This window comes from Gouania willdenowi, chromosome 15 (genome assembly GCF_900634775.1).
Source record: "Gouania willdenowi chromosome 15, fGouWil2.1, whole genome shotgun sequence".
Lineage (NCBI taxonomy): Eukaryota > Metazoa > Chordata > Actinopteri > Blenniiformes > Gobiesocidae > Gouania > Gouania willdenowi.
Window position 1 is genome coordinate 22,321,515 of NC_041058.1, and position 288,358 is coordinate 22,609,872.

General features: G+C 38.4%; 6 protein-coding genes across 17 annotated transcripts; 4 read left to right on the forward strand and 2 right to left on the reverse strand.

Annotated features, from left to right (window-relative positions):
• Window positions 1-689: 689 nt before the first annotated feature.
• LOC114476453 (signal-induced proliferation-associated 1-like protein 2) lies at window positions 690-114,786 on the reverse strand. Of its 7 annotated transcripts, none has more exons than XM_028467977.1 (22): window positions 114,445-114,786; window positions 71,623-73,382; window positions 67,451-67,584; window positions 66,118-66,306; window positions 60,522-60,696; window positions 60,274-60,377; window positions 58,875-59,032; window positions 57,763-58,339; window positions 49,645-49,919; window positions 40,021-40,275; window positions 33,880-34,026; window positions 31,634-31,737; window positions 29,672-29,760; window positions 28,265-28,638; window positions 24,935-25,207; window positions 22,412-22,465; window positions 20,389-20,527; window positions 13,915-14,134; window positions 11,944-12,075; window positions 7,199-7,316; window positions 4,872-4,950; window positions 690-2,523 (listed from the first exon to the last, which is right to left on the reverse strand). In XM_028467977.1, exons 2-22 carry the CDS (start codon window positions 73,130-73,132, stop codon window positions 2,377-2,379), a joined length of 5,253 nt encoding a protein of 1,750 aa, XP_028323778.1. In that variant the 5' UTR covers window positions 73,133-73,382; window positions 114,445-114,786; the 3' UTR covers window positions 690-2,376. The 7 variants fall into 7 exon arrangements, with proteins under 7 accessions (XP_028323778.1, XP_028323775.1, XP_028323777.1 ...); XM_028467972.1 differs by lacking the exon at window positions 22,412-22,465 and adding an exon at window positions 111,667-111,751 and having other exon boundaries at window positions 2,377-2,523; XM_028467974.1 differs by lacking the exon at window positions 22,412-22,465 and having other exon boundaries at window positions 4,872-4,947.
• A 3,135-nt stretch (window positions 114,787-117,921) lies between these two features.
• map10 (microtubule associated protein 10) lies at window positions 117,922-120,870 on the forward strand. The gene has a single exon (XM_028469592.1). It carries the CDS (start codon window positions 118,008-118,010, stop codon window positions 120,252-120,254), a length of 2,247 nt encoding a protein of 748 aa, XP_028325393.1. The 5' UTR covers window positions 117,922-118,007; the 3' UTR covers window positions 120,255-120,870.
• Window positions 120,871-123,374: 2,504 nt separating this feature from the next.
• Window positions 123,375-128,027, forward strand: ntpcr (nucleoside-triphosphatase, cancer-related). Its single transcript, XM_028469593.1, has 5 exons — window positions 123,375-123,457; window positions 124,447-124,609; window positions 124,685-124,790; window positions 126,593-126,790; window positions 127,288-128,027. The coding sequence occupies exons 1-5, from the start codon at window positions 123,403-123,405 to the stop codon at window positions 127,363-127,365; spliced, it is 600 nt and encodes a 199-aa protein (XP_028325394.1). The 5' UTR covers window positions 123,375-123,402; the 3' UTR covers window positions 127,366-128,027.
• Window positions 128,028-145,348: 17,321 nt separating this feature from the next.
• On the reverse strand, window positions 145,349-183,086 carry mymx (myomixer). 6 transcript variants are annotated; one of them, XM_028468682.1, is made up of 33 exons: window positions 181,272-183,072; window positions 180,545-180,634; window positions 178,692-178,820; window positions 174,790-174,936; window positions 172,900-173,091; window positions 171,437-171,520; window positions 171,128-171,246; window positions 170,933-171,047; window positions 170,790-170,861; window positions 170,537-170,652; window positions 167,956-168,073; window positions 164,357-164,502; window positions 164,161-164,257; window positions 162,582-162,731; window positions 162,234-162,383; window positions 161,187-161,443; window positions 159,805-159,940; window positions 159,409-159,615; window positions 158,820-158,972; window positions 157,782-157,999; window positions 157,333-157,516; window positions 157,083-157,238; window positions 155,662-156,012; window positions 151,226-153,118; window positions 150,125-150,235; window positions 149,978-150,046; window positions 149,826-149,912; window positions 149,648-149,739; window positions 148,325-148,410; window positions 148,189-148,243; window positions 147,945-148,105; window positions 145,821-145,958; window positions 145,349-145,715 (listed from the first exon to the last, which is right to left on the reverse strand). In XM_028468682.1, exons 1-33 carry the CDS (start codon window positions 181,752-181,754, stop codon window positions 145,453-145,455), a joined length of 6,825 nt encoding a protein of 2,274 aa, XP_028324483.1. In that variant the 5' UTR covers window positions 181,755-183,072; the 3' UTR covers window positions 145,349-145,452. The 6 variants fall into 6 exon arrangements, with proteins under 6 accessions (XP_028324483.1, XP_028324482.1, XP_028324484.1 ...); XM_028468681.1 differs by having other exon boundaries at window positions 164,161-164,254; window positions 171,437-171,523; window positions 181,272-183,071; XM_028468683.1 differs by having other exon boundaries at window positions 162,582-162,689; window positions 171,437-171,523; window positions 181,272-183,070.
• Window positions 183,087-203,039: 19,953 nt separating this feature from the next.
• Window positions 203,040-237,769, forward strand: klhdc3 (kelch domain containing 3). The gene is made up of 11 exons (XM_028469410.1): window positions 203,040-203,147; window positions 206,502-206,744; window positions 209,071-209,247; window positions 209,410-209,525; window positions 209,610-209,681; window positions 212,592-212,805; window positions 213,265-213,351; window positions 214,063-214,171; window positions 229,167-229,240; window positions 230,696-230,774; window positions 235,583-237,769. The coding sequence occupies exons 2-11, from the start codon at window positions 206,591-206,593 to the stop codon at window positions 235,647-235,649; spliced, it is 1,149 nt and encodes a 382-aa protein (XP_028325211.1). The 5' UTR covers window positions 203,040-203,147; window positions 206,502-206,590; the 3' UTR covers window positions 235,650-237,769.
• Window positions 237,770-247,494: 9,725 nt separating this feature from the next.
• Window positions 247,495-255,672, forward strand: npas4l (neuronal PAS domain protein 4 like). The gene is made up of 9 exons (XM_028469207.1): window positions 247,495-247,815; window positions 249,599-249,762; window positions 249,872-250,017; window positions 250,106-250,205; window positions 251,645-251,888; window positions 251,967-252,076; window positions 252,963-253,098; window positions 253,180-254,336; window positions 255,575-255,672. The coding sequence occupies exons 1-9, from the start codon at window positions 247,682-247,684 to the stop codon at window positions 255,601-255,603; spliced, it is 2,220 nt and encodes a 739-aa protein (XP_028325008.1). The 5' UTR covers window positions 247,495-247,681; the 3' UTR covers window positions 255,604-255,672.
• The last annotated feature ends 32,686 nt before the right edge of the window (window positions 255,673-288,358 follow it).

Sequence of the window (288,358 nt, forward strand, 5' to 3'; positions counted from 1 at the left end):
GAGCATGAAACGAGTTTCGGCGAGTTTTATGAATCAAATGAGCACATGCTGATATTCTACTTGGTCACTTTCTCCTTTAAAATGTTTTCAGAACTTTAAAAAGTGGCGAATCAACAAATATTTAGCCTCAGTGTGCTTCAGGTTTTTGTCTTCGTCGGTTCGAAATGCATCTTGGGAAATCTCGGAAGTGTACTTCAGTGGGAACAATCATCCAAACTATACAAATAGTATACAGTAGACAGTATATACTCTGATTGTGTAGTGTATAGTATGTTAGTATGCAATTTCAAACACACTCCAAATGTCTTGCAACACGTTCAAACTTGTGGGGGCGGGGCTTTGGATGGAGTCCTGACGGGAGGGGGTGGAGCCTCGAAGAGATTTTGCTAGCTCGAATATTGCTTAATGATCAACTCACTGATCATTAAAGATTTTTTTTTTTTTTTATCAGAAGATTAAAACATCAGGAGGCTTTAGCTATCAGGCAAATACATTTGGCTACTTCCATATGCTCCACTTTTTATGATACTTTTCTTTTGTTGTTTTTTCATTCAAAACCTTAGTACAAACATTATTTCTTAGGTTAAAGTTACTCAGAACAGAGAACTTTTGCACTAATAATTTCCTTTACCTCCTTACTGTTTAGACTGACCAAAAAACAATGTAGTAAACAGACGAATAATGGCATATTTTTACAACTACATTTATTTAAAAAACAAACAGAAGAAAGGACCAGAGTCCCAGCAGGAACGGGACAGCTCACAGAGACGTTTTAAAAGCATACAAACAAGCAAACTGTTTCTCTAGCAGCATCCAAATGTTGGACTCTCCCAAATCCTCATTTATAACTTTAAATATAATGTGTTTCTGCCTCGGCGAGCTACACACTTTACAACATCCACAGAGATTTATCTCTCCTTTAGTGCAGAAGAAAACAAATACTCTTAATAAAATAAACAACTTTAGGTTAAATAAGCTTAAATAATAGTGTTAAATACAAGACACTTCTGTGGCAGATATTTACATAAATAAACACATTTGGCATTGTAAGTGTGGTTCACCGGCGCTTTGCTCTAATGCTCTAGAAACCACTGCATAAAAACACATTTGCTGTGATAAACTACAGATACACACTCGTCACGCACACATTCACACGTGATTTTACATCAGTGAGCCAAAGACAAGGCATGTTTATAAAAGGGATCTAAAAGCAGAGAGATAGAGCATGAGCGAGAGAGAGAATCCATTTACAAACAAGAGTTTGAGGCACAGTCTTCTCCTGTTATGTATAAATACATGTCAAAAAAAAACACCAGCCCTCCACAGGAACTTGTCAAGCTTGTGCTAATTTCTTCTTCTTCTTCTTTTCTTTTTTTTTTTTTTTAACTACCTCTTTGTTATTGCTAGGACATTGTGACTGTGAATGAACTACAGACAAACGTGTGTAAGGTGAAGCACCTTTAGACATCAAAAATACTGCCATGTGACTCTACAACACAACACTGAGAAAAACAAAAGGAATAACCTTTTCTCAAAGCAATGACACAAACATCAATCCTCAGAACCTTTGTGTCTTTGGAACCAAGAGATCTAAAGAAGAAAAACATTAAAAAAAATAAACAAAACGTAATAAAAAATCAAAAAAAAAAAAAAAAAAAAAAATCAAAAGGAGTTTCAGTTGAGCTACATTCATTTTTTTTCTCCCCCCACCTCACATTTCAAAGAGCACCACATGTGGATCCCTTTGGGTGCAAGCAGACTGCAAGTACCACTTCATTATGTCCAGAACATTCCTTCGCTCTCTGCATCCATCCCTCCAGACTCTCCCTCTAGTTTCCTGCGTCTGCCACCGCCAGCACATAAACAGCTGAGTGACAGTGTGTAGCGTGATACAGTACAGCTGAGCATACAGTACAGTAGACTGACGCGGCATATGTAGGTAGATTATATGTTTGACTACAGTAAATGAGCTTTACATTCCACTACTGTAAGACGATCCCAGGGAAACAGGAGGGTCGGAGATTTGGGGGGGGCGTTTGCCTTTCTTAATTTCTCTCCAGCGCCGGAGATGAGGAGGTTTCCCCACGAGCCTCCTTTGCCAAACATGGGGAAACTGTTAGCATTAGAAACAGCCCTTCACAGCAGACGGAGGAGGATCCCAAAACTCAAAGATCTTGATCAGGATGTCAAGTCTCTCACACAGGGCAGGGCAGTCATGTAAGCACTAAGCTGTTCACAGAGTCCTAAACACTCCCAGGGTTCAATAATAGGTCGTCTTGTAGCATTTCTTTGCCTGTGAATCAGCTGGGAGTCATAAGAGTTGAATGGGTGCCCAGGCCATCACACAGTCTCACAGTCTCCCTCTAATGTGTGTATTCAGGGCTTCTTGTCAATGGTGTGAAAGAACCACTGGGTGAACTTCCTGAGCTGAGCCGCTGCGGTTTGGCTCTCCTCCTGCAGACGCATGTTGTCCTGTCTCAGATGCTGCACCTCCTCCTGGAGCATTGCCTTGTCCTCTTTCTCCTGTGAACATACAGTGTGCACACAATCAACACTCGTAAACCACGTTTACATGAGAACCTTAATTCCCCTTTAATTCACAAGTTAAATCTTCTTATAACTCACCTTGTAAACACTTAATTCCGAATGAAAATGATAATTCTGAGTTAAACTTAGAAAAAAACTGCCTTGATTATGGGTGTTACTCCTGACACAGTAAGACACGCCCACTCACAGTGCACAGTAACATCTGTGATCAAATACTACAATCATACACACACAATCCCCACCAATGCGCACACAACACGACACACACTATCACTGACGTTCCAGCTTCTGTTCATGGCTCAGCAGAGGCTGGAACGCACACACGCAACAAGAAAGTCCGTGCACACAGAGAGACAGACGGGAATACACACATGATGTGTCTGTAAATACACAGATAAACCCTCTGATTAGAGGAGAACCTGCTCTTTACAGAAGTCAAAAACTTCACCGCTGAACAGAGCAGTTCTTCATTAGAGCTGTCAATCAATGCTCACTGAGGGCTGTGATTGGGGGAAACCTTCATCAATCCGTTCAGCTTTTATAGGAAGGGCGGGGCCAACAGTGAAAGTTGATGATGCAGGGGAATTTTAAAGAATCCGTTTCAGCCAATCGCAAAATCCACTTGTAATAACCTTTAGAGGCCATTAACTCTGACATTTTACAACTAAATATACAAAATTAAAATAGTTTTACTAAAATGTGAAAAGTAGGACTAGGATTAATAAACAGCACTATTTAATACCCAACTATGTATTCAGCAGAAAAAAGTGGGTTTGGGGTTTAGTTACTCTTTAAGTCTGAATTAGGTGGATGGTTTATTCCGATTTTAATTCTGAATCAAATACTTGTTCCTGTATATAGTTTTCTGGAGTTTTAGGCTACGTTCACACTGCAGGCAAATGCGACCCAAATCCAATCTTTTTGCCCATATGCGACCTGTATCTGATCTGTAAAACAATTCCAATTTTTCAACTCCAATCCAGGTCACTTTAATATGTGGTCCTAAATCTGATACTCATGTGATTTTTTGCAATGCGACTGCAGACTGGATGGCTGAGGCCTTTTCTATCTGACTCTTATGTCAACCCCATCCAAACAGTCGGTTGTACAGAAGTAGCAGCCATCACTGCAAACGGCTAGAGCGATAAACCTGGCTCTCTTCTGTTTCAGTCTCCTTAAAGTTAAGAAGTGCAGACTTCTGTTGGAAGAAAACTGTCTTGGCGCGACACACAGTCCTACACAGGACGCCTCCATAATTACTTCCGTAAACACTGTATGTCTCCGTGGGGTCACGTGTCACCATACTGTAGATCTCTTTTGCACATGTGCATCACTTCAGGCTCTCATTCCATTCATACTCCAAACTGATTGAAGATGCATTTAATATGTAATATGAACGATTACACACAAAAAAAAAAAAATATAGCAACAACATTATCACAGTACGAATTCACATGATCAGAATACAGTAGGAACAAATCACTGGTAAATAAAGCCAATCAGAACCCTTCCCAACCTAAAGCATAACTAAATAAAGTGACCTTGGCTCAGTGGTAGAGTGGGTGTATCCAAGTCATTTGTCGTTGTGTCCTTGGGCAAGGCACTTTACCCACATTGCCCCGTGTGAATAGGTATGAATTGTGCATGAATGTTGGTGGTGGTCAGAGGGGCTGTAGGCACAAAATGGCAGCCACGCTTCTGTTAGTATGCCCCAGGGCAGCTGTGGCTACATTGTAGCTTACCGCCACTGGTATGACTGATGCGAGTGACGGGTGTTAATGAATAATGGTTTCTGTACGCGCTTTGAGTCTCTAGCGCTAGCCATTATTATTAAAGCTGAATAAACCTGTTTTTCATGTAAAATCTGAATCCGGAATTATGATTTCCATCTAAACACAAAGCAGAACACTTTAATTCTGAATAATTTAATTCCGAATTAAAAAACATCATGTAACTGTGGCCACTGAGACTTGCAGCCAAAACTGAAACAGTGAGAAAAAGGGAGTCGACAAAAGCCTGGAACATCTGTCTTTGTGTCAAACGGGAGGCATGAACGTGGCAAAGCAGCTTCCTCTTGTTCCGATAGAAGTGCATTTCCTCTTCTTCATATAAAGCACATTAGAGGAGGAGGGTAAATGCTTGGCTGGGACACAATAAGGAAAGGAAGCAGGATATTGAATTAAGTGGATGAGTTTGTATTACAAAGGCCTCGAGGAAGCCATTATTCAATGTGTGTTCTTTGCAGCTGTGTGACAGAACCAGAAGGCATGAAGGTGGCAGGAGGTGCGACAACAAATACAGTTGGGACTCTGACATGAACATACCTTTCTGAGGTCGAGCTGCAGCTGCCTAAGGATCACCTCTAACTGGTTGACTTTGCCAGTCAGCGTGGACGGGCAGCTGCTGTTGGGTTACACAAAACAAGGAGTTGCTAAGACACAAAAAAAACACAACACATGCTTCTGCCAAGCAGGAGTAAAGAGTTAATGCTTCTTTACGTTCTAACTTGGCACATGAGCAACTTACAATAAAAGTGACATTAACAATGTCTGGCTGTTTTATTAGGTTAACTACGCTGCAGCACTTCAGTATTTTGGTAAAGAACTGAAAATTGGGTTAAAAGAGTGGTATGTCAGTTATACTTAACATGTACATCCTTAAAGGTACCGGTAGTAAGATTTTAGGGGCCAAGAAGGCACAACCCTCTGCTATACGATTGTTTTCTTTGTGTCACTGTACGCCTCACAGTTTAGGAACCAATGGATTAAAGCATAAGGTATTGATTCACCTTTGCAAGAGAAAATATATCAAAGGATTATCTATAATAAGACATGTTTTGAAATATGCAGCAAAGATTGATATAATAGCCAATGTGAAACGAAAATCACTGTTGGGTTTTTGCTGCGCTTATAAATGCAAAAAAAGGCTTTTTAAAATATTTTCAGACTTCCTGTAATATTATGATAAAATTGCACAAATTACTCTTCCAGCCCTGTATGTGGAGCTGCACTGTATTATTTCAAAATAATGTTGGAGCTTTTATACTAACCCTGCGTACTGATGCCTCAGTTGGGGATCTTTGCTACAATGGTCACACAAAAGACCAATCAGATATTTCAGCTGCGTGGTGCATTGTGGGATTGGGTTGAAGGTCACAACAACCAAAATACAGCTTTAAATAACGCCGACACCAGAGAAATACAGAGTATTGAGGATTTCAAGCACTGTAAAGTTTAGCAGTTAAAATAATTTCATAAAGAACGAGGGTTGACAAGGGAAAGTATAAACTTGCAGCACTTTATATATATATATATATGACCAAAGTAGTTACTTTGTTGTTATTTTTTTTTTCTTCAAATGTCTAATCTCACTGCGATACCCACTCCCAAAGAGGTTGAAAATATTGAAACCTTGGACAAAATTTCACCATCTTTAGCTAAGTATCTGTCAAATACCAATATCCACCAAACTTTACCGTCGTAGAAATGCGACCAAAGTAATTCTCCTCAATTTGGACTAATCTATAAAATCTATCTGTAGAAGGACTGCTGACCAGGAAAGGGTTGAAGACACAGCACACAGACTGGTCACAGGTTCTCTGGCTCGTTATTGCCCAGTATTTATATACAGTTGTGTTAGCTTAGCTCGGTTCAGCATTCTGCAGATCCGCAGAAGCATACCCTGAAGCACCTTCCCCTTTATCCGCCTGCTGACAGACGACACACATCAAACTATTAAACAATTAATTATCTTCTTCGTCCAATTGGGATGTTTTTTAGGATCTGATCTTTCAGTGGAGAATGGGAACATATTCAATATGAACAGTGAATCATTAAGTACATTAATTACTGCCGTGAACATATAATTTCTTGTACCATTTGTGCAGTATTTAATGTGCACCGGATAAAATGATTTAAGGCATTTTAAGGAATAAAAAACGTCAGCCACGATATAAACACAGTGCTGTTGGTTGCAGTGACCTTTCAATGTCTAAATCTTGCGCATGCAAAGCTGAAATGTCAATTTGGTCAATAAAGACTGAGGTGTCCAGGAAGGCAGATATAGATGTGTACCGAGTTATCATAAGGTATGCAAGGTGGGAACTTTAATCTGCCCTTGTGTGTCAACAGGAAAGGCTACAAAGACATTGTCTTTTCAGTAGACATTGATTACCAACATGGTATTGTTCATTTTGAAGTTCATATTTTTTTTTCATATAATTTACTAATCCCAACATAAACCTTAGCTCTGTTCCAGTTAATTTAGAATAAAAACAAGTAACCTCACACTACATACAACATACAGTGCGTGTAATATACAGTATTTAAAAGCATGTTTTAAGCTTGGAATGTATATAAATTATTTGCAGTTGATTATATTCATTACATCTTTGTTGAAGTTTCTGAAGACACTCACCGTTCTCTAACCTCTTGAAACACATACTGTACATAGTGATCTCACTGGGAGCCAAATACAGACTCCCCCATGTTGATCGTTTTAGAATTTAACAGGCTTATTGGTTGTTGTAGCCGCTTAACTACGACTGGACAATGGAGGGAACAGGTTTAGCTACTGGTCAATATTATTTGAGCCTAACCTGGTTCTACAGCTAATATTTACTCTTTGTGTGGGTTGGCTTGGGAAAGCTTACTCTGCTTCTAATGCTGCTCCTTCTGCTTCCGCAACCCTTCTGGTCAGCTCTCTGGAGATCTGCAGAGCCTCTGCCCTCTGCATGTCTGTCATGGTGCAGAAAGAGGCTACACGCTGGTCTGGAAACAGGAACAAGCCACAAAACATCATAATTGGCCTTGTATCCAAACAGGAAATGTATTGGTATTTATATCTTCTTCACAGAAGAGCAATTTAACAAATTGGCGTGCGAGTTCCCTTAACAAGATGCACACTTCACCAGTATTTTATATGAATGAATGGCTTCGGTTCAAATGCTCGCACGTTGCCACTAATAGCAGTGGGAGATGTAAAACCAGGCTAAAAGGTACGAGGTCATAAACGGGGCATTTTACAGATAATGTTAGTCCCTTGGGTGTTACTTCAACACCCTCACCCATCTCAGCTTCCTGTGAGAGCTGCTAGGGTCGTATCCCAGGGAGCTCGTTTCTAGGTCCATATCAGGCCCTAAACCAGAGACTGGCAACCATGATCACAGTCGAGCCACAAAAATGTGATTGTCTGATCTGATGAACCAACAGAATACAGAGGTAAGTGGTGTACAAATGGCTGTTGAATTTAATTCATTTTTCGTCAATGTTGGTCCAAATCTTGCTAAATCTATACCACTGCATAATGAAAATAAAAGCTGGATAGGTGAAAGTAGAGTTATGCAATCCCTATTTCTTGGTGAAGTTAGTGAGAGTGAAATTATTTCTACTGTCTCTAAATTGAAATGTAAATATTCATGCGATAGTGATGGCTTAGATATGTATATTGTCAAAGAAACTATACATTGTATTATTAGACCATTAAAATACATAATCAATTTGTCTTTTAATACAGGTTTCTTTCCAGATAAAATGAAGGTGGCTAAGATTGTTCCACTTTTTAAATCGGGTGATAGGCATAGTCTCACAAATTATAGGCCTATATCTTTGCTTTCTCAATTTTCCAAAATTCTGGAGAAACTCTTTGTTGAAAAATTTGATTATTTTCTTGAAAAACATTCCTTGATACATGATAATCGGTTTGGGTTTCGAAACACCCGCTCAACAGCTATGGCTTTGATGAAAATCCCAGAGGACATTACTACAGAACTGGAAAATAAAAATCACACAGTTGGAGTTTTTATTGACTTTAAAAAGGCCTTTGACACTCTCGATCATGGTATATTGATATCTAAATTACAGACATATGGCATTAGAGGTGTAGTTTTAAACTGGATTAGTAGTTACTTAAAAAATAGACAACAATATGTAGAGTATATAGGTCATGAATATAAGTTAGAAACAATACAGTGTGGAGTCCCTCAAGGCTCTGTGCTGGGGCCGAAACCTTTTACTTTATATATTAATGACCTCTGTGAGGAATCAAAGATTTTACGATTTGTTCTTTTTGCGGACGATACTAATTTTTTTGTATCGGGGAAGAACTTAGGAACATTAATGGAAACTGTTGAACAAGAAATGGTCCAACTTCAGAAATGGTTTAATAAAAATAAATTGCCGTTAAACTTAAGCAAAACAAAATGTGTGTTGTTCACAAATCAAAAATATCCTGATAGTGTTAATTTAACTTTAAATGGAATAACTATTGAGAGAGTGTCAGAATGTAGGTTTTTAGGAGTTCTCATTGATGAAAAATTTAAGTGGAAGTCGCACATAGCTTACGTAAGAAAGAAAATTTGTAAAAACATTGCCGTTTTGAGTAAAGTAAAGTTTATGTTGAATTACAAGACAATGAGAATTCTATATTGCTCCTTTATTTTGCCATATTTAATGTATTGTTTGGAGATATGGGGTAGTTCTTATATTACTAATTTAACGCCCTTATTTCTTTTGCAAAAAAGGGCTATAAGAATAATTAATGGAGTTGCTCCAAGAGAGCATACCACAGGACTGTTTCTGAGGTCAGGACTACTCAAACTTTATTAGTTGTTCATAAAGCAAAACACTGTCTGTTACCGCATGGACTTCAAACCCTTTTTACTGTAAACAGTGAGACAAGCAGAAGAAATAATGACTTAAAACAACCTTTTGCAGGAAATACCCTCAAAAAAATGTGTCTCTCAGTATCTGGTGTGATACAATGGAACTCTCTAGAAAATGATCTAAAATGTTGTTCAAATATTCTTCAATTCAAATATAAGTATAAACAGCACATACTTAACTTGTATAAAGATGAATGTGAAAATTGTTAAATTTACAACAACTGTTGTTTTAGCAAAATCATTTATAATAATTGAGAAATAAAATGAAAAAATAATAAAAAAAGTGAAAATTGTTAAAATCGAAAGTTGATTACATCTGTTCTGGGCTATTGTTATCTTTTGGCATCGTTGAGGCCATCTAATTTGTAACGTTTTTGTTAAGAATGGGGGAGGAGTTTATAAGATTTTTTCTTCATCCTACTCCTGTTCTTCTTTTCATGGAATGTATTATTGTTGTGTTTGCTGGATTGTTGTACCAATTTATGTTGCATTACCATGAAAAAAGAATAAATAAAATGAAAAAAAAATAAATAAAAATGATCCGAGGGCCACATGATCAACATTCACAACAGCATTTAGAATAATGACCAATCTGAGCGTTAATACAGCAATGAAGAAAATATGGTTTTTGTGTATTTTTCTGTATTTTTTGTTGATTATATTTTTAGAATGATTTTGTGTATTTATGTTGTCATTATTATGTTGTCGTTATATTTTACTGTCAATTTGTGTGTTTTTACATCATTTTCTGTGTTCTTCAAGGCAATTTATTTGTTTTGTTGTTGTCATTTTAACACCTTTGTTGTTTTTGTCCATTATTGTTAAGTTTTTAGTTATTTTGTGTATTTATGTTGTCGTTTTGTATACATTTCTGTAATTTAGTGTATTTTTGTTGTTATTCTATCTGCTTTTGTCATGGTTTAGTTTATTTTTGGAGCCAATTGTGTATTTTGGATTTCATTTTTTGTATTTTCTTATCATTTTTGTATGTTTTTGTTGTTTTCTGGGTTTTTGTTGTCATTTTGTATCTTTTTTTTGTGCATTTTTTTTTGAGAGACGCACAAAATTAGGTAAAGGGCCGCAGGTCTGCCCTGAACCTTCATTGAAGCCCTGTGGGAAACCAAAACTTGGCATGTTCCGCTCGGGGCCTGTTTAGTTTTAGAGCGGAATGCTCTTTTCTTTAGAAACCACCCTTCACAAGCTGCTGGTTTGAGACAAAGATAGTGGGTTATACATATTCATAGCAAAGATTAGGAAAACGCTTCAAATAATTTAGACCCTAAATGAAGGCTAATCCACTCAAGGATTAAAACTGAGTTCTTTTAGGCAAGGCAGAAATTATTAATTTACACATGAATAAACATTTCTAATATTGGATAGCTGTATGGGAAAGATTAAAGCTTTTGAGGATATCAGAAATGATTGCAAAATGGTATTTTGTCATGTCGGTGTGGCCTGTGTCCTGATTTAGTATACAGAGGGAAAAAAGTGCAGGAAAAACAAAAAAACACAACAATGCAATCAGTTAGAACCAAAGCTCAGTCATCCTGCAATTCCTTTGGAGCTAAATTGTCGTTTCATCTATCCTCATCCCTTTTTAAAGCTACAGAGAGCACTGTGCCATGTGTGTCTAAGTTCTAAATGAATCCAAACCATCCCTTTGCATTAGATAAATGAGTGGTCTCTCAGGATCTACATGACTAAGGTTATGAATGCTATAAATGCTTTACATTTCAGCCAACCCCCCCTTCCCGTCAGCTCTACACAGAACTGATTGAGCACACAAGGCACAATGGCAGCCTGAAGCTGCATTCTGCTCAGCAACAAGCCCCCTGGTTTGCACAGCTCTTTTCTGGGCCAGCCCGGCTGCCGTGACAAATGCCTTGCTGCTGCCACTCAGATTCGGCATCATCTCCACTGATTCCACTTCACATAAACGATGGGCTGTGGGCGATGCAGCAGGAGGAGGAGGATGCATCAACAGAGAAACTCCATGGAGAAAACATTCATTATGTCAAACAAACGGTCACATGCTATGTTGCCTGCTTTCTGGTCCGAGGTCACGTACAGTTCAAGTAGGAAAAAGTACTGCGTTATGTGTTTTTCGTGATAGATGGGAAATGCATTGGCATGGAAGTGGTTGGAGATGGAGTGAAATTAAAGAAATTAATAGATTGTGTAATTGACCATGACGTCACAGATAAATCAATGTTAATTAGTGGGATTATAGACTTTAGTTTGCTGAAATTCTCAAAAATGCCATTATTCATTTTGCTGGAGTTGATTCTATAATCCAAGAAGTTTGGGTTGGAATAAAAAAAAGAAACAAAAATTTCCAGTGGCCTTTTGGGGAAAAAACCCAAAAGAGCAGATTAGGATATGTTAAACTCACATCTCAATACATTAAAACAGGAAAAAACTGAAGTTCTTCTTTGCTTGTTTATTAGTCGTGGTTAGTGTAAGTGGCCAGTGTAGCCAGACTAGCGTTTCTATTCTCAGAGAATAGAGCAGAGGGATTTACCAAAAGGCATATCCTTGCAGCACTTTAGGACACACCTCACAGGAAACACACTTATCACAGCCAAACTTAAGCATGCAATCTATCGGCTACTTGTGAGTTTTAGTGCGACATCAGCACGCACACGCTAAGCGGCCAGGAGGAGGAAGTATAAGGAGGAGGAGGGGGTGGATGTTGCACGAGGTGTCAGCAGCTTCAGCCAGGCTGGTTAGGTTACCTTCAAAGGCTCGTGCTGCATCAACAAGGTGTGACCAGTCCAGGCCTGAGGCGGTCTCTGGGAGGGGCAGGAGGCCCGGGTCGCTGAACTTGGACCTGTCCGCCAAGGAGCCGTCAGAGAACCAAAACTCATCTGCAGAGACAGGCACGCACTCTGATCAGCGTCTGGGCCTGTTTTGGTTTTTTGTCGCTCATCTGATTGAGTCAGACAAGAAGAACTGGGGGGAGGGGGGAGTGGAGAAGACAGACAGGGGCTAAACCTATCTACTACAGACTCCTACTCCAACCTAGCCCAGCTCCTCATATGGAGCATACATTGTTGTACAATTCACAGCAGTTGAACTTGAAGTGCTTTCACCAATGGTTGCCATGTACGACTTGTCCCCTCCAGAATTAAATTGTTCTCGTTTTCTGTTGCGTTTAGGTGAAATTATCCAGTTGGAAAACACTTAACGTGATTGTCTGTCCATTCTAGTTTTGTTAGCAGCAGTAAAGGCTATAACCATGCCCACTTTGTGTTTAAAGTATTCAACAAAAGAAGATAACTACACTGAAATCTTTGACAGTTTACAAATAAATCAAAAATAATCATGATGCACCGAAATTCCGGCCACCGAACATTTTTGGTCAAAAATGGCCCAAAAGTAAATTCTAGTTTCCGGTCGAAACAATTTTTTCACCAAAAAAGCAGACCGAAACAGGATTAATTTTAGTGAGGTTAGTACACATTTATACCCATAATTACAAGGTGCCTTATAATTTCATAACCATTTATTTCGTATTCGGTCTTTGAGTTTTCATTTTCAGTTTCGGCCAAGAATTTTTATTTTGGTGCATCGGATCCCTACAAAATAAGCAAAAGTTTTGATTATTATTATTATTTTTTTTTAACAAAACACTTCCAAAAACTTCTGTCCACACAGGCTTATTTCAAAATATCTTTGTTACCTGTTTAGTGTAAAATTTGTAAAATTTCACATTGGGGCCTAAAGAGCTACTTTTACAATGAACCTCATTCTTTCCACAATCGTTACAAAATATTTGTCTTCGAGGCAACGAATGATTTATTAACGTGAATGTCTTCTTCTTTCAATCAATGTTCTTTTTTTTTTTTCCTCTCTCTAATACACAGAGTGCACTAAGGAAGCTCCTATTCAGCCGCGAGGCAGTAAAAAGACAGGCTCTTTGTGTCGAGGTTGACATTCTCCTTTCAATTTACCAAGCATCCTAGAGCTTGAGTAATCCACAGATCGTGAAATTGGGTTGTTTCAGTGAGACAGAGAAAGTATTTGTGTCCTCAACTATGCTTCAAAACAATCAGGAATCCATCAGGTTGACAGCCGGAGAAGGATGAAGAGAAAAGCCATCTTTGCAAAAATCCATTTTCCTTCTGATGACAGGCGGCAGGAGACAGGTGAGAAGCATTATAGAAATGAGACAGAAGGGACAGTGAGAGGATGGCGAGCAAAGACTGATGGGGCGAATGAGTCGACAGACAATGTGACAATTTAAATGAGGGGAAAAAAGAAACCAAGTAATGTCAGAAAACAGTAAGACCTTTAGCTGTAAGCTCGACACACGTCTCATTGCTAGCACGCATTCAAAGAGTAAAAGGAAAAGAGTAAAGAGGCAGTGACAGGTGTCTGCCTAATGCAGACGGAGAAGGAGTACACAGACGTACCCATTTCCAATTAACGACCTACCGAGTCCTGTTTGTCAGAGCATACATCAGTGGTGCTAATGAAATTATAGGACATGAGTGGCTCCTTCAAACAAGGATCTATATCCTGGTACTTGAGAAGAGGATATATAATCCAACAATAACATGCAGAGACGGCATACATTAGCATTTCTATCTCTGAAGGACTTCAAAGAGACAATAGAGATTTTTTTTCTTTGTTTTCTTTAAAGACGGCTTCCCTGCAGGTTTGCTTTCCACCTGATTTGGTCTGATTGAAGATCATTGGCTTACTTCGGAGGTTGGACGCTCCCTGGTTGTGAACCATGCGAGGAGGCAGCGTGCTGTGGTAGGGTGGAGTGCTGCTGAACAGGATGTCATTGGGCATGGCTTGGTCCAGCATGGAGCTGTGCGAGCTGGCGTATGAAGAACATTTACGATTGCTACACACGCTCTCGTCTGACAGCGTTCGGTACAGGGAGCGCCTCGGAGACAAGCTTCCAACCACTGACACCTGGGAAAAGAAGGGATTTGTCAAAGGGTAGTTAAACATCAAAGATATCACATGCACATGTTGTTTTTTCCTTAGTAGGTTTATATAAGAGTGGTGGAACACCCAGAAGTAGTGGCATCAATCAATTGTGGCCTAGATTGATTTGGCATGGCCTTATAGAGTCAGGCACAGTTGTAAAAACAGGGGACGGGGTGAGAGGAGGTGGGAGACTGGGGAGGATAGCGGTGTCAGTTAATGGTCATTGATTAAATGTGAGAAGCTCCAGAAAGTAAAAGGGGAGCTGGCAACGATGCCATAAAACCAGTTAGCAAAAAAAAAAAACCCCAAGCAGAGCTGCTCATGTGAGACACGTGCACAACTCCTCCCTAATCTTCTTTCAGCGATAGCAGTAAATAGTGCTTGCAAATATAATATAATAATATAACACAGTGACTGATGACAGACAAAGATGAATGTGCCTTTAAAGCAAAAGTGTCAAACTAATTTTAGCTCATGGGCCAAACAAGGAGCAGTTTGATCTCAAGAAGGCCACAGATTGTACGGAAGGAAACGAGTAATTTCAACCTAGTTTACACTTCTACAAATACATAAAATAATAAATATGTAACAAAACAGACAATATCCAAGCAAAAAGTCAAAGATATCAGTATCACTTCACTTTAAATTTCCTAGATTTTTGACCAATATATATTTAATTAAGGGAAATATTATGTAATATTTTAAGAAAAATGAAAAGATATTGTGAGAATTTAGATTTTGAGCGTTATAAGCACCAGGAAAACTGTGAGCACCTGCAAATACTGTATTGCTGAGTTTCATTTACTGTACAATGATTCATAATTTCTCTGTCATTTTTACTTCCTCCTGTGGGCCGAATTGGATGTTCCAAAGGGCCGGATTTGGCCCCCAGGCCTTGAGTTTGACATGTGCCCTAAAGCATAATTCCTTCGAGTCCACAGCCGATCCATCAATCAATTATAGTATAAGAAAAAAATCTAAAAAGAAGACAAACTTTTAAAGTAATAAAAAAGTAAGGAAATTAAAGAGGGAGGGCTACACACCAATCTGGCTCTTGCCAGGTTAGCTGAAGCAACAAGTTAACCAAAAAAAAAAAATCATCATCAAAATACATCTACACCAGACTTTGCAGTCTTTACAGGAGCCTGAAGAGAAGCTCATCTATGTGTAGAAAATAATTACTGAATAAACAACTGAAGTGGCACTCATTTTCTATCTGTTACCAGGATTGTGACAGCTGTGCTACACACAAAACCATAATGAGTTCCATCATCTATCAATGCTCGTTTAGCTAGCATAAATACAGCGGGAGTGACATAAAAAAGTAGCCACTAATGATTTGCAGGGCAGTGTGTTCCAGATGGGTGAATGTCTGCCCTCGCCTTCCCAGCTGTAACCAACACTCGGCTGGCATTCCAGGAAGCCAACACCCAGCGTTCCTTATTTCAAGGTCTTATCCCCCACAAATCCCACGGTGAGAACTGAACAAACATGTAGTCTGTCTTTAAATCAAGGATACATACTGAAATTCAAAGCAGACAACATACGGCTTGTGAAAAAACATCACTTTGACTCAACGAGGTTGTTTCTTACAGGAAGTTGCCCTCACCAACTTTACAAGATTAGAACCCACAAGGATCCTGCTCATCAAAAAAGAAGGATTTTATGCTTCGTCTTGAAAAGCAAATAAAACAGGCACCAATAAATAGAGTTAGAGTTTTTTCATATGAGATTACGTTTAGTTCTAAAAAAAACATCTTTTGACTCTAACTACTGTGTTCTCAAACCCACCCTTACACTTGTGCACATTACACAGAAAATAAGGCTTTAATAAACCCTGTGAGATTAGGAGCTACTTCAGAGTGTCTGAATCCATCTCAGCTGCAACAGTGACAGTCTGAATCAGGCCTGATTTGTCTGAATTATTTTCGGTGACTCTTCTATCGGCTGAGGCTGCAGTGATTTATCCATAATCGATTTTTCCTCATCTCCTTTGCTTTTTCCCCCCTACTCGCCTGCATCAAACAAAGACAACAAGCAGGACAGGAAACCTTTGACGTGCCACTTGAGAGGACGTGTTGGACAACGCATTTGTTATTCATTTGCTTTTTTTTTCTGTTCTTTTTCGTTCCCATTGGGAGTTCAAACAAGGAATGTTGTAGGAGTATAAACAGTGGATTGCCTTTCCCTTACGTCAGCCACACAATAGTGGCCTGTCTGTGGAAGGGCGTCCCAGCAGATACAGGCCAGGAAAATCTCTCTACACCTGCTTAACACAAAGGACGCCATCGGGTGTTAACCGGAAGTGACACAAGCGTTACCCTTTACTGAAAACCCTGTTCAATCGCTTATAAGATTTACGAGGCTGATTGCATTATAAAGCAACAGTGCTCTCAGCTCTGTCACTGTTATCAGATCTCTGTCTGTGCCAGCTGATGATAGAAAGCATGCAGTCGCTCTGAAACATCTGGGTTTTTAGAAGCTCCTGGTCCCTCACCTGCTCTGCTCTGCTTTTCCATTCACCGCTTGATAAATCAGGCATGCCAATGAGATTACAGCACATATTAAGCAGAGCTGTTAGTGTTTACCTGTGAGCTGATTACTGCACTTTCCTCCCATTGTCAGAAACAAAATCAATCAAGCAATCTTAAAGTGCGTCAACACAAGAGAGTCACACCTGCAATCATTAATAGGACAGGGTTGATACAAGTGGACTGATCCTGATTATAAAGATGAGCCTATACAATTACATAATTTAAGGATATTAAATGATTGCTCCTTTGTTTGTGTTTTACATACTTTGTTTAGTCAGTTTGATTACTCAGAAGCCTGTGATGAGAATAAAATATGACACATTAACACACTGCACAAGGCTTATGTTTGACTATAGATGGATAAATGTGTGTATGATGCATACAATATAAAGAAGGGAGCAAAATCAAAAGCATGTGCATTGATTGGGGACTATGGCTGTGTTCAAAATCGCTAACATACTATACACTACACACTCAATGAGTATATACTGCCCACTATATTGTATTAGTATAATTAGTATGGTGACCGTTCCCACTGATGTATACTAAGTTTCCCAAGATGCATTTCGAACCTACAACGACAAAAACCTGAATTACACTGAGGCTAAAAATCTCCATTGATTTGCCACCTTTGAATGTTCTGAAAACATTTTAAAGGAGAAAGTGACCAAGTAGAATATCAACCATCGCCATTGTGATACTGACAAAACTTACGGTTAACTTCAAAACTACAGCCCTATTCAGAAAAGTGTTAAAACTAATGGAAGAAAGAAGAGATGCTTTTGTTTAGAAAATGTGATGTTTGACTTTTAGCTTGAAGCCAGTCCGAGGACGATTTTATAATGCGCTCGCAATGCATTATGGAGCGGTTGAGCAGTGTGCCCACTGTAAATGGTAAATAGACTTGATTTATATAGCACTTTAGAACCCATTCCCATTCACACACAAACGAACGGGTTCAGTGTCTTGCCCAAAGACACTGTGATAAACAGACAGGTATAGACTGGGATTGAACCCCTGAGCCATGGTGCCTCTACTCACAAACTACATAGTATGAGTAGTACATTAGTATGCGATCTCGAACACAGCCTTTCAGTAATGAGTTTTTATAAGAGGGAGGAAAATCCAAGCTCGAAGGTTGTTTGCACATTGTTTGGATCCTTTAATCAGTAAACTAGAATTCAAAAGGGCTAAGAGATGTACATACTTTAGTGATGATTGTGGTGATTAAATTACAGGAGCATTAGTTATGGCCGGTGGCGGAAATGTTGAGTAATGTACTAAGGTAGTCTTTTTTTTCCACCTGTAAAAACACAGTTATGGCAGACACAGATTGTATCAATGTGTGATGAAAAGAGTACCCTTAATAATGCTGCTACCTTTTTTCTGAATTCAATATTACTTAACAGTCAAACAAACTAATCAGTGCACTGAGCCGCTTCAGCGGAGGGACGGGCCCAGCTTGTGCCAGCGGACATGCCAGACTTCTCTGGGGAGGTAAAGTGCATTTGTATTAGCATAGAGCGGCTCCCAAAAATAACCCATTTGTGCGTCTCCTAGGTCCCTTCCTGGTTGATAATGGATGGGGGATGGTGCCAGGGACTGAAAATGCAATTAATAGTCTGCAGGACTTTGGGACATCAAACATAGATAGCACTCTCTGTAACTTCCTTCCTTTAATCCACAACATCCCGTCTGAGCAAACGGGTCCCTTTATAAATTAGATTAACACCCAGTGCCAGTCAGTGGGGGGAGAAAAACCAGGTGACAGGAACCATATCAGCTGTGGCGTCGACCAGTTGTGCTTGGACTTTCTCCAAAAGGTTTTCTGAATTAGTATAATGACTTGTGATTCTATTTGCTTGCATTACATTAGATCAACTACAGCATGTGTCAAACTCAAAGCCCAGGGGCCATAACCCGGCCCTTCAGAGCATCTGATTCGGCCCGCAGGAGAAAGTGAAAATGACAGAGAATACATGCATCACTGTGTAAATTACCAAATAACTCAGATGTAAATTGTTGCAAGAACTCAAAATGTTTCCAAAATCCTGCACTTTTTCTCAAATTATTCCACAAAATCTCCCCTAAATTAAATTAAAAAAAGGTAAAAAAAATAAGTACATCAAAGGACATTTAAAGGAGCATAGGGCAGGAGTTGAGAAAAAATAAACATTAATTTAAATATTTTTTTTAATGCTAATGGGTGATGAAGCGTTCTAAACCAAAGAGAATAAGACCACACACATTTCTACCTATTCCCTTGAAAAGATTGTGTGATACATTTTGTACTGCTGTTCTGGGCGTGAATTTCCAGCGCAGTTCTGCGGACGTGACATAAAATGACGCTGGTGCTCATTCTAGACCGCTTGGGAATAAACCGGAAATAAAGAAGAATGAGAAAAAGATGGCTTGGAGACTGAAAGAAGACGGTGGGCTAAAGTACTGTTTGGTTCCACAGATGCATGCAGAGGCATGTGCACAGGTCTTACAGTAAACAGTCACATGAACGGCGAGTAAATAAAAAACCGTGTCACAGTTGGCGTGCGGATTGGGCCGCATTTTCTTAAATTTTTTTTCTTAAATTACATATGTACGTTTGTTTTAGTGGTAAGCACCAATTTTATTAACAAACAACTATTAATGTCAACATCAGATCAGCGCACGGGTAACAAGCGAAAGTGAAACACAAACCAAGGCGCAGTGCACGCAAGAGACCCATCAGATCTGTTTACATAATCCATGTATCAAAGACAAGAATAATCCATGTCATTGTGCAGAAAAAGGAATGCTTCAACAGTGTATTCCTTTATAATTGTCCTCTGCTTTAGTCTCCTTGCCAAGTTGCCCCGTGGATCACTGCTCTCACTGTTATACATTGAGTGCACTCTGCAACAGCTACAGTAGCTGCAGCAGAAAAGGAAGAACGCTGCGTGCAAACGACACTATGTGACTGAACCCGACCACCAGTTCTAAATATCTGTCTGAACCCGACCTGTCCGGTGTCGTCGGGTCCCATCAGGGTTTGGTCGAGTATCCATCCTCTAGTATCAGCTGTAAACAGTTGATGCGCGTCCCCGCGGCAGCTTGGCTGATTGCTGCAGTTACCCTCACCACTGTGGTGTCACTATGGAGTCTGATTTCTAGATCCTGCCCTATGCTCCTTTAAGGATCTACCAGTCATTACTTAGCTATTGTTGATGTCTTCCCTACTTTACCTCTAATTTATAACTGAAGTGCAAACTTGGGCATATTAATGATGAAATTGTTCGCATTTCCGCCTGAAACCTGCGGCTCACTTGTGATGGAACAGGTCCGTATTTGGCCCTTGAACTAAAATGAGTTTGACACCCCTGAACTACAGTGTTCCCTGTTAGTTTGCACCTTTGTCACATTAAACCACAAGCTATATTACCTGACTGTAGTAGATGTTTTCTTTTCAACTAATCAGATTAAAATTTGTTAATTTGTTGTCCTAACTTCTAATCAATCTAAACATAAAACTATATGCCCGAATTGCACAAAAGTCTTCTTACACGGATTTGAAAAAACTGTAAGAAACTATACCTGAATTAACATAAAATACAATTTAAAGATGAAGCATGTAATTATAAACTGTAAAATATAAAATAAAACAAAAAACACCAAAAAAACAGTACTGTCTTCTTCATTTATCTAATAAATCAATCACTGTTACTTTACCTTTCGAATCCTTTCGTCCCCTGGCAGGCTGTCGGCCATCATCAGTTTCATATATTCTCCTTTGGAAAGTCTCTGCAGTGATTTTCTATCCTGTTCAGCAGCTTGGAGTTGGCAAGCAGCCTCTTCAGCGTAAAGCTGCCTGTAGATCATATAGAGGAGAAAATATCAGACTAAATTAACTTGTCGGACTTTATAAACGCAACCACAAAGGGAATCCCGCAGGCCATCCAGGCTTTGGATTCAGAGATATTCCAGAACGTATTGGTAATAAATCACAAACGTTACAGGTGGAGGATTAATCTCAGCATGCCAACGTCAGGTGCCTCCACGCTCCATGCTAGTCGGGGTATGTGGGGTAACATGAACTGAGAAAAGAGCGAGTGAGGGTATTTGATTCCAGTCGCACCCTGTCCCACATTGCTGTGCCAACAGTAAGATTAACAGGGCTGCTAAGGACACAGCCAAGCAGTGAGAAAGGTAGGAAGGGAAAGAAAGCAAAGAGGGTTGGTGGAGAATTACATTTGGATAAAACTGGACAGCATGGGCTCTGAAGGAGTGATCAGACAACAAGGGAGGAAAACTGTTGGACAGGGTCGGAGTAGGATGCACAAGAGGGGACATCTTTTGTTAGCAGGGGGTGGGGTCGTCTCGGCGCATTGAAATGATTCCAAGTGTTACAGTGATGAAAGCACAGTGCGCCTCGGATGTGACCGACCTGACTGGTGGAGTCATGTGGCTGTGAGATCTCTGCTTCAAGTGAGCAGCCCCAGCGTGACACGCTGACTGCTGTTGGCAGGTTGTTAGATGGCCGCGGGGAGATTTGCTAGATGATTAGATGATGGGACAGCCAAGCCTCTGACGGTTACCAAGAGACCCTAGCATTAAGAATTATACTGTTTTAAGCTTTTGTCACTATGGCAACCGCATCCTAAATACATTAAGTTAATATAGAAAATAAAAATCTTCTATTGACAGATGCTTATGTGAGAGTTGAAGGGATTTTTTTGGCTTAAAAGCAATCACTGTTTTGCTTATGGAAAAAAATCAATAACTACATGAGCTCTGTTGATTGGCTTCATGTGGCTCAATGGTAAAGCTGTCGTCACTTAACTAGTAGATTGCAACAACACTAAAGCCACAACCTATGCTGGTAAAAGTCACTGTGCTGCATCTAATAATATCTCAGTGAGGAGTGTTTTCTACTGTACATTACATTAATGACCAAAACAGAAATACAGAAAAAAAACAAAAACCAGATAAGTAGCATTTTTTAGTTTTAAAATCAAAACATTAACGGTGAAATCTTGTTCTGTTTGTGCGCTATTTGAAATATTACAGGGAAATTATGGCAAGAACAAAAAAAAATGACACTTATTTGTTTTTGTGTATTTCCATTTGGGTTTCAAGTCAGTAAAACTAAATAACCACACCGTTTATTTGGATTTAAAACAGAATATCCAAAGAACGATACACAAATTTATAGCAATAATTAGCATCTGTTTCCTGTAAGACAAAGATAAGCACTTGTAACCTTAGCCTCAATGCAGAGAATATAAATCTTCTTTGGTAATGTTTAATGTTTACTAGTAAGCCATAACATTATAGACACCTCACTGATACAGTGTGGGCCCAGGCTGCCAATGATGCTGCTGCTAGTTTAGAATTTTTGCTTACTTTAACCACTGTTGACATAAAGCGATGGTTGAAGATACTATCAGGGGATACATGACCTAACATATTTAGCTATTTAAGTGAAATTTAAGGTATTTAAGCTATATGTATTTGTAATATATTACACTTGCACTGCCTTCAATGTTATAGAATATTCATTTCAGTACAAATGTCACATCTGCTGATGCACATGTTTGCCTTCCACTGTCAGCATTTAGCACATATCAACACATCTTAGGAAAGAGGAACAGGGTGGAAGTCAGGGACAAAGGAGGGATGGGGTATTGAGTTTGTGCGAGGGGTAGCAAACCAGGTCAGATCAGGGCCACAGGGGTTGACTTCAACTTTGTACCTTGAACGCTCAGACAGGACATTGAGAAGAAAGGCTAACAAGCTCTCAGCCCCGCTGGAACACGATGCATGAGCCAGAAAGAAACAATGCAGAGTTAGGAGCATCGCAGCACGTCCTGCAATCCATTCATTGTTAGAGCAGATGAGAAAAGTTTTTTAGAAAAAAAAGGGAAGCAAAATTTCATTATGTTAGAACAATATCTGTGAGCATTATTAGGCCATCTATCATGAGGGGCTGTTATGTAAGACAAAATAAAACAGCACAAATCTACAAACAAACAATGGCGAGAGTAACTGAATTACAAAGCTTTTTCATAAGCCGGCGGAAAATGACTTCAGTGCATGCGATCAATCATAGAGCGGTGAGCAGCAAATTTCACATTTTAAATCAAATGAGTTGAGCAATAGAGAAGGGCCATCTTCTGGGGCAAACCTCATATTCTGTTCTCTTAAACGGACCCAATGCTCAGGTAGACTTTCAGACCAGAACACACAACAGCTCTTTGTCCTCCATGGAGAACTATTTAATCATGATCAGACTCACTCTGTCAATCAATCATTGATGCTCATATAAAGTCAGAGGAGAATACACATACAATTCACTTTCATATTCCTGGAGGCTAATGTGCGTCTCTCGTGCTTGGGTTGCAAGTGTGAAGCTGCATGTGAATGAATAGCTGAATCGCAGCAGAGATGCTGATCAGTTAAGAGTCTAAAGCCGGCAAGTCCACAGAGACCCCGCGTCACAACAACAATCAATAACCACAAGTGACATGTGCCAAGTGAAATATGTCCGCAGCTTCATTGAGCTTATTTATTTTGTGGCTGTCTGCTTCAATCAAAAGCAGTTTATGCACACGGTGGGAAAGGCTGATTGGTAGAAGCGCGGTATGAGAGGAAGTAGCTGCACAGCGATAGAAAGAATGATTCTGACCCCTCATTTCCACTGCATCCATAACTGCTCCAAAACCACAAAGCAGCCGATAGGTTTCCAATCAAGTCAATGTGTAAATTTCCACCGCATCCAAATCTGCTCCAGCACAGCACCGTAACTGCTGCATCATGCTGTAGCTATCTGCAACACATACAAAGCCCTTCTATTTTTGCCGGACGCCAGAGCTGTGCTGCCACAATTGAACAAAAAAAAAGCCAGTGCGGGACATGAAGTTGTGCATAGACAGTAGGGATGTAACGATTCATCAACTCCCGATACGATTCGATTCACGATACTGGGTTCACGATACAATTCTCTCACGATTTATTTTACAAAATGACTGAAAAATATTCCTTTATTTTTTTTGGGAAAAAAACTAGAAAATACTGTACTATTTTCCTTTTATTTTTAATTGTCAAAAGAATCCCTTGATAAACTATTCAAAACAATGCAATTTAACTAAAAATAAATCTTGAATGAAATAAATAAAGGAATAATACAAATGAAGAAGCCTAATAATTTAAATTCTGGTTCTATAGTAAACAATGCAAAACTGCATAATAGTTCTTTTTCTTTTTAAAAGTGCAACTGAAAATGTATTTTGTGCCTTAACAATTGGACTTAAAAAAAAAAAAAAAAAAAAAGAAGTAATTTCACTGATTTACGTGAGATATTTGTTTGGACCAGCAGAGGGCGCTGGTAACCCAGTGGTCGGTTGGCATGCAGAAATTCTTGCAGTGAAGAAAAGATGCTATGCTAGCAGACAGAGCTAATAAAAAAACGTGACTTTTACAGATATTCACGTAATACTACAGATATTCTTTCGGTGCTAAAGTGGTAAGGAATCATTTATTAAAATGTTTAAAGATTAGAAGGAGGCCAGAAAGAAAGTAGTAGCAGATTCCGTCTGCCTCGTACACTGCTGGACAAGAAAGGTACTGCGATTCAATTTTCAAAGTATCGATGTCAATTGTGATACCTATGAATTGATTTTTAACTGCCTTACAATTAATCGTTACATCCATAATAGACAGAATAAAATATACGCATTATTTCCAAAATAAAATACTCCGTGTTCAAGGCGGATCGTAATCCCATCCATTGACCGAGGTTACCCCGGAAGAGGAAAACATAGACCTTCCGGGGCCTCCAGCGTGCTCAATTTGGACTCTATCTGAAAACCTTGCAAATATTAGGACTCAGCCCGAAAATTGTGCGTTTCAGCTAATTCGGACTCTACCCGAATATAAATATTGCATTTATCCATGGTTGAATCACATATATATATATATATATATATATATATATCACGCGATTACATGTGAATTAGCGGGATCTTCTGTGTCCTTGCTCCAACAGATACGCAGCAAACCTGGAGACGGTGGGGATTGCACGACAGCAGATTGCGCTGCAGTTATGCAGCGGAGCAGATACGCATACAGTGGAAAGCCAGGGTAATGCGTGTCACCAGGCTTTTGCTGGGGAGGGCAAGCTGAACCCTGTGCCCTGAAAACAAAGCTGCTAACTTTGCCACGTTGCAGTGCTGCATGTCTCATCACTGTCTCGTTGTCTTTCTCACAACCAACTCACCCACACTCTGAAATGTTGGGAGGTCCCTCAGTGTTGTGGGCCTCGTCATCACCATTATCACCACCATCAGTCGTCTTCGTGCCCGATGACAGTTTACAACTGGACTGTGTGCGTGTCTGTCCACAGGCCTCTGAGCCGGGCTCGGTCCCAGGCCCGGGCTCTGACCCCGACATGGAGCTGCTGGTCTGGGGGATGGTGTACACCTTGGAGGAGTCAGCTGATATACAGTATCTAGCACCTCGAGCCAAAGGACTGCCAGAATGGTGTGAGCCACTGATTAAACAGCAAAGAAAACAAAAACAAAATGTAACTCAAAAGTGACCACAAAATGAATTGATAGCAGGATAACACAATGAGAAGGTAAATTATAAAAAACACATGGGTAAAAATAATGTTCTTAAAGGGATCCTCCACTGTTTGTCTGTGAAATGTGTTTATTGCTCTATATTCATTTTATCAACTTTACCGTTTTAAAACCTGTATTCCGCCATCTTGAAATAACGTGATTGATGACATCACACACCTCCATTTACCTGTAAACATCCCATTGCTTTCTATTGGAGTGGAGCATTCAGCCTGCTTTTTAGGTCATTTTAAAGCTTTTTTGGTCAAAATGACAATTTGTGCACATTGTACACATTGTTTACAGGCAAATGGGTGTGTGACGTCTTAAATCCTGTGATTTCAAAATGGCGGAATACAGGTTCTAAAACAGTAAAGTGGTCTTATTTTCAAAAGTTAATAAAACAAACATGGTGCAAATATGGTTTTGTTAGGCATAGCTCTAAGGACATTTTACAGATTTTAAGCCACATTTGTAAAAACAGTGGAGGATCCCTTTAAATCAGTTTTCAAAGTAAAAAAAGGGTTTTTGAATGGTTAGAGCTGCTGATGACATCACCACTATCTCCCGAGGCTGAAAGTGGAAAATGACTCAGTTCCAGTCTATCAAGTATGTTTTCCAGCTGAACTTTGACATTTTAAGATTCAGTCAAAATATCAGCTGACAAATCATATTAAGGGGTCAGAGAACATCTACCCAATAATCCTCTCTTTCAGTGCTATGCTGGGAAAATACCATCAGGTAATACAAATGTATAAAATGGAAAGAAAAACAGAGTATGAAGTTTTTTTTTTTATGAAAAGTTATGGGTTTCTGCCTGTTAGCAAATTGTTGAATTGTGTCTTCTTTTTAAGTGAGATCAGTTACCATCTTGGAAATCTTGATAATAGTCGAGTACTGTCCACCTTTAGTATAGAATTGTGTGTACATGTAGCTTTTTAGCCAATACCCAAAATAGTCTCTCACAGTATATAAGCTATCTCCCCCAGTAACTTAAACTGATTTACAACAGGAATAGTGAAGTAGGACCAGGCCACGGGGTAAAAGCGCAACTGTTTCCAATTTTGTTATCTGAAAGAACTAACTCTTGAAGTTATGATCAAAAGCTCAGAGGAATGTGTTATATGCACTATAAACAAAAAAGGAGTTTTTGAAATTTTAAAACAGTAAAGACTGTGTGCTCTAACAGAGCGAATTACAGTATGCATTCATCTGAATGGGGTTGCGTGCTAAATTTTTCATTATAACGCCATGTTTTTGGATATTCTAATCTTGTTGAGCTTACAGTAATGAGTTGGTTTAAATGAATATCAGATTCAGACAAACTGCCAAGGGCCATAACGCCTGGTTTCTGTCCTGTTCCCTGCCTGGGATATTTAGGTTGGCTCTGGATGGGGGCATTTCTCTCTCTCCCTTATTCTTTTTTTTTTGGTTTGTTTTTGTTTTACATATTCATGACCATCTGGGCCACACCCCGCGAAATGTGCTCCTTCTGAAAATGACACTCCGGTGTCAGGGAGCATTACAGAAAAGATGGAAAGCATCAGAGCGGTCACAGTGGCAGCAGTGGCTCCTTTCTCCAATGTAAATGATATTGTGGAAAAACAATGCAATGGCCCAACAGTTCAACGATCTGAAAGGATTGCTAGACCGTAATCACATGAGACGTAAACAAATAGTGCACCGCTCTTTTTCACACACACAGGCTGTGCGTGGCTGCGCGCCCAATCCTATTTGACACCCTTTTTCAAGCCCAGATGGGTCCCAGCGTGGTTGGCAAGACGGTGAGATGAAAGCTCCCGTGTTGCTCCACCAGTTCACTTCTGCACCACTGAACGAGTTGGCTACAGGTCAACAGGGAGGGAGAGCGGTGGGGTAAAAAGGTCAGTTAGCAGCAAGCTATCCTTCTGTCACGTGTGCGTTTGTTTACGTGTGTATGGAAAAGTGAAAGAGGTGAATGACTGTGCAAATGTACATCCTTGTATTTTAATATACAGAAGTGGATTTAGCTCTGAGCTGTGAAGAGGGTGTGGATTTTAATCAAAAATAACAGAGCGAGAGGAGACATGTGAAGGTTTATTTTTGTCATATTGCCAGTAGCCAAAAGTAAAAATTAAAAAAACAACTGCTCCAACAAACATACTCCTTGTTTGAAAAGGACTTGAAACGTTATTCTACATTCTAAAAATCAATGTTAAATGTTTTCATGTACCTCCGTAACAGTGTGCATTAAGGGTGTAAGAAAAAATTGATTCAGGGATGTATCGCAATATTTCACCGCGCAATTATTGTATCGATCTAAAAAATAGCCAAATTGATTTTTTAAATCGTGCTTGTCCCCACTAAAAAAAACATTTAATTGCCCTAACATATGCATAGCACATAAACGCCCAGTCACTAGGTGTCAGTGAACCACATCTGGTCTTGTTAAACTACCTCACTCTTCAATGCATTTTAACTTGGAAGTTGATTGCATTTTATTTTCATGAAACATATGCGCTTTCATAGATATATATGGTGACTTTTATTTTTTAAGAGTCGAAATCAGAATGTGTTGTTGTTTGATAAACATACCACTTGCTTTTATATTGGTTCTTGAATTGTAGTTCGTTACCATTTACTTGTTCTTGCAAGTTTAAAAAAATATGAAATAAATTGAATTTCATACCATTTTGTACTAGTAAAGGTAAAATTTGTAATTATTGATATCGCAATTATATCGTATTGTTTAGTATCGGGATATATCGTATCATGACATGCAAATTGTGAAACACATTGTATTGTCAGATTCATGGCAATGCACAACCCTAGTGTGCATACCTCACTGATAGGAAAAACTGCCCTAAAACACTTGTTCTTTTCAGGAGGTTGTGGGGTTAATTCCAGGGAGTAACCAAAGAGTTATACACTACAGCATCAGGATCACAGCTTCAAACCATCCTGAAAAAACAAGCTTAACAAACATAGGAGTGAAATCTTTACTGTACCTTGAATGGGATGAAATTTCACTTAGATCTCCGATGCTTCCCTCCGTCACATGACCAGGTATGATGGCTGATGCATATCCCTGGGGTAAATACAGCTTCCCATGATCCTCCTCTGTGGCCCCATCCTCGTGGTGCTCTGACACCCAAGGGTGCCCCTGCTCCCCCACCCTGCCCTGCAGCAGCGCTCTGGCCCCTGGGGCCATGCAGGGATTAGTGTCTATGCCGCTGTCTGTAGATGCTCCTTTGATGTAAGTCAGGCCCAGCATCTCCGGGTCCATCAAGTCTCCAGAGCCAAAGTGCTTATCGTCGCTGTTGCTGGAGGCGTTGCTTGAGAGGGTGTTGCTACTAGAGTGGCTCGAGTTTTTATCACCCGTCTGGCACAGAGGGGGGAACACAGCACAGGGGGGGGAGGATAAAGAACAAATACACAGTCAATCAAAGAGGGTAAAACTACAGCTGAAAATAATTCTTACAGATGTTTTAACAACATGCTTGGTGTACCAGTCAGAAAGGCTTTACACATCAGGCTACATCACATGTCCATGTGGCCCTTACTGAAGCAACAGCTTGTTTTTTTTGTGTTTTTTTTAAGTGGACATTACTCTGTCGCTAGCTGACAGCACTGATGAAAGACTATGAAAAGATTCTGCTGAATGTGACATTTTCTGGCACTTCGAGGAGAAATCCACATAATCTGCCTTGTAAATCAGTTCAAAGGAATGTGTGAGATGTTCATCATCCGCTTCCCTCAGGTCACATCCAAGCTGCCTGAGATGTTCATTATCAAGCTGAAAATATCCTCAAGGTCAGGTCAACCTGGATCCTGTGCAACACAGCAGCTCTAGAAATCCATCTATTGGCCAGTAAAAAAACAGCCTCTGGTAATGCTCAATAATCTTAAATCTCGATTTGACAAACTCCTTGTCAGACTGTGGTTAACGCTGCTAAATTATGGATACAAGTTCAATCCTTTCACATAAAAAACAAACTTTTTGCATCAAGGACATCCCATTGGGGCAATAAGTTTCTTTTTATCTGTTGGCTTGACTTAAAGCTATAAGCACACAAAAGTAAGTTAAGAGTGTTTACTCAGCCTGCAGTGTTAAAAGAGTTTGAGGCTATAAAAAAGATAAATGAATGAGAAGAAGGGTAATGGGTAATAGAAGGAAGGGGTAAACGAAAGGCTACTGCACTTAATTTATTCAACCTTTAAGCAAAATGTGTCCTCAGCATGCCAATGAAGGACAAGTGATAACTGCAAAGAACATTTTACAAAAGTACATGAACATTTAAATTGGCTCAGTGGCGGAAATCCCATAACAAGTGTGACAGGGCAGAGCCGAACACTCTGGACTCCAGCCTAGACATTCATCAAATGCAATATCAACTAGGAGAGAGGAGATTTACCCTCGACAGTTTGTTCGGTGAATCTTTTGCACCTTCTCTTTGCTTCAAAGGGTTAAGGATCTTGGTGGATGGTATGTGCCATTTGGCCTCTGTAGGACAAGAAACACATGCATGGTGTAAAGAAGAAGCAAGTATAAACAGAGAGAGATTTCCAAAGGTACAGTGATTTATCAATAGCCTTCACACTGTTATGTTATCCAATACACCTTAGCACTTATATCTGGATCATTTTGTGCTCCAATACAGTGGTTGTCAATCTTTTCAGCCTGCGACCCCCAAAATAAAGGTGCCAAATGTACCTGGATGTGGTTGAATACTGACATGAACATTGAAGAACAGTCATGTGGAAACAAGACCATCTATAAAGGGGAATAAAGGGGAGAGCTATTTGGGGCCCATCCATAAGGTCTGCAAAATTATGGTCCATTGTTCTATGAATCTGTGATAACCACATATATCTATTTATCTGAATAATATCCACTGTTATACAGGGAATTTAGTATTATTTGTGCCATAGTATAGTCATCCTAAAGACGTAAATCCTTGTTTTAATCAGAAATAAAATGGGTTAAAAGTGACAAAAAATGGTTGAAAAGGTGGTGAAATGAGATTTTAAAAACCACAGACATTAGTTAAAAGTTGCAAATTAGAGTGGCCATAATCAGAGAGAAAAAAGTGGTAAAAAGGGTTCAAAGTGTCAATATTGGCTTAAAAGTGGCAGAAAAAAGGGCATGACAAAATGTGAATGTGGTTAAAATGATTGAATATGGTGAAAAGAGGTTATGAGTGACAATAATGGGTCAACATACTGCATGTGGCATTAGTTGGGAAAAGTGGTGGAAAGGGGCTTTTAGTGCAGAAAATGTCCAGTGTGATTAATGTAGCAAAAATGCATTAAAAGAAGAAAAAATACGGCAAGAAAACGGTTGAGAACTCCTGCTCTAATAGACTGCCAAGTTAGGAATATGGTATCTAGTATCTCTGACTTTGTTTACTCAGATACTGACAGATGCACGACTGGACTAAAATCTGGAAAAACTTGCAGGCCAGATCATCATATTACACACAAACAAGCCATGCATCACTTTTAAATAGTGACAGGGAGCGTAACTCTACAGGGAGAAAACAATGCCAAAAAAAAAAAACCTGTTTTCTGATGAAAGCAATGGCATGTCATCAACAACAACAATGTTTGGATCAATGCATGTTGAAACTTTCATTGATTTTTGCCAACGCAAGTGTAGGGGCCTCCCTGAATGGTCTGTAGCTACAAAACTCCAAGCATTGAACTGTTACTTTAGCATACTTTTACTAGTATTAGCAGTGATTTATTTTTGAGCAATTTCCTTTAAAGGGCAAAAACAACCCAGGTGGATTTCTGGTTAACTGGCCCAGACAGGGAAAAGAAAATAATAATAATCATACTAGACTTACAGTTAAATAATGATAATCAAAAATATTGCCTCCTGTGTGAAAGGCAATTGTCTACAATTACCTGAAAAAAAAAAAAAACACTTTAATTTCAACATACTAATAACTGCCTTAAACTTTGAACACTAAAATGATTTACTGGATTTAGTCCATGATTTCTTTAAAGGAAAAAATCTTGAAAAGAAAGAAAACAACCAAAAACCCTGAATATAAAATTGAGAATAAAAAGAAAAAAATCAGTTAGATGAGAATTTGGCTTGAAATGTTCAACTTGCCTGTTGCATTGTACGTTTATTTATTTTTCAAATTTGATTCATTGATTAAAAACATAACAATAAAACATAAGTAAGTAATAATATACAATTTATATAATATAGATAATTCAATATAAGTACAGTAAGTAATACTATTTCTGTAATTAAATACAACAAAGTTCCTTAAGTCGCGTTTATTTACAACTTAAACGTTTACAAGTGAGGATGTTACAATTTTATTCCTATTTTCAAATGACTTTATTAGCAGCAAACTTACCAGCAGACCTGGTCCGCTCCAGAGTGGGTTCTCTCTCCCTGTGCATCTCTCCGTCCCCACCCTGAATGTCCCCCACCCGTTCGTGCAGGTTGGGGGAGGGACACCTGTAGCAAAGAACCAAGTGTCAAAACGACCCACAATGTACTTTCCAATAATTGACTGAGCTGTGTGCTGTGGTCCAGTCAGAAAAAAAAAACTCTGACAGATTCACCGCCGATGCACAGCAATTAGCTTAAGATCATTCAAGGTCAAATCATTTGAGCCTGTAATAGAATAAAGACATTTTTCATTCAACTTGGCATGCCAGACACTTTCTTTGGTCCTGACAAAGAGAAAGAGCAATCATTTTCCAATGCGGGTCCTAATTAGAGCCTCAAAAAGCTGTTAAAGGTTAGAGCAGATGAACAGAAGCTGCAGCGCTTCAAATCTCTACCAAAGAATAAAAAGATGATGAGAAGTCTGTGTTGTGCTCTGAAGCAGCTCTGACAGAGACATGATGGTCCTTCTGAGTTCACTGCTCTTTTGAGGCCTCGGATGGAGAAAAAAAACAAAAAAAAACGCAGCAGCAGAGAGAAGCAAAGCCTGTTGTCACACACTGACCGCTGCCACACAGAGTGGTGGTTTTCTGATGGAGTCAACTCAAGTGCACGCACGCAGTAATGTCTACTCAGCAGGGCTTTCAGAAAAGTGTGGACTATTACTCAGAGTACAGCATGAGAGGAGCACACAAAGATAAACCCGTGATAGATAAACTGTGGCAACAATTAACACGTTGAGAATCCAAGGCTTTTGCACTGGAATAATGCAACAATAATCATACACAATTTATCAAAATAAAACTGCACACATGGAACAAATTAACCTTCCTTTATGCTCTAAATTTATTATTAGAATTTAACATTTTTTTTAATGTTTTTAGAAAGTTGTACATTAGCTGGCTTTCCATGATAGATTTTCGCAAAATAAAAGCGATATTTCTAAATGTCGACAAAGTATAATTGCGCTTTCAACGCGTTTCCATTGAAGGTTGTTTTAGGCTGGTGCCTCAAAACTCCTGTGAAATCTCATCCCGCGAGACTTCGCTACAGAAAGATGGACGCTCCAAACCTCCTTATAACACTACATCTTCCTTTGTTGTTTCACATCTATTTTTTAAGAATAATGCTAAGAAATGTCTCGGTCTCCTCTTCTGTTTACACATACCACGCCATGTTTTCTCGGAGAGAAGTGGTCATGTGACCAGGTACGTCACGTTGTGACGTGTATTTGCGGACACAGTGCTTCCATAGCTTTTGCGTCACATTTCAATATCGAAAAATCTGAAATTCCTCCCCATGACAGCTTACAAACTTTTTTTCAATATTTGAGTGTTTTTTTTTTTCGAAATTCAGGGTTTTCCATTACCAGTTTTATTGTGCTATTTGTGGGGAACAGTACTGGGCAGGGTTGGGGTCAATTGTAATTGTAATTGCGTGTTTGGCAATTAACCCTATAACAATGATGATGTAATTATAATTGTAGTCATAATTGAAAAAATATGTTGCTGTTAAAATCATAATTTAATTGTAATTAAGTTCAGATAATTGACTTTCTAATTGTAATCGGCATTTACAATGTCATTAAATGCAGATAGGGGAACCATGTTATAGTTCTATTGCAAACACATATGTAGTTTCATATCAAGTTTACCTGTTGGTTCTTTACCACTTTAAAATGGAGGAGTATACCGACACAAAAAAAGCTCAGACCCTTGCACCATGAATATTAACACCAATATTTTCATGGATAAAGAAGGCTAACAAGGTAAACCTAGAAATGAAAAACAAGTTGGAGCAAAGATAATATTTTTCAGTGTATTTTACGGCTGATTTAGGTCAAAACTGATCTGTTAACATAAGAGATGCTAACAGAAAGCTAACACAAGAGGAAGGTTACATTTTATGGGTTTTATTAAAGGATCAGTAATTGTGATTAATTGCAATTGAACTTTAATAATTGCGAATCTAATTGTAACTACATTTCGGGGGAAAAATAATAATTGTAATTGTAATTGTAGAAAATGCTGGTTAACGTAATCGTGATGGAGTTGTCATTGAACATGGATAATTGAAGACGTAATTGACCCCAACCCTGGTACTGGGACATATTTTAGCTTCATTTTGTATGGTACAAACATATTATCCAAGCGCCAGTGCTGATAGGGTATCATTAATGCCTGATTGCTAAAATGTGCTGTGCTCATGTACCCGTCATATCCAGGCTGCTGAGACCAGATGCTGCTACCACAGGGCCCTGGATCACTGGACGATGACTGGTTACTTGGCGAGCTGCGGTAGTGTTGATCGCCTTTGTTACACGAGGTGACCTGAGGATTCTCCATATCCTGCATCATCCTGCAGAAAAATATGGACAAAGCAGGCATTTATATTTATCATCTGTATATCTAAATGTCTGCTTCTAATACAAACCATGCATCTGCTGCTCAAATAAAAACAACAGCCAAACAATAAAATAAACTAAGAATAAAAACTGATGTAATTATTAAGCACAACAGTGAATGACATGACAAACTACAGGACACTAAAACAAGAGCAGAGTCTCATAATGGGTTAAAAAGCCAAGTTGAATAAAAATGGGTTTTAAGAGCAGTTTTAAAAAAGTGATGAGACATTTCTAACATGTAATGGTAGCAGAGAAAGCTCTGTCCCCTCTGAGCTTCTGTTTGGACTTCGGTACCTCTAGGAGACATCGATCAGCTGACCTGAGGTACCGAGCATGAACGTCAGGCTCTGATTCATAAAATATAAATGCATTGTATTTAACTCATTGACTGCCAAAGATGTCTAAAGACGTTAATTGTGTTTTTGAGCTGGGGTTGCTAGGAGACAGTGTGATGAAGCTCTCTTGTGAATATCAAGCTTGTACCATGATGTAGTGACCAACTGGTGCCATGTAGGTGGCAGTAGCGCACCTTGGGCAGCGGTCAGAGGAAGAAGAAAATGGCGCTACGAAGTTCCCACCAGCTCACAGCAGCGCACACTTGACCAGAGCATGTGTGGAACGAAGAGGACTATTGAGAGTGTCGCGATGGTGAGGGAAAACGATCAAAGAACTGGGCAAGCAGTGAGAATCGGCATGTCCGGTAGAAGGAGGAAGTTGCGTGTGGGGAGAATGATGGGGGAGAGACTTAACGGAAGGCCAAAATGCGGTAAGCAATCCATTCAATTCTGACCCAGATAGCAAAATAATAATAATGTTGCTATCAAAAGTCCGGTCGCAGTGTTGTTTTTGTAGTTTTATAGAAGGAAACCAATGTTGAGGTGTACCTAAAGCAAAAAAAAAAATTATAACTGCGGATTACAGAAGAACAAAACAAGCTAAAAACAAAATGATTTTTTCTGATGAAACTAGAGAGTCTAATCTTTCAGAATCAGATTTCAGATTGTCATAGTACACAATATTCTGTGGGTCTTAAAAAAATCATCTAAAATGCCTGGCAATATGGGGTTGGCTGCTCTGAATGAGTTAATTACTCATTTTAATAAATGGAGTATGAAAAACATCATTTTAAAGATTTCCCATAAACCAGAACCCTTCTTTTACGGCATGAGAGCGAGACAGGAAGTGTCTCGCTCACTGAAGACCGACAGAAAAAAAGGGATTAGTTATGGTAATAAAGCCAATAATCCACATAGTGGAAGCCTGCGTGTGTAAATGTTTGGTGTGCGTGTGTGTGTGTTCAGGCAGAAGGGGCTCACTGCAGCTTCTTAACACAATTACTTAAGATAAAATATTTACTGAAAGGTTTCTTGTTTATGTTTGTGTATCTTGGAAAAAACACTGTAAATGATATTAACTGGATGTAACGGTTCTTCCTTGAGGCTTTCACTTGAACCAGTGTGCCAGAAAATGTAAGATGACTGGATAAAAACCAAAGAAAGTGGGAAAAAGTGGCTGCTTTCTTTTGATTGAAGCATTCTGGAATGTCAAGTCTCACACTGGTGTTTTGTAATTTGTAGCGACTTGATTTCTCTCCAAAATATGATCTTCCTGATTCAATTATAACAAGACATCAAGCAGGAGTTATTACATAGGAATTGGATAATGACTCTTAATTTAAGCTTAACGTAGAAAAAAAAACAAGAATAAAGGGGGAAAATAAAGAAAAAAAGTGTAGGCAAATGTTAGCAATATCATTTCATCTGTAATCCTGCACTCTTCAAGTGACTAAAATGTGAGTAAACTCAATCTCAGCAAAAAATCAAAAAATATGGCCTCATCAAATGCCATATTTCCCTTGTCGTGTTAGCGGTTTGCACTTCAATTTAAAACAGCAGCAGCTGCTTTCTGCACACCCCCCACCCCCCACCAACTCTGCTATAATATAAAATGAATTCTATTCATCTCACTTCACCAGCATCTGCACTGGGAGAGATTAGAGGTTAGTCTCATATGGCCCCATCATATTTTGTGCCTCTGAATGTGCACGACTCTCGCTTGTTGGTCTGTGTGGATGAGATGAGCTTTTCAGTAAGCCCCGCCCACAAAAATACCCCACGAAACGAGGTATTTCAACCACCTGTTAGGATCAAGGTGATTTTTTTTTGGATTGAAAGTAACTGTTTAGATTTTCATTTATATTTCCACACTGAAACACTAACTCCTCAAAAGTGGTGATCAAGCATTTTATCAGTTACTAAAATAATTCATGCAATTTTTTTTTTCTTCACATTTACTACTTTGCCAATTAAATGTGTGACAAAAGGCACATGTTTTCAGATATTTCTATCTTTACCTCTGATTCTCCTATCCCTTCTTCTGCAGTCCCACTCAAATGTATGAGCTCCTCTGGGGTGCAACATGTGGTCTACGGTTTTGTGGCAGCGTGAATTTTGTCAATTAAAAATAATGACAAAATATATTTATTGATGTCCGTTTTATTTAATGACGAGACAATGACGACCTATAAATAAATCTTTGATGATAAAGATACAACAAACTGTACGGTATATTTGTTTTACCTAAAGAGATGAGACAGGACTAACATTTTAGATATTCTTGTCCGGTCATTGGTTGAATGACAGGATGTTGTACAGATTATAAAAAAACAATCAAAGCCAGAGCTGAAAGAACACTGTGTACACTGTGAAGTCCGACAATGGAACATAATGGGTGGATAAAACAAAGCCAGTGTGCCGACATTGGACCACTTTGTTTGAGTCTGTTGCCATAGCAACGCATCATGGTTGTGCCTGCTAGCAGATCTACCTTATGTGAAGAAAATGTGCTCTGAAGTCCATTTTTCAAACAAAACACATTCAATTCAATTAGAATGAATTTACCAGGCCACCACCTTTTAATGTAAATCTGATTATGCCTGATACGAAAGTGTTAAACTCCAATAAATGTGGAAAAGGTTATGTCCTAAAAAGAGAAAAAAGTCAGAAAAAGGCACCAGCTGGGATTGTTTATGCTGTACTTTAATTTACAGGTATTATTACATGTAAGTTCTTGTTTTTAAAAATTAATATTGTTAAATTAGTTTAATTAAAGAATCCTTTATCTGTGGGCCTTACAATATTAAGTGTTAAGTGAATGAAAATACTTTTAGACATTAAAATTTGACTACAAGTTGACTAAAAAAAACATTTACTTTTTGTCAACTTCAACTGGACTAAAACTATTTAGGACAGAAATGACTAAAATGTGACTACAACTAATATGCAATTTTGTATTAAGACTGGTTCAATAAACAGGAAGAGATTCAAATTGTGATGTAGCTGGATATGATTTACAGTCCACATTAACAGGACTGAATCATAACATAACCTAACCGCTAGAGCGGACATGGGCTCGTCTGTGAACGGTCTCATTTACAGACCTTGGAGTTGCTGTTAGCTTAACAATAAACGGGAAGACATTTGTCACCTTTATAATAAGTATTGACTAGGCCACTAGGTGTGAGGCCCAAGGCCAAGGCAGGCTAACCTGATAATAATGTATCATGTTTTTCTGCAGTCAGTGCCTTCTCCTCTCCCTTCTCTCTCTGCTCTGTTTCAGGTGTCGTGAAGCTGATGATGGCAGTTCCTGATCTGTGATTCAGGACTCAACTAGTCTGGGACACTCTGATGTTCTATCTCTCTATCCTGTTCTGTTGGTCCTTCTGTTCACTAACCCCAACCAGTCGAGGTAGATGGCTGCCACCTCTGAACCTGGTTCTGCTGGAGATTTCTTCCTGTTAAAAGGGGGTTGTTTCTCCCCACTGTCGCTAAATGCTTGTTCATGTGGATCTTGTTGGGTTTTTTCTTTCTTATTATGAATTTTATGTTTTGATAAGCACATTGAGATGACTTTGTTGTAAATTGCGCTATACAAATAAAGTTGAATTGAAATGAAAATGGAGACTAAATCTAAAATGAATTAACACTTATTTGCCCTCTCTCTAACCAAAATGGTCCAGAGCAGGTAGTCTGAGTAGAGATCCAAAGAAAGAAAGAAAGAAAGAAAGAAAAGGAGCTATAGACCATAAAGTGTTCTCACTGTCAGGGACTCCGCTTATAGGTGGAAAAAGCAGTCATTATCCCTACACAGAAGGAGGGGAGGGGGTCGATGTGACACACTGAAAGGTTATTATGACTATAGAGGTTTCATTAGGGTGAGCAAATCTCTGCCTCACGTTGTTGAATGGAGATGTCCTTATGAGACCCAGCCTGGGACAGCGTGGCCTCATCATGTCAAAGGAGATGAAAGCAAAGCCGTGAATTCATTTGACTAAAATGCTTCATTTAAATGTATGCAAATAACTAGAAGTAGAAACAGATTTTCAAAGTGTTGCTGCCACTGTTTGATGAAACACAGATGAAAGCTCAAAGATTTGAACCCAAAGAAAATATTTTGATCCCAAGTTTTTTATTTTGCCTGAAAACCTTTGAATTGAAAAGTTTTCAGACACATGATGATTATACAGTGACACTATTACGATTACAGTTTGACATTTTATCATGCATATTGGTTCATGCGTGTTTTTTTGGTGTTGCCTATATACAGATAGCCTTGTAAAAATAGTTGAAGAGGTAAATGCTTCCTACTGAAAACATGTCAGTACTGTGGGCTGATAATGTTCGCCTGTGGTCAAAAGGGGGAGAATGAGATTAACACATGGTAAAATAAATTATGAACCTACAACCCTGGAGTTACATTTCTTTGAACATTTAGGCTCTGGCTTTGTGCTATGCTAGCATTTTGTCATTGCACCTTATAAACCAACATGTTTATTCTATATTACATCAACTAATTGCGATCAATGAGCTGAAGGTTTTCAAGTATGAATATACAAAGTCACTTTGTTGTTCAGCCTCAAAAGCAACATCACAGCACTGGAGAGTGACTGAAACAGAGAAAGTAAGCACTAAATTTAAACCTTAATTTGCTCGACTATGCAGATAGTTGCCTTCCAAATGCATATAGAGCTACAGCCTAAAGCACACTTTCATTGGCCACGTTTAGATGGGAGCTTTAATTCCTCTTTAGAGTGGAATAAAAGTCAATTCCTCTTTAACCTGACCTTGTAAACACTTAATTCCTAATTTAATTCCAAATTAAACTTAATTCCGAAATAGGTGGCTGGTTTATTCCATTTTTAATTCCAAATTAAAAAATTCTTCTTTCTTGTAAACAGTTAAAAACACTTAAATACGCTTTAAGTTAATTCCAGTTGTTCTGTGCATGTATGACTTGCGGCAATGACGCGCAGGGTGACAACATAATCCAACATGGCGGCCCCGGAATAGAGCCGACACCATTTAATATGAGCCTTAAAAGACATAGATATGAAAAAAGGGCTTGGACGGAGGCATAAGCATGCTGCTGCACAGGCTGTAATATCACAAAGTTTATCATTGCTACTATCTTTACCAGGAAGCAACTATTTATTACTGGTTATTGTTTTCCGGAGTTTAACTGGGCTTGTTTTACTGGTAATTAGTTCCCATCTCTTCCGCTCCATGGACCATAGTGTGTTATTGTCGAGCTGTTGCTTCAAAACTACAATCAAAATAAAGGTGAAAGCAGCAAAACAGTTCTTCTGTGTTACAGCCGACAATAAAAGGTTTGTTGTGTGTTTTTCCCGATAGACGTGATCGACGTGATCCATCATGTTCGTCCCCCGTCCAATCAGAGCCTTCCCAACCCCCAGACCTAAAGCGGAATTAACTAAAGCCGAATAAACATGTAAACATAAAGCAGAACACTTTAAATCCAAATGATTTCATTTGGAATAACTAATTCCGAATTAAAAAACATCATGTAACTGTGGCCATTGTTGGGTCTCTTATCTGTTGTGTTGCGGGTGAGCTGTGGGTGGACAGTGAGGACGGTTCAGTATATACCTGCACCCATCGGGCAGCTTCCTGTCGAACGAGGTGCTTCTAGGGATCACAGCCTGGTGCTGCTGGAGGATCTGCTGACACTGCAGACGTTCGGGGCCCTGGGTGGGCGAGCCTCGAGACAGGGGCGTCCCAGCAGTTGCGGGCACCCGGTGCCAAGTGGTGTTTCTCCTGAAGGGCGTCTTGTACTCACAGGGGGTGCCCTCGCTGTCCACCTTGTACTCAACCATTGGGATTCGATAAAGCTCCGAGCATCCCCTGAGAAGAAGAGGAGGGTAAACAAAGACTCTTTAGAAGACTACGTTTTTTGGAGCTTTGATTAGTTATTTTAAAACACGCATGAAAAATGAGAAAGATCCTTAGTGTGTAAATATTTCTAAACTACTAAAAACACTACGGCCTAGGTTCCAAAAGTGAGGTATGCAAATTCTCATAGGAGGTATGTGAAAAAAATTAAAAACATCCTGATAATATTGGAAACTAGAATATAAATAGACCAGCAGTCAGGAGCCTTCATGCATTAGCACAAATGAGACATTGGCCTCTGCAAGATGACCGTCTTACTGGGACAGAAAAACAATCTAATTAAAAAAAAGTGAAAATATGGCGAGAGCTACATTGCTTTGGGCTAGCCAAAATGTGCTTGATGCCCTCTGCCAGCACACACTTGTGTGAAAGTGGATTTTCAGCTTTGACAAACATGAAAATAAACTATAAAAGAAGACTTTGCCTTGAGAACGATTTAAGACTCAGACTCCCTCAAATTCAGCCAAACATTACAGAGTTCTGTGCATCTTCTCAACCCCAACATTCTTATTAAAATTGTAGCAAGTTGTATTTCACAGTTTCAGGGCGATTAATATTAACAAAAACAAATGTTTGGTAATGTAGATTTCTTTTTCCAAAATAAAAGAGATTGTTTCTCACTGAGAATGCCAGTAGGCTAATTAATTAAATAAATCAAGTTACAAGATGTTTTCTTGAGCCAAAAGATTATTTTTTTTTAAATTATTATTATTATTATTATTATTATTATTATATATTATTACTCAACAGGATTGGTAAAATCCAGAGACATATTTCACTGTAGGGCTACATTGTATATGATATTACATTATTATGTTTTTCAAGTGTGCAGGAATAGGGGGTACAAGGCTTCAGGTTCAAGGTCTGAAGGGGTACCGGACTGTGAAAAGTTTGGGAACCACTGCCCTATGGTAAATAAATGTGATCATTAGATAAATTTAACCTACTGTAAATAGAAGAATCAGTGCTAACAGTTGTTACCAGGTGATTTGTGCAATCTAGGCATGCTTTTTGTGTAGATGGCAATTGCCCAGTCAATTGTGAAGGCAGTGCTCATCATAGAAGATACAGTTCATCATGAGGTCAGAGAGACTGTATTACTCCTTTGTCTACACTAAACATCCCCTGCGCATTTATTTCAGAGATTGTGCTTTAATTGATGATTTTGATTGAGTAAGAATAGCAATATAGGCAAAAATGTATTACCAGTAGTTGGAAAACAGTACTCATTTTTGTTTAAAATGAAACACTTTTAATAGAATGACATATTGGTTTTGGGCCATTCAATTTGCAGTAGTTCAACTTGGGCATTGAGAACCAAACCGTGACCTCACAAAGGAGCCCTTTGTCTATTTTAAAAACAAGGAAGCTCAATGAATACAAATTACTTTGTACGCTCATCTTGTTTTAATGGTGATTAGTACACAATCTGTTGTGGTTGGCATTAGTCAGAGTGCATTCATCAGGAAACCATGGCTAAACAATGACTTTGATCAATCACTTTTGGACAATGAAAAACATTTTACATATTTGGTGTTAACAACGCATGATAAGAAACTTCTACTCTAAGTATACATAGAAAATAAATAAAACATGCTGTATCACAGTTACTAAATCAAAAACTCACTAAATAGGTCAAAGATATTCGTACCGACGTCTAAATCCCATTTTTGTAAATTCACTCACTGACAATAGTAAAAACACAAAGACACATCAAAGGTACTCTGAGGCAGTTCAGTTTCAATCCATTTGGAAATCTCTACTTGTCACTCAACCAGCTCTAGGTCTGTCCTAAGTCACGTGACACAGGGGGATTTTTGGCTCTTTTCCATTACTGCCAACACTGCTGAGGATCCAAGGATAGACAAGGTCTGTGATGCCATTTCATGCAACATTAATCTCTGGAGCTGGGTGCAGCCTGGGTAGCCACGTATAGAAAGATGGGAGGTTTTACTGGTTAGTGGGTCAGGGTTAAAGACTCTGGGAGCTTGGCTGGTTCTCCAAAAGCATTTCAAGCATGACTCTAATGATTAGAATGTCCTCGCTCTTCAAGGTCCAGTTTCCTGCACCAACAGAAGAGCAAAATGTGTAGATTTGGCAGAAGCTGTGCTGGTTGATGTTAATGCTGTGGTTGAAGGGGCGAGTGAGACCTCTCAGAGAAACCCTTTCATCAAACTGGGCCACAGCTGACTGGGTTGTTTACAGCCTGCCTCCCACCAGAGCTGTGGGTGTTACAAGATTTAAAAAAAAAAATCATCCTCCGCTTCCTCCTTTTCTACAACCATTGCTCTCACATCTGGTCAATGTCACCATTAAGCTGACCTCATTCATGAGGAAGGGCTTCATCCTCCACATCTCACAGTTTACATAATTTAAACAAAACATATGTCCCCATATGTATGCAAGAGTAATTACTGCTATATGGGACAGGGAGAGCATGAAGAGCTTTATAGTATGCATTGATCATAGCTGTTAAAAGACTAATGATAAAAAATGTTTCCCGATTATGGTTAACTAGAGACTGGCAGGAAAATAAGCTGTGAATTACAAGAAAAAACAGGATTCACCAACTGATAATGCTCACATCACCTGAATTGACCACTTGATACATTTTGTGACATACTGTACATTTCAGAACTTCTGGTTCACAGCAATAAGGTCCAGGTAATGAGAAGCAAAGAATAAGAAGAATTTCCTTTCTGGTTAATGCTCTATAATTACCTCCGCCAACGAAGTAATACTTTTTCTGGCATTTTTTTTTTTTTTTTTCTGTAAGCAAGATTAAGTCAAGTTGGTGCTCGGTTTGCTCGCTCAGAGTGCTCTTGTCGCACAATGCAACTTCTCAGTGGCAAAAACACTGAGTGTTTGTGAGAATTCATGAAACTACACACAACAACTAGTATAAGACAATAAATAAATCAACATAACAAAAGCATGTAAGGAACATTAGACGTAACATATTGCAAAAGCAGAGCTGGAATGACTAAACTTTGGATGTGCTTATACACAGCAGGTCTTCACTTGTGCTTCCCATTAAAGTGTCATCTTTCAAAACAAACTAAGCAGACAAATAAAAAAAACATTTGCTTAAATGGAGAATGCCTGTGATCTTCCGAAGATCAACAATGCATTGATGTTTTTTGGTTGGGGGTTTGCTGTGCAAACATGTGAATTAGCTGAATGAATAAGCTGCAAAATACACGATAAACTTGTATGCATTCAAACTCAATAGCTTTCCATGTAATACACACTTCCAATCTAATCCTTTATGTACCGGATTTTGATGTAGCGATACAGCATTGTCATCTTAAAAAGTCAGCAAGGTAGATTAATCTCAATTCTCAACAATATATTTTATGCTTTTTCCACTTACTTTTGACCTGATTTAATGACTTCCCTGCAGGATGGATTTAAAGACCAAAGGTGGTCTATGTTTCCAAAGCCAGCAAGAAATGTGAATAAGGCCCATGGAGAACAACTTAAATAAATCACCAAAAAATACAAATAATAAGAAAATAAACAAAATATCTTCCCGTCTTCCATTAGATTTTAACGCTTTTGTAAATAGGGCTCTTGTTTTGAAGTTAACCGGAAGTTTAGTCAGCAGCACAATGGCGAGTCTCCGAAAATCTCCAAAATGTCGGCATGAAATGCATTTCCACGAGTTTTGTCGATCAAATGACCACATGTTAATATTCTACTTGGTCACTTTCTCGCTTAAACGTCCAGTATTATACTATTTTTCACCCATCTCCATTTGTTCAAAGAACCCCAACAACATAGTATTTGAGGTTTATTTTCCCAAACTCACCTGTTTTCCAGAGTTTTAGCCCTCTGAAAAGTCAATGTCGTGACACTTCTAAAAACAGGATGTTTTGGGGCCCACTCATGCATGGCGTATCTGCAGATGCAGACTTCATACCACAGCTGATCACTATAGTGATTGTCTTTTGCTATCCACACACACTTGTTATTGTTTTCAGCCAAAAAAATTGCACATTACAGTAAGACACATGGCTATTTAAGCGGCTATTGTGATTGTGACTCAGACAAACGCTGCTCAACGGTGTGTGTTTATCACATCAGCAACGGAGTCAGTCAGCTGTTTCAAAGACTCACCGGAGCTGCTATGTCACTCTCTTGTAATCCACACCACTACTGATTACAAGAATGGCCTATTCAAGACGATAGTTCATTGTTTTGTCTGACCGCTGCGTCGCATTGGGTCACAAATACGTCAGATCTTGTCAAAGGCAATACGAGGCTTTATAACTGTTACTAAAAGTGGAACGACTCCCTGGGCGTTACACCATGGCTGCCGGGAGGGGTTAAATGCAGAGAACACATTTCATGTATGTAGCTTTACATATATGACAATAAAGTAGAATGTATATTCTATATTAAACCAGAGTGTTAGTTTTACCTGTGAGGTAGTTTGAGAGGGAGGAGCTGACATTCTTATAGGGAAGGAGGAGCCAGGATTATCAGAAGGAGGAGTTTCCGCAATGTGTAGTCAGTTTGGAGCTGACTTTTTACAAAATTTGGAATAGCAAGGGCGGGAGGAAACAGAACTGCCTTCTGAATGAGGCTAAAAGAATGTCTATCACGATAGCAAAACCATTATAAAGTGATTTTTTCAAAACACTGCCCTTTTAGAATGCTTTCAGAACTTTCAAAGGTGGCAAATCAACTGAGATATTTAGTATCATAGTGCTTCCGCTTTTTGTAGTTGTAGGTTCGAAATGCATCTTGGGAAACCTGGAAGTATACTTCAGTGGGAACAGTCACCATCCTAATCATACTTATAGTATATAGCAGACAGTATATCCTCATTCAGTGTGTAGTGTGTAGTGCGTTAGTAATCGATTTCGAACACAGCCGATTTAAGTCAGCGAACGATGTGCGTCAGTGTCGGTTGGTCCCCAGTTGTGGCCTGTCCTTGGTCTGCGTTTAAGCTTATGTTGGTTTTTTTGTATTGGAGCGCAGCATGTTTTTTAATGCTTGTTATGCATAGAGGAGTGTGCTGTCTGCCTCCACCAGTGATGCACAGCAGACTGCTGCAAGATCCTCCAGCCTGTACGGGATAACAGCCCCACGTGAGTGCGCCAGGACCATCGGCCAGGTCTCCATCTGTTTGTCCTTGACTTTAGTTACCTCCCTTATTTATTAAATAACTGGATAACCTCATCTCTGTGCCTGCCTGAGTCCTGCATCTAAGTCCTCATTCTGTCTGCTGTGACTGGTCATGACAACAACTCAAGGCATTTAGCACAATGTTACGTCCTGTGTTACCTTATCAGGATTTCCAACAATAGTGACTTGACTGTTTGATAACAAAAGCTAATTCAACAGTGAAATGCATTTTCCCACTACTTTCATCGTGCAGCCAAAGGTCTTCCAGTCACTTTATGCTCAGGAAGCCAACAGACTGCTTAATCCTTTGGACTGCTTGTCGATTGTTTTTTTTTTTTTAACGGGGCTGTTAATCCTCTCATTACCTTAATCAACTGTGTGTATTTTAGTATTTGGGGGTTTGTTAATGGAAGCCTGTCACACATTATTACAGTCTAAAGAGGCTAAACCTCACTAACAACTTGTCAATAATGAGGTCTGAGCACTCATACTCAACAGGAACTTGTGCAACTTTCCAACATATTAAACTTTCTGAGAATGGAAAGTTTAATGTATGTGGAATATTCTTGTTTATAAAAGGAAAACTATATTATCTGGATGTGTATTATTCAGAGGGAAAAAGCAGGAAACAAGTGTTCGGCCAATGGTTAAAACTGGGCTACAAGTTAGAGGCAAAGGAAACATTGTTAGACATACCCAGCCAGCCAGAAGGAGACAGGGAAGCGAGATCCTGGTGAGAAGTAACACAGTCTGTTTCCTCATGATTCCACCGAGAAATGCTGAAGGGTTCTCCAAGCTAAGATTTAGGGACTATAAATTATGCCACAGCGGCTGACAAAAGCTTCAAGAAAAAGAAAGCAAACATCTGCCAATTCAGTCGACTAAACTCTAGGCTGCGTTGTGTTGACTGAAAGAAAAATAAATGTGACAAAACAACCGCAATCATTTAGTGTGACATTACTAAACTCGAATCAAAAGTCACTCATTTTGGGGCATAAAAGATAAACAATGAACTTCCTCTCCCACCAGTTTCCAAAGATTTCCAATAGATAAGTGTGGCAAAAAGAACTTAGAGCTCAGTGAGAGAGCTGCCACTTGAATGACAGGCTGTGCGAGTGAGTGGCATGCTAATCCATTCCCACAGTCACAATCCATGTCACAGCAAAGAGTCACAAAGGTTGTGAACTCCAACAACCTTTTTGCGGAACATTGTCAAAGGCTACATGAGAGCAGGTGATGTGAAAGAAAATCAAGTGGAAGGAAAGAGAAAATCAGAAATGTTCTCAATGAGGTTTTTGCATTCCTATTGTTCTAATGAACTATGTGAAAAAATGAAGGACATTTGTTGGGCTGTGTCATTGGATTCCTTACTTGAATCAATTAAAATGCTTTTGTACCAGATTGTGACTCATAATTCATGATCATTTATTTATTATCTATATCATATCAACACTATCATATTTATTTGCAGTTTTACTGCATAACAATAACTAAATACACGCTCCACCCCTTCTGAATGAGGGAACATATTTATCTGTCTCTTTTTCCTTTTATCCAAACTGTCTTTCAGTTTATAAAGGTTATAAAGAATATAGTGGAACAAATCATTAAAGTCAGTCAACACAACAGCTTACCTAATCACAAAAAAGTTGTTAACTCATCATCCTGCGATTTGATGTCATCTATCCAATCGTGTGGGAGGACATCATAATTTTTTTTTTTTACCATGAAATGCTTAGTTACTGAAATTCACTAGGAAAAGCCTGCAGCCGCATTGAGATGCATTGATTTAAATATTGATTTTCCCGCACTTGTGGATATTTGTAATGCGAGTTGTTCCAGTTTGGTTTTACAGGGTGGTTGCATCAGTGTGAGTTTTCCCAGAATCACTTTTGGATTAATGAAACTTCAAACAAAAAGAAGGCTCCTGGTTATTTGAATGTCACTGGAAGTATTGGTACTGATAGGTATGGCTCTGGCGTGTATATCAAAACTTCTTTATAATTCAGGCTGCCTACAATATTGAAATAGTCTAAAAAGTTCACAAAAGACTACCGTTGTTTGTTTATCCTGTACTAAAATCCATTTTATTCAACATTTAGTGGTCCTTTTCTATAATTGTAGAAGTCTGATGACCACATGTTAAAGTATAAAACATATTCTATACATCAAATTCCTATTTCAAGGAGCTCATCTTTTTCATCTTATTCCCATCAGCTTGATCTAGGGCTAACATGTTGAACTTATTTAAAGGTTTTCAGGGAGATGATGGAAAGGCCGCTGGTATGGCTCAGAGTTAGAACCACATCCTGTGCCCAATGTAAATAAATACAGTACCAGAACAGACTAATATTAGAGCCATGACTCTGACAGGGGTAAAGTGGTTTGGTGCACCAACAGTCTGTATGTAGTGGGAGTTTTTAGAAGAAGAGAAAAAAGAGAAAATTGTCTTCAATCCTCACCAAATGAGTAGAAATTAATACACTACAAAAGCATAAACGACATAATGCTGATTTATAAGAAGCAGAGGATAAGCTTACTTCCTAAGCTTAAAGCCTTCTTATAGCGCTATTCTGTCTGGAGCTTGTGCGACTGTTGTCCTTTGTTGTTGGACTCAATCTCATCTCTTAGGCTACAGGGGACTGACTGGGGGCTTTTGAGCCCCTGCTGGATTCCTTTCCTTTGACATAATAGTGGAGAAACTGGAGCACTTATTGTTGACTGCATCACTTGTGCTGTGGCAAAAAGAGTTAAGGATCCTTGAGATTCTTCACCTGACCCCTCACCTCCTGATTCGTTTGGACCTTGGGAAAAAAACTTCACAGCACCCAAGAAGGAGACTTTAGTCTTTCATGCAAGCATTGATAGTCAAATTGGGCTTGGAAGAGATTGTAATTTTACCACTAAGAATCAATGTAACTGGACAGCATGATCTTCTACCGTAATACCTTGTAATCTAATAACATATAGGTCAAGCTCAGTCTATCATGCATGGTACGACAGTACTCATTATGGAAATGGAATGCAAAAGCATTCACTGGAAAATGGCATTTCTATGCAATGAGACGCATCATGTTTTTTTAAGATCCCCTTTTATAGAAGTACCTTAACAGACTCGATGATGTCTGTCAAACCAAGCCAGAGGCAGACAGATGCTGGAATAAGCTTTCGAAAACAATGTGCTCTATACAATAACCAAAGCTGCAGGAAATTGGACCCATTATTGAAGAGCCACTTTTGGTAGATTTTGTAAATTTTTTGTTTCCCTAAACTGAAATTACTATGATTGTATCATTATGTATTAACGCCAACTGGGTTAAGAGGATTAGACAAGGGTGATGCTGTAAAGGCTTGTTGGTGTGTCTGGTTAGTCAGTGTCAAACATGATACTCCAATGTTGCCAAACCTGGAAGTATATTACACGTAAGAATTATAACTATTATCACACATCAATAAAAAGTCTTCTACTGTTTATGCAGATTTCCTATGAAGTCGCTTCCCCATGAGGGATTTATGAACATATTTATAGCTGAACACTTGAGTAGACATCCTCTCTACAAAAATGTGGTTATTACTGCTTGCTAAGTGTGCTTTGAAAATAGTTTTACCCACAGACGTTTGAAACATTGATGTTTTGCCTGCATGGCGAGGTTGTTCTCCAGTATGTTCTTTGTTTGTGTCGAAGGGAAAACTGAGATAGCTGGATGCATGAACATGTCAGCCTGAAGTAGAGTTATGTCAAATGTGTGTGTCATTCTCAAGAAAGAGAATGAGGCAGGACTTTAGTTTTGCATGGGCCTACTGTATATATACAGAAATTACAAAAACAATACAACAGATATTTTTCTCAAAAAGGACTTTCCATATAAAATAAATAAAATAAATAAATCATAAATAAAAGTAAACAAGGCTAGAATTATATTGAGATAATGATTGTACATTTATCATCAATTAAATAACAAGTGGTACAACCCAACAGCACTATAGAAGCATTCTTTCTAATGATAACAATCTCTAACATGAGAGAAAAAAGTGAGGCTAATTTTTCCCAGCTGTAAAGGAAAAAGGAGGGAAGAGCTGTTTCTTGGTTATAACCTTTAGAGTGGCATCTGCTTCTGCTTTACAAACCATCACTCAAAATGATAACATATTCACTGTTCAAAAATCAGAAAAAAAGGCCATCCTCACCTTCGGGGAGTCCCGTCCTCATAAGGCTGGATTATTACTACTTTGACAGTGACGGAGGTGCGCAGTAGGTCAATCATCTGCTCATGAGTGAGAGTGGCTACAGCCACCTTGCATATCTCCACCAGCCGGCTCCCCTGTCTCAGTCCTGCCTTCCAGGCAAAGCCAAAGGGCTCCACATCAGCCACGATGCCCTCAAAGTTCACGTGGAAACCAAGCTGGCCGAGGCCGTTCCGACGCAATATAATCTCTACTGTCTCACAGCCTCTAGTGGTGATCTGGAAACACAATCAGAAATATGTATCAGGTATGTACTTCATTCACTGATCAAAAGACATAAACCTGAATAACTGGAGAAAAATTATTACATAAAACATGTTTTATCATTTCTCAGGTCCTTGTTCAGATGTATATTGTAGATAGATAGATAGATAGATAGATAGATAGACAGCTTTTATTGTCATTGTACAAGACAAGTCATAACAGTGGACACCAGTAAACCATCTGAAGACAGGAAAACTCTAATGTAGTCTTGGCATTTTGCATCACTATTTCAAAGTGCTTTCAAAACTGATGTACACAAAAGGAGCTGCACACAAGCGATACTCTTTGTAAGGGGTTAATTCATAAAAGTATTTTGCATATATTACCAGTAGCTATTAGGTAATTTTTTTGTTGTCTTTTTTTTTTTTTTTTTTACCAGTCTGAGAATTCAGGAAGTCACTTGACACTTCATCTATGACCTCTTCTTGGATGGCTTCTCGTTGAACTGTTAAGTTCTTCGATCCAACTTAAAGCTGGTCCTTGTCCAATCCAGTCCTTGCATGTAAATGAAGCGGTACACTTTGTCAGTGGTGCTCTGGTTTAATCTTTCGCTTAAATGCAATGCAGGTTCACACAAAGTTCAAGTAATCGTGTTGCTTCAGAAGCGATATTTTATGAACCCACACAACTTATGAAGACATTGAGTGCACTTAGTTGACATCAAGATTATGTTTGTGGACAACATGGGAGTGTAGATGCCTCTGTTTCTTTAAAACTCATACCTCATCCAAGGAGCTATTAATCACACATCACATTAGTCGTGGTTCAGTTGTGGGTGACTGCCTCCATTTGCTTCAAAGTGGCAGCTGGCTTCAAAGACACATTAACACAGACTATGGACTGTCAACACTCCACCAGACTCTCACACTAATAAAAAATAACAACAAAAAAACCCAACAACACCACCACCCTACTTCAATTCGTGCAAGAAAACTCATGATTGATAATCATTATTCCTGTGGACACAAATATTTCTAACCTCACACTGAGTAACTCTTAAAATAAATATTCTTCATGCAAAATTCTTAGAGTGAACTTATATTTCCTACTGAATACATTATTTTGTAGGATGTGGAAAATCCAATAACTGGCTCAAATAGCTGATAATTAACTGGCCCAAGCAGACCAACAATATCAGCTTCAAATCTGTCGACAAGCTGTGTTGCTGGCGCAAGTCCTCTGTGAGAGGTGTGATAGTCAGACACAGCTTTGGTGCTAAAGGCGCCGTCTGTGGAAGCATGTTCCATAGCCATGACAAACCCTGGACCTCCTTCTGGTCTTTGAGAGGCAGCTAATGAGTACATGTCTATTGTTGTATTTTATTTTTACAGAACCTGTCTATTCAGGGGCTTTATATGGTTAAATCTGTTCTCATAAATGCCAAACCATCAAATATATAATGAATAAGAATACAAAAAATGTCCCATTGCAACATACTACAATGCAGAAAATCCTAACTTTTGACAAAAAAAGCATACATTTTAACAATTTATCATGCAAGCTTATATAATAAGAATTAAAATGTATACATGTTCAATACTACAGTCAAAGCAGAGACTCCAGTTAACCCAACTTGCATGTTATCTCACTGTGGTAAGAAACATTACCCCAAGAAAACATTTGCAGATAAAGGATTTTTACATTTGAGCCTCCTATTGTCTAATTTGTTAGAAATAACTTTGGTTTCATTACAAAATAGCAGATAATATAACAGTGAAATAAAAGTACAATAGAGAAGAGAAAGAAATCCAATGAACTTTCTGTTGAACTCTCTAAAAAACAGCACCCTAAAATGTTTTGAAAGTTTACTGTACTGTGTTTGTTTCCTGTTCTGTCTATTGTGTTTGTAATGTCTGCTGCTTTTATTAGCTGCCCCGCAGAAACACAGTAGTGAAACACAATACAAAATGGAGAAGACTGTCCTCACTTTGTTCAAAACTAAAAGCACACATGGCACCCAAGCAAATAGGGCCACCCTCATAAAAGCCGATATACGGCCACCCTCAGCAACACCCTGGAGAGAAGGACATTGGTCATCACAAAGCTTTTAGCTGTCCTTTCACAGAGGGCTCCTCTGTCTGTGTTACAGAGGCCAATCTGCTCACTTTGGATTGCATTACATCGAAGGCTTGACAGCCTGTAAATCCTCAAAATGAAACATGACTCAAGCAAACCTCTTAGACATTTCCCTGAACACAGACACCTTTGGGATACATATGAACAATAATCTTATGTCTAAAAAAACTGCTGCTACTCTGCAGTCTGCATTTTCAATATTCATTCTGAGCTTCTGCTGTGACGAATTCCTTACAAGTCCTGTGAATAACTGGACGGTCAAAGCTAAAGAGAGATTTGCATATAGAATGAGCAAAGGATGTCCTTTGGCTAATCATAAATGTTAATATATCCTGCTCTGTCCTTTCTTAGGATGAGTGGAAAAGACACTGAATGACAGTTGTGTCCTTTACACATTAATTATGGTAAATATATCCACATGTTCTTGCGGTTTTTGATGTTCTTAGAAGAGAATAAATCTCTTCACCACATGAGCACCAGACCAGTCCAAAGAGGAATTTAAAAACTAGGTGACGGGAATACTTTGGGTGTTATTTTACTATAATCAGGAAAGGCTCCACAAGTTACTTTTTTAATGGAGTGACTTGGACAAGAGAGCTTTGTGGTTTCTGTAACAAGTGATAAAAGTTAAATTGTTTAGAAAGATAGATTAAAGCATAACACTAGGAACAAAACAAATGTCAATTGTCCAACCTCAATGGGTCGGTAAAGGACATTCCCACCCCCCCTTGGAGACTTCCAGGACACCTGTAGATCACCTGAAGCAGACGTGCAAAGCACCTACAAAAATGGGGATGAGGGAAGTTGTGCTTTTCTCTTAAAAGGACTGAATTAGTTTGATGCCAAACGTTCTATTCTTAGTCCGTCTGACCCAAAAAAAAGTCTATGATCCCACCCCTTGTTTAAAAAAGTGGGTTGGTGTCCTGTTTAAATGTACTCCTCCTTCAAATGTAGTCAAAGAATTACCTAAGTTCATGATTGAGAAATTATCTAAACTTTCTGGCATTAGGTCAGGCATCAGGAAGCAACACCAGAACCTGAACGGAGTGATCCTTTGCAAATCATCTCTGGAACAATGGCCCTCATTTACCAACATTGCGTGAAAACGGGTGCAAATCTGAGTGCACATTGTGTCGTACGACAGGACCAAAGTGTGAAAACTGGAATTAAAGGAGCTCATTTAAACGCTCTGGAAGAGAATAACGGAGGAAGTGAACAGTGTTTCCATGTTGGAACGGACTCGAGCTGCGATCTTGAATTAAATTCTCAATAACTGACTTCATCAATGCCTAATGATGGTTTAAATTAAATGTTACTCATCCACAGCCTAAACGTGTTAATGGTTAATCCCTGCTTTTTGATCGAGACACTTCTTTACGTTGATCAAAAAAAGTATGAGTCAGGCTTGAGAGCGCGAGCCCTCTCTCTCCCCCCCAGCGCAGTGATCAAACCGATCATATCAGGGCAGAGACCCTGTAGAGACAACATAGAAATATGTTGTTTATCGGCCTCAGTTGCCTACACATTGGAAGCAATACATAAAACATTAAAATAAATGAACGAATCCTTTAAAAAGCCTCAGTAGTGGCTGAGCTGACACTTGTTCAGCTTTGGATCCTCATGCAGTGCTGGTAATGAGACATCACTCAATTCACCAATGCAATGTTGTGCTAAACAGGTTAAAATAACGTCACACACTTCCTCTGTACATATACAACAGCATTTCCCTGCTGATCCCAGTCGAAGCACTGCTGGGTGATGCGCTCCAGCCCGGTAGCAGCTAGGTTTATCAAGTATTCCGTTGAAGGAAAGCCAAAAAAGTGGCATCAGTAATAACGTGGCCTTCAGAAATTCATTATATTTTGTTTTAAAATTTTTTTTGATCTGTTCTGAAAGTGTGTCTGCCTATGCTGAAATGACAGCTGATGCTTGTTTAATACTTAGATTTCAGTCTCAGTCACATTAGGCTGTGCTGCAGCACAGATCCACACACTCAGGTTTGTGTACACAAGGTCAGACCAGACGTGAGCTCGGATCGTACCGTATGATCATGTCAGAATTGATTAATGCTGGAGATTGCGTGAATTTGGTCGAACGCACGTCTTACGCTCAGATCTGAAGTACAAACAGTTATTAAATGAGGGCTAATGTGAGTTAAAGAAGCTGTAGTTGCGTTAATGAACAAACCTAGTAAAGCTACAGTGGCCACAGTTACATTATGTTTTTTTTTTATTTGGAATTAGTTATTCCAAATTAAATCATTCAGAATTAAAGTGTTCTGCTTCGTGTTTACATGGAAATAGAAATTCCTGAATTGAGGTTTACATAGATAACCGGTTTATTCGGCTTTCTTTAATTCCGCTTTAGGTCTGGGGGTTGGAAATGCTCTGATTGGACAGTGGGCGAACGTGATGTATCACGTCTATCCAGAAAAACACGCAACAAACCTTTTATTGTCGGCTGTAACACAGAACACCACACGAGAACGGTTTTCACCTTTATTTTGATTGTAGTTTTGAATCAGCAGCTGGACAATAACACGGTTTCAGTTTGGACCCCGGAAGAGAAGGGAGATAGGAACTAATCACCGGTAAATAAATCCCAGTAAAACTCTGAAAAACAATCACCAGGAATAAATATTTGCTCCCTGGTAAAGATAGTAGCGCTAACAACTGGTAAAATGATAAACTTGGTGATATTACAGATTGTACATGCAGTACGGGGACACATTTACTCCGAATTACTCCCTGCCATGCCTTGAAGCATGTGCGTGAAACAGACCTATTACAGATTTATAGTATCATTTAAGTGACAAACTACTGCTTCATTTTTTAATGACATTTACCCCAAAGGCATGAACTAGACTGATCTCATTGCTCTTGTCTTTATCCGTTACTGGATTTGAATTGGCAAAAACCATTACTGGCACAAACAATTTATATGACAGCTTTAAGTCTGTAGTCCATTATACCAGAGCCTGCTACAATATGACTGACCTGTGACCTTCTTATAGCCCTAGACAAATAATTTCTCTCAACTCCTGTCCCTTTAGATATCAGTTGACCATGGTTTGGTGATGCAGAGACAGTAAAGTGTCATTAGGATTTAAGGAAAATGACTTACTTGGTTGATGATATACTCATCAGACACAATCTTTGTTTATTATAATAATGACACCAAGGTTAATCATGGAGTTCCACAGGGCTTTGTTTCAGGAACTATACTTTTTACTTTCCCAATCTGATATTGGAAATTGGGTCAATACAACCAGTCCATTCCAGACTCTGCTCCAGTGCTTCTATCCAACAGCAGGCAAAACTAAATACTAAAATAACTGAAGTGAGCTTGAATTGTTATTTCAAATTTTTAAAGTATAATTTGTTTTAATTATTTTCATTGGATTTCAGGGTCTTCCAATATATTTTTATTTTTTAACTTAATTGTAGAATATTCTTGTGTTTATGGTTGAAATATATGTAACTCATTGGTTAATATTAACTTTGTCCATTTCTCTCACACCTACTGTTGCTGACTATTGTTCTCTATTTGAGTCATTTTTGTAATGTTCCACGCTATCAAAATAAGTCTTAAAAGTATATGTGATTCATGCTGATATTGGATTGGATTGATTTTGGTATAGGCCAATACTCAAGCCTGCAATATCGTATCGTACAATATGCTTTCAGTGGGCATCATTATTAAGAAGCATTACTGTTGCGTAGATCATACAGATACGCATTTATCAATCAAACCTACTAAAACTCCAAGCCTGTCTTGAGGACATCAAAGATTGATTGAGAATTTCTCCATCTTAACCAAGACAAAACAAGTTTTTTTTTCTTTGACCTTAATACAGCAAAAATAATATAAGGGAGCAAAAAAAAAGCACCTATGTGTTTTAGATACTTGTACTTTTTTATCCCTTTACTTAAATCTTGAGCACTGCCTCTTTCCACCTACGTAACCTCTCTAAAATAAGGAATAGTTTGGCTCAGAGTTATATTTTAAATCAATTTCATATGTTTGTTAGATCAATAATAGAATACTGTAATACTTTGTTGTCTGGATGTACCAGTAACTCATTAAAAAGTATCTGACTGATCCAAAATGCTGTAGCAACATGTTGATGGGTAAATCTGTGGATTTCCTCCTCATTTATTTGAATGTGCATTTTGGATGCCTTAAGCATGTGTCTCTGAATTGCCGTCTGTTTTTTCCTCTCTTGCTCTCACTCCTCTTTACTGTAAGTGTCCTGGCTTTACTGCTGACGATTCCTGATTTGTGGTTTGCAGTCCAAACAGCTGAGTATACTCTGACTTATGTCCTGCTTTATCCTGCACTGTTTTCCATTCCAGTGACCCAAGCCAATGGATGTGAAAGATTCTAGTTTATCTGGAGGTTGCTTCCTGTTGAAAGAGAGTTGTTTTCCCTCTCCATTGTTGCTTATGCCTGCTCATGTGAAAATGAAGGGTTATATCCATTAAAAAAACCTTTCACTTTGTTATGAGATGACTGTTGTATTTGAAGTTAGATTATACAAGACACAACAAGTATTTTATTCCGAGGAAGAGTTTTTTTGTTTTTTTTTTTTTCGAAACCAATGTCAGTATCCCTTACAGAGCCAATCTTTCCTCATTTTTCTGCCACACCTACCTTAGGATCAGATTTCTTCCCTTTCACAAAAAGCTGATTGCTGGCACAGTCAGCTTTGTTTGTTAATTCAGTTGTGGTTGTATGATCACTTTTTTCCTCAGTCAAATGCAATTATTTTCAAATTATGCATCAAGTTGTTTACCGTCTGTGTGTTTACCACTTAATTCAGTTGGTAGTAGGCCTGGGAAATATATCGAGAGATACTGTATATTGCAATTTCTGTTTTGACGATATAGAAAATGTGTCTATATCGATATTTTATTAAAATACTGGTTTCAGGAGTCATTGCTTTCTCCCCTTCATAGAACAGCATTAAAAGCTCAGTTGAATGGAGTTCTGAGTGCGTCCTAACCCAGACCGTCCCCAAAACAAGCCACACTATAGAACTCACTCACACGTGCTGTCGTTAGAGGACAAAAAGACAAAGGATGCACATATTGTGCAGCTGTTTGTTAATAAATGTGCCTGTGTGGCATTTGGCATTAACAAATTTAACCCAGAAAAGTCTTTCTAATAAGACTTTGAGTTAAAAATATTGAGATTTATATCGTATATCGCCATTTTGAGAAAAAATATAGAGAATAATTTTGGTCCATATCACCCAGCCCTAGTCTGTGGTACGTATGGACCTAGATCCACTAGTATGTATTACCATGGCAAAGCTGGTGAAGGATTCAGCTATCACTTTTTGTTTTGCGTAATAGTGCAGGCAGACTTTGTCAGATCAACTTAACAGTTTGACGCTAAAACTGTTTGCGTAGTTGTTTTTTACTGTAATGGGTTTATTTCTCATAAAAAAATAAACCCAAACGACATGCCATACATTAGCCTCATTTAACCTTACACATTTATAATGAAGCAAGCAACAATAAAGGTTATATGACTGGTTGCTTTCCTTTGTTCTACAAAATCTCTGTATGTGGTATTTTCAAAGCTGATTCTCGAAAACATATTTTAGACAAGACCCAAATCATCTTATCTCGTCAGATCTTCTCATCTCTGGCCTAATCTGACAGCAGATCTCTACGATGACAACATTTACGACATCTCAGAGTCTAAAGGTCTTACCTCTAGTCTCTGCACCATTTCCCGGATGTCCTCTCCGCAGTTATCATGAGCAGACAGCATGATACACTCTCCACGCTCATAGAAAATCCTAATGCTCATAATCCCTGATGTCCATCCAATCACATCGCGGCATGAGCAGTTGAAAACAACATTTTTTGACTCTTCCGCGATAAGTACGATGAACTCATTGGATATTCCAAGTAAGCAGTCCACATCCATTGATTGACCAAAGTCTCGGGCACTAACGCTCCAGGTGATGGCTCCCACGCTGAAGAGGTGAGCATCCTTTCTGGGCTTGACTTTCTCCTTCTTCTTTGCTCCAAGGGTGATGAAGCTGAATTTGACAGCGGAGTCGATGGTAGTGGTGCTAACAAAGTTCTCAGCTAGATCCTTCAGGTATTCCTGCCGAGTACGCGTTGCCATGGCTCTGAACTTCTCAGACTTGTGCGCCGCATTTTCTCCGTTAATGACCTTGGCAAGCAAAAAGTCCCTGAAAACTGCTGACTTGGGAAATGTCACAGACTTAGGAATGGGGGGGCCGAAGGGAGGCACATCTTTTGATCGAGACACAGCCACGCTGCAAGAAATGGAAATCGATAAATCAGATGAGCACTTGACACAACAGGAAAAAGGATGTGAAAACTATAAAACTGTAAGTATAATAAGCAGTCCTTTAAGAAGCGTGGAAATTATATAGCTGTAAGGAAAATGGTTTCTTAAGAGATTAATGAAGCTCAATTCACCAAAGACTGCCATTAGCAAAAGGCATCTTCACTTCAGTAACATTCAAAGCATAATTTCAAGGTGTCTCTGAAGATAATTACTGTATCATGGATGAACAGATCCAGGCCGCCTTGCGACTCCAACACATTACATCAAAAAATCCTGACAGAAACCACAGTAAAGCACTCAGCAAGCTATTATTATTCCTCTTTCAAACTTGGAGCTCTTAAATAATCACTCTGAGCCATTTGGTATAAAGACTTTTACAAACGTAAAAGAGCAGCAGTGTTTTTTGCATACTTTTCTAGCAAAGCCCTATATTCAGAGGTCAATCCAAAACGGCAAATGAATTAATTTAGAATTATAGAGAGGGTATTTGTTGAGCATACCTGTAGCAGACATTATCAGTGCAGGGGTTGTGGACTTTGACGATGACAAAGACATGTTGAAAGTGAGAGCGGATGTTTTTTGGAGTGAAAGGGAGGGCCCCTGGCTCCTGGAACACTATGGTGACGATATCATTGCCAATGTGTCTTTTTCTTAATAACTATAAAGAGAAAGAAACACAATTAGACTTTGCAAAAGAAAACAATATTTAAATTGGGATAAAAAACACAACTTAAATTGATATTGAAGGTCGGAATCATGACTCGCAATTGGCCAAGAATAGATTCCCATCAGTACCAGATAGGATAAACTGCACTAGAAGGCGCTCATATTTGTTCCAGATCAAATCAGACAATCAGGAAATTAAGGATATTGATGAACACAAAGATTAACATTTCTGGTATAAATTGCCATGCAGGACAATCACAGCAATCACTATTACTAGTATATAGAGATAACCAAGCCTACAGTGCAAGTTGAGGACAACAGATTGAAAATGGAATAATGATGGAACAAATATTTTCTCCAAGTTGCACAAGTTCATACATGTGTAATAATTGTCAATTTCTTTGCTACAATAAAAGTCCAATTGTAAAAAATACTTGACTTATTAGTGAATCTGTCCTGAATGAACACACCACTTAATGAAAGGGACATCCAATATATCACGTGTGTTTCTTGTCCCAGGGTTTCAATTCATTTAAGCACTGAAACAAAACGGTGAGAGTTGCACAAGCTGGAAGATGAAGTCAACCTTTGACTTACGATACACATTCAGTAAGTGTCAACTCAGAGGTTTAAATCCCTTTGATCCAAGTAATTTTAGGAGGATTTAGAGGTCCTTCTATTGTCATCAGTTAAGACAACTTCAGTCAAATTTGCTATAAGGAACCAATTTTCTCTGACACCTATAACCATAATTCAGCCATACTTTATGCGCTAGCTCTATCTAAATTTGTCATTCCCTACATCCAACTGTCACAGTCCCCACTGGGCTCTTGCCACAGCTTTCATTAAGGGCAAAAAAAACATCCACAGAGGTAGTTTAGTGCAGAGACTAATATGGTAAACCTCTGTAATCTCAGCTTTATCGGCCCATTGCTCACCAGGCCACTTAATTCCACTTGTTAGTGCAGACAGGCACAAAGGCTCATCTAACACCACGCCAGGTCCAGCCCCCGGGGATGCATTGATTAAAATCCTTCTACGATGTACCGTTACCATGGCAATACCCATGCTTTACGCTGATAGGTCATTACTGGGGTAAAATGAGCCTCTGGGGAAGATTGGCAGAAGTCGCTTGTGGAAATATCCTAGAACGAAAGTGCTGGGGGACTTATTACATCTATTAGACACCAGCTTACCACACAGAGAGGAGTGTGCTGGACACTGTTTACTGACCTGTTGTCGATTGTTGGGCGTGTAAGGAAGCAAGGTGGACACATGGAACATCAGCTCATAGTCCTTATAAGTCGTGTAAAGAGAGTGAGTCCCAGTGGAATCAGCTGCAAGAGAGGATACAGCAGTTAAACTCTAGGACTTTATTTAAAAACAAAAATTCAAGAATGAAAACACACTGGATAACATTAAAAAGCAATATGAAACACAGCAGGGCTTTAGTTTTATGTGTGCAATGAGTTTGGTCTTACTCTTGTTGTCCAGTTGAGCTCTGTACTTGGTGAAGTTTTTTAGCCGCACCCTCTGGCCGAGGAGATCCAAAAACTCCTCCAGAGCTGGCCCGGCGCTCTCATTGTTGTACATCTCCTCCTCCGTGCTCTGACCTGCCTTGCAGTAAAGGACCCCCACCTTGTGCTGGAAACTTAGCTGGAATGAGAAACATAATCAAACACTCATCGGTAAGTAAGTATCTTTTCCGGTCACTGATGGGTGTCATGCTCACCACGGTCATGCATGCACACATACGTACATTATGTACTCAGTGCACACAAGTGCCCACTTTGCATCATGTCACAGCTAATGTGAAGGCCTTCATAACCCTTCTGTGGAGCTGAAATCCTCTTTCGTAAAGTCAGGCTGTGAACCCTCAAAAACAGAGCAGCGTATAAATCAAGCCCAGCTATTAGCTGCTACTTAAGAGCAGCTGTGGAACGAAAGAATGAACTACCAAACTACAGAAGAATAGCTTTAATTCATAGCAGAGTACTACACAAACTGCCTGCAGTTGCAAAAAGATATACTCCTTTAGCAAATCTGGTGTTTAGCAAGTCTTTGTTGTGGCAGTAAAAAAACAGCACATGAAGCTCAGTGACAAGAAGAGCCCATTCACAACACTATCAATTCAGTCACTATTCAACAAAGGTCCCTCACTGCAGGCCTGCTGAGTGTTTCCGTTATAAAAGGGAACATTTACAGAGACAGAAAAGACAGCCAAATCTCAGCATGTCCAAAACTGACAGGTTTCACATAAAATTGTCTCCTGAAAAGACAGAAATCCTCCACAGTGATGCTTCTTTTATGGCGAGAGTGAGAACCATCTTGACAAACATGAATCTTTTATGGCTTCCTGATGCCAGCCAGTGGAAATAGTCAGAAATATCTTTTCTTTTTTTTGGACCCTGAGGAAAGAATAGCCCTGTGTTTTCAGCACCTGTTTCCCATATCCAAGCTGTACATTTATCCTGACACAGGGTCAATGTGTCAGAGCACCGGGACCAAACAGGTATTGCACAACCAACATTTCATCTACCAAAACCAACTGAGAGTTTCTTTTCTTTCGTTCGGTCACAGGTTATCAGTTTCCGGGGAGCTCCTGATGCCTGTTGTCATGGTGACTTGCTCCATCACCCAATGTGCTGATACCAGAGCTCCTGCAGTAACAAAAGGCCATTATACCATCAATCCCAGTAAAAATGGCACCAAGAGTAAGTCCTTTTTTTTTTCTTTTTTTTATGCTTTGGTAAATGGACTCACTTAACCTTTGGCACTGTATCTCAGGCTGTCCAATGAAGAACATCATGAGAAATTGCCCTTTTATGCGAGTTTGTCACAGCAAGAAAAGTGCAAACGCATCATTTGCTGCTAACCCACTGTATACAGATTAGCACCAGAGGTGATTGTGCTGTCAGCTCCTGTCAATGGCAACAACTTTAACAACAACTAGCAGCAATCATCTATCTATCCTGTCTCTACCTCTGCCAAGGAGGTTATATTTACACTGGCATTTATTTATCTATTTGTTTGTTTGTCTGTTAGCAGGATTATGTCAAAAGTGCTGAACAAATTTTGAATCAAAGATAAAAATTGGCCAAGGATGGATCTATCATATATTGGATTGAATCTGGACTAATATACTGATGCTGGATCAGTTTAAAATGTAAATGACCGATCATTATAGAATTAAACTCAGTTATGTCAGGTAGATTTCTCAATTACTGTATCATTATTAATGAGTATAGTAATTTCCTACAACAGTTTAAAGGAAGAATGATCATAGTACCCTGACAGGATCACTGTTCAAGATAGCTGTGAATATCTGGCAGAGGATATTTGGCGCTCAGTGCTCTTGTTTTTATTTCTTCAGAGATCAAATCACATGATTTGTATATTTAGAACATAAAATTAAAAAAATCCTCAACCATATACTGAAACATCCATAACATTAAGACCGTGGCATTTTGAGTTTTAAAAGCCCACAAAAATGTTTTAAACGACTGCACTGTAATAGCTAAATAACCGAGTCTGTGCAGCAGTTGTTAAATGTTCCTGGTCCAAGGTGCTTGGTTCGTATTAGAACTGGTCTAAAGGAGAAAAAAAAAGGTCAACTGGAAACAAGGGCATGTCACAAGTGATCAATTTATTTGAGAGAAAAGGACACATTCTGTGCCTTATATCCTCATTATAGCTGCTTTTAGTGTCATAACACACTATGTTTGCAGGATGTTATGTATAAACCAGATTAGAGGAAGTGGCTGCTGACACTGTCTCTGTGTGCAAGACAGAGACAGGCCTAATAACATAGTGAAAGTGGGGGTTTAAGCATGACTCAGATTTAGTTTTAAACTTAAGGATCATCACACCTAATCCTAAAATATAATAAAGTTGTACCAACTCACGTAGTGATTTCTTATTCCTGTGTTATTATGCATTAATAAATGAGTTATTCTTATTGGCAACTATGAGGACAAATGTGTGAACAGGACCCCAGTCATATGCACAAGGGTTGACACACAGGGAAAATCAGAGTTTCACACCGATTATCTCCTGTTGTCAATTTAGAGAATTAATTGTTTTTGGATAGCGATAGAGAACCGAAGAACCCCCCCCCCCCCCCCCCCCCCCCAGGAAATCAGGTGACTCAGGCGGAATGTTGAATTGGAAGCCAGCTAATAGCGCTCTTTTGTTTCATCTAATGAATATCTTTAATAAGATTTAGAAAATTATATTAGCCAAAGTCATTTTTCAAAACAATATGCATGGACAGAGAAACATACCCTAACAACAGGAACATTGTTTTATTTTAATTTGTTAACAGCAGCAATGGTTAAAAAAAGAGGATGCTGAAAATGTGATTATTTGTTACTGTAATGTAGGAAAAGGGGTGGGACAAATACGTTTATACCTCCACCCAATCCCTTTCGAACACAAAAAGTATGTGTATGCAGTAATATATATAATTATTGTTTTGTTTTTCTTTTTTTTCTGGAGGGAAGCCCTCTGCATCAAACCTTTCATTTATTGTAATACTGTTTCTTGTATTAATGCATTTGTTCAAAATAAAACAGTATATCAAAAACAGAGTTTATTTTAAAGTATACAAAGTCTGTATTGAGATTAATTTTTTTATATGCATTTTCGCTCACTTCCTCTGAAAACTTAGAGGCCTTTTTCCAGGTTGTGTGCATTTTTTTGATATGCTGTGCAATTGCTATTGTTTAAAAAGTGAGTCAAATCTTTCTTCTACTCCAGTGTGTAGGCCTAGTGGTACCACAACCTGGTGCTGGACTGCAGTTTAATGGTTGAGAGCACGTAATCCAAAAAAGCCGAGCATTACCTGCTTTCTCTGTTATTTACACGCTGTAACTACAGCAGAGATTACAACCTGGCTCTCAGAGTCTATTTGCAAAGACACTCCATCTTTGCTCCACCATCTCTAAAGGCTTTTCCACCAGAAAAAGCTATTTAACACAGACACACTCAAGCACAAAAAAGCAGTTTTTCAGCCATCCTTGTGTGACAGAAGAAAAAAAAAAAGATGCATTCAAGCACACCAGGCATATAATGACGGCAAAGATAAGGCTGAAGTCTATCCCGTCTAAAAAGCAGAACAAGGGGAGCTCAACATTAAATATTAGCATGGCAAACAAATAAGGTCAATTATTAAATTAAATGACTTCTACTTGGTGTTTAATGTTTAAACACAAAGTAGTACACCAAAAGAAAGTGGGTTAGGGTCCATTTAATTTGGGCCCTTTCGTGTTTGGTTTTTTTTCTACAAATGTCTCAATTTCAAAGCCATACCAAGTCTGTATGACATAGGGTCTCTCACATCAAAAGGGATGAATTAAATAGTTTTGAGGCTAATGAATAACCCATTCTTCACATTTTAGACATTCTCAGAGCATTTTTGTGTTACAGAATACAAAAGAGCATATCAAAGTTAATTTTTATACTTTAACGAATAAGATCTGATTTCGATTTCAAGATGGTTCCATGAATATAGATAAGACTATAATGTAGCTCAATAGTTGTGTTAACCCCTGCTAAAAATATAATAAAAAATGTATGTATATATATATATATATATATATATATATATATATATATATATATATATATATATTTATTTATATTAGGGGTGGGCGATATGGGAAAAATATCATATCACAATTTTCTTTGTGAAATCACGATCACAATTTTATCACGATTTTTTTCACTCAAATCATGTAGACTATTAGTATTATAAGTTATTGACCAATAAAACAAATCAAATAACTTACTTAAAATCATCTCCCTAAAATGGAAAAAAAGGAATAAAAGATCATTTAGGACAAGGTAATTATCTTTTCTTTTTTTTTTTTTTTTTTTTAATTGTATGTAAGCAATTTATCCAACTGGTTCCTCGTACAATTAACATCAAACAAAAGGGCTGACAAGTTATTTTAGTCAGTCTTTTTTACTTTGTTTAACTAAAGTGGTGAAGCATTAGCATCACTTGCTACATAAGAAAGCAGCATATCAGTCTAGTGATTTCTATTTGTTATTGAGGTAACACACTCATATTAATAAAATCCTACTTTAAGCAGAGTTTGAACGCCTCATTTCACACAGTTTAGATAATCATATCCTTTACAAGATAAAACATTACAGCTTTGGTTACATTAGGCCTGGGTGATATGGACAAGTATTCATGTCTCTATATTTTTCCTCAAAATGGCAATAGGTGATATAAACTCCATTTACTTGTTTATTTTTTTCAATAGTTTTACAAGAAAAACAATAATGGGTCAAAGCCAGTGGCGAAAAATGCCACAAAGACCCTTTTATTAATCACGAGCAGCACAAAAACAACATTTTGTGTCACTTTTTCCTTCATTAAGGCTGAAATGTGATAAAATTATGTAGTGTTGCTTTTTTCAGCTCTGACTTGTAAATCACATTCAGGACACTGTCTCTTTAAGAGTGTGGAAACAGCCCTGTGAGCTACAGCAGCAGCAGCAGATCTCTGCTACAGCGCAGCGACAGAGAGTTAGTTATAGAAGAGAAACACATGCAGTGTTTTCTCAAACATATTTCAGTGCTTCAACACTCAGAACTGTGTATGGACCACAGACCTATGATGCAAACATGGCACCGCAAGGGTTAAAATGTGAACTACAGACAGTTCTACGATCTCCGTGATTTGAGAGATCATTGTCATGTTTTAATCCTTAACGATCAAATATCGTCATATTGCACACCCTTTATATATATATATATATTTATTTATTTTTTTTTGGATTAATTGAGCCGCACTACTATGCAGTCTATTATTACAAACACGAGAACAAATCCTTCACTTTATCCCACTTGAGAGCACTTAATAAAACTCATCCATGTTCAGGGAGATGTAAACGTCCCAACTCTTGTTGATGACGTAAAGCTCTAAGTCAACATGTCAGAAGAAATGTTAAATCCTGATAACACTGAAGCACTACCACAGCTTGTTCTTTTTCTTGCTGAAAAAGCCTCATCAGCAGATAAGAGATCTAACAGATCCATTACAGGAAAAGATGTTAATGTACTCACCCCTTGTTCGTCGAGCTTCAGGAGCTGTTCTGGAACCTTTGGAGAGTTGAGAGCGACCCTCAAACATGAAATATTGAGCTCAGGAATGACATATTCCAGCACTTCTTTGAGCGGAAGGCCACGGGCTGTTCCATGTCTCGCTGTGGACGGAATGGCGTCTTCCAGGATGGCTCCACGGAGAGTGGTCAGCTGACGGGACAGACAGATGGCATTTTGTCATGTGTCATAGACCTTCCTAATTACAATGTGTTTGGATTAGGTTTGGGTGCATTATTGTTATAAATGACTTACTATTTGGAAGAATTGCTCCATTAGGATTCTACCAAACAGCATCAGGACCTCACAGTCTAAATAATTAAAATGGTCTCACTAGCTAACGGGCTAAGCTAACTGATAAGTGCTTTTTTTTTACTACCTGGATCCATTACTGAACCAATAAAACAAACAGCCTCTGAACACCCACTCTACAGCCGTTTGTTGTTGTTTGGAACATTAGGAACACATTTGCACCCATAAATCCTATTTCCATCAGCACCGCCTGTGAGCATGTGCATCCGCAATCAATGGCACACAGAGGGATGCTGTTGCTACACTGATTTAGAAGAAAAAGAGGTTAAGCGAATAACAGAAAAGAAAAGGAAAGCATAAAGACTAAATGACAAGAGTACATGCAAACAGATGCTTTATTGGCTAGGGAGTTGGAACAGTGTCTGCGTGCTACTTGGAGGACTTCCGTGACCCAGATACATTGTTTTATCATGTGAGTGGTGCTTTAAACCATGAACTTTATGAGATATCGGTGACATCTTCTCGCCTGACGCATCTGTTTCACTTGAATTATTCAGTAAATGAGACCAAGTAGCATCATAAAGGCGGTCTCTACTACCACAAGGGACACAGTGAGTGTGCACTGAAGTTTCTGGATTAGTCGTGTTGTCAGTGTGCGCGTGTGAGAGAGAGTATGTATATGAGCAAGTGATGAGGATCTACCAACTCTCACTGACTGCTTTGCTATCTGCATGACTGGACAACTGGCACCAAATCACTGGACACATTAAGGTGCTCGGTACCCATTTAGGTAACGGAGAGCTTTGTGAGTCGCACCTTCAGGAGTACTGAAGCATTCCTGAACACTGGTACTTGCATGACTGAACCCTAAACTTGGTGACCTTAAGGTGTCTTGCTGAGTGTAATGTTTGAGAAAAAGGAAAAGAAAAAGAAAACCTGTGCTGAAGGAAGTAAACAATTGTTCAGTAAAATGAAAGATTTTTTAAGGCTTGTCTTCATTGTGCATGAATAATAGAAGGAAAAGCACTCGGGCATTTCTCATTACCTGGCTGGTTCTAAAGGTGACACGATAGTTGTACTGCATTCCCTCTTTCTCCTTTCCATCGTCCAGCTTCTCCCTGCGGACACTGACTGCCACAGGTCCCAGATTCTCATCAAACCCAAAATAGTTTTGGTGCTCTGGAAGAAGATCATGGAAGACAAAAATTACAAATGTAATAATTCGGAAAAACAACATATCACCCAGTTTACTTATTTTAAATGCAATATGTTGCCATATTAATTCATTAGAGCTTAAAAGTATTTTAATCTTGTTATATCCAAGTCATTTGTGCCAAACTGTGATGAGTATTTGTGATAACAGCAGGGGACCAGTGAAAATTTCAAACTGATTTATTTTGGATTAGACCCTGGAAGAAATGGATTTACGAGATAATGAAACAAAAAAAAAAATACATGTAACATTTTAAGCTGACCCAGATACTTGGCACAGGTGGATGAAAACCAAAAATATCTTTAATTTATTCTTTTGTGACCAGTTGGATTTACATTGGGTTGAATCCAACTGGGTTTAACTTGGGATAAATCCAACTGTGACAACCCTAACCCTAGCATGGGATGAATGAGATCCTCACATTCACATGAAAACCAAAACGTTTGTATTTAAACCTCAAATTTTTGCTGCAATCTGATTATAAGAGTAGAGAAACTCACTTAGGCTAACAAAAAAATATATCTGCTCACTGAGTCATTCTGTAATATCTTATAACCAATTAATTATAACCAATTTTGGTTAAAAACCAAAAAAAAAAAACTAAAGAAAAACCTTAACAGGAGCTAAAAGCACCAATGTGCACAAATACATTTCTGCTTAAGTCGATCAAGCTCAAGTAAAGCACGCTGAAAAATGCAGGCAGACTCCCACTCGCTGCCTACTGTATATTTGGTCAACTATGCATGGGTCGAGGCACAAGGTCAAACGGTGCTACAAGAGCAATCACACAAAATACACAGTAAAGAAGACACATGTATGTCAACACATTCCTTTAACGTGTCAACGGCACTCATCACTTGGTGCTGACAGTCTGTCAAAAACGTTCACCTTTTCTTCTTCATGCAGTAGTGCATAAACTTTGTATAAGGTTGCATCTCTCGCCTACATGGGCAAACCTCAACGCTTTCCTAGATCTATAAGTGACCCCTGACCCGTGTGACATGGTGGTCCTCTGGGTGATGTTTCCATTAAGACAGCCTGGGGAAAAACACTCCTGCAGTTAAGGGCTTTAGGCAAACTATGGGATCAATGTTTATAGCAGGTTGATAAAAGCATGCTGTGCAGTGATGACATCTGGTCACTCTTATGACAGTGAGTGACTGAGGTGAGATCTTAGGTGATGACAGACGTGTCATATCCACTAAACCTGCCTAATGGAAAATAACAAGGAACGCAATCGACATAGTGTGAAAAAGACAATATGTATAAAAGTTATAACACCACAAACTGACAGCAGAGCCAGGCTTGGCCGTTGTAACGGGTCACGCATTACAATCAAAATAAAGTGAATCTAAAGCAGTTTAAGTAGTACAAAATATTGCTGAAATTTAGGCTTTAGTCACATAAAACAAAAATTACATTCTGAAAGAAGACTTCTAAATATTTTACATCTACAGAGCAATTTATTATGAACTGTCATTCAGGAAGCGACAAAAAATAGCCAAAATGCTGGCAAGAATATTCAATGCATGGAAGGTTCCTACCAAAATACTGCAGCTATTGATTATTTTAAAATGGAATAATCAGTCAAGTATGTTTTTTTTTTTTCAATTGGATAAAATTTAGTTGTTGTTTTGTTTTAAATAAAACTCATTTTCCTTTAATAATCTGGCACGATCTGAAACATAACTGACGAAGGTTACAAAACAAAGCGATGTACCAAAAAAAATATGGGTAGAGAAAAGCAAGTGTCTTCATTTTAGCATTATTATAAATCATAAAGCATTTTTATCAGTGTTCATTTTGACAACAATTTTTGATTTAGTTTTAGTCATAGAATTTGACCAAATTTTAGTCAAAATTAAATCATCAGGACTATTTCAATTATAGTTTAGTTTTAGTCAACCAAATTAAATTAAGATTTAGTCTACTAAATCTGTTACAGAATTTATTCATCCGAGCTTGGTGGGTTAGTGGTTAGCACGTCCACCTCACAGCAAGAAGGTCCTGGGTTCAAGCTCTGAAGTGGAAACTTGGGACCTTTCTGTGTGGAGTTTGCATGTTCTCCCTGTACTGCTTGGGTTTTCTCACTGAAAGAAGGAGCAAATGGGTCAGAAAATGGATGAATGGATAATCTGAACTGGGCTGGTATTAAGGCTTGTCCCACCTTCCACAAAACAAGTAGCTTAACTTTTGATTATGAACCTTGCAAAAGAGAAACAGTTCTGATTGGATTTTGTACCGTCTGAAAATTACAGTTTAGTTTTTATTAGTTGATGGAAACGTCAAAATATTTTGTTATACATTTAATAGGGATGTCCCGATGCAATTCTTTTACTTCCGATACTATGCCGATATTGCAGCCATCGATATCCAATACAATAACAGCACGAATCATACATACTTTTATTACTTATTTTGTAGTGTGGAATGTTAAAAAAAAGGCTTGATCAAGTGATGTTACTCAAACAGAGAACAATAGTTCACTTCAGTTTTTTTTACTGTCAGTATATGGTGGGAACAACTGAGGGCGGGGACAAAAACAACAAAAACTTATCGGCGCGCTTATATCTGAGATTTTAGATGCAGTCCGATAAAATCCGATATTCGTTTTCTGGCTGATATCGAACCGATATCTGATATCAATATCGGATCGGGACACCCCTAATATTTAATATATTTTATTTTGTTATAATCGCCAAAAACTATGACAATTAACATTTATTTTTTTTAAGACAAAATAAGGTTCCGGATGCCGACACTGAAAACGGCAGTCTTTCCAAATTTCGCAACCTGAAATAAAAAAATAGAGTCATTCCAATGCTTTAAACTTTAGGCTTGTCCCTTGGCATGTGTTGGCAATCAAAAAGGATTAAAAAGCGCTGAAAAAAACAAAACCTGAAACTTTAATTTTGAGGGACAATTTATTGAGCTGGAACCACAGAAAATGTCACATCTACTGTACATAACTGGCTTTAGATGCTTTGCTTTCAGCTGGCTCTTTTTAAAGCAAACCAAGGTAACCTGAAACTGTTCTGCTTTGACAACAATTTATCATTAGATTACAATGAATAAAAGACGCACTAGAATGACGAAACACATTTCCAGGGACATCGAATTTCCCAATCTACTGTTACTCATTTTAAAAGTACAAAACAAAGCCTTTTTTAGTAGTCAGTGACAATGTATCACTCCCTCAGCTGTTGGATCTGCTCAGTTCTTTTGATAAAATGATTTGGTTCAAAAAGAATAAATAAAGAACCAAGTTAAGGACAGTGTGACATCTTCTTGCCCACTCCCTGTTCAATTCAAGACCCTTTTTCATTTCCACAACTTGGTACTAACATGGCATGACTTGACCTGTCATAGAATGACTCTGGTTTCTCCAAGGAGTACATTAATGGGGATTATATTTTTGGGGAGGTTCAAGCTTCGCAATATGAAGGGTGAAGCAGCTGCTTTCCGGAAGGGGTAAACTAAATAATGGGTAACTCTATCTACTGAGCAGTACAAACACAGACATGCAGACAGTGAGAAAAACAGACACGCATAATGCGGTGATAGCTTGGGGTCAGTGTGATGTTTCCACTGTCAGTCACTGAGGTGTTTTAATGAGTGGAGCTGGGACCTTGGCGTAGTTTTGCTGACCCTAAAACTCCATTGGAGAAGTTTTTACACCCCTTACGATGCCCGCAGGGAACAGCTGCCACACAACCTCTCACTCACCTCTCCACTCACATGACTATTCATTTTTAAACTGCAGGGTTTGAGATATTGTCATATAGGAGGACATGAAGAGCCATCTGCCAAGGAACTGAAACTCACACCCAAGATCCAAACACAAACCTGTTTTTGTTATTTGTTATTTTTTTTCACTATAAAAATAACTGGGCTGTTAAGATATACTAGCTGTCACGATAATGTTCACATACTGTTTAATCCCCCTTTTCAGAATGTGTAGTGCCATGCAAGTGAAGAATTTGTTTAACTTTTGTATTTCTTACCTCTCCCGTAGAAGTACTTGTGGTAGTAGTAAGCACCCAGGTCAATGTGTTCGATAATGTAGCGCTTGACCTTCTCCCTGTGAATTGGCTGGTTTTCCCGAGGAACCTCCAGTACAGAGACTCCAGCATTGGTGCAGTGGGAGCTTAGAGATGATTCAAAAGAGCAACTCTCTGACAGACTGCTGTAGTTGGCACTGTTTGCTCTGGAGAGGGAGATTTTTTTCTCACCCTCACCGCCAATCTCATTGCGAAAGTGCGGACAGCTTAGCACTAAACTGTTACTCTTTCCGTCTCCTTCATCTGCATCCAGGTTTTCCTTGGGGTTCAAATCCTCTCTACTGCCCAATGGGGACTCAAACATAGGATGGTTTATGTTGCTACACCCAGCTGCTCCTCCTTCTGCCCCAGGTCCAGGTCCAGGAAAGCCTCCACCAGGGGTTATTGCACCAGCCCCACCAGCAGCTGAGGCTGCTGAAGCTCCAGTGGTGGTGTTCTTTCTCTGGCTCAGGTTAGCTCTGTTTGCTACTGCCTCACTGATGTTAAAAAGGACGCTCTGGACATCATAGTGAGCAAAGCACTTCTGGAAGCTCAGCGGTCGTCGATCATCCTCAAGTGACAACCGCAAAGCATCACTCTCACTTTTAATTGTTCTTAATTTCTTGAACAGGGATGTTTCAGAAGACTCCGATTTAAGACGTCTCATGAAAGACTTTTCCCGTTCCTGGCTGTAGAGAAAAGAATTATCGATATAATCATAACCTGGAATGTGAACGATTTCACCCCTGGCAATTTGCGCTGCTGTCTGCAAGCTCGGAGACAGTGAAGCATCACAGCGCAATAACTCTGAGAAACCCATTGGCGGTATGCTACGGTGCTCTAAGGTGTCCACTCGGTATCCTCTGAGCATTGTGAAAAAGCCATCTCCACCCAGGCCCTGACGGTCAATGGAGGAAGTGCTACCGTACTCACGGTGCAGTGAGGCTCCTGTGTTTGGGTTTACTGCATTCTGGTCCATAACGTCCTCAGAATCAATGTCACTTATGGTTACATCGCTGTTGCTCCGCTGACGGATAGGGTGAAGACCCTTCAATGGTGAGTGGCTGAGAAAGTCATTCAGACTGTATTTGTCTTCATAGTCCACCTCCAAACAGACCTCCTCGCCATGTTCTAGTATTTCCACAGTATGTTCCTGCTGCCCATTTTGAAATACTGGGATCACGCTCTGATAGTTTGGTGAAGGCCGACCATCCCATCCATCTTTCCTTGGTGGCCATTCTGTTACCCTGGCCCTGACACCCATTTTAGGCATAGCTGGAGTACCATTTGTTTTGTTTGCACTATCAGATTTTGCCAGCATGCCAGAGGCTGGTGGTCCCATGCTACCATTCAAGGCTTTAAGTTTCCTACTGAATAGCTCATCTGACTGCATGGCTTTGGAGTATTCTTCTGGGCCTCCCACAATTCCCACAAAGTTTGATTTGTTGTCCGCAACAGGGCTCAAAATACTCATATCCAGCCAGCAGACTCTTTGAAGAGCAGATATGTGGGATGCTTTGACATTACATTATGTGAACAGAGGCACCTATTTCCTGAGTCAATGAAGCAGCCATCATTTTTCACAAGGCAGGTTGCATGACTGTCGGCCCTCAGCATTTGGATGTCAAGGGCAATGGTCTGAAGAATGTTACGGCACAGCGGTGAAGAGTCCGTTTTCACAGCATGCTGCCAAAGCAGAGCAACAGCTGGAGAAGTTGCTGGATCTAAAACACAAAAAGCAAAGACAAAATATTTTTAGAAATGTGTTTGAACAATCTAACACATACATTTGAATTATTGATTAGGACAAACAGTTACAAGTTCTTAAAACACCTTGAAAACATACAATTCGCAATGGATATAAATTACAGTTAAATCATACAGGTATCAAAACCTAGTTGTTCTATATTACTAATCTCTTAGTGTAATTAGAATATAGGCTTGTGCCTGTAAATCATAAAACATAAATATTCAAAAGTGTTTGGGGGAAACCCATGTCATTTCAGATTAAAAAAAACATATATGGGTCTATATTTGAATTGATAACTTTAGACAAATGAAGAAACCAAAGAACAGGTGTCCAGTAAAATATCTACTGATATGCAAACCAATGGCCCGAAGCTTATCTCAACTGAATCAATAGAGCAGGTGTAGCTTTGCATATTAAATGCCTCTTCTTCACACACTGTATCACATGTAAACTTGTCACAGTAATACTCCTTGACTTTATTCAAGAATCCATAAATGTTACAGTTTTTTCAAATCTTTATGAAAGTTAACCGTAATTTGAAAATGTGATTTATGATTTTCTTATTTATGGTATCTTTCTATATCCATTTGTTTTATGCTCAGTCAACTCAGGTTTCTTAATGTAACATAGCACACAAAGTAGTCATGTATTCATGCTCACTTTAATGATTTTGTTTTTATAATTGTAACTTAAGCCTTGTGTACTGAATGCCAAAGCCGAATGGGCAGAGAACATTCGACACACACCTAATTTAATCTCGATTTGCATCCACAATGCACTTTCAGAATTGCTTCAAAATGTCAGGAAAAACCCTGTCCATTACAAAGCTGCTCGTTAGTGATGCACTTATTTTCATCAACAAAAAAGCAGTAGAGTGGACACTTAAAGGTAAAGCAAGTACCGGTAAGTGACTTCCTCACTCGCTTCTCCACAATGCATCACAGAGCCATGTGCATTTTCATGTTAATGTTTCATGTTAAAACTTGTTATTCCAGTTTTTTTTTTATGTTTGATGATGTTTTTAGCACAGGCTATGAAATGTTCAGTCCTAAGCAGAAAACATGCACGGCATGTCACTATTCAGTTGAGTGGCCACCATGGTCAGTCAGGCTACGGTCTATGATCCTAAACACAAAAAGTTTGGTCATCAATATTGAAAAGGTTAAATATTTATGATTGTCGACCCCGACCCGTTTCAGAGCGGATTATCGGGACAATTTCATTCTTAACACACTTCAGACTTTACGACTTTACTTCAGTCTTTATGTTCCAAATTTAGGGTTAGCACCATGAGGTTGCAGGCAAATAGGCAAAATAATGATGTCAGCAAACTCTTCCATTCCTTTTTCCAGAAAACATGTTCCTTTTTTTTAATTTCAGAGCAACGTTCCTGACCACCATCTATACATAAACGTATAATAAAGCCTTATATTAATGGTAAATGCCCTTAAAAGATTTTCATTTGTTCAGATACAACGAGAAACTCTTGTCTTGGTTGAATACACACACGCTCACTAACAATTAATACTAAAGAGATCAAAAGGAAACTATAAAAATAAATATGCAAGATGTTTTGTTTGGAGTTAGTGACCAAGTTGCTACACTGGCTTTAAATTCCCCCACAGAGACCGCATGCAATATGACAACATTCACCAGTGGAGACTTGAAATCTTGACCAAAATATTTTTACTGCAAGCATCAGCGAGGTTCACAAGATCTGTTTATGTTCATTTTTAAGGTAATACCAGTGATTGAAGGTTGAATCTCAGTCTTCGCTCTGCTTTTATACATTTGACCATTAATATTTTTTGTCAGTTTTGGCAAAGGATCATTAAACTAGTTTACAGAGAAAGAAGAAGAAAACACTGAAAGAGTGACAGGGCAATTTCCAAACGATCAATATTGAGATACTCGTGGCCAGTACCAGAAAAGTCCACGCACTTGTCTGCCTTTGTATATTCTACATTTTTTAGTTTCCAAAATTTCCCAAGCGGGTTTCTGAAATAGAAGCCAACAATGACAGCTGACCATCACCAAAATGCCAACTGTTGACTGAACAGACTTTTCACACTCACAATTTGAGGTAGTGACAGTCAAATGTGCCACCTGAACAAACAGCTTTATCTGTGGTGACACTCCAACAGAAGCTCTTACAGATGACCGAGTACAGGAAGAACAAAGAGGCTGTCTTGGTGCCATTTGAATGCATGACAGCCAAAGAGCATGAATGTCTTCTCATTGTTGCCTGAAGAAGAAAAGAAGATGAAAAATGGCTGTATTCCTCTCAAAGCAAACAAAGAAACAAACCACGACAATTGAGAGCTTCTTTGCCTCATTTTAAAGAGTTGAGAAATTGTGCCATTGGTTCAAAATCAAAAAGAGGAAGAATTCTCAGCAAAAAGCAACATTACTCCCTTATAAGGAAAAATACTGGAACATGAGACTTGTGTTTGTGTTCCAATGTTTGAGTCTCTGTGTTTGTGTTGTGACATGGGGTCAAGAAAGGGTGAGCTGGCCTTTACTTTATGTCAAGGACGAGGCAAGATAACTCAATGAACTCGGTGGTCTGTGTTTTCCTATCCTTTCTTCCACTTTCCCACTACAGTGATTAATGAATGCAGTTGTAGCCTGTCACATTCCACATTGAACCCCCGAGGTCTTGCAACCAATGGCGAAGGCCGTGGGCTACTTGGTCAGCAGAATCTCTTCTTTTGAATGACCTCAAGGAGTTTTTGCTTCTTTCTTGTCTGTCTTTACTGAGAAGGCAGCAGATGGAAAGTGGGCGGACTGCTTATCTAACAGCCTTTTGCTAACAGGAGTAATACATCGCCATTATAGCCGTTTAAGATACAAGGTTTCGTGAAACACGGGCGGGGGGTGGGGTGTGAATGAGGCAAGATGGGAAAAAAGAAAAGCCTAATTACAGTATGAACTCATTTTCTGTCTATGCTGTTGGATAGTCGGTTTCTCATCTCACAGGAGTGGCCCAGTGATCTAAAATAATCCACTGACAGTTTGTAGCCTGATTATAGGCCAGGCAAGCATTAACGTCTGTCACAAAGGTGAGAAAGTTCTGCTCGCCGCTCTGACTAATACTCATCTTTCAGTGAATGCAATTACTCCAGTGATGTTTAAATTACCAAAACTGAGTTATTGTCTTTTTGTGGGTTTTAGAGACGGATCATTAATCCAGATGTCCAGATTGCACACCCATGGCTCACAGAAACATTACGCACTTCAGCCACTGCAGAGAATATAGAAAAAGTCCCATTTTTACAAATACATTCAATAAGGGTGTCTCAATCTGATTATGATATTGGATATTCATCCGATTTATCAGCAAAAATAAAAAAAACAACACAAAAAACGAGTTTAGATGATATCGGCCTGCATTTCAAATCTCCGATATAAGCACCCCTACATTGTTTGTTCTTATTGCATTTATTGAGATTATTTTTTAAGGTTTTATTTAATTTTATTAAATTGTAGAATATTCTTATGTTCAAGGTTGAAATGTATGGAACTCATTGGTTAATAATAAATGGGTCGGGTTTCCTCATGCCTACCTACTATGGTTCTCTGTTTGAGTAATATGATCAAATATTTTCTGACTTTCCACACTAAAACATGAGTAATAAAAGTATGTATGATTTGTGTATGATATCAGATTGATATTGGCAAATACTGCCAATATTGGTATCATATCAGTAGTGAAAAAGTTGTATCTGGACATCCCTAGTATTGAATAAAAATCTAAAGAGATTTAACAAAGATGAAAATAAATTTTTAGAACAAAATTACAAATAATCTCTGCAGATCTGTTTTTAATTCAGTAAAGTAGACATATATGGAAAGTTCAAAATTAACACCATCTCACTAGCGTTACAAAATAATAACAAAACCCTTTGTTAATGAAAAAAAAATGCCTGCAACAAGAAGCTGACGGTTTCTGAATTCATAATTTGCCACATATTGATACTCAATGACGTGGGCTTGTTAGGTTTTATTTTTTTCATCATCTTGTACTTAACTACATTGGTAAAATTTCAAGTTTATTAAAGTAAGGGTCAAAACCACAGAAAAAGATAATAAAATCAGATATTCAAGAGGATGTCAAGATAATTTTATTCATAGTCCACGAAGGCATGATTACCTTTCTGGACTAGTGCACATTAACTCTCTTCGCTGACAGATACAAATTTGTATAACTAATGCATTTCTATTTTATATTCAAGAAACTTTACACAACTTCTAAGCTAAATCTTTGTGGGTTAAACCCATTCAGACGTCTTGATCTCTCCAGGCTTTCAGAGGGTGCATCCAGATTATAAACATCATTAATGTCAACCAAGATGGAACCAATTGCAGTTTGAAATAATTCATTTAAAAAAATGAATCTTGTAGATGTAATGAACACAATAAATCATGTGGACTCCTACAGCGAAATTGAGTTTTAATTTGTTGCATATACCCTCCCCCAAAATTGGTCTTGAAAAATACTCCTGTTTCTTGTCCCTCCTTAACAATGAAACAGGTGGTCTCGCTTTGGTCACATTGCCATGAGGGAACAATTTAGGCACACCTTTACCCATTTTTTGATCCAATGCAACTTTTCTTTACGCCAATGCTACAAAGGCTCACAAATTACAACATAAAAAGCAACGCTAAATCCAGATGTGTAGTCAAATTAAACATCACAAAAATGTACCTTCAAATGTTTGTATATCATGGAAGTCTTCATTGTGTTCAGCTCATAGCATCTTCGGTTGAAATTAAATATGTTTACTTAGCCCTAACCAATTTGCTCGGCCACTCTGAGGCCCTGAGGGGAACACAGGTCTGTGATTATGTTCAATTATGTTTATTATAGCAGTTTGTAATTGAGCCACATTAATGCTCTTCTGTTCTCCTTTATCAGGAAGAAGGAGTAGCCCTTGTCCCAGGGACACCTCAATCCCCTGAGCCGAGGCCAAGCCCTGATTCTGTCATCCTTTGCTCCTGCAGTCAAATTATAGTGCAATGTAGGTTAGAAGCCAAGATGATTGCACCAATTTGCAAGCTCATGGACTTCGTCAAATAGTCAAGCAGGCAGCTTTCAATAGTCTTTAACAGTGCACTCATCACATCATTGGTTTTAGCTCCTTTTATTTACTACCAACTTTCACTGCCAGGCAATTTATTTCACACAGTTGAAATTGAAATCGGTCAAATTCCATTTTAAAAAAAAAAATAAAAAAAATAAAAAATCCATTTCAACATTCAAACTTGACCACAACACATTACAAAGCACACAGTTTTAGCATTTCACACTCCAAGAAGTTGATTTCAGCTCCGATTTTAAATTCTTTCTGAGAGCATCTGCATCAGCTATGCTGTGTATACACAGTTTCTTAGGATAAGGATAGGTATTAAATCCAACAACCACACAGAAACATTGTAGTACTATAACATGGTGTTTCTGCTTTACTGGAGCAGTGCTTTTACTAAACTGGGTTACTGAAAAGAAGAATGTGAGGTCAAGGAGAAAACGTGGTGAAGCAAGAAGCAGAACAGGGGTTTTGCCAAAACTTTGCTTGAACAATTTAGTGCAAATAAACCACAGGGCCAACTTAATTGGGCAATATTATTTTTGAGAGTTCATCGTTGGGGCCTGGGAAACCTGGCATACCATCTTCCCAACTGTCTCCAGAAGCAGTGAGGACCATTGTAAAGAAGTGTTAAAAAATGGGAGTGTGTGTGTGCGTTGGTGTGTATAGCGGCGCTCCCGCTGGCTGTGGTTTTCAAAGTATAAACCACTGAAAACCCAATGTGCCATTGAGCTTCCTTCTCTTCCATCTGTTGCTTCCACAATTCAACCTCACAACAGGGAAGATTCTCCCACCAGCTGACACTCAAATTAGCACTGAGGCTAAAGGCCTGCTATTATTGGTCGAACTCACCTTGTCCTTTACACAGCAATAAGTCTCTATATCTGAACCTGTAAGAATCCAATATTTTTTGCTCCGCCCATTTCTATTGTGTTGGACCATCAACCAAACAACCTGAAGTGGCAATATTGCTAGCAGCAGTTGGGCTGAGGTTTTAATGACCAGTGTGAATGAGGGGGCTGCTGCCTGTGTGGGTGGTAAGGAAGGCGGATAAATGAGTTCCAGCCAGCTGCCTTCTGGAGTCAAGTATAAGGAAACTAAAAGCAAACTATACCAACCTGGTTATCATTTAAAAAATCCACATGAATGAGAATGTAACACTAAAATATAATAAATATTTATTTAGGTTAAGTGGGGTTGCGTGTATAAACTCTCTATTTCAGTATAATACTTAACCACGAGCAATTTAACATCACCCTCCATTAGAGAGGACACAGGGATCTGTCTATTACGAAGTCAACATTTAATATCATCCACCATTGCCTGATACGTCCCACCGCATGCCTACATTTCTTGCCCCCGACTATCTCTCTGGCATTTTGAACTTGAGTGCACGCAATTTCACATCAAATTTGGCATGTCCTCAAAGGCTTTGTACGCAACTGGAGGAAAGTCTTTAGATGTAGCAGGGTAGAATTTGTGTCAGTCAGATGTGAAGAAAGAACTTCTACTGTTAAAATTTAAAACAGTAGCAGCCTCTACTTTTATCTGTGCCTTTTAGCCTCTACTTTTACCTCCAGAGATGTTTTCAAAAAAATTACATTTAAAGGTCCAGTATTATGCTATTTTTCAGCCATCGCCATTTGTTCTAAGAATCCCAACAACATAGTATTTGAGGTTTATTTTTCCAAACTCGCCTGTTTTCCAGAGTTTTAGGCCTCTGAAAAGTGACTTTCTGAGCAGTTCTAAAAATGGGCTGTTTTGGGGCCTCCATGCATATTCATGAGTAGGCGTGTCTGTAGATGCAGACTTCATGCCTTGCTCTTGCGAGGGAAATCCGTGATCACCAAAGCAATTTTCTTGTTGCTATCCACACACTGAAAATCATTTGTTTGGTCCAACCGCTGCGTCGCACTGTCACAAACACGTCAGTTCAAGTCAAAGGAGATATGAGGAACGGCTCAGCACATTGAAAAATTGCTTGCGTGGGCGTGGTTTGTAGGGGGCGTCACTTGTACTGTACCCGTGGCTGCAGTTGGATATACTTGCAATTGGTACTTACACCAGCAACATGCACTTCCTGGAGGAGGCGGTTCAGACTTTAGTGATGTCACTAAAGTTTTTCCGCTCATTTTTAGAAGAGGGCAGAGCAGCAGCTCAGAGAGCAGGATTAGTGAGGATTGCTCAGAGATGCAGGAAGGAAGCCCAATAATACTTTGGGGGTGTTTTTGACAAGGAATTAACATTGTAATAAAATTAAAAGCTAAAACAAAAAAGTTGATTTAGCATGATATAGGACCTTTAAAGTGTAAGTACACCCAACCTTTTTTCTGCTGAATACATATATGATTAGGTATGAAGTAATGTAGTTTATTGATTCTAGGCCCACTCTTCATATTTTAGTCAAAATTTTTAAATTTAGTGTTTTTAGTTGTAAAATATCAGAGTGAATGCCCTCTATGGGTTTAACGCAGGCTATTACAATTAAATTTTGCTATTGGCAGAGTGACGTCGTTTTGGATCAGTTCCATGCAAAATTGTGCAGCACTGTGGAGGCGGGGCTACTGTGACTAGGTGTGTCTTAACTACTCTAGGAGCAATGCCCATAGTCAAGGCATTTTTTTTACAATCTTTTCTGCTGCTTGATTGACTGACTGCTGCCTGACAGTCAGTTGTCTTACCAGTGGTATGACAATAAAGCTTCTATTTTTCTAAAACAAATACAAGTGCAGGCTCTACCAACACTAAAATATTTAGCTTTGGGTTACAGGAGGGGAAAGGAGGATTTAAAACCAGTTCTCATGAGTCCTGAACAACAACAAAAACAGACAAGGAAGATCCTGTGTTTGTTTTGAAACTAAACACAAAGGCGTGATGAAGGGATTAGTCCTAATCACTGGAGGAGGAGCCGTGATGATCAGTATTGAAGTCTCTGCAAGTTACTATGGTGAGTTGTCAAAACAAATGACCCTCCAAACCAAACTGTGACAGGAAAGATCAAACATCAACAAAAACAAACAGTTGACACTATTACCTAGTTACAGTGGTTGTGATTAAGGTTTTCCAAACAGGTTCTCACCTGTGCTCAGTGCAGAGATTGTAATTGGTTGTAAACCTGTTCAACAACCCACAAGAGCAAAAAAAAAGCTTTATTTTTTAATGTATCAGTCACCCGTCAATTGGAAATAATCTCCTTTTAGCTGGACCTGCACTAAGGTCCCCATGACAGTAAGCAACAGACCAGTTCACAGCTACAATGTATGAATAGATGCAAAATACATGATTACGTATGCCCGCGTGCGCTTGCATTACTATGTTTTAATATTAATAATAATAATAATGCATTGGATTTCTATAGCACCTTTCAAAGACACTCAAATAAATTTTACATTGCATCATATTTAAGTCTATACATATAGGTTGTAAGCTACTACTGTACACTCACACACACAACATATTAAGACTCGGCAATGTAGATGAAGTGTCTTGCCTACGGACACAATGACAGTCACCATTAGTGTGTTACAAGTGTAAAATAGTAATCATGTGTTTGCACAAAAGGCTTCAAAAGAAGCAAGAAATGATGAGAGGCTTCTTGTTTACATCTCAACACACATGAATACGAGTCGACCCTGCAGTAGAGAGTTATCAGCAGAAGAGATAAAAAAAAAGAAGGTCAGAGAGCACAGGGTAAGTCTTACCATCCATCATCCCCCCTACCTCACTCAACCTGATGCTCATTGCACATTTCTTCACATTGAAAAGCCAGTGAGTCCACCATGTGGTCAAGGTTTTAGGACCACAAAACCAGTTTCATTCCTGGATGGAGAAGACTAGACAGGAATCCCAGCAAAAAGGAAACAACTACATACCAGAATATTATGCCCCCTCCTGCGCTGCAGCTTCAAAACATTAGACAGCTATCCCCCTATAAAATGCAGACAACAGCTGGAAAACAAGAGGTCACAGGGATCTTTTTTAAGCTGCACTGTCTGATGATATATTTGCACCCATCGGGGGGTTACTGACTGGAAAAGTCAGCTTGCCACACCTCATTTGTCAACAGTTATGCTTCCACGCATCATTAAAAAAAGGATAATTGCTTTGTTGCAGACTCTACAGTTTGGACTGGTGAGTATTTCTAACTATAGCCTTATTATCACAGAAGCAGCTGATGCAAATGTGAGCCCACTGTCCTACACCTGCACACCCAAGTCTGCACTGTTTGGAATGTGCACAGTCCAGCATAGGGGCCTATCTATTATCTGGATTAATTGCCTTTGGTTGAGGAAACAGTAGGTATTCATATGAAAAAAAACAGGGAAAATGAATTCTCAAAACTTCCTTGCATAGGTTTAATCTCCAGAATATTTACCATTTGACCCATTACAGACGAACAAATAGGTTTCATCCAGCAAGAGGATGACCGTGCTTCCAAAACCGACCAAGTACATTTCTGCAAAGTCAGATAGTAAATCGTGTCAGGTGTATTTTTAGTGCTCAGCAGGAATAACTGTTAAACATTGTTCCAAAGTGCTTCAGCTCATTAAACTATGAAAACAATGTGAGGTGCACTGAAAGATCAAAACAATGCTTTCAAGTTAAGCTCAACTTAAACTTAACTAAATATCAACACTGGGTAATGCATTAAGCAACAGCAATTGATAAAAATCACAGCTGCAGCACAGGAATGACATCAGTTATGTGCCAAGATTAACATAATAACCAAGAGCAATCCATCAGAGGAAGGCTTATCCGCTGTCACAGCACTAATGGTGGTGTCAAATAATCACATTGACATGGCGTGCAGCTAAAATATGTGTCAAATCTGTGGAAATGCCAGAGTCTTTGTTCTTTTTTATTTGTATTTAAATACAGCTATGCTGTAGCAGATATGGCTAGGTTAAGTACTGGAGAGAAGCAGAACTCCTTATGCTTACACTGAAATGGGAGACTTCTACCCTTCTGCATTGCCAGCTGGCTTTCTGCCCGGTGCCTGCCAGGCAGCACACTGCTATTGTCCTTTAGTTGTTTTAGGGTGATCTGAGAATTAAGACAGGACAATAGATTTTCCTTGTTCATTCGTGTGGGAACAAAGAACAAAGATTTTCTGAACTTCGCTAAAAAAATTCAAAAGTAGTCTTGTCATCTTAAGGCTGGGATACACCGTGCGATTTTTTCAATCGTTGTACTCAGCTCCAGCTCATTCTGTGCGACTTAAGTGCAGAGCCCAAATGTGCGCAGCTCATGATGCATGTTCTCACACTATACGGACCGACACGATCTGACTGCTCACACTGTACGTTCATACACGACATGTCGTGTTTCCGGAAATGCAACGTATAAATTAGAAGAACAAGAAGAACTCTGAAGTGTCGCCATTAAAACAGAAGAAGAAGAAGAACACGGAAGTGGAGAAACACTCGCAAATCTCAGCAAAAAGAGCTTCAAAAAAGAAAAGACGGCGATGTGATGGACGAGGAGCTGGCTGGGTAATTTTACAGTGGTTCTACGGTGTTCGTACATGCGCAATGTGAGAGTTTAAGGTAAGCTGGTCCGTGGCACTGCTTCAACCGTGAGATACCCTCACGAGGAGCTCACGAGGAGCGACCAAGATTTCAAACATGTTTGCTTGACCTTACGATTGCTGATAGGGAGGTGGTCGTGAGGTGTTAATCGCTTCTCGTGACCCCATGTATACTACACGATGCACGACACACGATTTAGCAGAGACTCGTCCCGATCCCAAAAATAGACGCACAAATCAAAAATCGGCTCAAAATGGCCCAAAAATTGCAGTGTATGCTGCCTTTACAAGTTTCCTGAAAACGGTCCAACAGGGCAAATTTAATGAAGTATTATTCCAAACATGACTAAACATGGCTTTGTGACGCAATTAGCAGAGTGCCAGTTAGCATTATGTAATAAAAAAAAAAAACATACATCTAGATTTAAACATAACTTCCAGTGTTTAACAGGGTCTCACAAAAACTCCAGAATGTTCATGTGTGATCTTGGCAGCCCCTTGAACACTGTCTCTTTCTCCAAAAGAAGCCATCTGTGTGCCTCCGAACTGGACCGAGCCCTACTGGCCCTCCCTACTAACTGGGAGATCAAAAGGAGACATACAGAGTTAATGTGGACTCCAGAATTCACCATCACCTATTTCAATCTGCACACGTCCACCCCCTTCCTTTGTAACTTCCGAGCTACTTCCCTACTAATGATAGCCTGTCACTAGAGTGCACTCTCACAGGGGAAAGAGGAGAGAAAGGGTGAGAGGAACGCTTGCAAATAGCACAAGAACATTTTTTGTGAGGAGTTCAGACGATAGCTCTTGAAACATCTCTGCATTTACTGAAATGCTTAGTTCCAGTTTTTGTTTTTTTTTTTACTACACGTCAGCACAACTGTACAAATAAAAAAAAAAAAGTGCGTGTGTCACTGAGCATCAATCCATTTCAAGATGTGCTGCACAACACATACTACACAGAGTTAGCTGATCTGACACATAACAGGTTTAGTCAATTAGCCAAAGATTGTAAAAAATACTACTTTGAACAGTAGTATAAATATCCTACTTTATCACGTCACTCATGCACTCTATTATCATTCCTGCGAAACACAACACAAAGCCATAATAGGGCATTTTCCTTTGTTTTTTTATTAGAGTTTATTCTGCAGATTTCAAATAAAACCAAGATTTATGTGAATTACTCTGTTTTTAGAGTTTTCCCCGAGCTCATTACACATGTTACCAAGAATAAACATCTTTAGTTGCCATACTCGCCTGATTAAGAGAGTCCTTTCACATCAAAGCCATAAATCCTTAAAGCAGAGCACCAGTCCTGTAGTAATGTGCCCACTGTGGAGATTCCAGCCAAGTGTACTAAATCCATCAGCCACTTGTTGAGCACAAGCCACCAGAAAACTCAAAGGAAAAGTCATCTATACTTTACCATCCACCTGCTACTCCATCCAAAAAACATATGAGATAATGGTAAAGAAAGAAAATACAAGACCAAAAAAAAGTCCTGCAAGCAAGGAGTCATTTTGGTCAAATGCATACAGCTGTCCCTTAATACTCACTGGACTCCTCTTGTGACAAAGCCACAAACAACTGAATGAGACTAAATCATTAGCATATGTAAAGAGAAAGTAGGTGGCTCTGTTGAATGGGTGGCAATGCTGAGTGGTGGTGGTGGTGGTGGTAGTGGTGAAGCGAGGGGGAGGGGTGGACCATGACATTCAAAGCTGACAGGAAGGCAAAGGAAAATGGAGGGAGAAATCCATTGTTCCCAGGGAAAGATTCCCAGGTCAGGCTTGTGACATTCCATGTTCTTAGCATTGGCTGACATTTGGAGCAGTGGCTGATGGAGGAGGAATCCACTTATCTATTCCCTGTCATATGAACTACAACCTGGTACAAAGGTCTGTCAAACAGACACTGCCGCCAACCATGCCCACCTTAAACACACTGAGATAAGCGGAGAAAGACACAGCCACTGAAGGAAATAGCCTTTCTTTCAGAACTAATACTTGCATGTCAGCATGCAAAATACTGCATGTTTTACTCCACATACAGGCAGTAGGAAAGAGGAACAAAGGGCAGAAGAGAGGCTTGTGTTGCAGATGTGTTGTGCTCCGAGACCAAGGATGAAGGTCTCCACAGGGCACTTCTCTGAGCAGTGAGCTTTAAGGGTCCGGATACACAAAGAGAGAGAACCAACAAAGACTGACGGATCTACTGCTCTACATCTTTTAATACGATCTACACTTGATTACACAACAGCAGGCTGACCACTGTGCATTTGGCACCTGCTAGGGATGAGATAAGTCAGCCTCTTAATGAAAAGTTGCAAACATTAAATAAAAAAAAAAATCTTACCCTTAGCTAAAAAAAACAAGATACAGGGCATAGAGTGGAATTGACAGATATTTATTGAATGCATTATTAAGGTCGACATCATCTTTTTTAAACAACCAAGCAGTCTCCAGGCAAAGTACCCATAACGGACGCTAAAGTGATGGCCCATTTTTACACAGCACTTGTTAAGTGCAGAAAAAGTAATGTGCATTATGTCAGGCCAGTAATTTCAAAGCGGAAGTCCATTTTCTCTGGAAACATAAAGGCTAAATAAAGCAAAGCTCATGGTAATAGTGTCGTTTTGATTACACATCAGTTCTTGTAGGATGCTGCATAATTGAGTTTCCTGAACTTTAATTGGGGGAAAAACCCAAAACAGTGTCATTCTTCTAACCACTTCCTTATGGCTGTTTTGCCCTGTGTGTTTCTGGTTGGAGGTAGGAACGGGTTAATAGCAGGAAATTACAGACTTTAATCAAGCTGAATGAATGGTGTCGAGTACAGGTCTTTGTGGCTCAGTGTGCTTTGATCCAGCCTCTGCAGGCAGGTTCTCGGCTTTGATTCACACCAAGGGGAAGGAAAAGGGTTTTATTTGAAGATTGGGGAGCCCCAGGAGGTGACACTTAAGAGTTCTTGTCACTGCATCCCCGCAAACAGACAAACTATTCACCGGCCTACACATGTGCAGCAGGGGCCTGTGGAGAACACACACCGCTAGTTTACACGTGGACGCTGAAACACCATGGGTAATTTACATACCAGAGGCAGTCATTACAAAAATGGACACACATGAAGAACCACTTCAAGTTAAAAGCACTCTTTTTCTCTCAAAAAAATCTTTCTACTAGATGAATAGCATTTCCTGAAAAAAATGCAAATGAGGATACATAAGTTGGAAGGATAAACAGGAGTGCAGTATCTAGGGAGCAGTTTTAGGCACTGTTTAGGCGACAACGTTTTACTTCTGTTCCGGTTTTTGTATCCAAAAAGTTCCACATTCATATGGCAATGTTTTCAAAATGATTTCTGCTTACATGAAAATGCTGGAAGGATAAAAAACAATGTAGTATACATGCCAAGCCAATACATGGCGGTATGAATTTGCAATGAACCAAAAGTAAGACACAAGTAAGAGTGTTTGTGTGCATCACTCTTTGGATTTAAACTGAACTTCTCCAACAAAGTGTTGATTTGTTGTGCTGCATTGACGGATTACCGCATGGGCAAAATGGGCATGTGCCCAAGGCCCAAGAGCCAATGGGGGCCCTTGACATTCAGAATTTTTATTTATTTTAATTTTTTTTATTTAAAAAAAGAATCCATATTTGTATTAGGATTTTTGTGGTTTTCAAAATGCAGTATAATAACAATCACATGAATGTTAAATAATTTATAATATTAGATAATTTATGCGTGATTACTCAATGACGTACCTGAAGAAATGCCCTCCCCACTCCTCGCTCTCCTGTGAGTGTGGAAGGGGGGATTGACCAATCAGAAGGGAGAATCGGAGACGAAATGCTGAGTGTCACTTTAGCACACCAAGCCGGTGTTATAGGACTGAAACAAAGTCATCGTTCTGGACTGTAAAGGCAGCATGGTGAAGTTTGCCTCCACAGATTGGTTGAAAAAGGTTCTTAGTCATTTCTGAGTCACAGCGATTGCTTCTCTTTGATTACATTTTGGTAAACGCTATGTGGAGATTATACTGTAGATTGAGATCTGACAGCTGATGCAGTGGCCAATCTGAAAAATGTGATGAGGCAATAAAACAATGAACACGTATAAGATCTGTCTCATAAAAATGTAGACTTGAGATCAGTGCAGATTCACACAAGAAAAGTTGTTCCTCAGTGCGCGCACACAAATTGTTTTACACATTACATTTCTACACACACGGATTGAAACACACGCACACGGATCAAGGTACAGACACACAGATTGTATAAGCGCACACAAAAATAGTTTTGTTACAAAAATGGCCTTGGCAGGTTTGTGCCCAGCGCCCGTGGTCATGGTGATCCATCTATGAGTGCTGCACTCCTACTGAGAGCCATTTGCCCAAGTCCGGGGTCGTGCTTAATTTCTTTCTTTTTAGCATGGACTCTGGTTGGACGCTGCACAGTGAAGGTGATGTGTTTCAATAAGCGCGAGATGACGCACAAATGTTTGCTGAGGAGATGAATGGAGGCTGTCCTCTGGTAGATAAATAAATGATGTTATAAAATGCAGAAATTACTAGTTTTTGACTCGTGTTGCTATGTGTGTTGCATATGTAGAGAGCAGTTCTCTGAGCTGTGTATGTTACAGCATTAAACTGCTACGTAGCTACATTATGTAAACAGGGCCACAGCAGTTAGGGTTAGAGGACTTGCTCAATGTCCCACAGTGATGGCCCTGGTTTGGTTCTAACCAGTAACCCTCCGATTACAATCCTACTTCCTTAACCATTACACAACCCCCGCCCACTGCTCAACATCCCACTGTGATGGCCCAGAGTGGAATCGAATGAGGCTGATAAGAAGAACCTCATTATCTTCCACTTCTTAAACAAACTACATCATCATACAATTATTATGTCAATGAATCCCATAAACTTACAAAATACTTCATATCATAACAATTTCAGCCTCAAATAAAGTTTGTTGAGTGCAAAGAAAAACATTTTTTTTCTATTTTTCATGCTTAATGTTCAGCATGGCAACAGCAATGTTGCCATGCTGAACATTAAGCATGGCAACCCACCCTCCCCCCAACATAAGGTATCACCCCCCCACCCCTAGCTTGGGATCCACTGCTTTTAGCTGTAGGGAAGGCTCAACAAATACTCAATTAATCTGATAAGATTCCTCATGTCCAATTGCGCGTTTGAGGGGTTTGTTTCATTCTACTTGAATCTTATTTGTCAATTAAAAAAATGCTCAGACTGTCATTATTCAGTGCACCTGTTCTCTCAGGATGATCATCAATTATCTAGGCTGAGTCCCTGCTGCAGCATCACAGATGCTAAGCATGGACAGGAACTTTGTGAAATACCAAAAAAAAAACCGGCAAGATGTGAAATGAAAAATTACAGGATGAGCTAATGAGATTAGAAACAAATACCATAGCTGAGAACTTCTAATTTATGCACACAAAGCAAAAAAAACACACCCGAGGGTTATTTAAGAGCATGGTTGCAAAAAAGAGAAAGAACGAGCCAAAGTTTACACAAATATTTCCAAAAAGAGGTATCTGACACACCACGTGGAGCAAAAAGCACCTGCATCTGCCTTGATCAAACTTTTTTTTGTGAGAGTGAAGATGGCAAGGAATGTGATGCATGTGTTCTCTATTATTTTTAGTCCTGCTGATAACAGCATGCTGAGGGAGGACAAGTTTCTCCTTTAGTTATGCAGAGAGGGACAGAAGCTGTAAAGGAAATGGCCTGTTTGCTCTCGCAGACAGGAAAGCAGGAATAGCAGCAGGCAGGCAACAGGCAAACACAGCATCTCTGAATGTCACTTCTGAGCCACCAACACGCCCTCCTCCTCTCCCTCCCACCACCTTCTCTCCTCCTTGCACTTTATTATCAAATTGTAGTCTGAATTTACAAGAAAACAGGAAGCTGCAGAGCCTATGCATCCATCCAGACTACTTCATCTTTAACACAGTCACCAGGAAGGGAGTAGCAGGGGCACTTGGTGATACAGAGGGTTGGGGTAAGCAGTGGCTTTGCATCCTTCTACAATGTTGCTAGGCAACTTTTTCCGCATATGACATATTTGAGTGGTAACACACTTCCCTTCAGAACAAAAATGGAAACTAAAAAGGGAGGGTGGCTCGTGGTCCAATGAATAACTTTTACATTAGTGGTGATCCAGTAAATTCATGGAAGGACACATTGTTGCTTCCGGCATTATTAGCGGATGAATACAAACAACACAGGGAACTTGTACACAGAGATAAATGGATCATCTGATGTGCAGGACAACATACATAAATACAAGTGCCTGAAGGTTTCTTAATGTCCTTAGGGTCAACAATGCAAGAAAGAGCCAATTATAGGTTTTATGTTAGTTCTCTGACAGAGACCAAAGTCTCTCTATAATACTGATTAGTAAGTAAGCAATAACTGTATAGTTGGCCCAAGAGATACATCACCGCATCCTTACCTTTCTAGTCAGGGATTTTTCTGTCTGAAAGAGGTTATTTGAAGGTGTCCCGATACGATATTGAATATTGGTCCAATATCAGCAGAGACACAAGCATCTGATTATATTGACCTGAATATAGATTCTCCAATATACGTATATTGCATTTATTGAGGTAAATGTTTAGGTTATTCTGGTGCATTCTTACCTGTTGCTAGGGCTGGACAAAAAATTGATTTAATTGATTTATGCAAATTTGAGTTAAAAAAAAAAAAGGTTTTTTTTTTGTTTTTTAAAGGTTTTTCTTTTTTTTCCCCCACCAGAGCTTTTTCTGACTTTTTCGCATTCCCTCCTTGTGGGCTGCCCTAGCCTCTTTGTTTACATTTGTTTACCCTTTGAGTAGGCTATATGTGTGACATAGGCATGTTTAATTTTTATTTCACACTATGCTGAGATGCTCAGGGAAGAGTTTATTATTTTTCTAATTGTAATGTTACATGTTTTAAAATATGTAGTTACCGGTATGTGATTTCTTAAAGCTGGGGTGCTCAATTAGTTTTCTTTAATTAAAAAAAAATTCTTATTAGCATCATATTGTATATCGTAAAAGTAATCATTTCTGAAAAAAAATGTACGTCTGCGTGCTGTCTATGCCTAAAATCTAAGGCAAAATCGCCCAGCCCTACCGGTTGCTGACTGTTATGATAAGATAAGATAGAACATTGAGACATTTCTTAATTTACAAAGAACAAATCAATTAAAATCTATGACAATGAGTCTTTTAATATGGGTTTGCTATTGGCTTGAGCCTGGGTATTTGGGAATATCTTCTTTTTGATTCCTACTCTATATTCTATACAATCAAAAACATTATCTTAATTCAAACCACATTCTTGTTGTTGAAATGAAACAGAAGAGCAATCAACCTTTTCCTCAACAATACAATCTTGTCCCTGACCCTGACAGTTTATTATGCAAGCCATGTTTGGATTTTGGACTTTAGCACATGGTCTTTCATTACCTGTGATGATTTGTAAACTACCTACTACTATAAGCAGAACACCAGCATTCCTACTACTGCAGTTTACAAACTATAATATTGGAAAACAATGAGGTGTGCAATGCAGGCAAGGTGCTTTCTTTATAAGGCTCAAGATTTTGTTTAGTTTTTAACAACCCGAGTAGCTAAAATTTGGCAGGTGAGAATGTGCTGGATACCAGATCAGGGGTGATGGTGATAAGAAAGCAGGAAACAAAAGCTATCGGTGGTGGTGTCATGGTTAAGGAATCCCTTAACCCCTAACTGCTAATGTTGTACGTCGCTTTGGATAAAAGTGTCTGTTAAATTAAATTGTAATCTTGTAATTGTAATATATGGGTCAACTTTTAATGATCAACACTACACCTACAAATGGCCATAGAATAATATTACAGAAAGTATATCAATATAACATGATGACTAATCCAAATAAAATTAATTATGAGAACATCTGAAACCAATGAACCACTGGAGCTACTTACACCTGTAATGACTATACCACTTAGAGGGAAGTGGCATGATTAAAGGAAAAATTAACCACAGGCAAATACTGACTGGATAGGTATGGCTCTGATAGAATTCCTGAAAATTTCCCAGGATTTGGATTGTTCACCCATTAATAAGGAACGTAAACTGGGGATTAGAACATCACGATAAAGGTTAGTTTGATCATACCAACGATGTGTTAAAAGGATAGCTGTCAAGGCGTTAATATTATTACGTTAACGCATTTGTCTTTTTATTACGATAATAATTTTGACAAATTAATCGCGATTCTCTTTTCTTTTAAAGGTGCCTGTGGTTCATCAGAGGTTAGTTTGTACCGCTGAAGACTTGGTGCCACCTTAAATGATGATGCATTACGGCAAGTTGAGGCCTAACATGTCTGGGAAGTGTAGTTGCTGTTATTCCCCCACGCTCTCTCCCATGTTGGCAGGAGAAGCCGACCCAATAATGCAGCCGGCGTGCTTTTTACATCTCTCAAGTCAACCATAATGAAGGATGAAGTTCCCAATCTACACTACCTGGATATATACAACTACTTCATTGCCTTTCCGTCGTCCTACTCGGGGTAATCTTTGAAAACCAACAAAAGTCTGTGGGGTACAAATAGATTAAGTGGATTAGTAGTGAACCTTGAGCTTTGGTGTCTACCTGCTAAAGATAGCGTCATCATCGCTGACAGGGCCACAGAAGGTGGGAGCAAGATAAATACAATAGTTTAGCGAGGACAATAGTTTTGAGACTGTTTACATGCAAGTCTCAACTATGGTCTCAGTCATTAGCAGCGTTGGAGGTGGGATTTTTACTGCTGCTTGAAACTTGAGATCTAGTAAGCACACTTGTCACAGATAGTTCAAAAAATATGATGCCGCAGAGATACTTCTATCTTTTGAACAAGTTCCCCACATTGCACACAGTATGGTCTGTCACTGTGTTTCTACATAACAGCATGTTTGATAATGCCTCAGCTAACACAATGATCGTGCTTGATCATGACTTTGTAGTTTGACTCACACCTAGAGGATATCTAGTTTAGCACTGACCTAGCAGTGGCTACAAATGATTTGGTTTCATTCAAGTTAAGAATTCCAAGGAGTACAAAGTAATAGATATCTGGCTTCTTTAAAGAAAATATTAAAAGAAGCACTTTGAACAAATACCTAACCATTCTTGAATACATTCCATATACTGTATTTTGCGGCATATAGGATGCTATTTTTTTCCTTTAAAGTTGAGGGTGCGGTGGTGCGTTCTGTGTGTGGATTTTTCAGTCAGTCGCACACGTGTTCAGTGAAAACGGCTGTCGGGAGGCAGAATTGCGTACTGACAGTCACACCTATAGCAGAATGAATGAACTGTAACAGCCACTGAACATCATGGTGAACTAAACATTCAGAAACCAACTTCGGATAATGTAGGAAACGTGAAAGCACTCAGGTTTAATAACTCACGTGGGAGCAAGTGACAGCAGAAGTCATACATCTGTTGAATATTTGTTTTTATTTATATATCTATATATAAATAAAGATCGCTGATTGTTTAAAAAACAAAACAAAAATACCATTAATAAATTGAAGTTTGGGGAGCAGTGCGTATGCATTTACAGTGGGAAGAGCAAACAAACAGTACAATAAGGTTTCAAATGTAAGATATCTCAGTTAGTCTATAATAGTAATTAATTATAAACGGCATAAAGTTGTCAAATCACTAAGTTAGTTTTATGAGGAGCGATCGCGCACTGGACTCTCAGCCGACACACACACCCGCACACACACACCCGCACACGCGCGCACACACGCGCGCACACACGCACGCACGCACGCACGCACACACGCACACACGCACACACGCACACACACAAAGAGAGAAAGCACTGAAACACTTCGGATAAAGTAAAAATCAGCTGGTTAATGATAGAAAGAAACAAACAGCATAAAGATGCCAAATAACCATGTTACGTTTCTTCAGATTGACGCGATCATATCTGTATTCTGAGTCCGATTAACGTGATCTCTGCTGAGGCGATGGTGCACGGGAATGGAGGGAGGTGTGTATCATTCTGGTTTCAGTAAAAAGTGACCATAAAAAGCTGTAAATAGACTGATATGCAGACTCGGGGCAGTTAGGAGGAGATTTCATGTGGAGATGAAAACTTGTCCGATGAAACGGATCAAAATATACAGAAAACTCCCTTAACAGCCCGCCTACCGACCCGCTCTGATTGGCCAAGACTTTTGAAGGGCACCCTCATCAGCCAATAAGGTACGGCCTATGTGACGGTTCGGCATTTCCGTGTATTTTTGTTGAAAAATTCCTAAATTAATGGAATGCTATTAACTAGCCTAGCGGTGCGTTTAATAGCCCAAAAAACACGATACTTATTTGTTCAATTCATATTGCCACAACACAATACACAGTTTCAGCAAAAAAAGAAACTGTAATCGCGATTAACTCAGAAAAACATGCGATGGCAGCACTGATATATATAGATAGTTAAGACCAGTGTTGGGAACATTACTTTAAAAAAGTAATTAGTTATAGTTACTCACTACTTGTTCCAAAAAGTAACTGAGTTAGTAACTGAATTACTCTATAATAAAAAGTAACTCATTACAAAGGAAAGTAACTATTTGCGTTACTGTTAAAAAAAAAGGTTGCTATGTGTCAAAGAATTCAAATTTTTTTAGATGCGTGTGTCGTGAGGTGCTTCATTAAATTCAAGTTGCTTACAATGATGTTGACAAAGTCTTCTCTCCTTGATATAATGAACACTTCACATGCACGTTCTTGCCTTTGACCACAATTAATTTAAAGTAGTGTTTGTATCACCACCTTAAAAATGCCAACTTTTCATCAGACTGTTCCACGCTCGCCATCTCCGCTGCTTCATCAAATCTGTAGTGTGTGTGTGTGTGTGTGTGTGGCGCGTGTGCTGGCACATAAGTAAAAATACTGGCTCTGATTGGCTACCATGAAACATGATGCCGCCTTAGCCAATCATAATCGCTCACCTTGTTTCTAACCCACCTCCTCACTACAGCTGAGTAAGAAACCAGGGATGCTTTTGCATCACAGTTTATTCAATCAATACATCTAACACCGCATTTACCATTCAGTAACGATAACGGCGTTGTAACGGCGTAAAAAGTAATTAGCTAGATTACCCTGTTACTGAAAAACAAACGCCGTTACCTAACGCCGTTATTTTAAACGCCGTTATTCCGAACACTGGTTAAGACATATATTTTAGGGATCCATCGAAACAAAAATTCTTAGCATCGTCATCACAATGTACGTGTGCATGCACAGTCACACCACGGGTCCTACAATGTATTTGCACAGATCATCCAAAACATAAAGTCCAATATCTTGCAGCTCTCTCTCTCTAAATATATATATATATAATACAAGATGCACTCTGGTAGCATTTGAAGAAGTGTAAAGTGCAGGTTAAGTGGTAGAGGTAGGGGATGGGAACTTGGGTGAAGTACTTATCTTCAACACAGTTTAGGAAGAAAAAACACATAGGAGCAGTGTTTGGTTCTCACGGATGAAGCAAAGAGGGAAAGAGTGAGGGACAGGAGCCAGAGAGAAAGGAGGAGGGACTGCAGAAATGCTGCTTTAAGCTGTTTTCTCTGTAAAAAGACCTTGCTCTGTGTGTGTCCTTCATTGTATGGTTTTCCCTCTGGCAAAGGCCACAAAAGCTTCCATTTATCTACCCTGAGCATCTAGCCTTATTAAGAAAAGGTCCAGAAAGGCAGGCAGCCATCACATGTGCCAGGGTGACACAGCTTTTCCCTTGTTAACACTTTAGTCTTGCACCCAGCGTACACCACACACAATCTCCACCAGAGTGAGGGATTACTCCTTCGACAAACGGCTAAAAAGGGAGGAGTACATCTGTTCTATATATTTGCATTTCTTTGGTTGAGATCACAATGTACCACTTGACTCGATGGAAAGCGAACATTCTTAGTCAGGCATGAAAAACCCACCCCATCAATGAGGCCCTTTTCTACCCTTTGGTTTCTTTAACTGGGGTAACAGTACAGCACAAGGTGCAGCACGCACAAAACACAATCTGTCAATTCCAGGCAGAGTGGGTCAGTTTCTTCACCATGTGCTCTAATCAGTTTCTATTTACTCAGTGTTCTTGGGAGTAGAAAGGAGACCAAGTGCAAATTTAGGACATTGCAATGTGTGCCATTCAGCGATCTGAAGCTCTAATTGCAGCGCAAGAGGAATTTTCTGTCTCTAACATCGAGGCTCAACAGCTGCAGCTGGCATGGCATTTGTGGGAGTGTTTAGAGGAGGTGTGGCAGCTAAAAGGGTGTCAAAGACAAACCTCACAGCGAGAACCACCCACACACCTTTGCAATAACATGCGTGGTACACAAACCAATATAATTACTGCAGCACATCTACATCTCCACTTAAAATATTTTTTTCCACAAAATGATTAAAAGTAATTAAAGACAAATAGATTGAAAACTTTCTATATCAACATGGAAAGGCCAGACAGAATTGTTCTTCTACCTATGATTATGTGTTATGCTGCGTTCACACTGGATGCGTCACGAAATGTGGATGCGCAGCTCCTCGCTTCAGCAGGCAGTGAAACTCACAGAGTTGAATGTGTCGCTGGTGGGCGGTGCTTCGCTTCAAATGCGCATATGAAGCAAATGGGGACATTTTTTGATCTTGCGACACATGCAAAACGTTTTGGGCGGCAGATTCCAACTGGCGCTACAGAAGACGCATTCGGTGTGAACGCAGCATAAATCATGAAGATGGTGAGTGCAAGAGGAGAAAGAACAGCAATCCTTTGTGTGGACTGAGAAAGGTAAACTTTCTACTTTGTGAACTACTGTATATGATCCTTCTTCATTATTGTTGGTTGTGTAAGATTTAAGGACAGTGTTGATGCATGGGGAGTATAGTACGTCAACAAAATAATATATGTCGTATATTTATTTAGTTTAGATACACAGTTTTTCAGAACAATTTTGGCATTCACATTTATCAACACTGGTGGAATAGCATGCGAACTAAAGCTTTTTACCCTTGTATTGCTAATAGAGGATTCAGGTAAGTACATGGGGTGGTGACGCTAGCATTTTCCACTTTCCAAATCTTTGGATACTTTTTGGGGGCATCTAAAATGCTGCATCATCAAACTGCACACAGAATCATTTGGAGGGATTTATTTCCTCTACCATTCATCATCACACCCTTGATCTAACTTTAGGAGGTAGTTGCCAAAATTAAAATGAAAAAAGACCCCCTATTAATGTTCAGTACTTAGATGCACTGTACCATGAAACTGTAGTGTTAATAGACGAAAGATACACAGAGTTATTTTTTTAGCTTTCAAATACTGCTCTATTTGTTGTTCTCATTTCTCAGCACACAGCCTTTTCACCATCCCCTTCCTGAATGCTACATGGCGAGTCGTGTCCAAGGAGATGAGAGAAGATGAATTCATCCCTACCCAATCGGAGCCGAGTGCACTGATCCGACCTGACATGATGGCCCCTGGTGAATGAGCGACCTTTGACATTTATAACTGATCAAGGCCAACGATCTGATGAGGGGCTTTTGTTTGAAATAAGGGTGTGTTGGGGGAACAAAGATCCCAACAGTCATGAAGAGCACATGATATTTAAGACCCTGCACTGCCAACAATATTTAGTCAATTCAGAATGATTTTGAAAGAACTCCAAGTTAGATTGTTATCAACTTTGACCATTGCTCAAAGAAAGATAAGGCACAATATATAATTATGTGCAGCGTCTGTCGCGCAACATAACCGTTTCTGTCCTTTTCAAAATGAACTGCTTCTTTTATACCATCATTGCATTTGTCTTTTATTTAAATAGTAATAGTTCCATGCGTTGACATAGTACATGCTGGGCTGTTGTGAGGTGGATCATATGGATCTTTTGCACCACCAACATACAGCAAGGAAAAGGTTCTGTAATCCACTGAGCAACAAATGAATGCACTGGAGTGAATGGGAAATGTGGAGTATGATGACAAAAAAGTTGCTTTTCTACTTTTCCTGACTACATTTTTTTTTTTTCATAGTTTTCTTCTACATTTTTGTAAGTGACAATTACTGCACTATGAATGAAAACTATATCAAAACATACTGATCATTTTGTTCACTAATAAAAACCAAACCACATGGGTCACATGGGAACGAAATCTAATCAGATCTCAAGTGATCTCACACATTGATCACATCAAATTTGTCTGTTTATTTACAAACATTAATACCATCTTATATCCGGTTGATAAATGATAACAGAGTCTCATTATCTATTATTATCCTGTATCTTAGTTGAATATATCTGTAACAGCGTTGATCGACTACAATTATAATATCATTAAGTTGAATAAAATTAAACTATAACTGAAATAGTCCTGATGACTACATTTTACATTTTAGTCCAAATTTGCTGTCAAAATTTACACTGGTCAACAACAAATAAAGTAAAGGTTGTTTCAGGTACAAAGTACAGAAAATTATACAATGACAAATAACTAACCAAGTGATCAATTATTTATTTCATCGCCAACTGAGAGAATAAATCCTGTATTATTCATTCACAAGTAGTGTATTTAACTGGTAATTTTGAACTCTGACCTTTGGCGATTGTGTGTTTTCAAACCAAACACAGATAATATGAAGATGGAGGAGTACGTTGTAATTATACAGCTGCTCCTGCGGTCAGATAGGCTGCACCTGGCTGTGTGTATCCAACTGTTTGTCCCATGCAGCTCAGCGCTCAGCTGCATGTGGCCCTACAGGCCTGTTTACATTTCAAAGTGCCTCCGAAGGCTTGCAGTAAACAGGGCCTGGGGAAGGTAAGCAGTGCGGGAACAAACAATATACTGTAGCTGCCGGGCAAATGTGAGTTTCTCCAAATAGACAAAGATCTTTCATCGGGATCCTTACATAGTGTCTCTATGTGTCCCTCTCTGACTGATAGAGTTACGTAATAGCCTTTTTCTTTGTTTCTTTTTTTTTTAAAGGCAGAAATCCACATTAAAGCTTGAGTGCAGCACTGCACCACTTGCACTGCAGCCCACAGCATCCCACCCCCCTGTGGTTAACCTCCCAAAGCCCACAGCAGTTTTCAATACACTTTGCCAAAAGGGTGGAAGAAGGGAGGTGGGGGGTGGGGAGCAGTTGACCTCTCCTACACTGACAGACAGGGTGACTATGGTGTGGAAACAAGAAAAAAGTTATAAAATCAGGTCACTGTCACTACAGATCATTATCTTCTGTCAACAACCTTTGAAAATCATATAAAAATAAAGGTAGTCAAATACCATTCCACTGAGGAGAGTGGGATAGAATTTACTATTCAAGCTCAGCATTAGCTGTGCTTGGCTGAGTTGGTACTCCTTAAACACATTATCCACTGCTGAAAACCTCGAGTGCAACGAAAGGCCAGGCTGACGGCAAAGCCACACAGCTCAGCTCATTTTGCCTTCAGCCTTTCCTTTTACTTTGTGTAAAAGGGTCGCCCCTCCTGCACGCTAGTGAAGGCAGGATCTCAGGCTGGTCTGAAATAGTTATGAACTACCGTTTATTTGCAAATTAAAAGAATCGGCTCAGGGCAATAGTGTCCACGTTTACATGAGAGTTTTAATTCAGAAACAAGTTCTGATTAACTACGGCCAGGCCCACGGAACGTCTCGGCGCCGAATAGCATGTACCACGTGCCTGAGAGTTCAGTTAAATGACTCGGTTTCTCCAAGTAAAACAAATCAATGTGTACGACGTAAAATCGTAATCTACATTGAATTGCCTTTGAAACGATACATCACACGTCTTTGTATGTTCCGATAAATTTAGAAATGACCGGAAAAGGTATCCGAGAGGCTCTTGACATCAGCTCATAGAATATCCATGTGAAATTACAGCCCAAATCAACAAGCATTAACGGAGGGGTAGTCATTTGAAATTGGGGCCCCCATGGCACATTTGGAGTAATGGGCCCCATTCATATATTGGTATGTGTCAACGTTTCTGTACCACCAACTGTCGCAATATTTGACTCACAAATAAATGAGAAAATGACTTTCATGGAAATTGCCGACAAAAAGCGGGTGGGCCCATGGGCCCCTAATCGAACTGTGTGAGACATAATCGTAATTTTTGTTGAATTACCTTTGAAACGATATATCACACAACTATGTTCCCATAAATTTGGAAATTACCGTAAATGGGGGTGGGCCCCCATCATCATATTCATTCATAGAGTATTCAAACCGAACTGCATTCCGATCTAATGAGAACTTACAGAGGAGTAGTCATTTGAAACATGAGGCCCCCGGGGTCCCCCCTGGCATTGGTATGTGCCAATAATTCGGTACCACCAACCGTCGTGATATTTAACTCGAAAATTAATGAGAAATTGACTTTCGTTTTTTTTTCTTTTTTCTTTTTCCTCTGGGCTCCAAATGTTGATGCGTACGCATCCATAGATTATATCTACCATATTTCAGCCCGATCCGTTCACGAGAAGAACAAAGTGAGTGGCGTTTTGAGTCTAAAAAGTTAAATTATTTTTAAACTAACCTTGTAAACACTTAATTCCAAATGAAAATGTAATTCCGAATTAAAGTTAAATCCAAATCAAGTGGCTGGTTTAGTCCAAATGAAATAAGTCCTCAATCTTGTAAATGCTTAATTTTACTTTAAGTTAATTCTGGTCGTTCTGTGCATGCTTGGCCAGTTGCGATGATGCGCTGGTGACGACATAATCCAAGATGGTCGGCCAGACTCAAACTGAGATTATTTATTCAATAAGAGCCCTTGAAGACATGGATATAATGAAAAAAGTGGATGGACGGAAGCATAAACATGCGGACATTCACATGGACATCAGCAAACGGAACAGACTTCATCGAACGACTAAAACCTGGAAACATTTTGGAGACATACCGGAGATGGAGTAAATGCAGCCCTGTACTGCATGCACAGGCTGTAATATCACCAAGTTCATCATTGTACTAGCTGTTAGAGCTACTATCTTTACCAGGGAGCAAATATTTATCCCTGATTATTTTTCCCCCGAGTTTTACTGGGCTTTATTTACTGATGATTAGTTCCCATCTCCCTTCTCTTGCCTAGCGGACCAAAGTGAAGCCGTATGTCATTGTTGAGCTGCTGCTTCAAAACTACAATCAAAATGAAAGACAACAATTATTATTATGTGGTCTTTTGTGTTGTAGCCAAAAAGAAAAGGTTTGTTGTGTGTTTTGTCCCGGTAGACGCGAATACGTCATGTTCACCCTTTGTCCAATCAGAACCCTTCCCAACCCCCAGACCTAAAGCGGAATTGAATAAAGCCAAATAAACCTCTTTCCCATGTAAACCTCACTATGGAATAGCTATTTTCATGTAAACACGAAGCAGAACACTTTAATTTTGAATAATTTAAGTCAGAATTATTAAATATAATAATAAAAAAACATCATGTAACCGTAGCCAATGTGAGCAGGCAGTTTGTGCTTCATTAAGTGAATTCTGTTTGAATTTGTGCATAACTTAAAAAAAGTACATATTGAACTGTAGTTAAAAAGACTAAATGTTTAAATGTCAGGGATATCTGGGTTAGTAATTCTTTTTACAGTATGCCAACTCTAAAACATAAAAAAAAAAAAAAAAAAAACGAAAGAAAAAAGTGACTGGCTCCTGCTCAAAAACGAATGAATGAATACCTTTGTTTTAACACACTGGGTTTAGAGTCACAGTGAAAACAGAGGTGCAGTTGGCCAAACTGTTCTCATCTGGGGATTCCCACGAGCAGTCAACCCATTATCATCTGATTTATGGAACAACTGAAACAGAAACAAGAATAACAGCCTCCTCCTGATATGTCTAATCAGTGCTCGGATAAAAACTGAAAGACTCCGAAATAGAGCATGCATTCTGTCTCATGTCAGCAAGCTGCAGCAAATATGGTGGAAATAAACAAAAACTGGACACATTCTCAACCATGTTGGATAGAAGAAAAAAAAAAGCTGCTCAAGGGGAAGTTAAGTCGTTAAAAGTTGCATATCAAAAAATCCCGGACGATCCAGTCTGTGAACAAAACCGCACGACTTAGTATTACAAAACAATCTTGTTTGTACAACAAATTAAATTTAACTCTGGAGACACACCACAACACACAGTGGAGAGAGATAGATGGAATGGGATCCCCACCGCCCTAAAATTAGACTAGGGGGATATTGGATGGTATATATCTCCTTAGACTAACCACTAAAATTATTCAATTGCTGGCCAAAGAACAAGTTAATATATAATTTCATTTATTTTATTACGTAGGTATTTTCCTGTATAGAAATTAGAGCGCAAACAACATGGGATTTTTCGGGCCAATGCAAATAGCAAGGCCGATACCGATATTGATTCCAAAAACAGCTTCTTTCCCTCTGCCACCATCCACATGAACACACCTCCAGTCACCCACTGAACCCCCCCCCCCACCCGATGACATTATCCACCTCCATGATGACATTATCTGCTGCAGTGTATATATATATTTATCCTATTATCCTTTATTCTCTATCTATCCTATATTTATCATTATTATTATTATTGATGTATTGATGTTTCTTTGTTCTTTGTTTTGTGCACTAACTACCAAGACAAATTCCTTGTACTGTCCTAAAAACTGTACTTGGCCATTGAAACATTTCTGATTCTGATCCGACAACAGCATGAATTTTTTTTTTTCTTTGATAAAAAAATAAAATAATTACTTATTTTGTAGTGTGGAATGTTAGAAAAGGCTTGATCAAGTGATGTTACTCAAACAGACAACAACAGTCAGCAACAGTAGGTATGAGAAAAACTGACCCATTTACAGTATTATTAACCAATTGGTTACATACATTTTAACCTTCAACATAATATCTACAGTACTCTACAATTGAATAAAATACATTTTAAAAAATGAATTTGAAAATAAATGAATAAATGAATAAATAAATAAATCGAAAAATCCGGAAATTTGAATCCAATATCCGATATTCAGTTTCAGGCTAATATCGGACCGATATCTGATATCGAATCACCCCTATTAATAATACTGTCAACATAAAGACTGTAAAGCACTGATAAATAAGAAATGGCAAACTGTATTTCCTGAGGACGATGTAAAATAATAATCAAAAATAATGTTGCTCAAATCTCAAACAGTAAACATGGATGAATCAAAACAATGCAAAAATATAACTGAACAATGAACGAGTAACTTCTTCCAGTGTTGTCATTTTGTAATCATTACTGCAGATTCCTCATGGTAAAAATATCAATACATCAGTTACACATTATACCTGATGCCTATTGATTTGTGATAGCAAAAATTTGCCCGATTAATCGGTAGGGCTTCAATAGAATAATGAGATGTTTCTGTTGAAGACTGTAATTCATCCATCAGCGCAACAGCAGTGGTTTTACAGCTGCAGTAACTCATGCTAAACTTTGATAGAACAGAAAACAACAGTGCTAAAGCACTGCAGTGTGCTGGGGAGGTTAAGTGAAGGGTACTGGCCTCAGAAGCAATGTCTCAGCTATTCATACACAAACACACACACACACTGTAGTGTGTACTCTCTCAAACACACTTCTGTCACGGCTCTGCTCCATTTGAGTTGTTAATTACAATCAATTTCTATCAGAAACAAGTGGGTGTCTTCAAAACAAGTCATCCGTTTGGCCCTCTGGTCTCCTCAGGTTAAACTCACTGACATGGGTGCAGATGTTTACATTGGGGGGGGGGGGGAGAGAGATTGTGTGTGTGTGTGTGTGTGTGTGTGTGTGTGTGTGTGTGTGTGTGTGTGTGTGTGTGTGTGTGTGTGTGTGTGTGTGTGTGCGTGTGTGTGTGTGTGTGTGTGTGTGTTATAGTCTATGTTTCAAAGGTACACAGTCAGTTAACTGTGCCTTCGAGGCACAATGACTAATATACCACAACAAAAATAATCATGAATCTCCTAGATGGAGGAGCAGAACTCCACCAATAAACTGAAATTAATTCAGACATTGCTTCAATACATGAAACAACTGGCAAATCTTATTTATATTATCGCTTCTAGTGATTGAACCGTTACAAATTCAATATTTATAGCCTACAACACGACTGCACATTGACCCAGAACGTAAATCTGGGGTAAATTCTAAAAATGTATTGTTATATGCTTTCCTCGCTGCGGCAAGGGTTATGCGATATGAAGACCAAAGACATCCACTGTGCACTAAAAGACTTAAAGCTCATAGATTGTAAATATTATCCTCTGCAATTGCAGGTGGCTGTTTGAAACAATAAATTGGATTGCTAGAGTTTAGTAGTTTTTGTGCTACTTTGATTTCAAACTAGCGACCTCGGATAAAGCAGATGAACAGGTAGTACTTAAGAAAATTGGTTTTATTAGGAAAGCCCAAGTTGCTACATCTGCTATTTTACTTGATAGAAGCAACAATGGCCCTGTTTACATGGGGGCTTCAATTCCTCTTTAAAGCAGAATAAGAGTTAATTCCTCTTTAAACTGATCATGTAAACACTTAATTGTTAATGCTAATTTAATTCCAAATTAAACTTAAATCCGAATTAAGTGGCTGGTTTATTCCGATTTTAATTCCAAATTAGATCATTTCTCTTTCTTGTAAAAACTTTAAGTTGATTCGGGTCGTTCTGCGTTTGCACGACTTGGAGCGATGGCGCGCTGGTGACGACATTATCCAAGATGGCGGCGGCCCGGACTACAGCCGTGATTATTTAATAAGAGCCTTAAAAGACATGGATATAATTAAAAGAGTGGATGGACGAAAGCAGAAACATGCAGACTTTCACACGGATTTATTAAACACACACGGACCTCGGTAAACGGTACAGGCTTCACCGGACGGCTAGCACTAGGACCCAGAGGTGAAGTAAATGTGTCCCCGTACTGCATTTATAGGCTGTAATATCACCAGTTTATCATTTTACCTGTTGTTAGAGCTACTATCTTTACCAGGGAGCAAATATTTATTCCAGGTTTTTGTTTTCCGTCATTTCACTGGGCTTTATTTACCAGTGATTAGTTACTATCTCCCTTCTGCTCCGCGGTCCAAACTACAATCAAAATAAAAGTGAAAACAGTTCTCATGTGTGCTCTTCTATGTTGGAGCTGACAATAAAAGTTGTGTGTTTTTCCTGATAGACGTGATACGTCACATCCAATCAGAGCCTTCCCAAACCCCAGACCTAAAGTGGAACTGAATAAAGCCGAATAAACTGGTTTTCCATGTAAACCTCAATTCGGGAATTACTATTACCATGTAAACACAAAGCAGAAGACTTTAATTCCAAAACTCGTTCCGAAAAAACATCATGTAACCATGGCCAATGTCTTCTTCTAATCTGGGATTCATTCATAATATTTTACAGAAATGTGTAACAACATAAAACCTACGATATTCTCCTTTTTCCATAACCAGAACAAGTTTAGTGAGGCCATTAAATCTTGTGCAGTCAACCTACTCTGCCCATTGATTCAGACAGGTCTTTTCTTTTTCTCTACAGTAGGATAGAGGCATGCACAGCAGCATTAAACCAAATCCTTCCTCATCTCCCATTGGAGGTTGGCCTCCCTCACAATAAGTCAGAAGCCCCGATTGTCTGGGCCTGCTGAGAGGAACACAGACCGAGTTAACCCATGGGTCAACACTAGTCCTTGGTCTCAGTGACCATTGGGTTAATAACTGCCCAGTGCTTATTCCCTCTATTGTGAACCAGTGACAAACAAGCAGACTAAACATAGAGGGAAGGTCAGCAACTTTCGGTCACCTTTTTCCCCAACATTCCTGATATGGACACTAATGAGTCCCGGAGGGAACCACGATGCAGACATAATTCATCTTGGTGAGACATATTTTCCTATATGCTGGACTAGTCCTAATCCATAATGCATGAACGTGATGTTTTAGGGGCTTATTGTTGAAGTATTGGCTTGGTGAAATTAAGAGTCATCTCTGCTGGTCACAGGTCTGACAAGTGGCATTTGCAATAGAGTCTGCTGGGAAGAGTTTTTAAGAAGGAGAATAGAAAATGCCAAAATAAAACTAATGAATGGAGACTCATAAATCAAGCCAAGAGAAAAAAACATAATTGGAGAACATTCAACGGTCACCAGTCAGTTCATTTTGTACACTTTTAGGGCAAAGCCAAATGTTGCCTTAAGTGTTTATCTCTACTCAATTAAAGTAGTAGGTTTTGTTTGGTGTAAAAAAAAAACAATTTATGCAAGAATCTAAGACATTATGTATCAACTGTTCACTTAGCTGAACAGTTTCTAGTATTGTATTGGCATGTGGGATTATTTCATACACACTTAAGGCTACTTCCAGTACATTCGCACCATGAGCAACAGCCCCCCCTACAAGAAGAATATTGGTTTAGACCAAAGTTTAAATCATCTCAAAAAAGGATTAATGTACTTAATGTACAAATGGCCTTTACTGTGACATAACCGCAATTCAATAAAACAGCTTTGGCAAATACAGCTGACAAATGTGCAACAACGGCGTGATGCCATCTTGTCATCGTGGATCATAATCTCAGCATTCTTACCCACATCAAGACCAATTCTTAAGGCAAAAGGTGTCAAAACATATCAGGTCATGTTTGCTAATGTGAGGACCAGTGAATGTAAGTAAGATGACTATCTTTCTATTATCAGTCTATTAGTTAGAAGCTGATTCAGAACAGTTGCCATCTTGTTTACCCTCCTTAAGACAGTATTGTTGACTTGTTTAGATTTGGGACCCATTGTAACACCTGAATTACGTACAAGTTACAACAAGAATCAAGACAGTATATAAACTCTTTGAAAAAAAAAAGATTAAAATGTGCCACAATCTCAAACTATTTCACAAAATATGCAAAAAAATCAGGTTTATATTCTATTTTACACTTACTGTACTTTCACCTAACCTGTACGTACAGTAGGGATGAGTATTGGAAAGGATGTTACAATATGATACGTATCACGATACTTGGGTCGCGATACGATATTACCACAATATATCACAATATTCTACCCAGTTAAAATCAAAATTCAACGTAGAGATGCAAAAATCAAGCTGCTGTATATGTTCATCAGAAGATATTGATCATTCAGAGGACAAATTCTGCCAGAACTATTTGCTTCAAAACATCCTATTTATTATTAGTGTTTTTGCACATTTTCACTGAAAAAAAGAAAATAGTGTTACACACTGCCATCTTAAAATAAAGTGTATCAAGTAACCATTGGAAACATTGTAACCACCACTGAAATATTGCACAAATACACAAAAATATTGATAAAATGTATTTTAAAAAATTAATTAAATTGAAAACAATTCTATTTAAAATCAGAGCTCAAAAAAATCGCGATATATCATGAAATCTATTTTCTTCACACCCCTAATGTACATAATGAAAAATATTGTGCTCGAATTAAAATTTCCAAATTTGATCACCTACTGCTAAAAATGTGAAAATAAAGCACTATGCTACACAATGTACTTGCTATTGTTGCCCATTCAGAGCCCGTGAAAATGGGTCTATTCATCAAATTTCACTCACCAGGGGTTTTAATAATCTAAAACACTGAAAACAACAGTAAGACGTATATTAAAGGTTGAATACCAGTGTTATATTGACAATAAATATATCACAACATCTGAAATTGAAGAGGTCACAATATGCAGTAGCGTTGGGGCTCGTCTCATATCAAACCTGGAAAAACAGCTCAAATACAAAGTGCAACCAAAAATAGTGTTGTTGGACAATCCATGTCATCTGATGTCTAATCTGTTCCATTAACAGTGGTGCTTTGCATGTGCATGCACTGAAGCCAAAGGCAGTCATTAGAGGGCGTAAAGCTCTCAACACCGTCCTGACATCCAATCACCTCCTCCTTCTCCAATGGCCCTCCAGACACTAAGATGTGTGTCACCAGAGGTTGACAGTGTACACGTCACAATGACATGATAAACATTTAATATCTGTCATTGGACCATCTGATCTATCCTGCACAAGCTACAGACAGTTGATGTGAACTGGGACAAGCCTGGTACAACAGTGAGCCATTAGAGTTGGAAAGACAGAAAAGGAGTAAATCATTGAGGAATTGGATGTACATTAAAATTCACTGCTGTAAATCTAGTTTTAGAAAATGTACTGATACAACTAGGGCCGTCCTGATCTGATATTCAGAACAGAAATCAGTCCGATATTTATTTATTTATTTTTAAATCAGATTATATCAGCCTGTAATTAAAATCCCCAACAGAAGTGCTTGTCTAGAATGGACAAGCAGTCCATTCCAGACTCCGCACCAACACTTCTATCCAGCACCTGACAGAACTAAATACTGACAGTTTAAAATACCTGCAATAACTTGAATTGTTATTGAGCATTTTAAAAGTATAATTTGTTTTTAGGATTTTTACTGTTATTTTTCAGGGTCTTTTAATTTCGAATCAATTGTTGAAAATGCATATGTGTGAGTTTAGCCAGTGGACAGACATTTTGTGAATTATAGGGTATTAAACCTTTTTTTCTCTTTATTGAAAATCAATCATCAATATAACACAGAAATAACTTCTATGCATGTTTTGGGACAATATGTCAGATTTAAACGCTATTTTTCCATGAAAAACAGGAGGCGGAATGTCTAGCAAGTGTAAAGAAAAAAAATAAATAAATCACACGGCTGTGCAGGATTTAATGCAAAATTAAATGAAAATAGCTATATGGCACCGACTAAACCCCCACTTACATGATTTATGATCATATGGCTGATTTCCATGTTATTTTTTTCCCCATAAAATAAGGAAATACTAGCGATCTTAGCAAAACAGTGTCAAATTTCTCACAATGTGATCTTCAGTGATTCCAGCATAACCCAACCAGCTTCCAAGCGTTGACTCTATTAACCATATTTAGCATATTTGGTAGCATTTCAGGAAGTTTATTAGCCAGTAAAGTCATCTAAACAGGTAAAGACAATGACACTGAAACAAAACAGAAATGGGTAAATGGATGGGAAAGTGACTATACTCCAAAACGTAATGCAGAAAAATTGAGTCCCTATAAATGGTATTAGATTTTCAGTAAAATACCTGAGTTTTCAACAACTCAAACATACAGGACATGTCATACTATGCCTTGGAACGCTTGCCAGTTGGAGTTATATATGTTTAGTATTGAGTATATTGCGTAGCAGGAAACATTCCTAGTAAAGTGCTTTTAAAGAGCCCATTGGACATCTGACACTGTCTATCTATATAATCTATGGTATCACACCAGGGATTAAGTTTATCAGGAAAGTCCAATCAACAACGATACTGTATATCCCATAGAAACAAATAAACCAGCAAACTAGCAGTTTCCATGTGTTGATGAAACGCAGCTTGTTGCTGAATGTCTAATTCATGACTGTCACACTGTAAAGAGCAGATGTGTAAGGACTGGAGATCTAGCATTGTTGAGGGTGATCTAGTGTTTCACCGTCAGTGAATGCACAAAAGCATTTAGATAAGACAGACCCACTGGCTGCCATGTTTCAGCATTTCTCTGGAAATCACCTTTTAGTCTTTCATTCCTAAACAGGAACAAAACTAGCTAAGAATTGGCAGAGTGCACCACCTATATTTACCACAGAAAGAACCCTAATGAAAGGGAAAACGTTCTTAACCATAAACGCACTAATGACTTCATCTATGCTTTCCCTGGCAGTGACGACGAGCGGGGTTAAATACCTTCAAAAAGTCCAGACTGCTACCAAAACAAAGGCTGGACATAAAAGACAGGGGGGAAAGCCAGCTTTCACAACAGGAACGCGGCATGTGATTCCCTGTCTGCTGGTTGGTCAGTTCAGAAGCAACAGGATTTAGTTTGGGGAAGCCTATTGTGACTTTTTGCAAGCCAGACCGGCAGCCAGTCAGCTAGTCAGCTGGCACACATCAGATGAGGTTTCCTGATCCCCGTCACATGCGTGGGATGTGGGATCTGCTGGAAAAGGAGGTGTTGCCTGGTTCTGGCAATGCTTCTGTATTACAATAGGAAAAAATGAATCACTACCTTGGAACTTAAGACCCATAGCAGCTTTTTCTCTTCTAATGTTCTTGAATTCATGACAAGTCAGCACACTAGTAGCACAGCACTGTTGGGACAAAGGAACGCGGAGCAATCACATGTCCAGCCAGTGTCAGGTGGTTTGATTCTGAAATCTGTTTAACAATAATGTTTTTATAATATCTGTCAAGGGATTAATGTGCCACAAATCAAATAACCGTAACTCGAGTTGAGCGTCTTGAAGCCAACTAGGTCTTGTGAGAAGACAGAAGTGAATAGCTCGGAAATAACAACAGAACATGGCCTGTGGGTATGACACAGGAAGCCATTTCTCTGTCAGGTGCTTCATTGTTCAGCTGAGCGCACATTGTACATTTCACTTTGTTTTGAAAGACATACCTATCGGGCTCAATTACTCATTGTCTGAGAAGTTTAGAGTTGCTGATACTGTATAGAGAAGGGCAAACCCAACTCATAGCAAAATGCAACAGGTCTCCATTCTTAGGAGAAACTGAAAGAGATTCTGGCAATGTCATAGTTGATGAGAGAGACTCTCTCTAATGACTGTGCCCCTGGACACAGACCGCCTTATTTTCACTGAGCTTTTAAAGTGTCTATAATCTACCTGCCAACTAGGGACGTTGCTAATCGTGTACGGTATTTTGCTTTTATTAGTTTACTACACAGATGTGCTCACTGTGAGACAGATGAGCAGCTGAACATCGAGGTATCTCATCAGTGATGAATCGATACACATTTGGATGATAAACAGGCAGGAGCAACATCAGAATTCAACAAACAACTATGCACACTATAAAAAAGGAAAAAATAATAAACAATCCTATAATAAGTCATCCAAATTACAGTTAAGCCCTCAATAATAACATTTTCCGGTGTCATGTACCGAGTGAGAATCGTACTGAGATTGTATATGTGCATGCGTGCACATGTGTACTACCGGAAAATGAATTTTTGCTGAAAAATAATAATTCATTTTTGTTTATTTTTGTTTTCAAAGTGTTTTATTTTTTCATTGGATGGTTAGGATTATAATCTCAGTACGGAGGTAAACTCAGTACGTGACAACCAGGTGATCAGAAAGAGATTGAGAAAGACATAGAAGTGGGGATTATTTGGGGGCGATCATGGCTCAGTGGGTCGTCCAATGACTGAAGGGTTGGGGGTTCAAACCCCGCTCTAGCCAAGTCATTGTTGTTGTGTCCTTGGGCAAAGCACATTGCCTAGTATGAATGTGGTGTGTGAGTGAGTGTGGATGTGGGTCGCACTATGGCAGCCTCACTTCTGTCAGTCTGCCGCAGGGCAGCTGTGGCTACAACAGTAGCTTACCACCACTGCGTGTGGAGTGAAAGAATAATGCACATCAAAGTAAAGCGCTTTGAGTGTCTGTGATAAAGCGCTGTATAAAATAAAATCCAATGCATTATTATTATTTTGTTATATTATCCACCTACTAAATACAAAGCAGTTCTGACTAACCTTATATGCAGTCATGTAATGATTAGCAGAGCTATATAGCTCACAGTAGATCCATTCCTTACTGTAAACAGAACTTCACTTTGCCCTGAATAGGAACACAGAACCAGACACTGAGTATCAAACAAAGCTAAAAATCAATAATCAAAGTCATTTATATCAAGTGAGACGATGGACTTTGGAGCAGAAGAATGACAAAGTCAGCCTTATACCGTAATTAAACTACTAATAATGACAATAACAATATTATTTGCAGCACTTGTATATATTTATACTTTATTTATCCCTTATCCTTTATGTTTATCATTATTGTTGTTTCTGGTTTGTTTTCTGTTCTTCGCACCAACTGCCAAGTTAAATTCCTTGTGCTGTTTTTAAACTGTACTTGGGAAATAAAAACCTTTCTGATTTGATTCTGATGATGGCTAATAAGAGTAGCAGACGTGTTGGCTTCTTGTTTTTTTTTCTTTTTAAGCAAAAAGCAATGACATTTTCCCAAAAGTTTTCTCTGAAGCTTTTGTTTCCTTTTGAGCAGACACCTTGGAAATGTACTTTAAACTTTGGTATTTTATGGAACCTAAAAAGGGCAGACTTTTCCTTACAGCAAAAATGCTTTATGTTTAATGTCTGGCGTCTTTTCTTTGTCCCATTTACGTTTTCTCTCAGTGATACGATTTATTCCAAGTGCTCCTGCTTCATAAAGTGCGAAAAACTTCCAAAGACTAAAAAAAAAACATGTATATATCACATTAATTGGAGTTCCTTGATTCCCAATAGAAGCGAATAAATATGTAAAAGAGATGCAACAGACTGGTGTCTCATTGAGGGTTTTACTCTGCTTACAAAGCAGGCTAAGAAGCTTAATAAATTAAACCTATTTTGTTAAACAGCAAGCTTCACTCATTCTAAAAACATGAGAGTCTATCTAAAAAAATTACAATCTATTCTCTCTCCAAAAATATAAATAATCTGTCTGGAGGCAAAGATTATGGCATGAATATTTTATTCAAAAAAAAAATCTGATTTTGCATCTTCATTTAAATGGCTGTGCACAGTTTTGGCTGCTTCTCCGAAACAGAAAACTAGGCTAGACTATTTCTATTTGGTGGGATTTGAAATTCAGCGGGTGTTGAACTTTATGCAGGGAGAGAGGACAGCAAAGAGTGTGGTACAGAAAGCCAAACAACTTAGAACTGACTCTCCCACAGGAACACACACGCACACGCGTACGCACACATTACACGCACACGCACCTACCCTACCAAGTAATATATGCTACAGCAGAGATAGCCAACTTTGATTATAAAAATGTGATTGTCTGATCCGACTGGGCCACATTATCAACATTTATGTCAGCATTTAGATTATGACCAATCAAAGTATTAACACAGGACAGAATCAAGTGTTTTGTATTATTACTGTCATTTTGTGTATTTTTCTTTTAACGTATGTTTATTTTATTAATTTTGCATATTTCTGTTGTCATTTTATGTGATCTTGGGAGTCATTTTGTGTGTCACGAGTCATTTTGTGTGTTTGTCTGTTATTTCTGTGCATTTTGCTGTTGTTTTGTGTTATAAGTGATTTCATGTATTTTTGTCATCATTGTGTTGTCATTTTATGTAATTTTTTAGTCATTTTGTGTGTTTATATTATGTGCATTTTGCTGTTGTTTTGTATGTTATAAGTCATTTCATATATTTTTGTCATCATTTTATGTGATTTTTGGAGTCATGTTGTGTGTGTTTATCTGTTATTCCTGTGCATATTGCTGTTGTTTTGTATGTTATAAGTCATTTCATATATTTTTGTCATCATTTTATGTGATTTTTGGAGTCATGTTGTGTGTGTTTATCTGTTATTCCTGTGCATATTGCTGTTGTTTTGTATGTTGTAAGTCATTTCAGATATTATTGTCCTCTGTATGTGTATTTCTGTTGTCCTAGTGTGTATTTAGCAGTCATTTTTAGAGTCATTTTGTGTATATTTTGAATCCTTTTTGGGGAGCTGCCCATGTCTGTGCTACAGTATAAGCAGACTGGATGTTATTTATTGAGAAAGCAAACAACTGGAATGTTAGAGGAAGCTGTTCTTTGTCTGCACACGTTAAACATGGTCCTGCTAACCAACATATACAAGGTAAACAACACATGGCCCAGCAGCAGAAAGACTGGTGACAAAAATAAAAACGAGTCCAGCTGTGAGATGCACAAAAGGGACTAATGAATGAATGAATAAGGTGTTTCTATGGGCTTTACCTCCAATAGCCCTGCCAGCTTTCACACCAGACAATGATGGCTTTAACGCCCCCCATCGACTGCATTGAAGCACATCCACTGAGATACATCATTGGAGATTAAAAGTCTGTGCCAACCCAGACCCACTGACACTCACTCATCCACATGTCTGACAATCAACACCCAATGTGAAACACTGCTACGATAACAAACATAGCACCCGATTTATCAATACAACAACATGCAAGTAGCATTGATTTTTATGTGTAACTGTGAAGCCAAACAGAAACCAAGTTGAGCCACTTTAGTGTAGAATAACTGACTAAAGCTACAGACTTCCAGGTGAATGACACTGACCTCAGTGGGTGAAACAACTTTCTGCTCTGAGTGAGTCCACGGTTATTTCTCACCTTCCTGCCGGGCTGTGAGTTTAATGCTCGGGCTGCCACTTTTGGACTACAGACCTACTTTCTACTTTTAGCTACACTACACACACAGAAACACACACTACATACAAATACATATGAACAGACCGTTGGCTTACCTCACAGACTAAGCGCAGTCCTGTCCGGGCTGTCAGCAGCAGCAGTAGCTATCCTGGCTATCCTTTCCAGACAGAAGCACACGGCTCATGAAGCTGTGGGAAACGGACTCACACCTCCCTCTCTCTCAGTCCAACCCTCCAGACTGAAGCGGCAGACCGCAGCGGTTCCTCCAGCACCTCTGACACCGAGGCTCCGCCCACATGCCGCCTCTCATCACTCTATCAACACTACTACATTATCACAGAGGGATGACTAATCACTATCACACCCAAAACTGAACAATAATGCTGTCTATAAGGTGGTTGTGTACACTTCAACCAGTGATGTCTCTTTCTCACTCGCCACAGATTGAAGTGTCAATAGTAAACCTGTCAAGCCCTACAGTGCCACCTACTGGTCAACTGGAGAAAAGGTTGATCTCCTAAATATCCACAAGCTGCATTGTTATTGCTCATCATTATTGATGTATAAATGGTGTTTTATTATTCAAACATTAAAGAACAACTTGTTATTCATATTTTCCCTGATATTCCACGTTGGTCACGTGCTCAAGGGCTTTTTGTGTTATTTATGAGAGTGTAAGAAAAAATTGATTCAGCGATATATTGTGATATTTCACTGATCGTGTTGATTCAAAATATGTCAAAATTATTATTATTATTATTATTATTTTATTTTTTCTATCATGTTTTTCAACATATGCATAGCATGTAAACACCCAGTCACTAGGTGTCAGTTATCTACATCAGACCTTGTTAAACAACTTGATTGCACTTTATTTTTATAAAACATACTGTGCACTTTTATAGATGTATGTGGTTACTTAAAATAATAATAATAATAATAATAATAATAATAATAATAATAATAATAATTTAAGAACTTAACAGAATCATAATCTGTTGTAGATGCAAAAACTTCAACTTTTTTTGAAAAATGTAATTTGACAGTTTAATAAATGTACCACTTGAATTACAGTTACCATTTACTTGTTCTCACAATTTAAAATAAATGTAATAAATTGTACTTTATACCATTTCGTACTTGTAAAGGTGAAACGTGTAATTATTAATATTACAATATATCGCAATATTAGGGGTGTGTATTGCCTGGCATCTGGCAATACGATTTGTATCCCGATAAATAGGTCACGATACGATACAATGCATCCCAATATTAAAGTATATAGGATTTGTTTTTTTTTGTATATATGTATGACTTAAGAAACAACTAATCTGTAAATGTGTACACCTTCATGAGAACATTATGTATGAAATATATATTATTGGCATATTTTACACTCAAAACATTGGCTTTAACATGCCATGTGCCAACAACTTAAAATAAAAAAATAACATACAATCTGTCTGTGGCTTTTAAACCAACTTTTACTTTAGTGCAACTTAACTGAGGTAAATGCCTAGAACAACAAATATTAGGCAGAAAATTTGTACTTTATTTTTAGATTTTATTGAAAAAACACAAGCTGATCAACATGCCCAGGTTTCAGTGCACTTCTTAGTGCAGTTACAATGTCTCCTGTAGTGGAAAAGACTTTCCTGGTTAACTAAAAGTTATAAAATAAATAAATAAATAAATAATAATAATAATAATAATAATAATAATAATAATAATAAATTGATATGGATGGATTTAGAATCAATCCGAGAATCGAACGACATAATATCGCGATATATCGCCGAATCGATTTTTTTTTTTTCAACACCCCTACGCAATGTATATCTTATTGTTTAATATTGGGAGATATTGTATCGTGGCATGCAAATCGTGAATCGTATCATATCGTCAAAGCACACCGCTATTTATTTGTATTTGAACTTTCTTCTTATGTTTCATGTTTGACTGTCTGCTGTATCCCTGCCTTTAAAATGATTTTACCTCTTGGATTAAATAAAGAAACCTAACCAAACCAAACTGTCATTGATAAAGGATAGAGTGGAAAATTATTAGTTATGTTTCAATTTGATCTTATTCAGATTAACACTCACATATACTAGGGTATTCATTTACCCTTAAATTGAAGGTCATATGTGGGAGACAACAATAGCATTGTGTATATCTACACATGCACAACCACCTTCTTTTCAGAATAAAAAAACAAAACAAAACGCAACGTTATTTTACACAAATTAACATGAGATGGGACTCTGTATTGTTGGGACAACCTCAAAATCACTCACTGATCTTAAAGTCATACTTTTTGAAAGGTTCCAGCATTCCATCCTATCATGTCTGTCCCATACTCTAACTTACTTGCCAGTAATAATACAAATTAGAGTAAACATTTTAAAATGATTGGCTGGGCTTTCCACCCTCAGTTTGTCATTTGGAGCCAGTCCCTGATCATAGCTCAGTCTAGAGCACCAAAATCTGTTCTATATTTTTCTCTCCTGGCCTCTGAGCTCGCATAATTATAAATAACTCTTTTATGTGACAGTTCTGGCCTGTTCCATAAGGAGTTATGGTCTGTAAAGCACGCATGACAAAAAGATGGCATATGTGCTACAGTTTTGCCCCAAGGGTTGACCTTGTAAAAGTACCAAAGCTAGAATTAAAATCAATTTTGGTCAGTTTTAACAAAATGCTTTTAGAATAGAATATACTATACATTTATTGATCCCTAAAGGGGAAATTCAGTTGTTGCAGCAAAACAATTAAAAGAGCAGAAACAAAAAATAACTAACCTTTTTTTTTCTTCTAAATTATGGATAATTATTTTTTTCTGTTTTGTTTTGTTTTTTTTAACTAGGGGATTGCATGATTTAAAGACAAATGTCAATTTGGAATATACAGTATATGGTTTATGTTTCTTCAATTAAATACATTTTACTTGTTAAAATTGACATTCTTGGTTGTATTTTTCTATTCTAACCAAAAAGAGATCCTTTCTCATTGTAGTGACGCCTGAAATGATGTAAATTTGTCAAATATTATGAACTAAAATAAACAAAAATAGGACAAAACATATTTAGAGATGTTACAACTTTTTCTTCTAAATTATGGGCAATAAATTCAGTTTTCAAACTTGGAGATTGCATGATTTAAAGATGTATGTATGTCAATTTGGAATATAATAATAATAATTATGATTATTAATAATAATAATAATAATAATAATAATAATAATAATAATAATAAATAATAATAATTTTATTTAAAAGTGACCCAAGGACACTTAATAAAAACAGAATAATAAAAACAGTGCAATACATTATAAAAGAGAATAATTAAAAAAAAAGAAAAGAAAAAATAACAATGAGGTTTATGTTTGTTCAATTAATTACATTTTACTTATTAAAATTGGTATTTATGGCTGTATTTGTCTATTTTGACACAAATGAGATGCTGTCTGATTGTTGTAACCCTTTTATCTATGGTTGTGACGCCTGAAACCGAAAAAACTACATTTCCCATAAACCCCATGAATCAAAAACGTAATACACCTGCGACTGATAGTTTCCATGGAGTCATATGAAACTAAATCCCCGTATTTACGGATTAGTTTGAAACCTGTTCGTTTATCCACCTTATAGCTTTTAAAATGTTTAAACAACCAAACAAAGACAGCATAGAGAGCTTTTTCTCACTCGAGCTCTTGGTGGAATGTATCCAACTGGAGAAAAACTACCAAGTGTCGGACAAGCTGGCTGTTGGAGTCCGACTCCTGGATTTCCCCACGTTGCTCATTCAGCCTCAGCAGCAGAAGAAGAACTGCAGCTCAAAGCTAACGCAACAGCAGAACGGGACGCACTTATTCAACACAGGCAAGTGCTGCGTTTTCAAAATAAACCTCAATTCTCTGCACATCCACCTGTCCAACACCCCCATCTACGCCATGCTGCTGGATGTCAAAGAGGACACCCCCAGACTGCTGGGCTCCTGTCTGATTCCACTGGGCAGAGCCACACACAGGATTATACAGGATGTGGCTCAGAGAGGACACTCTTGTCCTTCCTGTCACAGAGAGCAGAGCCTGGTAGCTGTATGCAGCCTCACGGAGGAGAAAATTGGATCAATATCCCTGAGTTATAAGCTGTCTTACCTGGGAGAGAGTTTACTAGCACACATCACAGAGAGGACAAGTGTGTCTGAAGGACAGGAAGTACAAGAGTGTGTCAAGGAGGACAACAAATCCACATCCTTATTGCCTCCTGACAGCGGGGACACAGTCGGGTTAATGTTGGACAAGCAGAATATAGAGATCAAAAAGGACAAGCAGGATGGGGGGGATGAGGGTGGGGTGGCGCTGGTGATGGATGGAAAATCAACAAACCAAGGTGGGAACATTTTTGAGGACGATCCGACCATATTCTGTCCTCCACAGCTGTATTACACTAACACAGGAGAGGAGACGCACAGAATGAAGGAAGAAAGAGATTTCAATTTATTGGATTGGGATGAGTTTTCTGATCAGGAGGTGAATGATGACAATGATGTTGTTGAAAATGTAAGATTTCCATTAAGGGACCAAGCAGAAAATAAAGGCGTGGCTCCAAATGTTCCAAAAGGACAAACCTTACAACAAATGCCCATACTGAGGGCTCTTTTTGCTGAGCTGTCGCGGCTAAATGGACCAAATATAGACCAGCCTCTAGCATTACATCCCATTAGCAGGCCTTCTTCCACAAAGCCTCCAGATGGACATCAAAACAAAAAAGTGCATCTTCTCTCCCCCAGAAACTGCTCTACACCTGTTGTCAGCTCTCGTATAAACACCACACCTAAACTAGTGGAGGTTTTAATTAAAAATAAAGAAACCAGCAGCAAACCTTCACGACAGAAGCTTGTGTATGGAACGACGAAAACATTTAATCTCAGAATGAAGAAAAATCTTCCAATGAAATCGAATCCTCGACCATGTGTTGATTTGGTGAGAAACAAAAACCGTGTGTTAGCCACCACCACCAAAACAAAAAACAAGTCAATCTGTAATACCTTGAAGTCAGGTCCACGGAAAAAATCCAGTTTAAATCTGAGTCAGAGGCGACATGAAGACGTTGAAAGTGTGATGCGAACACTCACTGTAGACTCAGCACAACAAGGAACAATCACAGTGAAGGAGGAGGGAATTGCACTGGAGATTTCTCCCACAGAGAGAGGCTTGGAATGCATTCACATCCCCAGTATGGATCGTAACAGTGTTCCCCAAAGAGAGGGCAGGGAAGATAGGGAGCAGCCTCCCAGTGACACCCATCAATGGCAGCAGACCTTCAGCAGAGAGGAAAGTCCATCTGGGGCAAGCTGCAGACAAAGCAGCTTAAAGTTAGGTCTTTCAGACTCCAGCAGGGACAGGAATAATGAGGAAGACTATGATGATGACTTTAACAGTCTTGCACCCAGTGATGCCTTCTCCCCCGAGCCCTCCAGAGCCAAGACGCCAACGACCCCCCTACGCCGCGACCTCCTGGCCTCTGATTCAGAATCAGATGGTGCTCAGAGCAGAGTGACCCTCCTCCCTCAGCCAATAAAGGCCTCCACATCTCCTCTGAGGGGCACGTACGTCATCCGACCTCGGACTCCCTCATCCTCCTCTGATGATGGTGATGGTGAAAATGAGCGTTTACAAACTCCGCTCTTCAAAAAGGAGCTGACGGAAAGTAGCTCCGATGCTGAAATTTTCCCAGCATGCAGCGGGCAAGTTCGAACACCGTCACCACAGTCATTATCATCCATTCAGCCTCAGGAGGAAGAGGAGTCAGAGGATGAACTTGGATCTCTGGATTTTAGAAAGCAGTATCAGCACATCTCACAGCTGGTGTCATCTAAACTCCCAGGATACACAATGTGAAGAAGACAACGTGTAACAACATCTGGGTCATTCTGTCATTTCAAAAAAAAAAAAATTCAGTACATCCTACGCACTTTGGTCTAAAAACATTCTGAATTTTGCCAATTGTTTTGTGATTATTCAATAAGCACACTGTATATTTTTAGTTTGATTGGATGAATACTTTGAGGTTTGGCCAATTTAGTGAGGGTTGTATGTGTGTATTTTTGCAAGTTATTTTCTTCCATTTTCAACTTCTAATATCTCAGGAACTGCACAACATAGGAAACTGAAATTTGGTAAAATAATACAATTCCACCCACTCTCTCAGAGTATATAAAACGATGTGCTATACATCTAATGTGGTGGATGTGCCAGCCCCTCAATATTGGAAAAAAGTTCTTTAGGGTTTCGGGCATGTTTGGGCCTCCAGTAAACAACTTATCATATGCCTCAGCTCCCTGTAATTTGATCAGCTTTGAGCTATGTAGGTAGACTGTTCAAATCACTAATGCTTAGTCAGGCATATGCATTGGTTCTTGGTACTGACAGTGTCTTGAAGTCTGAATTTTATTTACTATTTTTGTGGGAATCCAAGAAAAACATTATTTTCCTCATGCCACTTCTTTATTTTTATTTTGGACCTCAACTTTTTGTTGAAATGGTTAAAATTACATCATCTATGAATAGAGCTCAAACTATTTTTTAGGGTAAAACCAAACAGCTGTAAAAGTTTGTTACACAATATGTTTTAATAAAGAGTTTTATTTTCGTCCTGAAAGAACTCCTTGAATTTCCTTGTGTATGAATTGGTGTGTGTATATATATATATATATATTTCCTTCCTAAAACATCCAAACAATGTTCATGTAGATCATTTGTCTTTTCAGGGTTTTTTGCTCATCTTGACAAGGACACGCTTGTAAAAGCAATTTTAATCTCAACGTGGTCTCCTGGTGAAATAAAGGCATTCATGGGTGATTCCTCAGTGTTTGCATAAAGGAAAACTAAAGGCATTTGCCGGTGCACTAAAGCTGGTTTATTAGTTTTTGTCATAAGCAGAATAACTGCACATAACTGATTTTAGAGACTTATATATACTTGTACTTCACTGTAATATGAGCAGGTGTTTGTCTTAGATTTTGAGCGAGCTGATCCTTCGTCCAAAATGTAATTCAATATCTGGTAAATGCACTTGCATGTTTTTCTCAAGAGGGTTGGACAAGTATGAATATTTGCATAATTTATGAACCATTTTAAAAAATATTTCTCTTTGCTGTAGCCAATTTGTATTTGTATCGATTAATTTTCCATTATTATCCCCCGCCACAAAGTGGAAGGGGGATATAGGTTTGAGCTCCGTTCGTCCGTCCGTCCGAGTTAAAGGAGACAGCTTGATACGATAACCAAATTCAGTGTGTGGCTTCAGGGTATGAATACCTTGATGGAGTTCGAAAATAAGAAGCGTGCAATTATTTTTTCCGGAGTTATTGCCTTTGTTCTGTTTTGCTTTATTAAGTTTGAGGTATTTTCAAATGGGACAATTTTTCTTAGAAACCGTTTATGATAGTAATTTTATTTTCTGATGTGATAATATTTTCTTATGTATACATCTTAGTTCTTAGATTTAGGACATTTAGGAAAAGGTTGTGAGTTATGACAACTAGTCTGGCGGGGATGTTGATGACTATGCCTTCTTGTTTATACTAGCGCTGTAAAGCTTTGCTATCTAGAAGTGTCCTCTGTAACAAAATCTATTCATTGATCTCTATGATATGCACCGGTAGTGGTAATGGAGCAGTTTGTGGCTTTGGGATTTCATAAAGCTGCTGCATTGCACAAGCCTTGCAAAAATGAAAGCACACAGCCGCTCTAATTGGCAGCCACCATTATGTTTAGTTTTATACAGTACAGTGTTTGTCTTTATCTCTCTTCTGTCCAATCTGATTTCTCATAATTATGATGATGCTAATTTGTTTTAATAAAGTTGTCTCATTCGTGTTAAATGAATCAGTGAGAATTAAAAAGTAGAATGCATTAAAAAGGTAAATCCATTCATTTTCAGACCCACTTGTTCCTGTTATTCAGGGTCACGGGGGTCTGCCGGTGCCAATCTCTGGCTCTCATTGGGCACTGGGCGGGGGTACACCCTGGACAGGGCGCCAGTCCATCGCAGGGCAAAAAAAGGTAAATCATTTCTATCAATAAGATACTCTAACTGAATCACAATGAGTCATGATTTGAGAGAAATCCCAGTTTACTATGACGGGGACAGACTAAAAAAGGTGTTGCTTGTACCTCTGTATGCATCATATTAATGGAAAATATTATAATTGGTAAGTTATGAGGCAGCTTTTTTTAAATAAAGAGATATCACAGACTGGATCACTTATGGTAAAAGTGTAGACAACTTCACTAGTAAAAACCCCACTTAGCACTTATTTATATTTTTTCTGTACTGTTATCTTGGTCAATGTCTATTATTTATTTTATTTAAATTTTTTTTCCTTAATTTTCATTTCTGTATTTGTTTTTAGCCTTCTTACTTGCTCTTCATGTCTTTGGCTGCTGTAATCTTAGTTTCCCCACGGTGGGATGAAATAAAGTAATCTAATCTAATAGACCATCAATATTGTATTTGTTGGAATAAATGCATACATGGGTAAATGTGTTTGATTAGTAGTTGATCTAAATACTTAGTTGTTGAATTAATCAGTTTATACTTCTTTCCACTCCTTTTCAAACGTATATAGAAAGTATTTGAAAGCGTGTTTGTATGATCCCATTCATTGTTTGTCCATACTACTTTTATTTATTTATTTATTTATTTTTTTACATTTGCTTTCTTCTCTTTTTAATTTTTTAATTTTTATTTTTACATGTTCGAAATAAACTAAACTAAACTAAACACCAACAATGCAGCTGATACGAAAAAGTCACAAAACAACATAATTAAACATTAGATAAAAGGAAAAGCTAAATTAATTATAAATGTATTTATTTTTTTATTTAATTTTGATATTAAGGTTGTAGTCTGTTACACTTATGTAGATGTAATTTCGGGCACATAAAAAACTAAAAACTAAAAAATTTTTTTTACATGATTTAAAAGTTGCAGCACGCACTCCCCACTGCGCATGCGTCAGATCTCTGTTTACGGAAGTGTTAAATGGAGCGAGAGAGAGAAGCGATGTTCAAACACGTGTTCCTCACCGGACCTCCAGGTATCTGCGGACCGTGAACCTGCCCAGGGCTGCTTCACGGTCTGAGGGTTAAATCCAATACTGTCAGTCGGTTGTGTAGTTTTAGAGAGAAAGTGCTGTGCGTAATACTAACACGAGCTGCTATTGTTACGTCCTTAACATCCAATAATAAGTTATTTAGACGTAGTTTGAAATTATTTCTGAGTTCAGGCTAAGCTCTACTTATACAACTTGTTTGAATACAGCGATAAAGGGTTAATTCAGTGTTTTTCAACCTTGGGTCGGGACCCCATAATATATATATATATATATTTTTTTTAATTCAACATCACCGTCTTGAAAACAACTGTTTTCTATAGTTTCACTTTATAAAATATAAATCTAATTAATGACAATAAAATGCAGTTTAAAAATATATCTGAGATGGTACAACTTGTCACTAATCAATCCTGGCTACTATGTATTTGGTCAATGACGTATAACTATTTCACCGCATGATATTTCATAAAATGGGCATCATCGGGCAAGGTTTGTATGAATATTATGATGGAAATAAAAATAGAAATATGTTTAAATCTTATACAGGATTATAATATAACTAAAATGAAGCATAAAATTAATTTGAATCGATTTAGAGTAATTAAAAAAAAAAAATAAAAACAGCCGTTATGGCCAGACAGTTGCACCACATGATATTTTGACACTTTGAATAACAGGATAAATTACAGAAGTAATTTAGTAAGTAACATTGTGATTGATATACACTAAATTACTACATATTTTGTATGTTTTTTCGCATTTAAACCTTTTTAAGTAAAAGAAATGCAGTTGGACAGAATAACAAACATGATCAAGAAGTAATTCTCAAAAAAAAAAAAATGTCTTTGGTGTCGTCAGAAATTCTTCATATCAAAATGAGGTCATGATCCAAAAAAAGGTTGGGAACCACTGAGTGTGTCTGTGGGAGCCATAATCACTGTGGTTGTTTATGGTTTTACATTTGTTTACAGGTGTTGGTAAAACCACCCTGGTGCAGAAAGCCTGTGAGTCTTTGTTGTCATCAGGAGTGGGAGTAGAAGGCTTTTACACAGAGGAGGTGAGGCAGGGCGGCCGCAGAGTGGGCTTTGATGTGGTCACGGTGGCTGGGGAGAGGGCCCACCTGTCCAGAATCAGGTAACCTGTGTGTGTGTGTGGATCTCTTTTATCACCCTTTGAGGTCTGGTCTGCTCACTTCAACATTACCCGCAGAGACTCCATCACCAGTGCCTCCCACAGCAGACAGGAGCCCACTGTAGGACAGTATGTGGTGGACCTGCCTTCATTTGAGACCCTGGCCCTCCCCCTCTTCAGAAACGTAAGATGGAAAACCTTTTCACACAGCCTCGTCCATAGATCACAAACGGCGAAACGCTCTCCTCTTGCAAATCAACAGATCGTTTGATTCTCAAAGTGATGGAATAATTGCTAGCTTGCAAACATATAAATTCCACAGTGAAGTTTTTAGTGCGTGTGGTGCCGTCTGGCTGTCACTGACCATGATTAATCCAGCGTGTAACGTGAAGCCGGAGCGCCTACACATGCACAGCAGAGGAAGGTGTCTGAGCCTCGGCGGCACACGCTGCACTTTCATCTCACTTTAACTATCCCTGTAATCACCACAGGCCACTTATTATTCGTCTTCTAATAACACTGGTAATAATGCATTTGGTTACATTTACAAACCTGACTCTTCAGAATGACTTAAGCCATCTTGAATACTCATTTAATACTCGCCAAATGTCAAATTAATTGTTGGTTCTGGTTTCCTAAATGCAAGGGTTGCCTCTGTTTTCTGTATGACAGAGTCAAACCTCACATGGACCGAGAACTGTTTGGGTTTTTGTAGCTATTGAATACTAAGGCTGTAAGAAATAATCGATTTGGCGATATATTCCAATATTTCACCACGCAATTATTGTATTTACCCAAAAAATGTCCAAATCTATTTTTTTAAAATCATGTTTATTTCTGGAAAAAAAAAACATTTCTTTGCGCTAACATATGCATAGCATGTAAATGCCTGGTTACTAGGTGTCATTGAACCACATCAGACCTTGTTAAAGCTGATATCCGGAGTTTCTGAGAGACGTCTTCATGTCCCACCCTAAACAGCTCCCACTGCCTCTGCCAATCTACCATAAGCCACGCCCCTATTGTTAACATAACAAGGTCGCATTGATATAGGTCTATGGTTCAGGTAAGAGCCAAAATCATATTTACCTGTTTGCTGTTGTGATGCGCGGCCTTGTTTCTGTGCACAGTTCCACATTCACTTTGATTGACAGACTCAAAAACAAGAAGTCAAAGCCTATTGGCTGGGCGCACTCGTCGATCGTTCAATTTGTATAGGGGTCTATAGGACGAAGGATGGATTTACATACATTAATGAATATGAATGACCACCGGCAGTAGACCATAGTAAAAGACTAGTTAGGTATTTTTTTGCATTTCAAAAGAATACATGAACAGATTTCTCAGAAACTCTAGATAACAGCTGTAAACTACCAACTCCTCAATGCATTTAAACTTGGTAGTTGATTGCACTTTATTATTTTTTAAAACATACTAGGCCCTTTATAGATGTGTGGTTACTTTTTTAAAAAAAAAATTAAGAACTTAACAGAATCAGAATCTGTTGTAGAAGCAAAATTTGGACTTTTTTGAAAAATGTGAGTTTGATAAACATACCTCTTGTTTTTGATATTGGTACTTGAATTACAGTTAGTTATCATTTACTTGTTCTCACAAGTTTAAAAAAAATGAAATAAATTGTATTTTACATCATTTTGTACTTGTAAAAGTTAATTTTGTAATTATTGATATCGTAATATATCGCAATGTATATCGTATTATTAAGTATTGGGGTACAGTATATCGTATCGTGACATGCAAATCATATTGTATTCATACTCATTGTAATTTACATCCCTATTGAATACATTAAGATGTTTCCAGTGATAAAAGACAATCATATGGCCAAAATAGAAATGTCGATGTATCTTGAATCTCGATATATTGCCCATGCCTAAAAATAACCAACTTTTAGACTGCGTTGGGCGCATGTGCAAGTACTTTCTTTTTATTTATTGGCACATCTTTTTTTTTTTTTTTTTACAGATGAGCGACAGCAGGAAGGTTTTTGTCATTGACGAGATAGGAAAAATGGAGCTTTTTAGCCAGTCGTTCATCAGGGCTGTAAGGCAGACGTTGGACAGCTCCTCCTGCATAATTCTGGGCACTATCCCCGTCCCTAAAGGAAAACCTCTGACTCTGGTGGAGGAAGTGAGGAGCAGAAGGGACGTCCAGGTCTTCACAGTGAGTATAAAACACTCACGCTGGCTAGGAGAGATATTTAGGTCAGTTTTGGAGCTGTTAAGTCGCAGAACAACAGGAGGACAGTGTTTACAGTGTGTGTACTTGGTCTTAGCGAGCAGAGGGGCCTGCATTATCCCACTCCTCTGGCAGGATTAACTCTAAATCATGCGTGACTGATTCAACAACAAAGGGAGGTCTCAAATGTCAAGTCAATTTATCACGGAAGACTCAGTTATGGATATTGTCATGCAAAGCAAAGCACTCTCTGTTGCTGCAGTATTTCAAACTTTATAAAAGTGTTTCAAGGCTGTTTTTAGGAACGATATGATTAACATTTTCACTTTTAAATCTCCATCTCACAGCTTAGGTGAGGCAACATGGTTGGATAAAAGGCTTAGATCTGACAGGATATGATGCATGTCGTACTATTATCTCTGTATGATTGTGCTTAATGCTCAACATGTGCTTTTCTTTTTTTTTACTGCTTTTCTTTTCAGGTATCAAAGGAGAACAGAAATGCTATTCTACAGGAAATCCTCACAGCCCTACAAAAATGTTTAAATCAAACTGGATAACATGAGTGAAGTCACATCCTCTGGAAGTTGAGCGTTTCTTCGTTTTTTGCTGACAACACGTTCAATTTGTGTCATTGCACGAGCCCGAAGTGGATCTACACGTTATCCATACCGGTGCTAATGGTCGTCCTGAGCCACTGAAGGAGTTAGTGTGTCACATGCATGCATTTATGTACACAATTCTTTTTCTCATACCGCCTCAAAATGGATCGCGTCCTGAATAATTGATGGTGGGGATGGAACACAGCAAGGGAATTGTTCGGGTAGTGCGTAAATAACCTCCCACTTTCTGAGCCAGAGGTTGCACGGTCCTCATACAGCTCCTTCTGTCGGAATGTTCCTCACATCGACACCCACAGGCGCTCCTCGTGGCTTCCTGCTTGTTATTAATTGGTACACAACGACAATTGTTGCTTTTGTTTTGCGCGAAGAGGCAAACTGGGCCTGTTGATTCTACTCTCGCCTCTTTGCTCTGCGTTTTTCCCTCGTGCTCGTCTTGTCAACGAGAGGCTGTGCTTATTGAAAATCAATCAATATTTAACGGCGCTGCAATCCCGTCATGCTTTATTCATCTCATAGCAGGAAGCTAAAGAGGGGAAAAAAAAAAAAACTAATTGTTTTTAATAAATTTGTTTTCCCCCAATTTGTCTTTCTCATAATGAGCCTCCATCATGCAGAAACAAATAAATATGCTTCTCTTTTTTTTTTATTTCTTTTTTTTTTTTTACATTCCATCCTGGGAGATAATGGAGTTTGTGTCCTGTGTGCTGTCAGATTACAGTGAAGGATAAATCAAGTTGGTGGGTAAAGGATTTTTTTCAGATGTCAGCATGCTTTTATAGAGGATTTAGTTTGATGGTACAGCTCAAAGGAGGATTCCGGAAGGTTTTAACACCAGAGAGGAAGACTTAAAGAAAGAAAGCCGAGCTCTGCATGGCTGCCAATAAATTACTGTTGAATTAAATCACGTAAATAAATTAAAAAAAAAGCTTTCCAGAAAAAGTGCTCGTACAATAAATGATGACGAATGAAGGGTGACAAACCATATTTTTGGTTAATTTTCAATATTTACAACTTGTGAAATTGTGAATTTATGCAGCAAGAGATAATTTACATGTCATGAATAACTTAAAATGCATTGATATAAGCTTTGATTTTATCTACCTAATAAATAAGGTGACGAGCCAATCTGTTTCCATTTAATGGAGATTGATTCATTTATTTTCCCAGTTTTCTATTTTCTTTTTTCTTTCACAAGCAACAACAAAAGGACTAAACAAGCAGGGAAATATAGATAGTTTTTTATCCTAAAATGCATGCTGCAAATAGTGAGACATTATGCTTGTTAGCAAAAACGAAAAATAAGAGGCAAAAATGCTTGATGATAGAACAGATGAGATACAGGACTGAAAATCAACCTGGACAAAAAGGATGTTACATGGGAAAAACCGTATATATAACAAGTTCTGATAAACTACGGCTGGGCTCGCGGAACATTTCCGTGCCGAATAGCACGTTCCCGAAAATTCAGTGAAATTACTCTGTTCCACCGAGTAAAATGAAATTGTGACATAAAATGGTAATCTACGTTGAATTACATTTGAAACGATATATCACATGACTATGTTTTGATAAATTCAGAAATTACTGGAAAAGGGGGTGGGCCCCGTCCCCCCTTTCAAAAAGGTCTCCGAGAGGCTCCTGACATCCGCTCATAGAATATTCATGTTAAATTACAGCTTGATTGTAGATTGAAGCATTAACGAAAGAGTAGTCATTTGAAAAATGGGGCCCCCTGGCGCCCCGTGGCACATACAGAGTAATGGGCCCCATTCATATATTGGTATGTGTCAATGATTCCGTACCACCAACTGTCGCAATATTTGACTCACAAATTAATGAGAAAACAACTTTAATGGAAATTGGCTAAAAAAGGACGGTGAGCCCCCTTATCTAATTGTGTGAGACATAATTGTAAACTTTGAAACAATATATCACATGACTATGTTCCCATACATTTGGAAATTACCAGAAATGGGGGGTGGGCCCCCGGGCCCCATTTAAAAAAAAAAAAAAATACCGATCTAAGGAGAACTAACTGAGGAGTGGTCATTTGAAGAATGGGGCCCCCGGGTCCCCCTGGTGCCCTAGTGACATGTACGGGGTAATTGGTATGTGCCAATGATTTGTTACCACCAACCATTGTAATATTTGACTCAAAAATAAATGAGAAATCGACTTTCTTCTTTTGGAGATTTGAGTGGAATGTGAGTAATGGTAGTTAACTTCTACCATTGCGTAATTGAGAGTGTCTTAACCAGTTGTATTATTGTGTGGTTTGATAATCTCACTCTGAACGAAAACAATACTTTGAACAAAGGGATTGGCTCAGCCATCAGGACCATTGGCTGTACTTTGTCACTCCCGGAGGTCACACATAAAGCTAGACTCTTAAATCAAGCTTTACAAGGCAGTGGTTATCCGTACGGTTTTCGTATCAATATACCGACATTCTATTCGTACGCAGCGCCTCTCATTGGCCAGTTTAGGTCACATGACTAAGACTAAACCTAACTGTAAACCTAACCCAAACCCTAAAAATTGTTGCGATATAGGGTTATAACCTAAACCTAAACTAAGATGCTACGTACGTGTACGTCGGTAAACGTAGCACTAGCACCAGGGGTTTTCCGCACGCCAACCGTACAAATAGACACTTTCTTTTTGAAATGCTTCCTTCAGGAAAAAGATATCGCTCTATGAATTGTTCTACTGCTCGCCATTCAAACAGTTTGTTGCCACAAGCTGTGATGACTCTAAACAAGGCGCTTTAATTTTGTAAAAACTTTTTTTTATATTTTTCACTCTAGTATTTTATGTGACATTTGTTTTGTTTGTGTAATGTCTTTTTAAATGTTGACAGTGCACTTTGAGCTCCTTGCACATTTTTTCCCAATGTGGTTTTTATACTGCAAATGTAAGCCTAACCAGTGGTTTGTAGATATTTTCAAGTAGAACTTTTTTTTGCAATGGTTAATGATGTTAGCATGAATGGTATGTAGGGATTGGGGATGGTGAATGATGAGATAATTCCAAGTATTGCAGTAATGGGGCAGAGAGGGATGCTGAGGATTTCAGACAACCTGCTCATGACCCCGTACCAAGAGTTTTGGATGTATGGGCAGATTCGGAGTGCATGAAAATTTAAATAGTCATCAATTATAGCTGGACAATGGGGACATGTGTTAGTTTTATTGAAAGCAGTGTGCTAAAGATGGCTAAAGATGCAATTCAAAAAAATCTGCACAACTGCGTAGTTAGCTCCCAATTTAACTTACACCAAAAAAACGTGATGTTTCGGGCTGGACGGCCTTCATCAGACAAGTTTAGTTTTATTGAAGCCCATTCTGAAAAGTTTGTGAGTGATGATTTAATGGAGATGTACTGTAGATAAATGATGAAAGATAAGGTAAATTTAAATGGAGAAATGAGTTCTATGTAGGCCGATTTATCATCACTTACATTTCACCTGATCTACTGATCATTCAGCCAAAAAACAAACAATGTGAACCATGAGACAACTTCATGTGAAACACATTTGTCAAAGTTAAAGGTTTCATTTATTCATGAGTTAATTGATAGCGTAATTTGATCGAGGGGGATTGCATGAGTTGTTTGATAGTCTCCTTTTAAGATTTTCATACAGTTTCGGGTTATTTTATAAAAAGGAAAATCATGTGAAGGCTCATAAGTGATGAAACCTGGCTGCTAATAGAGCTGCCAGCTGTGACGCACAGCTGGATCTACTTTCTCCACCACCAGCCACTGAGTCAGATTTGAAGTCAACACCAAAATTGTTATATTTATAATATTTAGATGGATTATGTAACCAATACTTTGTCAGCACCGCAGAGTGTGAGGAGTGTGCGTGTGTGTCTGCGTGTGTGTCTGCGTGTGTGTGTGTGTGTGTGTGTGCACTGTTATGACATAATAAACCAACCATATTGTCACATTATGGGCAAATTATTTCCCATTGAAGGAATACTGCATCAGATGCCAGGGCCTCGACTCATAAACTAAACCTAGATCTGAGTCTGAGAATCAGTGACAAAGCACAAAAATAGAAACTTCAAATACTTGATAACAAGGACTTTGAAGCATACTTAATATTAATTAATTTCTGCTAAAAGTTCCTTATAGAATTGAAATGACCACAGGAGTAATAGATAAATATGATGACTGCAAACAGCATGAACATTAAAATCCTCTTTGTGGATGCGAAACGCTGTAATCCTTGTTATTAGAACGTTTCAATCAACATAGCTCTATTACTGAACTCTTTATGGACATTTTTTAATTTGAACTTGCAACATTTATTCATTTGTTCTGCTTCACAGGTGTCAAACTCAACATCGCTGCCGAGACATTACGTGTTCATTTCATTTATTTATTTATTTGAATTAGGACATTACATATTAATGTGTCAGCAAGCAGCGTCAACATAAATATGCCAGAGTTAGCACAATAGCTACATTTCAACCATTGTCCTAAGGCAGGTAAATGTGATATAACATACATTTCAACATAACATTTAGTTCAGTCAGGACCGCTTTAGTCAAAATAAATGATTTATTTACAATAAATGTGCATTTGGATTTATATAGCGCCTTTGAGCACTTTACACGGATATGCATGCAATTGTATTTTTGGCAGTATGGGTCTGTTGACCTCCTTGCCCTTTCCGCGAGCTTACATGGAAAAGCGGAGGTAGGGAGAGCACTCGTCCCTGACCTTCCCTGAGCATTAGCTAAAGGCTAAAACAAGGAGAGCAGTTAGCAGAAACCCCCTGGAGGAGTTGGGGCGGAGGTGGGTTGCGAGATGCTTGCTGAGGAGGTAAGAGGCAGCAATCGCGTTTTAAGTAGTGCTTCCCGTATCTACAGGTCAGTTTGGGGCACAAAAATCTAAAATGGCTCGTTATAGGTCATATAAATGCATGCATAATATCATGTTAATAATCCCTCTGTATTATCATATTTGATGCTTGATGGGTTCGAACGTGTCAATGCACCACCAAGACAAAGAGATAAAACACCATTGTTAGAACAAGACAACGTAGACTGGCGTTTCAAAATGACCAATCTCGACATACTCCGCCTCACCCACTCTAGACCGAGCCGTAACTTCTGTCTTGTCCAACACCTTAAGTACATTGCTCATATACAGTAACTAGACTCCCTAACTCAGCCCTGCAAAAACAAATTCTGTTCCACTCTAATAATAAACCATATACCCATGACTTATGGAAAAACTACGGTAAACTTACGGGCCTTTCTTCATATCAACTAGAACGTGAAATGCAAGACAAGTTGTTTTTTTTGTTTTTTTTAATTAATCTTTTTTCATTTGGGAATACAATGGTATACAAAAAATTATACATAATACACATATTTCCCATCATTTTTTTCTTTTACAATGAACATAAAACTCAAGGCCCTGAAACAAAAGCCATACAACAAGAACAGTGTCTCTGACAGGAAATATAATAGTAATGTATAGATATTAATACAATAGTACAAAAAAAACAAAACAAAACAAAAAAATAAAATCAAAATACAAATTTGACATAAATTAACCCAAGTGAAGTCTCATGTCCAAGTGGTTAACTGTGATGAATGGTTGATTGGGTTACAAGAATGCAGAAAACCGTGGCATTTGTAATGGTAACCTTCACGAATAATGCTAATAAAACAATAATAATAATAATAATTAAGAAAAAGAAAAAAAACACCCGGTGCTAAACTATGTGTGAGTGTAATGAGAATGATTATGGGGTGGACACCAGTGTAAATGGTGTGTAATACAGTGTGAGCAGTGTGATGGGTATACAAATAAAAATAGAGTAGATTAGACCTTTATCGACCACAGAGAGGAAATAAATATCAACAAAAATAATAGTGCAAAAAATATGAAACTGTAGGTCAGACAGAAATGAAAAAAACTGAATCAAAATTAAAAACAAAAAAAAAATTCAAATAGGAAAAAAAGAAGTGCAAATGACAATTGATGGAATTGGGACAATAAATAATACAAATAATTGTAGTGTTTTAGCTTTGAAAGTGTCTATTGGTACGATTGCCGTACGGACAACCCCCGGTGCTATTGGTACGGTTACCAAAGTACAAGTACGTAGCGTCTTAGGGTTAGTGTTAGAGATAGGGATAGGTTATAACCCAATATCGTAACACTTTTTAGGGTTAGAGTTAAAGTTAGGTTTACGGTTAGGTTTAGTCTTAGTCACGTGACCTAAACTGGCCAAATAGGGGCGCTGCGTACGGATAAAAAGTCGGTATATTGATACTACAACCGTACGGATAGCCACTGTATTTAGCTTTTGTGATTGTTTTGGACTCTTTAGATTAGTTTGTTTTTTGCCTTCTTTTGTTTACTGTCAAGTGTTTCTACTCCAGTTGCTTTTTGTGTCTTTGTCATCAATTGTTTTTTATTTATTTAATAAGTAAATGTTTGGGATTACAGCCCTGGGAGAAAGGACCCCCGGTTGTTCCAGTCCTCTACAGCCTCTCCTGTGGGATTCTGAAATCTACTCAGACATGGGTCCAACCAGGACCAATCCATGGGTCTCATCCCAGGTGGTCGTACTCAGTGCACCTCAAAAGCAAAGCAGCCATTGGCTGTTGTAACCCAAACCACCTCAACTGATCCAAGTTAATGCTTCCCCTTAATGCAAATTTAATAAAGCTACTGAGGACTGTATCCTTAAGATATGCCCCCATAATGAAGTCCATATATACAGTAGTAGCTATAGAATGTTTAAGGAGTGATGGGGAGAGACTTGGGTTTTTATATGACACTTAATATTAAAATTAAAAGGAACTTACAATATTTTTTTGCTTTGCTTGACATTGGCAAACGGGATTATTCTCCATATTGAAAGTTTTCCTCTGTGGTATTTTGCATTTTGAGTTAATCTTCACCCGACATGGGGCCATTGTGCTACTTTGCACTACTTAGCCTACATCAACAACTTCTCCAGCATTAACCAATTATACAAACTGTGACAACTGAATCCGACTCTCGAGGTTTTGGATGTACCGACGAGTTCCCATAGCACAGCTTGTATGATAAATATGGAAGGAATTAATATCCATATCGCTGTGATCCATATGCACCATATCTGCAGGACAGATGTCTATGCGGCTCTTATCCCACTCCACATGGAGGCCACTGAAAATGCAAGGAACTTACCAACAATCCAGGACAAAAGTGGGTTTGCTGTGCGGAGGGAGGGGTGATGGGTGCTGGGGTGAGGACATTTCTCTTCAGTTATTACTGTAGTTCTCTGTGGCTCTGGCACAGACACAGATTGACAGCTGTGAAGAGCGAACGCCAAAAGTGTATTGTCTGAGGAGCCCCTCGACCAAATACTGCTGAAAAAAAAGTTTGGACATAAAGTTCAAAGCATGCTTCGGTTTTTTTCAGTCCGTCAGGGTTCAAACTCAGCTCTTATTTCCCAGGATGAAAGTGTGATTTATTGTGAAATGTGGAGCTAAAGTGTGGTAATCTTTAAAATGCTACGTTTCTCAGTGCCAAAGCCTGCAGAAGGGTAATCACAAACAATATTACGAAATGATTTTATCATTTTTCAATTGTGTAATCAGGCATTACAATCTCTCCATCTCTTCAGGCAGCAATAATAACCAAACTACATGATTATTACACTGAATCAAGCAAATACCGTTAAAATGTGATTTTTGGATGACAATCTGTCAGAGGGGACGTTGTTATTAAGTTATGCTCCCACTGCCTAAATTGGTTTATATCTGCTGTTGTGTTCAGTCAGCCATAGATGAGCCTGTATTCCTGACCCTAAACTAAAGGAACAAATCTATTATCTCTGTGCTCCGCTATTTCACCCTGCTGCCCACAACTGATAGTATCCGGACTATTCCTCCCATAACATCATTTTCGCAGGCTCCCAGAGGCTTTTAGATGTACAGTGTTGGGTTTCAAAGTCTGTGGCATCCTCCACCCTCATCACATCCCTGCAAGCTCACTATTTGGGAAAAACTCAGTAGCATAATGTCAGAACAAATCCTTCTATGTACGTGTTTTATATTTTTTTCAAAGCTTATTTGAAAGATTGTTGTTGCAAAAACACCCTCTTGTTCTAGAAGTATAAGCTACATGCAGAGAAAAGCCTACATCAAGACCTAAAACCAAGACGGTTTTTTAGCATGCATTCGTAACCTCATATCTATTTTTACTCCAACTAAACCATGATTTATATAATAATGAAATGCATGTGAAGTATCTAACTTTAGCCTCAGAACAGCCAAGTGATACACAGATAATTCCCACCAGAAACCAGAAGTGTGAAGAGTACTGAAATATCCAAGTGCTGCTACTTGATTGAAATTGTACTCAACTACAAGTACAAGTAAGTCATACATAAAATATTCAAGTAAAAGTAAAAAGTAGCTCAATTAAATAATACTCACGGTGAAAATTACTACTTACTTTCACCCCCCACATTTATTTTTGGTAATAAATCTCAAGGAAGAGACAAATTCTTGCACAATTGGAACTTTTTTATTTTCCACAAAGGCATCTGTAAAAAAATAATAGGTTTGTCAAAATGTACAATTCCTTTTTAAATTAAATAATACCAATAAATTCAATTAAAAAAAAATATCAGGCCCTAGGAATAGCTCAATTTATGAACTCTAAAATTGAGCTTTTTCGCAATGTTCGTTTATCATTTTAAAACAAAAAAAAATTATTTAAAAAACTACTTAATTACAGTAATGTGAGTACTTGTAATCCGTTACTTTCACCTGATACTGAATCAGGAATTTTAATTAAAAGTCTGTGTAAATAACTTCCACAATGGCTGAAATTCAACTATCCATATATGGATAAAAAAGCAATAAAATAATAATTCCATACATTTAAGTGGTTTGTGTGGAAAGACCACTATAAAAAAAACAAACTATAGTTCGGTCTCACCTGTTTGTACAGTGATTTATTCACCTACAGCACTATTATCACATAACAGTTTGCTTCCTCTTTGCCATAATTTGTTTTTTTTATTCACAGGGAGTTCGAAGTTAGATGTAGTGACAATTGTTCTCACATGTTTTCCTGAGGTCATGCAGTGATTTCCAGCACTACATGATGTCTGTTTTTAACTCTATGCAGCCTGGGGGGTCTGTAGAAGTTGTTCATCCACCAACAACTTCCCATCTTGTCCTTTCACTTCATCAGTCAATAGTTGACTCAACGCTCCGAGATGGAAACGTCAAACAAACGACATGCGCTGTTGGGAAAAGATTCATTTCATCCTCTGATCTGTCTGCACAACTTAGACTGCAGTCCTTCAGGCCCATGCTGTACTGTCCCCATGAGCAGTGGGAGGAGCTTCAGTCAACATGACACACAGTAGATGTTTGAAAAACCAACCCACGCAATAACAGAGAGAACACACAGACTCCACACAGAAAGGTCCCATAATGGCTTTTATCTCAGCCATCAAAGGAGAGAAGCTTCGTCAGGCAAAGCAGTAACCAATATTCCAGTGTTTCTCAAATGGGGGTAAGTGTACCCCTAGGGGTACAAGATGGCACTACAGGTGGTACTTGAGAGCGACAGTGACAAATTAACAAATGAAAGCATTACAAATATGGGGTTTTGTAATGTTTGTTTCATTCCACTTCTTTACAAAATGAGATTCTTTAAAACGTGTGTTACTCATTCATTCCATCATTTCATTTTATATTTATTTTTCCATAATATTCTGAGCAAAATGTAGTCAGACAAAGGGGGTACTTTGAGCCAAAAAAGTTCAAGAACCACTGCACTATTCAATTCAACTTTATTTATATAGCACCTAATACAACAAGTCATTAAATGGTACTCATCACAAAGTATAAAGTTTACATGTCTACACCCCACGCTGCCTCTTTGTCATCACTGTTATGAGATTCAAATTTAAACGTTGCCCAGATATACCAGGCCTTATACTGAAGGGCCTGTACTACAAAGCTGGATAAGTATACCTCGCATATTTCTCCGTTGGCAGGTTTCACCAAACCAAGCATTCTCTGTCAGCATGATCCTGTACTACTAAGCAAGTTATCAACACGTTCACTTCAGTCAGGTGAATTCAGACTGGCGACATGCACGCTCACATGAAACCAATCACCAATCACAATCACGGAGAAACTGTGTTGAGCAACTTACGTCACCATTGAGGAATAATTTCTTAAAAATATGAAGTTTTGAAATCCCTAATCCAGACCAAAAACAACACTGTTGCTGCAGAAAAAGCAGGAAGAAAAGAATGCGTGCAGGAATCTGCTGACACCGTTAATGCGTAAAATTGTGAGATTATGCTAATGAATCCATTAGAGAATAAACAGACAGCGCTCTGATCAGTTTGACTTTATTGCAGCACAGACGTGTTCTATTCAGGTATTCCTCCTCAATTTATCACACACACGGAATGAGAGCGCATTGTTTCACTGTAGTATGTTTCTGCTGAGGCTGGCAGTATGAATGAATTCATGAATGAGTTCATCCTTCCGTGATACAGAGTGTCATCACCTGACTGTAGATCAGTCCATTACACGTACTGTAAATCTATACATTTCATCGGTAAATGAAAGGATTGCATTTACCCATTAATATTTTTTTTTTTTATTTCCTTAGCACAGCTGTCAGATCTGCACCAACCAGGATTTTGTAACAATGGGCAGCTCATTTTCCAAGAGAACTGATTGGTCAGGAGGCGGGACTTTTGCACTCGCTCAGATCCTAGCCGGAACAAAACCCTCTTCCGACCAGGTTAGGTGTTTAGCCTAAGTTACCATGGTGACTAAGCCTGGTAAGAAGTTAGCCAGTGTCGTAGTACAGTACACACTGAATAAAACCCGGAAGTGAGTGCGATAAGAGGAAATCCAGCTTTCTTAGTACAGGCTCAAAAGAATTGGAAATTTAAATTAAGGTTCAAACGTTTAGCATAATGTATTAAACTGGACATCTATCATGATTAGGCTGATTTCAACTGAATTAACGTGGACTTAGAGCTGAATGAGGTCTGAATTTCTCTTCTGATGTGGTGAATGACAGCTACTCTTGTGATATTGGAAATCAACACTGTTTTATTTGGAATATATCATGTTTTTTTCAGACATTTTTCCTCCTAATTAAAGAAAAATAAAAAATAATATATATATATATATATATATATATATATGCACTGTGGCAAGCTACTAGCAATGCAACTTCACATTTTTTTCATCAACTTCCATAAATGCAAGAAAATGGTGCAAAAATGAAGAAGTAATAATTGGTTCTAACATGTTTTTCCCTGTGGTTTGTTTTTTCTGAATGCAGCTCAATCCGAAAAAAAGGGAGAATGGCCTTGTGGGTCACATCTGTGTGAAGATGATGGATAGCCTTCAATTATTTTTCATTGCTAACAAAACATACTCACACTTGTGGCTAAATATTGATGGCTGTTCCATTGTGTTGGATACTAGAACCTATCACTGTATCTTCTGACACAGTTGGAGGTCAGCGGATGATGGAACAATGTGGTTTATGTCGAGCATGTTTCCATTGCCTGGCTGTGTCACCCTGTACATTGATGAGAAATAGATGTTAGCAACATGCAAAAAGGAGCATTAGTCAGTTACTGGGAAAGGCCAAAGCCCGCTGACACATACACTCAGGATGTCAAGGCAGCAGTGGGAGCTGTCAGCGGATGATGTGAAGGTCAGAAGTCACAGACAGGCCACAAAGGTCAGGCCGATGTGATCAATCGATCAGATGATTCCACATCCCCTGGGGCCACAGAGGATGTGGCTATCATGTCCAACAAACACACACAAAAATGCCTTTATTATAGGAGGGAAATTCCCTCGTTTACTGCATAAGGCATATTAGGAAAACCACTGCCACATGTCCACAAAACCAATTTGTGTATTGCATACGTCGCCAAGCATCAATTATCCTATATTATTTACATCCCTGCAATGGCACATTAATATGAGGATTTTTGTGCAAAAGCCAAACAAATACAGTTGTTTGTTTTTACAGAAGTGCAACAGGTTGAGTCATGCTGTTCCTCCCTCCTGGTAATGACTTACAGATTGTAGACAGACCATGATTAATATATCCGCTAGATGCTTTTGACAAATTTGCGCCACAAATGCAAAGCTGTCATAGCTTTTCCCATTACGTATGCTACTGTAGCTGCTAGTGAAATTTGTTTGTGCACATCAACAGCAAGAGCCAAGCAAAGTCTGAAGTTTCAGCAGTAGCACATGAACTTTTCTGTCACAGTGTACAAAGTATGCAGACAAAAACCAAACCATGTTTTCATTTTCAGCCGATTTGTGCATATAACACCATGACATAAGGGGTCTTTAGCCCTAAATGTTTACTGCTGTCAATGCTTACACACGAAATAGCATGTGAGCTATTAACACCATACTGCTATTTCACGCTCTCAAATTGAGAGAAACTTTTGTCATGTAACAGCTTTAAAACCAACAGCTTGACTGATGAGTCCTTTTTTTGTGAATGCTTCTCCAATTACTAATCACTTTATCATGTTTTGTTATTTCAGTTATTAGAGATGACATGTTGAAAACATAAAACAAAGGAATATGTAAAAATAGATTAAGGTTCCACTTGGGACTGAGCAAAAAATAAGAAAAAGACATGATGAAAATTGAGGAAATTTGTGAATTGTGAAAATAAAAGAGTTTGGTTGATTTTAGGTGTATATCAAACTCACAAACTGTTGGAATAATTTATTTTATTTTGAAAGAAATAAAAAGGAACATAGAAAACCCCAAACGGTGTTATTAGATTGCTAGTTGATAAGAACGCTCAACCCACAATGAACCAGGCTAAACACCCACTACAGATATATTACCACTGTAAACAATATTGCCGCAGAGTATTTTTTATGGACTGTTTAATGTTTATATGCTTCACTATAAAAATCAAAAAGTCTAAATATTCTTTTACAAAGCCATGCGTCATCAAAGTGTTGTATAAATGCAGTTCTATCGATTTGGGGACCATGGCTCAGGTTGTGGGTTCAATCAAAAATAAATATACTCTCTGTATAACCTTTTCAACTCAAGTTAATACAAAATACAAAACATAAATGACATATTTTTTCCTATTTAAAGTGCAAAAAGTGCCACTCTACAAATAGAACGCAAAAGCAGAGAGTGACAAATCATGTCCCCCATTCAAAATATTGCTTTACCATATCGTAACATCAACGAAATATCTTATTACATTTTAATATTGCGATATGTTGCACAATGTATCGTCCTCTCCCTATAAAAAGATATCCCATCCGTTCATTTACAAGGCTAACACATATATGCACATTCAATCAGGTCTTATAGGGCCACTGTCCTGAATTTTGTGTCTCATTGTGTTTGCACACCAAAGAATCTTGGCGTGGTTACTGTGAAACGCTCTAATTTAATTCAACTTTATTTAGTGCAAATTACAATCAAAGTCATCTCAAAGCGCTATCAAAATATAAAATTCTTAATAAGAATGAAAAACCCCAACAAAATCCACATGAACAAGTATTAGCGACAATGTCACGGCGTGGACCCAAATGCAGGGAGAGATGGAAGCAGCAGGCAGGCGTATCGCTCTTGGAATCAGTCCATGTTTATTCCAAACGCAAAACAAAATCCAAGGAAAACCCGGGAGCAGGGAACAAACACAGCAGGACACAAGGAGGGTCAATAGTACACAATGAACCAGCAAACATCCAGTGTGCAAGCACTCAGCTAAATAGTGGAGGAGGCCTGATTGGGAATGGGCCACACCTGGGTGGAAACATGAGGGACCTAATCAGTCACAAACCAAGCACACAGACATCACTGGGGGGGTTGAACCACAAGCAGGAAACCCTGGAACACGGAGACAAGAGTTAACACTAGAAAACAGAATAAACAAAGACTCAGAATAACACGAGGGCTAAATACAAACTAAACAGAACCTGACACAGTGGGAAGAAACAACTCCCTTTTAACAGGAAGAAATCTCCAGCAGAACCAGGTTCAGAGGTGACAGCCATCTACTTCGACTGGTTAGGGTTAGTGAACAGAAGGACCAACAGAACAGGATAGAGAGATAGAACATCAGAGAGTCCCAGACTAGTTCTACCATTTTTCTACCATATCTTTTCCTTCCCTTCACCTCTCTATTAATGTGCTTGGACACAGAGCTCTGTGAACAGCCAGACTCTTTAGCGATGATCTTTTGTGTCTTGACCTCCTTGTGCAAGGTGTCAATGTCGTCTTTTGGACAACTGTCAGGTCAGCAGTTTTCACCATGATTGTGTAGCCAATGAACTAGACTGAGACCATTTAAAGGCCTTTACAGGTGCACCAGGTGTCTTCAATATTGAAACTTTCCACAATATTCAAATTTTCTGAGATACTCAATTTGGGGTTTTCATTAGTTGTCAGTTATAATCATCAACATTAAAAGAAATAAACACTTGAAATATATCAGTCTGTATGAAATGAATGTATACATTATACAAATTTCCCTTTTTGAATGGAATTTTTTTTTTTTTTTTTTTTTTATTCAGTTTATTTCCGACATGGTTACATTCACTTTTTTTTTTTTTACATTTTTTTTTTTTTTTTGGGTCCCGTCCCCTGTTTTACCATCGCAAATTTACATGGGTTTACATGTCTCTCTGGTCAAACATTCTTGAGTTGTTCTGAACAGTCCTTTTTTGTGTATTCTCATCTGTAGTCAGTGTTGTCTTGTTTTTATTCCTCCTCCTCTCCATCATTGTTCGTGTTGGCCTTGTTCCCTGCCAGACGTTGTTAGCATTCCTCCAGTTCAAGAATAGTTCCTCTTTCGAAGGTGTTTGGAAGGTTTTTTCCCTTTTCATCCATAATGTCACCACTCGGGAATGTCTCTTTTGGACACACAAGTTTGCAGCTTGTTTAGTCTCTACATCAAGGTTAATCCAGCTGTTGTATTTTCCACTGTTAGATTTAACTTGTATAAACACATTATTATATCTTAGTTCATAAGGAAGGTAGTAATTTCATTGTACAGGAAAACGTGTTTCTAACTGTACATATGACAATAAACACTTTGAATTTAAATTTAATGTAATCCTTAATCACCCCACCACCTAGCAATTGAAATGAATAAATGACAGACCTTTTTTACTCTTGGTTTCCACATTTATTTCAGTCTCCATAAAATAATCACAGTCTGAGTTTTGTTTCCAGTGTTTATATAGATCTGGGTCCATATCCATGATTACCATCAGTAATGTTGTTGTTTAGGTGGATCCTTCGTATTTTCCCAAGTCTTCCATCGTTTTGATGAGGATTGGTTTTCCGTTCTCTTCTCCCAGTGGTGTGATATAAATCCTGCAGTTTCTTGTCCACGTCTTCACAATTTTTCCTCCTTTTTTTATTTGGCGTGCCTTCCATGCAATGCTTGCATTTTGTTTCGTCAGGTTTTCATTGATGTACACCTTCGTTTCCTTCAGCTTTCTTCCTTGCTTCAGTAGTTCTCCTTTGAATTTCATATTCGTGAAGGTTATTTTTACAGCTCTGTTATCATTTTTCTTTGGCAGGAGATGGCAGGAGTTGATGTTGTCAGGGTTCAGGACAATGTCCTTCGACTCCAGGTAGTCAATGACCTGTTGTTCAATCGATTTTGTTTCTTCGTCACTCGTGTAACTCCTGGGTTTTATCTTTAGGCCTGTGATGATGACATCTTTCTCTCTTTCCTTTTGTTCCAGCTGTTCAAACCTGGCGTTCAACAATTTTATCTCTTCAGCATTTCTTTCATTCTTTTCTTTCAGTACCTTTGCTTCGCTTTGTAGGTTTTCCAGTGAGTTTTCCAGCGTCTTTTCCAACGACTTTATCTCGGCAGATAGGTTTCGTAGACCCTCGCGTATCATCTCCTTGACCTCTTCCAAACCCCAATTGGGTTCCGAAGGGCCTCCCTGTGGTTTTTTCACCATTTTCCTTCAGTCTTGGGCCCAATTTTTCAGGCTGTTCAGCTGTAGCCAGCTGTAGCCAAGGTCGTGTTATCGGAGCAAATGAAAACACGTCTGCTCTCTCCAAAGACCAGAGACAATTGCTGAAATAAATCAACTTTTTCATATTCTAATTTTATGACCAGCACCTGTATCTCTAAAATCAGAAATATCTTGGTCCAGAATTATGCTGAAAAACAAATCCATGCATTTGTTACATCTAGACGAGAGTATTGTAACTCTCTAATCTCACAATGTTGTGATAGGTTTTGGGTTTAGCCTTAAAGGTGGAGAGAGTAGCAGCCTCCCGTACTAAGACTGGGAGCTGGTTCCAAAGGTGAGGAGCCTGGTGGCTGCCTCCTGTTCTACTTTTAGACATGTTAAGAACTTCCAGAAGACCAGCAAACTGAGAGCGGAGTATTCTGCCAGGATGATAGGGCACTAACAGGTCTCTAAGACACATAGGAGCTTGATGATGTGCTTTGTATGCTAACAGGAGGATTTTAAACTCTATCTTACATTTTACAAGAAGTCAAAGAAGGGAAGACCAATACTTTAGAAATAGGCTTTCTCCTGTTTGTATCTGTTAGTATTCTGGCTGCAGTATTCTGAATTCTCCAGCATTTGTTTGTCTGGACAGTCCGCCTTGTTTAGTTGGTGTGAACATGCAAGCAAAGTCTAGAGCGGATCAGGAAGGCAAATTCTAGAATGATTGTTTTTGCCAGACTCAAAGCATTTCCAATAGAAGTCTAGATTAATTCAAGTTCAGTCCAATACAAAAGTACCATGGAGGTTTAATTCTTTGTTCAAGACACACACATTTCCTTTACAATTTCCACTCTTTGTACTTCCAACAGCCGAACCCTATTCTCACTCTGCTGCTGCTGCTGTAACTACTCTTTGTGCGACATCTGTTAGATTTACTGAATATTTTTCAATGCTAAACAGCATCTTTTTGTGATGCCTCTAATGCACAGGCCTCATTATGCAGCCTCTTTCTCAGCAATCGCGCAGCAATGATGCATTTGTTTGTATGATGTCTGTCTGAATGGTGTCGGGGTTTTAATATGTAAAAATAAGAGAATAATGAAGTGAAGACGTTCCTAGCCCGGCTTGGCCTTTAATCTCCTGGTTCATCTAATCCCTTTTCTCTTCAAAGATAACAAACAGGCTTGAATCACAGACAGCAAGACCACTGTTATCTCAACACATTACTGTAATATAAATATAATCACAGCCAAAGCACAGTTTCATTTTTGAAAAACATTTTAATAAGTGTAGACTTTATTGTATTAATAAGTAATATTAAAAAGTCTAGTCAAAACAGCTCAAGCAGTATCAAACTCCATTTTTATAAGAAAGCCATATTTTTTGGTGCATTTCACGTTTCGTGTTAAGAGTGTAAATCAGGGTTTTTGAACCTTAAGGTCGTGACCCCATTTGGGGTCGCCTGGATTTTAAATGGGGTCCATTGAAATGTTTCGTAAAAAAAAAAAGTTAATGATAAACAAAAAAATCGATATTGTTTTAATTCATTATTCTTTTCTAATGAAAACTTTCTCAATTATTAATCTAGTCATACAAATAAGTTATAAAGTAAAAAATAAAAGTTATTCTTGAAGAAGAAGAAAAAAAAAATTGATATTTGTGATATCGAAATGGGGTCACGATCCAAAAAAGGTTGGGAACCACTGGTGTAAATTAAGTTCTGCAAGCACCACGAGTCAATATTAGTGTTACTGGGAGCAGTTTTACTAAATACACACTGTTACTTCAATAATACAACAATCAGAGGAAGCACACACTCACACACACACCAGATTTTAGTGTAAACAAAGAAGAGTAAAAAAAAAAATGCAAACAAAATAAAAGATGTGAAACATATCAAGCACGTCAAAAATAAAGTTGTGGTAGATGTTTTCTTTATAAATACACTCAGTAGTTGCTTTTTCTTTATTTGTGCACTGCACGTTAGATTTTCTTCCCAGTGGAACCAACAATCAGTAACATTAGAAATCCTTTTTTCCAAAGATCTTTTTGAAGACGGACTTGTTTGGTGGCCTGGGCAGGCTGGTGTAGGTCAGAGGAGAACTGTGGTGGGGGTCCTGCTGCCATCCAGCTGTGGCCAGCAGTGGAGGCTCAGAGCTTCTGCTCCTTGAGGGGCTGATGGATGACTTGTCTCCCACTACAAGTGTTACACAGTAGTTGGAGCCTCTTTCTGGGGATTTTCCTCCAGGTGTCTGCAGGACAGGCTTGATCTTCTGGAAGGTTGCTTGGATTAAAGACAACAAAACAGAGAGCGATGAGAGATACGGAAGTAAACATCTGTGTGTGATTCACAGGCCTGTTATTGTATTGATAGGAGCACCCAGCCAACCTGATGTAAAAGAGTGGGAACGACGCTTGGTGCTGAGCCAGTCCTGACCACAGGATGCTAGAGGAGGAGAGCAGATGTCTTTGAGTCCACCAGAGAGTCGCTGAGTCACCGTGTGCTTCAAACTTCCTTCATCGTCATCTGAAAGGGGGAAATATTTTGAAAAATAAGGCTCTGAGAGCATGAGAGCATGTATGAACTGACAACTCAGTGGAGTTGAGTGCACCAGTGCTTTAGCGCCCCCAAGTGGTGTTTTTTTCTAATTACAACAATCTTTGAACGCTGTCTTCAATGAGAGATGAGCACACATGGAAAAGGGCCCTTATGCATGGGCATCAGACTGGGGAGATAAAAGGGTACTGAGTACCCAGGGCACAAGCCAGGGAGAGGGGGGCCTTCAGAAGTCTGTTTTACATATACAGTATGTACAAAAATGCAGTTTAAACATTGTTGGATTATTGATATTGGAATAAAAGGGGCCCTGTGTGAAAACAAGATGGTTGTTAAGCATAGTTTCGCACTAAAAACATTTATTCATGCTGCATCAGGGTCCTTGCAACGACCCGCATGTGCTTCTGCCGCACGCTGCGGTAGGTAGTCTGAACTGTGGATGCGACAAAGAGCAGGAGATAGACAGCAGCAGGAAATTATATCTTTCCTTAAGAAAGGAAAACCAGGCCAAAAAACGGGAGAAGGAGAGAAGGTCAAAGGAGGGGAAGCAACTGCAACTCACATCTTTTTTACGCAATATATTATTTTGATTGAAATTAACTACGTGGACTCTCACACAATTAAATGCTGGAACATTCCTTTTGCACGTCAAATCTTAATTGGAAATAAAATAATTTAAAAAAAAAAAATGCTTTTGAAGACAAAATTTTGCTGCCACCAAAGTCTTAAGTAGGTGGCCAGTGTCCCCGTGATTCTAATCCCTCTATATTTACCTTTTATTAACCAGATAAATATTACAATATGATTAACATACTTTTACTAGCTGCACAGTAAAAGTATATTAAGAATTGAGTTTTAACCCCCTCCCCACTACCAACAACAAAAAATAAAAAAAATTACCAGCCACCACTGAATTGTATCAGAGGTATAGCACAAACACAATATTCCATGTTATGATATCATGCACCTTCTTCTTCTTCTTTCAATGAAATCTTGCTTCTCATGCTCAAACAATCACCAAATTTTGCACAAAAGTCCAGTCCCATAACAGATTGCCTCAGCAGCAAAAACAGGCCAATCGTCCGAAAGGTGGTGCTACAGCAAGCCTCTAGAGTCTAAGATTTAGAAAATTCATAGCAAATAAGCCACATGTGGTACAGATTAGCAACTCACCAAACTGTAGCCCCAATAGTGAAGAAACGTTTGAACATTTTAACCTATTGAAAATTAAACTTCTCTGACAAATTTTTGCGAAATCAACACCAAACTTGCTACAGCTCATCTTCAGACTGTCCTACATACAGTAAATAATCCATAGATTTTTCATTAGTCAAAAATTGAGCCTACAGTGCTTTAAAATGTTTGACTGTCAATGATGATGTACGCATATATTTGCAAAAATATATTTTCTATGTTCATAAAAAATGACAAAATGTTGCAGTCATGGTAGATGATGTTTGGAAAATATCAGAATTTTATCAAAAAAATTTAAATGTTTACACCATTTTAAATTTCGCTTTCATGCTAACAATTGGAGTCAATGCAAAAATGGCATTTCTGAACATCAGTTTTTCACTTATGGCTCCAATAAATCATAATTTTTTACAGTAATGTATCTCTCCAACCATTGCTGCAAAACATCTATAATTTCTGTATAATATTATTTTCCCATGTTGTAGTTTAAGTTGCTTCTCGTAGTTCCTTTCCTCGACAGGAATAGTGAAACCTGTTTGTTTTCCTGTTGTTCTCTCTGTAAGAATGAACTTTATCACATATTGAAAGATGAGCATGTGTCTCAGCGATGTTGTTCAATGAATCACAATCTTCTAAATTGTGAGAGATGTTTTATTTTTGTTGTTGCTGTCATGTCCTGTTAGATTTCACTTTACTTCTCCTCCTTTTTCTTTCCTTCTAAACCCAATTGATGGATTGAAACCAGCATCTATTGGTTCTTACCACTCTGAGTCATGTGACTGAACTCTCTGGTCAGGACGACAATTTCTTTAGTCTGGCTGCTGCTGAGTGGTTTGTTTCTGGGGAATGTCCAGGTGACGTCCTTTGGAGGGGAGCAGTGGGAAGTGGGCGGAGCCTCATGGCTACAGCAGAAGGACGGCTTCCTGAACGGGAGAAAGACTCTATGTAAGATCAACGATCATTTCAAGCATTTCGCACAGATTCATTTGTTCCACTTTCGTCTTACAAAGATAACGCGGGCTGTTGATCCACTGGTGATGGTGACACAAATTCCCGTTGTCCTTTAAAATTAAGGAATAAATAAATGGAATAATTAAAACAAGTAATAAGAGATATATGACATCTGAAATAATTATAGCTACCTGTACTTGCTTGGATTTTCATTATCCACTTCTTCATCATAAAACGTGAGGGGGTGTTAAACAGATATTCAGAGCCATCACGAAGCCTGGGAAAAAAAACCAAATAAAAGATCTCCATAAAACAAGAAATTAATTTACATACACTACCGGTCAAAAGTTTTAGAACACCCTAATTTTTCCAGTTAAGTCGTGAAAGTCCAATGAATAACTTGAAATGGTTCAAAGGTAAGTACTGAACAACCAGAGGTTAAAAAAAAGGTGTGGTCACCCAAACCTGAAAAATAATGTACATTTCAGAATTATACAAATGGGCCGTTTTCAAGAAACATAAAGTGGGTAAACAATTTAAAGCTGTTCTGCAGCAATGAAGGTTGAATCAACATTGAAAGCTGGTGCTACTGATTCCTACAGGTGTTCCAACTGTTCTTGGTTACTTTCAGTACAACCCCCTCTGTCTGCATAAAAGCAGTGATGGAACACACATGCTTTCATTTCAGAGTGCAATGACACAATAAACTGAATAATTTTCAGTAAAAAACTGGAAAAAGTGTGGTGTTCTAAAACTTTTGACTGGTAGTGTATATTTTCTATATTTAAGATGGGCGCTTTAAATAAATATTGGATAACTATTTCATTAATGTTGAGAAAAATCTAGCATTCCAAGACATATTTTCTAGATTAACTCAAGAGTATTATTTGAGAAAGGTAACTTACATTCTTGTTATATATTTCTAAATTGGGATTTATATTCATGAATATCTTTTTTGTTAGACTTAAACAAACAAATAAACTGAAAGTAATTGTTCAATAATAAAGGACTGAATCATAACATAATCTAATCGCTAGAGCGGACATGGGCTCATCTGTCGCATTTACTGGTTCAATAAATGAGAAGAGATTAAAATTCTGACGTAGCTGGTTATGATTTACAGTCTGCATAAACAGGACTGAATCATAACATAACCTAACAGATATGAGTTTGTCTATAAATGGGTCGCATTTACAGACCTTGGAGTCGCTGTTAGCGTAGCAAGAAATGGGAGGAGATTCGTCACCTTTATAATAAGTGTTGACTAGGCCACTGGGTGTGAGGCCCAAGGCCAAGGCAGGCTGACTTGATAATAATGTATCATGTTTTTCTGCAGTCAGTGCCTTCTCCTCTCCCTTCTCTGTTTCAGGTGTCGTGAAGCTGATGATGGCAGTTCCTGATCTGTGGTTCACGGCTCAACTAGTCTGAGACTCTTTGATGTTCTATCTCTCTATCCTGTTCTGTTGGTCCTTCTGTTCACTGACCTGGTCTAACCTGGTGATATCTGGTCTTACCGTAGTCTGAAACAGTTGGGTTTTTTGTTGTAGTCAGGGACTGGGGAGCACTCAGAGCCTGCGAGGTTCAGCGGTAGGCCACATGCAGAACTCTGAAACACAATAACTATTATTTATGTCTGATGTTCTCCCTGTGCTCTTGTCTTAGAGTTATTTCTTTATTAATTGTTTAGCCTACCCGCAGTGTGTCTTTTCTCTGCTGGTAGAAGCACAAGGTGTTTCTGAAAAGCACAGCGTGGTAGCAGTTCCAGCCTCTGGAAAAAGCCTGTAAAAATAAGATAAGGGTGCATGTTGCTGACTGAAGGATTTATATTTGCTGACGTTTCCTACCTTCTTTCCTCCCAGCTGCAGCTTCTGCTTCCTCTCCAGCGTCCCCTCCATAGAGTGCAGCTCAGGCTTCTGAAACATTTGCCATGTTGAAAAAAACAGGGGCAAACCACACAATATTTCTTTTTAATGGATGACAGTGGAGCTTACCAGAGAGAAACAGCGCTCTCTTGTGGTCATCAGCTGCTCTTCATCCTCTGATCTTTGCTGATGAGCTTCATCCAGTTTCATGTGAACAGACAGTTGACTCATTGACTGGTCCTGTTCAGACACAGATAAATAACAATGATTTAAAAGTGTGCACTTTCAGAAAAAAACAAAAGAAAACAGCAGTAAAGATGAATTTCAACACAAATGTCTTCATATAATAATGCTGACAGAACTATTCATTGATTCAGGTGCAGTTTGATACATTTGTAATAACAAATTTAAGAGATTTCCACAATATTTTGTTTGATGAGATTCTTAAATCATATTTCGCTTCATTTATACTTCAGTCTTTCAGTCTAAGTGAATCCTTACGATAGCGTTAAAAGTGATCTTGGATTTGCACTTTATGCACTTTAAATGTCATTTAAAAAATTATCTTACCTATTACTTGATGTGCTAACAATTTGCCTGATGCTAGCTAAACTAGTTGTTAGCTAGAGGCTATTCAAACAACAGCTACTCTTTCTAAATGTTGAGGGTTGGCTTTTTTAATCAGCTGAAATAATTGTTAATTTCAAGTATATATCTTACAATACAACTTATTGAATAGTTAAATGTACTGGAAATGATAAAGAACAGGCTTGGACATTCATTTACACTTGCAGTAGACTGACCACAAGGGGATGTACTCATGAGTCAACAAAAGTTGTCTTTATCTATAGTATATATCCTTTCTCACTGTAAATCTATAAACTGTTCATAGATGTCCGTGTGTACTGTTTCTTCACTTTTATTCAAAATGTATGAGTTTGAATTTGTTCTCTCTCTGAGGTTATATGTGATTGGTGCAAAGTGCAATGAAAATAACCCTTATTAGCTTACTTGATAATTGACTGTAAATGCAGACTTGGAGTTATCACTTAATTCTATTCAAACCAAATCAGACTAGACTTAACTATATTAGCAGTTTCCAAGGTAACTATGTCTTTGTTATGTCTTTGACGTAGAGATAAAACAATAAGAGAAGAAGACAATAAGGTGTTCTCCCTTTCTGACTGAGTACTCTTCACAGTACATCATGGTACATAACACTGACCTTACCTTCAAACAACTTGTGTTTTCGTCCGCCTTTCCCCCCACCTTTCCCTCCTCTTCCTCCTCCTCATCCTCTTTATACTGGTAAATGTATCTTTGATCGTCCCCTACATCTGGCAGCTTTACTGGATCTGATGTGGTCTCGTTCACCACCATTGAAGTCTTGCTGGTTGGCTCCCTGTTAGGAAACGCTGCCCATGACCTCCTGTTCCCTCTGAACGGATGAAGAACACTTTTGGGACTCAGTCCTTTGTCATAACTCAGCAGGCTCTGAATGTCTGAGGGAAGTTTGAACTCTGCCACAAGAAGGTTTGGAGCTGAGGCTGTGATCAAGTTCCTGTAGAGCCCAGGTGACGTATTCCCAGACTGGGAGTCACTGGTGGCCGTTCCACTTTGGTGGGTGAGTTCAGCATCTCTTTGGTCTGACTGGTACATGATGTCTGAACAGATGCTCTCCCTACACTTGGTTGTTTGGTTCCAGATGTCCTCTAGCTCTTCTTCTACTTCCTGAAACAGCTTGTGATCAAGCTGAATGGGTTCCGTTTCTGTTTCTGCCAAAGACTGAGCACTGTTCTGATTGGAATCAGTGCAGTCAATACCTCCAACTTCAAAAGATACAATTTTCCCTACTACTGCCTTTGGATACACACCATCAGGATATGGAGCTTCGGAGCAAAGCTTGATGTTACTGGAGGTGGAGATACCAGAATCTGTAGAATCCTGTCGGACGTTTACGCTCAACGTTGACTTTAGATTTACAGTCATTTGAGTGGCCTGGTTTGAGTGAACTTCCTGATTCCCTTCACGTGCACTTTTGTCCCTAAGGCATTTATGATACAGATGTCCGTCCAGGTCTCGGATCTGTGTGTGGACACTTGGGCACAACATGTGCTTTTGTGCAGCTGGAGTGGAAGTGGGACATTGGTTTACATATATTGGTGCATGAGTCTGCTGGGAAAGCTGAATGTTCCCGATCTTCTCAGCTGCACTCGTCGGAATCTCTGACATTTTGTCCCACTCTTGTTCATGGTCCTTATAAAGAGTAAAATGGGGAGTAGGTAGGTCATTACATAGGACAGTCTGATCCTCATTTTCCTTCAAAGAGTGTTGGAAACATTTGTCGTCAAAAGACTGCTTTGTTTGTGCAACCGACGGCTGCTGTTCTGATATTTGGACACCAGGGGAAGTGTTTGTAGCAGCAGTGGGTCGAGTCTGTCTAAATGAGCTCAGGATAGTGTGTCTCTGAGATAGAGGGTCTGCATCTGCCCCTCCTCCTTTTCTTGACTCTGGGGGAGCGATGGTGATGATGTCCTGAATGCTGGGAATCAGGGTCATGTCCTTGGGTAGGTCAAAGCTGAGCACTGAGCCTAAAGAGAGGAACCTGCAGTGGCTCCTCACCTCACCTGTGCTGGGCCCGGCTGCTGATACAGCATATGGAGTAATGCAGTACTCTCCAGAACAGTCGGTGTCAATGTCTTTTAGCAATGGATTCTTCATGTAGGCCAAAGCTTTCACGCCATCATTCTTGATCGAACTCTTCCTCCTTCGACCTTCCTTTAGCGGCCATGTATGTGTGTCGTATGGAATTGTATCTGTTTGATCCTCTACTCCCATTATTTTTTGAATAGTATGCCGGCGGGTATCTCTTTTCCTTTTCCTCTTCTTCCCCATTCGTTTGAGGCTACTGAAGATGGAGCCGGTGCTGTTTATTGTTGAGGGATGGAAGGTTACATTGTTCGTCTGTGACGCAGGCAACAACGAAGATGGAATAGAGGAGGGTAGCATGAAGGTGGGGGAGGCTGAGGGCGCAGGGCGACCTTTTAGACGGGGTAGGCTGATGCTCTCATACACGGGGGACACTGACACGTTGGTATCCTTCACATGCAAGTAGGTACTTACCTAAAGGAAGAGAAAAAACAAGTTTGAGACATGAGCTGGAGCTCATGGTTAACCCCATAGGACTAGTGCGTGCTGTTGGTTGAGGCCTCTCTGTGAGAACAAGAGATTCTTTGATGCGTTACAGATGAATGAGCACATGAAAACCAAACCTAGACATTCAGCTGCAGCATCCAAGAAATCATTGGAATCAAGAACGTATGAGTTTCCCCCACAACAATGCAAATGGAAAGAATAAACAAATCTGCCAAAAAAAGATGAAAAGATGATTAATTGGATTACATTTACACTCTTAGAAGATTTAATCAGAATCACATGTCGCCCTGCATGCCGTCATATACAGCTGGTATGTCTTGACCTTTCAACTGTGTGACTAATCTCTTGTTTCTGTGGAAGCCCCAGATTATAAATCTTGGTTCAGTCTGGGGGCCTTTCTAGAAAGTTCAACACCAGTTCTCCGTCTAATGACTGCACCTCCACTGGCACTCCTACTGGGAGCCATTTAAGAGGAATGGCTGTTAATAGGAAACAAGGGTGAGATCACTTAGTTCACATCACACACACTTACAGCACAGTCGCCGAGAGCCACGACCAGGTTTCCATCAGACTTGTGATGATATGACAGGGGGAGCCAAGAAGGTTTCTGTCAACATTCCTCACTGGGAGACGAATGCTTGTGCTTTTCTAACTCATCACCTGCACTCTGTCTCTGTCGTCAATGCTTTCCACTTTCCCATCCTGACTCATTTATATTTCGAAATGAATTCAATAACAGAGAAAAAGTGGAGTTGAAATGAAACAGACTCATTGTTTAACTTTCTAAAGGGAGTTCAATCAATAGTCGGGAGTTTACATAAGAAGTGCTGGAATGAAAAAATGACCGTTGACAGGTTTTTGTGAAGACGGGTCTTTCATTCGCTCCAACAAAACTTGCACAGCTGCCACTCCCCCTTGTTCAGCTGCGGCGGTGGCTTGTAGTTGTTCAGAGTCAGGCACATTTAGATGACTCATTTTTATGTTTCTTCTGATGTTTTACATCAGAAGAAATAATTTGCTGTTACATCAATTGCTGTTACAAAAATGAGTTGCAGGCAGTTTGAACTACCTTTCTGTCTCTACCTTTTATAGGCATCTCTTTCCGATGCTAGGTTCCATTAATCCAGGGGTTCTCAACCTTGGGGTTGGGATCCGATTTGGGCTCGCGAGACACTGGGAGGGGATTACCAGATGCCTTCAAGAAAATTCAAGAATATTTATTTTTTAACGATTTGAGTCCATTTTTGCTTATGTTTACCCTTTTTCTGCAATTACACCAAACTGGCCATATTTTAACCTATTTTTTATCACTCTTTTTTTGCCATATTTCAAGGGGTTTATCCTATAAATGAATAAATACATAAACAATATTGACACTCGGAACCCTTTTTACCACTTTTTCTGTCCATTTTAAGCCACTCTAATTAGCAACTTTTAACCATTTTCTGTGGTTTTTAAAATCCCATTTCACCACCTTTTCCACCATTTTTGGTCACTTTTAACCCATTTTATTTCCGATTAAAACAATGATTTACATCTTTAAGATGACTACATACAACAGTGCAAATCATTTTAAACTTCCTGGACAATAGTAGATATTCTTCAGATAAGTAAATAAATGTGATTATCAGAGATTCATAGAACAATGGAGCATAATTTTGTTGACTATATGGATGGGCCCCAAAAAACTCTCCCCTTTATTCCTCCTTATAGATGGTCCTGTCTCCACGTGACTGTTCTTCAATGTTCATGTCTGTTTTAAACCACCTTCAGGTACAGTGGGGGTTCACTGACTCTGGCACCTTTATTTTGGAGGTCATGGGCTGAAAAGTTTCAGAACCACTGCTTTAATCCGTCACAGTTGTCTATGGACCTGACAGCTCAGGTATTTTATCAGCTGACCTTAAAACAGTTCATTTATATATTTGCTTTATCCTAAACTCTTTCCTTTAAAAACAAATACCAGCTGAGACTGTGCACAGAGCAGGAATCAGCCTGGTTCATCATGAAGCGCAAAATCTGTTTCAACTTATTTTATTTCTCATTCTATTTTCTTGCTGGCAAACCAAACCGATTAGTGTTTATCATGCCACCCTCAACAGAACAGCTCCACACATCATGCAGTCCCAGGACACTCTGAGGCGCAGCATGCAGCGCCAGCTCACACGGGGCAGTTTACCTCATTTGCACTCGGCCGACAACTTTTTCTCTTTCTCTTTAAACTACCAAAAGTATTTTCCAAAAGCCCCTGGCAGCGTCTCCAAAAGGTTTTACAGGCCGAAGAATGAGGCACATTGAACTGATGGAGAAAACGAAGGGGGGAGAAAAAAAGAAGAGATGAAGTCCAAGAAAAGAGTAAATATCAGGATAATTTAGGAAAGACCTTAAACCTCAAAGATCATTCTTGGACATCTTTGTCAGCTAATTTTTTTTTATAGCAGATGGGTTTGCAGCCTGTTGCACTGATGTGATTTAAAGGTGCAGTGTGTGTAGAACAGAGTGCTGCTCACCCTATGGAGAGGCTCAGAAATCTCTTCCTTGGTCCTGGTAGGTGGATCCAGCACCGTGACCTGGCTGTCTCCTGTTTTACCAAAGCTAAGGATGAGGTTGACCGTGCCTCCCGTAGGTGGGCTTTTGTTGTCTTTTAGCAGCACAATGTCGGCGAGGGGAGAATCGCCTGCAGGTCCGATTCGATTCATGACCTCATACCCGTCTTCTGACTGCTGCACGTTGTGCTGCTCGACATGTCCGGGCAGTGGGGATGAGGGCTGGATGTCTCTCACTGTCATTGTTGTGTCTTCACAAGAGCTGGCTGCTTGGGGCTGTTGAGACTGGAGGAGCTTTTGATGGAAAAGTGAACTCTGTGTGGAGAAAGGAAATCCTGAAGATGACTTTGTATTTTCAGATTGAGATGTTATAAACTTGTAAGAAGCACACATGTTTCGGATATAATGCTGATTTATACAGATCCCTTTTAACAGTAATTTATTCATTCAGTTAAAAAAGTAACACATTAGCTGGAGAAGATGACCTGTAATAGCAGAAAAGGAGGTTACCCACTGCAATTCAGTGACAACTTGAGTTTTTCTAGTTCAAATATATTAAACTTATCTTCTAATTTTTTTTTTCACATTTAAAGAGGGAATTCACAAACCCTCTATTTCTTCAACTTTTACTTTCACCAGTTCATTAAAGCTGCTGGAGTTGTTTTTTTGTTTTTGTCTCCTAAAATCACACAAAGCAAAATGTAGGCCTCATAGATCAGTAAATTAAAGATCATTTGTGTGAAAAAAAATGTAGATGGTCCTGGTAGGAAGAGAACTGTAAACAGTCCTTTAAACGGACTGCAAAAGGGTCCGTTTACAGGACTCTTTTGCAGTCCTGTAAACAGATGCAAAGGAGTGCTTTTACCTAATTCCCACGTGATTTATTGTGTTTACCCCACAAAACTCAGCCAAAGTGACTGTCCAACACATTCCTAGTATTTTTACGGACTGAAAGATGCAGCAAAAACCCCTTTACACAGAAAGAACCGATCTGGCCGAAATAGAATCTCTACAGATTGAGGGATTATGACGGGGAATACTGGGAAGGGGAACAAACTACAGTAAAAAAAACTTCTATGCATTCATCTACAAGACTCCAGCCTCATCCAAGTATGCAATGTGCAAAACTTTTCGACAATGTCAATAAACCAAATGTTAACAGTGGAGATCAAAACAAACTTTTGAGCAGCAATTAAAAGTTTTTACATTTTTTTGAGCAAACACTCTTTGATTTATTGATCTATGAGGCCTAAATAGTGTATTCATTTGGAGGAAAGAAATTGAACACTCATATTTAAAAATACTACTATACTATACTATACTATACTATACTATACTATACTATACTATACTACTGCACTCAACATTCACAGGATAGAAAGTACCTCTGGTAATGCTGGGCATGCTGCTGCTTCATAGTAGATATTATCCTGTGCATCCTCTACTCTGCTATTTCTATGGAGTCGCTGTTGTTTCTGAGCCCTCCAGTGCACAGAGATCCACCCAAGCATGCTCCTGAGTTCCTCTATACGCTCTCCTACCTGCAAGTAACATTACATAAATAATGAAGCCCCAAATAAACTCATGGATCTCTTCTTATTGTAGCTGTGCTTTTTTGGTTTTTGGTTTGCTTACCATGGGTGTGAGGGGGTGGCCGTTGTCTAAAAGATTCTTCCCTGTGGCTGCAAGTGCATCAAACTCCTCAAATTTTTGTTCGATTTGCATATCTAGCTCTGACGCCAGAGGTCTCTGTCCGTTTCTCCCAAGATGCAAAGCGGTGTCAGAGAAAATACTTGATCTGGTGTCTTCAGTCCATGAGCTGTTGAGAAAAGAAAGGGAGGGGTCGGGTGGGGGGGTAAAAGAGGTGCTGTGAGAAAAGCGATACATTTACTAAACATGAGATAGACCAGATCGCCTTGTCACACTCAGCCCAGGAAACTCTCAGCACATCTTAAATTTTACTCTCCCAGGAGACTGAGAGAACATCCTGTTCTTGTCTTTGAGGACATTGTAAAGGACAGATGTTCTAGCAAATGGATTATAAAACATCCTCACACACACACACACACACACATCCTTCTTACATCATGGAGAGGTAGCTCCTGAAGAAGTCCTGGCACTGCACAAACTCTTTCAGATGGGATTTGTTCTCTGTCACACTCTGTCCCAGCTCACGCTCAGCCTGCAGCATAGCCTGGACCTTTGCCCACAGGATGTGCATTCTCTCTGGGCACATCTTCTTTAACTGAGACGCTTGCTCCTCCATCTCCTTTACCTCCTCTCTGAGAATTTCACAGTCAATCTGTGAGGAATCACCAGAAAAAAAGAACGAAAAAAAAAAAAAATCCATCATCTCATTTCAAACTGGGTGTCAAACAGCTTGTACCAATTGTGTCTTTGACGATGACTTCACCTTCTTTGCTCTATGCATGGCACTCAGTGAGAGGCCCCCATATGGTGCACATATGGGCAGCCACGCAATAGCAAGCTTGCCATTTTCCTTCTTTTGACGAGGCAGTAATTAATTGTGCTCAGGTTGTCTGGGAGCAATACTTCATGAACTGTCTGAGTTACAGCCTCGAGAACACAGAGCTTTGAATGCCTGGCTGCTGACGACAGCTATTTCTGTTTGGGAGTTTAGGTGATTTCTGCTCTTCAATGGTATTGTGTCCAGACAGCTGTGTGTACACGTGTGTGTGTGTGTGTGTGTGTGTGTGTGTGAATGAATTAACTTTATCTACAATCTCAGTGACCTCCGCACACACACCACACCATATTTCACCATAAATACACACTTCGAGAGCAAACAAAGGGTGACTCACATGAGCGCAAATAAATATCTTGTGTGAATAATAAACTTTTACATGCTTTTTTTGTGTGTGCGTGCGATTACACAGTTGAGTTTATGTAATAAATTAAACACAGAACAACGCAGGGTGGGCTGGGCCTTTTTTTAAGCAGTGAAAAAAAATGGCCTAAAAGGAAAGTGACTGTGGTATAAAATGTGTTGGAATTGAATGTAAGAAGTGGATGGAATGCTGAGGTAACAGAAAACTGGGGTAATTTTGCAGCGGTGAATCATTTCAGGTGTTTACGCTGTGATCGTAACATGTTGTTCTCACCTCCAGGTGGTCCTGCTTCTCCTGCAGAGCTCCCAGGCCACAGCGCTCCGGCTCGCATTGAACGGCCATATCCGTCTCCTTCTCCAGGATGTCCAGACTCAGCTCTTTACTGTTGCACAAAAGCTCCTCCATGCGAACAGCCAAGCTGGCATGCTGGGCAACACACAGTCATCACCAGTGCTTAGTTTGTTTTTCACTAATGAGCTTAATGATTTATTACGATTCTAAGGCAATGCCATACAGCTCAGTGTCTCTGAATGTGATAAACTGACTTCTCTTTCTATATGTTACATACAAATACAACAAAAAGGAAAGTGGAGGGTAGTTTCTTTTTATTAAAACACGGCCACAGAAAAAGAAAACCACATGTGTCTTCAAGCATTACATATCATCTGTGATCATTACAAACTCAACACTGCAGTGAATCTGGCCTTAAATAAACCACAACTATACCTCCAACGCTGATGCTTCCCAGAATGATGGCTTTTAGGGCATGTTGGGCTACGTGATGCATGAGTTTAAACTTTTATTTCACCTTCATGGGTTTGGCTAAAGAGCGTTCTGTAAGAGAAGCTACATTACTTCCTACCTTACACAGCAAGGCTTGGATTGCCTGGTCATGGCTCTGTGATCGGCCTCTTTCCCTCACGGTGTCATTCAGCATCTCTACAGCCTCTCTCAGTTCCTCTACAGGGTCCCCCATTGATTCTACAGTAGGTTCACCTCCACCACCCCCACAATTACTGCTATGGAGCCCCAGAAGATTAGGAGCAGAGCAGGTTTCAGTCTGAAGATTCTGTCGAGAACAAAGAATGATATCAAGTCATTTAATTGATACAAATAGCATCTTTAATACAAACTGAACTAAAAACTGATGCTTTTCTAAAATAGCTGTACTGGGGGACTAACATGCTAAAAAGGTTCCATGTGCACACCACAAGCTTTATATAAACCCCTTGTTTCCACTTTATTTGATGTTTCTCACCTGATGGAGGCTGTGTCGACTGCTGCTAAGCTGCTGACTCTCCTCTAGCTCCACCCGCTCAAGGAACTCAGTTAGCATGCGCGTGTCCTGCAGTTCTGAACTTTGGTGGGTCAGAGCACTTTGGACACGATGGTACCTGGAAATCACAAATACAGACAATTAGAAACTACCATCAACATCATACAACCTAGCATTATTCAGAGGAAGCACTTAGTTAGAGAGACTGCAATCAGTCGACTGGGTGTTATGTTCATCATAGACCATATGTCAAATACACACATTCTGATTTGAAAATGTTTGTAGAATAGACAAATATAGGAGGTTGATTTTTTCCTCGTGTTGTACTCAAGACCGCACTGAGACCAAGACTTTCCTGAGACCAGAATACACCAAGACCTAGACTTTTGGGAGTCTAAACTGAGCCAAGACAAGCCGAGACCGAGTAAAGACCAAAACCGTAAAAATCTGTTTAAAAAAAAAAAAAAAAAAACACAGGGTTATAGAGCATTCTCTCTTTAATTTCAGTTTCTTTTTAAATACATTTGACAAACAAAAACCAGGTGTCTGCAACTGTTTTGAAGCACAACATACAGAAATCTACTGAATAAAACTAAATTCTTACAAAAAGTAAATAAATCCTATGATTTTTTTAAGCCACTGATAAATATTTATTTTAAATATCTTAAAGTAAGATGTCTAAAGTAAGTGTTCAGAGGTATTTCTGACTAGAAATAAGATGGACTGATGAGTTTTTGTACCTCTCAGATTGAGAAAAGATATGTTATCGAGTCTGAGACAAGAGCAACACCTTTAAAATGCGGTTTCGAGTACAACAGCACTAAACTCTAACGTGTAATTATTTTGGACAAATAACGCTAAATTAAAAGCACTTTTAACATTAGCCTTTGTTAATTGTTCAACCACTGACAACTGTCCATTTATGCATAGTGAAGAGAGGCAAAATTTGGTATTGCTCTGACATGTGCTTCACAAATAGATTGTCAGTGTGTGTCAGAGTCAAAGATTCCATCATGTTTCCAGAGGTCTATGGGACAGAGCTCATTAAATGCTGCATGAGTGAGAAATGAATAAACTGGATCTTTGGGTTTACTTCGTACCAACGTCGACAAGGAGGCACCTCATGGCTGTGAATATGCATGTTGTATTTACATTTTGTTTTATGGGGTGAAATGGTTTATCTTATTAAAAGAAATTGGGATTTTATGAATAATCTCTTTTCATAGTCAAAGCAGTGACCTCTTGGAAACAGTGACTTTACTTCCAGACCACTAAGAATGACCCGATTGTTCATTTTTAGACCATAAATCATGCATGACAAATGTCTGGGGGCTATTCCTCACGTCTCCAGGGTAAAAACCTACTTTCTCTCCACCTCCTCCATGCGCGCTGGTAGCCCCTGTGTGTGCTGGTGACGGAGGGCGTGCAGGCGGTCCACTTCCTCCCTCAGGGCGCTGAGCTCCAGGCTACGAGCGGCCACCTCACTCTCCAGCAGACAACTTTCTCTCTCAGCCCTGCTCATCGTTTTGGGGTCGACGGACAATGCTGATTCCTTCATAGAGAGCTCCACAGACTCCAGCCAGGCATCCAAATTACCAAGAGCTTGGAGGACCATAACAACCTATGTAGCAGATAATTGAAGGTTGTAGTGGTTACATTACCTCTCACAATGCAGAAGTATTTTCTGCTTCAGACATGAAACAGTTTCATATGCATTTAAATTAGGCTTGGGCAATATATCGAGATTCAAGATATAACGAGGTTTCTTTTTTCCCAATACAGAAAATAATTATTGCCTATATCGATGTATTTTTGTTTTATAGCTTATTTTGTATAAACAAATACTGGTTTTAGGAGTCGCTGCTTTCGCTACTTCTACGAACAGCATGTAAAGCACAGTTAGTCAGATTTCTGAGTGCTTCCTAACCCAGACCTTCCCCTAAACAAGCCACACTACAGAACTTTACTTAAAAAGAGAAAAAGGCAAAACTTGCACATTTTTTGCAGCTGTTTGTTAATAAAAGTGTGTGGCATTTTAACATCAGCAAAGTTAACCCAGAATTGTCTTTCTAGTAAGACTTTATTGAGTTAAAAATATGGAGATTTATATTGTTTATCGCCATTTTGAGATAAGATTTCTAGTTATGAGTTTTGGTCTATATAGAACAGCCCTAATTTAAACTATAGAAACACAAGCAAGGATGATTTTGAACAACTTTCGTCCCTTCTACTCTCTTTAATCAAATTAAATAGACATTTTTTTTTACCCTCATAAATTGTTCCAATTGATCATAAAATACTTGAAGATGAAAGGCTTAAAACAAACGTGAAGCTGCAGTACAAGCCTTAAACATAAACATAAATCTGCTAGCAAAGCCTGACCCTGTGGTGTAAAGTATCAGCTTTCGTACCCTAAATCCCAGCTCCTCTGAGGCCTTCAGGAAAGCTCCGTTCCTCTGGTGTCTCCATCTCAGTTCTTCCCACAGGACTTCAAGTTGGCCGAGGAACTCCTCGATCCTTGTGCCACCAGGGTGCTGTGCACGGACCAGTCCGTAGCCCTCCTGTGGAAGCGTTAGGTAAACTCGTGAGAGCATGTGATGAGGGATAAACTACATAATTCAAAGTGCCAGGACTAAAGAGGAGCCGTCAGCAGATGATTTGTGCCTGGAATACTCAATGTGAGCGATATTTTCAATGAATGCATTCATCCGGAGCGTTTGTTTAAACAGTGGTGAATATAATGGTACGTCATGGTTTACCCTTTTCACCACCTCTATCCTGGCTCTGTTGATGTGGATTTCTTTTTCAAGGGCTTGTTGGCACTTCTTGGCAGCTTCCAGGCCCTCGGAGCTGGCAATCGAACACACCTGGGTAGCCATGGAGACATTGTCTTTGAGCCAGGACAAAGTCTGAAGACAAATCAGAGCAAAGAAGGTCAGATAAAGAGTTTAACAAGGCAAAGGCAAACATAGTCATCTTTCCAAAAAGATGGCCTCAAAATGGGGGAAAAATTATTAGTGGTGCTAACACCTGGTATCTAAAAGTCAGATCATTGATTTGAATGAAGACACTATTAAAAAAAAGTGATTTGACCCAATCAGAAATTCAGAAATAAGTCATCTCTGTTTTGAAGCTCAAAGCCAGGACTTTTGTCTGAAGATGTGAGAGGTAGCAAAGCTAGCAGTCCCCCAAACAAATGGATATTTTTAAGCCCTTTGGAAGTTTCTAGGGTTAAGTTCTACTCACTTTCACATACCGTGGGACAAATAAGTGTGTGTCTTTGCACCAACTTTTTGTATTTCTATCATGCAACTTAATTAATCTTAATGCAACAAACATCTCAAACTTTTTAAGACACAATAAACAAAAAATAACAAATGTGGCATTTTTGTAATTATGTTTTTCCAACAACAGGTAATCATTGTTAATATTGGTTGTTAATAAATTCCAATATGAAGTGCATTTAGAAAACATACTTACGTTTTGATTAAAATTCATAAAAAAAATTACTTCTATACAGTAAATATTTGAATAATGATAATGATTTTGATTAACTCTGCAACTGTTTAGACATAATTTATCAGACAAATAACACATTACTCACTGTCATTACAAACCAAAAATGTCCCTATTTCCAACGTGTTGAAGACCCCCAAGTTAGACAATAGAGGGTTTTCACGGCACGTCATCAACCCGGAAGTCGCCATTTTGGAGATAAGCAGCCAGTTTACAAACAGCACACAAACGAGCAAATCCCGAATTTTGAGAGGAAATAGTGAACTATTGTCATGTGTTTGGCTGTACTAATCAGTCAGACTGTGAAAAACGTGGAGTTTTATAGACTGCCAAAAGTTATAACAGATCAGTGAAGAACAATGTCTGTATTTTATAGTCAGTAGTTCTACAGCCGGAGAGCAGTGACATGAGATGAGCTCACCGTTGTTGCACCATTTGTTATTGGTGTATGTATAAATGCAGACATTGTTCTCCCTGATTTGTTATAACTTTTGGCAGTTTATAAAACTCCACATGTTTTTCACGGTCTGACTGATTAGTACAGCCAACACGGCAATATTTCACCATCTCCTCTCAAAATTCGGGGGTTTGCTCGATTGTGTGCTGTTTGTAAACCTGCTGCTGATCTCCAAAATGGCGACTTCCGGGTTGATGACGCGCCGTGAAAACCATCTATAAGGACAAACAGTCGTGGATAAAATTTTGCTTGACAACATATTTCTAGTTTTCTTACAAAATCAAAAAATTGTAAGGACTGACAAGAGGCTTTTACAACAAGTTTTAAGAAAATTGCTCCATGGTGCCTGGTAGAGGTCAGGTCACCTTGTCTGCAGACACGGTAAACTTCTGGAGCTGGGACTGAAGCTGTGGGTGGCCTGGTGAGGCACTGGCAGGCTTGGACTCAGCTCTAGTCTTTCTGCTGCAAAGAAAATACAGACATGACTCCCATTATGGCTTACATAAAGACCTTTCATTAAGTAAGTCACAAGCAGGGCAAGAAGCCTGCCCAACACGTCACCTCTTTTCTATCGAACGACATCTGACGTCGGCCTCTGCGGTTGAGGAGCGACCGTCTTCCCCTGGTGGAGGGGTGTCCCTCGCCGTTTGCTCCTCCTGATTCTGAACCCTTTGTGTTTGCCTTCCACTCTCACTGTCAATAGTGTTCTGTGGACAAAGTGCACACGTGTGTCAAAGGCACTCCAAAAGCTCAACAACATGAATTGTCAACAATGTTTTCTGTTGACCATTCACCAAATACATGTTGAGCGGATGTGTAAACAGTCCAGAGGAGAGGTATTTATGTAGCGAGTAGACAATAAGGCTTTGCTCTAGCCTCTGTTCATGTGAATGTTACAACGTGGTTGGAAGCTGGACAACATGGACATCTGCCCAGGATAAAGTCTCGCCTGGAAATGACACAAAGAACACTCACAAAGTTTGGCCATAGTCTATGAAACAACCCAGGCCCAGGCTAAAGATACAAGCTATTTCTGTTTGACGTCAACAAATCTTATGACAAATGGTTCAGATGAAAGCAAAAGGTTGAATAAATAAAAATTACTTCATAAAAGAATGTATTGAGTCTAAAGGAGCTTAGCAGTTACACTGTGATAAAGCGAGCGAGCCAATGATGATGTAAATATAACTGTTTTTATCCTGCGTTCTCATGAAAGCAGCTGTGTTGTTTCAGTTTCAGACAGTGATCTCAAACAGCCTTCTAGCTTAGACTCTGCTTCGAGCTATGCAGCAGTGTTTTAGCAGGTCCCTGCCAAGGATGGGGATTTCAATATGTATTCTAGACATCAACATCCACTGAGGTACTTTATTGACCCTCTGAGTGCATTAAAGGTTGTCCAAAGGACTCTGCAGAAAAGTTACAAATGGGAGCTGTTGGTAAACCTACCTAATGTTTATTTTATCTTTATTTATTTATTCCAATGTATTATCTTATTTCAACTCCATTTCATTTGATTGTAATGAACCTTAATGCAAGTTTTAAGATGCAGTTGTGTTGCACTGACCTTTAGTTCCATATCCATAACATTGTGGACACCTGTATGATGTTGTGTGGAGGCCACTCTTTATTTGCCCCATTCACAACCAGTTGTGGGTTCATTAAAAACGTATTAACCCACCTCCTCGGGGTCAATTTGAACCCATTCAATGTTTATCATTCAAAAAATAATAGTTGACTTTTATTTTTTTTACTTCATATTTCATTACTTTTCTTAAAGTGATGGGTGCAATTGATTAAGCATAAAATTATCATGATAATATTATTTCATTGTGCTGAACACATATTGCACGCGTTGGTGTTCCTCTGGGGTCAATTTGACCCCAAGTCTGTGTGTGACCCATGTATGACCTTACATCCCCATTGACCTGATGGTGGTCCTGCAGGAAAGGTCAAATCATCAGTACAACCAGTAGGGTTCATATTCTTGTGGTCATTCATGTTTTCAGTAAATTTGAGAAGACTTGGCCTGATGGTGGCGCTAGAGAACAGATCAAGATTTCATTATCAAGGTTTTAATGTATTCAACAAATAAAGTGTTTGATACAAAAACGTGGTCAATAATTTTCTGGAGTCAAATATCCCTGGGGTCAGATTGACCCCAAAGGTAAAATGTGTTTGTATATTAGAGGATAATAGGAGGGTTAATATGTTTGATAACTGATATCCTCTTTTAGTTTGCATCATATTTGGTGTGATCTGTAAATAATTGTCTTCCAATCTTCGGCTTGTTTTCGTGCTGTTCCTCTGTGTTTACTTTTCATCTTGCCTTGTGCTTTGTGTATTTCTCCAATGTGTGATAAAACGATGTCAGCCAAGAATTATCACTTAACTCTAAGCTCATCTGTTCTCTATTCTGATCATCTGGAAAAGATTAACCAAAGCAAGAAATGATAGCCTTTAGAAACAAGAGATCTAACTACTGCTAGAACCAATGAGTGGAGTGTATGAACTCATATGCACACTGACACTAAAAAGCCCTGATTGAGACTCTCAAAAAGAGACGACCCATACTGGCAACCCACGTCATCTACCAGAGTCATACGTGCTTTTACATGCTGTATGTTGGAGGTTTTGTATTGAAATGTAATCTATTGTTAACACTTGACCAAGTTTTTTTAAAAGTTCAGACATAGCTCCGATTTAACAAATGGAGAAAAATAAGCGCAATCGTTCTCACAAGAAGTATAACGCCAAATTAATCAAACATGTTTTTGGACATTGGTTAAAAACCCGAACAGCCAGTAAAAACCCACACATGCTCAGGATGGAACATATTGAGCAAACCCATTATTTGGCAAATCACTGAGCTTAACGTGGCCTTTAGGCTGTATGGATTTGTTCCTAATAAACCTCCCATTAATAGTCCAGATTACAGCTCACTGACCAAGTACCCACGCAGCATCCAGCACAATAAAGATGACTAAGAGCTGTAAAACAACCCTGGGCGGCCATGCCAGTAGTCCCAGTTACAACTGAGTCAGAGGTACTGTAATAAGTTCCTATCGCGGCAAAGGCCTGTAGAACATTATCTGACAAATGAACATAAAGCAGGTACATTGGAAGATATGAGAACAGTTCTTGGAGCATTTGGGTCCAACCTCGACAGGAGCTTAATAGACCTTAAGGAGATAAACGCTGCATCATGGGACACGCTACATGTCTGTGGATTACAAGTTGACTTTGAAGTTGGAAAAAGACATTATACTATTGCAAAGAATTATGTCAGAATTTAGAAGAATGACAAATCTGCACATTAGACAGGAAAGAACAATGTATTTTTGGATGTTTTTCCAATAATTCTGTGTATTCTTTCTTTCACTTTTGTGTTCTTGAAGTCATTTTGTATTTGCTTGTTGTGATTTTGTGTAATTTATTTCTCATTTTGAAAGAAAATCAGAATTAGAGATGTTTTATCTGCCAAGTAGAGTAATAATAATAATAATAATAATAATAATAATAATAATAATAATAATAATGATAAATTTATAATTGTAAGTTTTGAGTCATTTTTTGTATTTTTCTTGTAATTTTATGTATTTTTGGATTCATTTTGTGTATTTGTTTATGGCCAAATAAAATGAGGCTATCTGTATTAATGCTTTAGTCTCTGAATACACAGTATTTGAATGGAAACCAAGGTTTACAGATTTATAGTATGTAGATTCTCTGTGAGAGCAATCAATAACAGAGCCCTGCTGACATATTTTTTTTTTTTTTTTTTTTAAAGAAAAGTATAATAAAAACTATAATAAATATCAGTCGGATGTTTATTAAACCTCTGTCACTACTTTGACGTCAATTGTTGCTATTTAAAGTCAGCTAAACTTGCTGGTAGGATGGAAAAGACGCAGTAAATTCCAAGACAGGAAGCCACTGTTTTACACCATATTTGTCAAACACTATCATGGAAAAACATGCTTATGTTGTAAATCTGGCATTTTCCAAACCAGAGGACAAAAGTGCGTCACTTTCTGCAGCCACAGATTTGGTAGGACTGGTAAAGGATCGACTAATCCACTGCCAGCTCTGTTGGAACTGCTCTTGAGAACCCAAGAACATGGTTTAAGGGTCTGTCAAGTAGAAACACAAAAGTAACTCACCACACTGCCTTTAAGGCGATTCTGCTCCTCTTTCACCTCTTTTCCCATGATCCCATTGGTCTCCGTTCCCATGTTGCAGTGGGGTTCCCTAGTCAGAGTCAGGGGGTCAGCATCTTCCCTGGAGAAAGTGAAGTCAGAGGCAGAGAGAGCGATTCTGTCACTCATGAAAAGTTAACGAAGCTGGAGTTTACTGCGGTGCTGACAGAAAGGCTTCAGAGGCCAGAGATGAACTCCTATTATGGTTCTGAAGGGTTCTACCAGTGTTTGTGTTATGTGATTGAAATATTTATGAAAAGCAGCCGATAAGGCAAGGTGATGTAATGCTTAGATCTAAAGATAGATCACCGACATAAGGAGCTCTCAGCATGAGACATGTTTGGAAACGGATTGCTGGAGATGGTTGTCGGAACCAAGGACTGAAATTACTCCCAACTGTATCTTTTATTAGTAATAAAATCAAACTCTGTTGTATTTGGCAACTTGTAAGAAGGGCTGTGTTACCCTTTAGCTTGTCAGGAAAAGTTGCTTTAAGGGAATGAGATTCATTTTTAAGACTATCTACAATCCCTGCAGTGTAAGAAAATACATGAGCTTTTATCTCTTTAAGCAAAACGCAGCTCATTGTTTCAAAGGAAATATTCAGAATTACACAAACAATATATATAAAAGACAAGATATGTTATCATCAAAAAGTTATATTCTTTATTTTGAGTATGAGATTCTAAAATAAAGTGAAAAATGACAATGCAAAGTAGAAAGAGCAGCATATTGAGTTTGGTCTGTGGCTTTCAGCAACTTTCAACCTCTGCATCTTTTACCTGTATACTATAAATAAGTGCTTTAGTTATTTCAACTCTTAGATCTTCACTCTCTATCAAACCTGTTTAATTGACAAACGCATCTTAAAGTATATTTTGTGTAGCTTACTAATCTGTATCTCTACCTTCTTTACAACTACAGTGATTTAACTCATCAGGAAGTTGCTGATAAGACAGTTCAGTGATGTAAGGCAGTGGTTCCCAAGCAGGGGTACAGCAGCACATTGCAGGGGGTACTCGGAAAGATAAAAATGAAATAATCATAATTGGAAAATGTTTATAACAGAGTATATTTAATATTTTAATATTAATTTATTGAAACAGGGTTTTTCTATGCTGTACAATAATACAATAATTAGCTACATTTTACAAAGGGAGACTGTATTTACTTACTATTGAAATAATCAAGTTGCATGGTATATGTATATATATATATATATATATATATATATATATATATTTTTAAAATCAATTCCACTCATTGTTTTTAATTTAGAGATTAAGCCTTAGGGAACCAATGTTAGAGACAAAGTTAGGGGTTTAGGGGTGTATATGGAACTGATGATATGAAGATAGGGTACACGTGATTTGATAAAAATGCAAAGGGGGTACACGGGACAAAAAAGATAGGGAACCGCTGATGTAAGGGACAGTGATTTCACAGGGACGCGAGCCCAATAAGTGTTCTTGTAGACATGATTTATTGGAGTCTCAGCATTTTGACATCTGGTTTTTAAATGGAAGGAGAACAAATACTTTGTCACGGTGTTAATGCCTATAAACTGCTCACAAACGGTCTTTCAGTAAAAGTGAGCAAAAGCATAGCAAGTGCTGTTGTTTCTCCAGAATAAACAAACGGCATTATTTTCAGTTGAATAAAATCAGAAGAAGCAAAAAACTCATGACTTGTCAATTTTATTTGTCAACGCTTTTCTCTGATTCTGGAACATGTTTTTTTTTTTTTTAAAGGAACAGTAAAAATGTAGAATATCAACTCTGTCAACTAAATCACAAGTTGGAACAAGCAACAGTCACAGAAGTACTCAGTAGAAGTACCGTTACTTGATTGAAATTGTACTCAAATACAAATACAAGTAAGTCATACATAAAATATTCAAGTTCAAGTAAAAAGTAGCTCAATTAAATAGTACTCAAAGTAAAAGTTACTCGTTACTTTCACCCCCCTACCTTTATTTTTGGTAATAAATCTTGACACGGTTCCCTTGCATACAGTAAACATCTCATGTATAAACTTAAAAAGGAAGAGACCAAATCTTGCATGACTGGAACTTAATTTATTTTCCACAATGGAATCTGTATAAAATAAAAGTTCTTTTAAAAATAAAATAACACCAATAAATTCAATTCGAAATAATTTTTTTTTTATTAAATATCAGGCTCTAAGTATAGCTACACTTACTAACTCTAAAACTGAGAAAATAATCAATGTTTCACAATGTGCATTTTGTAGTTTCACAATGTCCGTGGATCATTTCAAAACAAAAACATAATAATTTACTCAGTAATGGTTGGGTGTTGAAATGTAATTAATTACTTTACTTCTTTTAAAAACGCACTTAAATACAAGTCAAATTACTGGTTTGGAAAAAGTACAAGTACTTAAAAAAGTACAAGTACCCATAAAAGCAAGTCAATTACAGTAACATGAGTACTTGTAATCCATTACTTTCCACTCTAACAACAGTCATAGATTCAGAGTTGAAGTACAGTATATGATGTAATGTAAATAATCTCACACATACCTGTAAACTTTCTGAAGAAGTGCCCAGCAGTCCTTCACTTCTTTCTGTTTCTGTGTGACACCAGCAGCCAGGGCGGGATGGAGATGGGACACCTGAGACACACTAACATCTAACATCTACCACGCACACACACACATACGCACGCACGCACGCACACACACACACACACACACACACACACACACACACACACAGGTTAGACTTATCAGGATCTGAGCAACTGTGTAACTTAATGTACGCTGACATTTCTTACCATAACTTTACTGGCAATGTCCCGAATGTCTCCATAAGTGTCCAGCTCTTTGGATGCACAGCTTGTTTTCTTCTGAAAAGATGAGGAAAAACTTCTTAAACACTTTTTTAAGCTCGTAAATATTTTTATTTATTTTTTTTTACCATTGAATTCATAGCTATCAGTATATCATCAGCCTGTTGGTAAAATGACGAAACTTCCAGAGCCAGATGAAGATTTTCATGGTAGTTTTTCAGATGAGACTGGACCTTCAGCCACCTACACACACAGAAGACAGCTTTTCAATTACTTTTTCAGAATGATTATGTTTCGTAGAAAAGCTGTAGATAAAAGTTTACATTTTATTGATGTGTTTCCTCCTGCTGGAGATGTTTTTGCCATCTGTCTTTCCTTGTTTCTCCAGTTTAAGAGCCAGGCTGTTGATCTCCTCATGGAGGTTTCTGTGTAGCTGCTCATCCTGTGGGAAAACAAGAAAAACAGTCCAACAATGACCTCAGCAGTCTTTACCATACACGCTGGAAGATAAATAGGATGGATGGCAGGAAAACTTCTATCAAACTTCCATAGACTCAAGAATATCCTTGAACATGCTTATATTTATTATTATTATTATTATTATCAGCTGCTTGTGCAGGTACAACGCTCACCTGTTTAAGATCCAACATTTTCTTGGTCAACTGCATTTTGTCCACATTTTCTTCTAAGACGTTGACCAGAGACTGCCCTTCTTCCTGCTGGCACACAGAGACAAATACGTACTTACAGCCGTGATTCGTCCAGAACACAACCATTATTTCCTGGATTAAACTAAATTATCCTTATTACTAAAGAAGATGCAAAACAGAAACAACTCTCAACATGAGGGGAAACTTTGAATTAATGTGCAAAGGGAAAATGAGCACTGATGGAGAATACATCTCCTTTAAAAGATTGACATTTTCGAGACTTCCTTTTACTTCCCCACATGTTCATGATGAACAATCATCGGTTTGTTTTGTGCCGGACGGAGACATGAGCAGAGAGATAAAACACAGGCTGAAGAATGGCCGTTCCTTCATAATGACAGGCAGATGTTTTACACTCCGGGAAACAAACAAACAAGGAGATGCCGTTGGGATAGTGAGCTCATTTCCTTTATTAACAAGCGTTGTTATTTTGTTAAAATTATCCAACTGTTAATGAGGGAAGTGCTTTACCCTTTGGCTAACTGTTCTGGCATAATGGTGTGAGTGGGAGAAATAGAGAAATGATGTGTAGGGAGAGAGTGTGAGTACGTAGCCGAGGTAATTTGATTGACTGAAAATTTTCGTCATAGTTTTCGTCAAATCTTGTCTGCGTGTGTATTTACAAACATTTACACCATCCAATATCAGGTTGATCAATATGCCTATTACATTTATGGATAGTCTTGTCTTTATATGTGAATTCATTCAGTTTTTTTTTTTTTTTTCAATTATGTTTATTATTTGTGTGTATTTCTAAAAGTCCAAACAAACGGAAGCAATATAGTAAAAATTGTATAATTAAGAAAGGGGGGTCTTTCTTCCCACTCCTTTTCAGTCAAACCCATTATTGCAAATATAAGTGTACATACTGTAGATCATATACGTATATCATTTTGAACAACTTTGATTGTTTTCTCTGTTGGACTTTCCTTGTACACAAAGAGTTATTTGTTCCTTTTGTTTTTCTTTCTTGTCCCTGCTCAAAACAAACAATTAAATGAAAATGAAATGAAATGAAATGAATGGTAATTGAATCTTTAAAAGATGCATAAACTCTTATGCTTTATATTTTAGGCGACTATATGTGTAATAGCGGCTAAAATCTTAGTCCCGATGACTTTTAAGGTGCATTTTAGTCCAAAAAAATGACTAAAACTAGATCAAAATTGGATGTAAACATAAACACTGGTACATAGGAGAGAAAATGAATGGAATTTAAAAAATCTAAGAATCTTTAATAAACCCTTAATCTATAGGGACATATTTATGTTTTCTGTTGAAAACCTATAATGCAGAAATATAACGTCAAAAAACCAAACTGTAATAGTCACATTTTATTTTACTTGTAGTAAAAGCGAGGGATGCCAAGGCTATTTTCTCCTCACCTTTTCTTTGATCCACGTCTCCAGTTTGTCGGCTTTCTTGTTGAACTCCTGCAGGTTCTTGGCTCCACCGAGCGCCTTCGTCTGATTGGCTGCCATCTGTTTCAGCGACTGCCACTGCTCTCTGAGATGGCTGAGCTGCTTCTTGACCACATCAGAAGTGGGATTCAACTTGCACAGCAACTGTTCACCCATCTTTGAAAAAAAAAAAAAAAAAAAAACCACACATAAAGATGACTGTGATCTGAGATAAAGCAGCTCGATTAGAGAATGGAAACATTTGACACTACACTGGATCCTTCATGTGGTTTCGATAAGCTTTTAAAAGGCCGTGTTTTTTTTTCCTCCTGCTTGTTCAGGTCTCTCTGAATGTCACAGAAGGTTAATTATGACCAAATTTTGACTTCAAAATATCTCTCCAAAGGATTTATGGTGCTGACTTGACAGAGCCATCTGCTTTTCCCTGCATAAAATTCCTACGAAAACCGATATGTCATGTCAGAAAGACCCTTTTAGCACCAGACAGTGATTAATATCATCATTAAAATTAAGCTTAATAAAAAGAACATTTAGGTTTAACGGTGCTCTTAAAAGTGACATGATGAGGTTTTGCGGCTCGGGAGGCGTTGTTGCCGAAACTGTTCGGACACCTGCCATTACAGGCACGCAGGGGAGCAGTTACATTTATTTGAATATAAAAACAGATGATAATACATCAAACAATAGGAAATACTTCAACCTTTGCTCATGAACTGATAGTCAAGAAAAGCACACATGTATGTGTTTAACACCTGCAGGAACTAAAAAAAGTTGTAAAAACACACAGAACACTTCATTTACTTCACAGAATAACACGTGTCTACAAATATAACAAGTGTTTACAGCACAGGCCAGGTTATTTTGATGAGTAAAAAGATGAAATTGATTAGTATCAGTCAGAATCCCTTGCTGTGGCACACTTTAGTCACAGATAGCATTGTTTTTAATATCTCTATGAAAGCAAAAAAGTTCTGCGTGTGTGTGTGTGTGTGTGTGTTTGTGGAGCAAATTTCTCCCCGACGCGGTGTCTGTTCGACCTGAAACTTTATGAACAGCTTTCACATAGCCCGAGTGTGTGCATGCGTCATTTTGGACTGATTTGGTGATTTCAAAACGTTTGTTTGATTGTTCAATGTTTAGAGCGGACGGACGGGACCCGGAAGTTATTGGCGGGCAATGGCCGCGGCTGTGTTGAAAGCGAACAGTGAAAAATGCACATTTCTCCATGGATACGGCATTATAAACGCTGACATTTTCACCACGTGCTATATAACCAAATGCACAAATTGGATGTACATGCTGAACGCACACAGTGTCGTTTAGAGGCGCTACTGACACACACACACACACGCCACACACACACGCACACACACACACGCACACGCACACACACACACAAAATGACAACAGAAATGCACAGAACTATCCCAAAACAATATCCAAAAAGACGGCAACAAATGGCAACAAAAAACACAACACAAAGATACAAAAAAACACATAATGACTCCAAAAAACATACATTACAGAAAAAAAACACCAAATACACGCTATTTTATTTTGCACCCACAAATAAACCCCTTCACAATATTGGAGTACAGAGTAAGTACACCTTTTTATACATCCAACCTTCAAACTCATACTCATTTGGCCATAATTGACAACTCTATTAAAGCTGCACATGAATGCATACTTCTGAGGGGCACTGTACTAGTTTATTTAATCATGGTTGTTTTTTTTACTTCTTATGATGACCATAAGGATTATTCTTTGTGTCACCTGACCAAACTGGCTCTCGCCTGCTCGGTCTGGAACCCACAATGTTTCATGGTGTGACTGTGTGGCTGAATATAATACCTGGTTGAGTTGAATGAGAGTGTTCTCAAAATCTTTGAGGTCTCTCTGAAGCGTCTGAGCAGCTTCCTCCCAGTCCTGCAGGGGGCAGCACTGAATATTACAGCCGTCCTTCAAGTCTTGCAGCTTTCCTTTAATCCAGGCCTCTGCCTACGTCACAGATCAAATGGAAGACAAATCAGTTCACATTTGGACTAACAAAAAACTACAACAAATAATTAATCTGGTGATTTTACTTGGTGAATTCCAGAAAACTAACCCACACTTTACAGCTTTCAGCAATTAGTTTAAATATTACATATAATCCATGAAATAAATCAATAAGAAAAAGTCTAATCACACATTTAATTTGAAAAGAGTAGAGTTCTGAGTGCTTTTTATATTGCTACTGTTTATGATGTCATGTTCAATGCACTTATTTTTGTCACTGAGAAACATGAATGTACTGTGCATAACATTAAAAAAGGTCACATTTTGACTTATTTTACTTTTAAACATACATTACACGACTTCATTCCATCTGCACTCATTATAAGAAGAAAATACAGATATTGGCCAATGGAATTATTGTCGAAATAAAATAAAAAATAAAAATCCTGATATTTTTCAACAAATTGAAATCATCTACTTTCTATGATCTGCATTTAAATTGACAACAAACTTGATGGTTATGGCTTGATTTTCCTACCGGGTTACAATTTTATTAAGTAGCAGGTATTTCAAGAACAAATCATTAGTCTCCCTGTGACGTGAAGATTTATTTAATTTTTTGAACATTTAATGTGCCTCAGCAGCAGTACGTCCAAACAATTGTTACAACTGCTTGAAAAGTAGATGCTTGCTTTTATTTTGCAAATGTGAGAATGTAATTTCTATTTGAAATGAATTGATCAAATAAATGAACTTAGTCACTGTCAGACTGATAATTAATATAAAACCTTAAGTTTACACGTCCTGTATGTAGCAGAGCTCTCTACTGGGATTTAGAGAAATGTCAACAGTGTTTAAGCCACACCCTCCAAGTCACTTTTTTGCTCTTCATTAAAATATGAAGTCACTTCCCCCCGGAGAAGCAGGTCATTAACTTTACAAGGCCCCCGGGGCAGCAGAGGTATTTCTGGGTAGAACAGAAGGAAAAGCGCTTGACGGAACAGGCCTGCTCCTATCTCCTCACACTGGCTCCCATGGCATTATAATGACCTCATACAGGAAGTCTATGATTCTCTTGTTTCTTCCTGTCCTCCCTCCACAACAATGGCCCGTGTATCCAAAAGAACACTTGGGCCTCAGTCTGGCCACAACACAAAGACAGACAGAACATGCATATTTTTGCATATTTTTCTGAAACTAATCAGAAATCATTTTATTAACACCAAATTTTAAATAAAAGTTGAAGCGAAAAATGAGCATTGAATGGAAAGTACATTTTTGGTGCATCTGTGTGTGTGTGTGTGTGTGTGTGTGTGTGTGTGTGTGCATTGGAGAACAGCATGAAACATTCTTTATCCCTGTGGTAATGCAATCTGTCACTGGATAAGCAGTGAGGTGAGGGTTAGAGTCATGTTTGTATTCTGGGTGGTGGATTCTAATCATTCAAGGTGTAGCAAGCTGTCATTCTTTTCTCACTCGTTTTTGGAGTATAGCCTAAAAAAATGAAATAAAATAAACCAGGAACCCATCTCTCCACCTGAATCATTGAAGTGCAATGATTTTGTGCACCATGACACCTACGGTACCCAAATATGACAGCAGGTCAGCTGTTCCATGTGAGTTTTTGAATAGCTTTCCACCCAATGTCGGGTGGGATAGGCTCCAACAACCCCTACGACCCGATAAGCAGCTACAGATGATAAAAGACAAGCTAGCCATGTTTCTTCTTTTAAGAATAAACAAATGATCCAGTTTGAGGGTGTGACAGTTATTTAAAGCCTTTTAAATGTCTTAAAAAAAGTATTTCGATAGATAGATATTTATTTGTTCTTGCTGTCTTCAAACATATACAATACAATACAATACAAAGAATAAACCATCATTTTAACAACCAAAAATGGAATGGGCTGAAGTAGTAACAGCTTATCAGAGCCCATCCCCAAACAGCATTATATAAAAAAACACAATAGAAACAAGTCAATAATAGAGGTTTTCATCAGCTTATCAACTTATTGTTCAATAGGAGCAAAATATTTTAACACCGTCAACATAAATGCATCTTCTTTGACATTTGTTCGAAATGAGCTTTTTCCAAAAATATAAAAACCCCTCTTAAATTATATTTTCATTCTCTTAGTTGAAAAATTGATACAATTCCCAAAGGAAGGCTTTTAGAAGAAGAAAAATTTGGAGGCCAAAAAAAAGTGGAAAATCAATGTCGAGATTTTTTTTTTTCCATGGAGAAAAAAAATTGAAAATCCATGTCAACATTTCTTTTTCCACGGAGAAATGCTGAATTGATATGTGTTTCCAATCGTGTTATTCTTTACTAAAGCCAATTCTAAAGTATAATTTAACCAGTTCCTCAAACCGCCTGCCAGGCATTTTACAAGCAGTCAGCATAATAAAAAAAGTGGACATTGATCAAAGTGCATGATTTTCTTTTTTTTTTTTACCTCCGATATTTTTTTCCTTTTCCCTAAAAAATCTCGACATTGATTTTCGACTTTTTTAAAAAAATTTTATTACATCCGCAAAAAAAAAATCTCGACTTTGATTTTTGACTTTTTTCTGAAGTGCATGAGGTTTTTTGTTTTGTTTCGCCTCCATTTTTTTTCTTCTTCTGTGGCCCTAATACTCTTCCGTGTTATATCCATAAGTTTTATTGTTCTAGAGTTTTTAAACAGTTCATTAGTAGGTTCCCGGAATTCCACTTTATGTATTTTTCTTTTTCTTTAATTTGATTAATGTATCTGCATATGTTTTACATATGCTTTGTGAGCAACAGACCAGGTAAGGCAATATAAGGGATGAATAAAGCAACTTCAGACAGTCTCCAGAATCCAAAGAGTTTTAATAACTGCAACCAAAGCTGGTGCTATCTGTATAAACAAAATGTCACTGTTTAACACAACAGCAGTTACTATGTGTTCAACTCAAAACCTTTCAAAAGTAGGTGAACCTGTTCATAAGTCAAAACAATCAGCCAAGTTGCTGTTCACACATGTTTAGGGGTTGGCTGTTTAAGAACTGAGGACTCTGTCACATTCTCTACCTGCAAAAAAGTAAAGGATCTGTGGCTAAGCACGTTAATGAGGTTCTTTTCAACACGTGAAAACATCAGAGCCATTCTCCAGCTTCCACGTCCAAAATGTTTGACAACAACGCTCTAACGGCTGTGCAGGGCGGCCCTCAGCCGAACCTGCTGAAAAAAGTCCTTGTGTATGTCAGCGTGGACGCAGCGATGAGATAACATAACCAGTTGTGCTGCTTGGCTGAGTCCCCCTGGGCCATAGGCGTGAAGTGATGGAGCCAAACAATGATCTCATCTCCAAATAATTGCTTGTGGCGGGTTCCCCTCCCTCCCTTTTCCTCAGCCGAACACAGCTCATACAGTTCTCAGGACAAAATAAGAACCAGTGCATAATTTGTCCTCCCACAGAGGGTCATGCGACAAGCAACTCTCCCTCTGATTACATCTCGGCAGCTCGCTCTGCTGTTTTTCTAATGAACTCACTTTTGTTTACATCTGAGGAGATGACAGGTTCTGATAAGCAGCTTACTGAAGGTAATTTTGCACTGATTTAAAGCATCTGTTTGAAAAATAGAAAAAAAAAAAATAGGAATAAAGAAGAACCTCTTCAAACATTGTTCAGTTGAAGCGTGTAAGCACAGAAGTGGAAAAAAATAGGCCACATGTAAAAAAAACAGTTAGATAGTGTTGACGCTGTGCCTTTAAATGCAGTATATTGTACCTGTAACACTTCTTTATTGAAGACCGAGATGCGATGAGTGATGCAGTCACTCTGGGATGTAACTGAGGCTGAAGCTTTTCTTTGTGTGTGCAGACCACCGTCTTTCCTCTGCACTTCAGGTACTAAATCCTGTTTGAAACACAAGAAAATGTTTTAAACCTAACAGAGTTATATTAAAGAATTAAATAAAGTTATTACAAAAAAGATAATATTGATCTCTGAGCGTAGTCACGTCAGGAGGAGAAGATGTCTGGTGTTGTTTGCAGAGGGGAAAGTAATGGATTACAAGTACTGTACTCATGTTACTGTAATTGAGTTGCTTTTATGGGTACTTGTAACTTTTTTTTTAGTACATATCAGTCATTTTACTTGTACTTAAGTACGTTTTAAAAGAAGTCAAGTCATTTGTTACATTTCTACACCGTATTATATTTTGTGATTATTTTTTATATATAAATCAGGTCAGCAGTTTATGAAGGCACATTGAACATAATCCATAAGTTCTTAGTTGTGCCATTTCTGATCAACGCCCAGCCATGGCGCTGTTTTAGAGTTCATAAATGTACTTTGTGCCTGAACATGTTTATTCTTTTGAATTGAATTAATTGGTGTTATTTTATTTAAAACAAAATTGGACATTGTGACAAACCTTTATTTTAGACAGATGCCTTTGTGGAAAATAAATTAAGTTCAATTGTGCAAGATTTGGCCTTTTTAAGTTTAAACATAAGATATTTACTGTATGTAACTGTGGCAAGATTTATTACCAAAAATAAATGTGGGGGGTGAAAGTAACTAGTAACTTACTTTGAGTCCTATTTAATTTAATTGAGCTACTTTTTAGTTGTACTTGAGTATTTTATGTATGACATACTTCAATCAAGTAACAGTACTTCTACTTGAGTAGGATATACCAGCACCTCTGGTTGTTTGCATTTTTCTGTTTACCAGTTAGAGACAATAAAACAATGTGCCAGACTGGACCCAGACTGGCCCCAAAGTCTCATTGAACAAAAACCTACGCCGTCAGCATTATGTGAGACGAAATGAATATCAACAAGCTTTTCTGTTCCTCTCCAACCAGGAAACATCTGGGAACAAGAAGGAAGCAGGAAGGGAGCGATCCTCAAAAGGCTAAGGGTTTTTAGCCTCTCTCGCTAACATGTTATCATTACAACGGTCTCTGATGATTTATCGTTGACCTGTACTGCTAAAAGCGATACCACTGTCACAAATACAACTCAAACTATTTTAGGTTTACCCAAGTATTCGTTTGTGAAAGAACACAACCACTATTGGGGCTGAAGGTTTGGAATAAGAGTGTGTTCTTTTTTTTTTTTAAACATATTTTCTGACATCAAATATATATATTTATATTTTTAGCCTCAGCTGCTTAAGCCCGGCTCAGACTAATGACTTTCTCCAGTAGCAGGCCTGATGCTTTTATTAATTTATGCTTTTGCATTTTACTTTATATTCTCTACAGCACTACTCCATTAAAGCACACCAAAAGTCAGAAAAAAACCCCACAGTATATTAGGTGTCAACACGAAATTTTCACACAAGCAATGGCTCCTTTAACACATTTTCCACCTATGTGTGACTTTTCTAACAAAAAGTATATTGTAACTGTTTATCTTTAGCCAACACGGTGACTGAGCTCACTTCCTAAACCTCAAGGTTATTTTACACAGAGTGGCCTTTAAATATACAGTAACTCACAGCAAAACATACATTTTTCTCCCATCTGGGTGGAGAGGAAAAACACAGTGAAAAAAACATTAACATTAACAACTGAAATTAAAAAAAGAGATGGTGATAATAGGTTGTTTTATTTTCACACCAGCCCTTACCTGCTGTATGACCTTTTTTCCATTCAGTTTCACCCAAGTTTGTTCCTGCTTGGCCTGACTTTCATCACTGCTGTCTTTCCTTAATAAAACCTACGGAACAAGTGATGAAAACAATGAATTTAACAAGCTGGATAGGACAAACAGCAAGGCTTTAAATTTCTACCAATGTTATTACAGTTTAGGGACCATTCAACTTCCTTTAGACGACCAGTATCTTCTGTAAGTGTCATATATTTTTGCTTGGCGAATTAAATCTCCACCAGCAACTGTCACATTAAATAATAACGTAATTATATCATATCATTAAAATTGACTTTTCCACCATCAAAAAACAAAAACAATCTAAATTGCTTTGGTAAAGCAGGCAAATGAAACCAATTTTGATAAAACTGAATGAGCCCTAAACTCTATTTAGATATGTTTGTTGTTTAGCGTTGATATTATTTTTGCTTGTTGTATGTATGATTTGTGTTGTTGTTGTTTTTTTTTTCAATTATTATTATTATTATTATATTATTATTATTATGTGCAGTACATCTCACTGTTCTGTTTTGAAAAAACGTTCTGAATAAGCTTTGTTACATAAATTAATTATCATTTGTATAACTTTATCTAAAATATCTCATTCACTTCCATATAAAACTTTCTATAATAAGTGTCTTTTCAAATGTATTAAACAAATGAATTCATTACTTTAACAGAATAAACATGCTGGTAACAGTTGTACCTTAAATTGAGAATTGGGTAATCTCTCGCGGCTGACTCCCACCATCCTGGGCTGATGGGAATCAGACGTGCTGGTGCTGATGTTGTTGTTGTTATTATTGTTCTCAGATGGAGACCTGACTCCAGGTCTCACTGTCGTCTCTGAACGGTCTTTACTTCCTGATATTGTGATCTTCTTGATAGATCTGGACATGGCAGAGGAGGAAGAAGCCACGTTCTGGTTCAGGTGGTCCTCTGCAGCCATGTGCTCTTGGTTGTGTTTCACAGGCTGCTTGACGTTGGGTGAAACCAGGCAGGGGCCACGTGCACAGAGCTGGGACCGACTGAGGTAGAGTGAGTTCAGGTTGTGTTGAATCACACAGTTGTCCAGAGTGTCATTGGGTAGATAACTCTGTGTGTACTCCTGGCACTTAGGCACAGCTGGAACTGACAGCCTTGTCCCAATAGTGAAAGGCTGCACCTTCCTTACAATACTTTCAGACATGGTTGGTGTCCCAATAAGAAAAAAACCAAACGAGCAAAAAGTCCAAATAAATCTTGGAGCAAAAATGTCACATCCCTTTATCCTGTCTCTACAGCTGTCCAGTTTCTTTTCAGCAGGCAAGTGTTGAAGATAAAAGGAAAACGTGAACTCAATTCTCCACCTTCTTGTGCATGTTAAGAATGCACAGCACACAGCCCAGGACGGCTTCCTTGGACTCCTGGGATCGAATGCGGTCCCAGATGTGGCGCAGCGCCGTGCCAAGGTGAGCAGCGCCTGTTGAGAGGCTTCTCCTAAGGAACTGTGCCACTGAGCCTGCCAGTCTGCTACTGAGGAGCCTGATAACCAGGGACCGTAGAAGGATGAAAACTGCTGGCATACTGCCTGGATCTCTTACGCTGAAGTTTAAAAAAAAAAAAAAAAAAAGGAAAAGAGAGAGAGAAAGCAGAAAAAAGGTGGAAGAAGGAGGAGGGTTGGTTGAGAGCTGGGATGAAGTCACCACCTCCTCTCTCGCTTTCTCTTGCTTTCCCTTTCTGTCAGGAGAAACAGTGAAGAGGAGAGGAGATGAGGGGGATGGGGGGGAGATATGTGAAGCTTGGCTGTCAAAGCTCCCCTCTTTAACCTGAACAGAAAATGTGCCCAGATAAGTCGGGAGTACCAGAGACAGACGGGTTTGACCTCAGTCAGACCTCCTCAATCACAGCTTTACCCCAACATGATGTAATATCCTCAAATGAATCACACTCACACAACACACCCACAGTACTCTGCCTCTCCTTCACCTCTGCACAGCACAATGCAACACGTCTTTCAAAGAGGAGAAGAGAATCAGCTCCTGTGCCTCATGCTCTCTCTCTGTCCATCCAGGAATGATTCCTCCTCAGCTCTTACCCCATCAGCAATGGACAGTTGTGAATGAAACAGAGCAGCCCAGTCACCCCACCTCCTTAAAACTCCAAAGTGCTGGCATGGCAAGTGTGCAAAAGGGGGTGCAAATAGCAGTCAAGCAGATGATGAACCCAGCCTACCACTCTTTGACGTGGGTTGGGGTTCAACGGAGCAAATGTTGCCTTGACTGATTGGAATGACTGGGGTTGGTTGGCGTGCGTTTGGCAGAGTAGGAAGGATTACAGAAGGGGGGTAGTGAACAGCAGAAAAAACACTTGCAGGGAGTCAACAGGAGAAAATGTGTTCACTGGTGAAAGCCTTTCCCAAAAAAGGAACTCTCACACCTCATCCCCCTGTTGCTCTTTGACTTGACCCCAGCACCTGGTTCAGTGGCTCTTAAGAGCATTACAGCCCTTTGCAGCACAACTCAGGCAATATAATGAACCAAAGAGGCCTCATGTTACAACTGACTCATAGAGTGAGATTATATAACCAGCAGAAGGAGACTTTCTTTAAAAAACAATCATCTGTTTTAACGTCCCGAGTGGTTCTACAAAGTGTAAGAAAGGAGAAAAGAGTCACCAGCAGGACAGCAGTCGCTCAGCAGGGCTCCTTAAGACAGCCATAGCTCAGAGTGGTCACAGTTAATGATGCTTTTAAAACAGCTCTGGTTTCATGATGAAGTCATCGAAGGAAGACTTTCAATGTTTTGCAGCTTTACATCAGAGATAAATTCTGCACAGGCTGGGTGGCGCTCACGGAAGCCTGGATGGGTGGAGTTCAAACAGTGTTTTTAACTTTGAAATGACATTTCCTCTCATTCTTGGGTGAGCTGCCTTTGCTTGGAGCGTAATTTATGTGGTTTTAATTTATATGGACAGCGGGTGAAGCCACTAAAGCATTAATTGTGTTTTGTAGGAACTGTAGATCATTCAGAGTCACAAATGATATTCTTTCCAGAATGGATTGTTTTGTTGTTCTTCTTTTAAATCTAGCCAATGTGAGATCTGTTCCAGACGCATGCATTTGATTTACTGTAAGGAAATCATATGTATTTAGAAATAAATTACACAGTGATTTACAATCAGATAAAAGGCATTTGTGAGCGCAATGAGCGTAAAAAGTATTATAAACGGGTCAACCAAGGGATAGTTAATACAGATAGGTCTTGAATGTCAGTCCACAGATCTGATCATTATTCAGTGGATGAGGAAAAACCTCAAAGACACAGGCTTGATAGTTTTCAATAAGAAATCTCTCACAGCTGCTGGCCAGAGGACCTCAATTCTTCAGTTGGTACACAAGAGCTCAGCAGTTCTCTGATGTAAGGGAGCATCTGACCCTGCAAGGCCTCAAATCCCAAGCATGGTGATTCAGACACAGTGAAAGATTTTGGGCACATTGACACAAAGAACCAGAATATGATTTAGTCCAAAACATTTTTGTGTGTTAAATTATAATATGAGTTGTTTTCAAGGGTTTGGCACTACCAGAAAGACACAAACAAATACGTGGGTTTTTTGTATAATTTCTAACGAAAAGTCTAAATTATAAAATAAGCAATAACATAAACAAGACTAATTGTTACTATTTAAAGTGCAAAAAGTGTCACTGCAAATAAAGTGCAAAAACTGAGACTGAAAATGAATGCAATCTAAAATTAAAACTAAATCATAAATCTGCTTTATACACCCCCCCCCCCCCCAGATTTCGTTTTTTACGCATTAGTTTAAAATGGTCACTTTAGATTTGTTTAATCGTTTATTGTAACAGAGGCGACATAATGTTCTTAAACTGGATTCTAAACATTTATAAAGGATGGAAAGTTGTTTGCTCAGGGAGTTGCTGTCCAGTTAGATTTGAACCAGGTGTCCCATCTCTGCCAACCAGTTTAGATTAGGCTACTGTAACACCTTCCTTATGTTGTTGATCCTTGATGTGCTTCCTTCCTCCTCACAGCTTTTTTTTTTTCAACTCTTGCGTGTAACGTTCACAGCTGCCCACATCCGCTGGAAACGATTCGACCGACAGCCTTGATCTGATTGCACTTTCAGTGCCATTCTGTCTTCACGCACCTTTGAGGACGGATGTCTGGGACAAGTCGGTTCTGGCCTGTTGGCTGATATCACAACCTCCCGGGAGGATAATAAAAACCTGCTGCTTTCTCACCACAGATGCCGGTTCGTGGTTGCGCTTCAGATAACTTCCATTTTGTTAGTCAGTAAATACGACTTGGGAGACTTGATCTAGGAGTGATGTCACAAAGGCTTCCCGGATTAAAGGCAAGCGATAGCTGTGGCAGGAGCGAGAAAATGAAGCAGAAGGGGGATCTGTACTTTTCCACTTGGTTTATGTCATCATAAAGGCATGATCGGCCTCCTGGTCAAGTTTCAGTGCAGATAAGACTCTATGTATTTTGGATCTAGATAAGAGTGTGAAAGATGAGTTATTTCAAAAGCTGATATTAAAAAGGAGGGAAAAAATCAAAAAGCACTTTGGATGTCATGTCTGGTATGCTTGGTCAACACTAGACTTAACATTGCTAAAACATAAAAAGATTATTTGTAAAACATCAAACACAATCAGGGCTGGACATAAATGTGGCTGTTTTACAAATTATCAAACAAAAAAAGTTAAAGACACTTTAAAATGCCAAATTCTAACAAGAGTTTAAATTTCCTTTAAATAGAAAAAAAACACACATTCAAGAAGAATTATGGTTGTTTTGTCTACTGAGAAATACAATGAAACACTATAAATAACTAGATGGGAGGTCGTCACTGTGCCAGCAAAGTGGTGAACTGACTGTAGTTGTGCTAACGCTTATTTACTGATCTAATTAGCCTAAAATGTATTTGCTCTCTGCACACATGCTTTGATCCACATCTTGACAACAAACCTGCCTGACACACATGGGTTGCCTGCAGGTTTCTCATGAGTCATCCACTGGAATAAAGTGAAATGATTTGCTCTTAAGCAAAACAAGATGACATCTGCAGTTTATGCACAGAGAGTAATCCAAACAGATTATGAAAGAGCCACTTTCTGCATTTTACTACTTTGTGTCCACATGAGCTTTGCCCACTCGAAACCTTTTGGTGTGAATTGAAAGAAGAGTTGATGATATAACTAGTGTCATATACGCTGCAGGTTTTAACCTGTCCTCCAAAGAAACCAAGTTATTTGCTTTGGATCAAACACCGAAACGACTTTAGTGTTTGGTTTTGAGGCTCACCTCAGACAATGTTAAACCCGATTAGACAGTGTGCTATCTGATATTTTCCCACACCCCAAGTATTTCATGGTGGGAGTTTAGTTTGTCTTGAGCGCATCAACTCCTGTCACTATCATAAAGAACCCAAGCATGTAGGATGACATAAACACAATGATGAAATGCTATTGGCCATCAGTCAGTTCTTGTAGTGTTGAAAGAGCTGGGGCTAAGTTTGTCATAGAGCATAAGAAGGCAAGCAGAGACAATGCAGCGTCACCGTCTGCCATGACACATATCGTTTTCGGCAATGGTAGAACTATAACTGCATTGTTCTGAAATACAATGCTCTTATGTTAATCATGATGTCTCCATATGTCTCATCCAGAAAACTGTTGCTACAATAGAATATCAGATAGCGACAGACCATATCCACTAATGTTTGGTTTCCTGAATAATGATCTAGTCATAAAGCACACAAAGACAATGCTACTGTGTATGTTAGCAGAAGTAAGTAAGTAACATTTATTTCTATAGCATCTTTCACAGACAAAAAGCCACAAAGTGTTTCACAACACGGTTTAAAAGCAAAAACAGTACACACAATATAAAAGGCAGCATAAAATCATAGCAGCCCAAGAGTAGCTAATTAAAAGCTTGAAAAAATAAATAGGTCTTAAGTTGGCTTTTGAAGAACACACGTGCACGCATACACACAGAATGTATCTTCTACATTTTTGTTGACTTTGGCCGTTGTATGTGGACTTAAAAACAATTGTTCAAGACAATGAAAAAAATAAAACACAAGTCCATGTAGTTGGAAAAAAAGTCCTTTTTGAAAAATGAAGTCATCTTATTGGATTGAAAAAGCATTCACTGCTTCTTCAGAACAGCTGATTACACAACTATATTGATCAGGTTTTTCAGATTTGAAAGAAGATTTGGAGTGAATTGAATTCGTTCCATGTTAGATTGTGTTATTGCTTCTGGAATGGAGACACACTCCTGACAGATTGACATCCACAACATCATTTGTTCTCAAGAAGCATGAGGGTCACTTGGAATTGAGCCTTTTTTTCTTGGCAACAGTGGAAGAACAAGAAATAATATAACCAGTGGTCTTGAACCGTTATAGCTGTCAGTCAGTCAGTCTGTCAATCAGCTAGAAAGCTGGGATACAAACAGATTCTGAATGGAATGCCATTCGGTTTACAATAAAAGGAATCCATTCCCTCAGGACAAATGATAGCAAACAGGAGATACTGTAACATTGGCGTCATCATTCTGGCTGTAAACCGTTTACAACCAAATAAACTCTGGTTTACAACTAAATAGCTGCAAACTCTAAGACATCATTGTTCTCAGCAAACGTTGAAGTGTAATTTTAAGATGGTACATCTCATTTTGTTGGGAGATTTTTCATGGTGTCAAATTCAGTCATTATTATAAAAGGGCCTTATTAGGCCTGTTGTTGATATGAGACTGGAAGAACATTAACTTTTGTAAACAATGTAGCATGGTTGGTACTGAATAGTTATCATTTGTAAAAGATCCTGTAAAATATTGAAATAAGTTGGTAACACTCCCACTGTTTTGGGTTATTACCCTATTGTCTCAGGTGCCTGCAGCCATGCTGAATATTTCCTAATATTTTCTAGTATTGGCTAAAATTTACTAAAATTGACTTGAATGAGTGCAGACCTCTGCTAAGCATCACATTACCTCATGCGCAGTTATTTGGATCAGTGATCCTAATCATGGTACCATGAGCATTCACACTTTAAAAGCTTTGAAGGAATTTCTACCTCAATTAATAATGATACAGTTGATCCAAATGTATGGGCAATCCCCATTTCTTTCAAAAATCCCAATGAAATACGCACTCCGGCTCCAATCCGGATGAAACTCGATTTTAAGGCACCAACCCAACATAATTGAGTCAAATTTCATTAGGTAGGTCAAATATGATCAGAGAAATACATTTTTTAAATTTTGCCAGTTGATGAAAGATCTAGATCTGATCTGATCTAGAATCAGTATATTGATCTTACTCATGACATAATCATTCTAACAGATAGACAAACAAATAAACAAACAAACAAACACTGGTGAAAATATCACCTCAATGGCTGAGGTAATAGATACAATTGGCTAAAATGAGCTAAGACTAGCTAAAAATTGCTAAAAACAGCAAAAACTGCTTACATTTTCTGATGATTTTAAAACAGGCCTTTTGTATTTTAAAGGAGCCAATGTTTCTTTCATGTAAAATAAATCACCTGACTGTGTGTGGAAAGCTCGGAGGATGGTTCAAAATAAGTGAATGGTGATTAGTATGGGAGGAGAAAAACACAGAGTTAACACTTTGCCACTATCGTAAAGGGTTCGTGTGGATTTCATTTTCAGGCTCTAAACTTTGCGGCAGCCAGTTACTGTATGTTTTATGATTTTGTTTAAAAAAATATCACCAACAAAGCATCAGCATCAGTGTAATTGAACTTCTTTCTCCATATACCTCGGTTGTAATTAAACTCACAATCTCTAGTCCTAGAGTTTTACATTGACAATCTCTTCTCTGACATAGGAGCATTAAACCTATGGATGCAAATGAATTGTTCTTTCACATACATTGTGGTTACTTTGTTTGTGAGACTGTGGTATGTGACATCAGCAGTTTGGCCTACAGTAGATGAACGGCTGTATGTTTGCTATTGCTCAGCGACGGTAAGCCCTGAGGAGAAACTGCTGTGTTCTGTCTTTGTCTCCAAGCCACTTGTGGGTTTGAGGCACAAAACAGTTCAGGTGGTAGCCAAGCTCTCATTCTGCTCAGCAGGATTAGTCCACTGCACAATATGTGACATCATCAAGTTCACATGGTAACTGTGCTAGAGCAGCAGAAAGCAATTTTCCCATATCAAAGGTGGAGCAGAACCAAAAAAATGCTGCTGCTTAGATTTGTGCTCTCCAAAGCTATCAATCACACTGAGAGGAAAGCTTAACATTTAACCTCTGATGTCATTTCAGCAGCAAGTCGGGCGGCTTTGTGCTTTCATTTTGACAATCTGTTGACCTGGTGGGCTGACTGATTAATCATAAACACAAACCTTGATCATCTACTGCTGCTCGCCGGCTTACTTGTTATATTATGTGTTTCAAAGTGGACGGACTTGTCCACTTATTATTATTTACACATAAACATAACTAAAACCAAAAGTTGGACTCATTACCTTGATTTAATTAGCATATGTTATTTATGGTCTTTACTGAAAAGTAAATTGACTTCCTCCCATTATGATAACTATTAGGATGTCCAGATCCGATATTAATATCGGTCCGATATCAGCCAGAAAACAAATAACAGATTTTATTGGACTGCATCTAAAATCTCCGATATATATTGTATTTACTCAATTGTAGAATACTGTAGATATTATGTTGAAGGTTAAAATGTATGTAACCAATTGGTTAATAATAAATGGGTCAGTTTTTCTCATACCTACTGTTGCTGACTATTGTTCTCTGTTTGAGTAACATCACTTGATCAAGTCTTTTCTAACATTCCACACAACAAAATAAGTAATGCAAGTATGCATGATTCATGCTGATATTGTGTCGGTTCGATATTGGTATCGGCCAATATGCAAGGCTGCAATATCGGTATTGTATCAGAAGTGAAAAAGTTGTATCGGGACATCCCTAATAACTATGTATAGTTAACTATAAATTGAGCAGGAGGTGCTTCCTCTCTATCATAACTCATAACTATCATAATTATTTCCCATAACTCGTCCCCCAAATTGGATCATTAATAATACTGATTCCAAGGGTAATATTCTGACTAGGAGGGATTATACTGATTCCGAGGGGGCTCAGTTTATGTGTTCTCACTTGCGTTTTCTTTGGGAAATGCGGTTTGTATAGTTTTCATTTACAAATTAACTCTTTAAATGTGATGGGATCAGTGCCATGAGATAACTGATGAATTATTTTTGGCATCATATGAATTCACGTTAGTGAAATGACAGCAGATAAAATTACAGTATTTATCCAAAAAACCTCCTTTAATCATTTTCAGTTTTCGCCCCAAAACTTTAAGCCATTTTTGTCAACCAGTGAGTCCAGCACTTACTGTATTACTTTACAATTTTACAACTAACTTTATCCAAAAACAACTACATACTCACCCGACCCCCCACCCCCCCTGGCAACTAAACCACTTTGTGAAACGAGCTGACCTTGACGTATTTACATAACAAACTGGACCTACCTGAAAGTTCTGCATTATTGCTCGCTTTGCTCATGTCGCCTCCTGTTAAGAGGAAAGAATGAGCTCATTGCAGACACAAGTCTGAGTAATAGGTGGCCTGTTGATACCTGAAATCAGAGGACAGAAACACAGTGAAATTAAACTGTATGGGGCATAACATTGAGCTAATGGGGAGACAAAGTATCGCTGTTGCTTGTTTTGACCAAACAAAACTCACACTTGCGAAAGTCAGTCAGTTCTTATGCGACTTAAGGGAATATTCTGTAGTTTTATGGAGTCCTTAAGATGTGCTGATTATCCTACAGTGAGTAAGACTGGTAAATCTTTTCCTTTAGCTTGTTACATATATTGTGATGACATCTCCGTTTAGAAAAGGTCAAAATCTAATTTATTCATATATAGAAGGCAGAGGAGTGTTCACAAAGGCAATGCCATGAACATTGACCATACAAAAGTGATATTTATAGCTCAGCTATCACCAAACATGGATGATATTTGTAAATGTGTTGAAACAGGTGCTATGAACAGCCTGTTGAAACAACTGGTAAGGTTGGGCAAAGCGAGAAATGGGGGGGGTGTGATTAGAGTTGGTGAGATAGTTTACATGCTGCCAGTTGCCTGTCACATTCTGGCTCACTTAATAAAAAGCAAAAACAAAAAACTAATCTCTCCCAATGAAATTAAACTAAAAACGCTTAAAAACTGATCAAACTGTGGGAAAAAGTACAATTAGGAGGTTTTCAGCAACTTTCACACCTCTCCTGTTTTGTAGATGCAACTCTAGAAACATTTCCTAACCGTAATTTGTTTTTTATGTTGGGAGGTGAGAAAGGCCACAAACACTTTAAAACGCCTGCCGACTGGTTATGTAATGGGAAATTTAACTTCTTCCAAAGAGAGAAACAAGCCACAGAAGTGCAGTTTTTATGAAACATCGTAAATATTGTGTGCTTTAGAGCAGAGGTTCTCATCCTCTGGGGAGCCAAAGACCCTGTAAACCTCTAAAAATTTGCTGAGGACCCCCTCATTCCCTATAATATTTCTATCAGCCCGTTAACTGCTCTCTGTACACTCCTTCAGGGTTATTCATATATTTATTTACTTCAAAGGTACTTAAGAAGTGTTTCAGAGAAAGCAACTTAAACAATGTTGTTTAAGTTTCAGAGTTATGCACTGCATATTCAAAGTGACAATGTATTAATCAGCAGGTTCAGTGTTTATCATCTTAAAGCTAAAAATTCTGGTCAGACTGCTATTTTAAAGACAGTATAGGTTACATTGATCAATAAATCAAACATAATTTGCTCGACTACAAACACACAATTTTCTGACATTGTTAGAAACGTTTTGCACATTGCATTGTGGGATGTGGAGTCCCGTAGACGGATACATAGAAGTTTTATTACTTAATTCTTACTGTGATTTCTTGTTTTTCTTCACCAGACAAGGAGGACAGTGAATCCCTTGATATCATTTTTGTTCTAGTTTGTTCCCGTTATTCCCTGTGATATCACCAACCTCCGCAAGACATTCAGTTTTGGCCAAATTCCACTCTTTCCATGTAAATAAACATCCACTATTGTTATGCTGCAACTTTCAGTCTGAGAAAACACCAGAAATGTGTTGGGAAGTCACTTTGGTAGAGTTTATGGGGGCCAACAAGTAAAAACCAGAGGTGGCAAAAGTACTCGTCTTCAGTACTCAAGTATACAGTAGATACTTGATTAAAAAATGACTCTGCTAAAAGTAAAGTATTGAAGTTGCCCCCTTACTTGAGTAAAAGTAAAACAGTACATGCTAATAAAAGTAAAACAAATGTCCCTTCAATAATAAGACAGGGTTTATATATTTTATTTTCTATTTAAAGAACTTGTACAATACTGGTACATGGAAACCAATTAAATCTGTTACCTTTGAACACCTGGAGAATTATTGCTTATAATGAATACATTTTGTAAATAAAATATGATTAAAAAAAAAAAATAAAATAAAATTTGTAAATAAAATGTGATAAAAAAACAAAAAAATAATAAATAAAAATAAGTGAAAATGCTCAATAAAACCCAGATCAGCTTTGAGTTTAACATTTTAAAGAACTTGTAGGAAACTGATACATGGAAATAAATGAAATCTGTTACCTTTTATCAAGAGCTGAAGAATTTAGCACTCATTATGGCTGAAACTTTTTAAGAAAAAAAAAAATACAAATGCTCAATTAAATTAACCATAAAACAAAGGCCCCTGCCTAACAGATAAAAGCTCGAATTACCAAAATGTTGCATCTTTTTTACATCGTGACGTCATCTTCAAAGGTCTTAAAAGTAACTCCTTTTTAAAATGTAAGGAGTAGAAAGTATAGAGTGAACAGAAGTAAAAAGTCACCAAAAATAAAAAAAACAAGTACTCAAGTAAAGTACAGATACCAGAAAAACTACTTAAATACAGTAACAAAGTATTTGTGCTTAGTTACTTGTCACCTCTGGTAAAAACACTTCTATGCATTCATTAGTGGGACTCTACATCCCACAATGCAATGCAAAAAACTTTTCTGACAATGTCAATAAATTAAGTGTTTACAGTGGAGATGAAAAAAACGTCGCAATTTCTACCTTTTACACCTTTTTTCAGGCAAATGATCTTTAATTTATTGACCATTGAGGCCTACACTACGTGTTTTTAGCTGATAAAAGAAATATTGCAGAGGATCTTCATAGCTCTTGTTCCCCGTACATTTTAGGAGAATCAACCTGAGATCTGTTCTCTAAAGCACAAAGCCTATAAACTGTACAAAGTACTTTATTTTATGCAGAATTTTAAAAAGCTGGATTATACCAAGTTTCTCTATCCCATAATAGAATTTCCAAAATGTTTTCTACGTCTGCTTTTAACAAGAAAGTCTGTGGTGGTAAACAGGAATGGGTGTGAACACACTCGCAGCATTTGGACAGCTTCCATCTGCAATTTGTGTGTGTTATAAAGCATCGGAGGAAATGATAATACTCCTATTAAGTCCTATTTCTATTGAGAGTTTTCAGTTTTGGTCCATTAACTGTGCAGCCACATGATTTTACTTATGAAGCACAGCTGGTTTGTTAATTAGAAATTGGAAGCATGGCTTTGCCAATAAAAAAAAACACTACAAAGTACTAATTTTACTTCTAATTTAGTGCCAGTCGAATGACCCGTAAGTGAGAAACGACTTGAGGCGCATACCAATCATCTTCCTTCAAAACTCACAGAGAGGAGCTCTGTTCGTTTAATAACCCTCAAATTAAAGGAAAATCTATGATTCAGTCATCTGGCCGCAGAGTTAGATCATGCCGTATGACATCATTCTGGACTGCCTAATGCTGCTGACTTAACCTCATCATAGTTAGTGGAAGTCCAATTGGTAAGGTAAACATCCATGGGATATCGCTGCACATTGTAGAGAAGCACTACAAAAGATTCTGAGTGGGACAGACATTGAGGACTGCTTGGGGTTGTGCCTCAAAAACACTTTGATTATTCTCTGCAGCAAGAATGTCACATCACTTCAGACCCACGCACCAAAAACACGTAGTGGAAACTATGAAATAACCTCAGGACTGAGGTCTATAACAACGTAAAATATAATGACGATAGTTTTTGGTTTCTTTTATGCAGAAATCAAAAACAATAACAAGGCAGGGAGAAATAATGGAAAACTCTCACAGCGCATGTTTACCCTTTTCTCTTCTAGCAGCCTTTTCCTTTTTATACGCTGGTATTTTCTTCATTGACTTGGTTTTACTGTCCGTAATAACTGCACACTTTGGGGTTTTATGTACCATTATAAAGATAAAGGTTAACCAAATGAGGCCTTTCTGAGTAAAAGCTGTATTTTTCTCTGCCACAAAGCATTGCAATCCTCTTCCATCACTGCTAGCTTGTCTAAGAATATCCAACAACTGTTTGGTTTGAGCATTTGTTGACTTGCGGAGCTATGCTGCACAGTTGGTAAACTCCTGTTCTCTTCGTCAAAGCAGACCTCACATGTGTCGACTATAAAGTTTGTAAAATACACCACGAAGCAAATGTGTCAAGAGAAGGCTCAGCGGGGCAGTTGGGTGACGCAATGTGCGCAAATGCTAACAGGTGGGATGGTTGGCCTCAGACTGGTGGAATTCGAAAAGATTGCAAAAACTGTAGCAGGATGAGCTGGACTAAAGAGAATACATGCTTTTTGGGTTGGTTTTTTTTTTTTGCTATAATTTTACGTTTCATCACTCCAAAGTGAGCTGAGGTCATTGAGATGTGTCCAAACACTGGAAAATCAAATAAGTCAAAGTAAGAAATATCTGCTTTCCTCCCTTTTATAATACCATAGAAAAAGAACCAATGAGTGAAGGTGTAAAGAGTACTGATATATCCTACTCAAGTAGAAGTACTGGTAGTTGATTGAAACTGTACTCAAGTACAAGTAAAAGTAAGTCATACATAAAATACTTAAGTACAAGTAAAAAGTACCTCAATTAAATAGTATTCAAAGTAAAAGTTACTAGTTACTTTCACCCCCATGTTTATTTTTGGTAATAAATCTTGCCACAGTTCCCTTGCATACAGTAAACATCTCATGTATAAACTTAAAAAGGAAGAGACCAAATCTTGCACAATTGGAGCCTACTTTTTTTTTTTTTTTTTTTAACCAAAAAGGCTAAATAAAATGTTTGTCAAAATATACAATTCTTTTTTTTAAAAAAATAAAATAAAACCAATGAATTCAATTTAAATTTAAAAAAAAATTCAGGCTATAAGTATAGACCCCTTAATGGCTCAAGTCACGCGTGACTTCACAACTCTAGCTGGAGGCAAAAATGGGAAACGCCGCTGGCTAAAGACTGTGGAGGCTAGTAATGTTACAGCTTTAGAATGTCGTCTTGTTGTGTGTTTGGGTGCCAGAATAGGAGCAATAACGTTAGTGGACTTAAATTAAAGTTTTATAGGATTCCAGCGGAAACTTGAGCTCAGAAAAAACAAAGACAATTGTGGTTTTGCCTCCAGGCTAAGCCCCGCCCAACAAAATACGTCACAATGTTTACAAACAATCAGAGGGTCTATTGCTACGTTTATGAACTCTAAATCAGTGCCATACCAAATGTGCCATGTGGGTAAAAACATAATAAACCCCAACGTGATACAAAGAAAGTGGAAAAATAACCAGCATTCAATGCGTGCATTACATTTAATCTGGTTGGCCGGCTATGATGTCATGCATTTGATTATTGTCTGGTCATTTCATTTTTTGTAGTTTCACAATGTCTGTTTTTAAAACAAAAAGCAATGATTTACTCAGTAACAGTTGGGTGTAGAAATGTAACAAATTACAATACTTCTTTTAAAATGTACTTAAGTACAAGTAAAATTACTGATTCTCAAATATACTCAAAAAAGTACAAGTACCCATAAAAGCAACTCAATTACAATAACGTGAGTACTTGTAATCCATTACTTTCACCTCTGCTAATGAGTGAAGTATGCATGCTTATGGAAGCATTAGCACTCACAAACTGCAATGCACCGATACAGAAAAAACAATTACGGCAAATATCATCATGTGGTGCAGACGTGTGATCATTTAAATAAACATATCCAAGTCATTCTGAAATTCCTGGGGTTGATTCCAGACAATAACATCATCTCACTGCAACTGTTTTATGTCAACAGAGCTGAATGCCTGCACAGCAAGCAGATCCTGAGATCTAAAGATTAGACAGACAGAGCCTATTCCAAATGTTTGATCTGCTCAAAAAAAAAAGACACATGTTGACATGACCTGACCTGACACACACTAAATGAACTGATAGATGCAACAAAGGACAAAGCTTCCATAGGTAATGTGTTTATCTCCTACACGTACGATGTCCTTCAGCGGTGTGTGTCTAATCACCTATGAGAGGACCGCCATGGATTGGACAGCTGTTATTTGTGCAGCCACCCGGCACAAGCTCCCAATTGTGTGTGTGGATGTGCAGCTGGCACAGTGTTGAAATGCCTACACACCATGAATCAGGCAGAGCTCCTCCTTAGTGGACTAAACCTGGAAAGTGATACAGGCAGACCCCGAACAGCTGTTAAGAGCAGATTCCCAGTGCTTGTAATCCATTTACAAGGATCTACTTTCACTTCAGCCTCACCATTTGGGAGCAATCCAATCCACCAAAATACAGCCCTACAATGACTTTTTTAGAGCATCATAAAGTGTCAAAGTATATATTTTTTATATAGCAGGGATGCAGTAAAATCTTCTATCTTATTTTGTATGTCCCAGCTAGGGCTGGCCAATATCGAGATTCAAGATATATCAAGTTTTGCCAATATTGAAACTGTATCAATACATTTTCATTTTTATATCTTATTCTGTTTTAAAATAGTTTGTTTTAGGTGTCCCTGCTTTCACTACTTCTCAGAACAGCATTAAAAGTACAGTTAGATGGAAGGTGGAAGTGCGTCCTAACCCAGACCTTCCCCATAAACGCCACGCTACAGAACTCACTCACACGTGCTGTCCCTTACAGGAAAAAAAAAAAGCCAAAAGCGGCACATATTGATGTTAATCAATGTGTCTGTAGGTATTTTGCATCAGAATTGTCTTTATGATCAGACTTTATTTGAATGAAAGTTAGTGGGATTTATATCGTATATCGCCATTTTGAGAAAAAAAAAAAATTTAAATATGGATATATGAGTTTTGGTTCATATCGCACAGCCCTAATCCCAGCACATAGTCATTCACACCCACAGGCAATTCAGAGGCTAGGGTGGTCAAACAGTAGTGATATTAAAGAAAAAAGTATTAACACTAAAACGTTTCATCAGGATAGAATACTCATTTGCAAAAGTATTGATACTAACCACCCCCCACCCTCTCTCTCTCTCTTCACACACAGCAGCAGTTTACTGTACACCCCTCCCCTACCTAATATTCAGATGCCTTGCGCAGCATCTCAAAATATTTTTCTAACTGTTGTGGTTCATTTTATGTCATTTTCATTCATGCTTTGCATTACCTTAGAATACCTGAAACTTATTAGAGGTGTGTATTGCCTGGCATCTGGCGATACGATTCATATCCTGATACATACTGTAGGTCACGATACAATACGATATATCCCGATATTAAAGTGTAAGGCAATTTTTTTAATATCTATTCATGACTTAAGAAATAACTGATCGGTAAATGTGTACACCTTCAAGAGAACATTATGTACGACATATTTTATTACATTGGCTTTAACATGCAAAGTAACTTAAAATAAAAAAATAACATATAATCTGCCTGTGGCTTTTAAAGCAACTTTAACTTTAGTACAACTTATAAATGCAGAAAATTAGTACTTTCTTTTTAGATTTTATTGAAAAAACACAAACTGATCAACATGTCCAAGTTTCAGTGCACTTCTTTGTGCAGTTACAATGTCTCCTGTAGTGGAAAATACTTTCCTGGTTAAATAAAAAAATAATAAAATAAAATAGAATAAATAAAATGATTGATCCAAGAATCGTATGACGTAATATCGCAGAATCGATTTTTTTCAACAAGTCTCCACCTGTGAAAAAGAAATAAAAACCACAGCATCACTACCATGCTGAAAGGATAGTTAATGAGGGTGGGACGATACGCTGAGTTCACCACGCGATACAATAGATGACAATGGACTCAATAACGATACAGAACATTTTCACGGTAAAAAAAAAACAAAAAAAACATGCTTTTGTTTTAATTATCTATTCATTTATTTATTTATCCAACCTTTAACATCGATCACCAAAGGGTTGGGGGTTCGAATCCTGCTCTGGCCAAGTCATTGTCGTTGCGTCCTTGGGCAAGGCACTTCACCCACATTGCCTAGTTGTATGAATTAGTGATGTCCCGATACTACTTTTTCACTTCCAATACCATACCGATATTGCAGCCTTGAGTATTGACCAATGCCGATCCGATACAATATCAGCACAAATCATACATACTTTTATTACTTATTTTGTAGTGTGGAATGTTAGAAAAGACTTGATCAAGTGATGTTACTCAAACAGAGAACAATAGTCAGCAACAGTAGGTATGAGAAAAACTGACCCATTTATTATTAACCAATTGGTTACATACAATTTAACCTTCAACATAATATCTACAGTATTCTACAATTGAATAAATACAGTCCCAATTCGATATCAATATCGGATTGGGACAGCAAACAATATCAATCCGACATCAATATCGGATTGGGACACCCCTAGTATGAATGTGGTGTGTGAGTGAGTGTTGGTTGGAGGGATTGATGGTGCACTATGGCATTCTAGCTTCTGTCAGTCTGCCCCAGGGCAGCTGTGGCTACAATAGTAGCTTACCACCGCTGTGTGTGGAGTGAAAGAATAATGCACATCGATGTAAAGCACTTTGAGTCTTTATGAACGTGTGAATAATCTATAAAGTTCCTTCAGCCTTTTTACTTTGCACATTCCAAACAGCAATGCATTGATCACAAAGGTTGAACACTAGAGCTAGTCTGTAATTTTTCAACACCCAGCAAGAACAGTTATTTGCAGATGTCAGTATGTATTTATGACTAATGATAAATAACTTAAACCACTCTATAGACTTCTAGAGCTGTGTTTTTTTTTTTTTTTTAACTCTTGCCTTTAACTAACTTCAATCAAATTATTTAATCCAGCACATTTGATTAGCAGGTGATTAATAAATGCAAAGCTGAGTTCTCCTCACCAATTCTGCCTCTACAATAAAGTAGTTCTGCCTGTACAATAAAGTCAAAGGAGTAGAAATTATTCATAATACTGTACGTACTCAATAAACCTGTATTTGAGGCTGAGGTAAATTGCATTTTTGTATCTTGCAGAATCAAAAACTCATCTCTTCTTTTAATGTTTGTGTGTCAGACTGCTTTTGGAAATGTTCAAAATATATTTAATAAAAACCTGCAGAACGATAAAATATGGATAAGAAGGCAGCAACTGTAGTAAAATAGTAAAACAGAACATATGCTGAATCTGATTATTATATTGGGCAGATAATATTAATAAATCTAAATGGGCTAAAACACAAGCTAAAATTACATTATTTCACATTTAAATAAAACATTACTTTAACATACTACAAGGTAGTAAAACAAAAAAGCAATAAAAAAAACCCCCCAGACATTTATAAAGCAATGCCAATTCAATAATATGTAATAATAATAATAATAATAACCTTAGCTGCGGTATTAATTATAATCATATTTTTTAATCTGTTTTGTATATGCTGATCATGCATATTTGTATATAGGTGTGTATATGCATAAATTGTATATTATATATGCAATATTCTACCTCTACTGTTAAAATGACAAGTTAATATGTTGTCATGTATGTGCCAAATAAAAAAGAAAGTCAGCGGTCCAACACTGCCCCCTACAGCTAAAGTCTACTTACTGCAACATTAATGGAGGTAGGATGGGTGAAGTGAACACTGCAAGTTCGACAGGTTTTTCTTCTGTTTTGTTTCACCATCCTCCCTAAAAACAGGCCAAACGGTATTTACTTCCTCACTTCAGACACATGCACACGTTTAGTCCCTCTCTTTCATAATGCGCAGTCTTTAGCAAATATGTTGGATTTTTACAAAAAACTCAAAAAATACACACATAATTACACACTATAATTTCGACTTGTTTACATAAATAAAGACTAGCAATATTTATCTAAAACTATCCCACAAAAAATTGAAGGATAACGCAAAACGAACATACATTACGAAAAATTGACAAAAAAATAATAATAAGAACATTGAGAAAACTTCAACACGAATTAGAAAACCGTTACGTAGACATTTCTGTGTTGTAGGGATTGGAGATTGAGTGAAAAGTTACCGAAAGTGTTTGGATACTTACAGAAAATGTATTGAAAAGAGAGTAACCAATAAACGATGATTCATTATTACTGATTAAAAACAGCTGTGTGATCTTTGGGCGGAAAAAACAAGCAGGAGATTAACGTGACCAGTCCAACAGGGGGCGCTAGCGTCAACTCATCCCGACATACTGGTTTGTTTCTTGGGATGTGTTGCCAGGTCGGTTTGGTTCCCGCGGTGGTGGTGTTCAAACAGCTATGTATAATCATCAAACTGCCCGAGATTAACAATTAGACGCTATAACTTTGAACGAAATGTGACTTTATTGAATTAATGTGCAACATTTTAAGTGTTTCCAGAATATAGAGATACAAGATCTATGTATCGCCATTCACCAGCAGAGTTGGGGTCAATTAAATTTTATCAGTATACCTCAATTTATTTATTTATTTTTAAATGATAAAAAGTGGGTGTGATAGTCGATATGATAAATATTTTGATCATTGTTAACTACATATGTGTAGAACTGTACATAGAACTGTAACATGGTTTCCCAGTTTTGCGTTAAATTACAATTGACAAATTTTTGATAGAATTTTCATGGCAATTACAATTACAAAGTCAATTATCTGAACTCAATCACAATTTAATTGTGATTACAACAGCAAAAAAATGTTGAAATTACAATTACAATTATGAAATACACTCCAATCCTGATCACCAGAGCATTAAAGTCTCCCCAACAAAGATAAATGTCATAAAAGCCAAATTATATCATCCTTCATTCAATCTGGCTCTGTCTTCTCCAGGGTGAGAGTGAAGATACTGGACCACGCCTAGCCTATAATAAGGATTTGGAATATTAAAAAGTATGTATGTTAGTATGTAAGACACCAACAATATCAAAACAATAAGTGACAGATATTAGTCCCTGGAGGATATTCACTTAAATTTCCTAATTTTGTGAACAATCTTTATTCAATTTTTAAAATGTTGTCAAATAATTTGAGGATCAAGCAGGATTTTGGAAATATTTACTTGAGGTTCTTTCAACAGTTTGAGATTAAAATGAGTTCCATCGTGTAACATAAGCATGGGAAACCTGTGAGAGATTGTGGAGCTTCATTGCATTTGTGTATTCAGAGGGAGGGGCTGAAATATCTACATCTGTATCAGTGGAAAATGTACACAATCATTCATGTTTTGTCTGTCATACTTACTGGTTGAATTCTTGACTGATCTTATCATGTTCTGCTCTTTCTTTATGCATTTCTCGAATTCCAACAGGTTGAGTCAGTAAGCCACCCCCTCAGAATCTGGTTTGGATGGTGGTTTCTCCTTGTTGAGAAGGAATGTATTCGAAATAAATGTTTTTTGTTTTTTTTTTCCTTTATTCTGTTTTGTCAAATGCCATTGAATAAAGGCAGTGGCTATCCGTACAGATGCCGTATCAATATACTGACATTCTATCCGTACGCAGCGCCCCTCACTGGCCAGTTTAGGTCATGTGAAAAGGTCAGTCATTGGCCAGTTTAGGTCACGTGACTAACCCTAACCCTAAAAATTGTTGCGAAAGTGTTATGACCTAACCCTAACTATAAACGTAACACTAAACCTAACCCTAACCCTAAATCAAACTTTAAACCTAACCCTAACCCTAAGAACTGTTGCGATATAGTGTTATAACCGAACCCTAACCCAAACCCTAACCCTAACCCTAAATCTAACTCTAAACCTAAACTTAAACCTAAACCTAAACCTAACTCTAAACCTTTACCTAACCCTAACCACTATGTGCGTGTACTTCGGTAAACGTACCAATAGCACTGGGGGTTGTCCGTACGGCAACCATACAAACAGACACTTTATAGAATAATTGTGTTGTACATAGAATAATAGAATCTAAATAATTGCAAAATAATTTGATTAAAAAGAACAAAAACATTAATACCTATATGTTAATTGTTAAGTTTTCTTCTCATAACCTAGCTTGAGTTCGCCTAGAGTTTAACATGTTCTCTCCCTTAAAACTCTTAAAGCAGAATGTTAAACCAACCGAAAACTTTTTGATGGGTTACTTGGACATCCTAATAATAAATAATTAGAATGATAGTCACGTATTTTAGTCAATGTATGACTTTTCTTTCATTTGTTGCAAAATGTTCCCAACTTTATCAATTTAGTATGTGAAAGAAAACAGTCCTTGAGACTTGGCTAATCTGAGCTCTAAGAGAGTAATGTAATCTAAAGCAGAAGTCATTGATGTGTTTTTGGGCCAAAATTGAAGTTAATCAGTTTTATTTTGGTTCAGAAAGAGTTAGTGACAGCTTGTACAGGAGTTGAATGGTTTTGGATAGAGAATGTCAAGTCCAGTTGCCACAATTAAGCTACCGGCATTAGATAGAGATGAATAATAAGGGCGGGAGAATATATTTTATGACGAGCTATTTGCAATAATCAAGGTTTATCATTAATGTTACACGTGATATTTGTCTTGACTTAGTCAATCTCTAGTCTAAAGGTTTCAATTGCTGCCAAAAAATGTAGCCATGCTAATAATGTTGAAAAAGAACACGCCCATATCTTAAATATGGACTTCTTTATGAAATATAACATTTTATTTTGAAGAATGTCATGATGAAGACAATATTTGGTTTTAGACTGGCATGGATTGAGATGAAAAGGTTATACCTGGATGTAAGTATACTCAGAGTTAGTCAAATAAAAGCACGATTATTTTTGAAAATTCATTTTTTTTCTCTATCTAAATCCATTCAAGGTATAGTTATCGTGAGTCCAGTATTGTAAATAGTGACAACTTTGATTATTGTGTATAGTCTCGCTCCTAATTAATACATGTGTGTTTATCAATTACATAACAGTGAAAGTATACTGTATATATATATATATATAGAAAATATTATTATTTTCCTCCTAGTGATGCTTATTTTATTTTTTCATGGTAAAAACAACAAAGCGCTTGAGCTGATATGAATTGAAGGTTTTATTTTGTTCTCATGTGTTGCTGCAGAGCCTTTTATTCGATCGGCGTACAGAGGGCGGAAAAGTGCAGCTGCATCTGGCAACCCTTGCTTACACAGACCTGTCTATCTGGACATCAGTCAACCACTTCGGACCTGGAGCGGAAAGTGTCTATATTTCCACGTAAGTTAAATTATTCTTGAATATTATCTGACTTTTGGGGACCTATTAAGAATTTTTTTTTTTGCATAGCTTTTGTTTGTATGTTATTATGCTTTATGATAGCCAGCTGGAAGCTAATTTAGGCTGTTAGCATCGACACATTAGCTGTATTTAGCTAGCCTCAGCCTCTTTCTTTATCAACATATGTTTTCTGAACAGCTGCAGACGTGTAGACAAATGTGTCTATCGCACATTTGGTCTTGTTCCGGTTTAAGTGTAAGGACTGGACACCCCAATGGTTGCCCACTGCCCCCCCTCAGACCTGAGGTAACCCTGTCACACTAGGATAGGGGTATAGCTAACGGCTAGCTGCCCTGTGTGTGTGTACTATTACACCATGTAGCTCAATGTCACCACATAAACTGAAGCTATAATGTGATGTGATCAGACTCTCCTTGTTGTTGTTTGTCATTCCTCAGAGGACAGTAGAAACTGGCTCGACCACAGGTCATCTGATGTATCATGCTGTTCATTTGTCACAACATGCTCGTTGTTTCCTCAAATCTATGAGAAAAAAAAACCATAAAACCACAGTCAGAACACACACTGTAATTTAATAAGGGTTCACACGGGAAAGTGTGAGCACAGTGCTCAGAGGAGTTAGTGCTGACACATTGTAACAGTTTATACCTATATTGAATATATTAAAGATGGACCCACATGATATGACTCAAGGCAACACACTTTTTAAAAGGCCGGGGCTATGGATACGTTTACCGTATCCATAGCCTGCCACTCAATGTGTACGCAGCGCCCCTCATTGGCCAGTTTAGGTCACGTGATAGGTGCACCACGTGACTTAAAGTTCCGTCAGTTGTATTTTAGCTCATATTTGTTTTTGAGATACCCTGCTAACCCTTTTATTTTAGCCTTAAGCCTAATCCTAACCCAAAAATGTTTATTTTTGTCCGATATGTAGTTTTAAAAAATGAAAAACTATATATGACAAAAGTGGATCCGAACCCACGTGAAGACACAGGCACATTACACTTACTGTATGTAGAGAACGTAGCCATAGTCCCGGGGGCTATGGCTACATTTAACCATACCTGTCAAGTATCCCGTTTTGGCCGGGAAACTCCGTATTTTACCCCTCTTTCCCACCATCTTCCCGTATTAGTATTTTCCTGTAAATATCCCGTATTTTGATGTAAAAATAATTAAAATATGCCTTACTAAACTGAATGCTGTCACTGGCCTCGTGAGAATTGCCACCTGAAATGGCCTGAGTGGCAGTTCTCGTGAGATTAGTGCCGACAGCGGCAACAAACCTTGAAACAACTCAGAAGAGAGATGATGAATGAAGACATTCCAGCGAAAAAAAACAAAGAACTGGTGTAAATACGTTGTGAAATGGGACAGAGAGTTGACCTTCATAAAGAACAGCAGGATGTGACACAGTTACACGTTCTGTTAAGATTAGTAACTGAGATTTTAATGTCTCCCACAGAGGAAGAAACGCGTAAGTCACCATGGAAAACCAGCCAATCACAAGCGCCACAAATATACACTGCTTTAAAAAAGTGTTAAATGATGTAAAGTCTGCAACAAATGTGTCAAATAAGTCATTAGTGAATACCAGAGAACCACATGAGTGAGCATGAGAAATTATCAAAAAATATATAATGAAAATAAAATGTAAATGTCTAACTTAAAGACAAGCAATGTGAAATGAACAGTAAATATGCAATGTGTTGACTTGTATATATACTGTATATATATATATATATTAAATAAACACATGTGCTTCATATACCCATTTATGTTTTTATTTAGGCTGTTATATAATTTAGGAATTAGGGCTGGGCGATATATAGAGATTCAAGATGTATCAATTTTTCTATTTAGAAAACTAATATTTCATATATCAAATGAAACAAAATACTAGTTTTAGGAGTCGCTGCTTTTACTTCTCAGAACGACATGTAAAGCTCAGTTAGATGGATTATTGAGTGCACATATTGTGCAGCTGTTTGTTAATAAATAAGCCTGTGTGGCATTTTGCATCAGCAAATTTAACCCACAATTGTCTTTCTGGTCAGACTTTATTTGATCAAATTATCAAGATTTATATCGTATATCACCATTTTGAGAAAATAAATTGAGACATGAGAGTTGGTCCATATTGCCTAGTAGGAATGTTCACAGCATTTCAATGTTAATAAAGGTTGACTTACCAGATTCTAATCACATAATTGTATTTAGTAAGTGGTTGATAAGTGGGTATTTTAGATTTCTTGTACACATGTCTTAAAAGATAAGGAATACTGGAGCTTGGTTGAGCGGGTTGGACGGCTCGTAGTGGGCGCCAGAAAATTTCCCTTATTTTCAAATCCAAAACTTGACAGGTATGCGTTTCACGTATCTCTAGACACAACCACTGTTTGACTTTATGCTCATATTTCCTTTTTACTGTAACACAGTTTGGCCTTGAGAATGGGTTCAAGTTCAGTCTTTGTTTGTGAAGCCTGATCCTAAAACATCCACTGAGAGGATGTGGCTCAAATTAAGGCATTGAGACTGAAATTTTCTGGCTGCCTTGAAGTGAACCAGGTTTCCCTTCATAGGCTGGAAATAGAAAGAGCTCTGTGGTGGTCTTCTGGGGGTTTTATTTTTAAGACCAAACAAAGGTTGGAGGTCAGTGAGAAAGTGAGTCATCGAGACGGAGTGAGAAAGCTGGAGCACATTAGGTTTGACCAGAGGCCCTTTTATTTAAATAGTAGTGGAATGTTTTTAAGACGTGGGAGTACCAGTAAATTATCAAAAATCTATTCTTTGTTATAGTGTGTGTGTGCTTTCCTTTTATGACTTTTGGATCAGGATAATAAATTCTAGAAGTAGCCATGTTTTAATTCCCTGAATTATTTTTGGTATTCAGGAATTTTAGATAAACTTCGAACACTTTCACAATACTCCGTTTCCTGGTTGGGATTTTATTATTATTATTTTTTTGTTCACAAAAAGTAGTTTTGTAGTAGGCTTTTTATGTGAAAATATTTTCATATAATGATTTCATATTTAGGAGCTTCCTCATAAGTGGTGCTTATGCACACTACTGTATATGATGCTTAGGTTTTGTTTTAGGTATTTCAGTAGGAGTGTACAAAAAGCGGGTGAGCAGAAAGGAGGTGTGGAAGTTGTAGCTTTGAGCGCCTCTTAAAATACTCTCCCAGCTTAGATTGGTGGCCTCTCTCCAGCAGCATAGCTGAGTTAGCCCAACAGAACAACAGACGCCCTTTTGTCTTCCCACTGCTTGCTTTTTTTTTTTTGCTTTCCTAGGCAGAGTTGCTTCCATTTTTGTTTTTGTGATCACAGGTTTCAATGGTTTCGGCATACTGGTGTCCTAGCCGGTGACTAAAGTGATGGTGTAAAAACTCCCGGGCACAGAGGTGCTTGCGCGTGGAATGTTGCGCTGGTCGGTGCACCTGGAAGGAGGCCCGCGGAGAGTCAACCATGCTGCTGTGGCGGTGGGGCACAAGGTGTACTCCTTTGGGGGCTACTGCTCAGGGGAGGACTACGAGACCCTGCGTCAGATCGACGTGCATGTCTTCAACACAGGTAAGAGGATGATGGCAGGTGTTTGTTCTTTCATGTGACTTTGGTATTGGGTAACAATCAAAGTACAAACACTCGTGTTGTGCTTAAGACCACTTTATCCGAGACAAAGACTTGCCTGAAATTAGAATGCACCAAGACTTTTTGGAGTTAAGACCCAGTCCAAGATAACCCTAGTCCAAAACCATGACAAGGTTTAACAGTTAAGGAACATTCTCTTTTTAGTTCCAACAAGATTCCTTTTGTTTTCTTTTTGAATAGTTTGTTAATATTATGTATGTTGTCAAAGGAAGCATCAAAGGCGATCAGCAGAACTCCTCTGACGAAGACTGGCAGTTGACAGTCAAAACATGTCAGGAGATAAAAATAATATCCTGAAAAACCTTGTCTGAATAAACCAAACCTCAACTTAACATTCTCTTTTTAGTTTTAGTTTCTTTAATATACATTTGACAGACAAGAAAGGTAACGGATGAATCAAAGATATTTATCGTTTTACCAACTTGTTCTTCTCATTACATAATCATTAAAGTTGAAGAATAGCAGAAATCAGTGCTTATCTTGACAAAAAAAAAAAGTTTGAGCTCTTCGAGACCAAGAAAAGACCGAGTAAAGATGCTTTCAAGTCCGAGACAAGACCAATACCTTAAAATTCTGGTCTCCAGTAGTACAACACTAAGGAACACTGAGGTTAACAGACCTTCTTGCTTGTTGCACCCCTGACTTTCACCTTATAATTTCTTTTATCGCAGCTTTGAAACATTCATTGAATCACTTGTGTATTTAGAATTGCTTTAAATGCCTTGAGGTGTTCTGGCAATTCCTTCATTTCTTTGTAGACACTTAATTTTCCCGTAAAGCACTTTAGTCAGCTCATGGCTCTGTAAAAGGTCAAGTGAAAGGATTCAAATGGAGATTGAGGTGAATGGTTCAGTATTATTACTTTTTTCTTTCTTTCTTTTGTTGCCATAATAAAACACACATGGCTGTCTTAACAAGATTGCGCTCAATGAAATTTTAGTCTTTGATGCCAGATGCAGACATGGTGAGAGATAAAAGGAAGAAAAAACCCAAAACAGCTCTTTTTGATCATATTTGTCTGATTAGACCACTTATGCATAATTGAAAAATAATAGTTTTAAGTCGCCACTATCTTGTGTAATTAGACAAAAATCAATATGGATGTTGCATTTTTTTTGGTAGAAACTTTGGAGGTAACGAGAAGAGACTTTCCAATGACGTTTTGACAGTTGTCCTATAAAAACAGGTGTTTTGTTTTTTTGTTGCTGTACTGACTTTTGTAAAACAGGTTCCTTTTCTGACCCATTTCATCGTGCTCTCTTTTTCTTCTGCTTTTGGTTTTTACAACTTTCCAAACTTCTAACGCCTACTTGCAATTTTAATGTGTTTGGGTTATACGAGATGTCATCAAACAATTGTTTCTTGAATCTTCTTTGATTTGTATGTTTACAGCAATGTCTGATGTTTTTAGTTTTTGAGTTATTTAAAACTCCATTGTAATATTAATAACCTCAGAAAATATCAGTTTTGTGATGCCTTGGTTTCATACAAAGAAGAGTTAAAAAGATGTAACTGAAACAATTTCAGTGCTTATATTTAACTTTTTTTTTTTTTTTTACAATAATGATGGTGTATGTATATTAAACATGTGATATGATGTAAATGTAGATTCAAGATTCTTCATTGTCAATGTAAAAAACATATAACAAAATAGGCAATTAATATAAGTATGTCATTAATATATCCATACTAGAAATGATTAAGTACATGTCATTTCCTAATATACTGATTTTCACATTAGGTAGAACTCATTACGTTAAGTCAGTGTTTTTCAGCCTTGGGGTCATGACCCCATGTGGGGTTGCCTGGAATTAAAATGGGGTCGCCTGAAATGTCTAGTAATTGATTAAAAAAATATACTGATACCAATTAAAAATTATGTATTTTGAAATTATGAATAAATTATTATTTGATTATTATTCTTTACCACACACAATCTCAAACATATTTATTCTATACTTTCACTTTCTGAAATATAATTCTAGTTGAGGTGGTGCATCTTGTGCATCTTTGTGCACTAATCCTGTATAACAAACATGATCAAAACCTAATTGTAGAAAAAAAAAATTCATGTCAAAATAAGGTCACGATTTTAAAAAGGTTGCGAACCCCTACATTAAGTAAAACTAATTAATCTACTTGACTTGTCGTAAACAAATTATTGTACTTCTAATAGTAGTTGGTTTGTAAATTGCTTTTTAATCATGTTTCAAACCCAGAGGAAATTAAATGATGTTGTGTACTTCAGTGTCTTTGCGCTGGATGAAGTTGCCCCCAGTGAGGTTGGGAGGAAACGAGCGCGCTCGCGAGGTGCCATACATGCGCTACGGCCACACAGCTGTGCTGTTGGATGACACTATCTACCTCTGGGGCGGCCGCAACGACACTGAAGGAGCCTGCAATGTGCTTTACGCCTTTGATGTCAGTAAGTAGACTGCAGCTTCTTTCTGTCAGTTAAGTGACGGTTGCAGGGCACACTTCTTTTGAAATGCACCTGTTTGATGTGAGGATGGAGCAACGCAGAGTTTGACAGTGACAGTTTTCAGATGCTGTGTCAATAACTGTGACGACTGTGACTTCCTCTTAGACAACCACAGATGGTTCACTCCTAAGATTTCCGGGACTGTTCCTGGAGCCAGGGATGGCCACTCAGCCTGTGTGCTGGGGAAAGCAATGTATATATTTGGAGGATATGAGCAGCTGGTGAGTCTTCATCACACTTCACTGTAAACAGCGCTCAGTGAATATTAACATTGGAATTGACTCATCTTGTCTACTGCATTTTAGGCTGACTGCTTCTCCAATGACATCCACAAGCTGGACACTACAACCATGGTGTGGTCATTAATCAATGCCAGAGTAAGTTCACAATCCAACACATTTCTTACTACACAGAGGTACAAACTTCCTGTAGCTTCCTGTAGCTGCAGTTCAAGCACCCGTTGTTAGTTTAGCTCACAGTGTTGCTACACAAGTATCAAGTGATCAGATTGGCTGCTTCCAAACCCATTGCTATGTATTACAGCTATCTGGAAGTTGTCCAACTATAGAGGGTTTTATAGACTCCCCTTTTGGAAATCCCAGAGGTTTTTGGGTTCAGGTGACAACCCCAGTAAAGTACAGTATACAAGGACAGTGAATAATTCAAGTAATAGACAATGATGGTTCCACTTAACTCTTATTTTGTTTGTTGCTAATGATAATTCATCTTTGCATAGATGGTACTTTATAAATGTGGTTTCTGCCAATCTAGTTAGTTTACTCACAAAGTGTTTTATTTAATGCTCTGAATAATGCCAACTTGAATTTTAACTTCAAATGCAGTTTCATTAAGTTTAATACAGATCTCCGACTGTGATATTAATGCAAGCTTACGTAGTCATTTGTCTAAATAAATTGTATAATATGCTTATAATACAAGCCAGGCAGTGCATTCTATAGAGAAATGCATGGACAAAAGGGAACCACTGTGTTGTAGTGGTTAGCAAGAATATCCTGCATGGGTTCAAGCCCTGGAGTGGAAACTTGGATCCCTTTTGTGTGGAGTTTGCATGTTCTCCCCATGCTTGCATGGGCTTTCTCTTGGTACTCCATCGCTGGTCTTCTCCCATCATCCCAAAACATTCATGTTGGGTTCATCAGAGTCACCAGATTGCCCTTTAGGAGTGAATGGGAGTGTGAAAGGTTGACTGTTTGTCCGTGTTTTCCCTCGTTGTGTGCCCTCTAAGAGCTGTTGATGGGCACCATAGACTTTAAAAAGAATAGATGGGACAAGCTCCCCAGTGGAGTGAAGCTTTTATTTTTAGAGCTCCCCCTGCTGACTGGCTGCAATATAGGTCATAAACCCCGCCTCCTCAATGATAACGGATGGGATGTGGGTCAAACTGTAAAGTTAAAATACTCTTCACACAATTTTTTTCCAAACCTAAACGCTACTGTGATCATTACTTATCACCATACACTGTGTTCAAGTGCAAATTTTTCTGTGACGTTTGTTTTAAATAAGTTATTTGAGGTTGAAAAACTGGACTTTACGTCATTTATGACAATGATTGACAGTCGCAGGTCTTGCGTAGCTCTTTTTGTGAATAGCATAAGCATTTACGTCATGAAGGAAAGCCGAGATGCGTGATTTTCTTCATTTTTAAATAGAGTACGTTTAGAGTAGTATGCTAAATGGGCGGGGCGTGTTACCAGGGCTCCTCCCGCCGGACCCTACTGCACAGACTCTGGCTCCAAATCATGTAAAATTTGCAAGATGGCAGCACCCTTATGCTCCGTATTTTGGCTTCAAGAACATTAAGTAGGAACAGCTACAGTGCACGCCCACTGACAGGCACCAGCATACCTCCTGCAGGAACAAGTGTGTCAGACAAATTAATGAATGAACTTCAAAAAGGGTTTAGGGTTAGGAATATAAATAAAATAAAGACAGACTTCTTTGTGTGGATAGATACAATATTATTTTTTCCCTGTCTCATATTCATTTTTATCTTCCTGTAACATTGTGTGCTTTAATTTAAGATATGGTTCAGCTAGGATTATATGGCTCCTTGGGATGTCTGCTTATCAAGATCCAATGTACCCAGCCATGTGCCATTGTCCTTATTTGAATTTGTGTGTCTGTGTGTGGTGGATGGGGTTTGTACAGGGTGGGTGTATTTTTAACTATGTAAAAGCAGTTTGAGCTACATTTTTTTTGTATGAAAAGCACTTTTTATGAATAAAAATTGATTAAGAATAATTGTTAGTTTTCTCTTTGTACTTGATCCACTCCATTGACATTACCGAATGCATATCTCTTTATTACAGTGTTTTTAAGGTTTTCCTACACACCTTTAATGTCCCATACTTGGGCTGAATAGGTGGAGAACAGCTGATAATTTTTTTTTTGATTTGGCTCAGTTTGAGTTTACAGCAGACTTTGTGATTTGCTCTAAAGTAACAGGAAAACCCTAGTTTTTGATACACCATCACTCCAATAAAGCGTGGAATCTATTTTCAGCAATAAAAAGCAAAAAAAGAATAGGGTGAAGGTAAAGCACATCAGTGACTCAATCACAGTTCTTCTCAAAGTGTCACAGCGTGTTGTCCCTGCAGGCAGCGCTCAGGGAAACCTTAACATGCTAAAGCATGGTTATTCCACTTAGTTTCCTCAAACATCCACACACTCCTGCCACAATTCACTGCTTAACATCAGCATTAGAGCCATTTTTATTGTTTTATTTACATTACTTGCACTGCAGCTGTCAGTCAGACTCAGCTTTTGAGTTGGAAGCGCTCCTAGACCGACCAAAACAAACACTTTAGATTCACTCTAGACTACAATAATGTGTTCTCATTTACCTCATTTGCCTTGTTGGCGTGAACGTGCCCTTAGTCAACCTCACCATTTTATTTAACTTCGAACATTCTAACTGAAACTGCTCCAAAACAAAACTGATCTTATGACTTCTTTACAACTAAAGCTAAAACGTTTTTAGCCGTTTAAAACCTATTATTTCACTAAAATTAGACTTAATTGGAAAAACTACATTGATTTTTCCCACATCAAAATTAACACTGGATTAATATTGTGTGGCAATTGATGACCCTCTCCACTAGGTGGCGCCGTTCACCAGAAGTTGTTTTTTCTGTGGCAGGGTGCTGAATAGATTACGTTTTGCTGCTGAATTTTTGATCAAGTGTTTTGAAGGGTTTTATCTATAAGATAATCAATCATTTGTGCTCCTGGTTCACTGCAATGGCTGTCATGTCTTCTCCTCTTAGGGCACAGCAGCCCGCTGGAGGGATTTCCACTCAGCAACCATCATCGGGACAAAAATGTTTGTGTTTGGAGGGCGAGCGGACCGGTTTGGTCCTTTCCACTCCAATAACGAGATCTACTGCCCCAAGATCAAAGTGTTTGACACAGAGACCAACTGCTGGCTCAGCACCCCTTCACCACAGCGTTTACCTGACGGACGCAGAAGCCACTCAGCCTGTGAGATACTCACTTTATAAGATGGTTTTTGGTTTTCAGACACGTATCTTTTTGTTTCAGAAGCTCAGAATATGTTGTTATACATTTAAAAGGAAATTTCCATGCGTTTGTCTAAACTATCTGTTTTGCTTTTGTACTATTTTGATTAGACATGTTCAACCTTTTTCTTGTTTTCTGTCTCACACTTGTGTTGTTTATCTTCCAGACAACATTAATAAAATGAGGCCATATTTCTGTCAGAGCTGCACAGCCAATGATGCAGGCTTTTTCTAATTTCATCTGCACTTTTTTCCACTCTTGCTTTGCAACGTTACATGTCTGACATTTATTTGACACAAACAAGGTTGTAATTTAATTGCTTTACCAGGTCGAGTGGATCTGTTTATTATGCTGTGTGTCATTGTTTTAATTAACAAATGGGTGGAAGCAAATTGACTTCTCTTCTCCTTTTGTCTTCAGTTTCCTACAATGGGGAGTTGTACATATTTGGAGGATACAATGCCCGTCTGGACCGACACTTTAATGACCTTTGGAAGTTCAATCCAGGTGAATTATTATTATGAGTATGAGTCAGAGGGACGCCACATCGCACAGTACTGCTGTAAATCTCTGTCGCCTGGTAAAAAAAAATATTGCAATACAATCAGGGAGGATTTCAGTCCTGCACGACATCTGTTTGTCCTTGTAAAGAATTTACAGCTTATGCTGGCACATTTTTTTATTGTTCTTTTGTTAAACAGCAATATAAGACAAACTGCACATACAGAAACAGTTACTTCACTGATATTTTTAACAGCAGTTTATTGCAGCGTGTATTGAGAGTAAATCAATATGTGTTACGTTAAGTTAATCTGTTAAAAATAAAATAAAAATTCCAGGCCCCGAGATGGCAGCACCGCTGTTTGTTTTTTATCCAATGGTTTGTTGCCAGAGATGCTGTGATTGCTAGGCTCCACTGTTTGGAACAAGTAACACTTTTTCAGGTGCGTCATACGTCATCTGAGAAAGGGTGACGACATCAGTTTATTCTAGAACATTAAAATTAGATTTTCAATAAATGCTTCTCTTGCTTCTTTTATTCATTTATTTTACAATTAAATATCAATTAAAGGGTTGAAGAATTTATACACTAAACAAAAGTTGTGCAACAGATTTACTTTTAAGCAATACTTTTCATTAGGCTGGTTGCCTTTGTGCTTTGTTTCCTTTGTCTGGGACCTTTTTTTATTTTTTATTTTCAAATATGAATTTCAACAGAAGCCTTCTCATGGAAGAAAATTGAGCCAAAGGGGAAAGGCCCATGTCCACGAAGGCGACAGTGCTGCTGTATGGTTGGAGATCGAATCATTCTCTTTGGAGGAACAAGGTAGGAAGTAAAACCAATTTCTGACTTGCGTGTCGGCCAATACCGATATTGATGCGATACGATATCAGCATGAATCGTACATATTTTTAGGACTTATTTTGTAGTGTGGAATGTTAGAAAAGAGTTGATCAAGTGGTGCTACTCAAACAGAGAACAATAGTCAGCAACAGCAGGCAGGTTACTTTGTTGCAGTATTAACCACAATCACCTATGGATAGAAGTGCTGGAGCGGTACATTTTATCGGAGAGCTTATATTGGTGAGTTTAGGTGCAGTCCGATAAAATCCGGTATTCGTTTTCTGGCTGATATCGGACCGGAACACCTCTAGAAGGAATGAAGGTGATTCTACAGTAAATGAACAGCAGGTACTGTTACTGTACGTGTTCCGTTTGGTTTATAGATTTTATTTAGTTGCTACTAAGTTTTTTTCCAAGTTACCAAGCAATTGCTTTTTTTTGGCCCAGGTTTATTCCAATGGCTCAACCAATGTCATGTGATTTCATTTTATATTCAAAATGGAAAAGTGCTGAATTCTTAATTAAAAAAGGATCAGCAAGGATAAAACATTAGGAAAATATAACATCTTAAATTAAATCACTTTTCATCTAATGCGTTATTTTTAGAACTGTATTCTCTGGGAGCGAACACTGTCTAATTGTAGCTCCACTGCAGTGCTCTACACTAAATTTTTCCAGTGGTGGCAATGGTGCGACTAACTTTCTCAGTTGGTCGCACCAGCACAGAATTTGGTCGCACCTTTTTTTTCGAGCAGGGGTGGGGAGAGTGTACAGCATAGACATGCATGCTAATGATTAGTTGACTTAACTGACGTACCGTAGTTTTGTATGAAGTAAAGATTGACAATGACTCGAGATATATTTGCTATATGTTTTAATGTTTTAGTGTCAATATTAAGTTTTTCTGCAACAAGCGGTGGCTGAAATAACAGGTAATTTCTTTTATATAATTTCAAAAGAAGACATAACTTTTCTTTTAAATAACAGCAAAACATAACAACAGGTTAAATGTATTCTGTTTTTTTTTATTTTGCAGAAAGGCTGTACTTTAATTAACTTAACAGTAGCATAACCAACTTAGCATCTGCATTGCTTTACCCCATGGAATTAAATTCAGAGGGTCCAGCTTTTATAGTGGGGTCTCCTAACCCTCTTCCCCTGGTCAGGGGTCTGCAACCTTTACTCTACAAGGAACCATTTTGCCTCATCTCATCTGGATTAAAGTCCCCCTGGAGACAAAAAAACACCTTCTCAATGAAGTCAATACAGTGTATTAAATTCTATACAGTTAAAATTATATAGAATACTGTTTGATTTAATTTGATGTGATTTATATTGATCATGTAATTGAAAACTTAAAAATAGTTTAAAATAAAACAAATTCACATCAAGAAAGAAAACAGTATCTTGCATCTTAAAATTCTTACACATCTCAGTTTACATGAATACAATGTTATATGAAGAATTAATGTATTTGAAAGGCTACAAAAAGTAACTTCAATATGATAACACATGATCATGTGATCAACACATGCTAATTGGTCTTTTCTTGCCACATATAAAGCATGCATATTTAACTGGCACATTCACGGTTAAATTAATCTGTTCCCACACAAATAAAATCTCTATTTTCTTCCAGAATAGTGTTTTATTGGTTTAGTTATCTTACCAGGGATTTAAAACTTAATCATTGCACAACGTGATTTATTTTATGTTAACAAATTGTTATATATTGATTTTATTTGTCATTAATCATTAATATCCTCTGTCAAAAATCTTTATTTCAATAGTTTTTTTTTAAAGCTATAGGGAGCCATTGCAAAAGTGTCAAAGGGCCACATTAGACCCCAGAGCCGCAGGTAGGATACCCCTGCCCTGGGAGAACCACAGCTGAACATCTGGCCTGGTATCATAGTCCATCAGTTCTGGTCCCTCCATGCTGATTCTGATGAACGTGTACGTTCTCACACGTTTTTCCTTTTTACTGCTGCTCTCAATGTGAAGGGCTCATTATGCCTGGATCCGTTGGCGGACCGCGTTCACTCCAAAGGAGCACATTGGTGTTTATACTCGGCTTATTCACCGATGCATTACCTGCAGCAAAGTTGCGTGAGCGCGCAATGTCTCCTCACCTGCAGCACTGCGGTCAAGCCAGCCTCCACTCCGAAATCCTTGGTCAACCTAGCCGCCAGCCAATTTGCAGTGCCTGTTTATAGATGGTTTTACGGTAATCCCGCAGCGCGGAGAGAGAGAGAAGTGCATTTGACGAAGCGCTCAGCCACTCTGTATAAAATAAGGTCACCCTATACGAACTCGCACGGATGCGACCAGATAAAATTTTCACTCGCGCACATTGAAAATATACTCGCATATGCGACCATTTTGGTCGCAGTCTCGAGCCCTGCACTGGCTTTTTTTCTTTCTCAGTAAAATAACCTGGGGGTCTGGCTACTGCAGACAGCAGTCTGTGATGATGCCTTCAATGGCTTTAAGACAGTAGTGATAACCAGAGGATTTGTAGCTAGTTAGGTGCCGCTGAGCTGCTGACTGACTTGTGATAGGACAGTAGTCAGTGAAGTAATGATTGGTAGCATGGCCCTGGTTCTGAACTACTGTTATCAGCAAGACTCTGTTATCACGTAGAGCCCAGTGGGATCAGAAAGCTGTGGATAAGGCTTTGCTCAGCCCCTCCACGTCTGCAGGCCCGACAAGTCCCCGAGGCCCCTGGCTGCAGCCGAGGTGTCGCTGGACACGGACCTGAGAAAAACACTCAAATAAAACTATTCTGATAAATGCTGTTTGTCAGCACTTTTCATCTCTTTTCTATACCCACATATCCTACTCAGGCTCATGGAGTCTATCTAAGCGCACACAGGGCAGAATTGAGTGTACACACAAAACAAACTCCTACAGTCAATTAATATATAAGGTACAAAAAACCTCAAAAAGTTCTCTGACTGAGCAATAAAAGCGGAGCACAGACCTCCAACCAGCAGAAGAGTCCATAATTATTTCATGGACACCAACATATTTCTTACCCACCAATTATTTCCAAAATCTAACAGCAGGATGTCAGAAATACAAGACGCCTTGCTGAAGCCCATAATTATTTCAAAGTGCCTCACTTCGGTACTCGCAGGCTAAACAACCCATGTTAACTGTGAAGATGTTTATTATGCTAAGATTCTGGTTATTTAACTCCAATTATATTCCAAAAGAAATACTGTATACACTTGGAAATATGTTAATTGTCCTCTTGGTTGTCTGAAATCCCACTTTGAACAACTTTACTCAAACAAACGCAGCAAACATAATGCTACATAATAGGGGGCTGAATAAAAAAAATGCATAAAGAAAAGGTTTGAAGATGCCCAAATTGGGGAAAAATGACATTTGTTATCAATGAAATACAGTTTATTATAAGTTGAACTGCTTGAGGGGAAGTTTGTTTTAGAAGATTGTGATCTATTGTTTTTTTTTTCTTCTGCACTGGATTAGTCCAGCACAGGTTTAAAGGAATCATGATTTCCTGTCGAGGAGGCAGAGCTGCCACTCGTCTAATGGAGAGTTTAGAGAAAGAAATCAAACACCACCTAATATCTCCCAACATCCTGTTTAAATGCCTCAGTGGACATGCCTTGACTTTAAACCAGAGCCCGGCCCTTGGTGTTGGCTGTTACTTGTAGTTTGGAGGATTGTGTAGATGTTCGTCCTGATGTTGTCCCCTGTTACTGTACGAATTCCCGATTGATCCTTACAGGCTGTGAGCCAGTAGGCCACACAGGCTCAATTGAGCAGTATTGCATCTTTGTTGTTTACCCAAGCACATTTAAGCCTCTTACACGCAGGAACTCCCATAGGCCTATGCACACACACTTAGAAATACAGTCTAAGCAGCTTCTTAACACACTCATTTGTTTGCGTTCTCATTTTCTATCAACAAAGTTGTCCTATTTGAGTCTATTGTCTTATTTGAGACTCTTTTGTGTATTAATAATTTAACCCTCGGGGCATCTTTGTGACCACAAGTGGGATTTTGGCTGTTTTTATTAGTTTGGCTCTCAATATTCCGGTCATCTTAAAGGCTAGCTGTTTGAAATTTTGCCACTATTGTTTTTTCATTTTTATTTGCTTGATTCCAAAGTCGTGTATTGGAAGTGTATAGAAAAGGAGATATGTATCATACTACTGACACTTAATAACCTCGTGACCAAATTTGCTCCAATGACTCCCATTGTAACTACTTCTATGAGACGGACCGTTTGTGTACACAAGGATACAGAGTGCAAGTTCATTTTAAAACTCTCCTGAGCCCTCATTTTTGGAAATACTGCATATTTACTGTCGCGTTGAAAAAATACAAACAGAAATGAAGTTGGAAAACATAAATGAAATTGGAAAACTCTAATACATTTTACATTTATGGATAGGTAGTTGAAAAGATCTGATGTAGTGGGAGTAAAAAACTCTTTGTGCCAAAATCATGGTCGAGGCTCTAATATCCTCCTAAAAATATTTCACGTTGCACCTTATTTTTTGGACATATTGCTTATTTAGTGTTTTTGCTGTTTCAAAGAATCAGGGGTTCTCATGACCAAAAAGTTCATACAAACATAGTTTGTACAGTTTGAATTGAATGTCTATGGATAGGTCTAAAGTAGGTTTGAAGTAGTTGAAAAGATTTGATGTGGTGGAAGTAAAAAAAAAAAAAAAACTATTTATATAGTACATTTTTATTGCACTTTTATGAGATGAACTGTTTTTGTACACAAGGTGAGCAAGTGTGTGTAAATGTACGAAATATATTACATTTAAAGGAGTGCACAAGGGTTAATGTGAAAGTTGCCTGTCAAACTGGGCATTTCCTTGCCTTTAGTCTAGATGTCCTGCCTGACTGATCAACATCAGGACACTTAGTTTCTGTGTGTCTCAATGCATCTGACAAATGTCTACACGGGTCGCCGTGAATTATTTGCACAACATCCTGCTTGTGTTCTTTGTGGGAATTCTCGTTTTGCTTCTCCCTCCAAGGAAATTGTTTTCAAATTTATAGTCGACGTCTTGTTTTTCTGAGTCTGCAGCCCTTTCACGTTGATCCCGAACAGACCTCCGACTGTTGATATTTAGCCTCAGTTTATTGTATTTGTTTTGCCCAGAGGAATTTGTTCGTGAATAATTTATAACTTTGGCATTGGACAATGAAGACTTTTAAAGTCGCTGCAGTGTTCCATTGCTTTCAAGGTTATTAGATGGAACAAGATGTATCACAATTTTGATGCGATTGTTAAGTAAAAGGTTGGTTCTTCCTTGTTTTTGGTTAAAGATTATGTGTATTTGTTTAACCGTGTCAAAGGTACATATATGGGCCGTGTAAATGACAGGCTGGGCATTAGTGGCAGTTTGTGGAGTGCTACTTACGTCAGTATAAACAGGCATGCCGAGCTGCAGAAAGGCGCGAAACTCTGTCCCATCTTTGATTTATGACCAGAGGGAACATTCTTTCTCACGGGGTGCAATTTGATAGACCCCGAGAGCCTCTGCTACACTCATTTACTGGGACCTGCTCACTGCCCCACGAAGGACGACCCATGCATGACCAACTCCACCTGCACTGACCTTCACCCATGCACACAGGCACTGAGCAGCCCAATCCTGTGTGTGGTTGTAGAATTAAGTGTTTTACGTGAAGGTACACAGCAGAGATGATAAATCTCCCGATGCACCTGTGTTGACATGGTTGGAATTCATTGCCATATGTGTGTAATTGCTTACGACAAACCTTGGCAGAGCTAAATCAGAATGGTTTTTTTTTAGCTTTCAAACAGGGCATGCCATGAGCGGCAGGATGTGAACAAGGACATGACAGATTGTCATACTGAGAGCAGACTGCTTTCATTCTGGAAAAAGGAGACCTGGCACTGCTTCCTAGAACTGCTTTGACCTCATGAATTCTATTCATATAATTTTGTGCATTAAAAAGGCATTTTTTTTTTTTTTACTCGTATTAAACATGCTTAAAAAAAGTATTGACTGTACAGATGTTAGCCTGCCATTCTGTCTTAGCTTAATTTCAGGCTCTTAATTATCACTGTTATCTGCAGAACAAAGATTTCTTGCCTTTTGTCCCTTTAGCACCTTTATGTAGACTGTAGATAATGAGGCTACTTCCGATTGCTTCTAATTGCCCGTCATTTCAAGAAGAAGGAATGAGTTGTGACTATTTTAGGTCAAGCAGCATCAAAGTGCCATTCAGTTATGACTCAGTCAGTTATTGTAGTTCTGAAGTTGAGCTAGGTATTATCTTCACTGTAATTATTTTAAAACATTTCCTCTTTCTATTTTTTTTTTCTTTTCAAGTTTTGCAATCAATGTTTAAGTTATTAGCATTGAATAAAATTAATCAACTCTGAATTTGATCATTATGTTTCTCATCATGAAAACCTATTTGTTTCCAGTAATTGTTTGTATATCACTGCACTAAAGCAGAAAAACAGTTTATTTTCTTTGTCAATGCTGTCAGATTGTATCCGAGATGCTGAACGTACTCCTCACTGTGAAAACCTTTGTAGATGAGTTTGTGTATAGAAAAAAAACACTTTATCATACTACTTGTTGTCTTTATAATAGGGCTGGGTGATTTTGCCTAAAAAAAAAATCTCAGATTTTTTTAAAGAAAAATTCGAGTTTCGATTCGATTTTCAATTTTTTTTTCAATGCACTTAAAAATGACTGCAGACATCAGATATGTTGTCAAAAGTGCAACTTTATTGCTGTGATTGTCCTCGAGGTAAAATGCATAGAACAATCCCAAAATAAAAAGTATCTGTCATTCAACAACTTCAAGCTTTAACCCAGGTTAAGCAAAAGTGCAACAGCAACTTCACAGTAGCTGAAATTTTATGATTAAGAAATCAGATAACTACATATTTTATGAGATATAATATTTCAATTAAAAAAAAAAAAACTTCCCTTAGCATCTCAGCATAATGTAAATAAAAAATTAAGCATGCCTGTGGCACACATATAGCCTACTCAATGGGTAAACAAAGAGGGGGCTAGCTCACATTGTGCTACAGTAACCCACATGGACGGAATGCAAAAAAGTCTGAAAAATCTATCTACAAATTTGATAAATCGATTAAATCAATTTTTTTTTCCCAGCCCTACTTTATAAATATAGTTGTGTTGATGGCATGTAAAAGTATACAAGATGAAAACCCACCAGTATAGAAACAAATATGAAATACATTTTACCCAAATATAAACGCATGTTGGTTTGGTTATTGGGCTGCAAACTTGTGCTTATGTAAGAAAATATTATAAATGATTTTTAAAATGATAATTTTACAGTTAATCATTCTGTGAAACGTCTGCAGCTCTTTGAGTGCTTATGCAGATAAAGGTGTTATTGAGTTGTATGAATGAACATTATGTTAAGTCGAACTAAAGAAAGGGAAGGATAGTTGACATAATCATATACAAGTTATTTAATATAAATGAAACCCAGAGTAAAAGCAGTTGCTTAGATCAGCCTTTTGAGATCACATTTTCTGCAATAAAGTTCTTTAGCTGTAGTATTTTTTTTTTTGTTCTCAGTAAAAAGGGTAAAATAAAATGACAAATTATTTAAAGCATTGAAACTGGAAATATAAGATATGTTATAGAGTTTTTGTTTTATTTAGTTATTTAGAAATGAAGATGAAATGTTCCTGTCAAACAACAACTGCAGTGCTAGTGCGGCTTGTTAAACAGTGTTGGATATATGGTAGCTCTATAACAACTATGTTAAAAGTGTTGGCCTCTTTTACTTCAACAGTTTTTGTTTTAAATATCACAGATTTATTTAGCATTAATTCAGTGAGTCAAAACTCATTTTGGTTTCAGGTTTTCCCCTCATGTTGCTCTAAAGAAAAAAGACGCTGGACATTTGATCACAGTTGTTTATTCTTGCTCTGTTTTTATATGTTTGTGTTTGCTTTAGTATTTTGATTACTCCGTGACTCACAGCTGGCGTCAGCGAGGCGCACATACACTTTCACATGCTTACTTCACGCTGCCAGCCTTGGCACATTTGTTCCAAGTGGCAGCACACAGAGCCACTCAATACGATCAGTACAAATTAAACGTGTGCTCACGTCATTTCTAACATTAGACACAATTAACATTTATTTTTCCGCTAATGAGTGCTTGCTTTGTTGTTGTTTCAATACGCGTGTGTGATTCAATAGTCTGAGTGTGGGATTCAGTACAATCAGACAGAGGGATGTATTTGTAATGCCTGTAATTTAGGTTTCAGGTACTACACAGTCGTTGAGCTGCTCTAAACTCATGAGGGAGACCATGGAGCAGGTAATCTCACTGCTAGTCAAAACAGTCCAGCTCAACTCCTCTGCTTTAATCCACTAAAAGCATCACTGTGATATTTAATCTTCATGGAATTTAACATGTTGTTTCCAAACAGAAAGTCAGAAATCTTCAGATTTTTGTTTAGTAGTTGAGAAAGGGCAGAAGCCTGGTGCCTCCATATCTCCTACAAAGCTGTACTTCACCTTATCAACAGCTCACTGGGCAGTTGTTATGATAGAGCTGTTAGTTAAAGTTTAGCTTATCAACATAGAACCTCAACCTAACCATCAGATCATGCACCATTAAAAAAAAATAGTCCAAAACTTTAACTCAACCAGTTTCTAACTCCAAAGAAAGACACTTGTCAAGTTATGTTTTATTACCACACATGAGGTATTTTAGCCTCCAGTGTTAAATGTTAGGCAGCAGAAGTTTCCTTAATTAATCTTCTTGTGTGTATGTGTGTGCGCAAGTTGTATGTCTTAGATAAAAACTTGTCAAACAGTTCAAGTGACCCCAACAGGATTTGGGGCGTCCCGCACGTGGCGGGACACGATCTTCCAGAGCACCTCAGAAACACTGTGATTTACTCTTCAAAGACAAGTTTTGATAGTAGTTCATCTGCATCTTAACCCTCCTTAACCCAGCAGCAGGCTGTGTACATTAGGTTGTCACAGGGCAGGGTGTCGGACGGCAGCTCAAATAAACAGCGATGCAATGCTGTAGTGGTGTGAATAGCAGTAGTTGCACACACGTTTCTACTATTAATAGACAACTATGTGTTTTTAAGAACCTTGAGGACAGTCAAATGGGGGCACCGATGGCACTACAGGGGGTACTTGAAAGAGAGTGGAAAATGAACACAGGAAAGTATAAAAAAATATGGGGTTTTATAATGTTAATTTTAGTAAAAAATTATAATTACAATAATGATGATGAACATGAACTAAAAATACAAGGGTCAGTCTTGGTTCCATACCAAGCATTAGATGACTGGAAATGAAAAAAACTAGAAATAAATCTATTCAGGACTCACTAAATACCATTTTTTCCACTTTCCCCAAAATTAGCTTCTTTAAAATGCGTGTTGTCACTCATTTATTCCATCAGTTTGCTCTATAGTTGTTTTTTCATAGAATTCTGAGCACAATTTTGTAGTCAGACAAAGAGGGTTCTTGGATTCCTAAATAAAAAAAAGTTTGAGAAACACTCCTTTAGGGAACAATGGCAGTCTATAGTGAAGGGTAATGTAAAAAAATAAGATAAACCAAATGCCTATGAAACAGCTTTGATCATGATTTAAAAATGTGCAGTTCACTCCTTGTTTACAAAAATATTTTAAAACAAAACCACATAGAAAAATACAACGATCAGGTATTATGAAGAGTTTGGAAAATATTACTTTATTATTGTTATGGGAAATTCTCTTATTTAATCATTTATCCTGTAAGATGCTTGAAAGTTTGCTTGTTTGCTCAGAAGACTTAAAATGGAACTAAGCATGAAATCTATGAGCTGAAGTTACTTTTGTGAAAAGCGTAGGCATAATTAGCATGAGCTTCAGCATGCACCTTTTACATTACTTTAAACCTAATTGTTTTTAATTTTCTGTTGAAGGTGTAACTTCCATGTTTGCTGTTTGAAGTATTTTGTTCCTTTGCTTGCAAATTGAAAAAAAGGATAAACTGAATGACTAATACTGTATATTGGAATATTATTAATTAATATATGCAAGTTGTTTTTCTAATAAAAGTTATGGCTAAAACAAGATGACAACATCCAGTCTTATAGAAACTTGAAGCAAGTAGAGGAGCCTCTTCCTTACAGAGAAACCGTTTATTGTACAGAGTTAATTAGAGATACTTTTTGTATGTGACTTTCATCAGGCTCTAACTGTGCTTCCAGTTCTTAGAGCTTCTTGACCTTGGAGCTTCAGCTATGATGTAAGACTGTCCATAGACAAAGTCCTATTATTGCTAAATTAATTGCCAATTTGGCATCACCTTTAAAACTGTGACCCAATATTCACCAGCTGTGCTCAAGGCCAAGAAACTCTTTTTAAAAACAAGAAGCTGTCATTTTAAAGGCAGCCAGTCCTGCTTTGTGGCTTACGTTGCATGCTGATGTACCAAGCCTGGTATCATCACCAAGTCCAACAGCATTTTGTCTGTTGAAAGTTGAAATGCATGAGGCTTCATGAGGGGTCGTCTTGTCCTCTGTCTAATCTGAAGTAAGGCGTCTCTCTCTCTCTGGGAGCCAGCTGTAGTTTCTGTCCCATCTTCTGTTTGGGGCTTACGTCTGGGTGGCTACGAGTCTTAATCCACTGTCCAGCCACTGCCCGGGAGGGGGCACAGATAGCTTGGTATGCCGAGGTGAGCCTGTAGAGATTAAGGTAACAGAGATGAACGGAAGTCTATCAGTTTTTGATAACCAGACCTATTGGATTTGTTGGGGATAAAAGATCAATAGTGATAGTGACTGTAGGAATCTGCATTACAATGGGTGGAGGTAGACTAACTGTTAAAGATTACCACCTTGAGCATCACCACTGTGGTTTAATGGAGTGGAGGAATGTTACGTACATGCCTGATGATAAGATTACAATACATATATTTAATCACTGCTCTCTGGGCTTTAAAGTCTGGGTTATTCATGATGTTTAGAGCCTCTCAGTGGAGCACTGTTCACAGTAACTTTTACTGTTCTCCTTGAGAGTTTGGGGGTTTATTCCTAGTACTCCAGTTTCCTCTCACATTCAAAACGACATGTCATTGGAGCTTCGATAGGCCTACAGTGCCAAATCAAAATGCCATTTATTAGAGTATTAATAGGGGAAAATAGAAAATTACTCTGTTGGTAAAGTCTTGGGTTTCTAAAATATAGGGTTTTCACTCTGTTCCCCCTGCTTTGTTATTTAACTACTGATGCTTTTAATGCATGTCTGGTGAGACTGATAATGTTCTTGGCAGGAAGTTGTAGCATGTGATGAGTTCCTGTGAGGACTAGAGTTCAAGAGGAAGTATAAAAAGGAAAAGGATACAGATTATATTACTCCAAGAATGAGGAAATGGGCAATGAAGTATCTTGAGCCTGCACAGCACACACCTGGACAGATCAGTATATGTATATATAATAGGGGTGGTGAAAGAAATTGATAATAAATTATTCCTGATTTTATTATGGATAATTTTCAAAGATTATTTAAAATGTTTAAAATACAAACCAGACGAGTTCATCTAATGAGGAAGCTGCTGTGAGGTCAAATAATGAAGTTGCTGATGTTAAATAGAAGATCACTAATCAGCAAATATTGGAATTGATAATCATTGATAAACGAATATCAGTTTGTAATTAAACCGAGATTTTAATAATCCAATCCAGGAATAGGGTTGATTAACCAACCCTAATGTATAGATGTTATTGATCGATATTGCATAGACATTCAATTGGAATTCAGATAAGTCTTGTCTCTTCTGTCAGTGTTTGTATCTCAGTTGATTGCAAAGTTTTGTGAGTTTTAGGGCTAGAACTCTTTCCCATGTACTATTCTGGGATCGGTAGGTAGAAGGTAATGACTTGGAGCAGGCAGTGCACTTCTAGAAAGCACTGGCAATTAGATGATTAGACACCCTCACTGAGTGTTGTTTGAAATAGCAGCCAGCGTTGTTTTAGTGGGGGAGTGCCATCACTCAGGCCTCATTCAAACGGGGGACCTCTACTGCTATGAGGGGGAGACGACTTTCACACATAGGGATACTTTGCTGATCAAGTAACAAAGTAGCCCATCAAACACCAGGATGCCCCATAAAGTGGCACTCTGTGACTTTTCCCACTTCTAAACGTCTAGCAGACACCCTCACGCCCCTTGTTCCTTCGTTCGACTTTTTCTTTTTTTGTGGCGACCAATAAAGTATTATCATTCCTTAATGTTCTGTTGAAATTCACACCCGGGCCACTATTATCAATGAGCATGTGAGAAGGCCTTGATCAAAATCTTCACGTCTCTCATCGCTCACGTTAAATCATCCCTCTTATCTGTGCTGTTTCACACGTCGGCATCTTTCCTCCGAGTGATGTTGTGCGGTAGTTCACAGCTACTGCCGAGTGCTCTTTAGATAAAGACGCTTCTTTTGACTGCTGAGGTTAGTGTCAATTTGACATATTTACTCACAAATAAAACCATGTGAAGTTGTCAAACTTCAAGGCAAGTGTTGAACTTTAACATGAGTTTACATTAAAGAGGTCAAACATAATGTGCACTTATTAACAACTCTTTCTGTTATTAAAGCTCAATGACTTTTCAAAATGGCTTTACAGTCATTAAGGGTCCAATCTTTCTCTTAATTAGTCCTTATTTCTCTAGGCAATCGTTGATTGTGTTTTATATTGTCTATTGATGAGCATGACTCATACTTACAATCTTACATCTTAATCCCTACAGTAATGTTCCACCTGGTTGGGGCGTAGAAAGTTTTCTGATAAGGACTCCCCGCTCTAAGCTCAGGGTGGGTCACCTCACGGGGGCTGGAGGGTTGTAATGACTTCCCCAGCTGCCCCCCTGGGACGACCGTGCTCGTGCTCTGCACCTTTCCTGGCCGCTTTAAGTCACCACAGTGTTTGTTTAGGGAAGATTAGCAACGTAAAACCCTTACAACATCCTGAACACGCAGCGAAAGGACGCTGCGATGGAGAGGACAGCAGGAAAGCACTATAGAGATTGATGAGTCCAGAGAAACGGGAGGCGACATTATGATGTTGTTTTCAGCAGGAGGGCAGGTTGGGACAAAAATACAGGAGTGCAACTCCATGTTGGCAGTAGGGCTGGGCGCTATGGACCAAAACTCATATCTCAATATTTTTAATTCAGATAAAGTCTGACCAGAAAGGCAATTTGGGTGCAAAATGCCACACAGGCCCATTTATTAACAGCTGCACAATATGTGCCACTTTTGGCTTTTTCTTATGGGGCGCCAATTGTAAACAATGCGAAAATAAACAGCAACTTTTTGCAACATTTTGCAAAAAACCATGTTTAAAAGAAAAATGTATGTGAATTTTTCACCTTACTTTTGAACAGATTTGCAGAAATAATTGTGATGTTTTTTCTCGTAAAAATATGTCAATGTTAAATTTAAATGTTAAATATTAAATCAAAATATAAATCTAAAATATAAATGTTAAATGTAAATGCTAAATCTAAATGTCAAAAGGTGAAACCGGAATGAGCTTTTATATTGGTATTTCTGGTGAATTTGCATATTAGCTAAATATTTAGTTTCACTCGTGACATTTAGATTTAACATTTAGATTTAGATTCACCATTTGGATTTAGCATTTAGATTTAGATTGAATGACATTTTTACGAGAAAAGAAATATCAGAAATTTCACAAAATTTCAAAAGTAACCAAAATAATCCTCACCAGTGTTTTAAGCGTAGTTTGTTGCTAAATATAGCAAAAAGTTGCTCTTCATTTTAGCATGCACAACTTTACAATTGTCGCTCCATATTTTCTCCTATAAGCGACAGCATGTGCGAGTGAGTTCTGTATTGTGGCTTTTTTTAGAGGAGGCTCTGGCTTTGGACGCACTCAGAAATCTATCTGTGTTTTTCATGCTGTTCTTAGAAGTAACAAAAGCAGCGACAAAATTACAAAATTAGCTATAAAATAAAATTATATCGATATAGGCAATATTGGAATTTTGAATATTGCCAAAATAGTAAAGTTGATATATCTTTAATCTCCATATATTGCCCAGTCCTAGTTGACAGTAATGTGTTGTCCTTTGTATGCAGAAAGTATGAAGTAACTAAAGATCAACCACTTCCGTGACGTCCCTCAGGGATTTCTAACGGAAAGATATTCATAGAGGCTAACCTACTTGTTATTCCACCTGTCTGGCTGCCACTGTCCTCTGGGTATTGTTAAACTGTAAAGTGCATTTCTATCCTCAAACCCAGACAGGTCTCTTGGTGCTTAATATTGTGAATGCAAAGCAATTATGTGCAGGGGGTACATTAAAGAGCCATATTTACTGCCTAATGGGAGAAGATATGTAGGGTCTTAGTTTGGCCCCCACAGGGTCCAGCCTCTACTTCTTTTAGGACTTCATCTGTCCAAGCTGCCAAGGTTAGCATTAGGAATCAATAGGAATCAATGCTTTGACATGATGTACAAGTGTTGCCGTGATGCAGATGGGCTTTTATAGCTGAGGTATCTGGTGTGTGTGTGTGTTGTGTGTGTGTGTTTGCTTGAAGCTGTGCAAGAAACAGATGTGCACTGATTTCCCTGGCTACAAAGTCCCAGTAAAGGCCAGCTTGCAGTTTCACCACAGTGCTTCATTTCCTGTGGGTCTGAATCATGCCAGTTGATGATAAGGAGAGCAGAGCAGTGTGGAATTAACACTTCTTAATTGAGAAGAGTCTGAGGCTCGCATTATCAACCTGCTGTTAGGAACGATGTTAGACTTAGGATAACAAAGCATCCTGAATCACTCCTTGTAGCAAACATTCTTTTAGGTGACATTAAGAGAAAACAATCTGCACGATTGAAGTTGCTAAGCAACAAATATCCTCAAAGAGTTTTCTGTGTTCTTGCTGTTAATAATTCATTGTATTTGTTCTCTTCACAGTCCCTGTCCGGAGCAAGGAATGGGAGACGAGTTTAATCTCATGGATCATTCAGACCTGTATATCTTAGACTTCAGTGAGTATCTCTGGCCCATTTGGCCTTGAGTTTGGCTTGGTTGCTTTTCTGAAGTGTTGGTTATGTTGAAGAATCAGAGAGTTTATTTTGACTCAATGAAATAAAAAAAAAAGGTCACATCATGCTATTTTATTTTTATTAAAAAACAGATTTATTTTTATTGTATTTGTTAAAGCAACAAGTTAAGGTTTCATTGTTTAAAATATGTTTTGTGTGACACCTAAACATTTAATCAGCTTTAAAGTTTTTTTGGTATTCATGTTTTCAGTCAAGACTCCTACAGTTAATGAACACACACACACACACAACTCAATTCAGTCATTCTTGTATTTACAATCATATGCTTTTCAAACCTTATATTAACGTATATTTTAATAGAATAATTATAATACAGTATGTAAAACTTTTGCACAAAACACAATGCAAGCATACAGAAAAGGAAAAAGAAGATGGATAAATAAAAATGTTTCATAACATATATTCATATGAAACCCCTTATAACCCCCCTTTTTCTGATTTATGTATGTCCTACAGCTTTACATTTTGCACTATTATCTTATGTTGATATTTATTTGCTATTGTGTTGTTGCAACATGTTAATTTTCTATTTTCAATTTTAAAAATAAAAGATACAATTAATTATTTATGTAGATTATTTGGGTATACATATGGTATATGAAATGAATCAAACCACACACACCAATCTATGCTTATATATATATATATATATATATATTTATTTTTTTTTAATGTGTAAATGCTTTATTGAAATCTTCTTACTTTGTGTTTTTGACTTGTTTTATGACAATCCTTTTATTTCATTTGTATTGGGTTTTTTTTTACATGTTAAAATAAATAAATAAAATTCAATATATACACACATACAAATACATGTATAAATGGTAGATCTGGTATAACTGTGTAAGAAGCGATAGGAAGAAGTAAACCTTCAATCCTTCCACAGATTATACCCGTTAGTTGTGTTCTGTAGCCTGGTACCCGCTTCCTTTTGGTTCCATTTATGGGCACGTCCTTCCTGCCCAGTGGTCACCTGGTATGGGACTAGCTGTACTCTGTGGCGTCCCTGGTGGCTCTCGCCTCCTCATGCCAGTCACGCGTGGCTTCACATTGTGTGACACTGAGCATATGGTGGGACAGCCATGACAAAAATAACACAAGGGGATGTTTGTGTGTCAGTGCAACACTGGTTAGTCGTAGGAACATAGGAAACCACCACTGTCCTATAAATGTGTTGAAATGTGAGCACTAGTTTATTTCAGCACTTTTCATAATGCAGAATAATCTGATTAAAATGGCTTCCTTCGATCCCTGCTGGTTTGTATTTCATTTCCTGACATGACACGTGAAATTGATTTTCTTATCCTGACTGTTGGTGCCGATGTTGTGACAATGACTCATCACGCTTTTCTGTTTTTTTTTTTGTTTTTTTTTCAGGCCCTAATTTAAAAACTTTATGCAAAATAGCTGTTATTCAATACAGTCTGGAGCAGTCAGGACTTCCACATGATCTCAGGTCAGACCAGTTTCATACTCACCGTTGATGTGTTTTTTTTTTTTTTTTACATAGCTGACATATTGCTGTTCATCTTGCTTATATATGTTCGTTACCGCTTTTTTCCTCTTGCATGAAACAAGGTTGTTTTTCACTTTCAAAGAGGCCAATTACTGGTCATTATCCTTCATTTAACTTTTACTTCCTCTTCATCGACTTCACTCCTCACATAAAATATTGCTAAGTCATGACCTAATGTTTTTAATCATTACATAGAGATTAGAGTGTAGAGAAAGATCTGATTGGTCTGATGACACGTGAGGCTGTATGGTTCATTCAATAGCGTCACTGTGTGTGCTTAAAGAGTTTTAATTAGGACGAATGATGTTTTCCTGTGATGCAGAAGCAAAAGGCCTAATGGGTGAGTGGGCACTTCATAGGGAACTTAAAAATAGCTCCTCTGCTTTACAAACTCAGGTGTTATTTTACTGCACAAGTTATTTTAAAAAAGGCTTCATCCACTGCAATAACGTTTAAGGTGAAAGTACGACGCTAGAGACAGTGTTTATTTTATTGAATAACAATTTTCAACATTCAACAGTCTTTTTTTAATTTATGTGAACAAAAACGTAATCATACAATATTGATATATTCGTCGACTAATAAAAACAAAGCTATAATCTGGTCACATGGGATGAAATCCAATTGTTAACAGGATTACATCAAAAGCACCAGATGGATTTTGACACAATTTTAACCAAAGATAGACCATTTTGTAAGATTCCATTAAAAAAGATTATTATGGAGGGAAGATCAGTGTACTGATTCTGGATCAGTTTAATACATCAAAAAAAATCCCTTTCTCTCATTATTGGTGAAATTTGAAAAATGTGTATCTCAGCTTTTGTTTTCTTAATTACTCCAACAAGTTTCCCCACGTTGCGATTTTCAGTAAGTTCAAAAAGGGGTGCCATATTGTATCATCATTAATGAGGATATACATTTATTCCAAGTGTTTAAAGTGTGAATGACCATAGTGCCATAATCAGGATCACTGATTGAGATAACTGCCAATACCTGGTTTGGTGGAGTTTAATGCTATAACATGATCTCTGACTATCCTTAATTCATTTATATTTGGCTCCTTTCTAGAGTCCAAACATCATTTTGTTTCTAATGTTTGTGATCTCTTTTTGAGTTTAATTTACTGTTGCAGGGTTTTCTCTGTGTGCTCTGGGTTTCTGCACCTATTGAAAAAAGATTTCATACGGAGTATAGATCTATATACTGTACATGCATTGGACCAAGCAACAGTTGTTTAAAAGAAATAAGATATTAGACATTGTGTGCTTTTGTCACTGTTACACAAAAGGTCACTCACCTACAGTGCCTTGCGAAAGTATTCGGCCCCCTTGAACTTTTCGACCTTTTGCCACATTTCAGCCTTCAAACTTAAAGATATAAAACAGTATTTTTTTGTGAAGAATCAACAACAAGTGGGACACAATCATGAAGTGAAACGAAATTTATTGGATATTTCAAACATTTTTAACAAATAAAAAACTGAAAAATTGGGCGTGCAAAATTATTCAGCCCCTTTACTTTCAGTGCAGCAAACTCTCTCCAAAAGTTCAGTGAGGATCTCTGAATGATCCAATGTTGACCTAAATGACTAATGATGATAAATAGAATCCACCTGTGTGTAATCAAGTCTCCGTATAAATGCACCTGCTCTGTGATAGTCTCAGAGGTCAGTTTAAAGTGCAGAGAGCATCATGAAGACCAAGGAACACACCAGGCAGGTCCGAGATACTGTTGTGGAGAAGTTTAAAGATTTCCCAAGCTTTAAACATCCCAAGGAGCATTGTGCAAGCGATAATAATGAAATGGAAGGAGTATCAGACCACTGCAAATCTACAAAGACCCGGCCGTCCCTCTAAACTTTCAGCTCATACAAGGAGAAAACTGATCAGAGCTGCTGCCAAGAGGCCTATGATCACTCTGGATGAACTGCAGAAATGTACAGCTGAGGTGGGAGACACTGTCCACAGGACAACAATCAGTCGTATACTGCACACTGGCCTTTATGGAAGAGTGGCAAGAAGAAAGCCATTTCTTAAAGATATCCATAAAAAGTGTCGTTTAAAGTTTACCACAAGCCACCTGGGAGACACACCAAACATGTGGAAGAAGGTGCTCAGGTCGGACGAAACCAAAATCGAACTTTTTGGCAACAATGCAAAACGTTATGTTTGGCGTAAACACAACACAGCTCAACACCCTGTACACACCATCCCCACTGTCAAACATGGTGGTGGCAGCATCATGGTTTGGGCCTGCTTTTCTTCAGCAGGGACAGGGAAGATGGTTAAAATTGATGGGAAGATGGATGGAGCCAAATACAGGACCATTCTGGAAGAAAACCTGATGGAGTCTGCAAAAGAGCTGAGACTGGGACGGAGATTTGTCTTCCAACAAGACAATGATCCAAAACATAAAGCAAAATCTACAATGGAGTGGTTCACAAATAAACATATCCAGGTGTTAGAATGGCCAAGTCAAAGTCCAGACCTGAATACAATCGAGAATCTGTGGAAACAACTGAAAACTGCTGTTCACAAACGCTGTCCATCCAACGTCACTGAGCTCGAGCTGTTTTGCAAGGAGGAATGGGCAAATATTCCAGTCTCTCAATGTGCAAAACTGATAGAGACATACCCCAAGTGACTTAGAGCAGTTATCGCAGCAAAAGGTGGAGCTACAAAGTATTAACTTAAGGGGGCTGAATAATTTTACACGCCCAATTTTTCAGTTTTTTATTTGTTAAAAATGTTTGAAATACCCAATAAATTTCGTTTCACTTCATGATTGTGTCCCACTTGTTGTTGATTCTTCACAAAAAATTACTGTTATATATCTTTATGTTTGAAGGCTGAAATGTGGCAAAAGGTCGAAAAGTTCAAGGGGGCCGAATACTTTCGCAAGGCACTTGTATAAAGGCTGAGCATACAAAGGATGATTATTAATCCAAAGCTTCAGCCTCGGGTCACATTTGATCAAACTGAATGTACCATGAGCTCCTGCACAGAGCGGCTGGACCCTCGGATCTGTTCAAGCCTTTACAAACACGTTAGAAGTATAAAGCAGTGATTTAGATGTGATCACAAAGAGTGATTAATTTACTTGATATGATATTCTTATCTCACAGAAGAAAATGTTAAGATTAATTATTTGTGCAACTTCAAAGTTTGAGAGCATTGCTTTGATTTGTGTGATCTAAATACAAAGCTGATGAAATGAGATAATGATGGAAATGCATATTTTAAAGGTCTAAAATACTGAAAGGAATGAGTAAAGATGGTTTTGTTCTATTTAAAACCTAAAGCATAATATAACATTTTATAGTGATAATAAAGTCACACGATCACTCTGTTTTAATCTCAGCTCACTTACCTATAAACCTGTGATGAATAGACTTTGTCACCCTGGTTGAGCTCATTAGCCCAGTGTGTTTCCACTGGAGGGATTTTTGTCTCCTGAAACCCATGGAACATGATCCTAATTACTCCTCTTAGCCTCTCGTTTCTTTCACAGCGTCACTGCCACCTTGCACGCTCTCCACTTTAGGGTTTTCATTTGTGTTTCTAACCCTTAGAGGGGTTTCTGTGGGGGTCACAAGACTGTGGTTGACTCCCTTTGCCCCTCAGTGGCATCCTCGGCTCTAGTGCCAGTCTCCCCTCTTAAACACACACGTGCACAACAAAAAAACGAACAAAGCCATTGAGAGGGAGTGAGTGTGAAACCAGAGCCAGTGATAACAATCTGGAGCTCAACCTCTGACCTGTCATCAGGTCAGCACTCCAGCCTGTTGTCAGCTCTGCGCTCCCCGTGCTCGTGTTACAGCCACTCGCACTACGAGGTGGGCAAATGTCACACAGTGTTGTGTAATTGTCATTGCTGTGGATTTGTACCTTTCATGGCCTTCTGATTTTTTTTATTTATTTATTTTTGCATTAAGAGTAATAAATGAAACAACTTTAAACAAAAACAAACTGTCTGATTTTGTAAAATGTGAGATTTATATTGAAACCTTTAAAACCAGCTAAAACTATTCTTTCCCGACATTATCGATACATAGATTGGTAACAAAAAAAAAAAAATGAATTCACTAGTATTGAAAAACAAAACAAAAAGGCAAACCTCTGTGATACCATTTGTAATGAAAGGCTGCCAAATGACGCTTTGGTGCATTTCAAAATAAAATATTGTAAGTGAAGTATTTATTTGTATTATACCTTAAATATACCGTGGCTGAGTGGGAGGGAGGGTCGGACAATAACCGAAGAGTTGGGGGTTTGAATCTCGCTCTATCCAAGTCATTTTCATTGGGCAAGGCACTTTACCCACATTGCCTCGTATGAATGGGTATTCTTGTTCATGAATGTCGATGGTAGTCAGAGGGGCCGTAGGCGTGAAATAGTAGCCACGATTCTGTCAGTATGCCCTACAGCAGCTGTGGCTACATTGTAGCTTACCGCCATTGGTATTATTGATGTGAATAAATAATGGTTTCTGTAGGCGCTTTGTCTCCTCGAGAAAAAGAGTGCTATGTGCAGTAAATCCAAGCTATTATTATTATGATTATTAACGTGAAAATCTGACTGAAATCCGAAAGCAAAACTGTCGACTAATGCATTCCATTTCTTTTCCTTCAAGTTGTACTTTACCTGTCGATCAATTTAGTAAATATTACAATGTGAACTCAGTTACTGTATCTTTGCCTGCACGTGTGAACAGACATTTTTATTACAATCTTCTAACTGTTCCAGGTGGGAACTGGCAGCCATGACTACAAACAGCAACATCAGCAGGCCCATCTTCTCCTCCCACGGCTGACGCTGCTGAATGTGAAGCAGAAGGAAGCAGAACTTTGTATTTGGACTCTTGGCCTTCATCTTTATCTTCTGGAGCTGTTACCAAGTTGTTGTTGTTGTTGTTTTTTTACACCTTCTACGAAAAGAAAACTCATGACTTCCACCGCACTGTGGGCGCCTCCTGCACAAAGGAAAACTTTAAGCATTCAGACACGCGTGGGTCAGAATAAATGATCAGCTTGTTCTCTTCTTTCAAGCCTCGTACGAAAACCAATCAGCCTATGATAATCATAGACTTCTAACCTTAAGCACAGAAGAAGACAAGAATTTGAGCCAGAGAGCTAGAGCGAACCTTTCTGTTGACGATGTCTTCCTAACATCACACTCGACAGATGTTGCCTCAGAAATGTACAGTACGTGAATCATCTGTTGAAGAGATGAAGAGACTCAGATGGGCAGGAGCTCACCTTTTTATGCTCTGGCTTTTTAACACGATAACATAATAATAAGCAGTCAAGTCTAACTTATTGCAACAGTATTGTACTGTAACGAAGAGATCCGTGTCACTGGTTCGCAATGCTTGTCTAACACAATGCTTCATTATCACCTGGTTTGTGTGTCTTTAAGGTGATTTGCAAAAGAATAGAAGTTGGCCTTTTTAAATATTTAAGTCTATCTGCCTCCCTTAACACCAGTAGGACCTTCCAATCAAACGCGGTCTTTTATCCGGGAGTCAAATCCTTGTGAGAAATGCTGCAGTGTTTTACAGTACCATTAACCCCCGCCCCCACACACACACACACACACACACACACTATTACTTTCTCTGTGCCATATTGTTATTGTTGAAGGAGATAATAATGCGCATAGTAGAGGATCTGCACAGTTGCAGCAGGTACACGTCATCAGTTGTCATTAGAGGCGATTATCACAATCATCATAATGACCATCATTCAGTTCTAGACAATCCTATCCTGTAATCTGAATTCTTTGAGTTTGTTCTTCATAAGAGTGACAATAATGAGGTATGTTTGTGTGGATTTGCACCCAAAGTGAAACTAAGCAGCAGATTTTCTAAATGCAAAAGGGCTCCAAAGAACCCTGGTTCTTTTCCTGGTCCTGGTCTAGTGTTTGAATTTTTCTCAACAATTATTACAAATGTATGAACAAAAACTTGAGAGGTTAGTGGTGAGTTTTTTCCAACACGTGTCCTTCCTCTTAAACAAACGGGATAAAATCTAGTCTGGGTGCTAGTTCTACTTGCTGGTTAACACGATCAACTCAAGCTATAATGTGGTTTTAACTGGTGTCAGTTGGAGATAACTTTCAGACAATCTTTGTTTGGCATACCGTCAAGGACCAGAAGACTTGAACTTCTGACATTTTTTATTATTAGTTGGTCCTGAGCAGAATCAAACCCCAAGTATGAGAATATTTACTGATAAACGATTTTGGACCAAATGTACTGCTGCTGCTGCTCCTTCCTTGCATCCTCTCAAGTTCCTGATGAGCACCGTAGCCTAAAAACCAGCAGTACTCTGAGTCCCAAACATCCAAATCCTATCAAACTGTCTCCTACACATGTGGGCCAGTAGTATTACATGCAATGTTTACAGATGTGTGTACGTCTTATAAACCAAGTCTGTCGGATGAAGTGCACTAAAGGCCAATCATGGTGAGTTCATCCTTAAAGAGAAAAAGAGAGTCTGACTTTGACGACCAGTAGTGCCAATGCCATTTAGTGACTAACACTGTCTGCACTCGCGCGCGCACACACACGATACACACATGATAGTCTTTAAAATATGCTCACTCTGACAGTTTCAGTTACTGTATCTGTGTTCAGAATTAGAAAAATATATTAATTACGCGACCGACCTCAAGTAACCATACACAATGTTTTGTTTTTTTTATTGGTGTGTTGTGTGAAAGTTGGGGCTTGTTTTACGTCAGATTTTTGAGTTGCATATAAAGGCAACGAGTGGTGATGGTTTTTATGGCAATCTCTTCAGGAAAGTGAACTTATGTATATGCTGATGTAATCTAAAATGACAAATAAAATGAAATGCACATCAAGTCTCCTCAGTGATGCTCACTCAAGCCCAATTATGTGTTTACCATTTTTGATGCACAAAAGCCACAATGCATGCAGCGTATTGTGAGAAATGTTATTCCTAAATCTGAGAGATGTCGTCGAGCCTTGACAAAGAAATCTCTGCCTATTCATAAATGCACTTTCCCTTTTACTGTAAACAGAACTTAACTAATTCAAACACTAGAATGGGTTTATACCCATAGATCTGTGTGACATCACATTGACTATAGTTAAATGTAACTATTTATTTACTGTTACACAACGCTCCAAATCTAGTTTAGTTTTCCAAAGAGTCTGAATATTATTTTGTCTCGATCTTTTTCAGGTCCTTGCATGATGTAAAAATGATTAAATGAGATTATTTGATCTTTTATATCTTTGTTATTAACAAGCCAGGTAATTTTGGCAACCTATTGTTATCCTAAATGTTGTTCTTTTGAGGAAATCCTACTTCCCATGTCCGAATAATCTCTAAATTTTTCACAAAAGGCCAGTCTCATGATAGATTCCATCTGCAAAAACAGGCCAATCATCCTAAAGGTGACGCTACAGCAAACCTCTAAATATTAGAATTTTGAAAATTCACAATAAATCTGCCATATATGCAACATAATTGATATTTTCCAAATTATAGCCCCAACACTGAATAAAACCTTTGTACATTCAAACTTATTGCAAATTATGAAGTCCATTACTCTGTTTTAATCACAAACTATAAAATGTATTAAACCTTTTCTTACACAATTTCTGCTCAATTGACAGGAAGCTTGCGACAGCTCATCTTTAAACTGTCCTATACAAACTCTCCACAATGATATTAAAATATTTAACAATAATTGAGCCTAAAGTACAACATGTTTGACTGTAAATGGTCATGTAAACATATTCTTGCAAATTATTGCTTAATACACTTTCAATTTTCATTTAAAAAAAAAAATGACAAAATTTTGCAGTCTTTGTAGGATATGACATCACATTTTCACTTGTGGAGCAAATAATATTTTTTTAATTTATTTTTTTAATTTTTATAATAAATCATCTCCATCCTCTAGATGCAATTTGTTTGTTTTTTTCTCTTAATAACTGAATTTTTTTGACAGCCCTTTGAAATCTGCCTTAACACGCCAGCAACTGCTCTTGTTTTGACCATTGCTGCACAGCAGATATTATTTTTTAATAAAGTTCAAAGAACATATCTAAAGTTTTATAAATAGTGTTGTTCCGATGCCCTTTTTTGGTCCCAATGCCATAACCGAGATCCAGTTGCATAGTATCGGCCGATTAAAAAAAAAAAAAAAAGGTATGACCTGTTTTTCTTCCAATTCTTAAGAGCTGCATACTCTCTTGGATGTAAAAATCATTGCTATCATGGCTTGGTCTGGCACTGCTTAAACATTTGTGAAACACACAGTAAATGCAGGAGAACTTTTTTATTGCCTACCTGGTATGGCTGACAAATGAATAAACTCTTTTTTCACATGTCAACCACTGAGTTACGTGGCAATGCAAACACTTTCTTCCGTTTGGCGGACTGGGTATTGAACGTAGTTAAATGCTGTAATGGTAATGGTGTGTTAATAGTTAGTACTTGCCGACACCGATTCAGTCTTTTAGTGCCGTATTGGGATCTCTCCCGATACTAGTATCGATATCGGCACAACATTACTTTTAAAGAAGATCAGAGACTTTGGACACTCCAGGGGTTTGTAGAATGAAGGGATCAAATTGGGGTCGTAAAGCTTAGGTATTGCAGGATGGTTATTATTTCCTGCTGCAGTGTTGAAAATCATTTCTGGTGGTAACCAGGCCGATGAAAGCCTTTTCTTCAAAGTGAAAATTGAAAGAATTGAGGCAAACTGCAAACTTTGTCATAATTTCTGATGTTGTATTAAATAATGTTATTCAGGGACAGATTTCTTTACATTTTACATTTTATTTTTCATTGTTTCAGTTTAACCTGGATAGAAAACAGATCCAGGTGCATCTAATAAATACAAATAGAGCTGAAGGCTGCTATCAAAGTAACCTGGGCTTTCATTACACCTGAGCGGAGCCACAGGTTGATCACCTCCATGCCACGTCGCATTGATGCAGTAATTCATGCAAAAATTGGCCCAACCAAGTATTGAGTGCATAGAAATGAACATAGTTTTCAGAAACCTGACATTTCAACACTGAATTTGTCAGCCTTAATAATCAAAATCTCAAGTAATAAAGGCTTGAAATAATTCACTCTATGTGTCATCCATCAGTCTAAATCAGTGGTTCTCAAACTAGTTTGGCTCAAGTACCCCCTTTCTATTATTTCTTAATCCAAGTACCCCCTTTAGTCCGACTACAACATTTTGCTCAGAATTCTATGAAAAACAACTCTACAGCATAATGATGGTATGAATGAGTGATAACACACATTTTAAAGAATATCTTTTTGTAAATAAGAGGAATGAAACAGCATTTAGTTCCTCCTAAGTACAAATATTCCTACAGTTTTTATCATTTTTTGTCATCTCCCAATTAACACACCTCTTGTATTTTCAGTTCATGTTTTAATCAAGAACGTTTCCATCATCAATATTAAGATTTACAATTTCAACTTGAATAAACATTATATAAAACCCCATATTATGAATGCTTTCATTAGTTAATTTTCCACTCTCAAGTACTCCTGTAGTGTCATTGCGTACCCCCGTTTGAGAAACACTGGTCTATATCATTTAAGAGTTTCACTTTCTGAAATGAGTGACAAAAAAAAACACGTAACTTTTGACTTATATTTAAATTTTTTTTTTTTAGATGTACCTGTTCATATATTCAAATTGGGGGATTTAGTTGCGATGACATGTTCACAAACAATGTGGTAATTCCAAACTATTAGTATCTACTCATCTGTGGTCAGACACTCTCATTGTTTACTGATGTCTCCTCTTGAAGCTACTAGTAGTTACGAGGTCTTTAAAGTTTGCACCTCTGCAGCTTCTGCATACTGATTAAAAAACCAGCCACGTCTGGTACAGCCCCCACGTCTGTGCCTCACTGGGCACATGGAGGAGTCCTGGTGCCACACACACCCCTGTTACTGGAGTCACCCTTAGACCACCTCATTTCACATGAGTCTTGGGAGGTTGAATCCACCCTGGTGCAGCATCAGAGGTGGCCGAGCAGTGTGTTCCCGTCTGTCACCGGCCGCGTGCTATAAAGCTGCTGTTATCTGTGGTGTTAAGTGCAGGCCTCAGACGTAGGGTCAGCTTAAAGTGAAGCAGCAGAGACACAGTGTCCCGCCTGGTCCCACCGTACACAGGAAGCTGGCCTGTGCTGGGTCCCCCTTGTCTGGCCCCGGAGCCCCTCTGCACCAGCAATGCAGGCGCTAATGCGGGGAGACACTCAGGCAAATGATGCTCTCATTTCCCCTCAGGACTCAGACAATCCCCACGGTCCTTCAGAATCAGACTGAGGATTTGTTCTGAGTGATTTGTTTTGTCTTCTCTATCCATATCGTTGTCCAGTCCCCTCCATCAAGTTCGAGTCCTCTGCTCACAGCATCGATGAGGCTGCGAATTTGGGAATATGTGAAATTAGTCTTTTGAGGACAGAAAAGTGTAGCACGTAACTCAATATTTTGCTAATGTTGTCATTTTGATAACCAGGCAGCAGATGATCGTGTAGTGCCTAGGTTCCCAAAGTGGGGTACGCAAATTGTACGTGAATCAAAATTAAAAACAGCGTGACAACATTCAAAACTAGACTGTAAATTGACCAGCAGTCAGGATCCTACATGCATTGTCACAAATTACACATGCAGAGCCCCATGATGTAGCCTCAGACAGAGAAACAATCTCCTTAAAAAAAAAGTGTAGATATAAAATTCAGCCAAACATTGCAGAGTTTTGTGCATCCTCTCAACGTCACCCTTCTCATTAAAGTTGTAGTGACTTTTATTTCACAGTTTCAGGGTGATGGATATGTTGTATTACTGATATATGTTCAATCAACAAATGTTTGGTAGAATAATAAATAGATCTAATCCCATCACATCATTTTTTAAAACATTTTATGGATCTTTCAGGGATGAACTTTTAAACATTGTGAATTGCTCTCTTCTCCTTGCAGCCTTTAAAGCAGCTGTGGTCAGGCCCCCTTCTGAAGAAGAGCAATTTAGATTTGAATGATTTTAACTATTACAGACCAATATCCAACTTACCATTTTTAAGCACAATTTTACAAAAACTAATTTTTATTCAATTGAATGACTTTTTAGCTGATTTTAATATTTTTGAAAAGTACCAGTCTGGTTTTAGGGTGAACCACAGCACAGAGACTGCCCTCCTCAAGATTTTAAATGACAGTGTTGGTTCTACTGGACCTCAGTGCCGCTTTTGATACTGTAGACCACACAATTCTTTTAAATAGACTCAAATACCAGGTGGGCCACTCTGGTGCTGTTCACAAATGGTTTTTATCCTACCTCACAGACAAGGCTTTTATAGTAAGTTTGGATGTGCTCTCCTCTAAGGTCCCTAAAATACCATGTGGTGTGCCTCAGGGATCAGTTTTAGGCCCTGTTTTGTTTAATCTATATACTCCCTCTTGGTGATGTCATCAGGAGGCACAGAGTGAACTTCCACACAGCTGAATATCTCCGTGTGTCCTGATGACACCAGTCCAATGGAGGCTCTTTTTAACTGAATTTTAGATATTAAATCCTGGATGGCAGAAAACTTTCTCCAGCTCAATCAGGACATAACTGAAGTTTTAGTTCTTGGTCCTGAAGCCCAGAGAGAAACTTTTACCTAAACTTCAAACAGCATCTTTGATTCCCTTGAACAAGTTAAAAACCTGGACGTTGTTTTAGACTCTGAGCTCACTTTTATCCCTCACATTAAAAACATAACAAAATTAGGTTTTTATCATTTGAAGAACATAGCCAGAATCTGCCTCATTCTCTCTCAGGCCAACATAGAGACGCTAATGCATGCTTTTATCATCAATCAGATTGACTACAGTAATGCCCTGCTTTCTGGTCTTCCCAAAAAGACTATTTCAAGTTTACAGTTATTACAGAATTCAGCAGCACATGTCCTGATGAAGACCAGGAGGCGGGAACACGTATCACCCATTTTAAAATTGCTGCATTGGCTCCCCATGTGTTTCAGGATCAATTTTAAGGTTTTCTTACTGGTTTTTAAGTGTCTTAATGGTCTTGGGCTTTCTTAACTTTCTGAACTACTTTTACCATTTGAGGCTCCTTGAACCCTGAGGTCCTCCTGTACTGGTCTTTTAATGATCCCTACAGTCAGGACACATACACATGGTGAGGCGTCGTTCCAATTTTTACGGCCCCCGTCTGTGGAACAGTCTGCCGGAGAACCTCAGGGCTGCAGAGAACGTTCATATTTTTAAGAACAGGCTCAAGACCAACATTTTCAAATGAGCTTTTAACTAATTATTTATTCATTTTCGGATTGTTATCTTTCATGTTTCTGTTGTTATCTTTTGTGGTTTTTATAGTTTGAGTAGTTTTAGGATAGTCTTTTTCTGTGCAGTTTTATGTTATCTTTTATGTTGTTCTTATAGTTTTAGGATGGTTATATTTTCTGTTATTTAAGATTACTATCCCAGTGTTTCCTCGGAGGGATTGATTTTATTATTTTTTAATTCTACATTATTCCTCAACAGGATTGGTAAAATTCAGGGACAATTTTCACTGTAGGGCTACATTTTATATGATGATACGTTATTATGTTTTTTAAGTGTGCAGGAGTAGGGGGTACATGGCTTCAGGTTAAATGTCTGTAGGGGTACGGGACTGTGGAATGTTTGGGAACCACTGGTGTTGTGCACGTGTCAAACTCAAGGCCTGGGGTCCATATCCATCCCTTTAGAGAGCATCAAATTTGGCACGCTCAAAAAAGTAAAAATGATTGAAAAAAACACAAAACATTTAGGAAATTTTCAACTAATTCAGTTTATATCTCTGCCCCCCCAAAAAACAAAAATTCAAATAAAACTCACATTTTTTGCAGAGCTCGGTTTTCCAGTTCTTATTTCACATTTCACAGTTTCAATCTCAAATTGTTGAAAGAACTTTCAATTTTTCCATAAGCTGGCAAATTTTCCTCAAATTATTCTAAGAAATTCCTCCAAATTCCTAAAATAAGGGAAATTTAGGTGAAGATCGTGCAGGGACTGATATACTCACATATGTTATCATTTATATATCATTTATACATGAAAGAGCAAACCAGGGCACATTAATGTTGAATTTGTTCTTTTTCCCACCTAAATTCTGTGGCCCACTTAAGGTCAAACTGGTCCGTATTTGGCCCCTGAACTAAAATGAGTTTGGTTATCCCTGCAGAAATAGGTTGGTGATTTTTCTGCTAAAGAAGCCAGTGTTTGCCATCATTATCTATCTCAGCTTCAGATTATTGTGTAAACTATGCTACAGTATGATGCAGTGGTGTAAAGATCTCATTATAGTGAGGACGTGTTCTCTGGGGCGATGAATCACGCTTCCTCGTCTGATATTATGATGGACAAGTCTTTGCCTGACTCTGACTATAAAGAAAAGCTTTGTAGAGGAGGATTATGATGTGGACATGTTGTTTCTTCAGCTCCTCAGAGGCCATGAAAACGATGAATTTCTTTTTTGCTCCAATCATTGTGGGAACAGTTTAGGATTGACCTTGTGCTGTTTAAACGTGACCACACAATAATGCACAAAGTCCATGAGGACATGGATGAGGGAGTTTGAAACTTGCACAGTGCTGATGAATTGAAGTGGAGACAGTCAGCCAGGTCTTCTTGTTCTAAATTAGTGTCCAACCTTGAAAATGTGCTTGGAAAAAAAAAAAACCCACTCTCCTGAACCTTGTAGGCTGTCCTAATAGATTTGAAGCTGCTACAGCTGCAAAGTGTGGGTGGACATCATATAAAACTTGATTGATTAGGACTGCAATGACACTCAACTGTTGGATGTTTGTGAAGGCAGACACATGAAAACATTTGACAATATATGCAGCAGCTGTAAATCACTCATGCTCCACTATATAAACTATGTAATCTATATTTACTATAGTATGCAGTGGTACCCAATGTGGTTGTTGCGGCGTATGTCAACCTGTTGCGGCGTATGTCAACATGTTTTCTTTTGTAAAAAAAATACAGTACTATCAATATATACCAGTGTGATACTGCGTTACAGTAGTTCATAACATTATACAGTGCATCACACTACAGCCTAGACTGTATTTATGAATCAATTGGCTAATTAGGGATTGTAGAAAATACAAATAAAAAGCACACAAAAAAGATTTGCCCAAAAATATAAAGTTTGCAGAGTGCAATTCAATATTTCAAGGTTTGAAAAGTTATTCTTGAAGCTCGGTGTGCAAAACAATACCCGTTTTAACCGTGGTCAAATAATGAATAGTTAATATATCAAATTAATGATTAATTTAGATGTCAAAAACATGATAAGTGTGTGTGGCTGGTCAATGAGGTGGACTCAGTAGATACACATTCACTGTGAATATAGAGGAATTTGTAAAATAAAACAAAAACATTTCCTAAATTAACTGGCGCGCCCCCTAGTGGTCTAGGAAATGTATTCACCTTAAATCCAATGCTTTATTTTAAACCAGGCTTAGACACAACAAAAGGAAGTGTCGACACTGTGTCACAGGACAAACATGGACACCTTCACATCCATTCCTGAAGAGGAGACGCCAATAATCTAACATAGACCCACATAGAAAACCCATGCAAGCATGGGGAGAACATGCAAATTGCTCTTCAGCTTATGAATGACAGAACTGAGGGAGCTTCTTCCAGTGGAGCTGAAGTGCAAACCACTTCACTTCCCCATCCTGGAGAGAAGATCAACATTTGAACAATGTTGATCAATAAATACAATATATATATATATAGATTATTACGGGTGTCACAAGTCGGGGTTGAGGATGAGGAGGACCCAAGTGCAGAAACGGGCTGCAGGCAGGCGTAGCATTCATATTTAGAGTCCATTTTAATGACAAACACCAAAATCCATGAAGGAGGCACGAGGAAAACCGGGGAGCAGGGTACAAAACACAGCAAGACACAAGGAGGGTGACATTTCCAATGAACCAGCGATAGTTCCAACTCCAAACACTCAGCTAAATAGTGAGGGAGGCTTGATTGGGAACGGGCCACAAACGGGTGCTAAACATGAGTCAGCTAATCACTCACAATTGAAAAAACAAATTTGTAACTTGAAGGACATATTTTTGTAATTAAAGAAATGTTTTTGTTTCTGAAGCATGATGTGTTTGTTTGATAGGTACGTTTTTTATTTGCAAAACAAAATTAGTTTTGTGCATTTGTGAGGTTTCGACATTTCTTTGATTCCAAAGATTTGGGCTTTTAAGCTCACAGGTATAAGACAGCTTTGAAAACGTCTGCTGCCACCCTGGAGGATTGTCTACATATTGCCCAGATCAACCATTTCCCTGAATCATGATTTCATACTTGGTGTCAAGAGTCTGTTATGATTTGACCCCATTTTAATTTTCACAGCAAATTTTTATTTAGTTTTAGGTGTACCATTTTGACAAAAATACAACTTAGTTTTAGTCATCAGTTTCAGTTATTGTCTAGTTTTAATGGAACAATGAGTTAAAAATTGCAAACAATCGGCATGACAAATTGTGAATGTGGTTAAATTGGCAAAAATAAGCATGAAATATGGTGAAAAGAGGTTAAAAGTGACAATAATGGGTCAACATGTGCAACATTAGGTGGGAAAAGTGCTGGAAGGGGTTTATAAGTGCTGAACATTTTTGAAAGTGGAGAAAATATGCAGAACAGGCTTTGAAATGTTATGAGGAAGTGGCAGAAAAGGGAGCAATGTAGCAAAAAATGCATTAAAAGGAGCAAAAATATGGCACAAAAAAAAGTTATGAAAATGGAATGAAATATGGCAATTTTGATGTAGCAGAAAAAGGGTAAAAATAATCAAAAATGGGCCCAAATTGTTCAAAAAATAGTCTTAGTTTCTTGCAGGTATAGCGACCCTATCCCAGTGTCTCACGACCCCCAAGGTTGAGAAATCCTGTTCTAAAATATGTGATTGCACATTTTGTTATTTTTAGGAGTTTTGAAGAAGTTCATATTTAAAAACCTTATTTTTCAATAATTGTTATAAAAAAATAATAAAAAAAAACATTTTTATAAATTTTTCTAAAAAAAAAAAAAAAAAAAAAATTCTAATTCTAAAATTCTAATTTTCTAATTTTTCTAATTCTTCTTCTACATTTTTTTTTGAAGACTTAAGAAAAAATAAAAAATAAATTCTAATTAATCCTAATCTTCACCCTCTCGCTACCAATTTTAATAAAAGTTCAGTTTCTCCATGAATGGAATCAAATCACATTCATTCTGACACACGTGACATGCAGATCCCATTACACTGTTTCCGACTGCATCATCATCATCATCATCATCATCATCATCATCATCATCATCATCATCATCATCATCATCATCATCATCATCATCATCATCATTTCCTGCTTGTGATGATTTACTGTGTTGTGGTTTCTGAGCACCTCTCCTTTAATCCTCCAGTGTTATTCCAGGACTGTTCTCCAGCCCACTCCTCCTCCTCCTCCTCCTCCTCCTCCCCCCCACCACCCCCCTCTCCACCGCGTCACAACAACAAACTTTAGCCCGTGTGGAGGGTTGGCCCTTCCTCCTGAGCTGTGGCCTATAAAAAGAGGGACAATCCCAGTGTCAGACACTCACCATCATCATCATCATCATCACCAGGAGGAGGAAGAAGTAGAAGAGGAGGAGGAGGAAGAGGAAGGCCCGATGTGGAAACAAGGGTTTCTGTTTTTGCCTCGTTACGAGTTTTAACCTAAAGGAAAATATTCAGTCTGGGTCAAACCTGTGTTTTGCACTATTAAAAAAAACAACCAAAAATGTCATTTTGGTGCAACTCCTGCAAATCCTACGAGCGCTCACCGTCCGCCTCTCATCATCATCATCATCATCATCATCATCATCATCATCAGTCTGAGGATCTACAGCGATCACCGAGCACCGGCAGGTTCAGGTCAGTGAAGTCCTCCTCTCTCTACTGCCTCCATATCTTAGTGATTCACATAAATACATAGATCTACAGTCAGGATGCTCTCATCACATCACTTAGTAAAACTCTGAGTTTCATGGTTTAGACACGTGTGCAGCATCACTAACAGTTATACAATGATTCTTTGTAAACTCCATAAACCTCAAGACATTATAATCACATAATCACACAATAATGATGTTTTTTTTAAATAGTATTTAAAAATGTATGATAAAAAAGGCAATTTAATGAGTGTGAATGTGTTTTTTACCTGTTGGTTGAAGCTTGATTGCTGAAAAAAAAAAAAAAACATGGGATGGGATGGGTGCAAACTCCACATTTAAAGGTCCTAGTAGTGTTTTTCAACCTTGGGGTCGGGACCCCATGTGGGGTCACCTGGAATTTAAATAGGGTAGCCTGAGCTGTATAGTAATGAATTAAAATAAAAATAAATAAATAAAAAAAACCCAACTGATTTTCAATTATTATTCTTCTTCAATTTAAAACAACACATGATCCCAAACAACTGTATTCTGTATTTTGTCAAATAAAAATGTAGTTATTATTATTATCAGTAATCTGAGCTGGCACCACTTGTCACTAATCCAGGCTACTCTGTATTTGTTTGTAATACAGTATAACAAACATGATCAAAAAGTAAAAAAAAAATGTCTTAGGTTTGGCGTGAAAGTTCTTGATATGAAAATGGGGTCACGATCCAAAAAAGTTTGGGAACCACTTTGTCCTATAGGTTCATTTTGGGAGACAACCCCATGCCTCTTTGCTGTTCTATGAAAAACAATTGTAGTTAAATAATTATGATAATAAATCTTAATAATATATGTCGCACAGTGGCGTTATAGGACGTCTGCCTCACAGAAAGAAGGTGTTGTGTTCAAGCTCTGGGGTGGACACTTTAATCCTTTCTGTGTGAAGTTTGCATGTTCTCCCAGTGCTAGCGTGGGTTTTCTCTGGGTACTGCGGCTTCTTTACACAATCCAAAAACATGACTGAGTCTCTAAATTCCCTTTGGAAGTGAGTGTGAGTGGTTTTCTGTGTGTTGTCCTGTGATGGACTGGTACCCTGTCCAGGGTGTACCCCATGCACCTAATACCCAATGAGCTGTAGATAGGCACCAGCCCACCCCTGCGACCCTGAAATAAGGAGCCAGTGGGTCAGAAAATGGATGGATGGAGTTTCAATAATATGTTATAATGATAGTTATAATTTTCTTTTTAATAATAATATTCAGACATTTACAGAGGTTACCAGTGCATGCATGTAAAAATAAATATTCATTTAGGATTTATAGGTGACGCCCCCCTGCTAATAATAACATCCACTTCTTTCTGGGATCATTAGCTTCTGTTTGTGGACCTTCTCACACTATATAAGGTAAAGAAGGAACATCTGAAGCCCAGCCTTTACTATTGTGTGCAATGCTCATACGATAAAGCCCTGTGAGCTATTAAAGCCACTGGCTCTCTATTGATGACATCAGACCTGATCACCGTCACACAGTCTATTGAGACCTCTCGATACTGCCGCAGAAACGATTACTCTTGTGTTCGCTGTTTCCATAGAAACCCTCTGGTGTTCAAAGCTTGGGCTTTGAATATCATTGAATTAAGTGAGACAAAAAAAACACATCCTCTGCAAACTCATTCTGCTTCATGTAAGGTGCAGCGAATGGAAGTTTAGTTCTACTTCACAGAGTGTATACAGTAGCTCTCTGATTTTTGACTTGCATCGCCATGTTCTCTCACAGATGCACCAAAGGAGCATCCAAAGCTCGACGGGACCAGATCAACCACGAGATCAGGAACATGCGTGCGCTCTTGCCCATTAGCCAGGAAGAGCAGGAGCGCCTGTCCTACCTTCACTCCATGGCAGCCATCTGCACCTACATCAGGAAGTCTGTAGTGTTCCAGGGTAAGTCTTCACTTCGTCCACTGAGCTGATGTCAAACCAACCTAGACCTCCTGCACTGAGGTATGAGGTGAAACTGGGACTAAAATCACTTTTTCCTTGTTATTTGAAGGGCTCCCAGCTGGAGATGGTTTGAGCTGCTCTTTGCAATATGAAACTTTTCTCCAGGCCCTGCACGGCTTTATTCTGGTCACCACCACACAGGGAAGGCTGGTCTATGTGTCTGAAAACATACCTGAATTTACTGGGATTTCCATGGTCAGTTTTCCTAGTTTTTATCAACTAAAGAGCATTTTTTTAAAAAAATTATTAATAATAATTCATATATGTGTCACTCTTTTCCCAGGTTGATGTGCTACAAGGAGAGACAATATATGACATGGTGGAACAATCTGATGTTGAAATCGTTAAATCAAACCTAGACATGGAAAAGGACAAATCCTCAGGTAAGAAATAAGTCCTGAATACATTTAAAACAGCTGAGTGATCCAAAATGTACAGATATAGTCATAAAAAACTGAAGCAAATTATTTAAATAAGCCCTGTTATTCCATTAAGAAATGAAACAAGTCTTACTGTAATGATCAACATACACAATGTTATTCACATGTTTCTTGGAAAGATTGGATTTTGGAGAGATTCCCAACATGATCTGTGGTGACGCTACAGTACTTTTCTTTAGGAGGAAAACAGGCTAGAGTGCAATAACAAATGCATTAAAGTTATTGTAAACTTTAAAAACAAAAGGGACGTAAAAATAACTAAGAAATAAAAAAAAAAACTCTTTCTTTTCAAAGCATTCAAATACAGCAACATCTGTTTTAGTGCAAACAATAAATAAATACATTTGTAAAGTTTCTACATGCAGTTTACCATATTTACCCATGAAAGCAAAGCATGCAATACAACTAAATTTCACTAATTATCCTGAGCTAGACAGAGTAGATAGTAAGCAAATAGCTTTTAAAGTGCACAGCCATGGCATATTTAGTTCCTTTATGGACTTTTTAACTAATGGTAATATGTTAATATTCAGCACAGTCTGCATGTTACTGTACCTGTTTGACTCCCTAAGGAGTTTAAAGCTATATGTGTGAAGACAAGTGCTGGTATCGATGCTGGTGATTGTAGATATCATTTTATATATAGTTTTTGGGTCTTTACAGGCATATTGGGAAGGGGAGCACTGTGTGAATGAATGTATATGAATGCAAACTTGACATTTTGTGTTTATGTATGTATTTGTGTGTATATATCTGATAAATATGTATATGTGTGAATATTGTAAATGTGTATCTATCTATATATATATAAGTCTTCTATAGTAGATAACAGTCTTACTGTTATATTTACGTATATAGTACTATTTTTAATACAGAAAGACAATTATAATATATAACTACTAAATATTGGAGAAGGGGTAGGATTCAATAAGTTTACTTCTTCCTACCCCTTTTCAGGCATGCTAATCAGATGTGATAAATGTATGTATGTTAAGTATGTGTGCGCCTAATTAAACAGTTTCCATATTTTCACAAGATTATAATTTATTTTATTTATTAACATCAAATGGTGTATATATTTTTGTATGTGTGTCGGTATAGGAATATTTGATATGTGTTTGATTGCACAAAATGCATTAAATGTCACATGCCTAAAAAAATAATACATTTTAATGTTATGACTTTTTGAAAGCTATTCAAAGAGCTTAGGAAATAAGGAAACATGTAAATAACACGTGTTTGAGTCATGTCAATGACCTACTGGTACTTGATTATCCATCAAAGTGTAACAAGGGGCTGCAATGTTGCGTCGTCATAAAAGTTTTAGTGTCAATTAGGTTCCTGTAACATTCTTATGAGTTTGTGATTTGTTCCTTTCTCAGAGCGCAGCTTTATCTGCTGCATGCAAACCTCCAAGGCCTTTAAGCTGCTGCACGGCAGCTGCTGCTCACTGACGGTCAGAGGAAGCTTCCGGAGCCTCCATCAGCCCTCGACCCCCACTGAGGCTCTGTTTGTGGCCCTGTGCACCCCCACCGTAGACAGGGTGCCTCTCACTCACGCTCACCTCTGTCAGTGCTTCACTAGCAGCCACAGGCTAGATATGAGCTTCACTCAGCTGTCAGACAGGTACAAAAAAAAAAAAAACACACTTTCTAATCTCTGATGATAAAATTAGACTTCTGATGAAACGTTATTCCTTTGCAGTGTTGCTTATTTTTTGGGACATGAGGCAAAAAATGTGATTGGACGATCGTGGTACAGTTTTGTGCATCCTGAAGATCTGATGTTGAGTGCAGATTCCCATCGAAGTCTGAGTAAGCATTAAACCTGATGCACTAATGGGATTTTAAAGAAAGTAAATCTCCACACTGTAAAGAACCCAGATAACACACATACATCTCGCCGACGTCGCCACGATGAATTAAGTTGCATCGGCGAGACGCATTATGGAGAGCGTTCGTTCATTGGGCAGACGTCGCGGCGACATTGGCGTTTGGCCGATGTTTGGACGATAGATTAAAGATGCTCAGCACGGCCTCTCTACAGCTTATATTAACCTTTATTTAGCTCGGATCATTCAATTAGTATAAATATCTCCATATCCATAGTCGAGAATTTACTTAAAACTGATAGAAATATAGCAATATCACAACAACAACAAAACAATATACTACCACTAAATAGCTTATTGTGTGTGGACAAAATAAAGAGACACAGTTCATGATCAAAAATGTATTTTCAGCAGCATAGCCAAAAGAGCCCCAGCAAGTGACATTTTACAGTTCTACAATTTTATTAGTGGTATCACCGATTTTTGGGGGAAAAAACATAAACATAAAATGACGCATTAGGAGTAGAATGCCGACGCACGATCTGAAGCATACATTGGCGAGACGTATGCGTGCTATCTGGGAATAGTAGGTTGGCTTTAAACATATATGCAAACTCGTCACCTTAAAAAGATCAATTAGATTTGACAAACTTATAAGTTAATCAAATCTAATTTATCGAACTCAACATACATTTGTTTTTTAAGGCAACAAGTTTGCATAGTTGTGTTTATTGCTTCTATTGCTGATGCAGGTAAAGTCAACATTTTATTCTTTGCAGTGCATATCTATGTTTTGAGAGTACATGATACTTTTTTAGCTGCTTGAGTTTGTACGTATTAATTATCTTAACCGTAATTTATTCTTCCAGTTCAGGCAGATGAAGGCGTTCAGGTAGAGCTGGTTTTGAGGTTCCAGTGCATAGATCTGTCCTGGACCTGGATCTATATTAGAGCTGACAGAGACTCAGAGAACCAGAGCATCAGTTGCACTAACTTCATTATCAGGTATATGAATAATAAACTGACAGCATGTCTGTGTTTAATGCATTGCAACACGTTTCTAACAAACTCGTCTGATTTTCGCAGTGACACAGAAGCAAAGTTTCTACGGGATAAATTAAGCAGTAGCACCAATGCCTTCAGGTTCTCACCTGTGCCAAATTCATGTGAAGCATCTTCACCTGCATCCCGGCCTCATGTGCAGAGTGCTAAATGTTTAAAAAGGCAGAGGACGTCGGACGGACAGAGAGAGAAGTTGGGGGTCAGGGTCAGAACAGAGTTAGAATGGGACATGTGTCACATAGAATGGAGCTCCTCCTCTCCAGGCGACAGCTCTCCTGTTTCCCAGGGACACATCTCTACATTTTTCACCCCTCCTTATAGCCCCGCCTCCTCCAGCTCCATTTTCCATTCAGAGGAGCTCGACCATGACCTGCTGATAGACGTGCACGAACACCCAGATCAGTTAGTGTCGTCCGCTGAGAGCTCTCCGTCCTATTACCCGTATCCGGAGGCAGGCCTTACCTGTCACCCGTCCCCCTCCCACTCCCTCCCCTCCCACTCCCTCCCCTCTCCTGCTGCTGAGCAAACGTATGAACATGGAGCCTTCGGAGAAGACGCTCCACTCGCTCTCCTCTCCGCCTCATCTCCGAGCTATGATTCCCAGCCTTGTACAGCCAATGCTCGATTAGTTCCCGACTGTCTGTCTGTGTATGACATGTGTGAGAGCCCAGTGGACTGTGCTCTGCATCCAGATGACCTTGTTATCATTGAGCAACCACAGGAGAGTGCCTTGATGGAACTGCACCATGTGCCTCAGCATACTGGGCTTCAAACCCCTAACCCGTCCCCTACATCCACAGAGCCTAACCAGTACAATGAGAGGGAACAGGTTGAGATCAGTATTCTGGCTCAGCAGATCTCCTCCCTGGCGAGCAGCTTTGACATGAACCACCGCCTGAATCAATCCCTGGACCAACCTAACACATCCTGTGCTTTGCTGTCAGCGAGCCACTGGCTCCATGATCGTCCACATTCCCTGGAGAAATCTCCAAAGTATGAGCTGCCCCTTGATTACATGTTCGACTTCATCCTGAAAGATTTGGATGTTCCCTCAAAGGAAGCTCCACACATCTACCAGCAGGGCTCAGTGGGCAGGACTGGGCCCATTGACCTGGAACACCACCACCACAACCCTGGGTTGCATCAACTCAACCAACACACGCACAGCGTCTTTTTGCAAGGTAATTTCACAGTTCATATCAGTGATATCAAACATAGTAAAGCTGTACTAGTGCTTACCTTTGGAGTACATGTACTAAATGTTGGTTTACCAGTACGAGTACACTCTACTAGTGAAGTAAAAGGTGTCACCAGTAAGCATTGTATTCTAATAAGGGGGCGGGGAAACGCAAATTCAGACTTGTCATTGGCTTCTGGAATTTAAAATTTTTCTGTTAATACTAGTAAACTTAAAATATGTTCCTAATAAAATCTCAAATCTTTAATAGTACTATTTGTCTACTAGTAATTTTGTGAGAAAAATTTTTGATTTGGCGATACATCGTGATATTTAACCAATTGATTATCGTATCGATTCAAAAAAATGTCCAAATAAGTTTTGTTAATCATGTTTTTTAATGAAAAAACTATTTAATTATGCTAACGTCTGCAAAGCAAGTAAATGCCCGGCCACTAGGTGTCAGTGAACCACATCAGACCTTATTAAACTAGCTCACTCCTCAATGCATTTTAGATGGAAAAATAAAATAGAATGTTGAACTTTTTTGAAAAATGTAATTCGACAGTTTGATAAACACACCACCTGTTTTTGGATATTGGTACTTGAATTACAGTTAGTTACCATTGAATTCTTTTTAAAAAAATAAATTCTATTTCATACCATTTTGTACTTGTAACGGTGAAATTTGTAATCATTGACATCGCGATATATTGCAATGTATATCATATTGTTTAGTAGTGGGATATATCGTATTGTGACATGCAAATTGTGAATAATATTGTCAGATTCATGGCAATGCACACCCCTACTTACTAGTAGATGATTTTATTTTACTACTAAGGTCTACTCTTGCAAGAGTGTGTACGTGCACTAATAGTACACTCTATAGTAGTACTGGCACATTGTTTTTAGTCTAGTAGCGGTACTAGTAAAGCCAAAATATTATCTAGTAGTAGTACTAGTATGTAATGCACATTAAGTAGGGATTATTACTAAATCTAACACCCCGATTGGTTGTGATATTTTCAAAGGTCAATGGCAAACCTGAATAACCCCGCCTCTACATTAGCATATAAGGCTTACTAGTGATACTTTTACTCTTTCGTAAAGTGTAAACCAAACTGAGAACATGTATTCCAAAGTTAAAAACTAGTAGAGCCTAACTATGGTTGATATCTAATTTATGCTTCCCACACACAAGATGCCATTTAGCTAATTTCCTCTTCTGCCTCCTTTCAGATGGACTTGTGGAAGAAAACCTGAACTGAAAACAGTCTGTGACTTACTGTTCAATCACATGTATGACATATTGTCAGGAAAACCTTCCTTGGCTGGACTTTAATGAAGAATGTGAGAAAAGACACTTAAAGCAGTGATTTCCAACATTTTGAATTCTACACATCAAACCATTGAAGAACCACCTTGCAGCATTATTGTGCTACCTACTGACGACTAGTGATGACTAGTTATAGTAGTTACTCTTCCAATGGATTCAGCATCCATCTTTTTTTTTTATCTGCAGTAAAACAGCTGCTGTGATAATGACAATAACACATCTTTGGATTAAGTTTTAAACAACTCACCGAATGCATTTTTTCTATTTATCTCAGACATTCACAGGTCTAAAGGATTTTTTTTAGTTTTTTTATTACACACAGCTTCTCCTCACTAAAACGACTGAATGTAGAAAACAAACCTGCCTCTTCATCTACAATTGTTGATGTCTTTTACGTTCTATAAAGGGTACTTTAGAAACGTCTCTGACATGACTTCAATTCAAGTAAAGGCTTGTTTTACTTGAGCGTTACTTGTTTTTCTTTTCACTCAGTTCACCATTGAGCACTTTAATTTATATCCATTTTAACAATGTTCAGAATTGTGTTGATCAGAGGAATGTAAGGCAGATCGAAGCAAGCACAATCTGAATGAGCCAAAACGTTTCTGTATTATTGTAGTTTTTCGGTGCCTTAAACCTTACAATTTGTGCTTTATTTCACTTTGTCAAGAAATAATTATTTGTCCCCCCTTGATTTTATCTTAATGCATTAAATCACAATCAAAGCCTCTTTTAATGCAGATACAAGTTGTGAAGTTCGAGCATTCAAAGCCTACCTCAATAGTGAAGCTTGTCACATTCCAATAAATGTATTTTTTTTTTCCCATTTTTTTTTTTTTTAAATTAGTTACATTTGTAAACCACTGCTTTATTTATTTTCAATGCCTCATGAGCCTGATAATAGTATTAACCATCCGACATGTGTTTTCCTTTGTGTATCCACATGGTACTAAAAGCGAATGATTGTTACTGTGACTAAACTGTACTTTGTTTCAAATGTTGAACAAATAAAAACGAATCAGATTTTGAAAAATTGTGGTTAGCCTTTTGTTATATTGAAACGGGAAATGTATTTATTTACGTGTTTTTCATGCGTACAATTGTTTGCTGTGATGTCGACACCTGGGAAAGTATTAGATAAGCTGAATACACACGTGCATTATATGCCTATATTGTAGATGCACTATACTACTACTGTTATAGCGGTGTAAAACTCTTCTACATAAAGTTTACTGCACCAGCAGAGAGCACAGTCATAAGATTCCAAATTATTTTTTGTTTTTTTTAAAGGGATAAACATTCGCCTTTTAAGCTCCAACATCATCTTCAGCTTGTTTCTGTTTCTGACTTTGTGGTTTGATGTTACTGGTCTTATCAGTGGTTGCCTGCTGTGTGTGAAAACTAAGGAGGGGCGACGAGAATGAAACAAAACAGTAAAATTCCAGGCCATAAAAGCAAAACAAGTGCTGAAAAGGTGCGACAAATCACCCAGAAGAACTGGGAGAACTTTCAGGGTTGGATCCAGAAATAGCCTTTCACATAACATGATCATCTTCTGCCATTATTGACAAGCATCAGCTTTAAAAAGCTTTGACGGTTATTTATCTATATTATGTAAACAACTGGTCCATAATCAACATTTAATAACTAATCTGATACAATAGACACATCTCGCATCTACAATCTATTGGGAAACACTTTTTATTAAGGTTTAAACACTGTAAGTAAATGATTATGAGGAACATTACATTTTACTATTTTAGTAATAAGTGATGCATCCATGACGATAACCAATCAATTTATTAATGCTTAGTAATGTTTGAATTTCTAATCATCAATTATTGCTTAATAATGCATTAACTGGTGGTTCATGTTAGCTAATACATTCTAATAATTATTATAACATTATTAAGCTGTTAATTAATTTTTAATAATGCCTAAACTAATGTTAATTAAGGGACCCTTATTGTAAAGAGTTACCGTCTATTATACGTGTCAAACTCATGGCCCGGGGGCTAAATTCGGCCCTTTGGAGCATCCAATTCGGCCCGCAGTAATTTTTAGAATTAAACTATTGAAAAAATTAAAATTAAAATTCTCACAAAATCTTTACATTTTCCTGAAATTATTTCATAAAATTTCTCGTTGGGACTGATGTTATGTATACGTAGAAGTGCAAACCAGGGCACAATAATGTTGAAAGCACTCGTATGGCCGTGAACGAAAATGAGTTTTATGAAAAACAGACAAAAAACAATGCTACCTTAGGACACGTGCACAGTGAATTCAAATAGGTGTAAATGAATACTGCCAGTGGTAAGATGGAAATGTGTTTAAACACAATCTAAGTGCATGAGTGATGCACAGGGGGCACTGCAGCCATGCAGATGGTGCAGTTATGGCACTGCAGACCAAAGCCCATGGTTTGTTAGTTTGCTTCATGCAGATCCAAACAGCCACTAGATGGAGTGATAGCTCCAAAAGGCCTTCAATGATATTCTTACTCAAAGAGCAAGGCTGCAGGTGGAGGGAGGGGGTAGGGTTGTGCATGCTTGTGTGAGAAAATGAGAAAACAAAAGGACATCTTTCACTTTGCTCATGGGCAAAGAGTCCAGATGCCTCGTGCTACCTATTGAGACCTAATTAAGAGAGAGTGAAGTTTGTTGAAGGGTTCATGGCAAATAAAGCTCCTAACAAGTCCCCACATCTGCTGCACTTTCTTCATCATCCAGAGACACCACCATGGCATTTGTTCACACAGAGCCATCACATCTCACCGTCACACTTGGCAAGGACTCTAATGTCTCAGCAGATTGAGGAATTCAACAGTGCATGAGGATGCACGTCCCTGTAGCAGTGTTTGCACGGTGATCATTTGTTCAGACACAACTCAAAACTAAAGTGTTGGTTTGTCAATAATTGGTGAAAAGAAAGGGTATAATCAGAGAAAACAGGCTTAATCTGAAAAAAGATGGAGAAGTATAATTTATATATTTACAGGTGAGAACAGAGCAGACACAATTTATGCTCTGCAGCAAAGGTTTTATGAAAATCAGGTTGAAATATGATTATCATGAGAAACTTAAGTTTAATCAAAGTTCAGATTAGTGATATGTGATTACAGAATCTCTCCTGGTCCCGGTCACACTGCTCTAAGCAGGTATGATACAAATCATACACTGGTAACATTTGCCAAGGTCTCTTCTCAGAAACTCTGTCATTGTTATGCTTAGCGCTATCGGCAGCATACAAAACCCTGAGAGCACAGAACAACTACAGATTAATTGGGACACACACACACATGGAAACCTCTGAATCCTAGACCGGTCTGCCTCAAAAACCCTTTGATCAAATAAACCATGTGTCTGCATCTGACCAGTAACCCTATAACTTGACTCCGTCTCATTTCATTCAAAACGACCACAACAGTTAGGACCTGAGAAAGATATAAAAATGATGTGTCATTTTTTGTTTTTCCAATCTGTCTTTATTTTTCTGATATTTGGCCTAATTACAAAGATGTACTAAATACTACGTGTTGACTTTCAAGATCTAAAAAGAATGAAAACACTTAAAACAGCTGCAGGGTCAAAACTGGATCACATTATTGTTTTACTTTATGAAGGAATTGTTTTTCTCTAATCCCATGCTCTGATTGGGAGTGATCATATCCACTCTGAGAACTAAATTTACAATACTAAACTTCTAAAAGGTCCTCCTCATGTCACAGTTTCTCCATACATACAAAATACATAGAAATGCAGTAAAAATATACATGATTAAATATACAGTACTTTGGGTCAATTCTTCCAATAATCCTCATTTCCACAAAATGTCGAAGGACAACGTTCTGAATGAAGTGTAAATGAATGAGGTATAAAAGCATGAATTAATGCTAACTTGCAAGTAAAAAAAAAAAAAACAGGTTTTTATTATAATTCAACAATATACTTTAAAACACTTAGGGCCAGATTCACAAAGATCTGAAATAAAGGGTGGTAATCCAGTTGCTTCCCTAAATCCTTTAGTGACGCTGTTTCCTCACCTGCTGCGCAAAATTCACTAAGATTGCAGCAATCATTAGTGCACGAGCAGAACTGGTGCAGACCGCCCCTATTTAAATGAGCATTTTGCTCGTTTAATGTGGAGACGTTAATGCGCACAAACATTGACATTTGAGGAAGTTAAATTTGAGGCAGATGGACTTCTCTGTCTGCTGAACCAACATTTAACAATGTAGAAAACTAAGTAAACAAATAAAAAGGTTGTTTTTTGTTCAATTTTATTTTTTAAAACAACAACTTTAAAGCCTAATGATATTTTTTCCTCATTTAATGTGGGTGCTCCGTTCGGTCCTGTAACTTTGCTCTGATCAGTACATGCAAAATAGGCAGATTAGGACAAAAAACATCCTATTGATCTCAGTTAATACAGCTACACAGTCAGTCAATCAGTCTGCATTCTTAAAGATTAATTACTGACCATCATCCAGCGCAGGTTTGAGCAGCGCTGTGTCACGCACACTCTCCTATGTCACCATCAGTGATCATGCGTAAATTACACATCTGATCTGCTGATTCTGGCCTGACATCAATACGACATGAGACTTAGACGGTTAAAACATGGACTGAAAGGAGATCAGTGGAGCAATGAGTCTGAAGCGATATCGATCCATGGTCATATCCATACATCCCTCTCTGCGCACAGCAAACCTCTTTTTCTCTCTCTCTCACACACATATTGGAGCCTTTTTTCCCATTTCCGCTGTGTTTTCCTTTCACATTTATGGCAGCGATGATGTCTGCGTGTGTGTTTGCACCTCCTTCTCAGTCGTGGTATTTTCTGGTACTAAAACTATCACCGTAAACAGTTCCAGTATTTATGAATCGCATTCACTCCTCCCATATTTTTGTTTCAGAGGGAAACGCGCTAAATGGAATGAGGACGCATTTGTTCAGACAGTCCTACACCACCTAGTCACACACTCACCATCTCAATGCCGTACTCTGTTTTATTCTGTTGCACCTGTTTTTATTGTTTTTATTCTGGTGCTGCTGTTTTTATTGTTTTATGACTCCATTGTACAGTGTCCTTGGGTTTTTTGAAAGGCGCTTTTAAATAAAATGTATTATTATTATTATTATTATTATTATTATTATTATTATTATTATTTTGTGAACCCGCCCCTTAGTTTCTTTTGTTACACACAATAAATCTACCCGGCAAATGTTAAAATTGTATAGGATTTAGTTGTTTTGATATGGGATTACCGTTGGCAGCACTGTAAAAAAATCTATAGAATTTATGGTAAAATACTTGCAGCTGTGGTTGCTATATTACAATGACATTACGGTATAACACTGTACAAAAACATATATAATTTACAGTAAAAAACTGACAGGTTGACCAAAAATTAACCGTATTACAATTGAATACAAATGGTATAAAGATACTGTAGATTGAATAGAGCTTGTTAGACTGTGCTCAGGTAAGTAAATAACTACATAAAAGGGAATTAAAATTGATTTGACAGCACATTGTTGAAATAGATTTATGTTTTGAACTAAAAACAAAATAAACTACACTTTGGGCTGCATTTCCTAGTTATTATCATTCCTGTTGTAAGGTTTTTCCTCAACCTTCTTCCCGGATCATTTAATTGAACAGCTCCAAGGGCAGATGACAAAAGTAGTATCATTTCAATGTGGTTTATTCACAAGCAAAGTTTAGTAGACTAAGCACACACACACAGGTGTAAAGAGAAGCCTCGTACAGACGTGAACTAGCCATATATTGTGTGTTGAAACAAAAGCAAAAGAGTGTCAGGGCGTACCGGATAGACATTAAAAATATACAGAAATAAACCTTTTACTATAATTGTTTAGCCCTAACAACTTTGTGTTTATTGCTTCTTAAAGGTAGGGTTCACATTTGTTGTCTTGCCCGCTAAACATTTTTGCATGTTTAGGAAGAAAAAAAAGCATTTACCGGCAATTGTTTTGCTAAACCTAGACTGAGGGCCAATTTTTGGATTCTCATACTTCTGTGTCTTGTGGAAATAACTTTGAAATGTTCAAAATAATTAGGACACAGTTTAGCTCCTCATCCAAGTGTGTGTGTGTGTGTTTTTTTTTCTTTCAAATATATGTGGGCCTCAGTGGTTGATATGCAGAAACAGCCTAAATCTACAGTAAAAAGGGTCGACGGTATGTCAAACATTTTCATTCATCAGCATGGACATCTTACTTATGCATGCACTCATGCTAAATGATTTTTATCTTTAATACTCTGCTTGTGTATCACCTAATTACACCCACTGCTCTCCCATCTGATATTAAATTAAGGTGATGGGGAATGAAATTAGGAAAATCGGAGTCTCTTGGGAACTGTGTGCCACCATCAAAGGCTGGAAGTAAGAATTTGATCATGTTTAGAAGACTCTTTGATTTATATCCAAGAATGTCACAGATTGGCATTGTAGCTGAGGATGGCATCTGAAGTGGCGGAGGAGGTGCTCAAGCAAAAACTATCATCTGCTCTCCTTCAGCAGCTCCTCAGGGCTCCTCTGAGGCGTATGGCTGGTGGGTGCAGTGCTCAGAGGAATGCAAAGCACATCAGTGCAGTTTATAAGAGCAGCGTGTTTATTTTCAAAGCCTCTGCCACCACCAGCCAGATTTTCTTATCCTGCCTCCCCAAACATTTTATTTTCTAGCAGAAGAATTCTTTCAACTGGAAATCAACAGGTGTTGCTCCTGTGTTGTGGTTTATTTAAAAAAAAAAAAAAAGCTTTTTTTTTTCCTAAAGGCTGATTTGAAAGTGGATCTTTCATACAAAATGGTCTCTTTCATTTTGTGAATGTTCAAGATGAACACTGGAGATTGCTGTCAAGGTCACCCTGAAAGGAGTCTTCTCCTCAGATGGAAATCCTTTATAGTTTGTAACAGGGTTGGGGTCAATTACATTTTCCCATTACAATTACGATGACAGGCATTTGCTTCATATACAATTAAAATTACAATTATCATTTTCTACGGTGGCCCTAAAGGCTCACAATACAACACAGAATGACGAACACCACAACACAAATGCAGCCTGGTAAAAATCCCCGATTTTCGCTTTCACTTTCATGTTGTGGGATTTGTATTCGCTTTCGTTTTGCGTCACGGTGTGGTGGTGGTGGCGTGGACCCAAATTCAGGGAGAGATGGAAGCAGCAGGCAGCCTATTGTTCTTGGAACCAGTCCATGTTTATTTCAAACTCAAAAACAAAATCCAACAGGGCACAAGGAAAACCAGGGAGCAGGGAACAAACACAGCAGGACACGAAGAGGGTTGACAATACACAGTGATCAGACACTCAGCTAAATAGTGAGGGAGGCTTGATTGGGAATGGGCCATACCTCAGTGCAACACATGATGCAGCTAATCAGTCCCAACTCAAACACATTTACATCACTGGGAGGTGGAGACACAAGCAGGAATACTTGGAACACAGAGACAAGAGTTAAACACAGGAGGCCAGACTCAAACAGAATAAACAAAGGCGCAGAATAACTGAAAAAGAACCACAAGGACTACACACAAACTAAACAGAACCTGACATAACCCCATGAAGTGGAGCAGACAAGTCCGAGAAGCGGGCGTCTGACGGCCTCCCACGAGATGGAACAGACAAGGACGAGAAGCAGGACTCTGGTGGCCTCTCGTGAGGCGTCGCAGATGAGGCTGAGGAAGAGTTGGCGGCCCTGGTGCGGGGAGCCGGCACTGGCGGCAGAGTTGGCGGCCCTGGTGCGGGGAGCCGGCGCTGGCTGGTTGGGTTTGCCTGTGTAGCCCTTGTGTTTCTTTTTCAATTATTCTGGCCTCCTGTGTTTAACTCTTGTCTCTGTGTTCCAGGTATTCATGCTCATGTCAGTGTGTTAGGGTTGTGACTGATTAGCTGCATCATGTGTTGCACCCAGGTGTGGCCCATTCCCAATCAAGCCTCCCTTACTATTTAGCTGAGTGTCTGGTCACTGTATGATTGCTGGATCACTGTGTATTGTCAACTCTCCTCGTGTCCTGAGGGGTATTCCATAAAGCGGGATATGTTCAAACTCTGAGTATGTTCAGGCTCAAATGAGGGAAACTCTGAGTTGTCTGTGAACTAAACCTGGTCACTGGCAGGTTTTATCAAAGAAACCCTGGGTTTCTACCTGGCTCTGCCCACCAGAACACCATTTCTAAACACTTTAATGAACCTTAACACTTTCCTCTGAAACACATTAGTAATATCACACACCACAGACGTGCTCACATCATAACTAATGTTGTGTTGCTTTACGTATGCTGCTGCCACATCTCCTCAAACACATTTTATTCATATTATTCACCGCTTGTCACGTCACTGAAGAGATAAAGTGATGAAGCGACCAAAAAGTGTGACTAATTATGGGTGATTTAAGCCACTATAGTCACTGAAGACTGAACGCACCTTTAGAACAGGCTCATATTCCTCAAACACCGGTTTATTTCACCCATTAGGGTGAATAAATCACTCTTTTCCGTTTGGTTGCCATGGCAGTTTGAGTAATCTCTTATCTATTGATGATGGCTTTTTATCGCGCGCGTGCACGTCAGTAACCCAAGGTTTACATACTCAGGGTTGATTGACCCACTTCATACCAGCTGTATTGGAATCCGATACCCAGAGTTTCCCATCGCGGGGTTTGTTGACCCAGCATTTATGGATAGACAGAGTTTGTTAACCCTCCTTTATGGAATACCCCTCTGCTGTGTTTGTTCCCTGAACTCTGTCTTCCCTGCACCTCCTTTAAGTTGTTTTTGAATATGAGTCTTTTGTTGGATTTTTTTTTTTAAATTAATGGACTACTACCAATGCCATCCCTACCTGGTGCTGCCATCTATCTCTTCGGGGTCCACACCATCACCTAACTGTGACAGAATGAACCAGCCCATGTTCATTCCAAACTTAAAAACAAAATCCAACAGGGAACAAACACGACAGGCTGACAATACACAGTGATCCAGCAATCACACAGTGACCAAACACAGCTGAATAGTGAGGGAGGCTTGATTGGGAATGGGCCACACCTGGGTGCTAAACATGACTCAGCCAATCAGTCACAACTCAAACACCGACATCACTGGGAGGTGGAGACACGAGCAGGAATACCTGGAACACAGGTATTCACAAGAGTTAAACACAGGAGGCCAGACTCAAACAGAATAAACAAAGGCACAGAATAACTGAAAAAGAACCACAAGGACTACACACAAACTAAACAGAACCTGACATTTTGTGTTGAGTTGTGGTGTTCTTCATCCTTTTTAAATCAAAGTTAAAATTAGACACTCTTTCTCTATTGTGGATGATTGAGAGGGAGATTTTTGGTCATGTTGTTGATTTTACATTATTTTACTGATGATTTTAAATGTTTTTGCTGATTTTAATATTATTGATTTGACACTGTTGAATGTATTCTGTTGCACTTTTTAATCATGTAAAGCACATTGAGTTGCCTTGTGTATGAAATGCGCTATACAAATAAATTTGCCTTGCCTTGCCTTTGTTGTGTTGTGAGCTTTTAGGGCCACTGTAATTCCAATTCAATTCCAATCACGTTCTCAATGACTAAAGTTAATTTACATTTAATCACAATTACTGAGCCTTTAATAAATATCCCTTATTTAACATAACCTTACTCTTGTGTTAGATTTCTGTTAGCATCTCATGAAAACGGGTCTGTTTTTCTTAAAGGTAGGGTAGGTAATTTTCAAAAACTAGCATGATTTTTAAAGTAGCAACCTTGGAGTGCTGCGCTTTTACCCACCCCCTCCCATGTGTGCTCTCTTAAAAGCCACGCCACTCACTCACATGCACAAGTGCCGGTGCTCCAGAAGCGGACCTCAGCTCATGGCTTGCATTGTGTAGAAACTACGTTGTCTCATGTCTCATTCAGCGGTAAGTAAACTCTAAACTTTGTCATTATACATGTTAACAAACATGACTTAAAAACTCTGTTTTAACTTTGTCACCGGTGCACCGGGCTCGTGCGCGCAAGGGGTTGAGAACGAGCAGGGAAACAGGGAGACGTGATTGGTTAATAAAAAACGAACCGTCTTTTTTCATTGGTCGAAGTTTCTACAGGCTTACAGCTGCTACAGATGAAGTACTTTCTTTGTTCCTTTTTCAGAGCACATAAGATCTTAACTTCTGTCAGGACATAAAGACAATTTCAACCAAAAACATGAAAAGTGTATCTGGAGGAAATTACCTACCCTCCCTTTAAATCAGCTGTAAAATACACTAAAAAATACTGCAGTTTTACCCATTAATTGAACACTATAGACACATGCTTGAACCAAAGTAACATAACTTGAAACTTTTGTTACTCTACCTTAAACAAAGTGCAGCCATACCTTAAACAAAAGCACTGCTTTGCACCTTTAGTTGCATTTCTGTAACACACATGCTCTTGCACACCACACACTATTTCATACATAATACACTTAGTTCAAAAAGGAAATCTCAGGGTACCATTGGGAAAACACATCTATTCAAAACGCAACACACTTTGAGTAATTAAAAATACTTAGACACACAACTGAAAATAATTACTGACAAAACTGAATACCAATCATCCAGCTACAAAAAAGCCTCAGGTAGGTAGAGGTAGAGAGAGAGAGAGGAGGATGTGGTCGAAGAGGCCATGCAATTACAATTATTGAGGGAAAATAATCACATTGATAGATGTAGTTCATGATTCAGTCGTACAGGAAAGACCAGAGTGGCCCAGGTTTGACGTTGTCTGGGATATTGTTAGTTTTTCCATCGGGCTGCTCTGGTCCAGAACTGGTTCACCAACCATGATCAATTGGAAGTTGTGTACTTGCCCCATTACTCGCCATTTCTGAATCCTGTAGAGGATTTTTTCTCCCCACACAATTGGGTATATTTTCCCAGATGCTTATTGTAACGAGAGAAGACATTGGGATGTGGATGAGATGGCAGGATCCATAGACCCACTTGTGCACAATTGTGTGTTTCTGTTTACCGTAGTGTATTGTTTGTTTTATTTGTGCTTAATTTCTGCTTTAGCTAAATTTACTGTACTGTAAAATACATTACTGTAATGATTTTGAATTGAGTATTTCATTTTTTGGTTCATGTGAAAACATCTGTGGAACTGAATAAAAACAGTGAAAACGAAAGACTGCAGTGTTTTATACAAAGTAGTTAGTGTGTTGCTGTTCATGCTTCAGTTGTTTTCTGTGATTAATTGACTAAATAACACCAACTTTAACCATTTACTACTTTTAAAATGTTCAAACCACAGAAACCTCTTTAACTTTATTCTCACTGCTCAAGTCTCGTTGGTGTCGGCATTGGTTTCTATTGGCTGTTTAATCGGCGTAAAAGCTGCAACGCATGCGTCCTCACGTCTGTGATCAGCGAACCTGCGATCTACATCACGGTCTTCTGCAGGAAGTCGTGCACGAGCACTTAAGCTAAACACTGTCAGCTGGCTCGGCTCAGCTGGGGAGCTGCAAGCTGAGCAGAGTTTGATGGAATGCTAAAAGCCAGCATGGTCACGGGTGGCTTGGCTGAACCAGGTTTAAACCGTAGGCCTGGCTCTACTAAGAACACTTTGATGAAACTTTTTGATATATACTTTCCTGTTCCTCCTGCGCCCAAGGTTGTCTCTGCTGCATTCTGCTTTTGTCTGCTCCGTCCTGGTTCTGCCTGCAGCCAGTCTGCCCCCGTCGCCTTAGCTTCTTCAGTTTTTGTAATAAATTCTTAAACCTTACCTGCCTCCGTCTCCGCTTTGGGGCCCTCCTCTGCAAATCCTAACAGAAAATATTGGTATTATTATTTTTGGTGTGGGCGTGTGACGCTTTTTTGTCTCAGTAAACCCCACGATTTCATTCTTTTTTTTAAATGGTAATGGAAAAACTTGATATGATATCTGATTTTAGAATTATTAATGATCAGCCATTGAACTGTAACATGATTCCCCAGTTTTTCGTTTAATGACATTGTTATTGACAGTTTTTAATTTCTGAATTTCCATGCCAATTACAATTACAAAGTCAATAACCTGAACTGAATTCAAATTTAATTATGATCAAAACAGCAAAAGTTTTTTTAAATTTACAATTACGTGATAATTGTAACAACTACACGATTACAATTATAATTGACCCTAACCCTGGTTTGTAATTTGCTCTCCTCTCATCTCGATGCGACCAGGCAATTGTTTTTGGTTGTTTGACATTATAAGAGAGACACATTACCTGACTGCCACTGGTTCGTTACTGGGATTCTGTAATTGGCTTAAAGAGAAAACCCCCAAAATAGACTTCAGCCTGATCCTGTTTTTCCTGATCCCATGCAAGCCTGAGAAACAGCTTCTATTCAACAATGTGGATCCAAGTCATGAAGTCTCAACACAGGAAAATGAAAAACGGAGCCTCGTCTTCAGTGTACTTGCATAAAAAAATGCTTCATTTATTTATTCTTTGGGAAGAATTTACGGCTTAAGGCCAAGCACCTGCCTTCAGAGGATACATAATCTTCCTGCTGCAGGTTTGATAAATGTGTTGTGTTGCTAGGATGCTTGTGTATTAAAAAAAGGAAGCTCTCAAAAGAATACACAAGAGATTTGATAATAAAAGTCTGGAAGTTACTTTACACTTAGAGGCAGATTTGCAGCTCTTTAAGTCGTTTTGGTGTTGGATTCTATAGAGCGTGTATTTACTTCTTCAAGCTAAACCTTCACTACTCACAAAATCAATGTCAGGGCAGAAATTCCAATACACTGATTCCTGGTTCGATTCTTTACGCCTCATTGTTATTCCTGCTGTTGAGTGACACGAAATGAAGCTGTTGCTACGTGCACCGTGTGCACAGGGCACATGTACTAGATATGCATCAAAACGCTTAGGAAGTGCATCTTATCATACGCCTCAGGGACGTTTATACATGATTAGAGGAGCGGTTAAAAAGCGAGAAATGCAATTACAGGTTTCAACATGTAAACAATACTAAGCTACTAATTATTACAACAAATAAAATCAAATGAAAAAGGGATTTACAAATGACAAAATGATTGATGCAATATTATTTAATTCAAATTAGCATTCGTGACTAATCAGGGCTTGAGATGGTTATAATTATGTGGTTTAAATGGGATAGTAATGAGCGGGATATACAATATACATGTTGAATGTAGCTTTTTTTGCCTTCATTAAAAGGCTGTTGTTTTCCAGCTGATGTTGCAAAGCAAGGAAGATTTTTTTCTAACGTACAATGGTACTGCTGTCAATCTTTAATGAATAATAACATGAGCATTATGATAGATTTAATTGTCACATGATATATCTACAGTATGTTTTAATTATTACTGTGTAAAGAAGTTTGAAAAACAATGAAGCAACAGAGCAGAGGTTAGCAGCTTACATTATGCTGAAGACTTTCTGATATCCACACTCTGGAACCTCTGCAGAAACGAATGAGAACATGTTGATGTAAAATCATTCCTGGACATGAATAATTATTTAACAAGTAAAAAAAAAAAAAAAAAAAGAGCTGGAAAGCAGAGGCTCATGATTTTAGAAGTATAATCATAGCTGCAAGATTTCTTCATCCACATATTGTGCTTGCATTGAGGCCAAAGAACAATGAAGAATATTACCATGGAAACAGTACAGCGAACTGTGTTAAGGTAAACACAACCTTCGCAGATTTTTATTATAGATAACCCATGGCTTGAAATATCTATTGCCATGTGGTCTTTGATAAATTACAGGTAAGACAGACATTCAGTGAGTTGGAAAAATCCTTGCTTTGAAAATTAAGAACAAAAGCATTTTGATCAGTTGAGGTCATGTGATCGGAGGAGTTAAGCTTTTAAAGATGGGGATGATTGTCTGTCTATTCCAGGGTTGGGGTAAATTATAATTGTAATTGTGTAATTGATAATTAATTACAAAATCATGGCATAGTTATAATCGTAGGTATAATATTAATAATCTGTCGCCTTTATAATCGAATTGGAATTGAGTTAGGATAATTGATTTAGTAATTGTAATTACCACAGAAATTCAATAAAACTCTTTCAATTACAATTTAATTAATACATATATATATATATATATATATATATATATATATATATATACATATTAAGTTTTCCCACTACCTGACAGTAAATTTTCCCACTCATACAGGTGTTAAAGATCAGAAGAGTTAGGGGTTAGAGTTAGGATATAATACAAGTTTTTTTTTTAGTTTTTTTTTTTTTGATAGGAACGATACAGTTTTAAAGAGTAACAATACTGTGAATGACACTGATGTTTTGTACAAAGAGTACAAATAATAATTGTAATTTATTTGTAACAGGAAAAAATGCTGGTCACCGTAATAATGACTGAATTGTAATTGAACTTGGATAATTGAAAACTTAATTAATTTGAACAAGTTCTGCTGAACTACGGCCGGGCCCGGGGCCCTGCGCCAAATAGCACGTTTCACGTTCCCGAAGATTCAGTGAAATGACTAAAACAAATAAAATTGTGTGACGTAAAATCGTAATCAGCGTTGAATTGCCTTTGAAACGATATATATCATACCACTATGTTCCAATATATTTAGAAATGACAGGAAAAGGGGGTGGATCCGATTCAACAAGCATTAATGGAGGAGTAGTCATTTGAAAAATGGGCCGTGGCTCATACGGAGTAATGAGCCACATTCATATATTGGTATGTCAATGATTTGGTACCACCAACTTTCTCAATATTTGACTCACAAATAAATGAGAAAACACCTTTATTGGAGATTACCGAAAAAAGGGGGCGGGCCCCTAATTGAATTGTGCGAGGCATACTACTTTGAATTACCTTTAAAACTATATGTGACACAGTTATGTTCCCATAAATTTGGAAATTACCGGAAATGGGGAAAAGGAACGTCTCATCCTATTCCTATTCATACCAAACTGCATTCCGATCTAAGGAGAACTAACGGAGGAGAAGTCATTTAAAAAATGGGGCACCCTGAGGCCCCCTGGCGCCCCCGTGACACATACGGCGTAATGGGCCCCATTTATATATTGATATGTGTCAATGATTTGGTACCACCAACCATCATAATATTTGACTAAATAAATGAGAAATGTATTTATTTATTTTTATTCTTTGGGTTGCCCCTTGGGGCCCCCTGGGCCCCAAATCAAAAATCGGGCTCCGGGTGTCGATGCGTACACATCCATAGATTATACCTACCAATATTCAGCCCAATCTATTCACGAATAACAGCGGTGCAGTGATTTTAACTATGTTCACAAGAAGAAGAACAAGAAGAACAGAGTGAGTGCCATTTTGAGTTTGGTAGCCCAGCCTAAAAAATGTAGTTGACCCCAACCCTGTTCTTTCCCCCCCAATCTACTTTATCATCTTGCCACGATTGATGGGCTTTCCAAAGTAAACAGAATGTTTATTACTTCACCGTCTCCTTATGGTAAATGCTGCCCACCACAATGATTAATAAAGGCAGCACCAATCTGCTCAACATCCCCTTCAGATTAATGTGCTTATGTCTGATCCCGCTGACCTCTGGGCTACATTCTGATGCTCATTGTTATGAGTTCCGTTCCACATAATGCTGTAAAGCTGTGCTCTGTGAACAATGGGAGCTATGGGAAAAACAACGTAAAGAAAGAGTGATAATTAAACTTGGGATGGTTGCCAAATGGAAAGTAAAGATGTAATTAGAAAGTAAAATGAGCATAGATTTTCAACAGTACGCCCATTTTACAGTGAAATCCCCAAGTGCGGAACAACAGTACCATGCTGCGCTCATGCACACACACACGTACATATAGATTTGAGCTCTGACAAACAAAAATCAATATTCGTTTCACTCGGCAAATCAAACATACTCTCTTTGGGCAGGAAAGGATCTGATTTGAATTAAATAAATGCCATTTAGCATTAAAATGGCCACTGTGATTTTTATACAAAAGAGCTGAGAAAAGTGACTTTTGGGAAATACTTGGGACGATGGCTATAACTGGTTTACTTCAGGTAAGGCTACTATAAAATGTGTCTGCGGTGCTTATTTCATGTTTTAAGTGATTGTCATGTATTGAAAATAAAAACCCCAACGCTTTTATATTAATCACACCCAGGGGCGTGTCCAGGGTTTTTGTGCCCCATGAAAACAAACCTTACTGGGTCCCCTACAGCAACTATGAGGCTGATGGGAACGTTTGACACTGTTTTACCTAAAACCATGCATTTTAATGATATTTTTGATTATCATTAATGGGTAGGATAAGCACTGCAAATGCACTCAAATTAATTTAGATTCAATTATTTGCTGCAAGACTGATGCTCTATATTCCAAAACCTCTTTCTGTAAAAACATTATACTGTATGTGTGTTAAATTTTATGGAAATGTTGAGTCATTTTTTGGATTTCTACTGTATCCAATGTAGAGCCGAGACCCCCTGTCCCCCAATAAACTGACGCCACGCACCTGGCTACTACCCAAACAAAAATAGATAAATAAAGTACAGCCGTGTCGTGTGTCTTCTCCAATCCTTTGCATTTTCTTATGTTAGTTGCTGATTCTTCACCTGTGAGATGGAGCACTGAGGCATTGACACGAGGATGATTTATAATATGGCAGTAACCAGAGGTGTGCTGGTGCCAGTGCCACCCGGGGACATGCCTTCCATCACGCCTCATTTGCATTTGCTGAATTCAGCTGCGGCACAGAGGACTCCAGCCACTAATGAGGAACACACAGGACTGGCCAACACTATAGCCATAGGTTCCACACGATTGTTCTATCTGTCACGTGCACAAACACACACAATGGCTATACAACAGGGTCCCAAATATAAGACCATCAATCACAGCTTGGTCCAGTGCCTCGCCAAGCCTTTCACTCTCCAGGTGTGAGATGATATGACTGACATTCCATGTGAACACACATTCTTCTGACTGACTCATTCACAGTGAATCCTTTTTTGCCTTGTCGTATTTCGACGTCTCATTTCATCACAATCTACTAAGGGTGTAACAATACATACATTAGATCGATTAATTGATTTTTATTCCTATGATCCAACTACATCCATCTGTGCTCGGAAAGTTGGCCTTCTGGGTTAAATTAATCGATTTAAAATCGTTTTAAAAGGTAATCAATGGAATGTATCGAAACAAGGAAATAACACATTAGATTCAAGCACCGCAGACTTTATATGGATGTGTTTTAAAAGCACTTTTAATATTAAAGACGTTCTGTCGGCGATCTGTGACGTCATAAGCCAGCAGACAACAACATAGCATGGAGGAGAAGCCGGCGAGCGAGAACTTGACCGTACCACCATTGGGGTCCAGTGTGTGGAAACACTTTAGCTTTAACACAGACGGTGATATTCTGAAGGAGTCGCTCACTATGTCCACGGTTCACCACCAAGACCACTAGCGGAACAAATCAAAGCCGAGCCGGGGGCGGGGCAAATGACCGGGCCCTTAAAACCCAAATAATAAAGCTCATGATAACATCATTTTACAACATACACATGTCCTCAACAGCAGGGCTTACAAGCTTTGGTGCCACGGAGAGCGACTATGTCATTTTGAAGTCCATCAAACGGACATGAAGTATAACAAAACAAGAGAACTAATAATAAAACACAATTTCAAAGCAGTTCAGCCCCACGGATAGCGAGCACATCATTTTGACACCCACTTTAATACACAGCCTGTATCAGTAGCTATAAAGTTTAGTAAAACTGGCACAATGGCCCACAAGCTCACAAACACTATTTCAATATGAAGTACTATAGGCCTGCTCACCAGGCATATACGATGAGCCCTGTGCTCCGCGAACTCGTCCATGATGCTCTGTGTGTCCATTTTCTTTGCTCTCTCATTCTCTATGGACAACATGGCAAGTCCACTGTCCCACTGTGCTCCTCAACGGGTTTTTAATGAGGTTTTTAACTTGAAGAATGAGAGAGACACTTGACTGACGTGCACGCGCAGAAACCATGTTGTTTTCATATGTGACGCTTGAAAAATTGGAAAAAAAATGAATGAACCACTGTTGCGGCTCAAAAATAGTTCAAAGTATGTAGAAACCTTGTCACCTGAGGACGCGGCCGCTTATTTAAGAAAACTCACCTTAAGTACAGGTGAACAATTGTGGGACCCATGCAGCATTCCCGAAAACAAGTGGTCATCAGATCTGCGCTCCTGGCCCGATGTTCAATGGCCAGACAATTAAACATAAAAGCATTAAGTCTCTAGATGCTTATAACTACTTGTTATGAACGGCCAAGATTTCCATTCCGCTTATTCTGATCAGTTTCAATGGATGAGCTTCCATCTCTACATGAAGTCTCCTCCTCACTGTCCCACGTCTGCATGTCAGTCCATTTACAGCTTTTTATGGTCACTTTTTACTGGATCCAGACTGAGATAGCGCTCCGTCCACTCCCGTGTACCATCGCCTCAGCAGTTCTCCGGTTGTTTTGCATATAACCCTTGTACAAATCTGCATGATGAGTGATGTTAAACACACTGTCCATACTCTGGGCTCCTCTGGGCACAAGTCATGGGAGGTCCCGCCTTCTCCAGCTCCCCTGAGCCGTGGTGGAGGCCCGCCTCCCTTAAATCCTACCTATCCAGGCCCCTCTCAGGTGCTGCCCTCCTAGCGCCCTCTGAAGCCCCACCCCTGACCAGGACCTTCTGGCAGCGTTCACTGCAGCTGCAGCATGTAGCGTTAGCTTGTTAGCATTAGCTCTGCAGAAGCTGTGGCTTCACCATCAAGTTAAAACGAAAAGTATCAGGTTCAACCTGAACTGATTTTAACCTTTGATATCAATAATGTATTATATTTATGTATTAAAAAAAACAAGCTGGACATTCACGTAAAGCTAATATGTGTTCTTATTCAAAAGGTATTGAGTATTGAAAATGAGAGCAGAATAGTTTACATCCTCTGAATTTAACCTGAAGCGTTAGTTGGACTTTTTTCAATGAAGTGTTGTTTACTTGTCTGTTTTATGTCCATAATAAACGTTTTAGATGATTAGACGAATAAGCAGGAATCTAGTAAAGCTCACCTGCACTGTACAGTATTCAGATATTCATTTCAGTCACACTAATTCAATTGTTTTTTAATCATCCACTTTCCAACCAGCTTGTTCCTGATTTTCAGGGTCACGGGGTCTGCTGGTGCCTATCTCCAGCTCCCTAAGGGCGTTAGGAGGGATACACCCTGGACAGGGCGCCAGTTTGAATTATTATTTTGACTGAAAAGTAACTGAATTGATTTCAAATCACTGAATCGTTTTGGAATGAATCGTTCTAAATAATTAATATGGACCGTGAGTTGAATCGGCAACAATTAATGATTCCAATCGAATCATTGCTAAAAGAATAGTTAGACCCCTACAATCCGTGATTGTGTCCCTCCAACACATGCAGTTCTATAACTTAAACTTACATTTGTTAAGAAAAATGTGTTATTGCTCCAAACAATGTAGGTGTAATTTACATGCATACAAATTTCTCACTCTAATTATATTTTGTTTTTCTGCCGACCAAATGCTTCAGCACCAAAAAGTACTGGAAACTCAAAACCTTATTAGAGTTGCAAACCATCTGCCATTATGTTGAAATAAATGCTCTCAAGTCCACGCTTGACTTATTGAGCAAAAATAAATTGCGTGCTTTTTTGTTGATTGGTGTGTTTATGTGCTGGTTTCTGTCGCCGGGTGCACTTTAGAGGGATGTTTTTCACTTTGCGAAGAAGTTTATTTGCTACAAACTGTGGATAATAAAAAACAGTGCTGCTGTCTGGGGTCAGCGAGCTATGAAATGTGACACACTGTGCTAAAAGCATTCAATGTGACTCTGTTCACACAAAGGTGACAAAATGTTCGTGTTGGAATTGGAAACAAAAAGTGCCCAACATTTAAAAATTGTTGCATTTGTTTTCTTGGGCTTTTTCTTTGGCGGGACAGTTTGAGTCATGATAATCATGGCTAAGATGAATAATTCTATTCTTCTCAGGAAACAATGGCACTGAAAGAAGTCATCAATGATTCTCAACACATTCATAATCATGTTACATCTGGAGGCACAGCTGGGACTCTTGCAAACACCGTAAAATCCCTTCAAACTTTCATATTTCTACAAAGCCTTGTGGGCATAAGAAAGAGCAGAGGCTGGGTACGGTTGAGCAGGTTTCAAACCACTACCTTTGACAAAGACAGATTGTGGATACCACAGACTTTAGTCACACACTACAACATCTTTTGTTGCAGTAATAATCGTGCATATTCATACGTGACTACGTATGCAGAGATGTATGCCGATACATGTCTATACGCTACAGGTATTAAATTGGTTTTATCTTAACATGGCATGGATTAGGTTCTCAATTAGGACTGGGCAACGATTAAAAAGTGATTTAATGACAAAATGTTACAATTAACAATTTTTTTTTAACCGTAGAATGTTTCAAAATATACGTCAAAAATGATTTGTTTGAAAGGTTTAGGAATAGTGCTACAATCCAAGGCTGTGTCCAAATAGTCCCTCCTATCTCCTTTCCTATCCACTTTTGTATAACCCCGTGAATGACGTATGATGGGGTCAAGGAAAGGTGTTAGGAGAGGAGTAAGGAAAACGTGATCACATTTGTTTTGACAATCAGATGCACTTCAACTAGGTGACGTAATAATCTGACGGCCGCAAAGGTTAGTGACGTCTGCCGTGGTGAAAAACGCTACACATTTCCGAAAATGGACTACTTACTGAAAATGGACTACTTCCTGATATAATCGCAAAAATCACACTGTTTGAATTTAAATGAAAGGAAAATATGTTACCAGGCTACGAGAACCAAAAATGAAACTAAAAGAACGTCAGATTGAGAATGGTTGCTCATACTCACCATCCACTCAGAAATATGAATTATGTTGAATAAAACATATTGTGGCTAAAAATGTCTCTGATCCCTTTTTCTTGAACCACAGAGTGTCTGTTTTATGTCAGGTATAATCTGATAATATGTCTTACATATAATAAGATATGGGTTTTAGATTATGTATTTAAAGTTGTTGGTAACTTATCTCCATTACTTGTCGGTCATTGTGATTTTCCTTAAGCGCTCAGGTGTGTCTCCATTTAAAAGTTGTTGCTGCAAGGAATTGTGGCTCAGCATTATCTCGTTTCCTTTGATAACAGATGCATCAGTGTTTCTGAGGCTAAAAAAGGTATAAAAAGGAAAGCATTGAGCCTCTTTTCCTTAGTTTAAAGAAAACAGTGAAAACCGGGATTCATCCGTGAAGAGAACGTCTCTCCAACATGCCAGACGTCATCGAATGTGAGCATTTGCTCACTCAAGTCCATAACGACAACGAACTTCAGTCTGGTTGGGACCCCGATGAGGACGACGAGCATGCAGATGAGCTTCCCTGAGACATAGACTCTTTGGCTATGCAAAATGATTGTTGCAGCAGCTGTCAGGGTGGCTGGTCTAGGGATGATCATGGAGATGAACATGCTGGATGTGGAGGTCCTGGGCTGGTGTGGTTACACGTGGTCTGCGGTTGTGAGGACGGTTGGATGTATTGACAAATTCTCAGAAACGCCTTTGGAAACGGCGTATGGTAGAGAAATGAACATTCAATTTACGGGCAACAGCTCTGGTGGACATTCCTGCAGTCAGCATGTTAACTGCATGCTCCCTTAGAACTTAGCAACATCTGTGGCATTGTGCTGTGTGATTAAACTGAACATTTTTAGAGTGGCCTTTTATTGCGGACAGCCTGCAATAATCATGTTGTCTGATCAGCATCTTGATATGCCGCACCCGTGAGGTGGAATGGATTATCTCTTTACACTATTCACAGTTTAGTTACTCTATGAAAGTTGTTTTCCATATCTTTTTCCTCACGGTTTGAAGCATTACAAACATTGTCCAATCTAACTTGCACATTACTGTAAATACTTCACTTCTGGGACGTGACGGTATAACTACAGTATGCCAACTGTCAACATCACACCCCTTGGGTGGTAGCTTTCCAAAGAATGTCAGGTATTACCTCTTTTACAATGAAAAACAGAACATTTCTGTCATATGTTCTGTCAAGTATCATCAGCCATTGATATATTGTCTCTACCTACTTATTTGTGTCATGAAGCGTTTGCTTGAGCCTATTCAAGCTGACAATGTGATCAAAACAAGACAGCCAACGCAAACACACATTTTAGGACAGTGGTAAAATAAAGTGTACCTAAAGTGCACTCTCATATGCAAACTCAGAGTAATCGGTGAAATAGAGTTTAAATCAGCAATGCTAATCATCAGGCCTCTAAGAAGCCAGTCGGTGAGTGTCACAGATGTGAAATGATAGCAAGAATAACACAGTTAATAAAAAGACATAATTTATGATATTAAGTCTATAAAACGGGATACGAAATAATGTCAGGCAAGCTCTGTTTTTAATTACAAAGATTTGTTTTCCAATGTCTGCAAACATCAATCCTTTATCACTGTGGGACAATGTGAATAATAGTAAGCAGAAGGACACAGACTTATTATTGCTGATAATTTTGCTCTTTTCCTTTTGTTTGTTCATTTTCTCGCTCTATGTGAAATCTTTCTCATCAAATAAACTGTGATGAAAACTCCAAGCGTCTGTGATGTCAAAATGAGGGTGTTTATTGAAGTCAAATAACAAGCATTGCTTGATTACACCCATTTTCCTAATCTCTTTGGTGTGATCCTCGGGTCATTCCTCAATGTGACGAGTAATTGTTTTTTGGTCTTTCTTCAAACTGTAAACAAACAAAGCAGAGGGATGCAATGAAAAAAAAAAGAAGGGAATTGAAAACTTGGCAGTGAATTCATTTTGTTTTGCGTCTCATGATCACACAAAACTAACTCAATCAACTTTAATCCAAACCACCAGAAATCTCAGCAAAATGTCCATCCTCCTTTTGATCAGCTGATGCAAGGAGCTCTGTGATCCCTGTTTAGACGACACATATTGTATCTAATCCCATCTCTGTGCTCCTGCAGCGTGTGGCCTTTCAGTCACAGAGCCATTACTGGATGAGAGTCGTCCATGACTGACAGGCTTAGTGGGTGGTGAAGATGTGTCTGTGTTCCCCTGAGCAAAGAGTGTCCCAGTTGTCTACGCCCTGCATGTGTGTGTATGTGAATGTGTGTGTGTGTGTGTGTGTGTGTGTGTGTGTGTGTGTGTGTGTGTGTGTGTGTGTGTGTGTGTGTGTGTGTGTGTGTGTGTGTGTGTGTGTGTGTGTGTGTGTGTACATGCTTATCGATCTCAAGCAGCTAATCCATGTCCATCCACAAAATAAGTCACATGCTCATTGTCTGTCTCCAGTGTCTGAACAGTGAGTATATGGGATGCCAAATGTAAAAGCTCTGCCACTGTTTCATAGTTGACATGTTTTGAACATTTAGCTCACTTTCCTCACATTTAGCTACATTTCCTTTCATTTGAGACAAATGAATGTAAAACAACAGTTCTATATCATTGTTAAAAATGTGTAAACACGAAAAATACATCTAAATATAAATGTTAAATCTAAATGTAAAAGTTAAATATAAATGCTAAATATAAATTTAAATGTTAAATCAGTCACCACGTGATCAACAGGCACTGACCTGCTCACTTTGCATAATTTATTTACACTTGGTGACCAATTTAACATTTATATTTACATGTATCATTTATATTTAGATGTATCATTTATATTTAGATTTGACATTTACATTTAGATTTGACATTTACATTTAGATTTAACATTTACATTTAGATACATAATGCACGCATTTTTTTTCAACAGTAATAGAGAATATGCTATTTTACATGCATTTCTGTGTCAAATTAATGCAAAATAAGCTAAATATTCGGCACCCCATATGAGTATAGATCACTTAAGTTTAAAAAAACCCCCCAAAAAACAGGCTGTGGAATGACGTGCACTTTTCTTTGTGTCATTTTAGGGCACTCTGGGACTCAGTGGAAGGACCTTAAAAAGCCTTACACTTCCAATCAAAATGTGACTTTTGGACGGCGATTTAAAAATAATACAAAATATTTTCCTTTTTCTCAGCTTCACAGCTGATGAAATTAATTTGTCCACTTCACTTGGCAGAAAAGAGTCAAGTATTAATTACAATTAATCAAACTTTTCTATGGAATGAAGTCTCAGAAATTGGACAAGCGCTGGTAGGTTTCTCAGTGAAGGCATGTTGGTGCATTTAAAGTGCTGAGCAGTCTTCTGCTGATGTGGAAATTTCATCGTATTAGCGAGTTATTAACTTCCCCTAATACGAAAATCCAGCTCCTTGGAATGCAAACAAGGTGAGAGAGCAGTTAGGTGACACTGAAAGCACCGCTCAGCCCTTTATGGAATAATAATGATGTGTTCATTCATGCACAGGGTGAGATAGCCTCTGCGTCCTTTAGCGCCGATCTTTCATGAACTTATCAAAAGTGTATCCAAAGATTTTTTTTTGAAGTGTCTTTTAGTGAAATTCAATATCACGGGTCATAAACAGCTTTATTTTTAATGGAAACCTCTGGGAGGCTCTCACTAACGAGAGGTTCTCTTGATGAGAAGAGTCATTTGGGGATCATCACTGGTTCATTGGAGAGTGTTTAGGGGTATTGATGAGGTTCTTGACTCTAAGGGCACGATCTAGAGCTGGTATAAAACACAAGACAGAGCAGGCAGGGAATGTTGTGAGAAAACGTTCCTTTTTTTGTATTCCGGACCAACATACGTTGAAAACTGTCTCACTCCAGAGCCCCAGGGGAAAGCATTAGGAAATATTGTGACCACGACATAAGCACTCAACTGTTCAGCAGCAGGTCGATAACACTGTATCAAGACACATAAGACCAGGCTAAATCAGTTAATTATACAATGTCCAACCATGATTTCAAGATATGATTCCTGCTGTTAAAGCTGAATATATTTCCTCTGGTGATGCTTTGATGAGACATCTGTTATTCATCTTGTTCTAATTCCATATGGTTTAACAATGCTTTGTTAATAGGAGCAGTGAAGTGTAGTTGCAGCAGCTAAAGATGGCGCTAGAAACAGATGCAACTACAAGTCCTTCACTCATGCTGTCATCATAGTGTCAGCATGAACCACAGTCACCGCTTCAGCAAGCATGGCACAGCAGCTGCACTTATATTCACTCAATGCAGCTTTGTAATGAGTGGTAGATGCTTCTTATAAAGTGTACAGTAATCTGTGTATAAGGAAAATCATTTGAGCATACATTTGATAGCAGAGTTCCTACTCAAAATTGGAGTAAAAATACTCAACTGTAGTTTACTAGTGCACGAGTGCACTTTACTAGTGAAGCAGAAAGTGTCACTAGATCTACATGTGCTAATACAACAGATTCTCACTCCCAACTCGTCACATATCGACGTTCGAGAGGGTCAGCCCGTGGCAAATAGCCTTATTTCAAGATAGATTGTGGCTTTACAATTGTTTTTATTACATTTCTAGTGAGAAATTGACCCATAACTTATGGTTAGGGTTAGGGTTAGAAGTCTTATTTTGAAAAATTGTCCGGGACCCACCCAGTCCAGGGTTCAGTTGAGAATCACTGTACTAGTAGACAATTTTGTGTTAACAATAGTTCCAGTAAAGCTTTGAGTTTTTACTATTAATTTATTCAAAGTCGACTAGTAAACCAACATTGAGCATTAATAACTAATGCTATAGTTGATATCACTGATATCAGCTTTCCAGATGTGTGTTATAATAGACTACAGAGTAAAACCTCCACAGGCATTCACATACAGAATGGTCAGACACCAGAAGTTAAAATTACTTTAATCGACATGTTGAAGTGGAGGTAGTTGGGCATGTGATCTAAACGTTAGCATGCTAGCATAGAAAAGCAAGAAAAGTATCAAACACCAGCACTAAGTGGCTTTCAGCCACATTAATAGTAGAAATGTGTGTGAACTGAAATATATCTTTCCAAACTTCAACAGAGAATATTGGACGCAAATGTGGAGAGTTTAACAGGTTAATGACATTTTCTGATTTCTCTAGAGAATAAAGATACGCCTGATGACTGGAGGATCCCATGAATTAGAGTTATTTCTCCTTGTTCCTCCTGTGAGTAGAATTCTAGTCAATATTTAAAGCCAATAAATCAAATATGTGATCCATCAAATGAACATAAAAAGAATGTAAAGGCATCACTAACTAGTCAAAGGACTCATTCTTCTTCACTCTGTGTCGACTCTTTGTGAAATGAGCTGTGTGACGATATCAGACAAAGCGAGGCACCAAACCAACACACACTCTGTGTACATAACGCGGTTGGAAAAGGGTTCCACTCTCAATTAGTAAACATGTTCCACCTCGTGTGCGGCCAGCTGTGTTTTGGTATCGTGCCAGCGTGCTCGCTATGCGTCAGTACGCCCTATTACAAATCCGTTCAGAAATGTCATTAGAATCAGTGACCTTTCCGACAGCGCACTCACACACAAAGCTCACAAGCTTGGGAACTCAATTCACCTAACATGGTCTCAAGTGTAGACATGCAATTAATCCGTGTTTTTGCTTCAAAAGACAATAGTAACATTTTAATGAGGTGCAGATATTCAAATTATAACTTTAAAGTACGGTACACTCTATAGTACTCTATATGCCAAGGATGGGAAGCTTTATCACAGCAAGGGCCACAAAAATGTGATTGTATCTGTTCCAAGGGCCACATTACCAACATTCATGTCAGCATTTAGAAAAATGACCAATCTGAGCATTAATAACAGGGGAAAAAGAGTTTTGTCTTTTTTTGTCTTTGTGGTTTTGTAAGTTTTTAGTCATTTTGTGTGTTTTCTGAGTCATTATGTGTGTATTTGTTATTTGTTGTGTTCTTGTTGTAATTATGTGTATTTTTCTGTCATTTTATGCCTTTTTTTTGTCAGTTTGTGTGTTTTTTGAGCTATTCTGTACTGTGTTTTTGTAGTTATTTTGTTTGTTTAAGTGGTTGTTGTGGCTGTCTATGTTGTCATTTTGTGTTTTATGAGTCATTTTGTGTATTTTTTCAAATGTTTTGTGTACTTTGTGTCAATTTGTGTGTTTCGGGAGTTATTTTGTGTATTATGTCGGGCTTTATATTCCTTCCAACTTCGTCAAAATACATTTTTGGGGATTTGTTTTGAGGGTCACACAAAATTGCCACATGTGGCTAGTTGCCCATGTCTGCTACTGTATACGCTGTGGAGTCTGAGCTTTTCTGTTAGCTCAGATTCAGATTTATAAAAGCTTTATTTGTGGACAATTTTAGGGAAGAAATGAGCAGCATAAAAACAAGACAATATTTAGACAATAAATGCAAGTTCTAAAAGTTTTCAGTCTAAAGTCTCTTCAGTTCATCAGTTGGAGCAAGTGATATGACGTGTGTGTGGGTGGGGGAGGCGGGGCCTTTCAGAGGGGAGCCACACAAATGCTGAGTGGAGGACATGAGAGGAGTCTTTGATGTGCTCTGCAGTCGGTTTCTATTTTAAAGGCTGATGGAGTGAAACCAGCAGGTTATGGAGAATGTGATGATGCTCTTTATGAAGAAGTAGTAAAAAAGTCAGTAGGTTGTCTGTACAGACTGCAGAGATATTGAGTTTTCTGAGTATGTTTGAGCTTCTGCTTGCTCTTCCTGAGAGTGGCAAGCAAAGCATTGCAGGAGAATTTCAGCACATTCAGATATTTGCCTCCACTTGTTCTCCATGGATGATGGTGGTGACTTCTTCATCCAGATCCCTCTGCTTCTTAGAGAAGGTAATCTCTTTAGGTGCGTTCACACTGAACGCGACTCTGGAGACTAGATTACATTCAAAACTAGAGACCTGCGCCAAGTAGCTCATTTACACCCATATTGTGATTTAAAGAGTAAAGCACGCACCACCCTACCACTACTACATTACCAATAAACTACCACGCATTACCCATAAGCCACCGCGCTTAAAGGAGCAGGCTCATTCACCCATATTGTGATTTCTACGAGTGGTATTTTCTCATTTTTGGTAATCCAGAACATCACCAAAATGTAATCACCTTTTCCTTTCCCCATTATCATAATTTCCTGAAAATGTCATCCAAATCTGTTCATAACTTTTCAAGTGATCTTGCTAACAAACAAAGAGACAGACAGACAAACGCAGGATAAAACAGAGTTCATCAATGTAAATGACTCAACGTCAACATTCCAGTGACTTTTTTGTGTGTCCTGAGTCACTCGAAGTCGCTCAAAGTTGAAAAATTTGAACTTTTCAAGAGACTCCAAGTGAGGCTGTGTCGCGAAGGCTGCAGCAGGAGGGCCGTATACTTCTTCAACTTACTGGGGCCAAAATGAAAGCGGCATACTCCTTGATTAAGTGTATTGTGAGTGAACTCATTCTTTAATAACTCCATAAGTTGAACATGTAAACCATAAGAATAAGTGGCCCTGTCTATGATAAGTGCAGTCAACGTACGGCCAGAGAAGAAGTGTACAGCCCTCTTAGTGCTGCCTGCGGCTCTGCAGACACATACTATTCCTATTGCTGACATTTAGTTTCAGCTTTAAGTTGTAACACTACTCAACAAACTCGTGTAGAAGTGGTCCATGATGTTGTGGGGGACCCAACAGGAGAGACAGGAGAACAGTGTCATCACATATTTCACCAGATGGCAGCTAGGTTGTATTCGGTGTACAGGATGAAGAGCCAAGTGAGGTTCAGCTCATCTTCTGTATGCTTCTGGTCCAGAACTAATGCATTTGTCCAGGTTCTTTAACAGGCAAGTGGAACATGTGATGTATTGCTGGGAACCTTTGAGGGACTTGCAGAGGTTGAAGTCACCCAGGATGGACTTGGCAGATTCTAAAAATAACTTCCAATTTTGTCAGAGAGCTGGTGGCTTTATCTGCATTGGCTCTGGGATGGAAATAAACCATATTGATAAATAGATGTGGAGATTCCCAGGGAAGGTAAAAAGGGTTGAAGCTCTCAATGTCAGTGGGGCAATGTTTCTCTCACACTATAACCATGAAGCACCAGCCACTGTTTACATACACACACATGCCATTGCCATGTTGTTTCCTGGTGCGTTCACTGTCTTGGTCCAGATGTAGAGGTTGGATGAAGCCCTTGGTGTGCAGCGTGCTGTCATTTTTATTTTTATTCAATCATGATTATCTTAGAACAAGAATAGATGCAGTTCTAGAATAATACATGTCGTTGACACAGGCTTCAGTTCATACATTTTATTACGGAGGAAGCAGACATTGGCTATGATATTGGACAGGTTGTTTACATGTCTCCCGTTTTGGCCTGGCTTTAACACTCCTTTCCTATCTGGTTACCTTAGAATTGCAGCGGGTGGAATTATGTTGGTTGGTGGAGCCCAAAGTTCAAATCTAGATATATTGATAGTATTGGATGCAAAAACCCTGTCCAAATGTTTCCATGGAATAGTTCATATACCCATCGGCCAGACCCTGGACTGTTTAGTCCAGAGCATCCCAATGAATGAGGTAGTCAAGAGAATAGCGTTTTATCAAATTTCAATGATGCAAAGGTCGGATTAATGCGACCTGGTCGCCGTTCAAACAGCAGTTGCATTGCAAGAAATCAGTGGCATGGGTTGGATTTCCTTGCATTTGCCTGCAATTGCAAGGAAAAAAATCATTCCATTCAAAAATGCGTTTTTGACTATTTTGATCTGTGACAGAAAAGTGGATAAACACATCCTCGGTTTTATGTGGGGCCGCACGGAGGTGTAGCGGTTATTAAATTCGCCTCACAGCAAGAAGGTCTGGGGTTCAAGCCCTGAGGTGGACACTTCTTTCTGAGTTTGCATGTTCTCCCTGTGCTTCCTCAGGATACTCTGATTTCCTCTCATAATCCAAAAACATGACTGTTAAAGTCATTGGAGTCTCTACAATCCCAGTAGGAGTGAATGGGAGTGTGAGTAGTTGTCTGTCTGTGTTTGATGGACTGGCGCCCTGTTCAGGGTGTACCCTCTGCCTCGCACATACCCAGCACCAGCAAACCCCACCGACCTTGAAAAGGAGCAAAAAAGTTGGAAAATGGAAGGATGGGTTTTCATGTAGCTTCGTCGATCCTGTCATGAGTTTGCATTATACAGCTGACTGCAGATACAGAACCGAGCAGCGCACTTTGCATATAAAGACAAATAGTTATTCTGAACAAATGGAAAGTGCAGAAACACAAAATACAGACTAAAAATGTAACTGCTAAAAATGTCATGATTTATAGCCATACATTTAGGATTTTCAGAGTCCCTTCGAGTACTTTATTTAATACAAAAAAAAATAAAAAAAATACTGTAAAAAGTATACCGACCAACTTTCTATTGGTCAATTGCTGTAACTCATTTATGTAAGCCCAGTTTGTTAAGATGTTATTCAGCCTTGCATTTGTTGAAATAAATCCAGTGTTATTATTTGCATGAGGACAAAAGCAGTTGCTATGCCTGATATGAGCAGCGTTGGGAACGTTACTTTAAAAAGTAATTAGTTATAGTTACTCACTACTTGTTCCAAAAAGTAACTGCGTTAGTAACTGAATTACTCTATAATAAAAGTAACTCATTACCAAGGAAAGTAACTATTTGCGTTACTGTTAAAAAAAAGTTGCTATATGTCAAAGAATTAAAATTTTTTAGATGTGTGTCGTTGTGAGGTACTTCATTAAATTTGAGTTGCTTACAACGGATGCCGACAAAGTCTTCTCTCCTGGATATAATGAACACTTCACATGCACGTTCTTGCCTTTGACCACAATTAATTTAAAGTAGTGTTTGTATCCCCACCTTAAAAATGCCAACTTTTCATCAGACTGTTCCACGCTCGCCATCTCTGCTGCTTCGTCAAATCTGTAGTGTGTGTGTGTGTGTGTGTGTGGCGCGTGTGCTGGCACATAAGTAAAGATACTGGCTCTGATTGGCTACCATGAAACATGATGCCGCCTTAGCCAATCATAATCGCTCACCTTGTTTTTAACCCACCTCCTCAAGAAGCCAGGATAACAGTTTATTCAATCAATACATCTAACACACCGCATTTAGCATTCAGTAACGATAACGGCGTTGTAACGGCATAAAAAGTAATTAGTTAGATTACCCTGTTACTGAAAAACAAATGCTGTTATTTTAAACGCCGTTATTCCAAACACTGGATATGAGTACTCTAACCTTTATTTTTAGAGGCCAAACAACCCCTGTGGAGAGCTACAACACTGGGAACAAAACAGCACGCAACAAAGAGATCACATTATGTTAAACACGTTTTTAGGTCGGACATATTGTGACTTATAAAATCATCGAAAAAATGTACTATGGCTTATTTCTCCTCCCTCCACAGACCTTGATTGTGTAATGATGACAGTTGAATTATTTTTCCAAGTTCAGCTCAATTGGCAGCGTCGGTATTCTGTCAGTACTCTGTCACGGTGTGTTACGTTGAAGATATAGTGCTCCAGCAGCTGCTAAATGCGATGCAGAGTGTACAACTTTTTACACACACTTACACACATCATGAATCTAAGGAGTTAGAGAGATCTCTATTTGAGATTGGTCAGTAACTGTGCTATTTGAAGGCTGGTTATGAGTTGAGAGTAAATTACATTGGCAATTAAGTGCAGTAAAAGTTATCTACCTTCAGGAGAAAACCTTGGCTTAAAGGTGCAGACCGCGACTTTCAGATCCCTCTCTCCCCCTCCCTCCTCGCTGCTGTCTTGCCCTGCCTCCGAACTTTCCAAAGTCCCTCCCACAGAGGAGCTAACAAGCAAACATTCGTCCGACAGCAACATCACAGTAATATAACATGCACTGTTAAAAGCATTTTACTGCAGCACTTCTCTCACTTTATGTGCCACACCTCAGCAGGAGCAACAACTCAGTGTCACTTACAGCAGCCCACACGGAGGCTGCTGCGGGCACATGAACACATGCGCTACAGAGTTCTAGTGTAACAATTACAAATCAAACATAATGTAAATCAAGCAGCAGTAATTACCTTTCAACAAGTAGAAAAGTCACCAATTCCATCTTCTACTCCTCCAGACCATACACTGTAAAAAAGACAGAGCTCTAGCTCTGGGAAAGGGGTGGGGCCTGTGAGCAACGGCTGTCAGACAGCCCATCAAACGCAATCCTGGCTCTGATTGGTTCTTTTTGCTCGGTCGCGGTGCATTCTGGCAATCTGCCAAAGGCTGCAGGAGCAGCAGGAAGGGCTCAATGAGTCTGCTTTTTTCACACAAACTACTAGTTTCATATAACGCTGTCCTTACTGAGTGACAGCTTTAACAAATATGACAAAAAAGTCACTTTTATAAGAGTTGCAGACTGCACCTTTAACTTATCTTGAGTCAAATTCAAAATCCAGCGTTATGGTGCAGGCATGTTGTGCCACTATAAACAAGTGCTGTTAAATTCACACATAATTCCTCTGTCTTAAACTGGTCACAAAAAAAAAAAAAAAATCATCTAACAAAAATTGTTCTTCCATGCAGCTATTCAAAGTCAGCATAATATTTAGATATAAGCTGAAGCCAATGTGGGCCCTAATTGACGTATTTGATAAGTGA

Coding starts and splice junctions, on each gene's coding strand:
- mymx (XM_028468680.1), bottom strand. CDS start 181,754: ATGTCTGAAAGTATTGTAAGGAAGGTGCAGCCTTTCACTATTGGGACA. Junction 173,092..174,789: donor CTCTCATTCAACTCAACCAG/GTATTATATTCA, acceptor TTTTTTTCAAAG/ATGGGTGAACAGTTGCTGTG. Junction 157,239..157,332: donor GCCACCCCCTCACACCCATG/GTAAGCAAACCA, acceptor TGTTACTTGCAG/GTAGGAGAGCGTATAGAGGA.
- klhdc3 (XM_028469410.1), top strand. CDS start 206,591: ATGTTGCGCTGGTCGGTGCACCTGGAAGGAGGCCCGCGGAGAGTCAAC. Junction 206,745..209,070: donor CGTGCATGTCTTCAACACAG/GTAAGAGGATGA, acceptor TGTGTACTTCAG/TGTCTTTGCGCTGGATGAAG. Junction 229,241..230,695: donor CCTGTATATCTTAGACTTCA/GTGAGTATCTCT, acceptor TTTTTTTTTCAG/GCCCTAATTTAAAAACTTTA.
- npas4l (XM_028469207.1), top strand. CDS start 247,682: ATGTCATTTTGGTGCAACTCCTGCAAATCCTACGAGCGCTCACCGTCC. Junction 249,763..249,871: donor GAAGTCTGTAGTGTTCCAGG/GTAAGTCTTCAC, acceptor TGTTATTTGAAG/GGCTCCCAGCTGGAGATGGT. Junction 253,099..253,179: donor TGCACTAACTTCATTATCAG/GTATATGAATAA, acceptor TGATTTTCGCAG/TGACACAGAAGCAAAGTTTC.
- map10 (XM_028469592.1), top strand. CDS start 118,008: ATGTTTAAACAACCAAACAAAGACAGCATAGAGAGCTTTTTCTCACTC.
- ntpcr (XM_028469593.1), top strand. CDS start 123,403: ATGGAGCGAGAGAGAGAAGCGATGTTCAAACACGTGTTCCTCACCGGA. Junction 124,791..126,592: donor CCCTCCCCCTCTTCAGAAAC/GTAAGATGGAAA, acceptor TTTTTTTTACAG/ATGAGCGACAGCAGGAAGGT. Junction 126,791..127,287: donor GGGACGTCCAGGTCTTCACA/GTGAGTATAAAA, acceptor TTTTCTTTTCAG/GTATCAAAGGAGAACAGAAA.
- LOC114476453 (XM_028467977.1), bottom strand. CDS start 73,132: ATGAGTATTTTGAGCCCTGTTGCGGACAACAAATCAAACTTTGTGGGA. Junction 67,585..71,622: donor CAAGTACTTCTACGGGAGAG/GTAAGAAATACA, acceptor ATCTTCTTCCAG/AGCACCAAAACTATTTTGGG. Junction 31,738..33,879: donor CAGCAGCCTGGATATGACGG/GTACATGAGCAC, acceptor TCTTTGCTACAG/GTGTCCCTCCCCCAACCTGC.